At 40.5% G+C, this 260,685-nt stretch overlaps 1 protein-coding gene across 3 annotated transcripts; it reads left to right on the top strand.

Annotated features, from left to right (window-relative positions):
- Positions 1-45,674: 45,674 nt before the first annotated feature.
- MICU1 (mitochondrial calcium uptake 1) lies at positions 45,675-228,192 on the top strand. Of its 3 annotated transcripts, XR_010920665.1 has the most exons (13): positions 45,675-45,875; positions 74,460-74,621; positions 104,871-105,051; positions 110,931-111,093; positions 118,404-118,447; positions 144,865-144,979; positions 155,180-155,262; positions 164,390-164,587; positions 197,481-197,618; positions 202,567-202,675; positions 208,578-208,792; positions 219,380-219,469; positions 224,591-224,634. XR_010920665.1 is itself a non-coding variant. In XM_067552728.1 (12 exons), the coding sequence occupies exons 2-12, from the start codon at positions 74,461-74,463 to the stop codon at positions 224,749-224,751; spliced, it is 1,443 nt and encodes a 480-aa protein (XP_067408829.1). In that variant the 5' UTR covers positions 45,678-45,875; position 74,460; the 3' UTR covers positions 224,752-228,192. The 3 variants fall into 3 exon arrangements, 2 of the variants coding, with proteins under 2 accessions (XP_067408829.1, XP_067408830.1); XM_067552728.1 differs by lacking the exon at positions 208,578-208,792 and having other exon boundaries at positions 45,678-45,875; positions 224,591-228,192; XM_067552729.1 differs by lacking the exons at positions 45,675-45,875; positions 208,578-208,792 and adding an exon at positions 57,678-57,791 and having other exon boundaries at positions 224,591-228,192.
- The last annotated feature ends 32,493 nt before the right edge of the window (positions 228,193-260,685 follow it).

Below are 260,685 nucleotides of genomic sequence, written 5' to 3'. Positions count from 1 at the left end.
GTCGTCTCAATGTCTGCTTCTTCCACCCTTAACCTTTGATCTCAGTGCTGCTGCTTTCTCTATCCTCTTGCTTATTTGACAATTGTTCTTTTTTTCCAGGCAGCTTCTCTAAACAATACAATTTATTCTTTCATAGTGTGCTTCATACAAAATATCACAAACTGATTTACAGAGTGTTATGAATCTCTGTTTCTTCAGAGGTTTTCACTGAATTGTTCTGTAGAGCCCTGCTCTGTAGGAGCAATCCCTACTGCTTTTAGGGCTCCTGGACTCCATTCTCTTTCTCAGTGGGAAAGAAAGGTGGATTATCCATCATTTGATGTCTTTAAATCAAGGCTGATTGTCTTTCTAAAATATATGCTATAGCTCTAATTGAAGTTATGGGTTTGAGGCAGAAATTACAAGGGGAGGTTCTATGGTCTATGTTATGCAGGATGTCAGACTAGTCCTATTCATAATGGGCCCTTCTCACCTTAAAATCTATGAAAAGCAAGGATTTCAAATTCAGACTCTTCCTCTGGGCTCCCAGTTACAGAAGAACAGGACTTGAAAAACGTTGGTTTTGCATGGCCTCAGAACATCCACCCCAACAACAGTTGGAAACCCCACACTTAGCCTATTGATGCTCCTCAGTGCTCCTGACCCAGTCTTCATACTGGCTGGAATTACTCCTTTATGAAAAGAAAATCATGGTATCAACAGATGCCTAGAGATAAGTGATTATGCAAGGTCCAAATTTCAAATGTGTACATCCAAATAGTATGTCCATCTTCCACATTTTGATTGGTTCTTGGATATTTAAATGAATGTTTTTGCAAGTTCTGGATGAGTAAATATTGAAAAATAACCATGGAATTTACCACCATGGCTGCCTGATGCTGTAGATTAGGACACAAATAATTCACCTGCAACTTGAATGCACAACAAGCATGAGACTTTTGTTATTATTTTTATTCTAAGGAAAGATTTGATTTATAAACATCTAAGTTAGTGGTTAAAAATAATTGAATTTATCTTGCAGCATTATTTAAAGTCTCCTGCCTTTTTTCCTGCATTCAGATATACCTTGATATTGCATTCCTGGATTTATATCTGTAGCATTAGAGTGGACTGCCTTCTAGTTAGTATCAGTAAAATAGCAGCACTTACTTAGAGACTCCAATACTTAACACCATAATAACGGAAGAATTAAAGGATCACAGGTAGCTTAGTTCCAAAATATAAATCCAGTACTACCGCCTACCCTTCTCTGTTCCCTCTGGCATAAAAAGGTGCAAATTGAATCATTCTCTGAAAAGCACTTGTTCCTTGAGAAAATAAAGAAAGGTAAAAAAAATACAATAAGTAATCTTTTGAAGGGGACTTAGCTCAAAGAGAAATGCACAGAATTCAGTACAACAACAGATGGGTAAAGTCCATAAAGATTGGCAATAAAAGTATGTGATGAATCCTGAAATACCACCAGAAACAAAGAACTGGCTGCGAAAATAAGAGAAAATTCTTACCTCAGAGTTCTAGTTTTATCATACATTTCTGCACAGATTTTATCTTTGTTTGATTAATTTATTTAACATGGGCCTAAGGACACAAGGGACCACTGCATATAATAAACAGCCTTTGCAAATAAGCATTTGAACTGGTCCTTTACCAATCATGTTTTGCTCATTGTATCCTGCTTTTCTTTGAATAGAAAATTGACTGAAAGTCAGAAGGGGCTTTAAAATAATAATAATATTTGTGCTTACATAGGCCCTGGTTCTGTAGTTAATTCCATGTGAGCAGATTCTTGCACGCATGCACAGCCCTAAAGTTCCACTCACACACAGGCTGTGTGGCAGGACTGGCCTATAGTATTTTTCTTCTAGAAATCTCAGAGCACTTTAAGCCCATTCTTTAATTAATATTCACAATATCCCTGTTGTTAGGTAAAAAGTGTTAGACGAAATTGTTTTTACAGTTGTGTTAAACTGAGAGAATAGTGACATGCCCAAAGTCAAAGTGACACAGCAAATTAATGATGGAGCCAGCAGCATCCTGGTTCCAGCACATCCTACCTCATATCACCTACTGATCCCACTTATTATTAAAGAGAAACTTAAAGAGGCTTGATTCTAAGGGCATGTCTATGGTACAAAGTTAAATTGACTTAATTTAAGTCGACATTCAGCTGTTGTGGTTAACTTGATTGGGCATGTCCACACCATGCTTATTGTGTTGGTGGAATGCAGCCTCACTACTAGTACTTGCATCGATGCACAGAGCAGTGGACCATGAGTAGCTATCCCACAGTGCAACTAGCCTCAGGGGGTTTTGGGAAGAGCTTGCAAAGCCTTATGGGACCAAAACATTGTTGCAGGGGCGAATGGGAACATGGCTCCAGCCTCCCATGATGTAGTTTCTTCTCTCCGTATCCTGATATCAACGGCAAACAACTCATATTTTTTCACGCACAGGAAAACACAGGAAGCACCCACACCCCTTCACTTAACGCTGCTGGTAATAGTTGCCTAGGACTTGCAGATTCTGAGGTCAATGGTGATCCCCACCAACCAAATCACTGTCATATTAGGGAAACTGTGGTTGAGGGATCTGGGAATCACCATGGGTGGGAGATCACATCTCTATTGTTTGCGATACGAGCACTTATAATGAAAACTTCAACCGTCTCTCCTAGGTACCCTATGTGATAATAGTCTCCTGAGTAACAGGAGTAACAGAGGTGGCAAGTGAGCTGATGCTGCAAGCTGATGGGTACAGACCTGGTCCTTATGTTGCTATGCTGTGTACTGCAATGATGCCAACAGAATTAATACTAGAGTGGCATGAGAAAGTGTCCTACTGTGGTGGAAGAAATAAGGCAGTCCTCCCCAAAAACCTTCTGCAAAGGATTGCAGAGTATCCATGGAAGTTTCCTGGAGATCTCCATGCAGGATTCATGGGCCATCCCTGTGCACATAAACAGTCTTTTCCAGGGGGCACCCACTGCGTAGATGGAGTGGCCACTGGGAAGCAGATACCCCACTGCACCTCACTTTTTCTTCATATTACATATAAAATATAAGAGCATGTAACTCCTACAGTTTGATTGGAATTGCATACTCACCAGAGGTGCCTTTCCCAGCATCACACTCAGCCACCATGCTGTCCTTTGACTGGCTGGACTGCTCTAAGGTTAAAAATAGCTCCTGACTTTCAGGGAGAATGGATCCCCTGCTCTCCTGTCTCCCATTCTCCTTCTCCAGAATGTCCTCCTCATTGTTGCCCGAGGTGGCCTGGGACTTGTATTCCTGGGAGGTATCCATGCTACGTTTGGAGGTCACCACTGAGAATTGCCTGCAGCTCATTGTAGAAGTGGAATGTCTGTGATGCAGAACCAGAACGACTGTTCGCCTCCTTTGTCTTCTGGTATGTTTTCCAAAGTTCTTTGATTTTCATGTGGTACTGCTGCGTGTCCCTGGTGTAACCCTTCTCTCTCAGACCCCATGCAATCTTTTCATAGAAGTCTACATTTCTTCAGCTAGATCGGAGCTGTGCCTGCACAGACTCTTCTCCCCACAGGCTGATAAGATCCACCACCGCCAGGCTGGAGCGCATTTGGGGCACTGAGTCGCCATGATCAGCTGCACTGGCAAACTCTCCACACTGATCAAACAGGAAATGGGAATTCAAAATTCCCTGGGGGTTTAACAGGGGAGGGGCTGTTTCCTGTGTCCTGCTGCTGTGCAGTGGAGTTGAAAACAATCTCCAGGGAAGTCACAGCAGAGCATTGTGGGACATATCCTGAAGGCCAATTCAGTCGCCTCATACAACGCTGTATTTACATTGCCTCTCTGTCGACCATCAACATTGATTTAAACACTATGCCTCTCACAGAGGAGGAGTAATTAGTCAACGTTACAGGTGAGTTAGGTCAGCGGAAGGGACCTGGTAGTGTAGACACATACATTATTAGGTCAATGTAAGGTGGCTTCCATCGACCTAAGTTTGTAGTGTAGACCAGGCCCAAGTCTTTTCACTGTTCTAGAATAGTGCTGAGCAGCAGCCTGGAGTGTGACTCCAGTGTTTTGTCTACCCAGTTTAATATAAGACAGAACTATGACAATCTGATTCTATGGTGGCATCCCGATGTACCACTGGAAGGGTAATAATTAGGGATCAGAATTCAAATGACTTAGATAGTATATTTGTGTGAAGAATACATTGTTGGTGCCCCTTACTGATACTCTTTAAAGCTTTTCTCAGTAGATAAACTGTTGAATATAAACTAAAGTTTTACAGAACTCTTCATTGTTCATTTACAGAACACATTCATTCATTTGAAGAACCGTACTCCTGGAAAATATCCATTGTGGTTCAGGAGCTGTTTAGAAATCCTTCCCAGTGGCAGCTCTGTCATTATGAAATGGCAGTTTCATTAGAACTCCAGTTCAATAAAGAAGTCCCTTTTTCATTCTAGATTCCGAAAATGCCTCTTTTATCTACATCCTTGTTCAATAATTGCTTTCCCAAAGGGGGTTTCAAAAGTGCTGTCTCTCACGTTCATTAAAACCTGTCATAGTTCCCAGTTCTTGCACCTTCAAATATGTATCATACTATACATCACAAGATCATTCCTCAATAATTTAAAATTCCCACATAACTTTGTTCTCATCATCTTTATTCAGCAAAGGCTTCCTCAGATTCCTAAGTGTTCTGCAAAGCCCCATTCAGCTCTGTTTTTTATGCCTTTCTTGAGTCACCTTGAATCAGGGCCCAATTTGCCAGTTGCACACAACTGCAGTTCAGTAATGTCTTTCTGAGGTACGACCATGTCCTCAGATACCTCTCTGGAGTCCCGCAATGCCTATTCAGGCAGTCAAAAACATGGCCAATTAAAATTTTAAATGTAATGTCCTGATTTTTTTGGCATTTTGGGAAGTTGCATCTCCAACAGTCACTGATGGGAAATGCAGCTGCTTCTGGAAGGGCTCTACTGAGTGTGACAGGAATGGACTCCATATCAGAAAAGAAGTTGGAAGAAAGATAGGCAGCCTGATACCATGCAAAAGCTAAGAGACTAGGAAAAAAGCACAAGATGAAAAGGGATGGAAAGACCAATAATTAATTAACAAATATATACTGTGCTTTAGGATAGTAATTAAAGTTCATAGAAATGGAAATAAAGCTGCAAATACTGAGGTCAACAGGACATTAAGTTAAAAAAGATCTTTTCCACACTTGGCAACAAAGGGGCACAGAAAAGTTTATCAGAAGAACTGGGGGGGTGGTAACTGGGTAGGATACTGGTAATGGGATATATGACCTTTTTCCTCTAAGTGAAGTCCATCCCATTTCAGCAGTGGCCAAAAGTCATCAATAATAACTATTCAGTGGTGAATTGCGAAATGAATATGATGGCCTCACTCTAATTTGTAACAGAAAAATGTCATAAGTGAGGATGCTGTCAGCCCCTTTCCAAGGACTTTATTGCCATCTCCTTGCCAGTTTCAACCCCCAAGGTTGCATTTGCTTACCTCTGTTTTTAATGGCACACGTGCCTCCCTTAGAACTTATATTCAAATGGCATTTTTACTCTACCGTATTAGTCTTTTTCAGGAAGGACAGGTGTATTTTATGTTAGTTGGGAGGCTTCTATGGAGAGGTAGCTAAAATACTTCACAGTTTATTATTCCCTTTTAAGTTTCTCTTTTTTATTATTATGCAGGTTTGCCCTCTCAAAAATAAATAAATAAGCGACTTCACAATGAAATGATGTCCCATGTGTGCTCCAAAGGAAGGAAAGCACAAACAGTTCAGGTAGCAGACTTATTCCTGCTAAACCAGTTTCTGAAGAAACTTTAATAACTAGAAGCCTACTTCCAGAAATGAAATTTGCTCACTTCAAAAAAATTCCTGATTGAAAATTATGTAAGTTTTGCCTTTCGCATGATCTGCCAACCTCTCACCAAATTCCCTGCACTGTAGCACTATGAGCCAAATGCTTCCAATAGTCAAGACAGGAGGGGCATCTTCATCACTTTAAATATCTAAAACATGAAAAAGTTTTCAACTGCTTGGGCAAAACTAAAGAGACAGTGTACTGCAGCACATCAGGCCTGGGTACCTGGAGATCTGGGTTCCATTCCCAGCTCTGCCACAGATTTACTGTGTGACAGTGGACCAATCACTTAAACTCTGTACATCAGTTCCCCATCTATGTGAAATGCTTTGAGCCTATGGGTGGCAAGCACTGAATATAATTCAGGCCTTGGACTGTGCACAAGCATTTACCCAAAAAGCTGTGAGCTAAAAAGGAACCAGAAGGCACAGCTTATGCATATTCTCCTACAGTGTCAGTCATACAAATCTTTAGGGAAATTGAAAGCATCACCCATGTGGAGGATGCCTATTTCTTCAATTTCTTCTCCCACCAAGAAGATTCAACTTGTTATTGCCTGTTCTGGAGGCTCCCGCTGCTCTCACCTCCTCCATTTTCTTCCTGTTTATTGCCACAAAGAACTTTAGCTTTGAAGAGGGTTCCCTGGCCTGGTTTGCATGTCTTAGGACTGGTGCTGTTCTTCAAAACCCAGTGAAATTCACAAAAGCAATGTTAATAAAACTTCCCTTTTAAGTTTTAAATTTATAAGGCCAAACTGAGCACTGGTGTAAGGAATCACAACTCTTTTTGATTTCAAAGGGAATTGTACGAACTTATGCAGGGCTGATTTTGATCAACCATGTGCTGGGAACGACTCTTTTCGTTTGGCAAATGTATTGCTAAAGTTGAAGGACTAACTTTCCACATGTATCCTCTGATAAGAGGTTCTAGACATTTTCATATCCTGGGCCATATCTGAAGCGAGGTGGTCTTATGGACCATCTCTCTTCCCATTCATGATCACACAACTACCCACTTTCCATTCACGACCTCATGGCTACCTCCCTTCCCATTTATGATCCCCTTCTCCCCAGTCATGATCACATGATACCTCTGGGAATTACACAATTGCTCACATGGAAACAATAATATTAAGAAAGCATTTATGAATTTTCAGCTGCTTTTCTCATCTGGAAATCAGAGAACAGCCAGCAATATATGATGAGCCAGCCTCACACAGACCACACTTAACTGTTCCAATGTCTAGTAGTCCACAGCTCAAACTTCTGGAATCTCTGCTTGCTGGCCTGAGCCACAGAGGTGGTGGGCATTCTGGACCAAGGAGGCTGGTATGTGATTTTTACTGTGACCCCTTGCTGAACTGGATTAATATTTTTCTGGAATGAGTAATCTCTGCAGGCAGCTGTGCAACATTTCTGCAAATTCTCATGAGCCAATCAGAATGTGAACCCATAGTGACACTGCTTTATAGCATTTATGTGCTCCTATGTCCATGTGCTTAGGTATATTTGTGCCTAATATGCTGGCTGGCTTACCCACTGTGTGCATTCAGCATATATTGCTTCCTAATAGGTCTTTTCCATCTCTGTCTTCTAAGATCCTGTGATAATAAGGTGATGTGATAGAAAAGAACCTATTGTAACCTATTCATTTCCTACCCACAAGTCTGCAAATAATCATAAGATTCCTGACATAAGAACCAGATCAAGTACAAGAAACTTGAAAAAGGATTTGCAGGTCACCTCTAAGAACACCAGTAACTCATTTGTGGGCAAGTAAAAACCATTGGATTTGGTGTTATATGCCACAATTGGAGATTGAATGACTTCAATCACTCAAGAAGTTCAATTCTCACTCAGAAATGCATAGTTTGAAGTGTCAGTGTGACAGAATGTAACATAAGAATAAGAGAAATAGCTCAGTGTGTTTTCTAGTCATTACAGACATAGACGTGACGTAAATGACAGACAGTCAGAAAATTTCAATTGTGTCCAGTGTCAAAAACAATTCTAGAACTTCACATAAAGAAAGATATCAGGAAGGCTTCCATTTAATTACAACCTCTGTTTGTTTTACATCATTATTTTGCTAGTGATCTTATTTGTGCCATTTTACAGTTTCCACAGAACTCATTGCTGCAAAAATCTATCCACTACAGTGTCCTTCAGTGCTTTAATTTATCTAAAATCTTGGAATTGTATTTTTTTCCCATTTGCAAATTGGTCATCTGGCAGTTTGCACATTAAGCAGACCCTTTGAAAGGGTCACATGAAAAGTAATTAATTCTTTTTTAAAAATAGGGATTGTCCAAAAGTACTAGTAGAAGAACAGAAAACTACATAAAGATACCAGATAAAATGTAATGGACTCTTTCTCCTTTTCTCTTGTATTCTCCTAGTTCATAGATTTGCCCCAAAATAAAACCCCTCTGAAGCTATTAGAGGACATAATGGAATACTACAACAGAAAAAAAATTACAACATAATTCAGTTTAATTTGGTTCTATTTTTCTGAGCGCTCCCTTTACAAAAAAAAATTTCTGACTTTTTCCCCACATTACTTTTTTTCTGGGGTGAAAGGGGAGACAGGTTGCGTTGAGTTTAGCAGATTCTAAGAGTAGTATTGGCTCTTTCTTATGGCATAACTCAACAGACAATAATAATGCTGCTGTTTGCTTTCCATGAAAGGCTTGTTCAAAGTGTAAGCACCAACACAGCCCAACAGGAACAGATGGCATTATTGCATTCTGTATTTATGCTTTGCAACATCTTTTTAGACTCATAGACTATAAGGTCAGAAGGGACCATTACAATCATCTAGTCTGATCTCCTGCATAACGCAGGCCACAGAACTTCACCAACCCACTCCTGTAAGAGACCTCTAACCTAAGATTGAGTTATTTAAGTTCTCAAATAATTATATAAAGATACAAAGTACAGAGAATCCACCAGTAAGTGACCCGTGCCCCATGCTACAGAAGAAAGTGAAAAACCTCAGGGCCTCTGCCAATCTGCCCTGAGGGAAAATTCCTTCCCAACCCCAAATATGGCATTAAACTCTGTTTAAACCCTGAGAATGTGGGCAAGACTCACCAGCCAGACAGCCAGAAAGAATTCTCTGTAGTAACTCAGAGCCCACCTCATCTAACAGGCCATTGGGATATATGCTGCTAGTAATCTAAGATCAGTCAATTGCCAAATTAGGCTGTCCCATTGTACCATCCCTTCCTTCCATAAACTTGTCAAGCTTAGTCTTGAAGCCAGCTATGTTTTTTGCCCCCACTGCTCCCCTTGGAAGGCTGTTCCAGAACTTCACTCTCCTGATGGTTAGAAACCTTAATCTCATTTCAAGTCTAAACTTCCAGATGGCCAGTTTATATCCATCTGTTCTTGTGTCCACATTGGTGCTGAATTTAAATAACTTCTCTCCCTCCCTGGCATTTATCCTTCTGATGTATTTATAGAGAGCAATCATATCTCCCCTCAATCTTCTTTTGGTTAGGCTAAACAAGCCAACCTCTTTGAGTCTCCTCTCATAAGGCAGGTTTTCCAATCCGCAGATCATCCTAGTAGCCCTTCTCTGCACCTCTTCCAGTTTGAATTCATCTTTCTTAAACAAGGGAGACCAGAACTGCACACAGTATTCCAGAAGAGGTCTCACAAGTGCCTGGTATAACAATACTAACACCTCCCTATCTCTACTGGAAATATTTTGCCTGATGCATCCTAGGATTGCATTCGCTTTTTTCACGGCCACATCACATTGGCGGCTCATAGTTATCCTGTGATCAACCAGTACGCCCAGGTCCTTCTCTTTTTTGCCAGTTTGTAGACTTGCTTGTTAGTTGTGGCAGTGCAGTGAGATAATGATAATTAAGCATCATATGCTGTGACAAAGTGGGAATTTTCTGCAATATTTTTATTAAGTCTATGCTTGCCTCAATTTCTCTCTGTACTTTGCATTGCTACCTAGTGGGTGAAAAAGAGTTAACACTGCTCCTGGAACAGCACAGAAGACATGAGGCATGTGCCTGTCACCTAGCTGTCTGAGTGGAATGAAAGGGTTCTTAAAGAACTGAGAGAAACTGACCCATATCAACAGAGGATCCGGAAAGTCAATAAGAGCCTCCAGTGACTGAAAAATCAACACTCACCAGCAGGAAACCCTGGCAGGCAGAACATGTGAACTTAGCTGGAGAACAAAGAGGGAACTCAGGTGACTGGAATAAAGGCTGCCGTTTTGAAGGGGTCGGCAGTTCTTATCTGCGTATAAGGACAAAGGGAGGAAGACGGAGCCAGAAATGGATCCATAACAGCTTGGTTGGCTCATTGCACTGGCTTGGCCAGAATGGACTATGGCTAAACCTTTGCCTCTCTTTGCTAACCCAAGGGCTTTCGGCTTCTGTATGCCAGGTGACTAATACATCCTACTTTGTTTTGAAAAGGTTGCTTGCTATCTCTGCAAATACTCACTGAGAACATTGTGCCCTGAAGGGGCATAGTACAAACCTCCCGCAGTAGTCTGGCTCAGCTGGGTTTGCTTCAAGGAGCCATGGAGAGAGACAGGGATTGCTGGTGCCCAAAGGCCCAATCTTTGAATCATGGAGGCCATGGGCATGTCCCTGTGGAACTGTGTGAGTCCTTGGGGCCCGGCCCACTAAAGGAGTCACTTCTAGGGGACTGGTTACAGGCTGGAGTATAGGCCACACCTTGTGAATCTGCAAGAAGTGTGGTTATACCAGATACTTACATGCCTTGAGTGCATTGGGAGGCACATGGCTCAAAACCAAGCACCTTTAACCATCCAAGAGATATCAGTTATAACTGCATCTCTCAAAAGGTTGTTGATATCTGTATTAAATATTTTGATACATTTCTGTAATCATTTAGTTAATGAGTCTTAACATACATGGTTACAACTAAAGTTGGCTGAATACTGGGAAAATGTACTTGTAAATAACGATTTGAATAAAAAAGTGCCAACATTTGCAGTGAATATTATTTGCAATAAATTATTCAACCAGCTCTTCTTATAATAGATTCATGGACTGTCAGAACTTTCAGCAGTCAGATTCCATCTTTTATCATAACCTTATTACATCTAATGAGTTTTGTCACACTCTATTCCACAGCATAGCATACACAATATAAATAAGAACAAACACAGCCTGCCTGTTTATAACATGTAGAATGATTATTCTCTCTATCTTGCCTGATTGTTTATTGTAACATCCTAAAATAAAGTTATAGTCACCAAGTAGATTCATTAAAATGACACTTGAAAATGGTAGACACGTTCTAATCTATAACTATGAGCACAGAATCTTCAATAAGTGTCAGCCCTCAACCTCAATGGCATTTACGAATATATTACAATAACAGGCACTCTAGAACTACTGCATATGGAAAGATATGATTGCAGAGATTGTCAAGGAACCCAGCCATGGGGGAATGTGGCAGCTCAGCAGAGGCTAATTGCTCCCCTTGGGAGGAAGCAACAGGAGCTATAAAAAGGCAGAATAGTTGCATGTTTTACCCTATGGGTTTGGACTGAACTGAAAGGTTGACTCATGCTTGAACAAAAGAAGATTCTGGTTGAATGAAACCCTTTTGTTTATTTCAATGAGGCTTATCCACTCAGACTGCTGAGTTGTTTCTGCACCTGGCCTTAACTTACATGGCCTACAATAAATTCATCCTTGTATACTTGCCAGGAGTTACATTTTCTATGCATTGTGTAGGGATTTCATCCTGCAATGCCAATGATTATCAATAGAGGTCTAAAACCCCTTGTACAAAGTGTCTTCTGAGTCTTCATTGCTAATTAACTGCATTTCAGGATCAAATCTTTATTACTCTTCTCCCTGCAAAGCAATTTTGGTGCAAAACAGCAACATATTCTGCTCTGCTTCATATACCATAAACAAAACTGCCAACTAAGGTGTTGCCCATGAAACTGTGAGGAGCTGTGATGTACAAAGCAGAAAAGACACAGCTTGATTGTCAGGCACCAACAGATTGAGGTTTTGTTGCTGGCACTTACTAAAATAAACAAGATTTTTCTCCCCAGAGGTTTTAGTATTTCTGTTACAGTCTTTATGCTCAATATATGGGAAAGATAAAGTACATACATACATGTATGTAAGCAAAAGATAACTGATATTAACATAATAGATTGGGTGAATCTGTGTTGCTGCTATTTGGTATTCAAATAAGCACCTAAAAGTTAAGTCGAAGTTGTAGTAGGAAAAAGAGGAAAAGGGGAAGAGCAGATGAAGAGAGGGAAAGACAAAATGCCAGGAGGATTAAAAAAAAGAGGAAAGTAGAAAAATAGAGAGAGAAGTGACATAGCTATTCCTTTCCAGTGGCAAGGGGGGTTCATAATCTTATTTTAACCTGTGAAGTGATCTGGAAGTATCTGAAGGGTACCAAGATCAAGTTTTTATAGAATCTCCTTTGATTTCTAACTCCTTCAGAATCAATGAAGTCATCACAGTGAAGAGAATAGAAAAGGAAAAGAACTGGATTCATGAGGTTTGATCATTAGCTGTGCTAGAGCTCTGTTCTTTGCAGCTGACGAGAGGGGGAAGCAGAGGTGACTTTGTGTCATCTTTGCATTCTTCCAATCCTCAGGGCTGTCGCTGTCTGATTTGGACTCCAACATAATTTAGATTACTATTAGTGCTGCTGTAAATTACACCCAGCTACAACAGTCCCCAAGGGAGTATTCAAGAACCAGGGCTTGCTTTGGTGCCACAGTGCTCCACATATTTTCCATTCCCCCTTGAGATAGTCCTATGCCAAGGATAAGAAGCAGGGGGATTTCCCCTCACTGGCAGAAACCCCAGCTGGCTAGATTAGCTAGCTGCTGAGCCATGTAGGGCAGCCACAGATCCAGCTGATGATCTGACTCAAAAGTTTCCAGATAAAGGACATCTCTGTAGCTGACACTATGTGCAAAGGAACAGGTGATATTTATACTGTTAAAAAGGAAAGCCTAGATAGAAAAATAACAATTGACTGACTAACCATAGAAAAATAAATCAATACATAAATTACATGTTTATGCCTCTAAAGATTTAAATCACCTGGGGTCAGACTTTAGTAATCCACATCTTGTGTCACAACATACTTTTCTCACATATTACTGAAACTCAAAATTCAGCTTTTCAGTGTTATTTAGTTATAGATAAAAATCACAAGTGTTATCAAAGAAAGTAGTTTTTAAGAATTCAATTGGTTTACAGAAAGCAGACTGCTCCCTCTCAATTTTTGATTAGCATTAAACAGATCTCTGTTTATTTTATGAGCAACATCAATTGTCTTCTCAGTGAAGACCACTTATTAATACAGATCCATTGCCACAAGTGATGGTAATTTGGAAAACACAAACCAACAAAAAAAGACAATGCTCACGTTTGAAGCTGACATTTCTCATTTTGTCTTTAATGTGCGCAGATATTTGCCATACATCTGCTAAAGGTCTGTCCCGTGCTTTAAAAATCCTGCAACACCTAGAAGTTACCAGTTGTCAGATTTACAGAAGTAAGAGAAGGAAAAAAATTGAACAGATCAGATATCTTTTTCCCTGCCACAAGTGCAGGTTCTAACCCCCACGTAGAGGACCTATCAGACATCAAGCTGATACTACACTGGGTTTTGTATGCTTAAATCACAGTCTTAATATGATTAAACCATGATAGGACTTTTTGGAAGTTATTAAAATGGGCCCATTTAACAATCTCTATATCTTTTTGTTTTTTTCATGTTTCAGTAAAACAGATAATCTGTGATTATAAGAGTAAAGCAGCAGCAAGCTTAAATATGAACATCTATGATAGCACTGTAGATAATGAAGGAAAGAAGCCTCTTTCACTTCTTCATTAGCTCACAAACATACAATGTCCTGTTATGCTTCTTAATTTCTCCACATCAGCCTTACGGCTGAATAATTTTCTTTGTGCATATACATGTGTGTTTAGGGGTTGTGAAAGGCACAACACTGACAACTCTGGAGAATATTTATTTCTTCATGTATTTATTTTCATTATTCAGATATAGACTCATAGACTCTAAGGTCAGAAGGGACCAATATGATCATGTAGTCTGACCTCTTGCACAATGCAGGCCACAGAATTGCACCTATCCACACCTGTAATAGACCCCTGACCTATAACTGAGTTATTAAAGTCCTCAAATCATGGTTTAAAGACTTTAAGGTACAGAGAATCCACCAGCAAGTGAACTGTGCTACAGAGGAAGGCAAAAAAAAAACCCAGAACCTTTGCCAATCTGCCCTGGGGGAAAATTCCTTCCTGACCCCAAATGTGGTAATCAGTAAACTCTGAGCATGTGGGCAAGACTCACCAGCCAGACACCCAAGAAAGAATTCTCTGTAATAGCTCAGAACCCACCATATCAAACATCCCTTCACAGGCCATTGGCATATCTACCACCAGTAGTCAAAGATCAGTGAATTGCCAAACTAGGCTGTCCTATTATAGTATCCCCTCCATAAATTTATCAAGCTCAGTTTTGAAGCCAGCGAGGTTTTTTGCCCCCACTGCTCCCCTTGGAAGGCTATTCTAGAACTTCACTCCTCTGATAGTTAGAAATCTTCATCTAATTTCAAGTCTAAACTTCCGGATGGCCAGTTTATATCCATTAGTTGTTGTGTCCACATTAGCGCTGAACTTAAATAATTCCTCTCCCTCCCTGGTATTTATTCCTCTGATGTATTTATAGAGAGCAATCATATCTCCCCTCAACCTTCTTTTGGTTAGGCTAAACAAGCCAACCTCTTTAAGTCTCCTCTCATAAGGCAGGTTTTCCATTCCGCAGATCATCCTAGTAGCCCTTCTTGGCACTTCTTCCAGTTTGAATTCATTTTTCTTAAACATGGGGGACCAGAACTGCACACACTATTCCAGATGAAGTCTCACCAGCACCTTGTATAATGGTACTAACACCTCCCTACCTCTACTGGAAATACTTCGACTGATGCATCCAAGGACCACATTAGCTTTTTTCACGGCCACATCACATTGGCGGCTCATAGTCATCCTGTGATCAACCAATACGCCCAGGTCCTTCTCTTACTCTGTCACTTCCAACTGATGCATCCCCAGCTTATAGCAAAAGTTCTTGTTATTAGTCCCTAAGTGCATGACCTTGCACTTTCCAGTATTAAATTTCATCCTATTTCTATTACTCCAGTTTACAAGGTCATCCAGATCTTCCTGTATGATATCCTGGTCCTTCTCTGTATTGGCAATACCTCCCAACTTTGTGTCATCTGCAAACTTTATTAGCACACTCCCACTTTTGGGGCTAAAGTCAGTAATGAAAAGGTTAAATAAGATTGGTCCCAAGACCAATCCTTGAGGAAATCCACTAGTAACCTCTCTCCAACCTGACAGTTCACCTTTCAGTATGACCCGTTATAGTCTCCCCTTTAACCAGTTCTTTATCCACCTTTCAATTTTCATATCAATCCCTATCTTTTCCAATTTAACTAATAATTCCCCATGTTGAACTGTATCAAATGCCTTACTGAAATCCAGGTAAATTAGATCCACTGCATTCCCTTTGTCTAAAAAATCTGTTATGTCAAAAAAGGAGATCACGTTGGTCTGGCACAATCTACCTTTTGTAAAGTCATGTTGTATTTTATCCCAATTGCTGTTAACCCCGATGTTCTTAATTACTTTCTCTTTCAAATTTTTTTCCAAGATCTTGCATACTACTGAGGTCAAACTAACAGGCCTGTAGTTACTTGGATCACTTTTTTTCCACTTTCTTAAAAATAGGAATTATGTTAGCAATTCTCCAATCATACGGTACAGCCCGAGTTTACAGATTCATTAAAAATCTTTGCTAACGGGCTTGTAATTTCATGTGCCAGTTCCTTTAATATCCTTGAATGGAGATTATCCGGCCCCTCCGATTTAGTCCCATTAAGCTGTTCAAGTTTGGCTTCAACCTCGGATGTGGTAATTTCTACCTCCATATCCTCATTCCCATTAGCCACCCTATCACTGTCTCCAAACTCACCATGAGCCTCATTAAAAACAGAGGCAACATATTTGTTTAGTTATTTGGCCATGCCTAGATTATCCTTAACCTTCACCCCATCTTCAGTGCTTAGTGGTCCTACTTCTTCTTTCTTTGTTTTCTTCCTATTTATATTGCTATAGGATCTTTTACTATTGGTTTTAATTCCCTTTGTAAGGTCCAACTCTACTTGGCTTTTGGCTTTTCTCACTTTATCTCTACATGTTCTGACCTCCAAGAGGTAGCTTTCCTTGCTGATCCCTCCCATCTTCCACTCCTTGTAGGCTTTCTGCTTTCTCTTAATCACCTGTCTGAGATGCTTACTCATCCAGCTTGGTCTACAATTCTTGCCTATGAATTTTTCCCCTTCCTTGGGATGCAGGCTTCAGATAGTTCCTGCAACTTTGACTTGAAGTAATTCCAAGCCTCCTCCACCTTTAGATCCATGAGTTCTTCAGTCCACTCCACTTCCCCAACTAATTCCCTTAATTTTTTTAAAGTTAGCTCTTTTGAAGACAAAGACCCTAGTTACAGATCTATTTTTGTTTATCCTTCCATTTGGTTTGAACTGAATTAGTTCATGTTCTCTTGAACCAAGGTTGTCCTCTACAACCAGTTCTTCTATGAGATCCTCACTACTGACCAATACGAAATCTAAAATGGCATCCCCTCTTGTTGGTTCAGTAACTATTTGATGATAAAAGCATGCCTACACATATATCTAATGCACTCTTGACAATATTTAAATTAACAATTATTGATCCACAGAAGAGGCAAAATATGGATAGCAACTGCAATCTTGCCCATATTCCTTTGTGAAGGTGTCTGGAGGGACCACCTCTAGGGCTGAGAAGATATTTCAGTCTAAATCTATTCAGTCTTTGGCCCCTTCTTGAAGGCTACCAACATACTGTGTAGCATTTGAGGATATAATTGATAGGAAAGAAGCTATGTAAAATAAAGCTAGGGTGTACTGGTGCTCTTAAATTATCCATTACAGGTGCCAGCTGATCCAAAAATGTTGTCAGAGAGTTTGTCATAAGTTTGTCCACTCACTTCAAGACTGGAAAATCTGTCACCAGGTCAGTCCAGATATTTCTTTGTGGTGCATTAAGAGCCTGATTCAAGTGCTATTGAACTCAATAAGAATCTTTCCTTTGACCTCTACGGGAATTGATTCGGGCCATTATAGCTGATGCCATGTATTTAAAATACTTCTTTTTTTAGGACAAAAGTAAGTAGTAAATTTTTATATGTACTGTGACGGTTCTCGGGGTACTCCCTGGTTCCAGCATGAGGGAGTCTTGCTTGTCATAACTGGGTGTCATTTGCCAGTTCATTTGCCACTCAAGTAATCTCCTCTGGGCTGTCAGGGCTGACTTTGCCTTACAGGTTAACAACATGTGCACCCCAGTACTTGAGTCCTTTGAAGTGTTCCCCTGTGTTACCCAGCCCCAACACTGGCTACTCACAGAAATCCCAGATCCTCTGCCCCCAAAGGTGCAGTATACACTAGTTTATTAGTTTTACCTTAAATTATTGCTCCTGTAAAATCACACAGCCCTGGTACCAAAAAAAAAAAAAAAAAAGTAGGTTTATTTAAAAAAGAATGGAGAGTTAACTAGATACAAGAGAGAGTGCTGGAAATGAATGGTTACAATACAAAACAAAATAATAAAATGACACTTGGGTCTGCACTTATTAATAGTTACCTTTCCTAGCTAATAAAGTAGGTTCCAGCCGCCCATCCTCAAAGTTCAGTCTGTTGCAGAATTGACTGGCTTCACAGGAACCAAGATCCAATTTTTCATGAAAACATATACACTCTCCAACTTGTCTCCTGGGTTAAAGGAAACAGTGTATCTTTCCCCCTCCTCTGTTATACTGAAACAGTCTTTTGTCTGTAGTCATAGGCAGGGTGTTTGTCTGTTTTAATATTCCCTTTTTTACCTCCAAGTGGTTTCAATTGTTTGCAATTGTCTCTCATAGCTTTCCATTGATAGTCTTGGGATGGAGCAAGGCTAGGCAATTTAGCCTTTCATTATATCACTGGTTAACCAGAGCCTGGTGAAACTCCACTTACCTGAATGGCCCATCACTGAAATGTATTATCTCCTGGTGACTAACTTTTACTCCAAGTCCATAAAGTGTACTTTCAATAAAAATACATTGTTCCTTAAATATTAGCCATATATTAATCTCACAATGATTATGAATCTTGACAAGTTCCAGGTTTTCTGTCAATACCTTATATGTTACTCTTTATGGATAAATATCATGCAAAACATGTGTGGTGTCATGAGCTTGTCAGGTCAGAGGTGAGAGTTGTTTGCAAAAGAACAGGAAACCCTTTAGCAAGGAGCCTCTATCACATGTATTTTCCCAAACGTTACTGTACCAGTTCTTCACAATAAGCACAGTTCAATTTTACTAGGAAGAGGGAAGCTCTCTACTTTCTCCTAGGTTCTGTAGCGGTTTCTCTCCAAAGTCTCATACAGCGGAGCATGTTTGCATACTATGATGAAATTAAGCTGCTTCTGCTATGTATTAGATATATTTGGAGTCCAATTTTGTAAAATACTATATTGCTTCAGAGAAATAAATCTTCCCACTAAAATAAAGAACTGTACCTGGCTTTAATTAGTATGGAGTGAAAATTTAGGCTTTGTAGGCCTATTCCTTCTCCCCCTCAGACAACCTTTCCCCCACACTCCTCTACCATTGAAATATGAGCTTGAGGATTCTGAGTATTTTGCAAAGCTTGGCAGCATTCACATACAAACCTCCTGAAGGAAGATTTCTTACCCAGAGGAGGGGATTGTCTCTCCTGCTGAAAACCCAAGGAAAAGGGAATTTATGGAGGGTCCCTGGGTGATGTGGTTTGTCCCCTCTTCCACCTGAAGAATGAACAGTTGTTCAGAAGCCCCAAATATGCTGGAGATGCCCTGAAATCCACATGGATATTAGGGGATCCACAAACAGCACACTTCCAATTACATGGAAACCCTCTGGCTCTACACCAATTCCAGGGCTCCCGGCATTCTCTTTGGCTCCCTGGCAATATGACTCCATTGACAGGATGCAATTTTCCCTGGTGACAGATGTTCCTGGAATTCTCTTTCCAGGGTCACTTCACCAGGGTGAAGGGTGCACCACACAAAAGTTAACACAGCCTCAATCTGCAGTAACTTTAGAGTGAATTTAGTGCTGGTTGCTGGGAAAGAAGGTCACGCTTGGGCCATGCTTTCATTTACACTTGGTACACTGACTCCCCATGTTGGAGGTCCTAGACAACTTTTTGCAGGCTCCACTGTCTGGAGGGGTGGTGCCACAGAGATAACTTACCATCCACTCTCTGCCTCTGGATCCCAAAGGAACAATCCCCCTATGATTATAGTTTCACTGGATGCATTGCAATAAAATACCCATTTGAGAACAAGGATATCCTGGTAAGAAAACATTGGCTTGTAGGTAATGGAAAGTCAGTTCTTAGAAATTCTTCTCTCCTAGGTTAATACTGGACTTAGAGAGTAATACTTTTGTTGTCAAATCAAGTCTCAACAATACTTCTCTCCCTTCCCACTTCCAACTCACATACCCAAGAGGAAGTGTGGACTGCCTACAGATATAGATAACCAGAAGGGCCCAATCCTTAGCTAGTGTGAAACTGATGTAGCATCATTGAATTAAATGGAGCTACATCATTTTACATCAGTTTTAGATTTGGATCTTGATTTTTTACTACCTCCTTGCTTATATCCAGTTGTTGGGACAGCCTCCCAATAGTGGGTTGGTCACGGCCCCAGTGAGTGTTACTACCGTTGGATAACACAACAAATTTCTCAGGGAAACTGGTTTGAAACACTATTGCTCTGTTTGGATTCAAAAGTTACCATGAAAATCAATCATCCAGCTGGTTTTGTTTCATTTGATATACCCAGAAAAACATCTGGAAAATGAGTCCCCCGAGCCCTTACTCCTCGCTTATACTCCTTTTTTAACAGTAACTTTTTCAGCTTTCTAAATTAACCTTAACATCAGTTTATTAATTTTGCTGAAAAGCATGCCTTTCAAGTGGATTTTTAATACATTTGCATCCCAATTATCTGAATAGTTTGAGCAACATCAAATTAATTTGGATAACTTGGGAATTCCTACAATTGGGGTCAATCTACTAGAAGAACCATGGGAGTTGGTTGGTTAAAGAAGTTTTATGCTGAGGTGTGCATATCAGTGTTCAAGTAATTGAGATCCCACTATAACTTAATTTGCTTTATTTAAAATAAGTGAATGCTATGCCTATTTTGGAACTTTTTAAATAATGCAGATTATTCATTGAATTACACGATTAAGAGATGGCAGACCAATTAACACCAGCTGAGGACCAGACCAAGCATCTTTATGGAGTATTATGCAATGATCAAACATGATAGATAACAGATAAGTATGACTAGTCGATGAGGGCCCTGAACTGTGCTGTTATCAACTATAACCAGGCAGTGCTGACCTTGCTGACCACTTGATATCCCCATTTGATTCAAAATAGAATGATCTTAAAGCAGTAACAAATGTCACAAGTGCAGCTGTTCAGGAATCCCTCCACTTCTAAACTGGTTAACCATGGTATGAGGCTGATTGCAACAGGGGCATGTGAGTATCCTGGCCCATGTTTTCTCACTTACACTGACTGTATATTTAGGGAGGATTTTTAAACACATGTTATCAACACAGTTGGCAGCAATTACTCCTTTCAGAGAAGTTCTGGCCTATTGTGCTATAATACAATGGTTTATTACTCAAAAGATTGCTTTATTTTTCTACAGGAATATGCATCTTGTATCTTGAATCTGCACATGATCCTTCTACTGCTTGCATTTCTTTTCAGGATCCAGCACCATCATTAGTGTAGATGGTCAGCTACATACCCCATTATACCCCTTTACTCCAAAACCCTGGCACAATTCGTAGGCATATTCCCAGAGCCCTATAATCTATTAACTTTGATCTCTGTTGAAAATTGACTTTATACATGTCTGCATGACACAAGAACTGTATCAAATCTACTTTGTTATTTATGTCCTGCCATTGCATAAACATTCTCTTACACCTTTTCTAAAGAGTGCAGCATATCTTGTCATACACAGCCCTACCGAAAGTTTTACCAAACACAGCTGCTTTTCAAAGTTAATAATCTTATCCATTTTTGTTTGCTTTAAATTGATTAAATAATATTTATGCCCTTACCAAGTACATTATTAAATTGAAATGATTTCAAAGTTGAAAAGTACAAATATAAACAAATTTGAAAGCAAGGCTGGTATGGCTAAAATTAGCCCTCCCAAATAAAGAATTATTTGTTTGGATCACAGATGCAAATTTGCACATGATTCAGCATGCATGTCATATTTTCCCTCCACTGTGTCATACCATTCCTCTGACCATGCAAGTCACTGAAGGCTCAATCCTCAGCAGCATCTAATAAGCACTGGGTGCGGCAGAGGGAAAAGCCTATAAAGGAGCCTTTTGCTGCTCCCCTAGCCTGGGGCTGGTTCTGTACTGCCCTTGTCCCCAGTGTTGGCATAGTTTAGACTCAGAGCACGTGCACTGCTTTAACCTGTGGCAGGTAGCTTTGGCCCATAAAAGCTGGAGTGCTCTTTGTTATCAGTGCACAGCAGACTCTGGCTTTGCCCCATTCTTCCTGGCTTCCTACATTATGGGCTGGAATGGGGTTGGAGTAAGAACTCACTGTACAAGCTCTAGACAACCCAGAGATTTCCTTTAACTGGGGGAACCCCACAAGTGGCTGATCATGTCAACTTTCTGGCCTCTTTGTGCTGCCAGACTGGTGTAAAGACGCCAGAGCTTGGACAAGGATGTGGCTATCAAAGTGCAAGATAGTTGTAAATGTTACTATCTTTGTTTCTCGGTTCTAACCATTCTATAACATCTACCAGGGAAAGTATTTCTCCCCTCTCTGTTTTCTTTGCAGTTTGCATAATAATTTGCTATAACGAATATGCAACATGCTATTTACATTAATCGGGAATTTCAAGATCTATGTATAGCTTCCCACTTCTACCTAGGACTTTCACAAATAAATAACTCTTCCCAATAAGATAATTTTCATTTTTCTAGAAGATACTCCAAGTCCCTCTTAGAATCTAAGGAATTCTCCCACTTCCACTTTTACCCACTTTAATCCTTCTTCCTCAATGCATCATGTTGTGGTGACCATCCTTTCGGCAGAGAATTGGATGCAACTCCAACCACAGCCCATTAATATGGCTAATGAATCAGCGAGACAGCTAGCTGCATACTGATGGGTTCTGCCCACAAAGGGCTAACTAGTGGTGTAAAGGACCAATCTGAGTCTCAATTTCTGATCCCCTACCCAGTAGTGAACGATATTATTCTCAGGTCTCAGTAAATTTAATCTGAAGAAGATTGCATCCTTCCTTTTGAGAGTGTAGAAAGGATGTTCAGGGACCAAGGAAGATAGTCAGAATTTGTCATTTTTAAGTAGGAAAAGTCGTGGACCCATCAGGACTGACAGTGACCTTATCCTTTGTGTGGAATCATGAAAACAAGTATATTTAAGTGGGGTTTGTAAACTGGTGAGAAATATGTACAATATTTACTTCAGAACTGAGAGTCACATTTCTGACCTGTGTAATTACTGTTCAGCTATAATCCCCTGAAAAGGACCCCTCCAGGTGTTAAATGGAGAAGTGCTCACATCTTTGAATGTGCTTTCATGTTGTGAAAGTATGAGGAAGTGTTACCTAGTGGTTAGAGCAGGGGACTATGCTGTATTCCTGGATCTGCCTCCAACTTGATATATTTTTAATACAACATTAGTGCCTAGAGACCCCAGTTGGAGACCAGGGCCTCCTTATGCTAAATGCTGTATACTCTAATAAAAAGACAACCTGTGTCCCAAAAGCTTAGTTTTAGCATCTGATGAGAGAAAACAGAGGGCAAGAACAGACAGACAGAGGGAGTTGGGGAGGATGAGGTAACAGAAATTATCATGTTTGATAGCCACAATCTAGGCACACCAGCTCCTAACCGTTGACTTGAATTGGAGTTGTGGGTGCCAAGCATTTCTTAAGTTTCAGACCCAAGCTACTTCAAGTTAGGCACCCCAAATCAGTGGCCACTTTTGAAAATGTCAGCCTTTGTGTCTCTCTACTTCACTTTTTTTCTCTGTAAAATGACGTTACAATACTAAATCTGTGCTACTTCACAAGGGTGTAGTGAAGCTTAATTAGTGTAATGCTGGGAAAGAGAGGTCAAGGTCCTCAGATAAAAGCTGCTACTTAAGTGCAAATATCCTTGTTACTGCAGCTCTGGCAGGTGGTATGGTGATAATACAATTCTCCCATGGAGAGGTAAATAAAACAATTCAAGCAATTCCTTTGCTAAAAGAGAAGTCATATTTCAGTATGCCTCTATTTCACTGAAGAATGCATTAAAAATGGCTTTCGCTTACTTTATATTGTCATTATTTTTCATTTGGTTCCCATTTTGGTGTGAAACAATTAGTGCTATGTCATAACAGAATATTCTGTATATAGATGCTCTGTATAATATACGTTACTGTTTGTAATTAGAAAACCTCTACAGAGACAGATTTCCTGTTGGCCACATTATTTTGTTCAGACCAATAAACGGTGGTACAAATATAGCCGTCTCTCCTACATTGCAAACAGAGAACTTCCTACTTCTGTTTGTCACTGTTTCTTTAAGACATTTATTAACCGTGTGGAAAGGTATAGCTACCTGATGAACAAGACCTTGCATTCCTGTTTCTATGTTACCTTTGTTACCTTGTCTCGTCACTTGTCCAGAGACTATGGAGGTGGGTGTGTTCATACACAAATAAGCCACACCCTTCTGTGCTGTAGCACAGTGTTACTAAGGAAAACATTATTATGTACATTAAAACATTTATCAAGAGGCAGTTAAGAAATGAACTCTTGGAGTCAAGCCCAAAGCCACATAGAGATTCTGCACTGAGTGAAACTCTGCTTTTATTGCCGCCATTAATACCACCAAATGAACATACCTGGCAGTTATTTATCAGGAAAGTGACCATGAAAATAATTGATGTTGGTGCCCCATTTTTTTAATCTGTATCAAGTCTGCTTAGTTTAAAAGTCAAACAAGATTCTTCTCACTGTCAGCACCAGGAAGCTTCACCTAGTAGCTGAAATGCAGGATTTTTTTCAGTTCCATACATCACCAACAATAAAATTTCTTGTAGAAACATAGTAGTATACTGTAGTATAATCATGTTAGTTTTTTTAATAGCAGCTCTCCCTGTTGCTAGCCCAAAACTACCAAGACAGCAGCAGGGCTGGCTGTAGGTTGGTGGATTAGCAGCAACATTATGGTGCTGGAGTACGATGCTCTACATTATGTATTCATTTTTTTCCTCTGGGCAATTAAAAAAAATGTATCTTTTGCAGGTGAAAGTTGGATGACCCTGTGCCAAGTGGAGTTGCTAGGGAGGCCACAAGAGGGTCTCATTGCATACCGATGAGTTTTTAAGGATAGTGAGAGAGGGCTGTTTTACTCAATACCACTTGGAGTCGGGCAGGAGGTTGAGACGGTCTCCCAACCTACACGAGTGGAGATCAGGGATAACTGCTAGTGGAGAGGTGGAACCAGAGGGGGCATCTTTCGCTCTGGACTTATAAACTGGATGAGTTGAGGGATATCTATTAGTAAGTAGAGGAAGTCAAGGGGCTTCCCTCTCCACTGATGTACTAGAAGGGGTAGGAGTCAATAGAGGTTTTAGCAGCAGGGGATGAGTGCAGCAGTTGGCCTTAATAGCAAGTGCTGAGCTGTTACTATGGTAGTTCCATGCTAGCAGCAGAGGAGCTACTGGCATAGAAGTATCATGTCTGTAGCTCTAGCCTCTCTTGCATAAGAACTGAGCTGGAGAGTCTGATGATGCATGAGGAATAATACAATGCTGCATTGCTCTCCTTCAACAGTATTGGTTCTTTTAGATGACTGTAATAAAAACTTGTGTTGATTTGAAATTAAACAAACAGAACTCAGGAGACCAAGGCTGCAGATAGGAGCAGCAACAAGGTACAGTCTCAGCAGTTACTTTTGGAACCACCTTTAAGAATTTTATTAATCTCTGAACTTCAAAATTTTCTCTGTTGTCACCTGTCACCCTAAATTACAAAGAAAACAGATCCTGGCCTTGTTAATCAATACTAAAAAATTCAGCTCGCCCATATTAATTAGTACACATCCTTCTCAGACTAGAAGGTAAATTTTCAGCAAGAGAACAAGATGTTAATTATTTGTCTTGTTATTGCCTGGCACCCGTATAATGAACAAAAACAAATTAAAAAGTAATGCTACAGTAAGAGTGACAGGGCTGGTAGGCATCAAAATGAACCTAACTTCCTGTGTGTCTTGTTCTTACCTTAAGGAATCTAGGAATCTCTACATTTTTTCCTTTATACTGATCCTTGAGAAAATGGGGACAAAGTAAATAAACACCTTTCTACCTAATTTATTCAGCTGCCGACAGCTGACCAGAGCATGTGGCTAGGTCAGGAGATTGTATGTATGCTCTGGTTTATTTGCCGTGAGCTCTACAGTAAGTCAGGTATAGGTTTAGCTGTTTCTTGTCAATGTAGGATTTGGTTGCTATATCTCCTGGGAATTTTTAACGTAAGAAGAATAGTAATGGATACCTGTCAAGGTCTGATAAGTAAACAGGAGGGCTTTTTGAGCACTTTACGCATCATTGGCTTTATATGAATAATACAACTAATCCTGATAGAGTCTGCAGGAAGTCCATGTTAAAACCCATGACACTTCTCCACTCACACCATTCAATGTGCCTTGATATTGCCATACAAATGGTACACAAAAGTGTATAGAGGGGACTCCATATAAATCAGATACAGATAGTGTAAGCAATAGGACAAAATACTGTTCCCATATCCAAATAAAATTTCTGAATGGATAAACAAAATCTATTTTAGCAGAAAAGATGGGTCCTTCTTTCACTCTAATGAGGCTGTCTTTCATGGACAGTCTCTTCCATGATCCTTCTTAAAGCTCCCTATTCATTCACAATCCACCTTGAAATCTGACTCCCCCTTCTTTCTCCACTATCCTCCCTAAAAGAATATGAAATCCAGAAACTGTGACTCCAGGCACAAGAAGAAATACAGCCCCACCTGCTAAGTTGCCCCAAATAGAATCTTTAAAAGGTAGGGAGATTTTAGTTGCAGTAATGGGGTTGTAAAGGGATATTGAAATGCTGAAATGTCCAGTGAAGTCACAGGGAGAGAAAGGAGACCTAGGAGCTTTAAAGGGAACATTATCTACTTAAATCTGATTGAAGGCATGATTGACACATTGTGTCAAATCCAAGTGCATTAGTCAATGAAATGACATTGGGGATGGATTTGGCCCTGTGGATTTTGATTTTTAATTTGTTACTTAAGTTACTTGCACTATATTGTTTTGAGATTCCTGCAGCATACCTTATTCCCAGGAGAACTGCCTCGCTTTTGAAAGTGAAGTTTAGAAAAGAGAAAGGCAGGAAACCCAGACAAGGGCAAATCGGTTGCTTTCATTTCCTTCCAGGTTTTACTGCTTTTTGTTTTTTCAGGTTTTAAAAGGAAGGTACATATTAGGTCCATCTCTTCCTATCTGTGATCAGCTGTAGATAAAAACTATGGAGAGTGGTTATTCTGTGCTCCCTTGGGACTGTATTTAAATTTCATGTTCCAGATATGTATAAAAGAACATAGGTAGGTGAAAAGTGAAAATTCAGGAATGCACCCGAGGTGAAAAATGAAATGGCTGCTTTTCTACAAAATTACCATTTTGAATTGTGTGTCAAGATGGACCTGATGCTCAATGGAGTGAACTAAAGACTGGTAAAAAGATTTAGTCTCTTAAAGTGAAAGCTGTCATATCTTAATTTCTTGTCTTTTATGGTTTTCAGTCAGATTTATTTTAAATATGTTTGATTTCCTTTTTTAATATGCAATCAAAATTATCCTAGAGACTATGTATGAAGTAAGGTTCTTCATCAGTTCATCGAAGTATTAGCAGCAATTTTGTGTTTTCTTGAATTTCTGTAGTGAGTCAATGATTACTATTAGTATTCCATTGAATGCTATTTTATCATATGGCATGGCACTTTTAATGGTCTAGTCTGTCAATGTACAGAGATTTGAATGTGAAAATCTCATCATTTTGAAAAGGATCCATGTAGCCAAGAGTTCCCCCCATCTGCCTCGCCCATGGAGGTGAGGCTGGATTCCTCTGCTCTCTACTGCACCCTGCAAAAATACTTCCCCTAGATGCAGTCTCTAAGAAGTGCCATTCACTTTAATGACTCACATTGCTGTAGGGGCTGTCACTGAAATCAGATGGGCATTTGGGCTTATAACAGGTTGTCATGGACTTTTGATGACTCACCCTATTAGTAGGTGTTGAAACTGTGAAGGGAGATGCTGTTTGATTCCTGCTGATGCACTGTGGCAGGTGTGGCTTATTAATACCATCCTGGATAGAAGTGAGGAGAGTGGCTCTTTGGTGAAAGAATACTGGTATGTAGAACAGGCAGGTCTCTGCAGAGAAATTTAGCCGAAGCTAAGTGTACCTATTGTGTGTACTGGGATGGAAAGGCCCACCCCTTCAACCAAGGGGGAGGAACCACTGTTCCCAGTTCAAACAATTATGGGGAACAACACCTGAAAAAAAAAAAAAAAAGGCCAGGACTGCAGGTCATAGGGCCAAAACAAGGGATCTAGAGGGGGTCACTGAACAGAGAACCCCAGACAGAACCCACTGCTCCACAAAGGAGTCCATGGATGGCCTTCTTGGCCAATGCCATGAGGATGTTGACAAAGAGGTCTTGTGATTTTAAGGGTCTCTGGATAGGGTATGCAAATATAAGGACATGTAAGGAAAAGTGCAGCCAGAACCTCAGCCAGCTGTTTGGGAGGAGCCAGAAGAGGGGCTGCAGCGTGACACACTCTACATAGGTACGCACCAGGGTCTCCCTCTCACTGCAAAAGGGTCGCACGTCAGGGGACTCTGTAAACCACACACCACCAACCACATGCGTGTGCTCACTGCTTCATGGAGAAGTCACACCCTAATATCCCCAGCAGGCCCTGAGACCACACTAGAGTACAGGCTGGCCCTTCCTTGGTTCCTGCTCTACTCAGAAGGCAACATCTCCCACCACTTGGTGTCTCAGTGGGACATGAGGGCGAGGGAAGCAGATGGTATGGAGCATGAGCCTGTACAGATGTTCTCTGGGCCTGGTTCAGAGATGGACTGGACGGATGACATTCAGCCTGCTCTGTATACTGAGAGGGCTGGGGAGGCTTGTGGAGTAGGGGCCCACTGATGAGCTCTGGAGGGCCAGAGGAGAGGGGGCAGCATCCTCCTGCAGGACCGGCGCGAGAGAGGCAGGGCCAAGACTGCCATTAGCTCCTGGAGCACACAATGGGGAACGTGCAGGGTGGGCATCCCATGCACTGGCCAAGCATCACGGGATTCACCCAGTCTCTCCAATTGTAGTACAGATTTCCAGTTCTGGAGACACCAACGAGAACCATCCTCTGGCACACCAACGGGGACTCCATCACCTGCACAAGAAGGTGTCAGTTTGCATGGCAGAAATTCTGTAAGGAGGTCTTTCCCTTCAGTGGCCAATATTGACTTGGTCACTAAAAGTAGCCTCCAGGTCCTGGTAAAAGATTGGTGCCTTGGACACGTCTTGGAGGGACCCCCCACCATGGAGATAAAAGAGCTGCCGGCCATATCAGACCCCATGGAAGCAGTGGAGAAAGGTGTGCGACAGCACACTCCATGCCAGACTATGAGTAACATAAAGGGGTTTTTCAGAGCCTGAAGGCAGAATGGCTGGACTTGGCTGTAGAGGCAGACCAGGCTCTGCCTGCCTTCTCCCAGAGGGAGGCTCAGGACAGCCACAGAGACCCAGTGCTTCTGTGGCCAAAAGAATTCTTTGTTTGAAAACTGGCCAGCATTCCCAGGGATGGGCTCATGGTGTTGAACTGGTGCCAGAGCATGACCAGGACCAGGTGGTTGATGACCAAAGCCCTCCTGTGGAGTTAAGTATGGGGAGGGGGGGAACTTAGATTGAGGTTTACCTTTTTCTTGCAATTTTAATTACTAACAAAGCAAATCCCCAAAAAGGAGGTAGGCTTAGATTAAATGCAATGTGTGAGATTTTGTTCAGAGGAAGGTGGGAACCCCAGTTGCTTTCAGGATCATTATCTTGTTATTAAAAGTCTGTGTAAAAAAATAAAGACTACATACAAAAACAACCAGTGCAGGGGTCAGTCTTGAATTGGAAGACAAGACATAGCTCATTGCTCTGGTACAAGATTACTTCCTAAACAAAGAGACAGACAGTAAAAACACAACGCAATAGCAGAAATTTCAATCTGAGAAATAAACGGAAACAACATACGGAGGAAAACAGCAGGAGAAAACAAAGCTCTAAGGCAACCACCTCCCTGTGGTGAGATAGATCTGAAGTGTAGGGGGAACAGCTCTACCATCCCACTTCATGGATTTGAACAGCCAGAATTAGTCACAGATAGGGTCAAGCTTTCTCCTTTAAAATTCCATGGCAGGACTCCAACTGCCCTCTCTGGGAGTTGGATAAGCCCTTTAATAAAATTGTGTTTTTGTGTAGGAGGTGTTTGAAATGATATATTATATGTCACACTGCATTTATATAGTGCTTGCATGTGGGCCAATTGCGAACGATGGCCCCAATTTTGGCAGATCACACCCAAGCCCAACAGAAGGACCATGTGACAGAAGCTCAGGGATCCAGTGTTGATATCCCTCACAACCAGACCAGCAGAGATGTGTTGCAGAGGGTGGCCCAGTAGTTGATACGTGGTTTATATCTATATGCACTCTGGTCTACAGAGGGTGTACAGAGAAACACGCGTACACTTTAGCTCGGACAGTCTGTGGGGGCAGAAGAAGTTATGTGTGACTGTTGTGAGCCTGTAACACGGGGGTCTTTAGCTGCTATCATCCCCTTGCAGCAGCACAAACCTAGCTCTGTCCTCCACTATGCTGTCACATCTGACTGAATTTATCAAGTGCTTGTCAAGGACCGACTCCCCCGGCCAGGTCCTTAGTGGTGTCTGTGGTATCCCTTTAGGATAATGGGGAAGCGGCAGTTCCAGGGTTTCAGTAGGGGCTAATCCCCTGGGTTTCAGAGATTCTTCTCTAAGAGTCCCTGACTGGTGTAGCTAGGAGAACCCAGGCCCACTCACTCCACTGTGTTCTAGCTCAGGGCCCTTGTTTGGAACAGCCAGAATCAATCCTTTGCGGTTCCCTGAGCTACTTCCTACCTCTATCATCATCCCCAGACTCTTGCCCTGCTTCTCCCTCTTTGGTGGGTTGGTTTATCTGTCAGCTTCTCACTAGTCTGGTGGAGGGATCCTCTCTCTACAATCTCTCTGGCAGCCCTTTTATCCGCACAGCTGCTGTGTGGCTGTCATTCAGCTCTGGCTGAGCAGGCAGGCAGTTGCTCTGTTAATCGTTTGGCTGCTGAACCATCCTGGGGTATATAGATCCCATGACACGGCCATAATACAGAAGCATAATATTGCGGCTCTCATTGAACCTTGGCTCTGATTCTCAGCTGAGATGCAGCCACTTTGCACTCCCCTGCCCATTCAAAGAAGATGCACACATGGTATATCTGGCCAGTGGAGGATTTCCCTTGAGCAAGAGAATCCTCCAATGGCATCAGGTGACCCCTTCTTCTGGGCCCCTGCTGTAGAAATCAGAATGAAGAGATAAGGCTGGGATGTCCTTGCACCCCAACACTTTCCAGTTGCTGGAACAGCCCTTGGGGGTCAGTGGAAACTGGCATAAAGTAGAACTGTCCTGAGGCTGCTCAACTTTGAGAATTCCCTCATGGTTGGCTAGATCCAGGATTTTGGATTGTGGACAGCCATAGCAACATTTAAAACAAATTTATTAAAGTTCTTTCACTGAAATAAAAATGATGAATTTACAAAAGGCAAAAAGCCTGTATGTTATTACAGTATTTTGCACCAGACCTCAGTTGCATCTTGCTGGACCTCTGCTACACCACAGCACAGGCCTGGTCTACACTGGCGACCACCTCTGCAAGTGGCGTAGTGCCTAATTCAAATTCATTGTCTAATTCAAATTTATTGGTTCGATTAAGTGCCAGTGTAGACACAACTTCACTTAAATTGACTTTACTGGCCTCCGGGAGGTATCCAAAATGCCCCGTTGTGACCACTCTGGACTTTCGCGCTGTGCTGCTCTGTGGTCACGCTACGCAGAAATGTCCCCTCCCTTCAAGCCCTGGGAAAATTTGAATTTTCATTTCCTGTGCTGCCAGTGTGGAGAGAACTTTGTCACTATACTCCTTATGGCTACTGCAAAGCCCAAACACGCTCCAGCATGGAGTCAACCAGAGGTCTTAGATCTCATCGGTCTGTGGGGCGAGGAGTCCGTTCTGGCTCAGCTCAGAGCCAGCAAAAGGAATTTGGACATTTATGGGAAGATATCCCAGGGCATGCTGGAGAAGGGACACAAGAGGGACGCACAGCAGTGCCACGTGAAGATCAAGGAGCTGCGTCAGTCATATCAAAAAGCCAGGGAAGCTAACAGCCGTTCTGGCTCCTCGCCCAAAACATGCTGCTTCTACAATGAGGTGCATCAATACCTCCGCTAGGTCACAGTCCATGGACAATAATGAGGAATCCATGGACGAGGAGGAGGAGGTTGAGGAGAGCAGGGTGCATGAGAGCAGGGTGTCCATTCTCTCTGAAAGTCAGGACCTATTCCTGACCCCAGAGCAGTCCAGCAGCACACAGGACAGCAATAATGATCCCGGGGAAGGCACATCTAGTGAGTTCTTTTGCTTCTTAGCAGTTCTGTCCTTTAACATTGGGAGGAATGGGGGGTGCAGGAAGGGGATTTCAGTCGTTTATTGGACTTTACTGGGGAATTACCCACAGAACAGATTATTTATGTGATAAAATATGCTCTGATAATCATCAGTTGATATCTCATGGAAACTTTCATGTAGGTAATCCATTATCCTTTGCAAAAGGTTTCTGGGGAGGGCTGCCTTGTTCCTCCCTCTATGGCTAGATACTTTGCTGCACCACGCTGCAATCAAGAGAGCAGGCATCACGGCGGAACACAGCATAGCGTCATAAGGGCCAGGCTGGTACCCCGCTGCGTGCAGCAAATCTTCCTTTTCCTCGTGCATTACACTCAGGAGACTGATATCGCTCATGGTCATCTAAGGAAGACGGTACATGCTTACAATACCCGAGCTATACAGCAGATGCCCTGTACCTTTGTATTCCCCATTGCAGTGTCCTACCAAAAAACTTTGATTACTTTTATTTGGTTTAAGCAGAGACTATATTCCTTCCCCGCCACCCTTCATCCCTCGTACTGTCCGCAGATCCCCTTGCTTCCCATCTCTGTAAGGGCACAGCGAGCCGACCCTTCTGCGATGTTAGGAATGGAATGAGGGTCTGTGTTTGCCCTGTGCACTGCATGGGGAGTGTTGTCTACATTGTTGCAGTTGTATCATATTCTTCATTCTGCTAACAATGGCTACATTGTTACTTTCTTTTCATTCTGTAGACATTTGGGCCTTGGCCCCACCTTCAAGAAATGCTGTGGAAAGACTATTGCAGATTAGAAAAAGGAAAGAAAAAACCAGAGATGACATGTTTGGTGAGCTCATGAACGCCTCAGCAGCCGCAGAGACCGAGCTCAGAGAGTGGCGGCTCACCTTGTCCCAGAATATGGACATGGACAGGAGAGTCGCAGAGAAATGCAGGAGCATGCTCGCAGTACCACACAGGAGATGCTGTGAATCATGCAGGACCATGCTCCGGCGACTTGTGGAGCTTCAGGAGGAGCGGAGGAAGGACAGAGTCCCGCTGCAGCCCTTCCATAATGCTCCTCAACCGAGGGTTTTGCTGCCATACCCCTCCCCCGCCCCCAAGTGGCCTTGGAGGAGATTGGCCAGGCTGCAGTATGTGCTCGCCTCTACCCCAGCAAGCTACCACCCTACCCCTTGAGACAGTGAATGAACACTCCCCCTTTTCCCCCATGACTTGAATGTTCATAAATAAAAGTTGGCATCATTTCAGCATGTTTCTTTATTAAATCATATCTTGTTCTAGAGGGATTTGGAGGGTACAGATATCGATTTGGGGGGGAGGGGAGGGATGTTTAGCAAAGGCAAACAACATTCAGGAACAGAAATCAGTCCTGCATATCATTGCAGAACCTGGTTTTCAAAGCTTCCCTAATGCAAAGCACTCCGCGGTTAGCTCTCAGCGTACTGCTGGCATCTGGCTGCTCATAATTGGCAGCCAGTCTTTCTGCCTCCACAACCCAACCCTGGGGGAACCTCTTACCCTTCGCTTCATACACATTATGAAGAACACAGCACGCAGATATCACCAAAGGGAGGTTCATTTCACTCATGTCCAGCCTAGTGAGGAGACTCCTCCATCTGCCCTTTAAACCCTCAAAGGCACATTCTACAACCATTCTGCAAGTGCTTAACCTGTTATTAAAACACTCCTTGTCACTGTCAAGGTGCCCAGTGTACGGTGTCATTAGCCAAGGAAGCAAGGGGTAAGCAGGATCCCCCAGGATCACTATGGGCATTTCCACACACCCGATGTGAATTTTTTGGTCAGGGAAAAAAGTGCCCACCTGTATATTAAATAACAACCCTGAAATACACGCACGCGTCATGCACTTTCCCAGATCACCTCATACAGATGTCAGTGAAACAACCCCAGTGATCCACAAGGCCCTGCAAGACCATGGAAAAGTACCCCTTGCGGTTTATGTACTCGGTTGTTAGGTGGGCAGGCACTAAGATAGGAAAGTGCGTCCCATCAAATGGCCTCCCCGCAGTTTGGAAACCCCATCGCAGCAAACCCGTCCACTATGTCCTGCACATTTCCCAAAGCCACTATCCTTCGTAGCAGAAGTCTATTGATGGCCCTGCATACTTGAATCACGGCGCTGCCCACTGTAGATTTACTGACTCTGAACTGATTCCCAACCAAGCGGTAACAGTCGGGGGTTGCCAGCTTCCCCAGAGCGATGGCGACTCTCTTCTTCACCATCAGAGCTTGTCTCAAATGAGTGTTCACACGCTTCAGGGATGGGGCCAGCTCCAAGCACAGTTCGAGGAAAGTTGCCTTTCACATATGAAAGTTTTGCAGCCACTGATCATCATCCCACAGCTGCATAACGATGCGATACCAGTCTGTGCTTGTTTCCTGGGACCAGAACCGGTGTTCCACGGACTGCAGATGAAACGTTGCAGCCTGCAGCAATCGGGAATTGTTCTGCTCGATGGCTTGTAGCAGGGCAGCCTCGGTGGCATCACTGTTGTCTGTGCCTCGGCTTCTTGCTCTACTTCAAAAATACTCGATGATAAGCCGCGATGTATTTGTAACACTCACAATAATAGTGCAGAGTTGAGCTAGTTCCATGTCTCCGCAGCAATGGCAAGTGCGCAGAGTAAAAAAACGGTGCAAAAACAGTTTTCCTGTTTGTTTGGGGGAAGAAGAGAGGGTGGAGCAGCGTTGCATCATGGGACGATGACACTCGTCCCAACAGCCACCACGGCTAGTTGCACTGTGGGATAGCAACCCACAGTGCACTGCTTTGAAAGTCTAAGTAAGCGTGGTGAGTGTGGATGCATGAGACCTGCGCAAACAGCGTAGGGTGTACACGCTGCTGTGACTTTTAAAAATCGACGGGTGAAAGTCGACTTTCAGTAAGTCGACTTCACTCGGCAGTGTAGACATACCCACATTCTCAAATCCCTGGAGAATAGACTGAAGAGGATTCCTGGCATGACATTATCTGCAGATCATTCACATGAAATGTTATCCTGGATCCTCTGGAGTAGTAGATCAGAACGTTCTTAGAGTCGCTAAACTCTGGATCACGCTGATTAGTATAAAGCCATTATCTTAAAACCTTTAATTCACAGTTTGTTGACACAGTATAACATCCACTGTGTAAACTGTGCACAATACTTATACAAAAAAATTCTATAGGAAAAATCTATTTACATGCATGCTTAATGTTTGCCGGGTTTTTTTATGTTAAGTTTTTCAGTAGTTGAAACACATATAAAGATTTAAGCAGTTTCTAGAAATATATACCAATTGACATAAAATCACCTACAATTTCCAACATAATGAGAACCACAAGCATGCAAATCTTCCTCACACAGGGATAATCAAAAAACATATAAAACAGAAGCACTAGAGATATATCCAGCATACTGCTAATGCTCATAAACAAACCTCCTATGGTAACAAAAAGCTTGTTTTATGGGCAAAGATTGAAAAGAATAATAGAGAACATCAGTAAAGTTACATGTGGTGATAATTAAAGAAAACTGAAAAGCAAATAAATACTCCAAAAAAGTAAGTTCCAACAAAGAGTAAGAGACAACCAGAAATAACACCAGTTGTTATAAGACACTTTCAGAAGTTTATTGGATACATCAGAAGGGACTTTTCATGGCATACTCGGTTCACCAAGGAAAACACATGCATGGGATATTCACTCCCATATTATAGTTTAGTCTTATTACCAAGGAAATGAATTAAGACAACAGAAACCAGTCCAAGCTTTCTCCCCAAGAGTGGTTGCTTCACACAGCCCCACCCCCCAGGCCTAACACAGACCTTTGACAGACCTAAAAAAACTCATTCAATGCAGATGCATTGTGAAGCCTGCTTCCTCTGTTTTCATTCTCCCCAGGTTCAGCCCCTTTTTCCAGGACAGATTATAAACTGCTTCCTGCTTTGTTCATGTGGGGTTTATCAATCCCATCACAGAGTGGTTTTAGAGTCAACATCCATATTGCATTTCATGAGTATCGCAGGGCTGTAATGCCTCACAGGGTGGATTACAGAATTAGTTAGAGTCCCACCCACACAACATATTTATAACTTTGCAGCAGCATATTGTAATACAAGTATGGCATCATTTTACACAGCACATGTGCTGTGTAACCAGAGATGACTATAACTGTATGAAGGATACCAGGAGCTAAACAATGATCATTATAATAAATAATGACTTAATGTGGTATTGCTAAGTAGTACATGAGTCAGCTAGCTATAGAATCTTTCTCCAAGTTCTGTGAGTCCACCTGAAGGCTAGTTTAGTAAATTCAGTTTATTTTTCTTATTCCCCCCCAGTGAATGTACCAGCTCCTTCAAAACCAAAAGTGACCTCCATGACACTGATTTAGCAGAATATAACCTAGGTAAACTAAATTAGGTCCCATGTCATGTTCTTAGTTCTTTAATAAATAAGAATCACTGCCAGCAATTCAAAGTAGAAGTCAGGATGCAGGGCCAAATCCTAGTGCTCTTGAAAGTGTATCAGAGCTTTGTCATGGACTTCAGGGAGACCAGAATTTAATCAATAGTCTTGTTTTATGGACTGAAACAGCAGATTAACACTTCTATAAGTTTCAAAATAAGGATATTGGTGCACAAGGATTCACAAACTATTGAAATTATTTCCAGAACAGCAACTGTACAGGATGTTTACCTCCAGGGTTTTCATACCAGAGGTTAGTACAATGAACTCCAATCTTCCTCTCTGGCAGAATATCCTTTCCCATCAACCCACCCACCAAAAAAGTTTCCAAGTTTCTTGATTCAGCTTTTTTCTGGTGATAGTACAATGCTTTTGCAAGAAGTCTCATCTAGTTGCTATGTTCAGCCACTTTATTTTGCAGGAATTTGTTATCCTTTTAAAAGGCAGAGTCCATTACGGGAGATCTCAAGGACAGATATAGTCATAGACTTTAAGGTCAGAAGGGACCATCAGATCATCTAGCCTGAGCTCCTGTCTATCACAGGCTATTAAATGCTACCTTTTCACCCCCACACCAAGCCCAAAATTAGACCAGAATACCAAGAAGCTAAGTGATTGTGTACCACAGACAGAAAACAGGAGGGACTGATGAGCACCAGTGCCAAATATTTTCTTCTCCATATTGTGCAGCCTTGCGGAGAAGGACTTCATTATTTAGTCTATAGCCTTAAGAGACTTCTGAAGATTTTCATGTATGTTATGGATAAGATCTATGCCTTGGTTGTAGGCCTGCTTAACATCTAGGATCCTGGCATCCCAAAATAAGGGGTTCACTTTTAAGGAAGGAACTCTAGTGAAATTTCCCATGTTAGGCTGCAATCTTTTAGAGTTGAATAAAAAAAAGGAATCATTAAAAATGAGGCAGCTTTCCAATAGTCTCGGATGCCCAGAAAGGGACAGAAAGGTCATTCAGATTAACTCTCTTTTCCCTCCACTAGGACTTCATTGCTTTTGCCTTCTCTTCCGTTTGCTGGGATTGCAGAAGCTACTTCTGCCTAGTGGCAGCAATAGAGAACATGGCGCAACCTGAAGCGGTATTTACTCAGAGATCCTCAAAAATCAGTTATTTTGGTGGGAGTGGTTGAGGGGGTTGCAGGAAGCTCTGCTGTCCCCTATTTTTGACTGGCAGGTGGGATTTTGAGCCAATGGGCCCTGTCCCTGACTGACAGCTCAATTTCTGAGCTGTTATTTGGCTTTGATGCTGGGAAAGGGGTGTTGCAACCCCATGAGCACAAAGGTGAATTGATCTTTGCAATGAGTTCTATTTTGCCCTCAAATACATGAATGCAGCTATCGCTGATGTCAATGAGAGTTGCCTCTCCCTGTTTATCTGTGGGCAGAATTGAGCCCAAAGTATTTTGCCTGAGGAGTGATAACAAGAAGATGATTGTGTAATAGAATGTCAGAATCCAGGAAGCTGCAAAGATATTTATATGTATATTCACCTTGGTGTCTGGTGTTGGAATCCTACAAAAAGACATATAGCTGATTTACTGACCTGTGGGGGCAATCAGAGTGGGTTAGTCTCCAACCCAGAATATAAAAGGGATTGGGGCACTGTCTGAGGTAGGTTGAATTAGGGTTAAAGGCAGAAAAGGCCTGCTGGAAAAAACCTTAGTTATAGCCAAGCTCTGGAAAAAGCTTAAGGTGAGGTTTATATTTCGTTGTTGCTAATAACAAAGAGAAGCTCTGTAAAGAGGGTAAGTTTAGATCAGATACACTGTGGGTGTTAGGAGCAGGATGGGAATGCCACCTGCTTGCACAGTGTCATGTGCAAATAATAGACTTTAAACACTTTGCATGCTTAAAAGAAAAAGTAATTGATCTCATTATGGTTCAGCTGGAAGCCAATAACAATTGAATTGATTTCAGTCAAGGGTGCCTGAAGGGGTAATTTGTCTGGATGTTATTATATAGGGTTCTTCCCTTTCTGTATGTCCCCTATTTGAAAACCCTATATGAGAAAAAATAAATGTTCTTGATATAAAAGCTGAAATATGTTATCCTTTTTTAGAAAACAACTCAATATTGTTAATTTTTAAGTTAATTAAATGCAATGAACAGACAGACATAGCCATCAATTAGCTTATAGTACATGAATGTATGTACATGTATAAAAACCTGAAATAAAATCCATGTTAATTAAATATTTATACTGAGAAGCAAATAAGAAGCAAAATTAAATATAAATTGTCATAGGAGATTTTAAAAATATTTACAGATTTGGATATTTGCTTTGATTTATCCTATTAAAATAATTTCCCTAAAGGATTATTTCCTACAACAGCATTCCTAATGTTGTCTCATTTTATCGACTTTAAAATTGCCTGCCCGTTCCTCACATGCAAGCCACACCTATGCAATCCACACAAAACTGGAATGAAACTGAGGAAACACAAATAGTGTCAACATTGATACAGGTACTGGAACATTTTTAATGTGCTGATAGAAAGCTGAGATTATGTTCAGTTTTCTTACTGGTTTGTTACCATTGTCATCCTATCCTGAATCAAAAGCAAGTTAAACAAACCATGAATCATAGTAATTTGGTCTTCTCGTTTTACAAACTTGAATAAATGTGATGATTCTTATGATAATTTTTTGTCAGTAAAGTAGCAAGAGAACTTTACCCACTAAACAAAGAGGAATTTCGGCCCCATTCTGTCTCTTCTTTCCTCTTCCTCTTGTAATAAAAGTGAATCTGTGCAGTGGTATAATGATAGCTTAGGCAAACAGATATATTTCACTGCTCATTTTCATATAAATGAGATCTCAAATTTCATGGTAAGCAATCTGGCAAGGCCTACATCTGAAACACTACAAATTCAAGCCTTTTCAAATAAACAGCAAAACAATGACAATAATTTTCCAATTCAATAACAGATGTCAGATTCATCAAGGTTCAAAAATGGTATTTTTCCTCACACAATTTGCACATGTATGTCTTTAAAAATTATTAGAAAATGTATGGATTATGATTTTAGAGTTTGGGGGATATACTTATAATTAGAAAAATTATAGCTAGCTAGCTAACTAGAAATACTGTGTGGGGATGACAAGTGTGGAGAATGAGAGACAAAGAGAGGGAGATACACACACATTCCATTGTGGCTAGTCTTGAATTCCCTAAACTCTCAATCCCTCTACTGAAGGCAATGGGAATTTTGACGCTGACGTCAATGAGGGCAGAATTGAGCCCAGCGTGCAGGATTGAGGTTTATATATATTATTTTACTGTGAGATAAAACACGTCTGTTGAGAGGTCTGCAAGTGCACTTGAAATCAACTAGTTTTTCAGTTTTCATTCTATGCTATATTTTAGACAGAGATTTTTTATTTTTGTGCATTTTTAAGAGGAAGAAAACAAATTACATTAGGGAGTTGCAGTGAAATAAATATAGCGAGCGATGGGCTGGCATAGTAGCATTGGAGCATAAAATGTGTATTCTAGTTGGTTAAGAAGAGGTCTTCCTATTAAGGTTCTAGCTTCTATTTACATTCTGTTTCTAAGCATTGATAGTGATTAGGGCAGGTGGCTATCGACTAGGTCTCCTAGATTCTAATCAGTTTTGCCACAGACTTTCTGCTTGACCTTGTGCAATGGAGTATAGTTGTCACCGTCTCTCTCACCAACAGAAGTTGATTCAATAAAAGACATTATCTCAGTCACTTTCATCTTGTGCAAAATATTTATGGTTAGATCCACAAAGGTACTTAGGTGCCTAACTGCCACTTTAGGTGCTTAAATCCAACATTTAGACAGTCAAAAGCCTTGCTCAGATGCTGCCTAACCTGTAGGCACCTAAATTCCCTAGCCTACGTGTTTGCCAATAAATTCCCCAAGGTGCCTACATTTCTGCAGTGTGCATGCACAAAGCTGCTATAGGAAGGTGCAGTGGCTTTCCTCCCAGCCGGGGCCTGAAGAAGGGCCACAACCCCGGGGTCGGACAGTAAAAGGGCCGGCAGCCCAGTCTGCCCGGCAACCAGGAGGCCGGCTAATGATAGATCCTGCCAGCCAACCAATCCGGCAACAGCGGGGCGGAGTCTCAGCCAGGGCTAAGAGTATAAAGAGCAGGCCCCAATGCTCAGAAGGAGACAAGCTGCTGCTAGAGGCAGATGTGCTATCTTGCTGGCTGCAGCAAAGACCTAAACTGGGCCGAGCCGCTGCCCCAAGCGAGCGCCCCACGGAGTGGCCCAAGTGACCCACCCCTAAGGGTTGGAGAGGGCCCCCGGACCTTCTAGATTGGCCTAGGCCTACCTGGCCCCAGAAATGGAGTGAGTCCCCCTTGAGGCCGGACCCGACCTGGAAGAGCTGCCTGACGCCAAGCCCCTGGGCGATAGACTGCTTGCTCGCCCGCCCTGCCTCAGGGCCTGGGCGATAGACCCCCTTGAAGCCGGGGCCTGAAGAAGGACCACAACTGCGGGGTCAGACCAGACCCCGTGTTACACCGCCTAACTCCTGATGCTGCTGAGCAGCTCAGTGCCCCTAGTGTACACCTACGCCCCAGGGGGATTCTCAAATTAGGCATTCCCCCGTGGGCCTGATCCAACAGGTGTTCTTAGATCATGCTAAAAATAGAAGTAAGGGAAGGTGCCCCACCCAAGAGCCCAGTGATTAGTGCACTTAGTCAGGATGTGGGATACATTCAAATCTTCACTCTTCCTGACATGGAGTTAGAAATTGAACCCAAGTCTATTAACTCACAGGTAAGTGCCCTAACCACTGGATTATAGGGTATTCTGATATGGTGGGTTTCTGTCTTATTGAAGCTGTTCCACTTTGTATAAACTATTTAATTATTTATTGGAGCAGGGACTGGAAGCTGGGTCTCCCATGTGAGTGCCACAGACACTAAATTATAGTACTTCATTCTCTCTCTCTCTCTCTCACTCTGGCCCAATGACTACTTAAGTAGTCCATATAAAGTGGAATAACTTCAATAGGAGAGACTGAGAGTACACCACTTTAAAATACACAATAGCTTAGTGGTTTGGACACTTACCTGGAAGAAGTGGGTTCAAGACCTTGCTCCCACCTAGGAAGAGTGGGGATTTGAACCTGCCTCTACTATATCCTGAGTGCTCTGGCTATTGTGCATAAGGCAGTGGTGACATTGCCTCAGTGAGGAAGGGCTGACCTGGCTTAAATACTAATTCCAGAAGGTGGTTCATAGCTGTGCATTCCAAGTAGACGGAGGTGCCTAACTCCTTGAGGAGGGGAAGGGCATAGGCCACAGCCACCTTTTTGGCATTTCCTCTGGGCTAACTTAGGCGGCTCCCTACTCATCTTTCTGTGAATCCTGTTAGGAAGCTAAGTCTTCCCATGTATTGTATAGGGAATTTGAATGCCTAACTTGGGGCTCTGAATTCCACTGGGCGGCAGGATATCTAAACAGTAGACACTGCAACACTGTCACATATAGAGTTGATACATGTCTGGATTTTCAGAAGTTTATTCTGTGTTTTGTCCATAAATCATTGAGTCATAATTTCATTTGGAGGCATTTTGTAGCTGTTTGTGTATTAATTTAAAAATTGTAATGTAATCCCAATTTTTGCATATATTGTGACAGGGCCAGACTTGAGGGCTATAGGAGAGTAGTGGAGGGGATCTATATTAGCCCTAGGATTAACAAATCCCTGTTCCCTGGGTGATCCAGCTGGGCCTACTCAAGGGCAATTAGGCCAGTTGAGGCCAATCAAGGAGCTTGCCCCAGCAGTTAAAAGCCTCCCTGTCAGGTAGACAGGGGCAGCTGGAAGGGAGTTGGGAGGAGCTGTGCTGTGACAGGACTTAAAGCAACCACTATCACAATCCCAAAAGGTACAAGAGACAAAAGGGGGTACCTGTCTGGCCATGGCCAGGGATCCAAGGCACAGGCCTGAGGGAGAACCCCTCCCCACCCAGTTCCAGGAAGTGGACTGTGAGCAGTAGGGCCAAGGACAGGTGACCCAGGGAAGGGAGTAAGTCACAGACTGGGCAGTTTGGAGACTACTCCACACAGGGTCAGGGCCTGGGGCAGAGGGCAGGACCAGGCCCCCCACCCAGGTGTATCATAGTCCTAGCTGAAGAGGGTGCAGTACCCACGAAAGGGGTGAACAAGCTGCCCTTGCCACAATATGTTCAAGTGGTTATGAAAGGCTGAATTACCTTAAGGCAGTATTTTCAAATCTATTGTCAAGGAAACTTGAACATGCCCAAGACATGTTGCTCCAATTATTTTCAGGTCAGAAATATAAGTATTGTAACATTTTGTAAGTTCTCAACATTCTGCTACAGAAGAGAGAATTAGACTTGCTGAATTAATTAAAAAAACAAAACAACACCTCCGTTTTTATCTTTAATTCTCTTGGAGATTTAACTACTATTCCAGGATCGATGGTGTAAAGAATGTTGAGTATAGGAAAGTGTAGAGTAAGGGGCCTTAGGCAAATGGCTAGGAAAAATCTTTCGTTGGCACTGATCCATTGCATTTTTCTTCTGAATTGTGGTTTTTACAATTTGTATATATTTAGAGAATTGTGATCAGTGCATTTTAGAAATATGAATAAATACCTAAAATCAGTGGGAACAAGATCCTAGGGCTTATAGTGAGAAGGAGCCTTGTCATGGCTTCTGACATTATGAGAATCCACCTAAGTTTTGACATTTTTATCAGGAACATGTAAGAAGAAATCAGTGTGCAACAAAAACAGGTCATAACCCTATAATCTCCTTAAACACGGAACCATAGCTGTATTCGTGACTCCTTCAGGAGTTTTGCCAAGTTTATTAGTCTCAGCAGATCCAGAGTCCAAAGCATGGAAACACAGGTACCAAAAACCCATCCAGATTTGACTGATACAGGGAAATTCTTCAGCAAACTTGAAGACAATGTATTTGCTGCAGGAAAATTGAGTACTTGTGAGCCAAAGAAAACAGAAAAAGGGTATTGTGTGCAACATGCATATAACAGAGCATAAACAGTATAACGTATAAAGTTATGAGCAAATAAGTGTGTGTGTGTATGTGTGTGTGTGTGTGTGTATAGGAAAATAAATTATATAATACAGTGGGTTGGACAGATGCTTTCTAGTATATAGAATAAGGCTGGGGAAAATGTGTCATAAGTCTGCTTCCTGACAGCTATGTCAACCTCAATATGGAGAATAAATTAAATGAATGAACAAAGATACAGGTCAATGGATTTGAAGGTTATCCAGCCATTTGTATGTAGCATATCCCAAGTGAAGAAACTAAAATTTTATACACTGAATGATATGCCTTTACCTGATAATATATGAAGAGATTTGGGCTTGTTCTCTAGATCCTTGGTTATATTTCTTTGGCTATCACTCTTAAGCACCATTACAATTGGTATAAAAATGTTTTCACTGTGGCTATAATTATGGCTCAAAAGGCTTGAGGGCTGCTTTTATGTAATAACTGTACTGGGTGGTGTCTATACTGAAACTGTATAAAAATATACCCTAAGATATTAAATCTATTACAGCAATGAAATAGGAGAGATTTAATAAACTATTGTGCAATTTTTAAAAATGAAGAATCTGTATTTCAAGAACTCTAAAACCATTCACAACCAAATGTTGGTTGTAAAAGTATTTTCTTTCCTTAAAACTATACCAGTGATATACTGGCAATTGTTGCTGGTACACTTTACAATAATTGCTCTTTTCAAAGGCAAAGGGAAGATATGTAAGTCCCAAGAAGATAAAGGAATCATTGTACTTTGTGGAAAAAAATGTGAAAAATGTTTTTATATATATATAAAAACTGGTGATAGTGCTGTGCTCCTTGATGTCACTGGCAAACCTCCCAGTGGCTGTGGACTTGAAATACAAGAAAAAGCATGGGAGAGAAGAAGGAATGCAGACGACTGAGGAGCTAGAAATCAGACCAAGGCAAGTTTTTCCCCTTAAAACTCTAAAGGACCACAGATATGTGAATGATACCTTATGGTCAATAGTACCAAAAGCTGGTGACCGAGCTAAAATATGCATGAACTCAAGATCTTCATCCATTATAAGAGGGAGATGGTTAACTAATTAAACTAGTCTGTGATGTCTGTATCTTTTCCAGACCTGAAACCACAATGACTGAGGTCAAGGAAATCAAAAGATTCCATATTTTGCTAGCATTGCCTTGCTTTACCCTTCTTAACAATGCTTTGCATAAGGAGGTGCTCAGATACTATGTGTAGTGAGAGGGGCTAGTACAAAACTCTGCACTAGACAGAGACAAAGAGTTTTGAAACAAGGTAGTCCTTGTCAAATTATTTCTCAAGAAGAAGCCTTATACCTGCAACTTTAAGGGCAGTTGACATCCTACCCTCCTATTTGTTCCATTGTTCACATTGTACATTTTGAAAGCACTTTGTGCATAGTCATTTTCAGTGTTGGTAACTGATTCATACTAACCTGAACTACTTGTGAACTAAAGCAGCCTGGCATGGCTCTTTAAAGAAATCCTTTACTTGCAAAATGGGAAGAAGAAACAGTTCTTCTTAGAAATTGAAATCTTGCAAAGCTCTGACACACTTTGTGTATAGGCAGGTAGAGCCTGGTCTTGCCGTGAGCTCTGGGTGGACTCAGCTATTGACACATGCAGAGATAGTGCAGAACTGGGGCCTTAGTTTCTCTAGGTCCAGTTGTGGGTCTCTCACATAATAACACAGGAGAGATTTAACACCCCCCTCCCCCCCCAAACAAAAAACAAACAAACAGGAAAATGTGATTGCAAAGGCACAGAGGCTGGCAGGGAGACTTATGTAGTATCTGGAAACTTTTTTTTTTTTTTGGGAAACTGAGTAGAGTTCAAGGTGCCCGTGTTTTAAGTTAAGCAATGTCTTTACAGAGCTTGGCGATCAGCTCTAGAACTGCAAGGTGCTAACATCACTGCATCCAGCCCAAGTCAAACGCATCCATCTCCCGGTGCAGAGAGCCAGACAGGCAGCCGGCAGCAGGGTAGCAAAAGGAAAAAAAACGTCCCGGGAACTCACCAGGCCCGCTCCCTCCTGTATAATACACGTTGCTATGGCTGGTCACTGCTCCGCCCCGCCCCGCCCCCACCCCAGCACCGAGCCTAGTGTAGGCGGGGTGCCCCAGAAGACACGCGCTATTACATCACACGTCTATGTCATGTATACGTCACCACACAAGTGCTCGCTGGCAATACCATCACGGATTAGGCGTGAGGGAGCGGTCCAGGGCGGGCAGCGGCAGAGCTCTACGTCACAGCGAGGAGCCGCCTCTTCCAGTTCTGGTCCGCCACCATCCCGGCATGCCTCTGCCTACGGAAGAGCGGTGCAGTGGGGGCGGGGCCTTTCTGTACGCTAGCGCTGCTCCACTCCAGCGGGGATTGAGACCTGAGGGCGGACGGCGCTGGTTGCTGGGGCAGGGGATGGTGCTGTCGGCGCTGAGGGGCCCCTGAGAGCAGTAGCCCGGCGTAGGAGGTGAGAACGAGCTGGCTGCCGCACCCAGTACGCCCCGCAGCCTCCTTAGGCAGGGCAAGGGCCGTATTGACAGAGCCAAAGGCGCCGCGGTCGGCGCGAGTGCGCGGGGCGCTACGCGTTCGGCGTAAGGGAGAGGGCACGGGGTCTCTGCGGGGATGGGCCGGGCCGGGGGGTTCGGTACCCTTCGCTGCTCCATCTCCCGGCCTGCGAGGCAGGGCTGCCGCAGCGTCTGCCGGTGAAGCTCGGTGGTGTGTCAGCAACGGGGGTCGGCGCGGCGGGAGCGGCTGTGTCCCCGCCACAGTCTGGGGTCAGCGGCTGAGGGCCGCCCTCCGAGGAGCGCCGGGGGCTCCTGACTTGTCAGAGGCTGGCCACGTCCTTACCCTACACGTGAATGACAGAGGGCTGAATGTGGGGCGCGGGGAGGGCTGACCCTGTGACCACCGCTCACAGACCGGTGCCAGAGGCTGGGTGCAGTCGCTGGAGCAGGGGACAACAGCCCCGCCCAGCCCGGTTCCGTCCCAGCCCAGCTGCTGAGAAGTGGGAAGATGGGGGGTTCCTTGTAGTTGTTGGCTCAACTTGGCCATGCTCCCTTCTCCCCACATCCCATCAGGGGGTTGGAGGAGAAAGGAGCTTTTGCCTACCTCAGGGTTGGGAGTTGGGGGCCTGTTCCTTAGCTTCAGTGCCTGTCTCTGCTGCTTGGCCCTCCCAAGAAGCAAAAGTAACCACTTGACTGGTGAGTTTCACTGCTGCCCTTAGAGACCCCTGTGAGCAGCAGTGAAACTACCAAGACTTAGGTCAACTTCACTCTGCTGCTTGGGAAACCTCTGACCTCATTGAGCTGTCTAAGACATCCCTGCATAGATTACCTTCAGAAGGGGATAAGGACCATATAGGTACTGACATGGAACTATAAGTTCTAGAGTTTTTTTAAAAAACTGAAGGCTTAAATTTTATGGAAATTCATGATTCCCTTACTTGACAGACTTTACTTCCCACTTGCAAGGGGTAAGTAGGTGAGTAGATTTTCCAAGCACTGATTAATTAAATTGCATAATTTTGAGTTCTTTATTGTATAATATCCCCTAAATTGTTATAATATTTTAAAATCTGATGTTTTGATTTTTCAGAGGATATATATCTTTAAATATCTCATAAGCAATGTTTTCCTCATGCTGTGCCTCTTGAATAAGTAACTCAACAGATTTGAGAAAAGTGACTCATGTTGCAGACCTAATATGTGTGAGGTGCAAGATTAATCCATTCAGGCAATCTTAAAAATCAAGTCCCTTGTTCTAAAATAAACATCCCTTTAGGCTCTGTGTAGTGTTCGGTATTTCTTATCTCGGTGGTGGGATGGAGCAAACGGACAAAATGATGTCAAAAGTGCTTTTTTTTATTACATGAGATAGCATAAGAAAGACAGGAGTGGAAGTCCTTTACCATACAGGAACAGAAACTCCAGCACGAGTCTTAAGGTAAAAAGTGTAATGAAGATACAATCAATCACAAGGATATAAAGTAGCAACTTGCAGGTATGCATGGACATATTACACTAGAGGGGAGTGCCCATGCTTATGCATTGTTATTGTTGTCATGAGCTGAGCAACAGCAGCAATTAGTGAACAAAAAGGTGAACCATATAAGCAAGGAAGAGACCCATACTTCGTTCTGATAAGCGGGTGGCGATCGGGAAACCGTCCTGCCGAGGCATCCGCTAGTGCTTCCACGGATCCACGGAGAGTCTCAGCTTGGGGAGGCTCCCGGGGGTCTAATATACCCTTTTTCCCTCCTCACCTTGCAGTAAGCCTTACCCAGTAATACATGACTTATATCTCAATCCCAGTAGGGATTGGGCCTTAACATTTAGTTGCTATTAGTTTATTGGTAGTTAGCTAGGGACTTTCTGGAATAAAGTGACGTTAGTTGTTTACATTAAAGGGGAACTTATCCATAGCCATACTTCTACTTTATTATTACCAAAATAGGAACCATTTAGCTTATCAAGCATTAACAAGTGTATGTGGTCGTCTCAGGACGTTCCAGACCTCAAGGCACTTCCTCCCTTGGCCTAAGGTCGGGCAGAGGGCAGCGTCTGGGTTCTGCTCCTGAGAGGCCTAACTCTTGCTTTTCTTGCTGCAGAAGCTTAGCATTGCTTTTAGGGCCTTGCTCTTGTCATACTATACTGATTTCGCATCACAAAGTCTTGCGCGCCCTAACACTCTGTCTTCAAATATATTATATGGAGCTTACAAACAAGATTGCCTATAGAATAACACTCCTGTTTGGCCCAGGAGGCCCCTAATTTTGCAGTTTTAAATCATGAGTATATTTTGTTTGTCTTCTGGGGAGAGTATTTCAGTGGGCTTCAGTGTTAACGTTCGTTACAACTCCATATCAACTTTATACTGTGACTAGATCAGTGGCCTTATCCAGTTTAATAAGATGGGTTTCCAAGCAGCAGAGAAGTAGCTATTGGTGAAGAGACAAAAAGGTCTGTGCAAAAGGATGCTGATGCTGAAGTTTTGGAGACTTTGGTGGATTTCAGGGATGGTTCATGCACATCTCTAGAGTAGAAGAAATAAACAACAACCCTACTTCTAAAACGTCTTCACCATTGCACTATGACTGATGGCTAGCTAAACCTGGCATTACAATAGGCATATCATCAGCAAAAATTAATCTGTAAGAGAAGCAGGTGTATCACTTCTTATCATGTCAAGATTGTAAGTGATCAGAAGTTACTGTCATCTGATTACTCAGTCATCTATGTAAAATGAGCTGGTGAGGGAAATTCATCATAACTGATATTGTTTATCAGAAAGGATACGTGACAAAAGCTGGAGACGGTCCTTCTGTAACAAGGGCACATAGGCTGGAAAAAGAAATTAGCTTGTCTTTGTCCATGCAGTACTCATTTTAGTGGATAGGACTTCAGTCTCTAATACTGCCAAAGTAGTAGTGATTCCCTTTTAAGAAAGTTGGCTAAACCTTGTATTCAGTAACTTTTTTATTTCATTCTTTTTCCCCTGGAGTTAGTGATATGTACATTTTGCCTTTTATATTGGGGTATCTTGTCAACGTTATTGTAATGAGATCCTCTGGGCACTATTTTAATCATAATTGGATTGGATTGTTCCAGGTGCTGTATACACATAGGCATATACAGTCCTGTTCCAAAGAAATTACAACCCTCAGTGCCACCATTAAATACAGCTGGATTACATACACATTTGGGGGTGTCCCTCAGGACAAAATGGGACCTTCTATAACACTTCTGTCCTATCTTAATCTAGGAATAGGATCTCATAAATGAGATGATACTGTGCTGGCTTCATTTTGTGTACTTTGAGCTTTACCTAGGAATAAAACTAGGTACCTACTTTCTTGCTGCTTGGAAATTCAGCTTATTAAACTGCATAATGCCATTGATCTATTTGCAGTATAAAGTTGATATGGAGTGAACATTAAGACTGAAGACCACTGAAATGCTCTCCCCAGAATACAAACTAAATATACACATTTAAAACTAAAAAGTGACTTTGTAAAAATGACGTGGGTTTCCAATTCTGTTATGTCTCAGTCAGGGTGAAGTGCTTTAAATCAGTGATTAAATCACGATTTAAATATCTTGATTTAAAAAAAAAATGTTAAAAACTAAGTTGTATTTTTTGAAATTGCAACTTTAGTTTAAAATGTATAATGTTTCTCATTTTTATGAAAGGCCGTTACTAGTAGGGTAACTTTGAATTTTACAAAATGGCTGTAGGTGAAAAACAAAATATTGAAAATTAAGTTCCTGATTCTGCAAACACGCACGTATGTATCTAGACTTGTTGACTTCAGTGGGACTACTCATGCTTAAAGTTAAGCATGTGAATAAGTGTTTGCAGCAACAGGAAGGAGCTATAATTGTATTTTTTATTTAAGCCATGTATTTAAAATCTTTTACTTCAAAACAAAATTACCTTAGTGACGAGTTAGACTTGCAACAGAATTTTTAAAACTTTTTTGTACACACAAGCCAAAATCTTCAAAAACAGGAGCCTAAAGTTAAACTCCTAAGAGTGGGACTTTCTCAGCACTACAGTGTCCTAAGAGCAGAAGTCCCATTGATATCAAACTGCAAACCCTAATAGGTTATAGCCCAGTTGGAGTCTGAGCTTTCTTGACGTGTGGAAGTTCAATATATTGTAAGGCAGAGTTGGTTGCAAGATGATGAGGCTATTTACTCATCAATTTTGTGTTTCGGTTTGTATCCTCTTAGTAAGGATGCTAATGAGACTCTGGATGTGCCATTTTTAACGAGAGGGGCATTTTAAATGTGACATGTCATAGAAAAGAATCTATATAAAATTTGAAGTTCTATTAACAACTAGGAAACTCAAGAAACAAGCAAAATTATCCACTTTGACAACTTAAAGAACTATTTAAAATATTATATTACATTTAAAGATCATTTAAATATTTTAAGCATGATTTTTATCTATCCTCAGTAATTTCCAGTTTAGGTGTGCTCAGTGTACAAGTAAAAAGGCTTTGACAAACTGCCAATCCTACAAACTCAGATTAAGATCTTAAAGCAGAGAGTCACTATCCTTGGGAATATTTTCCCCTTGCTTGGGATGCAGGCTTAAGATAGTTTCTGCAACTTTGACTTAAAGTAATTCCAAGCCTCCTCCACATTCAGATCCTTGAGTTTTTCAGTCCAGTCCACTTCCCTAACTAATTCCCTTAATTTTTTTAAAGTTGCAGACCTATTTTTGTTTATCCTTCCATTTAGTTTAAATTGAGTTAACTCATGATCACTCGAACCAAGCTGTCCTCTGCAACCAGTTCTATGATGTCCTCACTGCTTACTGATACTAAATCTAAAATGTCATCACCTCTTGTTGGTTTGGTGATTATTTGGTGAAGAAATCTGTCAGCTCTCACATCCAGGAATATCTGGGTCCTACCTTTATTAGTAGCACTTGTCCTTTGGTATATCTGGGAGACTAAAGTCTCCCCAGAATAAAATCTCCCATAATCACAAAATTCCCAGTAGTATTTATTTCATTAAAAAATATAGGTGGTCTCTGTCCATATCCAAATTGGATCCTGGGGTCAGTAGGAGATTCCAAGCACTATCCTAGTGGAGTCTCTCTTAGTTTTCTTCCCCCAAATGATTTTGACCCAAACAGATTTTATCCGTTCCATCACTTCCAGTTTCTTGACAGTCTGCATCATCGTTTATATACAATGCTACTCCATCACCTTTACCTTTTATTTCTCTAACCTGAACAGCATTTAACTTTCAATGCCTGTATTCTAGTCAAGACTACTATTCCACTGTTTCTGTTATCCCTAAAATATTATCTGGTTTTCTTCCTTTTTTCTTTATCCAGGCTTCTTGCATTGGTGTACAGACATCTTAGTTCTTTCTGTTTGGTCTCAGCCAGATTCCTTGCCCAATTAAGTGCAGTCATTTTATAGTTAGTATTGCCTACCTGACTGTTACTGTCAGTGACACTGGCACTATTGTTCCTCTTAACATTCTCCTACCCTTTGTTGTTCCTTTCTCCACTGCTGTATCCTCTGTTTCCTCCCACTCAATATTAGAATCAGGTGTGATGATTATATGAGCATCTCTCAACTCTCCCCCAAATTCCTAGTTTAAAGAGTTTAATTAGTTGTGCCAACCTCCATCTCAGAAGACTTTCCCTCTCTACTCAGGTGGCATCCATCACATGAGAACAGCCCTCTGTCCGTGAATGCCTGCCAGTGATTGAACACTGCAAACTGTTCCTTATTAGCACCATTTCCTGAGCCATCTGTTGATAAGCATAATCTTGTCTTGCTTTTGATCTTCTCCTCAGGAACAGGTAGAATCACCAGTGAAGCTCACTTGAGCATCCATTTCTTTAAGCGTCTTCCTCAGCCTGTCATAATCTTCCTTGATACATCCCAGCAAGAATTTAGCAATCATTGTCCTTCAAGTGAGAAGCAATCTGTAGATTCTTTCCAGCTCCCATTTGGATCCTCTTTAGCTTTAGGGCTGCATCGTGTATCTTAGCTTCCAGCAGAAAGCACATCCTTCTGTTCTCCAGATCAGCTCTGGTGACAGGCCTGCCTGCCCTTTCAGTAGGGTGGCCCCAGTCATGTAGACCTACTTCTTCTAGTGTTGGTGCCCTTCTCCAGCCTTCCCCGTTGTGTTCTTTCTGGATGCAAGTCATCTTGACTTCTGTTCTCACTTGCAATCTTCTGTGAGTCATCTTCTATCCTACATGGGCTCCAAACTCTGCCCATCTCCATTGTGTCTTCCCCTCTTCTTGTAGGACTAACCACTCTCCCTTCTTTCTTGCTCTCCCATCTTCTGTTACTTCCTGCCTCTCCCTTTGATTTTCCAACTTAGCAAACCTGTTCCTCAGCTCTTTCTTCTTCACTAGTTGGTTATTTCCTCTGCCTTGTACTCCTAGTACACGCTTCCATTGTCCACTTTCTTAATCCAGCTGTCTACCCTCACAGTTCTGTGGTCCAGCATGCATCTGCAAGTCTTGAGGCTTTCCTTCAGCCTGCTTCTCTCTTTCCTTCCATCCTCTCAAATCTTCAAAACTCAATCATAGTTCTAACTGCATTTCCAAACCTCAAATCTTCTCTTCAATCAGATCTGTCAGGCGCATTTCATACAAATGAAGCACCTTTCAGGTACCCTGTCCAGGTACGTGCCATAGCTTCTACATCCAGTCATCTTCATTGTCTTTTCCATCCCTCTGGACTCAATCATTGCTACCTCTGTGTAACTATCATAGTCTTCCCTCCTAAGCTCCTGTCAAGAAGGAAACTCTCCCTCCTCTCCTCTCCCTCCCCCTTCTCAGCTCTGTTGGCTAGTTTCTGTGCCCCTGCATATATTGTGGAATTCTTCATTCCCCTGCCCCCCACTGCAATAAGTTGCCCCTCCCTCTGCTACTCAAACAAACCACAGCACATGTAAACACACTTAACTTTTGCACATTCTCTTTTGTGGTATGAAGTGGAATTGCCATAATGGGGCTGCTGAGGATTCCCCTACAGTTGGAAGAGCATGTGTTCTGTAGGCCACTTGTTACTGCTTCTCTTCAGCTCATTGTGTAATGAGTGTGTTGGGGTTGTTGCTGGTGCATATTTCTTTTTCTGGTCGTCTGGGGTTGGTGGAATGTCCCAGGGTTCTTCTAACTTGTGCAGAGGAGGAAACAAACTAGGTGCTAGATTCCTCAGGATGAAGGTGGTGGTCTAGAGATTGGAAAATCAGTTATACTTCCCCCTTCTCAGATGTACCGAGCATAGCTTGGGCACATCTGAGGAAGTGGACTTTTATCTTGATTCTGTTTAATAAGCAGTGATAAGAAATAGGTACTTATTTTTTAAATGAAAGTTTCAATTCTTGAGTCATACAATGGAACAATTAAAAAATTATGCACCAAGGCACTTGGCTGCACAACCATATTATGACTGACAATATGCGTGTGCTTAGGTTAACCTATCTTTTGCACTTATATTGCCCTCACCACCATAGTATCTGAGCACCTCGCAATCTTTAGTCTGCATCTTCACAACTTCCTGGTGAGTTAGGGAGCTGATGTGTAGAGCAACAAACTACTTGCTCAAGGTCACACACGGGCGTCTGGTAGAGCAGGTAATCAAACCCACATCTCCTGAGTCCCATGCTAGTGCCAATGGACCATCTTTCTTTAAAATAGTACTGCCTAAAAAGGCAGTACAATGAAACCTTAGGTTAAAAGTGTGATGCTGTACCAACTGAGCTATTTGGACTTATAACCAAGACTGGTAAAACCTAACCAAGGAAAGGTTCTTTTCTTCAGTCATCACATATGCCCCAATCCTAATTCAACAGGATTTAACAGGCAGATCACTGTGGCAATGGATCTTGATCAGTATTGCAAAGCCTACAATATGCTGTATGTGAGACACCAGCACCAAAGAATATCTTATATTGCAAATATGGGGTCAGGCACATATTTACCAGGTATTTCAAACCATAACACTATTTCTGTGTGCAAGACCCTGTTGATTGCTTCTCCTTCTCCTTTTATCTTAGGCCTGGTCTACACTTACCGTGAAATTCAGTAGCAGTCGAAGCTATGTAGAGTAGCTTGTGTATCTCCCTTCAACTTCCTAAATTCTAAATAGTGTGGCATCCCCACTATGCTGCGCCGATGGGAAATGCCTTCCCATCGATGCAGCGTTACTTTTTTTTCCGGGGGTGGATTTATTCAGTCGACTTCCAGGTTGATTGATTGAGCAGGTTTCCACTGCCGCTCAATTGATCCCAGATAATTGATCCGGCGGCACCAATTTTCTGCCGTCAGTATAGACATAGCCTTAGTTTTCCAATTTTATACTTATGGATTTGTCAAGTTTCTTTCTATCCAAATATCTTTGCTATATTTTCATATCAATTTTAGATTAGTCTTATGATTCATAACATCCACTTAAACTGTAGAGTAGTCTGGTGTGATATGTTAAATACTTTAATTAAAAAAAAAAGTATTTTGCAGCATCCTGTGTGCTGATGTGTCCTCCTTTACACCCTTCCCTCCCACCCCCTTCGTGTATGGCTTGAAACAGCTTGCTTTCTTAAGTGATCTGTTTGGCTGGAAAAGTCTGTGCGCTATTCATTACTCTCTCCTGCCCCCACCCCCACCAGGAAATTTTAATTTCATGCTCTGGAGGAAAATGAATGATGTGTTTCATTTACCTCATTAATCATTTCTTTCCTGACTGTCTGGGTCCCTGGAGTTCCCTATACATCATATTAAACTCTTAGTAGAAATTCTCCCTGGAGGTTCCCATTTTGCCTCTTTGATATATCCAGGTTCATAGAATCTGCTGGTTTAGAAAGATGTGTCAGCAAACTTTTTCACGGTAGGGAACCTAATGACTATTTCTCATATTATAGTAGTTTAAAGAGACAATGTCTGGTTTACAAATAAGTTTTAAAGACTAATTTTCTTTACCTATTATAACAAGTATCCCAGAAGATTAGGAAATTGGAAACATCAAAGAAAAAATCTGGCTTGTTGTACATCATTAATGCTGATTTGTTCCCTCTGAATTTCACTTAGCTTGAATAGTGAGCTTGTAGTGGATTAGTGAGTTTCACTTCCTTGCCATCAGGCACTAGCTTCTTTAAATCCAACAAGATATTTTTTAATTGGATAGAAAACAATGGAAATATTTCAGTTAATCTTAGATTTTGAAAATAAACCCCCTAGACCTTAAATTTAGGTCTGTATCTGATTGGCAATGTGTCATTAATATTAACTTTGTTTTATAACTTTTTCTTTTATGTTGGATTGGGACAAAGTATGGTTACGTTTGAGATTTATCAATAGGGCTTGTTTCAACTGACTTTGTTGAAAGGAATGAGAATAAGACCTACTTTCAGAGAAAATTTAAGGATTTTCATGTTTCAGACAATATGAGATAGCTATTGTTCATATCTTGGTCTATATTTCTTTAACTGGGAGAGACACCATTATTTCTGGCTTAAGAATTTAATCTTCTCTTTATATGTAGAAGTTGCATTAAATGTATTTGGGTAAATTTGCTGAGACATACTGTTGCATTCATTGCAATGTAATTGTAGTAATGTCAAATGTTTCTCCCAGTGGAGTGGGCTCACGTATCAGAATGTAGATTTCTTTTTCTTAACATTTTCTGTCTTTGCTACAACCGGTGCTGCTGGTGGTAATACTAGAAGTGTGAGTATGAACTATCATCAGTGTTTTAACATAGCTACCCAGAAGAAGTATAATTGCAATGGTGCACAAGTGTTCTGTGTTCATGGATAGATGATGTTACAAGTAGCATGCTAAGAGGTGACAGTGGTGTGCTGGTAATGGTAAAATACTTTAGTGTAGCAAGATTTCATATAATAGGCTTGTTTAGTCTGCAGAAGAGAAGAATGAGGGGGAATTTGATAGCAGCCTTTAACTACCTGAAAGGAGGATGGAATTAGGTTGTTCTCAGTGATAGTAGATGACAGAACTAGGAGCAATGGTCTCAAGTTTTAGTGGAGGAGGTTTAGGTTCGATATTAGGAGCGTGTTGAAGCACTGGAATGGGTTACCTAGGGAGGTGATAGAATCTCCATCCATAGAGGTTTTTAAGGTATGGCTTGACAAAGCCCTGTCTGGGATGGTTTAGTTGTGGTTGGTCCTGCTTTGAGCAAGGGGGTTGGACTAGATGATTTCCTGAGGTCCCTTCCTCCCCTAATCTTCTAGGTTACTGTTGTGTTCAGCATCACTCGTTTGGAAACTGATACAGGGTCTGTCTCATATGTTCCTTTAACTCACTTCTTGTGCTTAGATGTAAAGTATTTTCTATGCATCATTAGTACTTTGGCTTTTACAGTGACATGCTTCATGAAGGAGAACACCTTAGTTTGTCCCTTTTAGCCAGAGAAACTTAGCAAGGCAGTTTTCAGATGTCTTCACTCACTATCTTTTCTTAGATGCTGAAGACTCTTCAACCTCTTTGGGATTGTCTGCTTGAAATTCTCATCTGAAAACCTATGGGGTTTTAGCAAAACAAGATCTACTAAAAATATGTAGAGAAAATTGGATTAAACCCAACTGTAGACATAATATATATCTAGTCATACACTGCAGAAAATCATCTAGCTAGCTGCACCTTTGTTTATATTAAAAAAAAAAAAAAAAAAAAAAAAAAGTAAGCAAATCTTATTTCTAAAATATGTATTTCTTTATGTCCATTTTGGCAAGCAACAAGTCAGACATCTTTCAGATGTCTTATGTCAATTTCTGTAAGCAGAGGCTGCTCCAGACAATCTGCCACCCTAGGCAAAACTGGTGTCCCCCCTCCTACCCTCTTAGAAGTTCACAGAAGACTCCCAGCACTTCCCATTGTTGCCACCACATCCCTGAACTTGGTGCAGCCTGGTCGGAGGCTGATGAGGCAGACCTCAGCTTGGGGTTGCAGAGGTTGCTGGGCCCTGGTGACAGGCCCCATAGGATGGGAGCAGTCTAGGCAGGCTCAGCCAGGCCAGAATGAAAGTCCTTGCCCAGCCCTACCCAAGACCTGCTCCCTGGGCAGGCGATTTCCCCCAGCTGGGGCTGTGCTTCCCAATGATGCTTTCTAGGGAGGTTGGCACCAGCTGTCCAGGGCTCAAGATAGACAGGCCCTGGCTCAGCACACCTGGACAACGCAGTGGCTCCTTCCCCGGAGTTACACAGTTTAACTACAGTGGAACCTGGGTACTGGCAGGGGGCAGCTCCCAGCCCATATGGCCTCTGTTAACAGCATAGACCTCCCACCCTGCACAAACTCAGCTGGGCTGGGGGTGCTGATCCCCTTTGCACAGGGGCAGCAGGCTCTTTCCCACTTGCCAGAGTGGGAATCTCCATATCTCAGCCCCTGCATTCCCAGCCCCCAGGAACTCCCACACTCTGAACCCCCTACCTGCCCCTCTGCACCCCAGCCTGCCTCCCCCGACAACTGCTGTCCTGCACCATTTCAGATGAGCTCCTTGCTGTCTGTCTTAGCCCCCGCAGTGGCAGTGCATCCAGAGCCCAGACCGGGTGGAGTTGAAGTGGTGGCTTCAGTGCAAGTCCAGCATGGTGGTAGCAGTCAGGACAGGGACTAGCTGAGGGCTGCAGAGGCTGGGCACAGAACAGTAGCTGCAGGCTGGGTGCTGACATGGAGCTGGGCGGGTTGCTGCACTTGTGGCTGAAGTCCCAGCAGTGCTTGTGGTGCCATCAGGAGGATTACTGAGCCCTGGCTGTGATCTTACTGGTGTTGGAGAGGGGGCAGGAGCACTGCTTCTCAGAGCCCAAGCTGGCGTTCAACCCCCACTCACCTGCCAACCGGCCACACTGTCAGCCCTCATCTTCTGCTGCTGTGCATGGAGGAAACCAGGGTGAGTCTACAGAAATCTGTGTCCCTAGACAGCTGCTTAGTCTGCATATAGAGCCGCTTCTCTTTGTAAAGTCCTGCAGTTGTAACTTGCCTTTGATCTTCCTGCACATGACCTCATCTGTACTTGTATTACCCAAATGTACCCTCTAAGGAGGATGAGTCTATGAAATGGCCATTGTACATGTCCCAGATCCATTCAGGATTGTCTTAATTACCTTACATACAAAGCCATGGCTCCTATTTGTCTTATAACATTTTAACACTGTATGCACACAATACTTTTCTTAAAATGACCAAAAAAAACTAAACAAAAAACATATCTACATTGGGGATTTCAGCCATCAGTGGCTGGCCGCCAGTGCTAATCTGTATCGAGTGGCCAATATCAAAAGTTGAAAATTTGCATATCACCTCCTTCCCCATAAGAATGTATTTAAACTGAGATTTTAAAAAAATATGGGGATTTATTTTATTTCCCGTCTGGTTTTGGAGCCTTCTGGGGACACTCAAATCAGGCATACAATCGCACATTGAAATTATTTGAACATCTGTCTGTGTGCTATCAGGCTTTAGCGTTAACAGGCTATTATGATGAATGGAAGCATTTCATACCTCAGTAGTTTCCTGTTTTAGATAGTCACTCTTGTATCTTTTTAAGGTTACTGTTGCAATCATAATATATAGGAACTACTTTTTTTGAAAATGAAGGTTTTCATGCTACAAAATCTGAATCTTTCATTGGACGCAGGCATGATCTTTGACTGATCCAGTTTAGAGAGCACTAAACATGATAAGTATATTCTGCTATTTGCAAAAGCTAAAGCTCTTGATGGTGGCTTCAGAATACTTATAGTCAAAATAAGCTCTTCAGCCAACATCTCTCATGTTATGGTGCAAAACACAGTGCACTAAGCAATTAGGCCTCTCAGTTTTCTTGATTCTATAGGGAGCTTTTTGTTAATATTTAGTACAGCTCTTGTCTAAAAAAGTTTGATTACTCAAATAATTTGTAGCTGTAATATCAAAATACTGAGAGTTCAGAGTTTACTTTTAATTTTGTAAGGGACTTGTTTTCTTCCTTTGAATACACAGCTTATCATTGGCTTATAAAACAGAAGACACTGCAGATTTTACAAATTTAACTTTTGTTTTCAGGTTTTGATGACTTTCTGTAATGCAGAAAATATATACATACACTGCTTCAAAGCATAGGTTATGTGTATCTCAACCTGGGAGTTGTGATAATGATTCCTGTGATATGCTTCCCATATTGCTAAAAGGGAAAAAGGTCTTGGCTTGATCAGAGGATTCCTGTGACCCAGGAATCACTTGATGCCAGCTAGCAGAGAACACACATAGCGTGCATAGGGTTTTACAGGGATCCCCTGCTTCAGATATCTGCAAAAAGATCACCAAAGAGTGGCAGATGATGTCTCTACTGAAAGCCAATAGCCTACAGGTTGTCTTAATCATTATGAAATGAATGTACAGCTAATATTTAAGGAGCTCTGTATCTATAATAAACGTGTTCTTAAGGTCTTGGAGTTAAGGCACGTCACTAGGAGATGACGTACTTAAGAAATGTTCCTTTCAGGCAGGAGGTAAGTGGGGACTTGTGTATTGTTTGTTGTATGCCGAACGGGAAGGGGGTATCCTGTTTTTTAATAAAGACAAAGGATGGATCCTTCACTGAGAAAACAAACTGACAGTGTGTTTGTCTCATGAAAAGAGGGTTACGGTCAGCCTGACTGTAAAGCACTACAAGTATTTTGGATGAGCAATACTCTACAAGACATGAGTACCTTGTTAACGAAGTCTAGGCTCTAGAATGTGTGTTATGATTTGATTTTATATGTAACCATTTATTTCCAATACTTCTACTTGCTACTACTTGAATCTCTGTGCTTTGTTAAATAAACTATAAATCTAGCTAAGTGCTGTGTATGAAGCTAAACTATGATCTGAGTTGGGGTCTACTGTTTGGAAGTTTGTGAGTATTGCGAGCATCTAGTGGACCCAGGGGCTGAACACTCCAATGAGATGCTCAGAGTGCTTGAGAATTAGAATATGCTAGTTGCTAACCTGTAAAGTGACAGTGGGGCCTGTGAGATCAGAGGGAGGTTCTTGTGTTGCCTGTGACCAGTTGAGCTGGGGAGCTGAACCACAACAGACACAGGGAAGGCTTCCTCATTCTATGAACAAGTTACAGTAGCAAGGTGCTCCATAGCCCTGGGCACCCTCTCCTTCCCCCCATGAAGCCTCTCAATTCTTTTTATAGAAAATGGAGTCACAGTATGGAAAAGGTTGAGAAAACTGCTCTAAGGAGTAACATCAATATTTTTGTACACAAACTGACGTGGCAAATATGGTAACAAAACAAATGTTTGTCCATTTAGCGAGGGAAAAGAGCTACAGTTTATACTAATGGTTTCCAACCTGTGGCCTGGGGGCCAAAAGTGGCCCGCGGGGTCTTTCAAAGTGGCCTGCCGCACTCCTGCTGCTGGCTGCAGAAGGGAGCTGCTGCCTAATGGATTCAGATGGAGCGTGTTGAGGTGGGACTAAAAGACCTGTGCAGGCTTCTTGCTATAGCCCAGAAGATGGGAGATCTGCGCTCCTCTCTCCCGGCTGTTGCAGGGGACATGGCAAAGTGCTCCTCCTGGGCCCATAGGTGATGGGGTCCTTGCTGGAGTCAGAGGGAGGGGAGCACTGATTTCCCATTCCCCTGGCTGCAGAAGGGAGTCACTACCTAGGGACCCAGTTGAAGCGCACAGGGCTACAGGATGCGTACAGTTTCCCTGCTGCAGCCAGGGGGATGGGAAATCAGCTAGGATTCCTTCTGTCTGGCTGCAGTGGGGAGAAGAGGGTGCTGTTGGTGGAGCAGCCAGGACTTACCATGCTTGAGGAGGGCCAGGACTCTAAAAAATCAGTGCCTTACGGTTTGGCCTTCACTTAGCAGGCCACCCACTGTGACTTAGCTGCCTGGACATGTGCTTCAGTGTGTAATGACAGTCACTCTCATCTACACTAGTGCTTTGTCTGTGAGTGTGTGACATACTGTGGGTAATTTGTAGGTGTAAAAAAGTGAATGTAAAAATGAGCATATTAGCAGCAAAATATTTACTTTAAATATGTAGTGATTTGTAGTCCTTAATGGTGTATACATCAATACATTTTTAATGAGTTGATAGATTGGTGGCCCTTCAGAATTGTAAAAATATTTGTGGCCCTCGACCCAAAAAGGTTGGGAACTACTAATTTATACCATATCTAGCTTGAGATTCTTCACCATGTCCACTTCTTCTAAACAGAAACTGTATGTGCATAATAATGTGCTTCTTTTAAGAGAGAATGTATCTGAATAATAGCATCAGTCTGCTGAATCTTCAGTTTCTCAGTCTGCTAGAAGCTTTTCTCAGATTTCTTGCATCAGCTTATTCAAAACCATCTTGTTCAAGAAAATGTTTGGTCACTAAGAATTACCCTCAGGTATTTTTTTTGAAATGACAAGCCATTCTCTTTGGTTCTCTTTCAATAAATCCTTTTAACTTCGTTTAGTTTTTTCTTGTACTGTGCGTGTAATGGGTTATTAGTTTGGGGACAGCCATTGAAGCTTCTAGGTGGACCTTTCCTTTTGTTATAAATATTATTCTTTTTTCTGTCTGAAACAATTTCAATTCTAGTTTCTCTTACTACTTATTAATGGCCTCTTTAAAGATCCAGTGTAGTATTTTCATGATTTCTGTGAAGTCCAGTGGCAATAATGTCATCAAGGAGCTATTTGTAAGCGAAACATTGTGTAAGCTTGCCCTTCCTACCAAGATGTCCAAGATCACTGTTGCTGTTCTGTTGATTCTCCAAAAATTCAAATGGTGTACGTTCTCCCCAAAACCTTTTATGATTGAGTTAAAATTGCTAGATCACACATTCCACCGATGCAAACCATGAAAAGCAAGATGTAACCAGTTAAGTCATTCAGTACCTCATTAGTTGCCAGTCATAATTTTCCTAGAGAACCAAAGCAGCAGTGCTAGATTAATCCTTCGAATGTCAATGCCTCAGCACAGGGTCACTGGGCAACCCACCCTATTCCAGTATATCTGAACAAGTTGCTCGCCCCACAACCTTCTTTTCCTTCCTTGCCCCCTTAAAATCTCTGTTTAAACCTCTCGTCTCTAGCCAGACTGTGCCCTATGCTGCCCAGCCTGCTTCTATAGCTCACCAGGGGTATTTGCAGTTTGTATGATGAATTAGGGATAGAGCTCACTGAAAAATTTTAGATGAAAATTTGGCAAAAATAGGTGTTCCTTTTTTCATCAAAAGTAGAAGCAGCTTATGGAACCAAGTAGTTCCATTGGATAACCTGGGCATATCTCAGAACAGTTACTTTTAACAAGAAGAATAACTGTCTTAACACCATATGTTCAAAACTGTCCTATATCTGAAATAATCAAAATGTCTCAGAAATTTGACTGGTGGAGACCCTCAGCCTACCTTAGTTAGAGGAACCCAAGGAAATGTAAGGGAAAACAACCAAAGTTCAAAAAGGGAGCATTTAAAAATGTTTCTTCTGCAAAAATTAGTCCATATTTGATTACATGAAAAATACAGTTGTTCCTTGAGCCAGTATGCTGTATTGGAGATTAAACCATTGAAGTGTGAAGTGGAAGGATTTTAGCTTTGCTTTTAGTGCAATGAGACTGTAACTTCATAGTTAGTTGATTTGTACTTTAATGTCTCAAATTTGTTCATGCTTCTGTATTCCTTTTCATTTGGGTTCTCAAAAGTTGCAGTTCTCAGGATTGACATCTGACAGCATTTACAAGTCCATCTAGCAACTGAGCTATCTGTCTTTAAATAATTTTTATTTGATTTCTTTTGTTGCTTGGCTTTGCATATCATGCTTTTCCCACCACTCTAACTAGCGCACAAGTTTTTTTCTTTAGCCTAAATAGAAGCCAGGAAATAGGAAAACCCTATATAAATTAACTCAGGAGGTAATAGGTAAGGGAGGGGAGGGTTCATAGTCATTAAACGTCTTCCCTCCCCTTCCCCCCCCCCCATAGAGAGAACATTTCACTTCTATTTCATTTTGTAACTGTTCAGTTTTGAATAATATTCACATTTAAATGCTAATCTGACATTGCTAAAAAGCAATTTTATTTTTAGAACTTCATTTCATTGTGTTGCATTTTTCTGAGGCAAAAATAACAAGTAATTTGTTTTTTGTAATTAGGCATAAGTATCTATCTAAAGCAAAAGCTAAGCCTATTGGAGACCATGAATCTTTTATTCTTTTTTGTTGTTACTGTTCATCTAAATTAGTGCCTTAAAATATTTGAGCATTTTTATATTGACAAATATTTGATCAGAGTTTGACTAGTCCGTTGACCAGTTATATTTGGACTGGTAAAATGCCCAGCCCTACTTTGTGTGAATCTGGAACAACATTGGGACTCTGACAGTATGGTCATCAAAAGCTTAGCAGTACTGTGGAGGTGATGCTGTAAATCTTTCAAAGGTTGGGGGCTTAAACTGTGCAATCTTTCACACATACTTAGTAAATCATGGAGGAAAAAGCATTGAAAACAAGATTTTGTTTTCTAAGCTATTGTGTGAACATAACCTTTTAACTGTTAAAGGGCAGAAATAAGTTTGAGTGAGGGGAAGAAAGTGTAGAGGGTAAAATATTTTTGGTGAAGGCATATGTGAAATCCTTTAAGCTTCCATTCAAATCACTTGATATCCTTATTGATTCTTATGTCTGGTGCTGAGGTTGGTAATGAAAGGCAAATCCACACTTCAGTAATGGTTAAAAATAACTTGCCAGCCTGTGGCTTGGGTTTCTGATACAATCAGGTAGTATACGCTGTGGATTGATGGATTGTAGACTGTCAGTCAATTTGAATTTTGCTCTCAAAGAAAAAGAATTCCTCTCTCTGAATTGAATACGATGAAATAATAAACCAAACTCTCATCACAAAATAAATTACTTCTGTTACAAAATTTCATCTTAATTCTGAAACTTAATTCAAGTGTCTCTGTAAATTAATAAAAGGATTACCTACATTACTTCTTCTGAAAGTATGGCAGCACCAGCCATGCTGAAATCCTGACTTGTGGGAAAGTGTAGCTATACTTACTGAGTCAGTCTAGGAAAATACAGATCTATACATTTTAAAAGCTAGAATTCATTTCTGGAGCAAAGTATATTATATTGGTACCTTGACATAACCACTGTCAGTGAAAGAGAGATTAGTAAATGAAAAGTATTAAGAGAAGGACAAGTGATTTTGTTTAAAATGTACAAACCATGTACACCTAATGAAAGCGATCAAGGTTATTGTTAAAGAAAACTCTCCATAGACCCTTCAGCTGAAACCATGAAAAGTATTATTTTTCAGCAAAGGTCAATAAAAATCTGGATAGAGAACTTAAAGAAAAATGTAGACCTAAATGAAGAAAGTGTTCCTGTAAATGTATAATTTAGCTATTTAAATAGAAAATGGCATTTATTTTGAAAATCACGTCTGGTATGTTTTGGTGGGGACAAGATTTAAATCTACAATAAATGCATCAGCACTCATGGGGGGGGAAAGTAACTTGCATCTCCGTATTTTAAGGCTGCCTTCCCTGAAAACTACTAAACACAGCAATCATAGTAATGTGTGCTTTTCAAGGGTCAGAAGTAAAGCTCTTTGGGCAGGGACTGTCTGTTCCATGTTTGTACAGTACCTAGCACAATGGGGTCCTAGTCCATGGCTAGGGCTCATAGGCACTACAATAATAAAATAACAACATAAAGATAGACACAGCTGTGCAAGACCCACCCATCTTGCTCCCAGGATATGTGGTTGGGTTGAATCATCTGCCTTGTTTCATTTAACAAACTTTAAATTGTCTATTTTTTTTTTTTAAACATTTTTTGTTGGTGCACTTTTCAATACAATTGAAAGAATGACTTTCACTTAAGCTGCGTAAAATTCATTTAATTGTTCAAAGAGGTGCTAACAAATCCAATGGTAATTCAGCCAAACGTATTTTTCTTAAAATCTTTGTATTTCAACCCTCACAGTAAATAATTATTTAATGGGAAAGATTTCAATGTCCTCCTCCTTTGGTAGCTGAATCTTAAGGCACTTTCCTCAATCAATTGCCTGGCAGCTTGTCGCCTTTGTTCTAGAGCAACATCTCATGTCCAAATCTGTTTAGCACTTCTTTTTTCTGGTTTGTTTGTTCTGTTTGAAAATTCAGGCTAGTAACTGAGCAATAGCTTTTTCCAGTTTTAGCTGTGTTTGCAGGTCTCTAACATTAATGAGATTGTAAAATCTTTGGGGCAGGGATCATCCCTTTCCATATATTTATACAGCATTTGGGACCATAGGGCCTTATTCCTGGTTGTCACCTTTGGATGCTACCATACTACAGATCGTGGTAATCATTATGAATCTGGGTTTAGTAGCAAGTCTGTAAAAGAAGAAACCATCTTAAGCAGTTAAAGCCACATAAAATTTCTTATGCATGGGTGTCTGATTGTGAAATAACTGTAGCATGGATGACATGTATATGCTCTATATAAAAACCTGGAAATGTTTAAGATTCTTATGTGGGGTCTGCCAGGTTAGCTATGAATTCCTTTATGGGGTTTTAGTGCTCATTCATATTTATTTGTGGGGTAAGGTGTTACACAACTGTCACTATTGTATCGCTATATTGTTTGTTAAGATGGTTACATACTTTCTAATATATGCCTTAGTGCAGGGGGCTGGTTGTCTTAAGACCTCATCATAACTATTTTTTTCAAGCATTTTCTATAGCTCCTTCTTAAATGCTTTGCATTGCAGTTACTTCCCCTCTCCAGAGATGAGGAAGAATTAATGCTCTCCATAAGTTAACTATAGAACCTCATTCAACATTTTAAAGTGCTCCTCACAGTTCTCTAACTTCTGGCCCAAAGAATAAGGACCCAATCCAGCAAAACTTTAAGTACATGAATAGTCCTTTGAAATTATACATGTTCTAGTGTTTTGGGGGATCGTGGCTTGAGAGACCAAAATTGGTTATGCATTGATGTGTTGTCATACTTTAGACCACGAGTGGAACTCTTCCTCCAACTGAGTTTGTCCTTTCCTCTCTATCTTGACTCCCTTGGGTTTGTTTCTTGTATTTTCCCTTGTTTCACTTTCCTGTTTCTCCTTCCCATTGAATTTGTGTATTATATCTATAATACTGGGGCACCTGGCAAGAATCAGCAGAAGCCCAGAATAGAATTGGTGAGATACTGTGATGTTAGTCGGTGTCCCTTTGCTGCTGAGCAAGTGATGCATGCAGGTGCACAGTTGTGATCCTCAGCTATTGCTGACCCATTCCAGGGCTGTGTGTGTGTGGAGGATGGGGAGAGGATGGGACAGGGAGGGATGATGTTGCCAACTTTTGCAAACTTATTGTGAGTAATGTGATTTTTTTGGTCGTTGCTGCAGGCACTCACACAATGATGCAAAAAGCCTTCACATGATTTTTGGAAAGCAAGTAAGAGACTGACTTGTGCTATGGGCTATATCCTAATGGGAAGTGCATTAAACTGCAAGTCCAGAAACCTTAAGTTATCGTCCTAGCTCTTTCAGTGATGATGGCTGTTAATATTTTTTTGTGAACTTCCCAGTGCTTATGAGTCCAGGTTTCCAGCCTTATTGATTGTGTGTAAATGTTCATCAGTTTTACTGAGAACTTGCTTGAGGTCACTTCAAACAGAGCTTGGAACTATCCACCAGGAACTACCAGGTCTCATATAGCAGAGCCAAGCCTCTTCCAGTTTGCACAGCCTTGCAGAAGGAACATGTCAAATTAGGTGCATGTATAATCCACGCTAACCTGGTATGGCTCTGTTCCACCCAGCTAGACTACATATGTTCATGGCTCTTTGCTACTGTTTCCGTCCTAAGATCTGGTTTTTTAGTGGTAGAAATTCATGCTTTTATATCCAGAGGTCCTACGTTCAGTCCCTGTAGATGACCCAAATGGAGAGTAGTTCTGTTAGGCTATCCTGTCTGCAATTGATAGTCTAGAGATCAGCTACCTTTTGAAAGGGGGGTGCCAACTCTCCCCTCCCCACCCTCCTGCTATGGGCCCAGCACCCCAGCCAGGGTGTTAGGTGGCAGGGGGGCTGCGGGCCAGTTTCCTGCTTCCTGCCCTGCTGCGATAGTGGTGTACCTGGGAGGCAGTCGGGCCCCGGCCAGGCCCTCCTCTGAGGAGCTGGACCCTGCTGACATCCCTGGCAGCTGCCCCTCTCTCATGTGGGCCCAGCAGTGCCCTGGTCCGCAGTGGGGAAGAGTGGTTACCACACGGCTCCTGGCCAGGGCCAGTGGTGCACTGACCGGCTCCTCAGCCTCCTGTCCTCCCAGTCCCCACCCGCCATGTGGGAGAGGGGTGGGTTTGGAAGGGAGGAGCGGCCGCGGTGCAGCCCTGCTTTGGGGCCAGGCACAGTGTGCTGCTCAAAATGGTCATGCGTGCCATAGGTTGCCGACACCTTGGATAGTCCATAATCTGCTTTTAGAACCAAGAAGAGAAATGACGGATCTTGATACTCAATTTTCCACTGTTGTCTCAGAAATAATGGTGTAACCTATGGGCAATGTGTATTGTGGCTCATTGTATGGGCTGGTCCATATAGCAGGAGTTCTCAAACTTGCAGCGGGTCACAAGGTTGTTACGGGAGGGTCATGAGCTGTCAGCACCTGTGCATGCTGGTAGGGTAGCATGGCATGGGCGGGGGGGGGGGTCATCGTCACAGCCTGAAATATTTTCAGAGGGGATCCCAGCAAAAAAAGTTTGAGAACTCCTGACATAGAGGATAACATCATGCTTCCCCCCGCATCAGTTACTCAGAGAGAAAGTAAAAAGGTGTGTGCCGTGGATCTGAATGTTTTGGGTTCAGACACTGCTGGTGACACATGGGGGTGAAAAGAAAGTATACAAGTGCAGTAAAACGTATTTAGAAGTGAATTTGGATGTGCTAATATTTGTTTTACTGTTTCACTTTTATAATTTGTATTGCTTCATGGGAACTGTCACTTTATGAACAAAGTGCAGCTGATTGAGTGTGTGAAATTGAGAGCAATATGTGGGAGAATTTTGCTGTGGAAGACTCTCTGCATGCTCTAAAAATGTCAAAACTCACTCAAATAAATCTTTCCAGAAAGTAAACCTCATTCTTGAAGGTGTAATGTTAGCTTTGTTGGGGGACTGGATGCCTCTGGGTATTGCTGATGAGCTACAGTGCCTTTCACCTGTAAATCACCAGCTTGAATCTTGCCCAATTTTAACAGGGACTAAAAAGTGTTCCCAACTAATGGATGAGTGGTAGCCCTGAGATGAGATGAATTGGTAGAATCTCAGTTTGAGCTCCCATGTCATAAATTCACCACCACACTCTGCACTAAATTGGGAACTTTGAATGGTGGGGACTTCCTCTGTGTTTGTACAGTGCTGAGCAGACTGGATTTTTTTGGGTCCTCTAGTGAGAGGTCCTTCATCAGGGGCCAAAATCAACACTTGCAAATTTGTAGTGAATAAAGAGAGCACTGTAATGGTCCCAGTTTGACAGCAAACCATTGATAACTACTCTCTGAGTATGGTCTTTCAACCAGTTGTGCACCCACCTTTTAGTAAATTCATCTAGACCACATTTCCTAGTTTGCTTATGAGAATGTCATGAGGAACTGTGACAAAAACGTTAATAAAATCAAGGTATATCACATCCACTAGGTCAGAAATCCTATCAAAGAAGGAAATTAAGTTGGTGTGGCATGATATGTTCTTGACAGATCCATGCTGACTATTCCTTATAATCCTGTTATCCTCCAGGTACTTGCAAATTGATTGATAATTTGCTCCAGTATCTTTCCAAGTATTGAAGTTAGGCTGACCGGTCTACAATTCCCCAAGTCCTCCTTGTTTCCCTTTTTGAAGATAAGTACTATGCTTGCCCTTCTCTGCTCTCCCATCCTCAGGAGCTTTCAAAGATAATTGCTAAATTTTCCGAGATTGCTTCAGCTAGTTCCTTAAGTACCCTAGGATTGGGGAGTGCTGACTTGAATACAGTTCAGATGTGGTTCACTGTGGTCCAAAGTCTGCATGGCAGGTTGAAACTCGGAGGGTGGCTTGTTGGGTCAGTAATAATGTGCTTGTTTGGAATGGTAGATAAGGTCCAGACACTTTTGCCATTCCCAGGCCAGATTCATACACCTGAGGTGGTCATGTGTAGTCCATAGTAGTTTTGGCAATTTCAGGAATTGTTGGGGTATGTTGTCTAATCTGTTGGATAGGAAGTTCTGGGTAGTCTTTGGCATGTTTTAATTCTCATACTGTGGCTATGTCTTGATGGATAGATGGAAGTTTGATGTTTGCTAATACAGAAAGCACAGTAGAGGTGTTGATTTTAAAGTTCCCCTGATTTTCGTTGTCTAATTCGGCTGCATATCCACATTGGGTCTGGAAGTTTCTTGTCCTCACCGGTGCACAGTACTCTGCAACTGAGTACATCAGGGCCAGTGCCAATGTTCATAGCACTGGGGCAGTTGATCCCAAGTTTGTTCCCATTAACTTTTGAATAATGTTTGGGAGTCTTTGTTTTAGAGGCTACTTTCCTGAGGCCAGTGTGCGGTCAAGAATGACACTGAGGTATGTTAGCATAATGCAGAGTTTCACCACAAAACTTGACAGAATATTTTGTGCAATTCTGTTGTCAAGGTAGAAAGCAGAATATCGATTTGTCTGGATTTGGTCACAGCTGCCACTTTTGGAAGTACTCCTCCGTCATCTTAAGGTTTGATGTAAGGGACGCTTCAAGTTCTTTAAAGCTATGGGCTTGTGTTGTGAGTGCCAAATAGTCAGCGTACACAAACTTCTACACCATTGTTTCAGGCATATTGCTCATATATAGAAGAGTGTTGGAGCAAGTACAGAGCCTTGTGGTAGACCATTATTCAAAGCGTGCAGGTTGCTAGTTTGGTGTCTGAGGTATACACACATTCTTCAGCTGCTAAGCATGGTATTCAGCAACTTGAGAATCTGCACATGGGATCACTTTGGCCAGTTTCAGTAGTAGTCCCTTCTTCCGTACTGTGTCATAGGCCTCTGAGGAATAGATGAAAGCAGTACTGGTCAAATCCGGCCTTGATGTTTGTGGTGAGGGCCAGGACCTGGTTGTAGAAACTTGTGTGGTCAAAAATAAGCTTGCTCCTTGAGTAGGCTGGCATCCGTAGTGGGCATGATTTGGTTCAGAATCATGTTTATCACCTTGTTTGGTGCTCAAGAGGGAGATTGCGTGTAGTTGGGTATTTGAAGGTGAAGGACAAGGAAGGATTCTTGTGGTTCTGTACTAACTTCAACCAGTGAGTAACTAACTAGGTAAACATGTTTCCAGAGTTGTGAAGGTCAGTTTTTTGTCTAAAAGATACGTTTTTGTTTATCTGTTGTGAGAAACATTGTTAGTGGTAAATATAAGATTTCTGAGGAATGAGTTTTGTTCATACAGCTGACATCTAATGACAGAGAATATGACAAAGCTCTCTGTTAAGCATCTGGTAAGCCAGTGGGTTTTTCTGCTAGTGAGAGAATGTTTTTTCCTAGGGCAGTGTAAGTAGCTGTAGTTTCCCTTATCTACCAGAGATGTATCTTTGACCTAGGAAAAACTTTTAATTAAACATGCTCTGCAGTTGTAATTGTAGGGCTCTCCTGAGCAGAGGTTTAGAGTAAACTTTTTTGATTTATCTCATTTAAATGCTAATAATGTGTTTTTTTTTTTTTTTTTTTTTTTTTTTTTTGTTCATTCAGCGTAGTAGTAGTCTCTGAAGATTTGTCTTATAAAATGACAGAAACAGTAGTTATGGCTGAAGGTCCTTATGTCCAGGGACTTAGATGTTTAAGAATTGCTTAAACTGCCCTTTCCTCACCACCTCTATGCCACAAAGAAATTAGTATTGGCAGATGCAATATTTGCCAGTTCTTCGAGTGCTTGCTCATGTCCATTCCATGTTAGATGTGCGTGTGCCACGTGCATCAGTGCCAGAGATCTTTTTCCCCTCAGTGGTATCCATAGGGCCAGCTCAAGCACTTGTATGCACCAGTATAAGGGGCGCCACCGGTCCCTCCTCTCAGTTCCTTCTTACCGCCCATGATGGTGCTGGAACGTCCCTTGCCTCAGCAAGCATTACTACCAGTGGTTTCCCTTTTAGCATTAGCGTATATAGTTTTTGTTAAATAACTTAGAGTTTGTAGTTGTAGTTTTAGTCCTCCAGGGGACATAGCCCAAGGGAAGGGGCATGTCTCGGTCATTAGGCGTCAAACTGTGTTTCGTATAAGAAGCTCATGCCCTTGAACAATCCTCACTAGAGCAGCCTAAGGGGCCTCCGTGAGACCCCGTCTGGGATAAGTGCAAGATCTGCAGAAACTTCAGACCGCGTGCTAAGAGAGACTCTGGTATTAGACTAAGAGTGCTTCTGATGGAGTCAGCTCTCAGACTGGCCTCCAAGCCAGGCCATTTGGACTCAGGACCCAGCACGTCAGCATTGACTCAAAGCGCTTCTCCAGCACTAAGTTCGCCCCAGCACCAGTCACCATCCCCCAGTACTGAAGAAAAGGCATTATAAGTTGCACACTGGAAGAGGGCACTCCCCAGCCCCAAAGAAGGACATGCGCAATGGCCTGGACCATGGCAGTTGTGCACCCTGTGGAGGTTCCCACCCGCTCCAGGGTCACAGGTGCAACAATCACTCTTTGCAGCATCTAACAGATGGTCAGTGACAGTATCGCATCCGCCTCCAGACCTGGACGAGGACCCAGACCAAACTGTGGAGGCAACAGTGGTAGTCCCATAAGAGACTACTCCTGCTGGGGAGGAAGAGTCATTTACTTCACCCTTACCTGTATCATCATCATTCTCACCTGATGATACAGTAGTGGAACCCTCCACTATGATGCCACAAGTCCGTTTCAGAGCGCATCAAGAGCTGCTCAAGAGAGTAGCTGCAAATTTAGGCTTGGAAGTGGAAGAGCTGAAGGGGCCTGCTAATATGCTCTTTGATATCTTGGCGCCAGCAGCTCTGTCTGGGGTGGCCTTTTCAGTCCATAAGGGTTTGTGGAGGTTGTCGAGGCCTTATGGCAAACACTTTCCTTTCTGCCCCCTACAATCAAGCCGACAGGAAAAGAAAATTATTAAGTTGCCTTCAAATCTGATGTGGTTTGATGTCAACACATTGAAAACCTTTGTCTGCACTTCTCCCTGGTGTTTGGTATTCCAGATATCTTTTAAGCTGTTTCATAAATTACTTCTAAAGATTTCTAGTTTTGTTCAATTACTGAAATATTGTAATCTTATAATATGGGATGTCCCGCCAAGAGGGCAGTGACTTCAGATATGTTGTCCATAGACCGCTGATAAAGAATGAACAGATGGTTCTCTTTGGGGTTCTGTCTTTACCCAAATACTGCATGTGAACAAGTGTCCCTAGCTAAATGTTACTTTAAATAGTGTGCTATTGGTTGAGCTTGAAAGAGCTGTTTCAAGGTATTTACAGAAGTGGTAATCTGACTGAAGGATAAGACCATTGTCTTGCATGTCAGTCTGCTAAGAATCCATTGATCTGAAGCTGCATGTTACCACAGATCTGTTGAAGGCTGACTCTTTCCATATAAAGTTGAAACCCCTCATCTCTCTCCCAAAGGTCTGGGCAGCCTTGCACTGTGACTACATTCATATCTCCTTTCCTAGTGCTCTGCCCTCCCTTCTTATTTCCTATGCTTCTGCCTCTACTCTAACCTTCATAGATCTCTTTTCACACTACTCCACAGGGCTAGAATGACGTTCTTTATCCTGTGCTGCTCCCTCAGATCCTTCTTTCTTAAAAACCCTGTTTCCCTAGTATCCATTCCAGTGCTGCCTACTCCTCCTCTCTTGCCTTACTTTAGTCTGTTTAAAAGAATCAGAAGTGACATGATTTGTTCATTATTTGTATTAACCCTCCTCTCTCCTTGTCGTTTCTTGTTCCGCATTTATCTAACTTCAGACTAAACTCAGGCAGGAATTATACCTTTTTGCTCTGAGAAGTATCATGCAGAGTTATGGTGTTATGAATGTTTAACAATGATCTGTTGCTTTCTCTGCTAAATTCACACCAACAGTTGACATCTCAATATCCAGAACTAGATACTACTGTAAGTTGAGGAAAAAATAAATACATTTAAATTAACTTTGGCTTTTAGGGCGGGGGTGTGTGTTTTCTCTAGCATAAAGATTTGTTTGCAAATTAGTCTGAACGTTATTACTAGAAGCTCACTGTTTAGTAAAGCTGCAGTGCAGGTCTAATAGGACTGTATTGCTGCTTGCACTGTAAAACGCTAATTGGATCTGTAGGCACTACTTTGTATTGACTGTTGTTGGTTCGCCTCACTTTGTCTTGGTCTTGAGCAGGTGAGTAAATGTTTGTGAAAGGTGATAATAAGAGTATGTTTAAAAACTAAGTAGAGAGAATGAAGTTGAAGAGGTTCTTAATTTCTTAAAGCAACTAGAGCAGTGGTTCTTAACCTTTCCAAACTACTGTACCCCTGAAGCCTGAGTGCCACCCCCACGGGGCTGAGGCATGTAACTTGGTTTCATGGCGCCCCTGTGGCTCCAGGCAATTGCCTTTCTTGCCACCCCCAATACCAGCTCTGCACTTGCGACCCCTCTAAAACCCCAGGTTAAGAAACACTGAACTAGAGGTTTTATCCCTGAAAATACTGTAAAGGCCTTTTTGTATTAAGGGTATTGTAATGCATTAACCCATTTGGAGAGATTTGATAGGCATGTTAATTAGTTCAGTAAGGATTTTTCTTCACTAAAAGATGCAACACTTTTTTCCTGAGTGTTGTTTCTTTGAAATTCAGAGTTGCATTTTGTGAGCTTGCACAGTGCAGAAGTCATTTTTATTTTAAATATTTCTCTTTTTGTGATTCCTACAGGTGTCTCCTGTAGAGGGTGTCTTGTTGTCAGATGCAGTCTTTGTCATTTATTGATTTTACTATTTTAATAACAGTTAGATCAGGAGCTCAGTTCTTCTTTTTTTCTGAAAAACTCTCTCTCTGCAGGGCAGTGAAGCACATATTGTATTTTAAAAGACAAACTTCGTATTTATAACATTTAGTCAAAGCAGAGTCTGATTGTCGAGCTCGAGGCTAGATAACCCCCTACTCCCCTGTCATTTAAATAAATATAATGAAGAGCCTTCTGGCTTTTTCAATTAAGTAAAATTTGTTAATTTTTAGCTTGCCTTCTAAGTTTGTGTTTTAGGCAGAATGGATTGTATTAATTTGCAGTGCTTATCTCTATGGCCCATTTTTCCATTTATAACACTGATACTTGAAGAAAAATAAACAAATATTTTCTCTTAATATATTAAACGTTTTGGAGAATTTGGAGTAAAAACTGCTGTAAGTAGAACTGAATATACAGCTGAGTCATGATATCAAGGAGCATCTGCTGGGCTTGTGCAAATTAATAACGTCTGCAATTTCACATCTTAGTCTTGGAGGATACCTAGTTGGAAGGAGGAGGAAAGTAATGAAAAATTGAATTGCTTTTGTACTGCAGCACTCACACTATTTGCAATAGTAATTTGTTTCCCTTACTTGATAGGATGTTTCGCCTTCGAGTTCTTGCTGCTGTGGCAGGACGAGAGGTTGTTTCCCGATGCTACCATGGAATGGCACATCCCACCAGAAGCAGGCGAAGACTTATGATGGCAGCTTTCATAGGAACAGCTGCAGTAACAGCAAGTGCTGGACTACTATGGAAGAGGTAAGTGCTGTCAAGAGTCATCCTTGAACAGAACTTCAACCTTCTGCTGCTTTGGTCCTGAGACTGACAGCCCCAAATAAATTAATTTGGAGTGAATTTCACCTTGATCATAAGAGCAACAGAAGACTATGCAAGGCAGCATTACTGCCATAGGTCCCATTGTGTTGAGGGGAGCAGCTGTTGAGTGGACATGCATCTAGACTCCGTATCCTATATGCAACAGAGTTAGGCTCCAAGGGTGTTTGGGAGAGGGGCAGGAGCATGACTAGAGTCTATGATTACATGGATCAACTGGACACAACCTCTTCGGGGTTTCCAGGAGTTCCCAGTGCTTTCACTTTTAACTCACAGGTGAATCACTGTTACCACTATATGCTCAGGCTCACTACAGTGCAAATACCATGAGTTGAAAGAGCATATTTTATTTTCATTTCTAATACTTTGGTATTTTATGATGTACTTTTTTTCAGCACAGTAGATGCACTTGCCTTCTATTTGGAATTATGGCAGGCTGTTAGAAGCAGTGATGTAATGTTTCATAGTCGCTGTATACTATTTTCTGCTCTGGCCAAAGGAGCCTACTTAACATAAATGGAAAAAGTTGTTCATTTTTGCCATTGCTATAATTAGCAAGATTTAGGCTCCTTGTTAAAAGCTGTCAAGAACCAGGGAAAGCACCATGATCCAGCACAGTCTCTTCTGATGTTACCTGTTAGAATTAATCTGCCTTTATATAATGCCTTTCAACTTGAAGGACCCCAGAACAATTTACAGAGTATATACAACTATACAGCCAGCATTGAGGTAAAATGCTGCAGCCATTCTGTGCCAATAACAAAGACGACTGTAATGTTACAGTTCTTTTTAGGTGGGTAAGTGAACAATCTCTCCATTTAGAACTATGGTGAGAATATTTTTGGTAGGCAGAACATAATTACCTAAATTAGATTTTGTACAGGACACTTGGGTTCATATCTTTACTCTTGTGGAAAATGCCATAAAAATAACCAAACTGTCAAGTATTAAATTTTATCTCTTATCTGAAAAATGACACTTCCAGTGGCAAACAGAGGCTGACAAAATCACAGACATAAGTGGTATGGCAGTATATGGGCAGCAGTGTAGTCTGGGGCTCAGGATCACCTGTGTTCTAATAATCTCAGATATGCTGCTAATTTGATTTGATTTTTTTGTCCTTTGTCTATTTCTTAACTACCACAGATCAGGTTAAAGTTTATAAAGTCTCTTAACTGTAAAGTGTTATGTAAGAGTCAAATATTCTGTACAGATGGTTAGTGAAGTACAGTATAAGTAGATATGTGCTTATGGCATTCATGTAATTATTTATTTACTTGGCTGGTTAACCCAAGAAGTCATATTACCGTTAGTGACAAGTTGTATTGGTGTAGAAAATAGTTTATGCTGATTCCACAAAATATTAAATAGACTGTTTCCAATAGAAACATTTTAACCTTGTGTTTAAAAATAAATAAATGAAACAAAAGAAATGAAACCTTGCAGTGTAGTAAACAGGATGTTTTTTTCCCCAGTTCTTGTTGACAAATCCTTACAGTACTAATCTTATTGGTCATTTTCACTTGATCCACTTCAGTTAAGTTTCTTGCTGACGGCTTGGCAAGTTGAATATATTTGCACACAAACAGATGTGATGACACTTGTCTTGTGCATACCATTTTATGATATGCAGTGATGTGCACAAAAGTATAATTGAGCTACTTATAATGGAGTCTCCCGTTGATGACGACAAATGAGTTATATCAACAGCTCTTTGTGACTAAGTTTATTTGTGTGTACGGTTGTGCGAAATAAGGCCAATCCTTGATCTGCAGATGTGACCACAGGAATCACTGGGATTGCCTTTCTCTCTTTTCCTCCCTTATGTTCGCATGTTTGATTTTGAAGTTTTTGATGGCTAAGTGACAATGCTGTATCCAACTGACTCTATCGAGGGCCACATCTTTCCACCTGTTGGTATCAATGTTGCAGGACTTAAGGTTTTGTTTAAGGGTGTCCTTAAATCTCAGATGTGGCCTTCCTTGTGATCTTTGTCTGTTTTTCTATTGGCTGTAAAACACAGCTTTAGGAATTCTGATGTTCTCCATCCTCCTGACATGTCCGGCCCACTAAAACTGGGCTCCATGCCTTCCATGCTTGAGATTTGGTATCTTTCAAGGACCACTACGTTGGGGATTCTTACATGCTATTGAATGTTACAGAAGGATCTCAGGAAGCACTGGTGGAACTGCTCATCTACTTATAAATCGTTATGCAAAGAAATGTTTAGCTGAGAACCAACAAGATCACGTACAGAGGTGGTGTAGCAGCAGTGGGACACATGACAGATGTGGACACACAGAGCGTCCAGAGAACAACACAAAGGATAAAAGGTTTAGATAGTATGATTTATGAGAACCACTTCAAAAAAACTAGGCATGTATAATCTTGAGAAAAGAAGGCAGGGAGAGGAATCTGATAGTTCTTCAGATGTGTTAAGGGCCTTTGAAGAGAATGGCGATTAAACTGTGTCTATTAAGGGTAGGACAAGAAGTAATTGGCTTAATTTGCAGCAAAGGAGATTTAGATTAGTCATTAATAGGGTTGTCAAGCAATTTAAAAAAATCATGATTAATTGTGCAATTGAAAAAATGATAGAATACAATTTATTTAAATATTTTTGTTTTCTACATTTTCAAAAATTCAATTACAACATAATACAAAGTGTACAGTGCTTAATTTATATTTTTATTACAAATATTTGCACTGTAAAAAAAACAAGAAATAGTATTTTAATTCACCTCATACAAGTACTGTAGTGCAATATCATCATGAAAGTTGAATTTAGAAATGCAGAATTATGTAAAAAAATATTGGCACTCAGAAACAAAACAGTATAAAACCTGAGAGCCTACGAGTCCACTCAGTCCTACTTCTTGTTCAGTCAATCGCTAAGACTAACAAGTTTGTTTACATTATTGGGAGATAAGGCTTCACACTTCTTGTTTAAATGCCACCTGAAAGTGAGAACAGGAATTTGCATGGCACTGTTGTAGGTGGTGTTGCAAGATATATATGCTAAATGCGCTAAACAGTCATATGTTTCTTCATGCTTCGACCACATTCCAGAGGATATGCGTCCATGCTGATGATGGGTTCTGCTCGATAATGATCCATAGAGTGCGGACCAACACGTTCATTTTCAGCATCTGACTCAGATGCCACCAGCAGAAGGTTGATTTTTTATTTTTTTGGTGGTTTGGGTTCTGCATCAGGTTCTTTAGTTTCCACATCTGAGTTTTGCTCTTTTAAGACTTCTGACAGCATGTTCCACACCTTGTCCCTCTCAGATTTTGGAAGATTCTTAAACCTTTGGGTTGAGTGCTATAACTATCTTTAGAGATCTCAAATTGGTGGTACATTCTTTGCAAGGTTTGTCAGATCTGTAGTGAAAGTGTTCTTAAATCAAGCAACATATACTGGGTCATCATCTAAGACTGACATAATATGGAATATATGGCAGAATGCGGGTAAAACCAAAGAACAGGAGATATATAATTCTCCCTCAAGGAGTACAGTTACAAGTAGTGTTTCTAGCCTCTGTAGTTTTTCAAAATCCTTATCTCTCAGCACTGATGGATGGTGCTTTTGAAGAGCTAGTGTGACTGTGATAGTGGCTTTATTGCAAAGCAGGCTGAATCATAGCCAATGTGGAGTTCCATCTGGTTGAAATATCTTGTACAAGAGGTTCTTGTTTCTGTCCATTACAGCTTCTTGTATTCCTAGCTCTGTACTGTTAGCTGGACTGAGTTTGAAGTGGCCCACAAATTTTCTACATTTTGCCAGCGCGTTTTCAAAACCACCATCACTGAGCGCTACTGTAATGGATTTTGCTGCAGACTGTGAACGGTTAATGTCGTGTTCGAAAGGCAGGCTGCTACCATGTTACATGCAGTCAGTAATAATTGTTGCTACTTTTTCTTGAATATTCCCTTCTTTTGCAACATCCAAGAAATGCTCTGCACATGCTTCAGTATAATGTCTCTCTTCAGTATGCGTTACTGTTATAGCAAACAACTGCAGTGTCCATGCAGCATCAATCAAATGTGCTGTAACTCCAGGATAACTGTGATTGCTCAAGGATATCCAGTGATCACGAGTCAAAGCAACAGCTCGTGTATTTTTCAGAAGTTCCAACTTTGTAGTTTTCTTGTTGTCATATATGTCATGTATTCGTGATGCAATGGTTCCTCAGGAGGCAATGTATATGACTGATTGGAAGATGCAATTTGATTAACATCTCTTAGCCCCCTGTCATTTACAATGCTGAGTGGTCTGCAGTCCATAGCTATCCACTTTGCAATAGCATTGGTTAAGCTGTTGTACTTTCTTTGATCCATGGGTTTGTAGCGATCCTGAAACTCTGTAATCGTACTCTGTCATAGTTGGCTGGATTCATTTGCTGGCGGTGGGTTATCTGTAGCACAAGATCTGTGGGCAAAAGCATGCTTAGCACATAGGTGGTACTGCAGAATTGAAGTACTTCGTTGGCATTGGAACTCGGCCTTGCACTTGTACTGGGAATTGTCTTTTTAGCCAGAGAACCATCTGGAAGTATTTTAAAAATAAACTTCCCATTCAAAAGACCTGAACTGTTGCTGCTTTGCTCCATTAACTTTTTCTGATATTTTAATCACTCCAGATCATGAAAACACAGTAGAACTGTGCCAATGTTTGGAATAATTCAGTACATTCTTCCAAATAATCAATACATTTGTGCTCTGTTCAAAAGAGTCCTTGCTGTGGATATGGAAAGATTTTACCTCAGGATTTTAATTTTCAATAGGGGAGTGAATTGTTCAGGAGGCTTTTTTTTCCTGCTGCTGTTAGGTTAGCCTTATATATACTATTTTGTACATCAATTTTAGAGAAGTCTTGGCTTATTGAAGGGTAAGATTTTTATTATCTCAGAAAGTCAGTATTACGGAGATGGGAGGGGATGTGAGTTGTGTAGGAAAAGGGTGAATTCTTGATGCCGCTCCTGTTGGGTTGGGTTTCTGAGCTCACCACGCTCGTCTCCTGTCTGAAGAGAGTTTCATCTTAGAAATCTTCATTCCGTGTGTGTGCGGGGGGAAGCAAGCAATGACTTGTGCAGGAGGAGCGTGAGGGAGGTATCTTGCTGCTGCTTCTGGTACTGGGTTCATCAGGCTCACCTACTTTTACTGACCTTGGGTGGGCTCCCGTCAGCTGAGCGAGCTCTTGGTTGCAAGGGAGGGTGCATTTTACCTCAGAGACTCAGCATACTGCAGGGGCGGAGAGGCTGGTGCAGGGAGGCAGAGTTCTCCAGGCCCCTGTTCTCTAGGGGATACTCCCAAAGCACGTGGTGGGCCAGGGGCAATGGCACACAATGCAGGGGATAGTCCCGGAAGCAAGTGATTGACCACGGACAAAGGGTCATGGCGTGGTGGGTGGTGGTCTAGGGACCAACTGGCCAGTTTGGAACAATGGGGCATGGTGCGGGGGTAGGGTGTTGGTCTCAGGAGCAAATGGGTGGCTGGGTACAATGGGGCACAGCACAGACGGCAGTCCCAGTAGCGAGTGGCCGGCCGGGGGCAATGAGGCATGGCGCTGAGGCGGGGGTCAATCCCAGGAGCAAGCAGCCAGCCGGGAATAATGGGGCATGGCATGGGGGAGGGGTTGGTCTCAGAAGTGAATGGGTGGCTGGAAATAATGGAGCAGGGCATGGTGGGGGGCCGGTTATGGGATCGAGTGGCTGGCTGAGATCAATGGGGCATGGCATGGGAGCGAGTGGGTGGTTCAGAACAATGGCGCATGGTGCGGGGGAAAGGGCGGTGGTCGTGGTTGCGAGTGGCCAGCTGGGAACAATGGGGTCTGGCTGTTTTTGGGGGAAAGGGGGGCAAGGGGTGATGGCGGGAGTAAGTGGCCAGCTAGGAACAATGGGGCACAGTGCGGGAGTGTTTGGGTGACTGGGAAAAATGGGGCATGGCACAGCGTGATGAGGGGCAGTCGCAGGAGCGAGTGGCTGGCTTGGAATAATGGGGTGGGGCACGGCAGGGGCAGTCGCAGGAGCGAGTGGCCGCACGAGAACAATGGAGCACGCACAGGAAGTCGGGGGGGTCGGTCATGTCAGCGAGTGGCCGGCTGGGAACAGTAGAGAGTGCGGGGAATGGGGACCGTCCAAGGAGCGAGTGGCTGGTCAGGAACAAGGAGGTACAGCACAGGCAGGGAGGCAGGCGCCAGAGTGAGTGGCTGGCCAGGGACGATGGGACCTGGTGCATGAGGGTCAGAATCCCTACCTCTCCACTAGAGCCTGGATGAGTCACTTCCTCTGTCCTCTTTTCTTCATGTCCTCCAATGGCGGCTTGGGTTACTGTGTCTGACCGGACACAGTCAGGTCTCTCCACAGCTCAATGACTCCCTCCCCGCCCAGAGGTCTGCAATTAACTCATTAAAAAAATTAACACATTAACTTTTTCAGTGCCTGCGATTAATTGACAGCCCTAGTTATTAGGAAAAGCTTTCTAACTATATGGATAGTTAAGTACTGGAATAGGTTATCAAGGGAGTTGTGGAATCCCCTTCGTTGGAGGCTTTTAAGAGCAGGTTAGAGAAACATCTGTCGGGGATGGTGTAGGTATACTTGGTCCTCAGCACAAGGGGATCGGCTAGATAAACTTTTGAGGGCTCTTCCAGCCTTTAATTTCTATGATTATATATATATATATATATATATATATATATATATATATATATATATATATAATAAAATGCATGCAGTGGGACTATTTTACATTGAAATTTTTTTTCCATAGAATAATTTCACTCTAAGCAAAGTTTCATGGTAACAATTGCAGTTTGCACACTACAGTGCATTGAAACAGTTTAGGGTTTGCATTCTGTTTCAGTATATCCAAATTTACTTTTTCAGAAACAGTATACATATAACTGCATAAGTAATTATGAAACAAATTAGATTATGTAAGATTTAAGGGAACACCCTCCTACCTCGCTGGGAACAGTAGTTGTTTTTAAAGTGGTTCTTTGCATGAACTGTTCTACTAGGGCAGTTAGCCTTCTACAGAGATGATCTATACAATACTTGTTTTTCTTCGGTTAGTTAAACAAACATACTTTAATTGTTATCTGAAACCTTGCTGTGCTGCAAAGCTGAAGACTCCTCGGGAGGTCTAGATCTCTTTTCAGTGGGTCTTTTATCATCGCAAAGAAGCATGCTGCCTTTGTTGGTATGTGACACTAATAAAGAGTGTGGTTTCTAGTATTCTGATTAATCTTGAATGATCTATTCTCGAAGCCATGGCATTTCATTGTAAGCTAAATGAGATGCCCCATTGTGATCCTTGTCAGCAAAATGTCAGCAGTAGAGCCTTTTTTAAAAATATATTTTTTTTAAATTATGGCGCACACGCTATAGGACATTAGGTTTATAGAGCTCAGTCTGCTTCCTCCATAATCATAAAGATGTATTTAGTATCCTAGAAAAATGAAAAGCAATTTAAAGATGTCAGTGTCTTGGTGCTACTACCATATAGGAGAATTCAGATCTGATAGTGACTTACGCTTCTCGGCCCACTGGAGAGCTGGGGACATTTCAATTATTGTGGGAGGCCAACAGTGGAGAAAAGGAGGGTAACTAACCTGCAGCGTTGCCTAGAATCTGACATAGTATCTTTGGAGATAGCCTTTGCTGGCTATGGGAATTATTCCAAATTTACATGAGGCATGTGTTGTATAGGAAATAGGGTTATGATATAATTGGGATAAAATAAATGAAATAATTTCAGGACTTCCTCCCCTCACCCAACTGACTTCCTATGTTGAATTACTGCATATCTAGGTAGTGCAAGTAAATCTTTATGGCATGTGTTTTGCTCAATAGGGTAAGGGATTGCTCATACTTAGGTGCCTGGACACCTCCCTGCATCAAAAATATAAAGGACAGGATGAAAGCTATGCAAAGAGATAATTAGAGATCAGGTATTGTAATGCATTGCTAAGTGTGCCAACAGTCAGTTATTTTTGAGGAACTGAGGAAAAATTAACCCAGACCCACTAGATAGAGGTAGCCAAGAGAAATGGCTGTTTGACTGTATCTCTGACTCCTGTGTGTTTTTTTTTTCCTACAGTAATCCTATTGGCTCTTCAGGAAAACATAGTTCTTAAATATATCATAAGACAGAGCAGCCTCACATTTGTTAAAAAATAATTGCCTTAAACTACTAATTATTAATCAATGTGTTCATCTCTGTATCTAAGCTATAGCCACAGTATCTTTTAAATAGCCAATTGTCTAGAAAAGTGCTAACTTGTCAGATGAATCACAGATGGCAATAGAGAGAAATACTTAAAGGCCACATCATAAAAACAGAATGAGAGAGATGTCAAAGCTGGGCTAGTATCTGTGCTGCCTACTAACTTCCACAGTGAAGGTTTGACAGATACTGTATTTTTCTGTATATGGCATAAAGTGGTGATTATTGCTTCATTAATATTGAATTTTCATTGGAAATCTTTATACAGAGGAAGTGCTGGAATTCAGGGCTTGAAAAATTCAATCACTCTACTGGGGTTCTACTATCTTTTTTTCAGAATTTAAACTTGCCATTAAAAACAAGAATTTCTAGTCCTTATGATTGTAGACAACTCTGTTGTAGGCTGCTGGCTGTCTCCTCCAGCCCAAGAAGAACTAGTGCCTTGCCCAAAATCTGTGTAGGCCCTTCCTTCAGGGCACAGTTTGAAGAATAAAAATAAGATTCCTAAGGAAGGCCAAAACAAAGCTATTCCCCTGACCAAAGCAGACTGAAGGGCCCTAGAGGTCTTTCCCCTTGCCTTGCTCCTCCTTGCTCCAGGGCCAGGCAATCCCTGCCTTCCTGCAATTTTCCTTTTCAACTGAGCCCTTTCAGCCTGTTGCACTATCTAGAGTGGCACACAACCATGAATGTCAACCTCAGGGCAGACTGTCAAGAAGCAGGGCAGAGACCCCAAACTGATTGTATGTTCAATAATTAGCTTTCACCAAACCAGTAACAAGTGTGAACTCCTAAAGCACTATACCAGTTTTACCATGGAGTCACAGACAGTACCCTTGGGCATTCCATCTTGTCACTCAGGCAAGCTGGACTTAGTGGTAAATGGTCACTGTACACCAAAAATCACAATAATATTCAGTCCCAAAGGACCAGTCACTTACCCCAGGTCAATATGTACCTTACATCTCACACCAAAGACAATACTTGTAGCCAATCCTATAGTAAACTGTCTAAGGATTTATTAACTAAAAAATGAAACCAGAGCGTTTATTTACAGGTTAAAGCAGGGCAAGCATATATACACAAATGAGTTAGTCTGTGGCTGCAAAAGGTGACAGAGTTGAAATAATCTGTCAGTTCTGAATGTCTTTTAGGTCTTACCTAGGTTGACCCTGGTGATCTATGCTTCTGTTTTTGTAGCTCTGGCTCTGAGAGTCCAAACAGCAAAAGAGATGCAAAATTTTCTTGTCAGCTATTTTTATTTCCTTCCAGAATTCAAACTGATGAGATTAGCCCTTTTGCACTTAACCTTGTCATGAGTGTAAGGGTCAATTAACAAAGCCTTTGTATTGTGATGTCCCACAATGGCCCATTTCGTTTTGATAGGCCTTCATGAAGGGCAGGAGATGGTACCACCTGACTGGGTTCACAGTTGTGTTGGTTTTTTTTTTTTTAAACTAAGCAAAAACTTAAATTTATAGCATGTGATAAAGAAATTATAAGTGAGGTTAATGCATAGAGCAACTTAGAAGCATTTCATAAAGTCTCAACACTAACAACGTTGTTACAAGTCTAATACCCATCTTAATCATACTGACGCGTAGGTGAAATAGACTGATTTCCAGCAATGAATTTCTGTGCTTGGCTGAGGCCTAAAGTCTTAGCAAAAGCCGGCATCTGGTCTGTCAGCTTCACATAGCACTTACAGCAATCACCTGATCCCTTTCCAGCTGGCCCTGATAATGGAACAGAACCCCACTGGCTCTTAAAGGAGCAGACCATCCTGCTACAGTTAAAGTTAATGGATGCAGCAGTTCTTCCTGGGTCTGTCTACCTGGGTCAGAACCATTGCTGCTGTAGTAAGAAGTGAGAGCTTAAGGCCTGTAAAACAGGCTAAGGCCTAAATGGAAAAAGCCAAGTGAACAGAAGTATAAGGGGTCCCCCTCAAGTTAACTGAAACTGGTATAGGAAAGTGCTGATTCTGCAAGATTGTAAGACTGCCAAAATATTACTAAAATATGTAGTAGGTATAAGAGGTACCAAGATACTAACTCTCTGAAATGACACTTTTATGGGTAGAAATGATACCTGGAGTGGCGGTGCCCAAATAAGCCAATCAACGGAAAAAGGTGGTATTAGACTACGTCAGGAGGGTGGCAACTACCTACATGAAAGGGGGCAGAACGAAAGTGTATGTAACAGTGTATAAAAGAGGGTGTCAGAGGGAATACCGGCGTCCGGTCTAGGGGATAATGGAAAGTCCCGCCGTTGGGCTGAGACCATTGTAATGCCACCTATGCGAAACTGACCCAGAGATACTCTGTAAGTCATTTCTCATTGTGCCGCACGCAATAAACCTGGGCTGGGCGCCTTCGTTGCTTAGCTAATTTGTGGTCGTGTTGACTCATTCGATCGTGAGAGCCGTCTCAGTTTCCTGGCCAGAGTTGGGACAGCATCTACACAGGGACACATGCATGCAGCCTACACTGATAAACATCGGTGACCAACATGCCGATTACCACAGCTGCTTAGCAGCATAAAGAAACTGGCAAGATCTAAAAGTTTCATGTTGCTATACTGAACCTTGTGTGTGGCAATGAAATTTACAACAATTGGTGTTTCACTCTGGTGTTGCCTGAGGGTATATGCTATGATCAGCACCAGGGACAAGTGCTGTGGGAAGAGGACCCAGAATGGGGAGGCTGGGGAGGGGTAAAAGACTGGAAGCAAAACAAAAACACTAGTCAGTAGTGGTAGATGGGAGAGAGCTTTCTAAAAGCCAGAGGTGTGATGGTAGGGTCATTAGATTGTCAGATCTTGACGAGCAAGTTTCTTGATCTAAAAGAAGAATCTCCTGAACAGTGTCCAGAGACTGTCATTTATTAATAACCCTACTACCTCTTTCCCTTTTCCAGTAGCTTGATGTGACTGCTGTGCTTCTCACCTCCAGAGATACAGTATGCTCTGGAGAAATTTTTTGTTACCTCTGTTGTAACTAAATATCAGCTAATTGTGCTAATATTGCTCCACTTGGGTGTGATGAGATGCATAATGGATCAATGCAAAGCAGAGAAGACGTGAAGTTCACCCCCTTTTAAAAAATATGTAATTTTTTTCACCAGGATCTCAAACTGGAAACAAAAGCAATCAAATATCTATGCATTGAAACAGTAACCTAAACAAATGAATTGAAATATATCTTAATCCACTGGCTCAATTAAATGAGACATGGATAGATGGGAACTATTGAACCTTAACATTTGAGGCAAGGTTAATAATATTATAAAAAATTAATCTACCACCAAGATTCAAATATATCTTTAATTTTCTATCTGTTTATAGACCTAAGTAATATTTCTCAAATATTACTTCATTGTAAAAAGACTATATAGACGTGATGAATTGGGGCTATATCTGTACTATTTATGAATGCTGATTTGATATTGTGAAGTTGCATTATGAAAAATTGTTTTCATCAGTGCCTATACCTATGATCCACCATTGCTGACAGGGCCTGTAGTAGATACAAACCAGACAGATACAATGAGTGGTGCTTAGGACTCAATAAGCCTCTTTAGGTGAAAACCTCTGGGATAATGGGTGAACTGCATCCATAGAAAACCAGTTTAATCTTAACTCCTCTGAAGGGAGGGAGGAAGGGAGGAGCAGTGGAAACTTACCAGGAGCAAAACAAAGGCAGCCAGGTGACCAGGAAGGGTTTAAATAATTAAACCCACAGGAACACAGTTGGGAGAGGGAGAGGAAGAGGAAGCAATGGACAGGGGAACAGAAGGTCACAAAATCTGGGTAAGGGATGAAGAGCAGAGACCAATCAGCATGCAACATCCTGCATGGGGAGGGATATCCTGCCTCCTCCCTTCCTGGGCCAATATGGTTCCCCAAGGACTCACAAAGGAAGTGTGAGCTAGAAAGTGAGACATTGTGGTTTCAGATGTTTGTTGTGTATAATCTTTACTCTTTGTACTTCATATGATTAAGTATTAGAGAGCATAAAGGTGTTACTCAGTGTGCAAAGTGTGTGTGTTAACTGCTTCACAACTACTCTGTGTGTCCTTGAGAGAGTTAAACTGTCACCAGGGGCTTAGCAGCTCCACACCTGTAGGGTGGAGATCTTGGAGACAGCATGATTAAGAACTGGGGAGTCTGAAGGGTCAGTGATGTGCACAAAGGGGCAATGTGACTGGACAGCAGATTCCAACTCTCAGAAACATGGTTTCAGGAAGAAGGTCTGTGCTGTGGGAGTGTGCCTAGCAACCCTGGGATTTGGACAATGGCTGAGCTGTGGTCAGGCTCCTGGGACTTGAAACACCAGGGATCCAGAGCAGCACAGGCTTGGATTCTGCTCAAAGCGGTCTTAGTTAGTGGCCAGGAGGGAGTGCTCACTAGGATCTCTGACAATAGGTTTCTTAAACTTGCCCCAGATAGTCTCCATTGTTAATTTTTCTCCTAAAGACAATGGAGAATTGAAGTGCCTTAATTTGGATTTTTTTCATGACTTTTTTATGTAACTAAATAGACCTGATATTGAATGAAATATAAATGTCTGCTTGGTTTTGGATGCTTCTGTGGTCCTTTCCTGCTGTACTAAGCAGCCAGTGTTACAATAGGAAATACCCCCATAGTCCTGAACACAAAGCTTGCCAGGAACATATGGCTATCGCTTTTTGACTACCTTTCCGTCTAATTTTTCATGTTACATGGTTATTTTGGGATAATATAGCTCTCAAAATAGAAATTAGAAATGTGTGTGTGGTACATAGATACGAGGCTTTACATTAAATTTGGTATATAGTTTACTTCTGGTGGCTTAGAAAGTACATCCATACTGATGATAAAGGATTACACAAGCGATGTTGTACTATTAAATCTGCATACACTTTTAGGGTAAAACTTGCTCAACAGGTAATATTTTTTTAGGATTTACTAGGTGGATTTACAGAACAGAAAAAAGTGGTATTTATTGAAGCTGAGAAGGGAAGAATAGTAATTGTTACATATGGTTCAGCTATGCACCTAGGTAAATCAGTTCTGGAATAAAGTAATGTTTATATACAGTTTTAGGGTGTGACATGCCCAGAGAAATCTGTTTCCCGCCCAATCTAATAATTTTTAGAAGTCTTGAAAATCTGATTTGGATCATAAATTCCTTTTGTGGCAATTGTTGTACTTAAAGGATACTGCAGAATTGCAAGCCCACAAGAAGGAGGGAGCTGTAGACTGGTACTCTGGATTAGATGGATTGGTGAACTGGGGCGAAAATTGTCTCTTTTCAGAAATAAACTTAGACGGCTTTGAGGAGCGTTGGTGACAATTTTTTTATAAGCAATGTATATGATATACCTGAAGTATTTAGTTATATTTTAATCTCATATTTGCCACAATGACAGCAATAATAACAAATATCTCCTTAAAGGTGCAGATTTTTTTTCGAGCAGATCCTTTGCAGTCTGTTTGCTGCTGCTTATGACCCAGTCACTCCATCTTGTTCTCACTTTCCATCCTGGCATTATTCTGTGCAGTCATGGTTCTTGTGTCTCTGTGTGTATAGGGTGTCTCAGTTTAATTGTTTGTCCCCTTTTCCTCTGTTTTGGTATCTTTTATGATTTTTGTTTGCTCCACTCCTCTTTTCCACCTATACTTTCTCTGTGCTCTCCTTAGGTAAGCTTATCTGTTCTCATAGCTTCAGCTATCATCTCTGTTCAGATGACTTGCAAATCTACTTCTTCCTTCCTGCCTTTCCAACCTCCTCTTTCTTTGGGCAATCTCACATTGCCTTCCTGATATTTTCCTGAAGGATTTTCCACTGAAGAACATTCTGTCCTCACAAACCTTTTTTTTCCCTCTCACTGCTTTTCAATGGCTTCACCATCTTCCTAATCATATGGATTCAAAATCTCAGGCCTTGTCTATGCTAAAAAAGTTTTGCTGGCATGGCTGTACTCGTATAGCAATCCTGGCAAACCCTCCTAGTGTAGAGGTATTACTGTGACTGTGCTGAGCACTAGAATTATATTGTGTGTGCATGCATGAACACGATCTGCTCACTCTAATGTTTTTGCATGAAAAAAATCATAATGAATGGCGTTCTATTATTAGATGTGTAATTACATTTAGGAAATTATGGTTTGCTGATCTTTTCTGTAGAAGAAGCAAAGCACAGTAAATCAAGTAATTTGAATAAAACTTTGCATGCACATATTTTGGTATGAGCTAGGTAATTCACTGTTTGAACTTTAGCTCTTAAATGTCACTTTAAATTTTACTTTTGGCTATGTTTTTGAAACAATATGGGTGCCCTCTGGTGGCTAAACTAACACCTGTAGCTTCTTCTGATGTTACCTAGTGTATAGGCTAGTCAATGATTAGATTTTTCTGATATTTATGTGGTATTGAGCTGAAATACAGCTGGAATATTTTAATTCTACCCCCCTCCTCATTGAAAAACATTTTCAACCTTTAATTTGAAACTGTATCATCCCAAAATACTTTGCATTTCGCAATAATTTTTAAATCTCTCTTCTGGAAGCAAAAAGGGACTATGTTTTATGCATAGTGGGCATTGGGTAACTTTTCTCTTAATTTCCTGGTATAATAGTCAAGAAATAGCCTGAACTGTGCTAATTTTAAATTATTTTCCCTTTTTTTTTTTTTTTTTTTTTTTTTTTTAAACACGGGTATCACAACTTTGTATGACTTAACTGGATTTGGTGGGGTTTTTTATGTGATTTGATACAATTTCCGCTAGGTTGGGTTCTACTTAAGATGTCCATGGTCGTCTGGGTTCTTCGAACGATTCATAGGTCTCATCTGTTCCCACCTTGCTCACCCATTCTAACCCCTTTCCTTTTTCTGGCTATAGGCCTAATGTGGGAGAGGCCTAATTTAAGAGCCCTGCCAGATATGTGAATAGTCCTGTTGATTTCTTGCTACACTGTAAAATTGAGTCCATAGTCTGCACAATAACAAGCAGTAGACGCTACAGTGACTTTAAGTAATATTATAGTTATGCAACTTATCTATTTCTTTACATCGTGAGGTTAGTGTTGTCATTGTTGAGTAATCCAGGAAAGATCTACAATATATGATGAATAGCTGTTCAGAGTTAATGTCCCTCTTCTGACAGATACTTGAAGTCTGTCTTTTTTTAAAATAAAAGTTAATGGTTGTGTAGCTTGTCAAGACAATAAAAATCTCAGGCTACACTACAAACTTTTGCTGGGATGGCTCTGTCAGTCAAGGATGTGAAAGTTCCCGTGTGTAGGCACAGTTATACTGGCAATAGCTTTTTTTTTTTTTTTTTTTTTTCCATATGAGAGCCTGGAATAAGCAATATCAGCAAATCACAGTTCTGCAAGTACAAGCTGTATCGACACCATGAATAATTTGCCGATATAGTACACTAGTGTAGCTATACTGGTAAAGCCTTCCAACTATAGACCTGGCCTTAGTGAAAAGTATCACTTTCAATTGAGTAACTTGCATGCACAATCTTATATTGTTTATTTGCATCGTGGTAAATGCTCACACTTAACTTGTTGACCACCTGTGGAGAAAGGCAAAATAATTTCATTTAGGAGCTTATGATAGAAGATGAGCAAAAGATGAAAGGGTGGGGAGAAGACAAAATATAATCAACCTCTTTTTGTTTTTGTGCATATCAACTATCTACAGCTTGCCTAGTAGCTAGATATTGGTTGGATAACTGTTTGCTGGTGTCATGGTAGAAATGGATTTGAGCAGAGAGTAGTGGCTTGATAGTACTTGAGTCCAATTTTATAGCATCTGAAATCTCAGGTGGTGATCAGTAACTTAACATCTAACAGCTTTGGGTTTACTGTTAACTGAGTAGGCTATCATGCTTTAGACTGCATGGACTGTCAAGATATTGATTTAGAGAAACAAGATGGGTGCGATGATGATTTTTTATTGAACCAACTTCTGTTGGTGAGAGACAAGCTTTCGAAGCTTGTCTCTCTTATCAACAGAAGTTGACACAATAAAAGATATTACCTCATCAACCATGTCTCTCTAATATCCTGGGACCAACAGTATTGCATACAGGATATTGATTTATTATTTTGGATGAGCAAGTGCAGCTGAGTAGCCTGAAGCTAAACAACTTGAGTAAAATGAAAATATAGGAAGTCTAAACTTTAAAATGTACATTTTGAAACACAGGAGAGTAGGAAAACAATGGATGAAATACTGAGTGAGGAAAAAACAATTGGGTATTTCAAGGAATTTTATTTTCTCCTTATTCCTTTCTCCACAAAATCTATTAAACACATTCAAGAACTTTATTTTGCTTATTGATTTGAAGTTGTGCATATTATCATACAGAGCTTAATGGCTGCATACTGATCTTCAGTTGGTTCTGTGCAAGGATCATCTATCTGACTTACATAGTGCTTATGGCTACAGATTTATTTATTCAGCAAGAAAAATTGGCACATTATATAGTTTAATAACAGTAATCTTCCTGTGGTGGTTTTGATATGGTCATTTATTTTTGTTGACACAAAATGAAAATCAGTCTTTTTGTTTGTGTATGTAAGTATTTTGTGTATAGTATTATAATTAAATACTTGTAATATGGTAGTGCCCAAAGACCCCAATCTAGATTGGGGCTCCATGGTGCTGGATAAACTTTGGAAAACAATTCCTGCCCTGAATTGTCAAAAGATGCAAACCAATGAAGAGTAGTGGCTGGGGATACAATATGATGGGTTTAACTTCAGAGGTAGGGAATGCGAATGAATCTAATGAAGAATTGGCGCAACTTCATTAGATATTGTCCCAGATCCTAGTGAGTGCTCCCTGCTGGCTAACCACTAGGACTACTGTGAGGGGAATCCATGCCTCTTTGCTTTGGATTCTCTGGGGTGTGTTTTAAGCTTCTGTAAGCTCAGCAGACTGCAGCATTGGTTCCTCTGCTGACCTCTCTGGCACATTTACTTAGCACTTTTACTTAATCTGTTACCAGTTCTTAGAAATGAAGTTGGTCAGCACACCTCCCTAAGTCTCCAGGTCCGTGACTAGTGCTGACCCCTGAGATACCCCAGTTATTTAAACATACCTTTCCCAGAACATCTAGTTCAGCGGTTCCCAACTTTTTTGAGTGTGGGAACCCACTTTTCAACCTCCAAACGTTTTGCAGACCACCACATGCTACTGGTGGTTGTTTTTTTAACACTAACTTAATCTAACTTAATAACAAAAAAATAATATGCACTCAGTAGTAATTTTGTTGATGAGGATGTTATTTTTCTCTTCCGCGGACCTCCTGTAGTAGCCTTGCAGACCACAGGTTGAGAACTAGTTTCTCTCAGATGCTTGCAGTAGTTATGAAGCATTGAATGCACACACTCATATTTTGCATAGGGTCTAACACCTTTGTGCACTTTTATGATGAATCAGGTAAAGCATAGAAGAGTACAGATCACACAAAACAAACAAATGCTAAACTTATATCCCTCATTTTCTAGCTCATCTTTCTCTTTTGAGTCCTTGGGGAACCATCTGGGTCCAGGAAAGCAGGGTGTCCTCTGCTTCAACATGCTGTGTTTCTTTATCTTGAGAAAAAAAATCTGCTGCGCAGACTAGCTTCTACCCTTTTAAAACCTCCAGCCCCCTGTGTCAGGGGACACCTTGCCAACTTCCCCAAATGAGGACAGACACCTGTTAGTTGACTTTGTTATCAGTGTGACCTCTACGTGCTAAACCAGTTCTTCTGTGCAGAGCCGAGTCCTTTGTCTAGAGTGAGTAGATTTTCAGTGGTTGGGTACTTGAGTCACCTACCCTCTACTGTTATTCCTTTGCCACCAGCCTTTGGAATCTCAACCCACCATAAAGGTAAACCGACTATTAAAAAGGCAAAAGGCTGCACATTCAACATGGAATTTGCAACTTGACACAGACACATAGGGTTCATAATCTCACACAGTTCATAAACTGTACAGTGAGGATAAGAGGCAGGGAGGAAAGGCATAGGAAAAGGAAAGCAGGGGGAAGAGTTAGTGAGCTGGTATGTTTTCAGTGGTGTCCCACAGGGATCAGGTCTTGACGCTATATTGTTTTACACTTTTATCAATGACCTGGAAGAAAACATAAAATCATCATTGATAAAGTTTGAGGATGACACAAATTGGGGGAATGGTAAATAATGAAGAGGACAGATCACTGATTTAGAGCTTTCTGAATCACTTGATAAACTGGGTGCAAACAATGAGTTTTTATGTAAATGTATACAGCTAGGAGCAAAGAATGTAGGCCATGCTTGCAGGATGGGGTGTGACCCAATATGCCTATGGTAGCCCACACTGAAAATACCAACGTCAGGGCAGGCTTCAAAAAGGAGAGCAGATTCTCCCAAAACTGTTGGCTAACATGGTAGTTAGATTCATCAACCAGTCACAAACTGTGTTTCTGATTCCCCAACACTGGTTATCAAGAAGCCAAACCAAAGAAATCACACAGCCCCCTTTATTGCATTTCGGTCTCTGGCTCCCAATCAGCAAATAGGCCCAGTAAAGTGATGTTATTTAAATCTCTGTTCGCTATACAAAATGTTCTTGGCTGATCCACGAAGGGCCAGCCGCATTACCAGATCAATACTAGTTTGGATCTTACCCAAATTCCACACAGTCAATCCTTTAGTATCTAAAACTAAAGGTTTACTACAAAAGAAAAGAACGAGAAGAGAGTTGTTGAATGATCAAAGCAATCTGATACATACAGGTGACATCAAAATCCATATATCAGGGTCTTAGCAGCATTGGTGAGTTTGCTGGCTTGGATGTGCTCCAGAGGAACTTTACAATACCTGTATGGGTCTGTCAGTTCTTTGTTCTAAGCTTCAATTTGTAGAGTAATTATTCCAGAGGTGAGAAGCAGGATTGAAGACAAAATGGAGATTTGCAGCTGCCTTTTTATCCTTTGCCATGTGGCTTGTCTCAAACACAAGCTCTCAGCACATGGGCATGGAAAAGCTCTTGGAGTCCACTATTCACAAGCGTGACTCTATATGTGATGCTGACTCATAGGCGTAGCTCCCATCTTCTCTCACTGGTGCATTGTAGAGTTGATTGCCCTTGATGGACCATCAAGCAGGCTGGATAGCGCTGATGTTAATCCCTTCACATCAAACTCTTTGAGCTAAGAGTGGTCAGGAACGTCTGCACCCACTTCCTCCCATTGATCAAAAGTTCACACTCAAGAACCCTAACAGACAATATAGCCCACATGTACTAACTACATCCATCAACAGGGGGGTGCCAGGTCATCCTCCCTATGCCATAGGCGATGAGGCTATGGAACTGGTATGTTTCCCATAGCATCCTACTGTCCATGGCTTACCTCCTGGGTGCACAAAACTCAATAGTGAACAGTCCTAGTTGCAAATTCCCATATGACCATGAGTGGGAGATAGACCCAACAGTACTTCACAATCTATTCACACAATAGGGGACACTGTCCGCAGATCCATTCGCCCCTCATCTGAACAGGAAATGTCCATGCTATTGTGCCAGAGCAGAGATGGGACAATACTTCCTGGGTGATGCTTTCCCCCTCCCTTGGGACAGGGACCTTCTATACATTTTTTTTTCCCTTTTCCTCTACTGTCAAAAGTCCTGCTGAAAATTTTAAAGAGCGACAGAGTGCACGTCATTCTGATTGTTCCTACTTGGCTGAGACAGACCTGATACCCTTATCTATCACACCAACGACGTGCCCACTAATCCCTCCCCAACTGCTTCGCACCTCCTCTTTCAGAACAGAGGACATACCATGCATCCCAACTTGGGGATTCTCCGGCTCAAGGCATGGCTCCTGCTTGGTTCCAACACCTAGAATGCTCCTGTTCCAAGAATGTACAAGAGGTACTTTTACACAGTAGAAAGTCCTCAACACGACGTACTTACCTGCAAAAATGGTCCAAGTTTCAGAGTTGGTGTACGTCCCAACAAATCTCCCTGACACCTGATATTCTTTTGGGACAAGATTACATTCAGGCCACATCCAAAATTCATTCCTAAGGTAACCTCGCCATTTCATATGAATCAATTGATTCACCATCCAGCCTTCTACCCCAAGTCTCACCGAGACAACAGGGAGGCTATCTTACATACCCTAGATGTCAGGAGATCCCTGGCTTCTACCTGGACAGGACAAAGGCTTTCAAGAAGTCCTCTGGACTTTTCTTCTCCATTGTGGAAAGATCCTTGGACTCAGCCATATCAGCCCAAGACCCAGTTGGAGAGTCTTTTAAGTGTATTAGACAACGTTACCAAGTTTGCAACATGACTCCTCCAGATACTGTTCATACACACTCTACAAGGTTGATCTTTTAATCTGTCGCCTTCTTCAAGAATGTCCTTACTTCTGAGATCTGGAGAGCGGTGACATGGGCATCAATCCAGACCTTTACAGAATATTATGTGAGCACTGGGACTCTGCCTCTGATTCCATCTTCAGTTCCATGGTGCTGTCATCTGTAAATGACCCAACTCCCATCCCCAACCTTCCAGAAGGGGTACTGCTCAGGAGTCAACTACAGTGGAGGACCCATAGGGACACTACTCAAAGAAGAAGTTACTCACCTTGTGCAATAATAATAGTTCTTCGAGATGTGTGTCCGTATGGGTGCTCCACACCCCTCTCTTCTCCCCTTTACTTCAGAGTTCTTGTCAATGACTCTACAGTAGAGAAGGAACTGGGGGGGAGATTGCCCGCCCGCACGCACTGACTAGCCTCGTGATGCAGCACGCGAAGAGATGGCATGAGCGCGCCTAACGAACATTGCTACTGAGGTTCTCTGATCAGCAATGGAAGGGTGCAAGTGCACCTACAGTGGAGCACCCATAGGAACACGCATCTCGATCCATTATTACTGCACAAGGTAACTGCTTTTTTTAAATATAACTTGGAGTGCCTAAAAGGCATCAGATATGCTCAAAATCTCAACCTTTCTGTCTTGGGTCATTCAGCTTGCTGAAGGTCTGATCTCATTTTGCCTCCAAATGGCACAGGTAAGGAATGCATCTCGTGAATTGTGAAACTCAAACACTAAAGTTGACAGTATTGATTAAAGTATGGATCAGAAATTTGGAATCCATGTCTTGATTTCAAAATTTAACTACATATTTTATTCTGCTCTTTTAAATGTGGTTGTTTCTTGGCCTTGTGTAGCAAACTGGGGAATATCTATTTTTTAATGAATAGGGGGGGGGAGGGGGCGGGGGTGTTAGTTGGTATGGAGTTAAATCAAAAGGGTTTTTTTATGGAACCAAGCTGGAAGGTAAAACAATGGTGTTGAGAAGGAGCATTTCTGCAAACACTCAAACACAATAGCTAGGCTTATAGCTGTGAAGACGTGACTCCTTGGACTTAACCTTAGTGACATAGTTGTTTTGCCAAGGCTGAGAAGAGAGATCAAAAGGAATGCTAAAACGTTAGTAGACCTTGGAGGCCTAGAATTCTAAGGATGAAGTCAGAGAGAGGGCCTAGAGACTGCCCTGGAAGTGTCAATGAGAGCTGATACGCTGGCTGGGAAATGCACACAACATGTTGCAAGCAGGACAATCTGCATCTCCCAGCCAGAGAGCAGGGTTGGGTGGACTGAGGGGAACTTACAAAAGCTGGCCAGGAAAGATTAATATGTAAGACTTATGTGTTTAAGCCTCTTATTGTTTTTATCATTGCCTATACCGGCCTTGTAACTTTAGTTGAATGAATAAACTATACTTTGTTTTGAAGATACTGTTTTTGAGTCACTTGAATTAATTTGCTGGTCTCAGGTTCCTGGAGTGAAAGGGCTTAGAGGTACCACATGTAGTTTGGCCTGTCACATTAACACTGTGGAGAAATGGGGACTAATGCCTAGAGACCCAGTCCCAGCGTGGTTGGACCATGTGGTTCCACACTGAGTGAGATGCAGGAAGCTAGACCTGTCATGTAAGGAGTGCACTCAAGAGGGTCTAAAGGAGACCAAAGAGAGTTCACCCTGTAACTATAACACCATGTTGTATTGAATATGTACTGCACTCGGGGATAGTCACATGAAGAGCCACTTCAGAAATGTAAATGTATTTCATTAACTAAGATAGAATAGCAGCCCTTTATTCAGAAGAGTTGGTAGTAATCCTGCAAATAGCATTTGTCTCCCTCCTCCTATTGCGAGTGCATGAAATTTGTCAGCACAGCAACAAGTTTTGTTTGGATTTAGCAGCCCTCACGTCAGTCTTCAAAAGCAGCAAGTCAAGCACCAGTGATTCCATATGCATTGACTAAATTCCATATTTCAGAATATAGGCATTAAAATTGAAAGGAGTCGGATTAACAGGACACTAGATAATGGATTTACCACTTTAACATCTTCAGATATTTCACAGTAGGTAAAACTTGTAAAATAAAACACAAATGCTTTTATAAGTTGGCCAATAACTTTTCTACATCTCATGACTATTTTAAAGATACTACTTAGATTCAGAGTTCTCTTTCTTTAACCTTGGTTGTTATTCATTATGCAATGGTCTGAATTCTGTATTCATGATATCCTTGTTGCCACAAATTCAGCACTTTTACTGTCAAGGAAATGGTATTTTTTCAACACACGAATCTTCAAAAAAGAAAGTGTGCAAGTGCTCTCAAAAGCTGATTTGTGAATTATGATCCACTTTATCAGCACACTGGTAAATAATTCACCTAATTAAGTGAGTTACTGAACCCACTGGAAAAAAAAATACCTTAATTAAAGGTACTTCCCATTCTTGGAGGATATCCTGCCTGTATTTGTGTATAATATGTATTATATAAAACCAATGTTTTTTTATTTTTAAATAATCTTGAGTTTGTGAAATGTAAAGTAACTCTTAAATGCATAAAGGGTGAATTCTGACGATGCTACATGAGATTTGCCTATAAGAATTAAATTTTAGTCATCCAACCCAGCATACATATAATATTGCGTCCCTTCTATATTGTGGTCCTTATTGATATACAAACATTCTTCCTGTGATGCCTATTTAGTGAGACAGTTGGATCCCTCATGCTTCCCTTGAGACCCAATTAGCACTGTGATGGCAAAGTTCAGCTCTGTTGACTTTAGGACTAGAGAAAGTGAGCACTACTATCTTGCATTTAAAGCTTTTACGTTAATTTAATGTGGTCAGATTTTCTCTTGAAGCCAAAACACTTTTTGAAAAGTGAATTTAATTCCTCTAATTGAAAAACTCCAGCTGCATAGCACTCCTGTTAACCCCTGATATCAGTCTCGTGGCTCCCCGTTGTCTCCCCACACCCCTTATAAAAAGCTGCTTTGAGCATGAATATTCTTGCCTCACCCACATAGTCTGAAGTGTGTCCTAAGATGTCTTAAGAAAATAGTCCTAGGTTATGAAATGGTATTTTAAGAGAAATCTAGAGAGATGATTTAGAATGATGTCTAGGTCCTGGCTAATAGCTAGTTTCAGTTGATGGCTTTATGAAGTGGGAACTCTGAAACGTTGCCCTCTAGGAAAAGAGGGCTTGTAGGCAAGTGGCAGAAACCACCTATTTGGTCAACTTGTCATACCCTCTCTACACACTCGATAGTCATACATCATTTGAAAGCTTATGATGTTTAATTTAAGATGAGGTATGAAGTGGAGCTGCCACCTGGTGCCTTTACCATAGAAACAGGGATAAACAGTGACATCAATGCATAAAAATGACCACTTTGAAATATTTGCATTCATTTCTGTTTTAATGACTCCATAAAATTGGATTGCTTTGTGACCTTGAAGCATCCCAACAGCATTCTATAGGGTAAAATGAAATCTAATATTAAATTTTGTACAGGTATCACTGAAATGTAATAGCACTGATGTCATTTCTAGTCAACATCATCTTCATTTTGTTAATCATTCAGTGAGTCAGTTCTAGATGTGTTCTACGTATTTTTTTTTTTTGTTTTTTTTCCTCAAATGCAGCACACTGCATAAGAGACTCTTATTCTCGGGGAGAGTAATTGACTTTTCTTCCCCATGCTTCAGTGATATTTCTTGTGATACTGGACTGTCTGCAGGCTGGTCTTGAAATACCACTTTAGCCATTGAGTGGAAGACATTCTTACCATCGATGTTCTCTTTGTTGATGTCTATATTATCATCTCCTTCATGGATCAGATTTCCACCAGCATGAAGTGGTACAATTCCATTTGGAATGCAACACGTTACCTTAGAGTCTTTCTACTTTAGTTTTTGCAGCACTATTGATGAACTGCCTCAGCTCATAATGAATTAATGCAGAATAAATGAAGGTGTAGAAGGTCAATTAAACCGTGAGACCCAGAATCCTGGTGTAGCTGTGCAACAAGACTTGTGCAGTGGTGTGACAATTTTGTAACTGTTAAATACTATGCACTCCTCAATTGAGAGGCACCTTCTTTGAATGTCTTCTGAAGATGTTACTAATTGCTGTCTGAATTATATGCTGCTTTATCAACCAAAGGACAAACTCCTGCACCAGTTGCAGCTGACCTCTGTAAACTACAATCATCTGGCTTTGAATAATATTCGGAGACTTTTAATTTTGGCTATTTCAGACTAAAGGATTGAAATGACATCATACAAAACCCCTTGTCCATTTGAAAGCTGTTCATCAGGCTTATTTGTCTGAAGCACTCCTACAAAACGTTTAGATGATTTAAGCTCCTGCTTCAGATTACTAGCAGCTCAGTTAGCATCAGCTAATGAAATTCTGCTGCATAAAACAATTGTAGGCTTGCCTTGTCCATGATGTGCATGGAATGAAATTGCAGAACCCTATTGTGTTTTTCTAATTTTGCTTGTAATTTGCTACTGGAATTTTTTCAGTTTTTACATCTGATGGAAATAGAGCTTTATATCTTTGTAGCAGCTTGGTCATGAGAAAAGCCTTGTACGTAAGATCATTATTTCTCTTCTATCAGCTGATAAAATGCAACGTCAAAGGTGATTTGTTGCAGTGTAACTAGATGGTTTTGCTTTAAGATTCGTTTTACTCAAGTAGGAAGAAAGACATATTGAGTGATAAATTGCATCCTTGGCAATTGGGTCTTCCACAGATATTCTGTGCAATATGTCATCAACTCCTTTTTAAATTGGCGCCTTCCTTAGGTTGATTGCGCACTCAAATTGTTTCTATTGTATGAAGTTCCTTGTCTTTTTGCATTTTTTTTTCTCAAGCAAAGAATGCAACAGGACCAAAAGCTAGAGGACATGCTTGCTCTGGTGTCTCTAGAGGCAATAGAATATGATGTTCTCTGATCAAATTCAGAGTTTGTTGTCTTTTCTGGGTTCTATGCAACTCTCACATATGTCACATTGGATTTGCTTGTGTGTTCCTGAAAGCAACCCCTGGGATACAGTATTGGTAGCACATCATCTAAACTAGAAAGTTCATCAGTAGCTTCCAGTACAATTAATCTTTCCTAGCTTCTGCTGCCATCATCACAGAATTCTGTCCAGCACTGGTAGCTTTCGATAGTTTTGTTTTCTTTTGATTTTTCTTGACAAATAACACATTTTTCAAAGTTTGTGGAGTCTTTTTCTCTTTGATGTAAGCTTTAAGGCTCTAGCATCCTCCGTGTCTTCATATACTGCGGCTTCCCTCAGAAGTAAAATTCCCAAAGCATGTTGTAAGCCTTACCACCAGCACTACCATCATTTTTCATTTTGTACAAGTATACAAACCTTGTGCTAAATTAGACCTATATGTCACTGTCAAAGTTGCCATTTTTGTTTAATGAGCATTTTGATTGAAGCCTAGTATGAAGTTGTGTATTGTGATCTCTAACACTAATACTGACCTTTGCATAGGTGTTACTGATTTAAAAAGCTAGCTTCTAGAATATTTCAAAGGCTAGTACAGCATGCTTAGGCAATTAAAAATTAAAACAGTGGTCCCCAAACTTTTTATGCCGCATCTCCCTTACACCAGTCTGTGCCACACACCCACTCCGCCCCAGGAAATGTGGCTGGGGCTGGAGCTATGGCTGGGCCGGGAGCCAAGGGCTGAGACTGTGGGTTTGGAATGAGAACCACTTTGTTTAGATTGGGGAGCAGAAGCCTCGGGCTCATACTTCTCTGCTACTGGTAGCCATGATGGACCATGTAGTATAGACAGGATTTGGTTAGACAACATGGTGGTAAAAGCAACCAAGATGACATGGTAAAAAAAAAAAAAAGTGATTTCTGTCTATATCTTCTGATGTTGCCACCAATAAAGAATTACACATCTCAGTTTTGCCAGTATAGACACAGACTAGTAAATTCTGTACAGAAGAGGCTGTGCTGTAGTCAACTATGGGTTTAAGTGCTACTGCCATCAGTTATTGGATGTAAAGATGACCAGCTTAGAGCAGGTCATCTTGAAACAACTTGGAAAATGGTTTAGTCCTTCCTACGTAAGTACTTAAACCATTGCCAGCACCAGCTCAGCTGCACCTCTAGCTGACAGTGGGTATGGAATATGCAAGTGCAGAACACTAGCCTTGTGCCAACCACTCCAACTTTTAAAATCAGTTTTAGAAACTTTTTTTCATTTTATTGCTGCAGCATCACAACCTGAACAAAAGTTAACTTGCGTTCATAAGGATAGTTCTATTCTCAAGGTCACTCTGGAAATCTTTCTGTAGAATTAGTACTTTCTTTCCTTACGTATTGTGAAATGACTTACTACTTCCAAATCTATCACATGTAATAGCTGTCAGTGACTTATCGGGAGTCAGCAAGAACAGAACTGTACTTTTTGTGGTGTTTAATTTTGAAGTAATCTGTTTATTTTTTCTGTGTGTAATGCACGGAAACCATCCACAAAACTGGCTGTTTTTACCAGTGGGAAATAACAGTAAAACTAGCTTTTTTTTATTTTTAAAACATAAGGAACTTTTGATATACTGCTTCTACATTATGCTGGTAAAAATGAGGACCGAATATGTTGTTGCTTGAAGTTTGAGACACACAGATCCTGTATTTTTAGGGTAGTCTTTGTATATGAGATGTTATTTCATTTGTGGCACTTTGGATTAAGCTTTTATATGATCTTAAATTGGATTATGAGTGCAGTGTATTAAAGCTCTGTTATTACATTCAGTTGTGTCATTTGAGTTGCTCTATATACAAACAGTAGACTGCAACTTTTATGCCTCAAATAGAATTAGTTGCTCGTTGTTCACAGTGGTTTGGCAGTAAGACTGCCTGCGCAGGTAGGCTGAATTTTCATCTGTAGAGAAGGTTACTGGGAGGACCTTTGCACAGCAGGAAAAGAGCCCCAGTGCTCTGCTGGTGTGTGGTGCTAACTTATGGATAAACAACTTCAGTCTTCATTGTCATTACTCCTTCACCTTCATAGACTCATAGACTTTAAGGTCAGAAGGGACCTTTAGGATCATCTAATCTGACCTCCTGCACGACGCAGGCCAGAGAACCTCACCCACCCATTCCTGTAATAGACCCTTAACCTATGACTGAGTTACTGAAGTCCTCAAATAATGGTTTAAAGACTTCAAGGTATAGAGAATCCACCAGAGGTTCCACCAGCAAGTGACCCATGCCCCATGCTGCGGAGGAAGGTGAAAAACCCCCAGGGTCTCTGCCAGTCTGCCCTGCAGGATAATTCTTTCCCAACCCCAAATATGGCAATCAGCTAAACCCTGAGCAGTTAGGCAAGACTCACCAGCCAAACACCCGAAAATAATTCTCTGTAGTAACTCAGAACCCACCCCATTGCAGTCCATTGGGCATCTTTACCGCTAGTAGTCCAATATCACTTAATTGCCAAATTTGGCTGTCCCATCATACCATCCCTTTCATAAACTTATCAAGCTGTCTTGAAGCCAGCTAGGTTTCTTGCCCCAACTACTCCCCTTGGAAGTCTGTTCCAGAACTTCACTCCTCTGATGGTTAGAGACCTACGGCTAATTTCAAGTCTAAACTTCTTGAAGGCCAGTTTATATCCATTAGTTCTTGTGTCCACACTGGTGCTGAATTTAAATAGTTCCTCTCCCTCCCTGGTATTTATCCCACAGATGTATTTATAGAGAACAATCATATCTCCCCTCAGCCTTCTTTTGGTTAGGCTAAGCAAGCCAAGCTCTGAGTCTTCTCTCATAAAACAGGTTTTCCATTCCTCAGATCCTCCTAATAGCTCTTTTCTGAACCTCTTCCAGTTTGAATTTATCTTTCTTAAACATGAGAGATCAGAACTGCACACAGTATTCCAGATGAGGTCTCACCAGCGCCTTGTATAATGGTAATAACATCTCCCTTTCTCTACTGGAAATACCTCGCCTGATGCATCCTATGACCACATTAGCTTTTTTCATGGCCACATCACATTGGCGGCTCATAGTTATCCTGTGATCAACCAATACTCCCAGGTCCCTCCTTCTCTGTCACTTCCAACTGATGCATCCCCAGTTTATAGCAAAACTTTTTGTTATTAGTCCCTAAATGCATGACCTTGCACTTTCCACTATTAAATTTCATCCTATTTCTGAATGACCTTGTAAATTGGAGTAATAGGTTGTCTTGTATGATATTCTGGTCCTTCTCTGTATAGCAATACTTCCCAAATTTGTGTCATCTGCAAACTTTAGTAACACACTCCTGCTTTTTGTGCCAAGGTCAGTAGTAAAAAAGTTAAATAAGATTGGTCCCAAGACTGATTTCTAAGGAACTCCACGAGTAGCCTCCCTCCAGCCTGACAGTTCACCTTTCAGTATGACCCATTGTAGTCCCCTTTAACCAGTTCCTTATTCATCTTTCAATTTTCATATTAATCTCCATCTTTTCCAATTTAATTATTCCCCATGTGGAACTGTATCAAATTCCTTACTGAAATCTAGATAAATTAGATCCACTGCATTCCCCTTGTCTAAGAAATCTGTTATCTTCTCAAAAAAATTCACTAGATTAATCCATGAAGGAAATATGGTAGTCTGTCATCTGTTTGAAATAAAAAAAAAAAAAATCAACTGTGCTGAGGACAAAAGGCTGCTTATTCTGAGCACTGCAGTAACAAAGATACAACAGGTTTGCGGCTTCCTTAATCACTTTTTCTTTTATTTTTGGTGGAGGGTTTAAAGGCATTATGAGAGAGAAACTTTTAAAGTCAGAATATTTTCTGTCTAATTTTCTGGAAAATAGCACTTGCTGCATCTCAGTGGGGGCTTTTTGTTTGTTGACTAGAAGATGAGCAGATTTGTGAACTTGCATAATTCAGTCTGTGATTCATATATTTAACTGGGCCCTTGGGAACAAAAGAAATGAATAATTAATATTAGTCTATTTTTCAAGGGTGGGTGAATTCCACAATAGGTGTGGGAAAAATATCAATACAGCATTTCTTGCAGATTCTTTAATATCCTAACTTTCATTTGCTTTTTGCTCTACAATCCTCAGGGCTATGAATTGCAGCCAGTGTTCCAGTCAAGTAAGTCTGTACAGGACTTCCTTTTAGAGCTCAATTATGCCACTCTTTAACTGTCAGTGTTAAATCACTTGAGGTGCTTTCTCCTCCCAAGTGCCACATACAGGGTGCTAACTGTGTCTGGAGATCAAGAAGCAGAAATTTATCATGGCAGGTGGTACCATTGGACTGTTGGACCATACTAATGCATTAACTGAAGTTATTTCTCTGTTGTTGTTATTTTATTTAATACTTAACAGTAGTACCCACAGACTCCAGTCAGGATCAGGGCCCCATTGTACTTACTGTTGTACCACAAACATAGTCAGAGACAGTCTCTGCGTTAAGGATTTAACAACCTCAGGTGTTTACAAATCTGCTGTTTTTCCAGTCTGCTTGTGTGGTTGAATACAATGTTAAAATTTTTTATAACTAGTTACTTATGGACCCAGTTAGGTTCTTGAATTGATCATTGTTTTCTTCTTGCCTATCACAGGGCTCATGCAGAAGCACCATCATCCGTAAAACACAATGCAAGGACAGAAACTAATCAAAAAGTGAAGGACCAAGAAGAGGAGAATGGTGATGACGATAGAAAGACTATCGAGTCAAGTGATGGAGAGGCTCAGCCAGAAGAGAAGAAGAAGAAGCAACGTTCTGGATTTAGGGATCGTAAGGTACAAAAGCTTGTCACACAGAATGTTCTTTTATACTGCTGCAGTTTTACAAAAATGAAACTAGGAGACAAAATTCAGGACACAGAATTAAAACTTTAAATATTGTGCATACTCATGGGTTGACTTTTGATATTTACTGTTACTGACCTTCATTTTCAAAGGGGACTAGTGACTTTGAGTCTCTCATTTCTTGGATGCTCAACTTGAGGTACCTTAAGGGGGCTTGATTTTTTTGGGGAAGTGTGGACTTTTTGAGGTGTCTCAAGTTGGGTACTCAAAAAGTGAGCTACTCAGAATCACTAGTTCCTTTTGAAAATTTAGGCTAATAGTCTTCCACTTTGCTCTATGTTAAAAAGCAGTGATTAAAATCAGAGAGGAATGACAAAATTAAAAATTTAATTTTAAGAGCATTGCAGTTGTGGAGGTTTCAGTAAGAAGGGGCAGCTTCTTTTTGTTCCATTTGGTCACCCTCTCACTGTGGCCACTGAAACACAACATTCTTTTGCATTTATTTAGGCCATGTTGATCATAAAAAGTGAGTGCACATGTTTGTTTTCTGTTTGATTTTTCAATCGCCTATTTTTAAATAGGAAAAAAGCAGTGAAGTGGTATTTTTATCCTGCCTTCTTTACTGGGTAGTTTTGAGTGCTTTGGACTCCTTAGAATCATCTGCAACATTAGTTGATCACTAGCTGCTATTATCAATATCATGAGATCATCTGATGAAAGGTCCCATAATCCAGTCTTGGCAGATGGCTGTATTTTTTTTATCTCTTTGGATGCTTGTTTTATTGGGCTATGTTTTATTTAGTGTCTATACAGTACAAACAGAACAAAAAAATTTATTTTCTTCACATTTCCTTTTCTATAATTTGCTTCTGATAATTTTTAAGTCCATATGCTGGAGGCCGCATCTTATTAGTTGCTAAATTGTAAGTGGTCAGTATATAGTGGCTTAATAGCTTTTTAGTTTTTATATATTGTAAAAGTTTTGTTTAGAGATGCTGAATTATTTTCTGGTCTCAGTGGTTAGGCTAGATAACTCAGTTAAATTCTATATATCTGAGGTCCAGGGTGGATAGATTTAAATCTAGGTGATTTAAATCATGATTTAAATCACCAAGAGAAAATCATTGATTTAAATTAAGTTTCCACTGATACTACTTCATATATTTTTTTAAACAATGGTGCACATCTGATCACTAAAACATGTTAATTTACAACTCAGTACAGCGTTTTACATCATCTAGGAGGGTATACTTTGTGTAATTTGTTAGATAACTTGATTTTTATTAATTCAGGAAATAGTACATAATGTTCATTATCTTTGTCATTATGTAGCTTGTACCTGTGTACATTATGTAGCTTGCGTATCTCCTGTCAATGTATTTACATTTATGTAGTGCAGCATCTTCATGGCACTGCATCGATGGGAGATGCCTTTCCGTCGATGCAGCCTTACTCCTTTTGGGGAGGTGGATTAATTCAGTCGACCGGAGAGCACTCTCCAATCGACTGAGCGAGTCTACACAGAGCCGCTCAATTGATGCAGCTGCATCGATGCCTGCCACTGCAGCAATAAAGACACCCATAGTCTAGATGAATGGATTTATTTTTTCACTACTAGCAAGAAGCAAAGTTGTGATAGGTCTGGGGAGGTGTGTGTGGGGGGAGTGCTTGCTGGCTCCCTCGGCTGTTTGCTTCCAGTTGCTGAAGACAGGAAACATTTGTTGGCTAGTATGGCTATTTATTTTAAGCAAATGGCAGCCTCACTGAAATTTACCAACCTCTCTCCTTTCTGGATTAGGAAGGGTGTCTGTGGTCAAGTTTCACAAGTAAGATGTAAATCAGCAGTGAGACTCATAGCGTAAATTAGATTATAAGGAATCCTAGTTGCAAATCATCAGGTTCACACTCAAACTGGATTTCTCCTCTGATTAATCAAATTCGTAGTTTGTCAGCCTCTTGACTCTATCAACACCTTGTGAGCAACAATCAGTAGATGACTTCAGAATGGTTCGTTGCCTGACTCAGTTATTTCTCATGTAGAATCAGTGTTAACAGTTCATTCTGATGAAAGTGTGATACTGGCAGACCCGGGTGCCAACTCATGCCAAAGTCCCCATGTCTCCACTGAAACTGACAAACATACAACTGGATTCTGGGTCATCTGTGTGTTAGTATTGTTAAAATAGGTATTACTATTGTAAGAATGTGTTCAGTGTTTAGACTTTCTGGAATGCTTATAAATTTCTGCATGCTTTAATCTCAGTTTTAACATCTGTATCCCACATTATAAGGTAATATTAGAGTGTTTGCTTTGTAAACCTTTGTAACTATGTAAATCACCAGACAGGAGAGAGACATTAACTAGTGTGAAATGCAGGTTTCCAACAGAACGTGATATGTCCTGGCTATCACGTAAGGCCCATCACCACCAGACAGACAGGTATGGAACATTCAAAAGGACAAAAGTCTTTGTTGCTTATTCTCCTCCCAGTGAGGATGAGTCATGCAGTTCAGAGCAGAAGGCGGGATGGGAACTACTAACAAGAAGGAACTGTTTCTTTATGCTATTTGGAATCTGGGGTGGGAAGGATTACTAAGCATAAACAAAAGATCCTAGTGTTTAGCGTGGATTAGCGCTAAAAGACACACAGAGCTTGTTTATTATAGAAGTTTCTATTACTTTTGGGAACTTAAGATGGGAATTTAAGATTGGAACTCATTTGTGTGTAAATACCTTTAGCTGCTTTAACCTTGTAAATAACTCTCTTGTTTCCTTTCCCTATATAATAAATCTTAGCTAGTTTACTATGGGATTGTCTACAAACATTGTCTTTGGGGTAAGATCTAAGCATCATTCCTGGACAGTGGAGCTCGGGTTTCGGCTTCAGCCCCGGGTCCCAGCAAGTCTAACACCTGCCCTAACAACCCCATTAAAATGGGGTCCCAACCCACAGTTTGAGATCTGCTGTAAAAGATATTCTTTTCCTTCAACCTGTTGCACAGATAGGCATTAAGCTTCCAGAACAATGATTTTGTCTTGCTGAGCAAGAGAAATTCCTTATTGCTGTTTTTTCAAACCTGTCTCCCTAGCCTGTGAATAATTGTATCAATTGGCAGAATTCGGCCTCTCCCCTTTGATCCAGTTGATACTGCTTTGATGGGTCTAGGTTTTGGCTAGAGTTTAACTTTTTATGTCTGGATTGACATATTTGAAAGGAATCTGATTGCACAATATCTTTTGACTAGCCTGCATTATACAGATTATTGAAAACCTTTCAGAAATAGGAAGAAGCTGTTGTGAGAAGGATACCACCTCAGAAAATGTGAAAATCTTCCAATCTGCTGTATTCCAAAAGCAAACAAAAATGTTTTTAATCAGAAATAGCTCTACTAGGATTGACTTTATTCTTGGGTCTTAAGGATACTTCTGAATAGATACTAATGGTTTTTCCTGTTAAAACAACTGAGAAAAACCCACACACATGCAACGTGTGTAAAATATAATAACTAATATTTGTGTATTCTATTGTCTTAGTCCTATTCATCCTCTGTCAGGTCATGAAATAACTTCAGCCGAACTGAGGCAATTGTGAACAGGAGTGTGTATAGCAGAGAAAAATATTATCAATCTTGCTTGTTGCTGTATTAGAAAGTTTTAATACTCAATGTGTTTTTACAAAAAATTGGATCTGAGAACAGCCTACTAGATATTGAACTAGTTGGATTTTTAAAAATTTCACATTTGGTTTGAATTCCAAGTTTTGTTAAAATATATCAGCTGCAATTTTCAGATGTCTATTTCTCCCTTGGTGTTTATTACTGCTAATAATTAGAATTTAAAAGAAAGTTTGTACTTCACCAGTTTGTATCAATATCTAACATTATCCTTCACTAAATACTTTAATATCACAATTACTAAATTCACTGAGGCACACTTCCCTTTGCTTTTAATATTGTTGTCATTTTCTTGTTTGTCCTATGTATATTACTACTTAATCCCCATGTAAATCACAAAAATAAAACAAGTATCTACCTTACAGCAGTATTTTGAATTCCATTATTGCATGGATCCATTATTGCATGGATTAATAATGATCCATTATTCCATGCATTATATCTGTATAGAATATAAATATATAATCCGGATAATCAGATATTGAATTCATTGGACTCTATCCGCTGCTAGAATCTGTACACAGGATATAGATGGATTCAAAGGTGCTTCTTGACCTAGCAGTTTCATGAAAATCACCTTTTGCTTTATTTTGCAAAATATTGCCAACCTTGGGTCTAATTAAAATGATACACTGAAATACTCAACACTTTCCATTTTCCTCTTCTTTTTTGTTTTGTTTTGTTAATATCTAATCTTAAACTGCAATTTAATAATGCAGCAGTCAGGAAACTGACATAGGCTGAACTTTCAAATCCACTTACTCTGGAATTGTGTTCTCAACTGAGTTCCTGTGAAATCTAGTATTGATCTAAGGAAGCTTTCTGGTGATCTGTTACGTTTTTACAGAGTGCTTGGACACGAGACCCTGTCTTCTCTGTGTATTTCAGGTCATACTTTGAGATCAGTGGTTACCGTTTATTCCAAGATGGAAATAGTAGTTTGCATAAGCACACAAACATTTGACTGGTAATAATATAGAAATAAAAGCTACTGTGCTTGCTGCTCTTAGACATACTGGAATACAAATCTATATTTTTGAATATTATTACCATTTACCTTATTAAGATTGTCATCATTTAGGTTTTCCGCTGACTTTAATCAACTCTGACGGCATGCTTGAGAAAAACCTGTGTGTCTAGAATAACAGCTGCTTGCAAACTTCTCAAATGGTAAACTGACTCTAGGAAGAGATTTGAGAATAGGGCCCCTGCAGAGTCGTATAAAAATGTAGTGCAAAAGGATTCGAGGGAGAAGCGAGGCAAAATTATGCTTTTGTGAATGAGGGTTGGACAGTAGCTAACAGTAATCTTGCCCAACTCCAATTCAAAAGTGAAGCGTTACTCTTTTTTCATGTCTCCTTCTCTCTCTCCACATATCCTTCCCTCTCCTCCACCAAAACTAAAACAGGAGTTAAACTGAGTTTTTACTCAGTATTGCCTAGATGTCAGGGACCAGGGGTCTTGAATCCCGGTCCTCAAGGCTCTTTAGCACTAGGTGGTTTCAACCTGCTACACAAGGACCTGCTAACTACTGTTAGAATAGGAGTTGAACTCAGAGAGAGGGCCCCAGTCTTGGGAGCTGATTGGTCCACAGCCCCTAAGTAATGCTGCGCAGGAACAGGAAGTTGTCCATGCAACTGGGATTTTGTGCTCTTTATTTACATTCTGTTTTTTGAAAGTTTAGGGTTCATGTTCTTAAGTTTTTCTCCACCACCATGAGGGCTACAAACTTTGTTTAAATCTGAGATTTTTCAAGTGATCACATCTGTCCAGGGTGTGGGGTTTTAGGAAAACACGATATTTGTGATAAAATTCTGAGAGCTGGCAACACTAAGGCCTGGTCTATATTTAAAATTTAGATCGACCTAGCTATGTCGCTCAGGGGTGTGCAACATAGTTAAGCTGACCTAACTCTTGGTGTAGATGTGTCTAGGTTGATGAAAGAATTATTCTGTCATCATAGCTACTGCCTCTCCTTGAGATGGATTAACTACAGTGATTGGAAACCCCATATCATTGCTGTAGGAAGCAGCTACAGCACTGTTATAATGTAGACATAGCCCAACTCCTGTTGGAATTGTGTAGCCATAACAGTTAAAACCTGTTGTAATGTGGCAAAGTTTCACCAGGACTAATATGGAGTGAGAGTTGAATAACTCTTGTATGTAGTGATAAGTGTTTAACTTAATTTCTAGGTGATGGAGTACGAGAACAGGATCCGCGCCTACTCCACTCCAGACAAAATCTTCAGATACTTTGCCACCTTGAAAGTAATAAATGAGCATGGAGAATCAGAGGTGTTTATGACACCACAAGATTTTGTGAGGTCCATTACTCCTAATGAAAAACAACCAGAAAGTAAGTGATATATACAGTAATTACGGTTAGAGGTCATGTATGTAATGAAGAGTTCAGAATAAACTGTCTGTAGTGAACTTTTATGCCTCATTGTACGAATAGGGGACAACTTGTATTTGTATATGTTTACAGTGCCTAGCACAATGAGCCCTGTAGATGCTGCTGCAATACAAATAAATATTTTGCTCTAAATGTATGTACTTGTGGATGCATAATAATACAGAAAGTAGTAATAGAGTAAGAAAATAATAGTTTAGTGCAACAAGTAACATGTTCAGCTTTTTAACAGAAGACTGCAAAGTTTCAGTTCCATACCAGACCTTGGGTTCATATCCATTACTCTCACTGCAGTGCAGTACTGAAGGACACGTAGGTATGGCAGAATTTAATTTTTATTTTTGTAGAATTTCATATCAATGCATGTTTTTAAGCATTTTTCTGTTTTTAGTTGTTTAAATTTTCACAGTTGCAGGAAATTATTGGTGGTTATGTCAGATAATAATTTAATGACAGTAGACTTTGAGATTCAAAAAGTTAAAGCTTCATAACTGTTAAAGTACAAATTATCAACCTCTCATTTCAGAATATACAAAGGAAATATCCTTAAACCAGCCCTAGTGCTCCAGCAACATTTTTCTTTCTTTGCCTCTTTATAAATTTTGATTACCGATGAAAATATTTTTCAGCAATTTGTGTGTGCTGTGAAATTGATGTTTGCTGACATTTACTGATAACATTTTAATCATTTTAAGCCTAAAGATAATGGTGTTACATTATAAGAAATGACAGCTTTCACAAGAACCAGTATTTGGATTGTCCGTCTATTTTCCTTCTGCTGATTTCTTGTGGCTGTCCAGTTAAAAATATAGTATCACTCCTCAGATAGGTTAAGGGGAATCTTCTGGTTTTCTGGTCAACATTTCTTTTTTCAAAACAAATCCTAATAATTTTAGGCTGTGTAAACTCTTGAAGTCTCAATCTGTTTACATTACAAAATACTAGTTAAATGCTGTACACAGAGTGACTGCGTAAACCTTTTGACATACCTTAAAGCTAAAGAAGTACTGTATCAAATGGATTTCTATTTTATTCTATCTAAGGGAATATCAGTGTCACATTAGTACATGCCCTTGTCACACACGAGACTATTTTTGTGCATTTAATAGTGAAAGACTATTTTAAATTAACATTTAAGATCTGTCCTAAACATATAAAAACTGAAAACGTTGGAAGTGGCAGCAATTTGAAGTAAAGCTGAAATACAATAGCAGCCCCGTAGTATGTTGTTTTGTGATTTGCAAGAAGGCAGGACTTCGTTCCATTGCTAACTGAAAAAAGTGTTGACAGATGCCTGTTGAACATGCTCAGAATTTATTTCTCCATCCCAAAATCGCTAACTTCATTGTCCAAACCACTTTTTTTCCAATAGTCATTGTGGATGTGCATCCCATTAAGCAATGTTTACATGCTGAATTTCAAAGCTCAGTTTTTTAATTATATATGTAGAAAAAAGTACTCTCCCTTCCCCCCCCCATTAGTCTCTTATATGTAACTTAATGAAACAAATAGATTTTTCTCAAAATTTTTAAATAAAGAATATCTATTCAGCTGAGGCTGCATGCACATGGAAAACTTTAGCTTTAAATGTCAATGGGGTTATAATTGAAACTGTTTTGACATTTTAAATAAAGGGAATACTACTAATTAATTGTGTATATTTGAATTTGTATAGTGGTGATAAACTATATGCATGAGGTAAGAAAGATATGAATATTGTCCTAAGTATTACGATATGATCAGAGAACTTAATATTAACTCCTTATTTAAAATGTCATGAATTTGGTTATGGATTTTCAAATGCAAGTACGTGAATTCATCTTTTTTTGGTATATAGTTTAAAAAAAAAAAAAAGAATAGGATGCATTACTGGCAATAGTTTGAATGTTATTAACATGATTTTAATTCCAAGGTCTTAGGGTATTTTTTTTTTTTTTGTCATCAGTCCCTTTAAAAATGGAAATGTTGTAAGGCGTATAACTTTAATAATGCTAGCAATCTCTAGTGTATTCTGTGTGATATAGTCATATGGTATGATTGAAGTGTATGTATACTTCTTTGAATGATGTCCTTGTGGGTGCTCCACTTGAGATGTTGTCGCGTCCCGCATCCTTGATCAGAGATCTTTACAGCAGTACTTGTCTGGATCATACTCATACTCTTTGTTTTTCTCTTAATGAAGAGAAGCCTTCAGTTTCCAGTGCTGTGTGTACTACGTATTTTGTGGTCAATATAGACATGTCTTTGGAAATGTAGGCTATTATAGAGAACCCCAGAGATGCAAGTTTTTATTAATCTATATAATTTGTATTAAATATTTGTTCAGAATCCAGACAATGTGTATAATATGCTGCTTTCAGGCTTTAATTGTTGTATGGGGAATGATTACTTATGTTCTAATCATTTGAATAAGCATCCAAGCCATATAATCTTAGAATCTTGTGCAAGCAACATATAAATTTTTGTTTCACAGTCTGAAATTTTTATGCATGTTACTGACCATACCATTGTATCACTGGAAAGTTTAATGAGGCAGTGTAGAAGGATATGTATCTTTTTTTACACAGTATCTATTGTTCACCATGCTACCCCTTAGAGAAGATCCTTACAATTATTTGTGGAAACATGGCACTTCAGCTGTACTACTTTGTCGTGAAAGATGAAACAGTTCCACTACTGTTAAACATGCCTATTAATTTCCATACTTGTAGCTATTCAGAGACTGCCCAACTGTCAGGTACTTGTTTTGTGGGCAGACCAGCATATGGTTTACAGATATTCCTGTGGTTGCCTTAAATTTAGCTTCCTCCTGTCTTCATAAATCATCTTCTGAGTAACAAAAAGATGGGAGACAAAAGGAAATTTTAAATTTTATTTTTATTTACTTGTGAAATAGAATATGGTTGGTTATGCTGAAGAAAGTAAAACTATACAGTCAAACACTGATGTGGGAATTACCGAGAATGAGTTACTTTTGATAAAAATGAAAGGAACAATTATTATTTCCACTTCATGTCAGTCTTGCTGCTGAAGGATCTTGGTAATGTTACAGTTTTGTTTGTTTTTTAAGAACTTATTAACTCATAGGAATATTTAAAGGTGACCTGCAAATGAGTTTTGGAAACTTGTGCTCATATCCTTCTTTGCTGCTTGGAAGGAAACCCTGAAAGTTTTGTTATAAAGTTATCTTCTCTATTTTTTACCTTTTAAAAAATATCAGGATTGTCAAAATCGGTCTTCCTTGGTTTTGGTGAGCAGACTTGTGGGAGGTCTCAAAAAGGCTTATTGTGAAAAAAGGTGGATGAATAATTTTAACAAGGTTTCCTGTATCCAAAATGTTACATAACAATTGAAGCTGAATATTTTGTCAGTGGAGAGAAAAAAAACCAGAGCATTCTTCTAAACATCCCTTCTTCCTCTAACTTGTCCAGCTTTCTCTTTTGATTCCTGTGACGTTACCATTTTACTAGGGCTCAAGTTAACCTTCCAGCCTAAACAAATCCTGAATTTCTGTTGTAAAAATTGTAATTGAAAAAAGCCTTTCTGACCTTCATCATACAAAAGCAAAACCAAACAAAAGTACCAGGTGTTGGTCCATATTTCTTTTCTCTGCAGTCACCTTTAAGATAAAAGGCTTATGAAAAAATCTGTCACTTAAACATATAACAGTTAAACAGAACCATAAAAAAAGAATAAACTAAAAACCAAGTTTCACTGGAGAAAACAAATGTATGAAATCAAGTTCTGTGTAATTACAATTGTAAAAGTTGTTGGTCAAATGGTGTTTTTAATTTCTTGGATTATTTTTCTGTTAGGAACCATAAAAGGGAAATATTTCTAATAGATTTTAAATAGGCTTAAAGTAGGCTCAGTGTTATGCTATTTGTAGCCTGTCCAGCACAGCTCTTAAGTGGCCTTGTTGTTTAGCAATATTTCTTGAAAATACTAAAATATCATATAGCGAGAACTCCTATGTAATCCAGGCAATCTATTACAATGTTGATGATTTTTCACAGTCTGTCCCAAAAAGCGGTCTGTAGTACACTACAATCTTAAACGAAATTCCAGGAAAAAGATGTTTGACAGAAGTTCTGAACTTCATCTGTAAGTGGAAAGGGATAAGTGTCTCTGACAAATTGTTTAAGCTCCATATAATCAGTATGTATTTTAGCTTTCTTTTTCCCATTATAAAGAGCCAAGCATAAGACAGAAACTGCAATTCAATGTCTAGGTATAATGCATCTTGAATTAGCTTAATTTTCTCCCACCGAAGATGCCCTGGCTTGCTCCCGTGGATAGTATTACTGAGGAATTGTTGCAAGTAGGAATCAATTGGGAAGCAGTGGCATAGTTTGGTTTAGTTGATCAAAAGTTCTACTATTTGCTATACACATTTAATACGTGGGCTAGTGCCTATGGCATCTTCCCTAAAGTGGGTTTGCGTTTTAGACAATGGCATTCTCCTTTGTCTCATCCATCCCTGAAGGTATGGTGTGGGCAACATTCAGATAAGTAAAATTATTTCCATGTTTCTTACCATTTACATGGCAATAACTATTAGTTTGGAATATGTTTGTTTGCTCTGACATACCCAAAGATATGGACATTACTTGACTAAAAGCAAAACCCAGTCCATCTGAAGTGCACACTGTATAGAAGAATCTATACTGACTGTGACTGATTGGTGAAACTAATCTGCCTGCCACCAAGATTCATCTTCAGTAGAAAATTGTTCAGATATCAGCTGTTAGCTGTAAATTGTACTGTATTTAGTGAGAATGGGTGGGTTGGGAGCAGAGGGGGTGAGTGGTTCAGATATTACCAGCCCCAGGGGCACTTGGTTAGCTTGCTATGGCCAATGGGTCTGGGCTACATTATCAGCCATTGAGACAGGAGACCCTTTTTCAAAAAAAAGAGTGTAAGTTTGTTCTATCTTTGTAATGGCCTATGTGGTGCTCTCTCCAATTTGAATCACCTCTTTGGCTAATTCCTTCCCTGTGAGTTTATCTTTTCTTCCCCCACTGTAATACTGGTTTTGAGAGTACCAGAGTTGGTTAGCCATAACCTTAACATTTTTTCGGCACTTTAAAGGCTAACCAATTTAATTTCAGCAGGCATAAGCTTTTGTGATCCTGTGTTTCTTATTTCTACCTCTGTATCTGACAAAGTGAGCTGAGCCTCATGAAAGCTTATGCCTACTAAAATTAAATTGGTTAGTCTTTAAAGTGCCACAGAACTCTCGTTGTTTTTGCTGCATACAGACTAACACGGCTACTCCTCTGGAACCCTTAATATTTTTGGCACTGGAGTTTCTCTGACCTCCTGGTCAATAGATGGGTTCTGTTTGCTGCACCACATGTTCAACTTGATCTGTGTGGTGTACTGTAGCAGTAGCAGTGGCATAAGAAATATCAATGTTACCGTAGCATGTGCATATCCAGCTTGTCTACATTGGAAAATGACTTTTTAGCTAATGTGTTATATAACAATGTGATTTAGCACTCGTGTGCCTGGATTGTCATGGGTTGGCTACATGATGATGATGATGATATGACATGATTTTGGCAAAATAATAAAGTGGAGCTAGTGATCAACTTCTGCTACCATTGTAGCAACTTCCAGAATGCAGTTAATTCCTTTAGTTGTTTTAGTCACTAGTTTCTGAATAGGTGTCCAACGCAGAACTCAGCTGGCTCAGCTCTGAGCTTGGCAGCAGGCAAAAGAGCAATGGCAGCCTAATATTATTATTATCCAGCTAAGTAAAACTATTACTGAAAGAAGGACTTGTATAAATGCAGTAGCATTAATCATACTGTGTGTATTCCTCTAATTTTGAGTATAAGCAATATTCTTTAAGGAAGTATAATTTCTGAAAGTGCGTATCGGCATATAAATGTTACATTTGTTTTTCTTGAAGTGCGCACTAAAATTAAGAGGGTAATTCCTCAGTTTAATAACCAGAAATCCAGCAAGCCATCTGACAATTCTCTCATTTTTCACACAGTCTGTAGAATAAATGACAGGAAGTTTTACTGCATTTTCTCAGAAAGGTGGAAGAGATAATCATGAAGTGATGAATAACTCCGTTTTCTGCTGTGACCGTTAAGAACCTTTGAGTAGATGGGAAACATTTTATCACTTCCACTCATAAACAAGTGACAGTAATCTACTTTCTACCTTCCTGGACAAGTTTTTTTCTTTCTCCCCACTCCCCAAATCCCTCCCTTCTCCCAGTCTGGTTAACAGAAAGATCTGATCATTATTATAAATACTCAAAAATGTGTGGTTTTTAGTAAATGGTTCTCAAAGCAAGAGTTGAAAATCAGTCTCTGCACTCTTGTGGGAATTACTGGAAATTCTCAATAACCCAATCATTCAAGAGTTCCACTTACTATATTTCTTTACAGAATGTGTTCTGTTTTTTATTGTTGTACAAATCATTTGCAAGTCTTTCTATGTTGACTATTTAGTTGTCATTGGTATGCATAGATTTGGTTATGCTGTAGAAGTAGACTGAAAGATGCCTTCTTCCTCAGCATTGTAAATACCATTTTCCTTCTAAGAATAAGATCCTTCTATTTTGTAGTAATATGATGTGAGGAAATCTTTTATATAAAAACCTTCTAGTTAATGCACTTGCTTACTCCTCAGTGTAGCCACTATGTTTTTTTCCTTTTTATATCCAAGACCATTCATATGTCACTTTACCCCACAAGAGCTGGCAAAATTGAATTTTAGTTGAGGTCTATCTTAGTTAATTCTTGGAAGAATACTTCTGATTTTAGTTCAATAGCCACCCTTTTTAATCTGTTCAAAAAGAAGGATTACTTAGTCTGAATAAATTTTTTTGAATTATACTCCAAGTGATATCAACTTGTTTACATGTGACTATCTGGGTTAGGACTGGTAATGAGGTAGAAATCCTTTTATTCCAGGTCAGTAATACAAAAGCTCTAGTGGAGCATAGTGGTGGATGTGTGCTGTCACTATCCCTTTTGTATGTTTTCTGTGGCTAACGAGGTTTCCTTTGTCAATGCTGTGAATCAGACGTCTTTCATGAGCCCTAATACAATTATGAAAGAAAATGTAGATAGCAGTTGATTTCCTTCCCTCTCCCTGTGCTTTGTAGACATGTTACCCTTCAAATAATATAATTTTTAAAAAACGTGTTATAAAAAAAGAAGCATGAAACTGATTTCATAGTCAAGCATTGCTCTAAAAACAATTTTTTTTAAATCTTTTTCCTCATTTAGACCTGGGTCTGGATCAGTTTGTAGTGAAGCGGTATGATGGAAAGGTGAGTAGACTTGAAATCTATAGTGTCTTTTTACCTATAATCTCTGAGTTTCTCATTAAAGCTATGTGTAGATACAAGTGAAATAAAACATTGTCTTTTGTTTGAGCTAGAATATACCAGTATTTTTTATCATATGGCTGAATAGGAAGAAATGACCAAACACTTGTTTTAACACTTAAAGAACCAAAATAACTCCTCCCTGCTGATGGGAGAGAGAATTGTAATGTGCAAAAATCAAACTTATAAAGCCATATCGATATGGCTGTATAAGATCCTACATATGAGGGAGTACCATATTTCAGGGGGAAACCTGCTGTATGCTGAACATATTATAACATATTTTGGTCTGTCTCTATAGTTAGAACCACAGCATAACCTGACCATTTTACAATTCTGAACCTAAATTCTTCCCTGCTGTAAATCCCCCTGAAATCAATAAAATTATAGCAGGGAGGAATTTGGCCCAGAGCCGTAACACACGTAGGTAACACAGTTAAAAGACTGCTTGAACCTTTAGCACAGACAGGGCCATGCTATGTTTTCTAAGACAAACACCTAACATAGATTTGCTGATGTGGATAGTTGTTAATTTAAAGTAATTTGGTTTAATATTCCTTTATACCATCTTGAGCACTCTACACTACTTTAGTTGGTGATTGCATAAAAATGGAACAGTACTCAAGCGTCCTATTACCTCAACTTACTCTACGACAATCACTAATTTAGCAAAATTGTCATTTTATCTGCAACAGAATTCCTTGAAAATCTAAGTTTTTTTGTCTCAGAGGGTAACTTTTGATCCTTTACATGCCAGGTACATCATTCAGCAATGAAAGTTTAAATGTGGCCAAACATATCTAGACAGTCCTGCATTTGAACCTATAATTAAACAAAACAAACAAAACCTACACAATTTGAGATTGAATGAATCTAAGTAACTTTCATGTTTTGCATCAATTGAACTCATTTTTGTTACTTTTCATGAGAAGGTAGATGGACAAAAAGCAAAGCAAGTAATCAAATACAGTCTGTCACTTATTGCATACATGTGTTTCTGTTTACCCAAGCAGCAGAGCGTTATTCTACTTTAAAATAGACAATAAGTAGTTTGCTTTTCAGTCTTTGTTTTTGATGAATCTCAGAACTGTGAAATATGGTAAGCATTTGTCTTTCCCATTGTTAGTCTTTTCATGATTAAAAAACCAAAAGTGGAATATCTGTTCTGTACCACATTTCAACTGTTCCTCATTTTGTTTACTGACAATCTACTTCACAACAATCCACTCCCATGGCTGTATTTTGTCAAACTATCAAATAGAACTTCACCCCTCAGAATTTATATAAACCAAAATTTCTTAGAAAGAAATGCTGAGTGCGCACAATGTTGGCTAATAGTTCCTCTGTTCTTGAGTACTGTACATTCTATTCCCATCACATAGGTAAAAGTCTCAAAGCAGAAGCAGTTTGTTTGCTGAACTCAGCTTTTTGTTCAGCTGAGCTTCCTCATTGGGTAGAATTGCAGTGCACTGTAATCTTACTTACATACTTTTAGCAGCAGTAGTTGAGACTAGAGCTCACTGAAATGCGGGATTTCCAGTTTGCGGGAAATGTGATTTTTGTCATTTGGATTTGTTCTGAACTTGAACAAATCCAAACTATTCAAAATTTTCCATGAACCAGAAATTCTGAAAAAAAGTTCATTTTGAAAATACCGACCCATGGTATTTCTAAAACAAATCTGCTTCCTGGTACCCTACAGCAGCTGAGTGACATTGACATTATTAGCAGTGCTAGTAGGGGTGGGTGAAACTGAGAAGAATGTCAGTTTCACTCAGCAGGTGCCAGGGCTCCCAGGTTAATGGTGCCAGTGCAACGCCTCTCTGCAAATGATCAGAGAACACCAGACCATCCAGACTTCTGGGCCAGCTTGTCCCAGGACTTCAGTCTCCCTGCTCCATAGGAGGAAGCTTGGAAGCTCTGGCATGGCACAGCTGCCTTGGAGCTGCAGACCCCCTGAAGACCAGGTTCCTAAGTCTTAAGGCAGTATGCATGGTGGGGTTGCCCTGGAACCATGGACCTGAAAGCCAGGGCTCCCCAGCTGCCCAGAAGAGTGCCTAGGGGATGGGAACACCAGAGTTTCCAGACATTGATTTGCCAAAAGTTTGTTGTACCAGAGATGTTTCACAGAAATCACAATTTTCCAACAAGAGTTATGTCAGAAAATTACGTATCTTTATTTGAGATGTGGCTTCTACTCTTGCACAATGTATACACCCAATCTTTCCATCCAACATGGTGTATGTATGACAACTGGTAGTCTTAGTGCAGGCTGAAATGTTCTAAGTTATGATGGCCTTTAGCATCTGTTTCCTGCACTCACCATCCTCCATTCTGATTGCTTGTTGCAGACTGAAATTGTTCATATAAACACACTGTATTACCTTTTGTATAGATGCTATACCTAGATATATATGTGAAACATACTGGATGGTAGAATAAGTCTTAACATGAATCAGAGTTTTAAAGTGGAAAGTGTAGTGGAGTGCTATTAGTAGTAGCACTATGTAGAACACCAGACCATGTTAATTTTATGGTATTCTGTTGCAGGGGCTGATATAGCATGCTGCCTCGGATCATTATTTTAAAGGAGGAAATAATGGCTAATGTTTCAGAGTTCTCTAAGGAACACTAGTAACTAACTTTGGTTATGAAATAGTGATGTTGGCAGGGATTCAAATTTGGGATGAGGTTAAAGCAAGGAGATCTTGGAGGTCCCTCAGTCATGCAGCAGAGTCTGGATTCTTGTTTTCTAGGAGCAGTTTCTCTCATATTATAATCTTGATCTAGTTTCAGTTGAGAGCACTTTTGCCTCAAACTCATTCAATTGTCAATTCAGGCACCATAAAATGAACTCCGGTCATTCACATTTTAGTTATATCGGCATTAGTTATGGAATAAAATTAGTTGTTACATCTTTTCTTTCTTGTCTGTTGTTTCTAGTCACTTATTTCTCTTATTCTTCCTCTTGGTTTCCCAAAAAATATCAAAGCACTTTATAACTATAGGCAAATTTCTCCTTAGATGCAGTTCTAACTTTCTGAAGCCATGACTGTGTATGCTGGTATTATTTTGTTCATTGGCGGAGATAGGCCATTTGAGTAGAAGGCTGAGAGGTCTTTTGTCCCCTTGAGCATTTTGCATGATGTCCATTACTGTTAATGAGAATTACAATATACACACATTAAGGGGAGAACAGACTTTTTTCATCTGAAATGTATTCTTTCCTTTATGAGAAGCAGGAGAAACTGAACAGTCGGTGGAAGTCAGCAGTGTTACCAAAAAGTACTAATAATCTGTAAACTAGAGGTTGGCTAAACAAAGTAGAAAATAGAACTATTGTTAGTTATAAACCAAGATTTATGCCTGTGCTATGTAAATACTAATTTAGAGCAAACTCCAGTAAAAAGAATAGACCCAGCTGTGTTGTCAGATGCATTTTAATTACATGCTGTAGAATAAAGGTTAAGGATTCAGTGTGAATTTTGTGCATATATGTTCAAGATAAAATGTCACTGTACTGGGAAATAATCTATATGAACAGTTTTTCACCAATATTCTTGTAAAATTAGAAGTCAACCCTGTAAGACTTGTCTACACTGCAGCTGGGAGGTGTGATTCTCAGTGCAGATAGACTCCGTGCTAGAACAGCTTGAGATAGCATGCTAAAAATAGCAGTGGGGACACTGCGACATGGATGGTGGCTAGGGATAGCCACCGAAGTTCAGACCCTGATGATCAGCCAGATTTGGACTCGGGTGGCTAGCCTGAATATTTGCCAATGTCACAATGTCCACACTGATATTTTTAGCACGCTAGCTTGAGCTGAGCTAGCATGAGTCCGTCTACTTGTGCTGGGAATCACACCTGCCAGCTTTAGTATAGACATAACTTACTTTAATAGGCCACTTGGGAATGACTGGGACTGATGAAGCCCAAAAGTCTTTGGGAGTGACCATGTATTTTATTGCAGTTCTGTGTGGTTTGTGTCTTGCTGTGCATTGGGCTGAATGTTATAGTGAGTGCAGTACACTTCTACCCAACTAGGGATAATTTTTCAGAGAGTTGAAGGGGAGAGAGACCAGCACAACTCCTCATGAAAGGGAGCAAAATGCATTTAATTTGAACCTACGTATTACTTGCTAGAGCCGCCTGGAGACCAGCAATCTTAGAAGAATTCATCTTGGGGAAAAAGGCAATTTAGTCATCTTTCTCTCAGTGGAGAGATTACCTTAGTCAGTCAGTAAACCCTGAACATACTGAGATGAGTGCATTTTGGGTGGGCTGTCACCAGCACATGTGCCTTGTCAACAGCAGGATGATCCCATGTGTGGTGAAAAGGCTGGCAGAGGAGTCTTAGTGTACAGACAAATTTTGAGGACCTGCTACTCCTTGACTTTTAACAGGCACCAGAACATCAAGTAAGCTGTTTGTTGGCAGCTTTCTTTCTCATGGTAAAACACAAATGTTTAGTGGGTTCCAAGAGATCCTCTACAGAGTGTACAGGGAGGGGAGAAGATGGCTTGGTGACGTGTATGTTCCCCCTTTCCCTACCCCCCAACTTTTTCTTTTGGCTAGCCTTCTGCTGCTAACTATTCACTCTTGCTATCAGGCATCATCTCATAATTAGGGTCCTACCAAATTCACAGCCATAAACGTGTTACGGACAGTGAAATCAGACCTCCCCCGTGAAATCTAGCTATTGAAGGGGAGTGGACGGGCTGGTCTGGGGGTGCACCAGCCAGGGGATCTTACCGTGCTCCCAGCTCCTACTGCTAGTCCCCTCTGGGCTACGGAGGGTTGGGACTTAGTCTTCCGCTGCACAGCTGTTCTCTGGGGGGGATATCAGACCCACTCCCGGGTACCTACCCCACCTAAAGGAAGCTATCTTCCCCAGAGCTTCCTGCAGCCGCAGGAGGTTGTCAGAGGTGAAGGTGGGTCTGATCTCCCTTCCATGCTGCTGGGAGCACCTTGCAGCTGGACCAGGTACTCAGAGGTGGGTTTGATCTCCCCATGAGAGTGGCCATGCAGGGGAAGAGCAAGTTCTGTCCCTCCCCAGCCTGGCCACAGGGTGCTCCCAGCAGCACAGGGGAGATCAGACTCCCCTCCACCTCTGACAAGCTCCTGCAGCTGTATTCAGCCAAGCTCTGAAGGCAGCACAGAAGTCAGGGTGGCAATTCTGCAACCCCTACCCCACTCCCATGACCCCTTTTTTGGGGGGCCAGGACCCTCCTGGTTACAACACCCTGAAATTTCAGATGTAAACATCTGAAAACATGAAATTTACTAATTTTCAAATCCTATGGCCATGAAATTGACCAGAATGGACTGTGAATTTGGTAGGTAATGTAGCTCAAACTACAATGTGAACATAACCTAATCTGCAATTTTAAAAACACTCAGAATTGATATATCTTAACCATAACTGCTCAGTCACCTTGCTTTTTATATTGCATCTCTTTTCCCTCTCTTGTATTCTGTCTGTCTAAAGCAAATGTTTGTTGGGGCAGAAAATTTTTCCTGCCTGTAAAAAAAAAAAAAAAAAAACCAAACAAACAAACAGAAACCCATGCACTACCTATGATGCAATGTACATACCTTATATTCTCTTCTCTCCACTACTCTGATGAAAATATGCCTCTGAGTGTTAGCAAAAGTCAAGTTCTATTGTATTATGCCTGTTGCTTGCATTCCTATTGAAGCCTTATTGAGGAGTTTATCATGAGTGATGCAAAGTCTTCCTTTCCCAATGACTGTGTGTGCTGCCTCCATAGAATTCTCTGCCCAGGGAACATCAGATCTACCCTGAGAATTGAGTTCCAATACCTTACATCAGTGTTTGATAGTCTTTAAAGAATGATTGACTAGAACTAGATCGAGCTACTTCAACTTGGCCCCAGACCCAACTTTCAAACTGATACAGTATTGATGTTGATTTCAATTAATACTATGCTATAAAGGCTTGTGCCTTGTTTAGTCATGGAGCAGAGAGATGAAAACAGAGAATCTAAGCTATCAAAGTCCCAATCAGAGGTTGCATCTTGTTGCATTAATAACGAATTATTAATATAAGGGAATGTGTAATAAGATATCTCTGTCTTGCACTTTCATTCAAATTCAGCTTTTACAAGTTTCTTTTATTTGCTTGTTTTACTTGTTTACATTTATTTGTAGCTTCAGTATAGCATTCCAGCCCTATCGCTTCTCCCATCCCCTCTCTTAACACGATTCATTATCCTCTGCTGAAACAATTTTTCAAGAGAGTGTCAGACTGTGGTTCTGTGGAGCAGGGACCTGAAAGGCACCAAGACATGCACTTTATTAGCCTAGCATTTATAGGAACATGATAGTTCTTTGGAAAACAGTTTCCATTTTTTCTAAATATGTTCTGTTTGAGAGGGTTTTTTCAGGTTAAGCTGAAACCAAATTAGCATCTCTCAAAGTGAAAAGTATGATACTATTTAACTCTAGGATAGCTTGCCTATAGGGTAGAAGATGTCTGTCTACCCTGCGAAAGGGGCAAATCATGCCCTGCCATCTGTGGGGAGGGAGGACCATCAACACAGTGGGATCAGTGGAATCCCATTGTGATGGGACAGATCTGAGGAGTCAGCACAAGATCTGAATTACCGATGTACAGTGGAGCACAGCTTTAGAGCCCTGTTAGAGGCAAGGAAGGGCAGTGTCAGTGGACATTCTTCCAGAAATGTAGGGATTGTTGTATTTCAGATTAATTGTTTTTATCTTAAATCATTTATGAATTCTTTGAAGAAGCATTTCAATTTCAATTCCTGTAGATTTTATGCTGCAATCAAGTGTTTTCATTTCTGAGAAACCTTTAGTCTTTTTAGGAGAGAAAATTAAACAGAATATTGCTTTAATATGGAATATTCTTGAATAGCTTTTTCTACCTCCTGTAGGGAAAATTACTCTGTGTAGTTGAATACAAACAAAAGCTTGCAATCTGTCACAGATAGTATACCCTTAAATTACCATTGACCCAAGCAGGCAATAAGTAATTACAAAGGTTTTTACAGACTCTAATTTTTCTTTGGAATTAAATAACTGCTATCTGGATTCATATTTCCATGTTCTCCATTCTCCAGATATAGTTCTATGTTGATTAGTACCATAGAAGTAAGACACCCTCAAATTAGTTACTCTCATGTGATAGGAAAGTTGCTTTTGATATTATACATTATAATTAATTGCAGTTATTATAAGCACCCTTTTCAAGTACTGTATTGGGGTGCTTTGCAGGGAAATAATAAAATTAAATTGGATGGTGAAATACCTGAATTCTAACTTCAACTTTAGAAAAATTGAACAAACCATTTGACCAAATCTTGAAGCAATAGCACTTACTATTATGTAGGAGAATGTTCAACCTCCTAAGCACGCTGCATCCAGTTATATTTGATACCCCCAGCCTCACATGGAGAGCTCTGTGTGTCCTCTCATCTTAAATTGACAAGCAGTCATACCTTTGTGGGAGGTGAATCAGTCTTAGATAATCTCACCACTTTATTTTAAATCAAACTTTATTTTGAAAAGGGTTTTAGGGTATGAGTGCTATTGACCACATATTTCCCTTCCTACTCCATATTTTGCCCTTCTCATTTCTGTCCTATCTTTGCAATATAATCGTTTGAATTTTTTGAAGCATTTTTATTTTTGTATTGGATTTTATAATATTGCTCAGTGCCCTATTGCTTGAAGGGGAGCTTTGTGGGGTGAGAAGTGGGGGAATATAATAAGGAATTGCACAGCACCTAAAAGACACCATCTAAAAGATGCACACACAAAAAAGTCTCTTTAAGAGCACATATCCCAGGACTCAGATTAAATAGGACTAATATGAATCAGTAGAATGAATAATTTTAAATACAACAAATATTTTCAGAAGCCCCTAAATGACTTAAGAATCTAAGTCCCATTTTCAAGGGTGACTTAAGCACTTGGGAGCCTCATTTAAAGTCACTTTTCAAAATGAGATTCTGAAGTCATAAGTACTTTTGATTAGAGTGATTATATGAATGAATTAGTAGGGAGGCAGCTTTGTGTAGTGAGTAGACCACTGGTCTGGGGAATCAGGAGAGACCCAAGCTCTATTCCTGGCTCTGCCATTGGTCTTCTCGGTGACCTTGGGCTAGTCTCTTCCATTCTCTGAACTTCAGTCATCTCATCTGTAAAAAGGGGACCATGATACTTACCTTCCTATGCAAAGTTCTGTGAGATCTGGTGATGCTAATATGAGGTAAGCGGTATTATTATTATAAGAGACTGAGAAAATTCCATATTGCATTTTATAATCCACATGTTAATGCAAAAGAGACTTTAGAAAATGAGTACTTTTTTTGTTGGCCTTGATAATTGTTGTTGTATCATGTTCGGGAGTTTTGTAAATTTTAGATGTAGGAAGCCCCACTTATTTCAGTTATCTGACAAGGTTTTGGAATAAATTCTTGCTCTGTAGTCTAATCAGTTTTAGCTTTGGACTAGGTTTATTGGTTGTTCAAAGTGTTTGTAGTAGGATTCATAAATCCTGTTCTATAATATGTAAAAAGTCACTCTCTAATTTCAGACTTCTCCATTAGCCTGTGATCTTATTTACTACATGATAGTTAGTACCTAGTAATCAGGAAGCATCTTCTCTTTGTATAGTTAAATAACATGTATTAAAAAGTTATTTCCAGTACATTTTATCTTTTATTAAGAGGATTTTTTTTCACTTAGAGAACAAATTTGAGTGAGAATTCTTGCATTTGAGTCTGTGAAAGCAGGCAGAAATATAGTTTAAAAAAGATAATTTCAAAGCTTTTACTCTGATACGGTTAGAAAATTGACTTAAAGCATCAGAAAGTCTCTAATAGTGGCACTGGCAGATATTTCTGTTCTGTACTACGTTTTTTATCCTTGCTATAATTAACATTACACTGCAGTATGATCACAAGGTTTCTTCACTTGCCCCCTTACTTCCTTTTTCTCTCCCTCCATCCTCCAAAACCAAACCAAACCCATAAACCCTTTTATTCTGCAATTAAGATTACTCTTATGTTTGGTGTTCATATTGCATATAGATGTGTAAGAAGACAAGACCCTTCTCCTGAGATGCTTATGGACTAAGTATCAAAGAACTATACTTTTATACACACAAATGACCACGATGTACTTTTAGCTAAGGGAGCTGATGATTATGTTTTGTTCAGTAATCTTAGTGATCATTATCAATAACTAGAGACCTTCTCAAATAAGCCCAACTTTGATATCCTCTGAGCTGAATCAGTGAATCATGTAGTTATTATAAGGTCTCCAGTTGATGTGGCCTTTGTGTATCTTGACATGTGAATTCTCATTCTTGTACAATGTACTTGGAAGATGTATCCTTTCATTGAAATAGTATGAGTTTCAGGTTTCAGTTTATTTTTGTTTTTAAAAAAACCTTTTAAGGCTCAGAAAATGCTTGGTTGCATATATTAAATTGTATGTGCATGGCACACAAAAAAACCCTGTGGAAACCCTTATTATGAAGATTACTTTGCATACATGTACAGGTCAAGTGTGTGGCTCCTCTTTCCTCCCCCATCCCATTCACTAAAAGTCTGTGGCATATTTTCTTTCTGCCAGAACTAGAAATATTTGCTGTTACTTTTTTGTATTACTAACTTTGTTACTCATTTTCACTGAGTTTGTTTGACAGATATTCCTTAATGTTACTGATTGCTATATGTGCTTCTTATTTCCTGTTCCTAGGTGTTCAGCGATTATTTGTTCCTGATGTCATTAATTGGTTTTGCTCTGTGTTGCAATGTTGCATAATATGTAATTTTTGTGGGTTTTTTAATTTTAGTTTTGGTTTTGGTTTTTAGTGTAATTGAACCTTCCCTCATTTTTTCCCCCTCTTTCTAACCCTCTCCCCTCTCATCAGGATTTCTGGCAGGTACTGACTTGTCAGCATGTGCTTTAAACAGTTTGTGCTTCAAAACCCATAATATGCACCTTTTTTGTAAAAGGGACAGTGTATACTTTCGCCTCCCGCTGCTTCGCTTCACTTAAACAATATTTTTTAGCTTGTCTCCTTTTTACTTAGCACATAAATAATAGAAATTTTATCTCAAAATATTAAACTTAAAATCAAGTATCAATGAGAATACAGTCCCTACGGTAACGTTTTAATAAGTGTTTTTATTCATGGAAAGCAATCTCTTGGAACAGCCAGAAGATGTTGGTGCCTGTCATCTTACTCTTGCAGGCTAGAACTTACTTTGATTGCTCATTAGAATTCAATGGGATAGTTCCTCAATGGAAAATTAAATTTCCTTTCCAAGACCATTTCCATTCTGTGATAATGGACAGGCATTTATCAGGCCAAAAGTAAACTGCAAAATGTTTATAAGGGAAACTGCAGGCATCTGAATGTGCATGGATCTTGGGAAGACTGTTCTATACACGTCCCTGAATTTTTAACCTTGTGTAGCTACAACATTAGCTAGTAATAACTCACTCATAAATAAGGCCACACTTCATAAAATTACTTATGGGGAAAGGAAATGACAGACAACAGAGAGCTGTTCTACTTAGCATGAATGAAGAGAGAAACGTACCCATAGAATAGAAATGAATAGAAATGAGCAGATGGAAATAAATATGAACAAGAGAGTAGTGCCATGCTTGGTATTCAGGTGCCAGCCAGCTACAGATTTCAAGGAGAGCCCTCCTGAGGTGAATTGGGAAGAACACTCCATTGAAGTGTTCTGTTGCTGAGTTACTATTTGTGCCTTATTAAAATGCTTTCCGATGATCTGTATTTAAGTTCTAACACTTGAGTTTCCTAATGTTTGAATGTAGTGTTTTTCATCATAGGGTCCTCAGAAGACAACGTAGTCTCACAATACCTTAGCTCACACTAGTCTGAAAGTGGGCTATATAAATTGCAGAATGTAGGGACAATGTGGTGACTTACTTGAATAATTAAAATTATGCTTTATGGAATAGACACAACTGATATATACACACACATATATATGATTACTTATCAGAAGGAAGAGAGTATAGGCAACTTTAATTGTTATATTTAATTTATTTTGTTCCGTTACTCATGCCATATCATCTAAAACAGCTGAGTTATCAGGCCCCAGAATCAGGTGATGAGGGAAACTGTCAACCCCTTAACAATGCTATTGAGCTTTGAACTGGTATAACTTGTATTTCAGTTATAACTTATGGAAGCTGGAGACTTTTTACCCTAAAATGAGTTTAGCTTTTCGTGTATAAATGGAGCTGATAGTGCCCCCCTGTAGTTAAGGTTGCTTGACATTTTCCATTCTAAAACCTTATTTTCAGGAGCTTATAACTTTGCCAAGCTAGCCATTCTGGCAGAAACTTTTCATTCTGCCAAGTTGCCTCAGGCTTGCTTTTTTGTTTTTGTTTCAACTAAACCATTGAGTTGTTTCTGAGAACAAGATTAGGGGAAATATGGTGTTTAACTAATATTAAAATAATTTCTTCCAGCTGTTTCATTAACAAGCTCTAGCACCTCCAGGGATAGTGGCAGGGGGCTAATGGGAATGATGATATGGAGGTAGAAATTATCACATCAGAGGTAGAAGCCAAACTTTAACTGCTTAATATCCTTGAATGGAGATTATACGGACCCCCCATTTAGTCCCATTAAAGGAACTGGCACGTGAAATTACGAGCCCAATAGCAAGGATTTTTAATGAAGCTGTAAACTCAGGGGTTATACCGTATAACTGGAGAACTGCTAACGTAGTTCCTATTTTTAAGAAAGGGGAAAAAAGTGATCCGGGTAATTACAGGCCTGTTAGTTTGACCCTCAATAGCATGCAAGGTGTTGGAAAAAATTTTGAAAGAGAAAGTATTTAAGGACATTGAGGTTAACGGTAATTGGAACAAAATACAACATGGCTTTACAAACGGTAGATCGTGCGAGACTACCTTGATCTCCTTTTTTGAGAATATGATAGATTTTATTTTTTTAATTTTTTTTTTAATTTTATTTTTTTTTAGACAAAGGGAATGCAGTGGGATCTAATTTACCTAGATTTCAGTAAGGCATTTGATACGGTTCCACATGGGGAATTATTAGTTAAATTGGAAAAGATTGGGGTTAATATGAAAACTGGAAGGTGGGTAAGGAACTGGTTAAAGGGGAGACTACAATGAGTCATACTGAAAGGGAGGTTACTAGTGGAGTTCCTCAGGGATCAGTTTTGGGACCAATCTTATTTAACCTTTTTATTACTGATCTTGGCACAAAAAGTGGGAGTGCACTAATAAAGTTTGCGGATGATACAAAGTTTGGAGGTATTGCTAATATAGAGAAAGACTAGGATATCATACAACAAGATCTGGATGACCTTGTAAACAGGAGTAATAGAAACAGGATGAAATTTAATAGTGGAAAGTGCATGGTCATACACTTAGGAACTAATAATGAGAACTTTTTCTATAAGCTGGGGATGCGTCATTTGGAAGTGACAGAGGAAGAGAAGGACCTGAGTGTATTGGCTGATCATAGGATGACTGAGCCGCCAATGTGATGTGGCAGTGAAAAAAGCTAATGTGGTCCTTGGATGTATCAGACGAGGTTTTTCCAGTAGAGATAGGGAGGTGTTAGTACCATTATACAAGGCGCTGGTGAGATCTCATCTGGAATACTGTGTGCAGTTCTGATCTCTCATGTTTAAGAAAGATTAATTCAAGCTGGAACAGGTTCAGAGAAGGGCTACTAGGATGATCTGTGGAATGGAAAACCTGCTTTATGAGAGGAGACTCAGAGTTTGGTTTGTTTAGCCTAACCAAAAGAAGGCTGAGGGGAGTTATGATTGCTCTCTATAAATACATCAGAGGGATAAATACCAGGAAGGGAGAGGAATTATTTAAGTTCAGCACCAATGTGGACACAAGAACAAATGGATAAACTGGCCATCAGGAAGTTTAGACTTGAAATTAGACAAATGTTTCTAACCATCAGGGGAGTGAAGTTCTGGAACAGCCTTCCAAGGGGAGCAGTAGGGGCAAGAAACCTAGCTGGCTTCAAGACTGAGCTTGATAAGTTGATGGAAGGGACGGATAATGGGACAGCCTAATATTGCAATTGACTGATCTTAGATTACTAGCAGTAAATATGCCCAATGGCCGTGAAGGAATGTTAGATGGGGTGGGTTCTGAGTTATTACAGAGAATTATTTCTGGCTGTCTGGCGGATGAGTCTTGCCCACATGCTCAGGGTTTAAGTGATTCCCATATTTGGGATCGGGATGGAATTTTCCCCCAGGGCAGATTGGCAGAGGCCCTGGGGGTTTTTTCATCTTCCTCTGTAGCGTGGGGCCTGGGTCACTTATTGGTGGATTCTCTGTATCTTGAAGTCCTTAAATCATTATTTGAGGACTTCAGTAATTCCGTCTTAGGTGAGGGGTCTATTAGAGGAGTGGGTGGGGGAATTTCTGCAGCCTGCGTTGTGCAGGAGGTCAGACTAGATGATCATAATGGTCCCTTCTGACCTTATAGTTTGAGTCTATGGAACAGGATGTCAGAGTGGGCTACAGGAGCCAGAGGAGAGAGGACTGAGTAGGGCAGGAGCCAGTGTGTGTGTGGAGATGTGTGCAGATGTTTGGTTTCATTAAGTGCAGAAGGAAAGTGATCTGAAGTGTGTGTGTAAGGGTGGGTGGGCGCTTTTGACAGGAAGCGGGGAGGAGAGTTGCATGCTGGGACCCAGGTGGTGATTTTGGGTTTGGATAGAAGCAGAGAGGGATGGTAGGGGTGTAATCAAAGGAGGGGCACAGGGCACCTTGTGGACATAAACACTACTACAAATTCATGCTCCTGGTCTCAGGTAGAAAGGGAAGGGGACAGAGTTCTGAACATGTAATAATACGCACATCAGGTCCAGGTTGCCTGCTCCCCAAGACCAAATTGGCCACTGGGAAATCAGTGGGGTGGCCCTGCTCACCAACCAGGTTTGGGGGCAGAGGCTGCAACGTTTCTGCCTAGCACTGCCCATGGCTGTCTTGAGGCTTAAGCCCCCCCAGAGTCCTATCCTGCAGAGAACTGCATATGCACATCTCAGCCCCTCCCACATATGGGCAGCTCCAGGGGCAAGCATTGGACGCATTGTTTGCTCTAGTCCCCACTCATGGCTGCCCTGGCTCAGCTGGAGCTACTGAGCGCGGGCATTCTGCTGAGCTTCCTCTGCGGTTGTGAGAGTGGCGGAGTCTACAGTATGAAGTTGCTGGAGCAATACAGTTCTCTCATGTAGTGCAGGAACCTCTGGCTCTGAAGTGGGGACTTTGAGTTGGGATAAGTGAGGTGAGCCCAGGACTCACGAAAGCTTGAGGAGATGATGGTTCCTAAAAAGTGAAGCTCTTGTACCACTGTGAAATGTGTGGAACTTCACCTGTGCTCCTGGAGATGGGGGTGCCCCCTGTGTGCCATTGAGCCCCCTGTTCCAGGCACAGAAGGGTCCTGGCCACTGCCCTGGAAATGCTGGCCACAAAATCTATCTCTGAATGAGAATTTCAGGCAGATCTGACAATCCCAGGGAGACTCTCTCATGCCCTGCCTCCAATCACGTGTTTAGCCCCAGGGAGACCTCCCTCTCAAATTAGCACCCCCTGCGCTGCCTCCTTAGGAAAATTCTGGTTGAGCCCCTGGGGGATGGGTATGAGAACCAGAGGTAGGGCAGGGGTTGGATAAGAAGAGAGGGGAACAGAGACAGGCTTGGGGGCAAAGGGGCAGAAGGTTTTAGAGAGCACACACTCCTCTGGAGAACTGTGATTGAATAGAGGAATCCTGGATCTCTATGTTCCTCTGCTGCCAGCAAACAGTTGTGACATCCACTGGTAAAGTGTGTCTCATCCCTCATCTAGTGACTTATCAACATAGAGGGTAGTAACGTTTGACTATCAATTACACCATTAGCTCAAGAGGTAGAGGTTTGCACTGTGGAACTAAAGGACCAAATCTGTTGATCCCTAAATTGGGGTCAGTTATGGAGCCACGTGGTAGAACTTAAGTTGGTGCTTTTTAAAAAAAGGAAATTACATAAAACAAAAACTGTTGAAAGAATGTTAAGATGGCAAACTGAAGCATGCAAAATCTAGCAAATGTCAGAATTAAGACCCCTTTCATTCAACTTTAATTCAGCTCCCTTGTGTGTTTGCATTGTGGTAGTCTTTAATTACATGTTCACATACTATTTTTTCTCTGGGACACCTGTCACATTCTGTGAATTGGTAGTTGTGACCCGTCCGTGCCTAGGGCAGCCACCTGAAAATGCCAAGGTCAGGGCAGACTGTAAAAGGAGAGCAGATTCTCCCAGCGCTGGTGGGTGACACTGAAGTCAGGCTTCCAAAACAACCACAAACAGTGCTTCTGATTTCCCACACTGGTTATCGAGAAGCCCAGAATACAAATACACACAGCCCCCTTTACTGCATTTCAGTCTCCGGCTCCCAATCAGCCACGAGGTCCAGTAAAGAGACCAGGTATTTAAACTCTATGCTCTTTACTAAAAAGGTTCCCCCTGACCTCAAAGGGTCAGCCACAGTACCAGATCAATATAAGTTTGGATCTTAGCCAAAATACCATGCTGCCAGCCAATCCTTTAGTAGCTAAAACTAAAGGTTTATTATAAAAAGAAAGGAACAAACAATAAGAGAAATGTTAAAGGATTAAAGTAATTAGATACATACAAATGATTTGAAAGTCCATATACATCAGGTTTCCAGAAGCATTATGGAGTTTGCAGGCTTGTATAGTCCCTCTGGTATGCATCCAATACCTGGATGGGTCTTAGTCCTTTGTTGCACAGCTTCAGTTGCCGATGACTTGATCCAGAGGTAGATAGGTAGCTGAAGCTGAACAGGATTGAAGACAAAATGGATTCCAAGGCTTCTGCCTTATATATCCTCTGGCCCTTGCCATGCTGCTTGTGGAATTTCACAGGAACCAAAATGGAGTCCAGAGTCACATGGGCAAGACCTGGTGACTCATCAGGTATATTCCTGGCTTCTTCCTGGGGCCCCTTGCACCTGGGAATGTCTTAATGGGCCATTAAGCAGGCTATTGTTTTGCAGCCATCCTGTCTGGGGTGTGTCCTGGACAGCACAATTTGAAATACAAATATCTCAAACATATCCATAACTTCCATTACACACACAACACAGGAACATAAACATTATCATCTTACTTAGCACATTATAGCCTTTCTAACAGTACCTGACATGGCATGTCTTACATTAATTATTATGATTTTGACATACTGATGTCAAACAATATCATCCCCCACCCCCACCCCCCTACAATCCAGCCAGTGTGACACCCTCAATGCGAGACTGGTGTAGAAGGGAGTAATCAGAGCTCCCGAATACACCTTAAGGGCTCCCCTGATCCAGCCAGTGTGACAGTAGTTACTCAATATTTCTTCATTGCGTGGCTCCGGGCCTTATTTACTGTTCACTCCTTGCTCTCAGTACAGAATTATTAATTTCCTCTTGGGCTTTCCTTAGTGGTCATTGCTGTAGCAAGTACATGCATCACTACTCATAGCGTTGCAAACATTAATGAATTTATTTTCACAAAACCTCTGAGATAAAGTAGTGGTATTATCATCCCCATTTTACAGCTGGGGAATCTAAGGCACAGAGACGTTAAGGTTAAAATTGTCAAATGTGTCAATATTAGGTGCCAACTTGAAAAACCAGAGTGTAGATGTCTCAGAGTACTTTGTGTTTTATAGCATGTATATATTCAGAGCATAGCTCCATTCAGTGTCACTTGCAGCTCTGAATGCTCAGCATGTCTGCAGGTGTGGCCTTGGGTGTCTCACACTGGGAATCCAGAATATAAGGAACATGCAGTTAGTGACCACCTCTGAAAAGTACGTTTTAAGTGACTTGTCCAGCACCACAAAAGAAATCTGTGGTAAAGGAGGGAATAGAATCCAATTCTCCAGGGTGGCATTGAACTTCCTTAAACATAAAACTATTCTTTCTCTTCCTGCAGTTGTCTTATTCATACTCACCTCCGAACTAAAAATAAAGCAGGGGTCGTAAAGACAACACCTTCAGTCACTACATAACTCTGATTCATTCCCTGAGCAGTGCCCGTTCCTGTGCATTGAATGAGGCAGGAAAAAATAGTATGTGATCTCGTAATTAAAGACCTCATAAAATGCAAATGCACACAAGATGGGTGAGATCTTTTGTTGGACCAACTTCTTTCACCAACAAAAGTTGGTCCAATAAAAGATACTACCTCACCCACCTTGTCTCTCTAATATCCTGGGACTGACTTGGCTACAACTACACTGCAATGCACAAGGGGATCAAACTAAGGTTGCATAGTCAACCTTAATACTATCATTTCCTAATTTTTGAGTGTTTGACTTAGTTAAGGTTGCAATCGATAGGACAGTTCTGAGATACAACTTAGCACAATTTACATGAGGTGTCAGAGACACTGTTTACACCCTTCTTTACACCTTTCAAAATTAGCATGGGGAGGAGTCCAGAAAAGCCAGTAGGTCTATTCTCTTTAATGCAGCAAGCAGGGAGTAGGGGAATTGGAACTCTTGTTCTTGTCAGTAGAAAAGCTCTTCACCTCAGAGTTCTAGGCACACATTCTGGTATATACTGTATCATTTTTATAATTAAATAATTTCATGTGACCTCTTTATACTATTCTTGATAAACTAGAATCTCTCACCACTGATCAATGCTTTTTTGATCATTCCTGAGAGATTTTGAAAGCCCAATTGCATCTTCAGCATCGGTCCTTCTAGATGGGTGAAAAGTAGTTACCCTTCACAGATGAAAGATCAAATTTGTTATGTTCTTTACATTTGATGTGTTTGCAGTACCCTGTGTTGCACTGAAAATATTGGCACTTACAATCTAAGAAATAGTTTAATGGTGAAGATTAAATTAAACAGAATCATAGAGTTGGAAGGGACCTCAGGAGGTCATCTAGTCCAACCCCCTGCTCAGAGCAGGACTAACCTCAGCTAAATAATCCCAGTGAGGGTTTTGTCAAGCCGCAGCCTAAAAACCTCTAAAGATGGAGATTCCACCACGTCCCAGGTAACCCATTCCAGTGCTTCACCACTCTCCTAGTGAAAAACATTTTCCTAATGTCCAACCTAGAACCCCCCCCCCTCCCCCTTTACAACTTGAGACCGTTGCTCCTTGTTCTGTCATCTGCCACCACCGAGAACAGCCTAGCTCCATCCTCCCTGGAACCCCCTTTCAGGTAGTTAAAGGCTGCTATCAAATCCCCCCTCATTCTTCTCTTCTGCAGACTGAACAAGCCTAGTTCCTTCAGCCTCTCCTCATAAGTCTTGTGCTCCAGCCCCCTAATCATTTTTGTTGCCCTCCGCTGGACTCTCTCTAACTTCTCCACATCCTTGTTGTGGTGGGGGCCCAAAACTGGACACAATACTCCAAATGCAGCCTCACCAATGCCAAATAGAGGGGAATGATCACTTCCCGTGATCTGCTGGCAATGCTCCTACTAATGCAGCCCAATATGCTATTAGCCTTCTTGGCAACCAGGGCACACTGCTGACTCATATCCAGTTTCTTATCCACTGTTACCCCCCAGGTCCTTTTCTGCAGAATTTATTTGGTCATAAGCTTTTGTGGGCAGAAACCCCAACCCACGGAGGTTTCTGCCCACGAAAGCTTACGCCCAAAAATTTTTTTAGTCTTTAAGGGTGCCACAGGACTCTCGCTGTTTTACTAAAAACAGACTAACATGACTACCCCTCTGGAACTCATTAAATTAAACTTTATTTTTAAGGGACTATTGCTAAACTGTTATGATAGCATAAAGTAGCTCTAAACCAAAGATAAATTACTTTGTTTGAAAAGGAAGTGTGTATTTGGTATATTAATGCAAGCCTTGTTAAAATGGCACAAGTTTGTATCAATTTTGAATCCTGGAGAACTCCACCAGTGGGGAATCGAAATATAGACAGTCCCTTTTCAGACGCTTTTCCTTCTTGCTTTTCTAGCAGGGATTTCTCCCTTGCATGTCCAGTTCCTGCTGCCTGCGAACGTCTTGGAAAGTTTGTTTTTTTTCTCTTGAGTGTATAGAATGCTGGCCTTGCATTTCAGGTGCAGTTTGTTTAACAGTGATGGATATTTACTGTGTTGCTGAGAGAAGTATTTCTTTCCAATAGTATGTGCTACTCAAAGATAAGCCAAAGTGCTTTCCCGAATAAAATGAACAAGCAAGTGGGTATTTTCCTAACTTTGCTAAGCTATTTTTTAATATTCTGATACCTCTCAATTTGATATTCAGAACCTGTTTTTGCTTATATGTAGACACAATATGAGTGTTCCAGAACCTCCAGATAGTGCTACTATAATAAACTTTCCCATTGTAAACAGTCTTAAAATCAACTGCAAAATTGATTATGCAATAATGTTTCATAAGACTTAAATTCCAGAGCAACTTTTTTCTTATTTTCAGACTTTAAAAAATCTAGAACATCCTTATGTAACATGGATTGTGAAATACATTGCTTTTTAAAAAGTCAATAAAAAGGAAAAAAACAATTACTGGGATTTTTTTGGTCTGTCCTTGCTTCAGTTTTGCCTCTTGACTGATCAAGGCTTTGCTCTGGCCTCTTCAATCTGAAGGACTTCTCTTTTTTTTAATATGGCTTTTTAACTGGATAGTCAGGTGCCAAAGCGATAGGTGCCACTTATAAATCTCTAGATGACTTTGATTCTTTAAAATTTGACTAGCATTTTGTCTGATGTAGACTCAGTGCTTTTGGTATTTAGAAAACAGAAATAAAAATGTCTTTGGTATTAATGTTGGAAAACATAGTTACTGGGTGTATCACCCATAACTTTCACAGGAATTTCATAACTATTTTTCTTTATGTACATGTACAGCTTTGTACATGCCCCAAGAGAGGCACTGTTAAAGAATATCTGCTCAAATTCACTTTTAAAAGAACTGCCTTTTTAGTATAAATTTACACACGTCTTGGGCTGCACTGGCTGTGAAGGAGTTTTACTAGTTTTAGTAAGCAATGTGCATTTACCCAGGCTCTGTCTAGACTAGGAGAATAGGTGACATATTAGCACGTTCTAAATACTGCTGAACACTATGGGGTTGACCCGGACCAGCTAATGTTTTTTAAAGGAATCCATCCTTGTCTAAGCTAGATGCTATGTGGAAATAAAAAATGTGTTGTGTTGACTAACATGATTTTAAAACACTGCCTATTTTCCTGGTCTAGATGTTCTCATAGTAGGATCTCTATCTGTTTGTTTTATTTAAATGGACGATGCCAGTCTGTAGAGACCTAGGAAGGTAAAATATCATGCAGCATCCCAGGAGAACTAATTGTGTGGCGTATGCAGGTATATTGCCATGTAACTTTGTGCATGTATGAACATGACTTCTCAATTTAAAAAAAAATTGCTGAGGTCCTTGGTACTGATTAGACGTGATTTCAGAGACTCTTTGACAATGACTTTAAAAACCAAACGATTTGTCTAAAAAGGAAATGAAAGAGAAAATCACCCTCATGGGATTTCTGCAAGGGATTTTGCTTTCCATTAGAAAGAGAAGTTTGTTTGACAAATGTTCTTTTCTCCTGTAAATATCTGTGAAAGATTGTTTTTTGTTGGTTTGTTTTTGTAGTACTAGTTTAAAACTAAAACATAGAAAATCATAAATGGAAATGCAAGAATCTTGAAGGCCTGATTTTAAACCTTCAAAATCCAGGAAATTCAGAGCAAAGACTTAGGTGCTATAACTTATCCTGTTGGACATTAAAAATTGATACAGATTTAGATATCTCTAGGAACTCTGAGGCAGATCAGAGATATTGTTTCAGTCTTAATCCTGAATACCCTGATAGTTGTAAAGCTTCAAACCAAAACATTTCTAAGTCATTCTTTTGTCTGTGTGACTATTCATAGCTGTCTCTGAAAAAAAAAGTATGTAACGTGTGTGTGTGTGTGTGTGTGTGTGTGTGTGTGTGTGTGTGTGTGTGTGGGGATTGAAATGGAATTTGCTTTACATCAAGATGAAATTTACAGTATCTTAAGCATTCATTTCACATATATAGTTACACAATTTCTGTAACCTTAAAGTATTAAAAAGGGAACAAAAATTTAGAATCTCAACAGCTATTGTACATAAAAAATGGTTAAGTTTGAACTATAGTCTCATTAATTTATAAACAAAAAAAAATCTCATTTCTCTGTGAAATTATCAGTTTCATTACATGCACTATACTTTGGTTTGAAAGGAGGGAACTGTGAAGTGATTGCTTAAGATGTACAACTTTTTGATGCATATGGGCCCAAAGTGGGAATTGAAACATAAGCATTAATTGCATGGATAAATTTGGTGAATGTATGTCTCCATCCCCCAGGATGAAATACAAACTGTCATTTTAAATGATTTGCCAAATTACTTTCTTCCCAAAGCAGCATATTAAATGCTTTTCATTAAGAAATGTTTTAAGTGCAAAATGAAATGGTGCTACAAGGGTTTATTTAGATATCCTTTGTTGCATTTAAAAAGCTTAACATTGAAATTCACTTTTTGACTTTGTGGAGAAGACATAAACAAACCTGGCAAAGGATATAGCTTTATAAATTAAGTACCTAAATATTTGATGACATGTATGCTTTGATCTTTTAACTATAAATTATACCCAGCAACAGCCAGAGCACAATGTTCTCTTATTGCCCCTCCACTGGCATTGTAACAAGATGGCAGTGCAGATGCCTACACTGGGCAGTCTGCTGGAAGGTTCCAAGTACTGTGTCTTCCCCACCGAGTCCCTTCTTTGTAACACTCTGGACTTCTCTCCTCAATGAGCCCTGAAGGAGATGGTTTTGCTCCTAACTTAAAAAAAAATAAATAAAAAACCTCCAGAAGTTATAGAAAATGAGGTGGGGGAAAGGTACAAAGTCTAGGTTCAGATTTGGTTTAGCTGACATAAATTTTTCTGCTGTTGAAAGCTGTCTCATTATTTGGCAGTCTTTGCTCAAGAGAGGACCAGACAACTCCAGGGCCAAGCTGTGTTGCAAGTCAACATCAAGATGCACCGGCAGAATATGAGAGAGAACTTGCATAATAAGTCTAAGTGCTTTGCTTGGCTCCAACCTCTAGAAGTGTGTGACTTGAGAACTAAAAGTCAAAAATTCCTCTAAGAAAAAAAGTAAAATGCCAACATTCCTGCCCACCTCCACTTGTGTTAGCTCAAGGTAGCTGAGATCAGAGCAAGAAATATCAAACATTTTTCTTGACCTTATATTTGTCAGGTTTTTGACAGCGTTTATAAAGGTGTGGAAACAATGTCTGTATTTTTCCTGTGTTTTCCTTCAGGGAAAAGACTACCAAAATGACTGCTCTAAACTCCTGGGTAAATGATGGAATTGCTTTTCTGGTGTTTATTGCAACACACGCAAAACCCTGGAAAGCAAGAACATGCATCATTGTTAATAGTTGCCTTAAGTTAATGATGTTTTTTCTTCCATTATATTAAATTGTCATTCCTGGATCTGCTGCTTGTTAGAAAGCCTAAATTTTATGGGATAGAGTGAGCTGTCTTTTTTAAATGTAGATAAACCTTTCAGCTGCATGATCAATATTTAGCAAAGTTTGTAAGATCAACTGACAGTAGAATTTATTTGATAGAAATTACCAAGTTTGACATATTTTCACTGAATATACACAGACTTGCTAATAATGAAAAATTATGTATTTAATTTTTACGTGTGTATGTGAATGTATGCTGCTTTGTGTGCTTGTGTGATATAATTCATTGCTTGATAAAAACTACATTTTTTTTACAGTGCATTGCTTACTTGTGACGGCTCAACTGTGAATGTTCTTTAGGCAATGCTATATGATCTTAGTTGATTGCTCAGTTTTTTTAATGGATTTTACATAGTGTTGACATTTTTCTTAATTTGTTTGAAAAGTCTTGGTTAATCATTTTAACTCAAGCACATCACTGAAAATTAGCTTGAATTCAAATACTAAAGGACATGAAATGTGAAGGTTGTATTGAAATTGTACAGATAACTAATCATGCCAGTTGTAAAGATGACTCACTGCCTAAAGAGTTTAAATCTAATGCTTAATTTTGCTTTTCTTTGTAACATTTTTCTTTGTTTTAATTCCTTATGTTAACCTTTCAGCTATAATATAACTCATGCTATGTTGAGATAAAACAGCAAAAAAATAGACTGCAGAAAAGGTGTTCATGGTATTGCGTAGAAGTCAAAACTTTATAGACAAGAGGAAATATATTTAATAAAGAGAATTGGATATTGATGTTGTGCTTTAACATCATGGGCTTTATAGCATTTCAGAAAGAGTTTTAAACAATCCATGCGAGGCATTTTCATAGCTTGTGGTGTTCAGAATCCACAAGACAAATTTGACTCTTGTATTGTCATTAGTTTTAGATAGATACTGATATGTTTTCCTTTTCAAATGGGTGAGCAAACAAATGCAAAGAAGGCCCAATAAATCCTCTGTTCGGTCAAACTATAAAATATATAGAATATAGCTCCATTTATTTGTCTCTTACACCTTCCTGTATTAGTTTAACTGAGAATTACCTGTGAAGCTTTCATCCTTTTATCTTAGAATTTAGCCAAGTACTCAAATTGGACAGTACAAGAAAGACAGGCCTTGGAGATTTGTTTCATTTTTGGCACATCTGCTAGGCTGTATCTTGTTTCGCAGCAGATAGTCAATGCAGTTCTCCTTCTACCCTCAGATAGGGTGACCAGATAGCATGTGTGAAAAATAGGGATGGGGTGGGGTAATAGGCACCTGTATAAGTAAAAGCTAAGAATATTGGGACTGTCTGTATAAAATTGGAGACATCTGGTCACCCTATTCTCAGATGGTGTTAAAGTCTGTCCTGCTGGTTTGGTTGGAATCGCCATTTTAAAATCCAGTTTAATTAAGTGTGGTCTACCCTTCATTCTAACACTAATTGACTACGTTTCATTAAAATAGGTATTGAAATCTATGCCTGCAGAATAAGAGAGCTCATCCATAGTTGAGGAGCTATGTTTGGCATTAGTCACTTGAAAAATCCACTTGCCCAAGGCAAGAAGGAAGTTTTCCCTAGGCACGTGTAAGCAACTTCTGCAGGTTATAAGCTTTCATTTAAAATAACTTGAAACTTTCAGCACCTCTGAGAATATCTTCCAAAGGTTTTGTGGAAGAAACCAAAATATACCATTTTTGCATAATGAACAAAAATATGAATTAGAAATGCCAGCAGCTTTTTTAAATATGCACACTCCTTCCCAAAAACCAGCAATAATGGAACAGTCTGAACATCCCATTATACAAAATTACATCTTTTGGCAAATCGACTTTGCTCTTGCGTCTACTGAAACTGGTGTTAAAGCTCCCATTAACTTGAATGGGATCAGGATTAGGCCTCATGATGGTAGCATGCGATAGTTTCCCATGTTTTTGCCTGACCTCTGACTAATAATAATAGATTAAGTAGGTTCTTTAAGATAAAATTACATTCTTTACTCAAAGCAGAAAGCAAGAAAAGATTTGTTAAAACTATATTTTGCAGTGCTTTTAGCCCATTTACATACCTTGAAATTTATAAGGATCTTTTCCAGCCTTTAATATTAAATGAAGGCCAATTTTAAATGCATAAACTCATAGATTTTAATTTTTGAGTTTTATCTCCAAATATACCCCATACAGTATATAATGTTTGTTAAATGTGGAGTATTTACAGAAAAGGTTTATCTGGGTGTCAGTAGTTGTTTTATTGTGAACTCTGCTAAAGATAAAGGCAAAGGCAAAGCCAATAAATAACACAAGTGGGATATTCCACTGTGGGATTCAGCAATCATGAAAATAATCCAAGAAAATGGTTGCAAAAAACTCACTAGCTCTTAACTCAAATTCTTAACACCTCCAAGTTTCCAAAATAAAAGCTACTGTTACATGTTATATTTGATCAATAGAGCTGAATTTAATTGGAAATTGTATATTTGCTGATCAATAAGATTTTTTTTTCTCTTGTGGTTTTCAAGCCAGATATTTGTCAAATTTTCATCTAAATTGTTAGATGAACTAATCTGTCATCAAGTAGATTAGTGATTTCTCTAAAATATAACTGAACGAGAGACAGGTGTAGCTGGTGGGTCTGAAACTTACACTAATGTCAACTCTTGCTGGAATTTATAGGTAGGCTTCTTAGCAGCAGACAGTTGCAGCAAATAGCTATTTGCTGCAAATCTTTCTTGATTTTGCAAGTCTAACAGATCAATTAGTTATGATGTCTTGTGAACTTATCTTGTTGGTTAACCAATTTTCTTTCCTTTATCTTGTATATGATGGGATCTTCGCTAGACAGAGGTAACAGATGGGGGCAGTGGTGTAGCTGGACCTTCATGTGGTGGTGTTTTTGTTTCATAATATTCTTAAATTAAGCTTGCATTGTTTCTGCTTCTGTGCTTGCATGATCAGATATGGATTAACCTCAACTGCACTTAATGCTTTTATATTAATTGTCTTTCCCTCTATGTGTGTGTGCGTGCGTGCATATTTTCTAAATGGTTTTCTGCTATGAAATTCAATATCCAGTCTCTAACATAGTTCTATGGATCCTTTTCAGTCTTTAAAACTTCAGTGCATCAGTCACCAAATGGCTTTCAGTTTAGCAGAGAGGTTGGTGATAAAATACATGTAGGGTGCTTTTCTAACCAAAAAGTTTCCAGTCACCTTAAAAGTTGTGTTCATGCAGGAATTTTGACTCTACTAGTTGTCTTTACCAAACAAATGCTTGCTTCCAATAAAAAGTTATCAGGTAACTAAGTTTTTTGGAAAACCTTCAGATATTAAAATCAAACTGCTCCATCTAAGCTATTGTTAAACTAGACAATAATAAAAGAGAGAAAATACTTTGGGATAAAACTCATTTAGGGCTGCCATTTTTAATTCTGCTGTAAAGAGCCTAGATTACATAGCACCATTATTCTCTAGAGAATTTAGACAACACTAAACAAAAAGCATATCATACGTTGTTTATCTCTCTCTACTGAAGATGCCTAAATTTATTGTCCAATTCCGTTTTGTGCTTCATTTAAAAAAAAAAAAATGACACCTTGGTCTTACAAACACTATTTCTGATAGGTTTGAAGCCTGGAAAAGATCCATTAAATTTGAATGGTAATAGGAGGGATATGTTCTTAAAAAAGCTTGTTGTTGGTGACAGTGATATAAATGATACAGAGCCTCATTCTATTAAGTGTTTAATTGGTTTTTATTTTCTTTGCGGTGTGCGGGTTGGATCTGTAAAACAGAAGTTATCCCAGGAACGAGAGAAGTTTGCTGATGAAGACAGTATATTTTATACACTTGGAGAATGCGGACTCATCTCTTTTTCTGACTACATCTTCCTCACTACAGTTCTTTCCAGTAAGTATAATCTGTTATCACTTAATTCCTTTTTTATTTTTAAATGCTTACCAGTGATGCAATTTTTCTATTATGGTATGTACATTGGTTAGTTTTCCCTAAAACGGGTTCTGTTGATTACTTATTCAACTTTTTCAAAGTTAGCCCAAGATTTTTCAAGAATGTCCACTAGCTGATTGTGGTTTCTTCATATTTCTTCATTATTTTAAATTATTGGGCATAACTTTTGGCTTGCTGTTCAAAATGAAAAATTGTAGCAGAGTCCCTTATTTGTGATTGATCATATTCGTCTAGATAAACATAGCTCTTGTATTTTCAGGCTTATGTGCACATGGCTGCACAACGTGACTTTGCAATTCATTTTTTGTAAGTATTAGAATGTACAAGCTTAAAATTCACTTTCCAGGTGTATTCTAGTAAACTCAATCATGTGGATGCTAGTGGACAGGGAGCCCAGAAGGAATATAAACACAGCTGAAATGAATTGTCCAAAGATTTAAACAAATAATTGCAGTTATCTTTTTTATATTATTCACCCTGCTCTAAACTCAGTATATGACGTCTTGCAATCTGCTCAAAGAATGTCCTCTGGGTTCTAAATAACAAGGGCTTTTAAAAAAAAAAAAAAAAAAAGCCTTTCTATTATGTCCATTGACAAGACATAAACAAACAATAGCCTGTTAATACAGGATAATATTTCTGTACTCTTATAGCTGTGGAACAAAAATTCATAGACCTTGTTCTCAGAGCTGTATTGATCTCTTTGAAAATGTTGGTTCATAAAAGGGGGAAGTAAAAAGAAATTCTATGTTAATTTTCAGTTCCGTTTGAGAAACAAGGAAGAAATTATTTGCCCAATGAAATGAGACCATTTATTTTCAGACTTCCAAGAGAGAATTATAAACATTACAAAATAAAACTCTGCTTCTTTAATCCTTATTTGCCTAATATGTGATGAGCTGAGAAGAAAAAATAGTTGTTTAGTTCAGGCTTTATTGTAAACACACTTTTAAAAATTGTTTTGTGCCATTCAGTCAATGAATATTGTCATCAGGGGAAAAAGGAGACCACACAAATGTGTGTAATATATAGAGCCTTTGGAACAGTAGAGCATAATTATTTCATGTTATATTTTGAAACATTGCTCTTACCAAGTGAAAATGATGGCTATTAAATTAGTAAAATATCTTTCCAGAGTATAAGTTACACAGGAGATTCAAGATCTGTTTTGTTGCCAAACTGACTTAAGGAACTGTGACCTTAATGCCCATAAAGATTATCAGTAAATAACATTAGCTTCAACCAAGGACTGTTGTGTGCAGTTTTCATCTACTTGACTTTAACTGAAGTTCAGCCCTAATTTTAAGATTCTTGCCATTCCTGTCTTGGGTCTTGGATGAATAGATGACTAGAATGAGATCACCAAAATTATGTTCTCTTCATACCTCAGCAAAGATTTTAACTTTGGTCTTTACAGATGAAAAGCTGATACAACTAGCATATTACATCTCAGAATACAGTCTGATGTCCTTGGAAAAAAATCCTGGGAGGGGCAAATTTGTGTCCAGTATATAGAATATTATGTGATTATATTGTAGCCTGCTAAATCTGGGGGAGCAAAAAGTGGAAGACATAGGCCTGGTTTACACTGCCAGCAGCAGTCAATGGGAGATACGCCAGCTTTCCTATGTAGCTTGTGTATCTTTTATCAACTTACTATCTTTGACTTACCATGGTGTCTCCACTGTGCTGCGCCGACAGGAGACACCATCCAGTTGACACAGCCTTGCACTTTTTATGGGGGTGGATTTATGGCTTCGACTGGAGAGCACTTCTGGGATCGATTGACCGGAGGGGCCAACCAAGGTTTGGGGCAGAGGGCAGCTGCCCCCCTTGTTACATAGTACATGATGCTCCTGAATACAATACTTACAAATAGGTCAAGTTCCTTGAACCATGTCTGCTCTATACAGCCTATGATCAAACGTTTGTAAGGTCACAAGGGAGTTCCCTGTGACTGCTTCTATGAAAGTAGCTTAGGAAAACATCAGTGTCATAGCAAACTCTTCTAGTTTTAGGTTCCTTTCCATTTTTGGTGATAAATCCCACAAGTGAATATGCCCACTAACACGAAGAAGAATCTTTGGGATGTCACCCTTACTTTTGGTCTTTTAGGTATATTCATGAGTGGTTTGACGAGTCACTTTGTAACAGGCCACTGACTTGGTAGTTTGTGCTCTCTGAGGAAAACGGAAACTTTGCAAAAATGTATTTAGGGAGGCTTATGGTGACACAGGGTATGTTTTTTGCCATATTGGCCTACACTGAATTCAGCTAAAAAAAATTAAATTAAATTAAAAAGTATCCCAAGGAACCACCTCAAACCCCCAAGATTTTAGCACTTGGTTTCTTTGAAAGATTTCTTTTTTTTTTTTTTTTTTAAATAAATCAGGTACCCTATGGCAAGTTAGAAAACTCATTTATGTCGCTTTCTTTATCCTTTGTCTCTTGGTAATTTGCATTGTACCTCAGTATCCTAAATAGTTCTTGACATGCTCTCTAATCAAGCAAACAAAATAGAACAAAATATTGTTTTTTTATCTTAAATTTTAATACGTATAGCCTAATGAAAATCTAATTTACAGTAAGTCACAACATCATTTAGAGTTGAAAAAATTCCCAACATAAGACAAATTGAAGTTACAATTAAGTAAGGTAAAAAGACTACTAAATACTAAAAACTCACCATTGCTGCTTTCTGCAATGGATTTTTACTAATATAACCAGCAGAGTAAAACCATGAAATCTAGTCTGCATGGGACAGGGGAACATGACTGCTACACTTAAAACTGTTGTTGGGGTTAGATCAGCCAGGCTCTGATCACTGCTCAATTGAACTCTAACCATTAATGAGAATCTTCAAAAACTCATTGAAACGGAAGAAAATTAAGGTACGTCATGCTATTAGCTGCCTTTTCAGCGTGGCAATTTGACCCCTTTGGCTTCCAAACATCACCCTGTCTCCATCCTGACCACTCAAGCCCTAATGGCTATGATTTTTTTTATTTTGACCTTCGTTTCTTTCCTAATGGGTATCATTCACAGTCCCTGAATTCTAGTTATGAGGTGTTTTGACTAATAAACCACAGTAAATGGATTCAAGTGTTCTTTCTGTATCGCTACAGTGAACGTCATTTGACTTTGGTTGAAGTGCAATTCATTTGCATGTTACCGGCAGAGAGAGCTGTTTGCATACTGCATAGAAGATTAAATGTATCACCGTATTTTATTTACAAGTAATTTCTTGCTCTAGCACTGTCTTTTCTTATAGTTTTGCTCCGTGCTTCTGTGAAAATATATTTTAAAAGGTAATGAAATAACATTTTAAATGCATCAGAAATTCAGTCTCATATTCAAAGGCAATTACAGCAAAATGGCTTTGAGGACACTGCACCATTTTTGTTGCTTCAGCTGCTCCCCAAAAGAGAGGAAATTGAATCTTATCAGCAAAACTTGAATTTCAGTGCAGAGGTATGAAGACAAGCAGAATTAAATGTGTTTTAACTTCACTTCTTTAAAATGTCAGGTAAAAGTCATGGGGAAGCTGAAAGTTGACTTCCACAGCTGAGACATTTGTTTTTGGACATATGGGGCCATGGGGCTAGATGCAGTGCATTTGAGGGTGCTGAGAGAGTTGGCTGATGTGATTGCAGAGCCGTTGGCCATTATCTTTGAAAACTTGTGGCGATTGGGGTAGGTACTGGATAATTGAAAAAGGCAAATATAGTGCCCATCTTCAAAAAAGGAAGGAGGAGGAACTGGGGAATTACAGACCGGTCAGCCTCACCTCAGTCCCTAAAAAAATCATGGAGCAGGTCCTCAAAGAATCTGTTTTGAGGCACTCGGAGGGAAGGAAGGTAATCAGGAACAGTCAGCATGGATGCACCAAGGGCAAGTCAGCCTAACCAATCTGATTGCCTTCTGTGATGAGACGATTGGCTCTGTGGATGTGGGGAAAGCGGTGGACGTGATATACCTTGACCTTTAGCAAAGCTTTTGGTATGGTCTCTCACAATATTCTTATCAGCAAGTTAAAGAACTGTGGGTTGAATGAATGGACTATAAGATGGATAGAAAACTGGTTAGATCATCGGGCTCAATGTAGTGATCAACGACTCGATGTCTAGTTGGCAGCCGGTAACAAGTAGAGTGACCCAGGGGTTGGTGCTGGAGCTGGTTTTGTTCAACATCTTCATTAATGATTTGGAGGATGGAGTGGATTGCACCCTCAGCAAGTTTTCAGATGACATTAAGCTGCAGGGGAGTGGTAGGATACAGAGTGACCTAGACAAATTGGAGGATTGGGCCAAAAAAATTCTGAGATTCAAAAAGGACAAGTGCAGAGTCCTGCACTTAGGACAGAAGAATCCCATGCACACCTACAGGCTTGGGACCGACTGGCTAGGCAGCAGTTCTGCAGAAAAGGACCTGGGGATTACAGTGGACAAGAAGCTGGATATGAGTCAACAGTGTGCCTTTATTGCCAAGAAGGCTAATGGCATATTGGACTGTATTAGGAGCATTGCCAGCAGATTGAGGGAAGTGATTATTCCCCTCTATTCGGCACTGGTGAGGCCGCGTCTGGAGTACTGTGTCCAGTTTTGGGCCTCCCACTACAAAAAGGATGTGGACAAATTGGAGAGTCTCCAATGGAGGGCAACAAAAATTATTAGGGGGCTGGAGCACAAGACTTATGAGGAGAGGCTGAAGGAACTAGGCTTGTAGCCTAGGCTGGTAGCCAATCCTATAGTCAACTAACTAAGGGTTTATTAACTATGAAAAAAGAATGAGTTATTTACAGGTTAAAGCAGGCAACGTGTATGCACAAATGATTTAGTCTTTTGTTCTAAAAGGTGACGGAGATGTAATAATCAGTTCACTTAATATCTTCTAGGGCTAACCCAGGTTGGCCCTGGGGATTTCTGCTTTTGTTTCTTAGCTCAAGCCTTTGTGAGAGTCCAAACAGCAAAGAGAACCATTTCTTCTTGTGAGCATCTTTATTTGCCCTTCCCCCAGAGTTCAAATCGATGGGACAAGGGCTCCTGCATGTAACTTCTTCAGAGATGGATGGGGCAATCAACAAAGATTTTATACTACAATGGCCTGTTTAGTTTTGATAGTCCTTCTTGATGGGCAAGGGAACCACTCTTCCTGCCTAGTTCACAAGTTCAGATTAGGCATTTTTACAGTTATAAAGTAAAACTTGTATTACCTTTTAGCATGGGATACAGACAAGTCAGATTGCATGCATGCACCAGCTTACAAACATTTTATACAGTCTAAACTAAGCTTTACAAGGCTAACACCTATCTTGAATAATATTAACATACAGGTGAGTTGGTCTGGTTTCCAGCTATGAATTTGTCAGTGCTTAGCCTGATGCCTACAGCCTTGGCAAGAGTTGGCACCTGGTTTACCAGCGTCACACCTCACTGTCATATTTATTTTCAATGAACATTTCTATTTTTGTTCAGAGTTAACTCAACTCTATCTTGAACATATGCAATTAATCCTATTCAAACATGCAACTCTCCTAACTTTGAGCTGAAAAATCCTGCTATTAAGGCCTGTCCCATATTTTTATACATAAAGAAGAATCTTAACTGTTCTGTGCTTCTCTTCTTGAGCTAATCCTTCCTGAAGGTAACTTTCTACATTAGTGTTGTGATCAGAGTTTAGCTTTGCAGTCATTTGTTTGTGATTTCTTATTAAATTACATTCTTCACTCCAATACTATATGGCATGTATTTGCCTTGTTTTTTTCCCCAGACAGTAAATGCATCAAGAATATGCATATGCTTGGCAGAATTTGATTTTTATTTTGTTATAATTTTGATAGATAATACTGATGTTTATTTTTAAGCTTTTTTCTATTTTCATTTAAATTTTCAAAGTTGCAGGAAAAGGTTGGAGGGGCAGACAATAATTTAATGACAATTGACCTTAAGATTCAAAAAATTAAAGCTTTATAAACATGAAAACACTTAATTGTCAACCCCACATGTCAAAATATATGAAGTACATGCCCTTAAATCAAACTCTAATCAGTTCTCCAGCAGCATTTTTCTTACTTTGCCTATTTGTAAATGTTGATTATTGTTGATGAAAATATTTTTCATTAGTTTGTGTGAACAGTGAAATAAAAATCTAATCCTTTCAAGCTTAATTGTAAGGTTTTTTGTTACTCCATTTTCAGACATTATCTGCTGTCCCTCTGCTTCCAATTATGTAAAGTGCTATAATCTGTTTCTTCCCTGTTATCACTGAAACTGTTTAACCATCTAGATGCCATTGCTCAGCCTCCAAAGGCAGTCTTAAGAGGGTGAACTTTTAGGTGGTCCTGATTTGTTCCTGGAGATAATATTCTTGTTCAAACACTCTCTCTCAAAAAAGACTGGAAGTTTGGCCAAGAATCCAGCATGCTGAGTCATAAGGAATAGTCAGTATGCTGATTCACAGGCTTTTTACTTATATTAAAATGTGGAATCTCAGTCATTGGAGATTTTTCAGAGCAGATTAGACCGACACCTGTCAGAGATGGTCTAGATAATGCTTGGTCCTGCCTTGAGAGAAGAGGATTGGACTAGAAGACCTCTCAAGATCCCTACCAGTCCTATGATTCTGTGTAGACAGCAATCCTGCACTAAAATGGGTATAAGCTAGAAGACCCACTAGGTCTTTCCTATCTTCTAGTTTATCTGATTCTGATTTCCATTTGTTATATGCATCTAATGCTCCATGAAAATTATGGCAGTTAGGCATACATGTTAAAGGAGGAAATAAGTTGCTTAGATTATTAAAAAATTAAATATAATAATTATTGGGTTAGTTAATTTAAATGTACAATTTTTCCCCTTAGAAAACTACCTGATCCTACAGACTTTCCCAAGACATAACTGCCATTTTAATTTTGCAAGTGGTATTTTGGCTTTATAAACTGTTTTCTTAAAATATATATATTATATATATATTTATGGAAGGGGAGAAAAAGCTATTATAAAAGATAAAATTGAGTTCTTTGTTCACCGTGTGTGAGTGAGTGTGAGTGAGAAAATATGGTAATGTATTTTATTTATGAAAACAGTCCTGGAATTTTAACAAAGGGGGGGAAACAAATTCTCTTAACTAAAAATAATCCTGCTCTATCCTAGCAGTGAGGCTGAGGGAAAAACTGATCTGTGTAATTACTTTTGTTATCACTCTCTCCAATTGGGTTTCAGTTCTCCATATCCCCTTGTTTTACCACCAGTGAAATTAGTCTGTTCAGCACAGGACTAGATCTATGGACTGAAAAAGATAGAAAAATTGCTCAGAGGATTTCACACAATACTCACTATGTAAGAGAATAAAATTGAATGCAATACTTAAATTTGGCAAAGTGGCTGGAATGGTAGTTAATATTGGTGTTCTTCAAGAGAGAATTGGAGGGATGCAAGGAGAGAATTTTTAAAATCAGAATCCTGTTGTTGCAGAGGTTGTGAAATAGCTTATTCCCTGAATCATAAATTCACTCCAGAAAAGTCAAGGTTTATGTGAAGTATGGAGGATAGACTGGGTAATATCCACCCCATAGCTCAGGGCTTGAGACTGCAGTGCAGCCCAGCTTGTGGAGCCATTCACTGCAGAAACCAGGGTCTTTTGATCCAGTCATTGTTATGGGGCACCCTTCTTAAGTCACTGGAAGTATTATCCACCTGGTGTTTTGACACGTCTAATTCAGAGCAAAAATAAATGTCACATTTAATAGAGTAATTGGAATACAGAAACGTAAAACTGCAGAATTATATATGCTATGTACATCAAATGGTCCAATGGCAGGGTATCCTTGAAGTCAAGTTTAATGGTGGTGTACATCTGCTTAATACACACAATATTTAAAAAGCTATCTTATTAACACATTCTCTAAATTTGTCCTACTGAATCTATCAGCAGTAAAGCACAGAGCCTTTTATTATATTAGGGGGAAAAGACATTGTGAAAATCTTCTGGCCTTGAATTCAGACTGTAGTACAATTACGTAATGTACACAATCCATTGATGATAAAGTAAGCATTAACTTTTTTGCTTGGGTGATGTCCTCCATGCCCTATGAAGATTCTCAGTGTTTTTTTCACCTCCCAGTCAGAACGTTGTATTACAGCAGGGTTCAGTTGCATTTCCATTGTGTTTAACGTCACATGCACATAGAAATTGGACCAAAGGGATTGCTGTACAACACTGAGCATTGTACTTTGAGAGCATTGCACTCTCTCTTTAGGCTGAGTACAACAAATCCAGCCCCTGCCAAACAAGTAAAATTGTGTCTGGAGTTATTTTTGAATGGCAGCTCAGTGTTGTTGCTGAGTGAATGGGTGTGTCTGACATATGTTTACTTTCCCTTTTTCTTTTGATTGAAATGAATATATTAGCAAACATTTCAGTCATATTTGCTTAAGGAACACTTACTATAAAGAAAATAGTGTAATCCAAGTAAGTACAAAAATTGCACCACGTCTCAGCAAGGGATTTAACTGGGTCTGAAAACGGAAGTATCCACATTGTTGGGTGGTCTGCCCACATTAGGGTTGAGGCTCATCAGTGGGATTGTGAGAGGTAGTTTGCACTAAGGCTGACGTTGCTATATTTGACATTTGAAGATCTCTACCTCTAGGGCTGTCAGTGCATTATACTTTTACAAATACTAATTTTCGTAGTTGTAGAGCCATTGAAGATACCTTGCATTCTGTAGGATCATATATTCTTTGGAGTAAGAACAGTGTCTCCACACATGCTTGGAAAGTGCCTAACGCAGGGTGGGGGGGCGGTGCTACAGTAATTCTACCAATAATTTTTAGTAAATTTTACCTATACGAAATATAAGGTCAAGTTGACTGCGGCTGATGAAAATATAAGGGGAAGTAATTAATCAGGCAACGTGTGGTGCAGTCAGATTGGAACTACAACAGGAAAGTGAGTTGCCTTAAAAATAAATTTGAAAAAAACAAATTCTGCTTTAATAGACCCTTTGAGGTGGTCTCTTAAATGCTAGTTACTCCACTGGGGTTTGCTTGGTACTCCATACAGACAAAAATTACATATTGGGGTTGTATACTTGACACTAGCAAGTCAAGACACTCACTGGGGATTTGAGTGCACCTGAATTCCAAGAATCGTGTCACTATTCCAGTTTAAAGTGCTAGATTATTGATTCCAAATTACAGAAAGGAAAACATAAATTTATGTAATATTTTTCTCAGAAAATATTAAGAGTGGGTTAACTTAATTGTGCTGTGGTTTGTCTCTTGCATCTCATTAGAAATCATAGATGGAAGGTTGTGAATACACTCTGGCATTTGAGATGATTGCACAATTCACAATGACCAGTACATAATGAATGGAAGTGAAAATAATAATTTACACTATGTAATATCTTTTCCAAAGATCTCAAATATAGTAGTATTTCCATTTTACAGATGGGCTAACTGAGGCAGAGATGGTTATGTGACTTGCTTAAAGTCACAGTGAGCCAAAAGCAGAGTCTGTAATAGAACTCAGCTTGCCAGACTTCTAGTTCCATATCCACTAGACAATTTGCTCCTCCACAGAGTGTTAAAGGTGATCTGCAAAGACAAAAATAATTGCACCTTTGTTTGCTTCTCTATGATGTATAGAGAACATCTACTCCAAAGTTACTTTCTACTGGTTTTTATGTATTAGAAATATAAGATGTTGACATCTTTGTTGTTGCTGGAGTACTGTTTAGAAAACTGGAATGAGCTTTCTCAACTCTTTTGAAACAAAAAGGGTTTAGTTAACTCAAATTTTAAAAAACATCTTTTTCCGTAGTGTAGATATATCTATAGATAGTCCTACCAAGTTCTCAGCAAGAGAGATGGAGGCTGAGATTAGGGGTCTTTTAAGGATAGGGAAAACATTGAATGAATGAAATACAAAGATTTTCCTGAAATGAAGTAGAAAATTAACTACCTTTCTCATGTATCTTTCAAGAATTAAACAAAGCTGCTTTTGGATACAATAATACACTTTTGTTCAGCTAACAGCAAATTTTCCTTTCTAACCTAATTTCTGCTGCTTTCTTAATTCAAGTGAATGTAGTTTGCTGGTCAATATTTTTCATTTTATTTGTTTCTTCCTATGTAGCTCCCCAGAGGAATTTTGAAATTGCTTTCAAGATGTTTGATTTGAATGGTGATGGTGAAGTGGACATGGAGGAGTTTGAACAGGTAAATTTCCTGGGAGGTTGACTTCTTAAAGATATACAACCTTAGACTTGATTGTAATGCTTGCTATACAACATCATCATTATGGTTTGCTAATAGCAAGTATTGGCACAGAGCACATATGAACGATCACATTTCTATGCTGCAGCTTGTGCCACAACACACCTTTTTCACTCCAGCTTCCAGTAGGGAATGGTTAATTAAACCAGGAGAATTACGTGCATAATAATCTGCAAAGCCATCATCATTGTTCTATGAGTTGTTTTGAGAATGTATTATGGGCAAACCTAGCTCCAAAAGCAGAAGAAATGAATTGCCAGGCTAGTGTAACTGGTGTTAGGGATTCAGACCCTGGTTGCTGCTACAACTGGCCCTACTCATATATTTATTACCGTACCATTGTTTTGTCATACTAGATTAAGCATGGCTATTCACTATCTGAAACCTAAGACTTTATCCAGTTGCTTAAAGCTATTTTGGAATCTTTGCTTGACTGCTTTGAATTTACTTTCCTACATTAATTTTCCCCAACCACACTAACATCCTATCCCCAATCATATTTAACTTACACAGGTTGACTTTTCAGGTGATGAACCTGAGCCCAGTGTCGTACTAATAAGTACCCCCTGAAGGATAAGGTTCATTACCATCTTCCAGTGGAGGCAGAGTGAGGTAAACAAATCTGAATTTGGCTATGTGTATGTACACGCCTTCACTCTCTTTCAGATTAGGGATGTGTTGGGTTTTTTTGGACCACAATTTATGTGGAAAACAAGCTTTAAAAGCTCTGAAAGTCATAAAACATCCTTAATTGCCAAATGATAGAAAACTTTCAGAGTTGAAATACTGATGAAAGGAAAGATGAATGCATTCACTAAGAGAAGAAGGTAATTAGCTAGCTGAATGATGAGGCACAGTACAGTACAAAACAAGGGAATAGATTAAGAGGAGAAAGAAGGAAAAAATGTTCTTCTCCTTTTGTCTCCATTATCATTAATCTGTACAACATGAAACATCCGTTTATTTATTTATTAAAATGTATTCAAATGTTTCATCTTTCTCCAGAAGAACATGATAAAAGCATAATTAGATTCACACAATGCAAACTGATGTGGCCCGTTATTCTAAACATTGCCTCCCTTAAACAAATATCAATTATATTCTATTAAAGAACTTGTTGTACTAAACATAAACAGTCTGTTTAGGTTCTCATATGGCCACTATCACCACAGCATCTCAGTGCTGCCCTGCATCTCTTCTGGAAAACTAAGCTAAGGTCTAATGTTCAGCCAAGTCCTCTCCCCTCCAAACTTCACACGTTTTAAATGCACAGGCAGAACATTTTAAGTTGTTACGGATCTTTTGATATTTTCTGCTGAATTCCTGGATGAGTAATATATCTTCTCCATTGATGTACAGTTCCTTTGATCCTTTTTCTGCCTAGGCATATTAAGAAAAACAAACAAAATCAGTACGAGTAATATCTTACACTTACTAATATTTAACTTCCAAAACTGTGTTATGTAAAGCAAAGTAACAGTTGATGGTGAACTTTCAGTTTCACTTTCTAAGATTACCTTGCTTTTTCTCGGTATTTGGTTCCAAAGCACATTAATCTATGGTGGTATAAGATATTGCATACAATAAATAGTCCTTCATTGTGACAATTGGGAGTTGTGTAACTTTTTCTATACAATATTACAATATTTTAAGCCAAACCTGAAATGGAGGGGCACAATAAAAATTAGTTTAGCAAGCAACTCTAAAGGAGATACACAAGCATTGTATGAGCAAGCTGTAATTTACCATACTTTTACAACTCTGCACATTATAGGTCTGCACATCACAGGTCAAAATTTTATAATAAAAAGTAGAAACTACCACTTGTGTGGGGAAACAGGATTTGGTGTCAGACTAAGTGACCCTACCATTGTCTTTTTAATGGAGAGCAATTGGAAAGTATGTGTGTTTTTGAAATGGTAATGAAATATAAAGTGAAAAGCCCAACTGAGAATGTCCATGGATATCTGAGAAAAATGAGGCATCTCTGAATAATCTAGTTACAAATTCTTACCATATATTGATTAATTTTAGAAGAACTGTTGCAAAGATATGACGATGGTATGTATTATTAATTGAAAACTAGTGCCAGAACAAGTGAGATTTTGTTTTAATTTTACTTTTTTCAAAAAAGGAAATCTTTGGGATCCATTCTACCCCATATCACTTATGGGTATAGTATAACTACTATTTGCTTACTTCAAAGAGAGAGCTGTGTAATATGCTATACTTCTACCATACATTTCTCTGTCTAGTTCATTTGTTACACACACACCGTCCTGTGTGTGTAATTCTCAAATGGTGTGGATTGGGGTAATTGCTTGTAAAATGAAACTATAAGACTATTGCATCAATCCATCTTTTCCAGAGTGGAAATCTGAATTCAGAATTATTACTCAAGTTATGGCCCCATTCACAACTTGTGGTGGGGCTTAACCCCTATCACCTATAAAGGCAAGGGAAAGAATCCCAAATAGTCATACTCTGTACCTGAGGGATGATTAACTAATTACCTCCTGGCCAAAGAAGTGGAGCTAGTCCTTATAAGTAGACTCAGGGAACTCAATTGGGGAGACTGCAGAGGAGACAGGTGTCTCTAGTGTAGAGAATCCCGGGATAGGGTTTAACAAACAGGAAATACAGGAGAAGGAAACTACAGGAATTGATTAGGTTCCTGAGGGGGAAATCCTGAGGTAGGGCCAACAAGAGAACTACAGTGGTGCCTGAGAGGTCAGAAGAGGGAATAATTTAATGATTTATTTGGACTTTCATTTGGACTTGTTTGTGTTGCCCTGGAAGGGGTTTAGACTTTCATGTAACTTGGCTGGAGAGAGCCATGCCACAGATCACCCAGAAGGTGAGCTGGGAGAAAGTGAAATGAAAGCTGGGAAAGTTCATTGCAGGGCAGGGGGAGCAGTAGTGGGTGCCAGAGACTAGGATCCCATGAAATGCTGTGACCAGAGACAAGGGAGCCACCCACATGGTGAGAACATGCTATTACACTACTGTGTACCTAAATACTACAGGCACGGTTTTCAAAAGTGCTGAGCTCCCTCATCTTCCATCAGGCCGTACACATCAGAAACATTACGTTTCCTACCGTTCATATAGTTCCTGAGTGTACCACTGCATAGTCATTTGACCATATTGAACCATTCCAAAAAGCTGCTTACAGTACATTTACTAGTCAAAGTAAGTTTTAAAATATTTTTTACATCCAGCTAAAATCAATCATTGTTGAATATTGATAAATGAATTTACAGTACTTTAAGAAAAAGAAAATAGATAATTGCCCCCCCCCCCCCAAAAAAAAAAAAAAAAAAAAAAAAAAGCTGAAGCTAAGATGATATTTAACAGACATCAAGACTCCTTTTTTTTTTTCTTTTGGGTTTTTATATAAAATAAGTGTTTTGAAGATTAATATTTATAAAGCACTTTGAAGACGAAAGTGCTAAATTCTACTAAGTGATTCCAGTTCACATAATATGCAGAGGAAAGTTTCAGGTGCATTAAGAGGGCATATACAAGTCCTTAAGGCTATGAATATCTATTGGTGTTAAACTTGTTACATGAGTATATAAAGGAATAAAAGTATTGTACATCGCCAGTAGATTTTGGTGAAGACTATAATCTCCCCAAAATTTAAAACCCCAGCATTCAAGCCTGCAGTTAAAAGGAGCTATTTATGGAAAGTGGGAAGAGGCCAAGAATATCTAAATGGGGGCAGCTATTTAACAAGAACATTGACTCTAGTGAAAATCAAAAGCATATTCCTAGATTCAGCTCTTTGCAGATATCAATATAAATTATTTGATATAATTTGCACACTAAAAAAAAAAAAAAAAAAACCCAAAAAACAAAACAAATAAACTCCTCCCAACTCTGCTTCCTTTAGTAGGAATATGTATATTTTTAAAGAATTTATGCAAATTACCCATAAGGGCATATGACATTACAGTGTGCAGTCCAGATTAGTGAGGCGTTGTCACCCTTGCTCGCAACTTTGGGGTTGTCACAGTGCTTTGCTGTTGTAGCTCCCATCTGGGCTGCTCACAAACAGCCTGCTAGCATGCAAATCACGCCCCAAATGTCTGTGCATAGCCACAGCCCTGGTCCAAAAACTCTGACTCCAGCAATCTGTCAGCATACACCAGCCACACTCTGGTTTATGGCAGCTTTGGTTACCACTTGCAGGGCGACCCCAACACACTCCCAATTCTGGATTTCCCCCCAAAATATGTTCTGCACTTCCCAGCCCTTTCCTGGCCAGTCCATTGCCTCTCTGAGGATCAGTATACAACTGTTTGCCACCCTAAATGGAGTTATCCACACAGTTCACAAGAGTGGATTAGTTTTGATTAAAAAATAAAACCAGTGTATTTAACTACAAGGAGATAGGGTTTTAAGTGAGTACAAATATAAGGCATTAAGGTCAGAAATCAAGATAACACTTCCTAGTACTAAAACTTAACAAACTAGACTTGGTTCAATATGAAGTCTCTTACCACATGTTCCCAGTATCATTCCTGACCAAATTCTGAGGCCGGGATCTGTTCCCAAAGTCCGAAGGCTGTTTCTTTTGTTGCCTTAGGTGAAGGGAGAGCGAGATGGATAGGGAGAGAGAACTTGGTTGTTTTTGCCCCTCACTTTTATAGTTTAGTCACCCTTTGAAATGCATTTTCTTGAGGATTACCCCTAGATAAAGTTCCATCCCATTGTGAGGATGGAGACAGTGGGTCTGGTGGTGAAAACAGGTTTCATGCTGCTGTTTGCTAAGATGCAGAGCTGTTTGTTCCTACCCCCCTTTCTTGCCAAGGAATGCCACTTGATTGCTGATTGCCCATCAGCTTTGATGACAACTGAACGCATCAGTGTGTCCTTTGTCTTTGAAAAACAGGTTATCTCCCTCACCAGACTTGTCTGGTAAACATATTTCAGTCATGATTTCAGCTTATGTTACTAACTTTACATAAAATGTTGCTACATACATCTCACCATCATATTATTGATCCCCAAATTACTAGTTTTTAAATGATACCTTACAAGGCATACTGTGTACAAACATTATGACAATGGTGTGTGGGTGTGAAGATGGGTGCATTTGGTCATAGGGCACTTAACCCATGATCTCACAGATTTATTTGCACTCTTACAGAGAATACCAAACCTTGATGAATTCTCAGGACAAACTACTAAAGATATTTTAAACAGATGAATGTTTGTTTTTCTTTTTTGTTTTGCTTTTTAAAGAGCTAACTTCTCAGTTTGCTTCTGAATTCAAGAAAGTTATAAAATGTGTCATTGGTACCTAACACCAGTGAAATTATGCAGTCTTGGGTACTATAAATGTTGGTGTAAGGAAAGGAGGGAGGTTCCATACTCCACATTCTCTGACCCTGAGTAACTTTTTTGTGCTTTCTTGAAGTTCCCTCCCAAGCCCTGACCCCACCCCCTTCATGTCTTTCATCTTTAGAATGGTTGGTAAATTGATTTCCCAACTGCTGATGGGCTGCACTTTGTCACAGCTGCTTACTGGAAGAAGACCGACAATCAGGTCTTTCCTATGGCCTCACTAAAGTTTGGGGAACCAACATAACAAAAAAAGAAATTGACATTAAATGTCATCAGGACAGGGGGTTACTTTGACTGACTCTTATTCCCCTAATATGCAGATGAGTCAAATAACTACCTGCATAAAATGAAAATATTTAACATTTTTTTTCTTCTTATGGCCCATTGAAGTCCTTTGGATTTATTTTAGTTTTTCCTGTACACACATACACTTGGCATGTGGCTTTAAATAGTTTGGAGCCTTCACCGATATTCATAACTTCAGTTCTTTTGTTTCCTATAAATCATTATTTTAATGTTCTCTTTTAATAAAATGGAGCAGGAAAAAACTAAATTTTACAGGCAGCTTTACTTGCACCTTTTTACTCTTTACACATACTTTAATTATTTTTATTAATTTTTTTTTGTATAGCACATAAGATTAAACAAACCATAACTCTCTAATTTGGAATATATGTCAGTGATTCAGACAGGGAAGCATATCTGCACATTATTATTATAAAAGCAATGGGGGGGAGAGGAGAGAAAAACAAACTGGTTAGGTTTGAAAAAACATACTCTACTAGTGTATAGCTTGCATTGTCTAAAGTAGAAGAAGACTCATGACCAGAATGGGGTCATTGGAAATTTTTATATCTTCATACACACAAACCATGCATATATTTTCAGACTGAATGATGTCTAAAGATTGGGACAAACGAAAGGGCCATGACCCTGATTAGGGCCTGCAAGCACTGCTATCATATAGTCTCCATGAACACATTATTTCCTGTGTAACAGTCTGCCATCAGTGAAACACTAGCCTTTGCAGGAAAAAGTCCTTAGAGATTCAGAGGCAGTGTTCCAAACCAGTCATAAATTACCTAGCTTCATACATAATCACTTGCAGACAGTCCCCTAAATCTGTATGCAAAAGACATATTAATGTTGGCAGTTTTGACAAATGCAAAATCAGAGGTGACTGTGTTCAATGATATATGGTAAAATGCTTCCATTTATACTTTAGTGTTTTAAAGATGTGAATCCTCATTCTGATTTCATTCTCTTTTGTTCTATATTTTTCTTTCCCAATTGTTTTAAATGATTTTTCTTGTATTGTAAGCACATCAAAATGTCTGTAATTTGGAGGAAGCATTTAAGCTGTGGGGAGCACAGCAAATCATTTCAGGGTAATTGGAGTTTTAAAAAAGAGAAACCTGTCAGTTTTTCATTTTTAGGATGCAGCTAAGCCTGTACTTTTTTCTGAGTTGGTCCTCACAAGATTTTGTGATACTATCCTTTAAAATATTCCCTACTGGGCGGTACTAGCTCACACTAGCCTAGGAAAAATACTAGCATGCCACGTCCACTTATAACAAGGATCCTACGTGCTTTTGATATTTAAAACCTTTTGCAGCTGCTGCACTGCTTTTCTCCTCCTTGCCAGCATGAGGAGGCGGGAGAGGGGATTGCTAGCAGTGCAGCCATTGTTTAACCTCCAGAAGTCTTCCAAGGAGATAAAGGCAAACACCCCTTTTCACTTACTCCTTTCAAAATATCCCTTTCCTGTGGAGACTGTTTGCTCCACTAGAATCACTTGGCTTGGGCTGACAGAGGATGCAATCATACCCTGAATACAGTGCTTAATTTGTGCCAGGGCTGAGCCACGGCACCTCTAGGCTTGGCAGTTCATAGTTCCGGCACTTCTTGGCTTGCCGCATTAGTTATGAAAGTAAAAAAAAAATTGCTGGAGCTCTGGCACCACTTTCATTACAAATTAAGCACTGCCTGAATATCATAGCAGCTGCACTGCTTGGACATTGCTTTCTATCAAGGGAGTTTCAGAGGCAATATATGGTCTTACCTGGTAAATTGTTTTAATTTGAGAATGGATGGGGTCTCTCACTCATCTTTTCCCTTTCTCTTCTTGGCAACACAAAGAAGCCTTGTACCCTTTTCCAACTGAGGTTATTCCCTGACTCAGAGGATGGGGCCTGCAGCAGAAGGTTATCATAGGGCAGGCTGGAAAAAGGGTCAGGAAGTATCAGATATGTCAGGGGTTATACATCTTATATAACACATGCATTTGGCAACCCGATCTCCAGTAAAGTGTCCTGCATTTCACAGAGATCGAGACTCCAGCACCAAACAGCTTTTGCCAAGGCGAGGAAGGAGATTTGGGTTGGGAGCTAGGAGAACCTGGGTTTCTTGGTGTCCTTTTCTGTAGAGTGCTGTTAACATTTTCTGTACAGTTCACAACTCTTAGTACTCATCAAAGCCTCAGATTCCTATTCCAGGGGTCAGCAACAATCATCCCCCCTTCCCATTTTACAAATAACAAGGTCACTGCAGGCAGGCCAGGTAATAGAATCCATGTCTGTAATATAATAGAACCTAGTCTCACCACTGAGACACCCAGCCTTTTGGGCTGAACATGCTAAATCTGTGGATGTGGCTGACCTGTCTGTATCCGCTGCTCTAACCATTAGATGGCACACTCCTTCAAAAACCGGGATCAGAATTTAGGAATCCTTATCTCCAACTTCCCTCTGCTAACTCCGAAACAGTTGTTTAATCCACTGACAGAGTGTGTTGTTTACTTCTAGGACCTATTCCACACAGAGAATAACAGCCTACTTCTGATACTAGTTGCTTGTTTAGTTCAAGAGCAGGAGGTCTGTGTTGTGTATTTGAAGTTCCTGAGTTCAAACCCTGCTGTCTATCCATGTGGCGAAAAATAACATATGATCATGTAATTAAAGATTGTCTCAATGCTTCTGCACAACGGGGCAGGCAGAATGAAACTAACATCCTTTGTAAAGCGCTTTGAGGTCTGTGGATGAAAAGAGTTATGTAGGAGCTGGGACCAGATACCCTAGCAATCCAGATCGCTCTGTATGACTGCCCTGTTCTCATTATTTGCTGCTCTGCCAGTCTTTGAACACACCACTCAATTGGCTTCATTGTAACCAGTTTATGGAGTTTCTCAGGAATGTTTCTTCTAGTAATCTCTGTTGATGGTTGGGATGTACTTCTCCTAGCCAAGCAATCAAGTTATTTGGTGTGTTTAGGCAAGGTCCCAATTATTCCTTCCCCTCATCCCATGCAATATGTTTTGGGCTCTTGCCTGCTGCTTTTGAAAATATAAGCTCCCTATTGTGTGACTCTGCTTTCCTAGTGCTTTTGTAGGTAGCACTATTCCCGGGGGGACAAGATCAGCTAGGGCGCCAAACTGGTTAAAATATGAAGGTAACAACCAAGTTTAATGTACTTAACAGAACTTTTTTTTTTAAACTGAGGATTGGAAAACATTTAGATCCAGCCACCCTATGCACTGGAGTAACAAAGTAACTCCTTTTTGTTCAGCTAAACATTGTACAGACTTAAAACAGCCAAAGAATGGTCAAGGGTAAAACTTCAGCCAGTTGGTTCAGATAATAGCGGTACACTGGCCGATACAAGTATTTCTTTGATGCTATTTTATTTACTAGCTACTTTTTTTGTTTTTTTCCTGTTTTAGGTCCAGAGCATTATTCGCTCCCAAACGAGCATGGGCATGCGTCACAGAGACCGTTCTACTACAGGAAATACTCTGAAAACGGGCTTCAGCTCTGCCTTGACAACATACTTTTTTGGATGTGATCTGAAAGGAAAGCTGACAATCTCAAACTTCTTAGAGTTCCAGCGCAAACTTCAGCATGATGTTCTGAAGCTTGAGGTGATAATTTGTTGATTTCTGGGGCCAATTGAAGTCAGTCATGTGGTGCACTACTGTGGTGCACTAAGATCACCTGAGGGCTGTCTTCATGAGGGTGAGCATGAGTGTGGGTAAGGAGGGAGAGCTGGTGCTAGAAATGTATTATAGCAGCTGCTGAGTCATAGGAATTATCATACTGGATCAAATCAGTGGTTCAATCTCTTGTTGACAATACCAGATACTTCAGAAGAAGGTACAAGTGGTTTTTATCGGATAACCTGCCCCCAAAGAGTTTGTCTAACCACCAGTATTTAGAGGGTGTTTTGTGCCCTGAAGCATGAAGGCTCATATCTGTTCCAGAATTCTTGGATTTTTAAACATTTGATGAAATAACTCTGGATAGTCTTGTTTTATGTAAGAGTTAATCCTTTCCTGAATCCTGCTAAATTCTTGGCCTCAGTGATATATTGTGCCAATAACCTTCTCAGGGTCACTTGCATTGTGTGAAAAGGTATCTTTGCATTAATTTTGAATTTTCCACTGCTTAATTTAATTGAAAATCATCTTGTTCTTGAATTATGAGAGGGTGTTAAGATGCTCCCAGTCTACACACACTCATTCATATATATGAATTTATTGATTTTAAAATGTAGCTGTACTCAGAAAAGCAAATATAAAAATAGCATTATGGGATTCTATGTTCATTTTCTCTCAATTTCCAAATAAAATATACTCACTTTAAAGACAAAACCTTTATTTTTCTGACTAGCAGTCCTGCAAACTCAACCTGAGCTCTGAATGACAAAGTAGTGTCTTTCATTTCAGCCAGGAATAACAATTTTGCAGGCTTAATAATCCCCTCATTAAACCTGTGCTGCTCAGTTACAGTTCAGTAAGGTGGCACAGCTGTAACCAGCTAAGCCAGTCATGAACTCTGAAACAATTCTGTCTGATATACAAGGAACAAAATCCAAGTTGCTCTTTGCTGCTAACTCCAGGCTAACTGGAGTTAAATTTTTCATTAAATTAATCATTATGAATAATCACTGCCTTGATCAATCAAGTAATTTTTGAACCTCTTCTTCCTGCTTTGGGTTTTTGTCTTTAGGTAGTAAGCTCCTTTGGGCAGAGAATGTTCCTTCTTTTTCTGTTTAGAAAGTATCTAGCATATTATGGGCATTTTCAGAAGCCAGTCCCTTATGGGTCACTCTTATATGGTGCCTAATTATCCATGGCTGCTGCCTGCTTTAAAAAGAGAGGGGGAGAGGAGGAGAAATCAAGCAATTCTGAGGAACTTTTCCATATATGATCAACTGGTGACTTTTATTAAGTGAATTTAAAAAAAAAAATCAATAAATACTCAAGGTTTTGAGTCCTATAACTCCAGAACTGAGTTTGAAGAAAACTGTTTACTTCTCTGAAGGGGTAGATTTATGTATGTTTCAACTACTGATTTGAAACTCCATAAAGCAGCTGTTCTCACAGTGGGAAGCTCAGATTTTTTTTCCCCAGGAAAATGCAAAAAGGGACATTATCTTACTTGAGGCTCAGCCAAGAGAGAACAGTCTATTGTATTTAACATGGTCTGTGGTTGGTTTCTTTTTCTGACTGCTAAGCTGAAAAAACTTTCTGACTGGGTTAACAATCTTCCTTGTTGAGTGGTTTTTTTGTTTTTTGTTTTTTTGTTTGTTTGTTTTTTTTAAATTATCAAAATGTTCACACACGTTTCTGGGTAAGTTTTACTCACTTATCCCCTTTTAGGATTTGGCTTTGTTCTTGTTAATGGAGTTATCAATAAACTTCAACCTCAGACTTCTCCACAAGTTCAACTATTCTTGGGGCTCTCCTGCAGGATCTCCTCCCTCTCCGCCCTTTCTTCCTTTTATCCCGGAAAGATGCTCCAAACCTTATATCATGGCTGGAGCTAACAGGAAGGCAGCTTGAGTCAGCAGTAAATATTTTACATCTTTATGCAAGGTTCCAATTCCTGAAGTTAAGGTGACTCAGATGAATTTGTCATTCTTTTGCCAGGTCTTACAAATGACCACCCTGTTACATCCTGTAAAACTTCATGTGGAATATTGTGTAAAATTCTGGTCACCCACGTTCAAGAAAGGTGAATTCAAACTGAAACAGGTGCAGAAAAGAGCTACTAGGGGATGACCAGGGGAAGAGAGGGCCTAACTTATGAAAAGAAGCTGGAAGAGCTTGCCTTGTTTAGTCTCACCAAAAGAAGACAGAAGGGATGTGGTTACTCTGTATAAATACATCAGGAGAGTAAATACCATGGAAGGTGAATGGCTATTTAAGCAAAATGACAACATTGGCTCAAAAATAAATGGGAATAAACTGGCCAGGAACAAATTCAGGCTGGAAACTAAAAAGCTTTCTAATCATCAGAGTAGTGTGGTTCTGGAGTGAAGTTCCAATAAGAGTTGTGGGGGCAAACTGCTTAATTAATTTTGAGAAAAAGATGGATAAATTTATTAGAAGGATTGTGTGATAGAGTTGCTTGTAATGGTAGGGGTCAGGGCTTGGGAGTCCCTTCTGGTTTATGTCTTATGTTTCTCAAGTTCATGCTTCAGATCAGGAGAAGGGATCAGAAGGAATGTCTCTCCTCTCCGCCCCCTTCCTCCCCCAATCCAATATCCTGGGTTTTTTGTCTCTTTCCTCAGAAGTATTAGAGATGGCCATGGCTGGACATGGGACATCAGATGGGGAAGGCCAGTGTTCTGAGGTCATTGAGCATTCTGTCATATGCTTAGATGACTGGTTCTTGCTCACATATTCAGGGTCTAATTAATCCATATGGCAGGGGTGGCCAAACCATGGCTCGTGAGCTGCATGCAGCTCTTTTACAGTTAAAGTGTGGTTCACGGAGCCCCAGATGTCCCTCCTTCATTCTCTGCCTACCAGACTCATGTGGGGAGCTCGGAGCTTCTGCCCTGCTGCAGTGGCATGGGGCTAGAGAATTCTGGCCAGTGGGAGGGTGGTCTCAGGGGGTCAGTAAATTTGGCCACCCTTGATATGAGGTCAGGAAGGAATTTTTCCCCAGGTCAGATTGGCAGTGACCTTGGGGTTGATTTGCCTGCCTTTGCAGCATGGATTGAAGGTCACTTTGCTGGGATTTCTTGTATGCAGATCACATCAATAGCATATTGACGAGCAAGAGCACTGATTGTCATTTGGCTGTTGATGAATCCTCAGTGTTGAGTTGCAAGACTTTGTGTGCGGGCCCAATAGTATGGAAGCCACGGGATTGCACATTCTTAGGGTTACCGGAAGTGGCAATACCAGGATTCTTCAAATATGAATTTACAGAATTCTGTTTGCTAGGAGGGTCATTAGTTTCCCCAGACTGTGCTGGGTACTCTTAGCTGATGTGACAAGACCGCTGATCCATTGCCATCCTTGCTGGGATTTTCTGGATATATCTCACTTTAAGAATTCCTACCACTGCAAAGGCCTCAGACATTGGTGCGCCTTTGTCTCTTCTCTGTGGCACATAATTTAGTTTCCTGTGGGCTGTACTATTTTGATCTAATTTTGCATCTTGGATTTACTTTGTGGGTGCTGGGTGGTATTGGTGGCCTGTGATATACATGAGGTCAAACTGGATGATCTGGTGGTCCCTACTGGCCTTAAATTCTGCAACTCTGACATTATTTGGTCCTGATTTTTTAAAACCCTGCAGACTACTAAAAATCTTCAGTCATGGCTACCATAGCGAAATAAGATCGTTACACAATTAGTTATTATATGTCATCTTGCTCTTTCTATTGCCGTAATTTACGTGGATGAAAAGATGATTGATCTAAATTAGATTCTTAACTGTTGACCAGCAGTGGTGGAAATAAGAGTGTAGCAATGTCAAGTTGGTTAAGCTTCGTAAGCTATTAAATATTGCAAGAATCTATCAAACCAAACAGTTAAAGAAAAGGTTTTTTGAAGGCCAGTTGTAACTTTTCAAATTAAATTTACCAGACTGACACAGCATGCACTCAGCACTAGCGGTGTTCCTCCTCCTGGCCATCCTGGGGATTATCTCCATCCTCTACTTCGGGTTCCAGCTCAGGGACTCTCTAATCAGCAGCCAAGGTCTGCATTTTTATTCCTGGCTGTATTCCATGGAGTCTTCTCCTACCTTCCTGGCTTCCCCGTTCTCTGGGTTCACCACCTCTCAACTCCTTCCTCTCATAGAGTGACTGCAGCCTACCTTCCTGCAGCCCCCTTCTGCTCTCAGCTCCTGAGCTTTATACAGGCCCCTCTTGTTCCTGCCCAGCTGAGCCTCATTCACTCAACTCCTGCTCCCTGGCTACTCCTTCAGGTGCAGTCCGGGAGTTAATTGACCTACCTAGTCACCTTAACCCTTTGAAGTCTTGTGTTGGGTGGACACCCCATCACACAGACAGAGTTTTGCAGTGTAACTTAGTACTACAATAGTTTTGTATCTCAGGCTGTAGCTTCAAAGAAATTGTGTAAATACAAATAAATAAAGAAGTTGTATAAACTGTTTTTGTAAATTTAGTTGTGGTTTACTTTAAAAAAGATAGCCGAGGAAGTATAAGGTAGGGCACAGGGTTGACATCCATATCTGTAAGTCTGTTTATCTTTGTAATTTACACCATGTGTAGTGGTAGTGACCACTCTCCCATATTGCCTCAGTCTTGATCTAGAGGGACCAGTTGAGGGTGAGGGTAGAAGCCTACTCATTAATTCCCTTCATTCCTTGGTGCTGTGCTTCTGTTGACAAAAGTTTTAGCTGTGATATGGTGATCTTCAGACTAGGAATTGAATGGAGCCTACCTCATATACCTGGAGTGAGTCATTGAACTGTCCAGTGGTAACAACCATTGGTCATTACTAACCTGGACAGTATCTGAACCAGTGCTCAAGAGGAAAAAGATTTCTTTATCCTATCAAAAGTTTCATGAGCCACCCAGTCCTTCTGTACGTATACCACCCTCTCCTGCTGCTTGGTTTTCTGTCCATATACTTATGTAGCTTTATCCCCCCTTGACCTACAATCTAATCTGCTGCCTTTTTCACTTCCCTCCCTTGTTCTTGCCCATCTCTTCTCTCTCTGCCAGATTCATTCCCTCTTATTTATAAACACTCACTCTGGCATACATTCACCCATTTTTACCCATTCCTTCCTTCGTCTCCCCTTCCCTTCTTGAAGTTATCAGGTGCTCACTTGTGACTGGCAAATGGATGGAGATTCGTGTATGCTGGCTTAGGTTACAGCAGTAGCTGCCTGCATTTGGTGATGGCAATGTGCATAAACTGCCTGTCCTTTCCAGCCTATCCTAATTAGAGCCCTGCAAATCTGTGGATATCCATGGACCATGTTTCCGGATCATGGATCGGATGCAGATACAAATTTTGTATCTGCACAGGGCTCTACTGATGATCATTACTACAGACTTCTAAGCAAGTGGTTGGGTTACTTTCAGACACCTTAAAGTGAAACCTTATCATTCAAGGTTCAGGGGCAGAAAATGTGTAGATCTCTTTTTTTTAAAAAATCCACTTAATTTCTACATTTTAATTGTTTTCTTCTCCATGTGTTGATTAATTCTTGTATCTAATTATTTAATAATCTCACAGCACATCTGCTGTTCGTGTTCCTATGTTCAAGTCAGATCACTGGTTTGTACAGTACCAGCACAATGAGGTCTTGGTCCATGAGTAAGGCTCCTAGGCACTACAATAATGCAAATAATAAGAATGCTAATTCTGGTGCACAGATGGTGGTTATGTGGAAATGAAGTCATTAACATAGAAGAATTAAATCTTCGAGTGCTTGTTCATGTCCATTCCACTATAGGTTTGCACGCCTCCATGCATGGTTACCCGAAACTTTTTTCCCCTTAGCAGATCCCATAGGGCTGGCTCAGGCGCCCCCTGGAACCCCTGGTGCTGCCGGCCCTATGTCCTCTCAGTTCCTTCTTTCCACCCGTGATAGTTGCTGGAAGTAGCCTTGCTCTCAGCACGTACTATTCCCCTTGTTTGGACTTTCTGATATTCTAAGTTAGTTTTAGTTGTTAAGAGTAGTTAGAGATAAGGCAAGTCCCTGTGGGGACTTTAAGCAGCTGGGCCATGCCCCGGTCGCTGGGATTCAAGTCGTGTGCCTCCTGTGGGAAGGCCTTCCCACTCAGCGACACACACACCTTCCTCCTCCTCTTCCCCCCCCCCCCCCCCGCCCCCACGACTGCTGCCTTAAGTGCTTCGGGGGAAGCCCACAGGAAAGAGAAGTGTAAGATCTGCAGGGCTTTCAAACCGAGGACTCAGAAGGACTGAGAAATCCGGTTGAAAGCCCTGCTGATGGAGGCAGTGCTCCATCCTGCGTCCAAGCCAACCCGCTCTGCCTCGGTACTGAGCGTGGCCTCGGTACAGAGCACACGGTTGGCACTGTCCTCGACTCGGCACCGCGCAACATCGCCGGCACCGAAGAGGAAGAAGCGGAGCGCGAACACTCCCCTGCGCTGACAGTATGGGCAGGGTCAATTATGAAGATGCACTGGACCCGGCCCATCGAGTCTTCTCCATTGCCTGCATCTCCTGTCAGGGAGCCTCCCCCAACTCCTGGGAGTGGGAGAGTGCCTCTGCTGATGCTGTCGACACCGGAGGCTTTTCAGGCAGCGAGAGCCTTGTTGGCTTTGCCTACACCACCTTCCCCCCCACTCCCCCGAGAGAGAAGGGGCCGGTGTCACGGGGAAACCCGCGTTGTGTCCCCATGAATGGCAGTGGAGATTCCCGTTATGGGAAGGAAGATCTTCTGCCGGACAGTCTCCAAGGTCTCCGGTACCTCTACCTCTTCGAAGCGCACCCCTGCTCGTCAGCACCGCTCGCAGCGACAGAGACAGTCCTCGTGGTCCTCTAGGTCGGAGGTGCCGAGGGGGCAGTCCCAGGCACGGAAGGGTGCCCGGGACTGAGGACGAACACGGCACCACTGGTCCAAGGCCTCTGACTATGATGATGGCTCGGGGTCTCCTTGGGGGGACAGTCGTCGGGTGAGCCAACACCCCCACAAAGCACCACTGCCTGTGGTGCAGTCAGCCCTGGGCTGGCCCCAGGGACATTGGCCGCAACAATGGCTTTATTGGGGCCCATGGGATATCCAGGTGGGGCTGGAGCCCCAATCCATTTTGTCGTCGGGGCTGCAGTCTGTGCCTCTGGCACAGGAGAAGGCCCATTGGCACCACTCTTCAGATGAGTAGTCGGACCCCCTGGAGGGAACCTCAGCGGGTACAACCCTTCGCCAGGAGGGGGTGCACCCACAGGCTGCACCTTCGCGGTTCTCTTCCTCCTCACCTGATGAGGCAGTCTCCCAAGACCACTCAGCACCACTGGAGAATTTCAGGGCGCACCAGGAGCTGCTCAAGAGGGTGGCCTCCAACTTGGGGCTGGAGGTGAAGGAGTTAGAGAAGGCCGAAGATAGCCTCTTTAACGTGATGGCGGCAGCTGTCCCAGCACGAGTGGCCCTCCCAGACCACGAAAGGGTCCTTAAGATTATAAAAGTCCTGTGGCAAATCCCTTCCTCGATCGCCCCTACATCAAAGGTGGCTGAGAAGAAATACTATGTCTTGGCTGAGGGGTTTGAGTATCTGTTCAGACACCCCACCCCAGCAACCCTGGTAGTAGATGCAGCTAACCAGCGGGACAGGCAAGGTCAGCCAGGGTCCACTCCCAAGAACAAGGACAATAAGAAGCTGGACTTGTTTGGGAGGAAAAATTTATTCCACGGCAAGCCTGCAGTTCAGGATTGCCAACCATCAGGCCCGCCTGGGCCGATATAATTTCAGTCCGTGGGACTCCCTCAGGCGGTTCGCTGAGGCCCTGCCCCAGGACCAGGCTGCAGATTTTAGCACTATCGTGGAGGTAGGAACCACGGTAGCTAAGGCAGCGCTCCAGGCTGTTGACTCAGTGGTCAGGGCCATAGCCTCCGCTATCTGTATGAGAAGGTGCTTGTGGCTGCAATCCTCGGGCCTGTCCCAGGAGGTGGAGCAGTCTATTCAGGATCTCCCTTTTGATGGGTCGGCGCTATTCTCCGACCAGACTGATGTGAAGTGGCACGGTCTGAAGGACTTCAGGGCCATGCTTTGTTCCCTGGGCCTTTACACACCCCAGTTTTCCAGGCGTCAGGCACGGCCTCCGTCCAGGCCTTCTCAACCCTATAGGAATAGGGGCTTTAGAAAAAGAAATCAGCCCCCTAGCTCGTCCTCAGATCCCTAGCCAGGGGCCCCCCAAGAGGTTGGGCAACCAAAGGAGATAATTTTGATGGTGCACCCGAGGGTGGCGCTCTGACTGCTCTCCTGGATCTACCCCGCCCCTTCCTAAACAGGTTAAGGCCCTTCTGTCCCGAATGTGCAAAAATCACTTCGGACCGGGGTCCTTGGGATAGTCTCGGGGGGGCTATGCCCTACAGTTTACATCTACCCCCCAACAACCTTTCCCCTACGTCCCTCTTCAGGGACCCCTCTCATGAGCAACTCCTCTTGCAGGAGGTGGACAACCTCCTCAACATAGGAGCGGTGGAAATGGTCCCTCAAGGCAGAAAGGGGAAGGGATTCTGTTCGAGGTACGTCCTCATCCCCAAGGCAAAGGGTGGGTCTAAGACCCATATTAGACCTGCGTCGTCTAAACAAATATGTCAAACGACTCAGATTCTGCATGGTCTCCCTAGCCTCCATAATCCCTTCTCTGGATCCAGGAGACTGGTATGCCGCCCTAAATCTCAAGGACTCATACTTTCATGTGTCTGTCCTCCCCAGCCACAGGCGTTTTCTCCGTTTCATGGTGGCTGGCTTCCATTACCAGTTTACAGCCCTGTCCTTTGGCCTGTCTTCGGCTCCAAAGGTGTTTACCAAGTGCATGGTGGTAGTGGCTGCCCACCTGAGACAAAAGGGTGTGCAAATTTTTTCCTTACCTAAATGATTGGCTGATCAGGGGTAGGTCCAGGTCCCAAGTGCAGGAGAGCGTGAACCTCACTTGCTTCACGTGCAGCAGGCTGGGACTGCTCATAAACGAGCAGAAGTCCCCACTAACCCCAGTGCAATGCATAGAATTCATTGGGGCCACCCTGGATACTTCCCAGGCTAGAGCCTTCCTGCCTCAGCCACGTTTCGAGGCGATGATCTCTATCATCTCCCAGCTGCACCAAAGACTACAACAACGGCCAGGCACTGCCTATAGCTGTTAGGCCACATGGTGGCCTGCATGTACGTAGTGAGACTAGCTCACCTGAGGCTCAGACCGCTTCAGGCATGGTTGGCCTTGGTTATATGTTCCGAGCAGACACCTATTGGACTGGGTGGTCACAGTTCCCCCGCCCGTCTTAGCCTCCCTAAACTGGTGGCGGACTCCCAGGGCAGTGATGAAGGGCGTTTTGTTCAGGGAACTGGTCCCGACAGTCTCCAGAATTTCCGATGCCTCGGACGTAGGATGGGGAGCCCACATCAGCGCCAGCTAAGCACTCGGGCTCTGGTCGGGGGAGGAGAGGCTCCTGCACATCACCGTGAAGGAGCTGAGGGCCATTCGCCTAGCATGCAAGGTGTTCCTCTGATTCCTGACAGGCAGAGTGGTGCAGGTGCTGACGGACAACACCACAGCCATGTTTTACATAAACAGGCAGGGGAGAGCGCACTCCTCAGCCCTCCGTGAGGAAGCTATCCATCTGTGGGACATTGCTGTAAGGCACGATTTCCACTTGACTGCCTCTCACCTCCCGGGAGCGAGGAACGACGAGACGGATCGCCTCAGCAGGTCATTTCTACCCCGCCACAACTGATAGCTGAGGTGGTCTCTGGGTGCAACGATCATCTTCCAGAAGTGGGGCGTTCCCCAACTGGACCTATTCACATCAGCCTGGAACATGAAGCGTCCGAGGTTCTGCTCGCTCCGGGGTCGCAAGACTGGGTTGATCTCCGACACATTTCTCATGGATTGGATGGGGACCCTCATGTATGCGTTTCCACTCATTCTGCTCCTACCCAAGGTCCTGCTGAAAATAGAGAGACAGGGCAAACGTTATACTCATCGCTCCGGCCTGGCCGAGACAGCACTGGTTCAGCATGCTCCTGGACTTTTCGATCTCTCTCTCTCTCACACTCACACTCACACACAGAGCTCCCGAGGTGGTACGACCTTCTATCCCAGGACCACGGTTGCCTGTTGCACCCGGACCTGGACTCCCTTCACCTCACAGCCTGGAGGCTCTGTGGCTAATGGAGGGAGAGAGAGCCTACTCGGTGCAGGTCTAGCAGGTCCTACTTGGCATCAGGAAACCATCTACACAGGTCGTGTATCGGGCTAAGTGGAGGCGGTTTACCTGCTGGGCGGAGTCCCGGGGTATTCCACCCAGCCTCTCACCTATACAGGCGATCCTGGAGTACCTGCTCCAGCTAAAGCTCCAGGATCTGGAGCTGGCCTCATTGAAGGTTCACCTGGCGGCCATTTCGGCCTTCCATCAGCCACTAGAGGGGAGATCTCAGTTCTCCCATCCCATGTCAGTCAGGTTCCTCAAGGGGGTGGAGAGGCTTTATCCGCAGGTCCGTGACCCAGTGCCTCCCTGGGATCTCAACTTGCTCCTCTCAAGATTCATGGGGCCCCTCTTTGAACCCATGGCTTCTTGCCCTCTGTTCATCCTTTTGTGGAAAAGTAGCCTTCCTGGTGGCCATAACCTCAGCTAGGAGGGTCTCTGAGATTAGGGCCTTGACCTCAGAGCCCCCTTATATAGTATTCTATAAGGACAAGGTCCAGCTAGGTTGCATCCGGCTTTCCTACCCAAGGTGGTTTCCCAATTTCATTGTAATCAAGACATTTTTCTCCCTGTGTTTTTTTTTTCCCCAAACCTCACGGTTTGGAGGAGGAGAGGAGATAGCATTTGCTGGATGAGAGACGAGCCCTGGCCTTCTACATAAAGTGTACAAAGCCGTTCCGGAAATCGACGCAGCTCTTCGTCGCAGTGGCTGACCGGATGAAAGGCTCACCTGTCTCCACCCAGCGCATCTTCTCGTGGATTACATCATGCATCAAGTTCTGCTACGAGCAGGCGAGGGTGCCACTTCCGGGAACCATCACAGTGCAGTCAACCAGAGCTCAAGCCTCGTCTACAGCTTTCCTGGGGAGAGTGCCCCTGCAGGACATCTGCAAAGCCGCCACCTGGTCATTGGTGCATACCTTCATATCCCACTATGCCATCGTCCAGCATGTGAAAAAGGACGCGGGATTCGGCAGAGCGGTGCTGAGGGCAGCTCACCAGTAACTCTGACCCACCTCCAGAGGTATTAGTTGTTAGTTACCTGTAGTGTAATGGACATGAACAAGCACTCGAAGAAGAAAAGAAGGTTACTTACCAGTAACTGATGTTCTTTGAGATGTGTTGCTCATGTCCATTCCACAACCCACCCCCCGTCCTCACTGCCAGAGTTGGCAGAAAGAAGGGACTGAGGGGGCATAGGGCCGGCAGCACCTCATATACTGTGGCATGTGCGCGAGGCTCCAGGGGTGCCAGAGCTGGCCTATGGGATCTGCTAAGAGGAAAAAAAGTTCCGGGTAACCATGCACAGAGGCGTGCACACCTGTAGTGGAATGGACATGAGCAAGCACATCTCGAAGAACATCAGTTACTGATAAGTAACCTTGTTTTTCACCTCCTGATGAAGTGAAACATAAAAAAAAAAAAAAAAAAAAAAAGGGGAGGGAGATAGGAGAACACAGTCAAAAGGAAAAAAAAAAAGTACTATCAAAGAATGTGGATGAGCAAGAAAGTGTGTTTAGTAATGAATGGTGATCTGCCATAACAACCTTCATGGCCTTGAGCAAGTAACATAAACTGCCTCAATTTCCCTATTTATAACATGGATATAATACCTAATTCACCAGAGTGTTTTAAGGATAAATTCAATCTTGATAAAATGCTTTGAACATAAAGATGCTATATAAGTGCTAATTATTGTTTGGAACTACTTTATAACAAACATAGTTAGGTTGGGTAGAGATTTTCATACAGAGGTTAAGCCTTTATGTTATATCAGATTAATACAGTGTATTCTTCACCAATTGATGACACTTACTGTTTGAGTATAAAACAAATTTTCAGAGAATCTTAAAGTTCATCTCTTAGCTGGATTTATAAGCAGTTTAAAATGGCCACCTAAGAAAATAGTATAGTGCTTCTAGCTTTTAGATTCCTTCAGAAAACAAATTCTTGCAGTTCTTTTGTTTTTGGACTGAAAAACTCCCTTATTACTAGATTGTAGCCAATTCAGATACTTTTAAAGTTTATATATGTTGATTTTTTTCATGTTGTCCACATAATGAATAACTGTTTCTATCTCTTTTGCAATGATTGTCTTCAATATTTTTATAGTGTCATATATTTGTTAAATGCTCCAGAACTTAAGCTTTCATTTTTTAAAAATTACTTCCAACCCTAATGGTTGTTAGTATTCTTTATATCACTGATGTGGTGGTAGCTATGAATAAAACTGTGGGAAAAGTTAACATTGTTGTCATCTTGAATCTGCAGGTGACCTGAAAAAGTGATTCTGAGATTTATGAACTGCCTCATCTGTCTACAGTGTTTAAAACTCAGAAAGCTAATGCCTAATGATTTAAGTTTCAACATTATTTCACCACTGTTCCTTTCATAGAAACATCAGCTGTGTCAACTAGTTTTGATAAATTAATTTGATGGGCTCTTTGTTATCAAATCTATTTGACATATGCACTTGATGACCTACCAACTGAGTGATTAAACCATCTGTCACCTCAAGTTTTGATGACTGAAACTTCAAATGATGAAAGTGTTGGTAAATTATTCAAAATCTAAAACACGGGTTATATTTTAAATTTACTAGTGTGCAGATTTTGGATTTATGAACACTACTAGTCTAAACAGTATATATTTAAATTATGATGTTTTCCCTGCAGTATTTTAAGTCACATTAATTTATCAAAATATTTATTTTATGATGAATATCCTGTGTATAAATGATTTTCTATAAATTTCAGTGGAGAATGGGTCAAACAGATTTTTTTCAGGATTAATTACCAGAGAATACCTTACAGCTCAGCCAGTTAAGACATTCATCGCTGTAGTGAGTGAGCTATAAGCAAAGACTCCTTTCTAGAGCTTGCTTAAATGTGCAGGAGGAAAATGGCTCTTCTGCAGATTATCTGAAATTTTAGATTGCCTCTATTAAGAAGAAAGAAAAGTAAAGCTAGTGTAGATCTGCTCTTCAAGTGTGTAGTGCAAAAAGAGCTATAATGTGTTTGTCTTTACTGTACCTTCTAGTGAAGTTGAACTGGATACTTAATAAGGAAATGAGTGAGGGCCACCTGTGCTATGAGTAAATTAGCAAAGTGCTCAGTGGTAATAGTTATCCACGAACCTGGTTACAGAGCTTTCCTTTGCTGGTGAAGACCGGATCCGAAACATGCTAAATCATTGTTTGGTGATGTCAGATGCTGGTATCTGTGATCATACAGAAAAATATTCTGATATATTTTCAGTCAATTGAGATATACCAATGGATTACATAGGGGAGGGAAAAATAAATATTAAAAATGTAGTTTTACAGTGCACAGCATACCAACCTGGCTTGCTTAGTGGGAGGGATATTAAGCATACAAATCTTGAAATTACATTTTTAACAAGGAGGAGATGAAATGCACCAGGAGATTAAGATGTGGAATGGGTGAGATTCTGACAAAGAATCAGGAAGAAATAGACTAAATTATGTGTAGCTTTTTTAATGTATTCCAGTCTGCTGGATTTTTATTTATTCTACTCTGGAGTGCTAAAGAAACATGCAGGGCTAGTGCTTGGGCTGATGATTATTGCTAAGAAGACAGGAAAGATCCCAAGGGATGGAAAAGGACAAACAGTACCTATATCTAAGGAGGGAGACTTGGGGAATTAAAGCAGTAAACTTAACTTTAATTCAATATTTGGTCTATTGATAGGACAATTAATAAAGCAGTTGATTTTTAAGCACCTAAGGGAAGATATATGACAGTTTGTTATGGCTGTTTTTTTAAACTAATATATTGCCTATGAGCTTTTTCTCTTAGCTTGGATAACAAATCTAGTGTGCAATTGTGAATTAGCTGAAGCTACAACATGGATGACACAATACTGAAGAAAACTGAATATATGCTTATGGGGGAGACATGTCTGTGCATGGAAGGGTCTGTTCATGCGGATTGTCCTCCTGCCAGGTGAAATGTGGAAGTCCTCTGTCCCTATCATGGTTTGTCCAGTCCAACGGTGGATCTCCTGACAGCACTCCCCGTTTTCAGGGTCTATGCTGGAGGAGGCTGAGATTGGGCAAGCTGTGGGTAAACTGATGGTAGCTCTTGGAGAATACTCCTCTTCTGATCTCAGGGATTCCCAGTAGAAGGTTGATATATCTCTTCTATAGAGCCCACTGACCTTGTGTTCCAGGGACATCCACTGCCAGTGTCTGTTTATTCCACAAGGATCCGAAGGAACAACTGAGAAGGGAGAGGAGTCTGAGATTTCCTTCCCCAGAACCAATTCCTGCAGGTGCGGATGGCTTAGGCCATAAATTACTAATGACTCCATGTCACGCTGAGAGGAGTTGCTAAGTGAGATCCCACAGAGGTATATAGTAGTTTCAAAGCTGTTTCAGCACATTATGGTCTTGGAGGACTGAATGGAGCGTGTGCTAATCAGATTTGGGGCTGATAACCTGGGAGATGTCATAAAAGAGCTAGAATTTAGTACAATCTCTACCAGTTAAAAATGAGCGGTACACAACTAGATTTATTTCAGATAACTATAAAATGCTTCTTGTAAGGAGTTGCAACCAAACCTACAAATATGGAAATTGGGGAATGCTAGCCAAGCAATAGTTTTACAAAGAAGGGTCTGGTCTAGGCATTATAATTGCATGAACCGTATGAAATATGAAGCTGTTGTCAGGAAAGGCAACTGCTGTATTTGGTTGTATTAATGAATAGGATCATGTGAAACAATCAAATAATTCTTTTTCGAGTGCTTGCTCATGTCGATTCCAAGGAAGTAAGTGTGTGTGTGGGGGGGGGGGGGGGGCATGTTTAGTTCCCTGGTTGTCCCCTATTCCCATAGGGTCGGCTCTAGTGCCTGGAGTCACACCCTCATGACACTGCATAAAGGGCCCTGCCAACCCTCTGCCTCTTCAGTTCCTTCCCACCGCCCATGACAGTCACTGGAACTTTGCTTCTCTTGCTTTGCAAGCTCTTCCCAGTGACATTTCTCTAAGTACCTGTAAATAGTTAATGTTAGTTGTGTTAGTTCTTAGTATAAGCATAGTTAGCATCCCACTTATCGGAGTCTCTTTTTCCCCACCCCTTCCCAGGGGCCAGGTCATGCCTGGCTTCAAGTCTTGCAGGGCCTCTAAGAAACCTATGCCCAGAGACGATCCACACTCAGCCTGCCTCAGGTGCTTGGGAGAGATGCATCAGTGGGATCACTGCAAGAACTGCAGAGGTTTCTGTCCCAGGACACAAAAGGAAAGAAGCTGGAAACTTAAGTTTTTGCTTATGGAGTCAGCTGTCTGACGCATGGAGCAAAGTCCAACAGAGCTGAGACCGAGCACTTTGGCGTCAGTGCGGAGCACGCTGGCATCAGTAAGGGATATGGCCCAAGAAAGGACTTTACGCCAAGAGACTCTTGGCACTGATATGCTTCCCTAGCGTCAAGGGACTCGGCATGTAGCGAAGTGCAGAACCACTCCCAATTCCCAGTAACATGTAAAAAATAAAAGAAGATGGACAGGGGATGCTTGCAGACATCAGTCATCCGAGCATAAAGGCTCAAGCAGAGTGTGACCCGCATTGGACCACTCCAGTCCCAAACCCTCAGGCGTAGCGCCATTGACTCTGGCCCTGCAGAGGGGCCTGTCAAGTTTGAGGCCCTTGGACTCCCCCACCCAGGGAGAGACATGAGGAGGATTTGCAGCTCCCCTCTATGCCGGAGACCTCCAAGGTGGCAAGGAAGCTCATCAAAGGCATGGCACCACCACCTCCTCCCAGGCAGGACTGGGAACAGGACCCAAACCACCAGCTCTGAGAAGAGCCACAGTGCCATCTAAGGGCAAACGTGCCATGATGGGAAGGTTGCCTTCCCCATGACTCTGGCACCATTCCGCACTGCATCCCCGTGGTCCCCCAGGAGCGAGCGGTTCTCCTCCAACCCCAAGGCAGTCATAAACCTCAAGGAGGAGCCAACACCACTCAAGCAGACACCAGAGGGTCGAGGCGGACACCCTCTTTTGGTGCCATGGCCTCCCCAATTGCAGATGCCACAAATCTGCCACAGTAATTTCAGTAATTGCTGAAAACCCATGAGCAAATACTGAACAAAATGACTTAATTCCTTTTTTTAAACCTAGAGTATGTCATCTCTTTAAATAAAACCATGAGTGAATTCCACCTGGTAGCTTTATGACCAGCAGTTTCGGTCTGCAAAGTTTGAAGCATCCAGCTTTGAAAAGGAACAAACTTGCATGTATGAAATTTCTTTGACGTCCATGGTCATCCTTATTTTAACTATTTAAACAAAATATTTCAGTCTCTTCCATCTTAGATTCACTTTAAATTCTGAGAGCTTCTTGGGTCTGCTCCATACATCTTCACTAAAAGTCACTGTTTTAGCTATTGATTTTGATATTGCTGCAGTAATAATGTAAAAAGCGTAATTAAATCAGCTTGATTCTCATCGTTAGATTGAACTTGGAAGTACTGAAAATAGTTTAAAAAGCAAACTTAGTTTGCTTGGTAAATTGAGCAACAAAGTCAAATGGAGACTAAACATAAATAAAGTAACAGGCATTACAAGTTCTGTATATTTATACAATGATTTTATGTATCAGTTGCATGGAGAATATTATTTGTGCTTCCAGACTGAAAGTTTGTAGAATGGAGAGTTCAAAATGGCCATTCCATTCTAAGAACTGAATGTGACTGCAGAGTCTGAATTATTTCACTGTAATATTTTAGAAACTAATAGAATAGTTATGCGCGGTGCCTTCCTCCTGCCCAGAAATTACACAATGTTCAACTTGTTATGGTCTGCAAGTTCCAAATAAGTAAATGAAGATAGACGGGAAGAGAGTTGTAAGTAGGAGCGTGAGTTTCTTTATACTGAGTGCCATATGATGCACATTCAGCTTCTCACTGTAAGATGACTTTTACTTACCATAGCTGTACGAGTTGTGTTTCCTTTCAGGGTAGGAGAGAGAGCTTTCTTTTCTTTATTCCCCCTCCCCCTTTCTCCTTTTCTTCATGCCTTATTGTGATAGAAGAGAATTAAGGTAAAGCCCTGCATCTTTTCCCTCAACAAAGCAGTGGAGACAGTTGCAAACAGGATCTAGTCCATGTTTAGCATATGCTACAGTTGGGGTTCGTTTGGTCTCTAATGGTACAGTGGGTTTCCATGTTGTGTTGCAAATGAATTCTGGGACATGCAGTTTGTCTGAACCACTTAAATAAACTTTGGAATAAATTTTTGTCTTAAGTTAACCAAACATGCCATGGGGAAGATTGCAAATAACAGCTAAGCACCCCACTCCCACTGAATGTCAACCTAACTGCCATTGGAAAATTGTTCTCACCTTCCCCTCATCCCAGCCAGTCCATTTAAAAATACTCTATTTGAAGTATTAAAGTGTTGGTACTAATTTCTCTTCTTTCCTCTCCCCTGCCTTATGAAGTCCCAAAATTCTGGAGATGTATGAGAAAAGGCTTGCCAGGGATCATTTCTTGCCAACAAAGTTAGTTTTAATGCATGAATTAAAAACTAAAAGTATAGCACTTCTTTACATAACCTTTTTAATTGCACATCAAAGTGTGTCAAATGTCTAGCGGCTGGGATTAATTTTTTTTTCCCAGACTGCAATGCAATGCCAAGGTCAGTAATATGGCAGAAACATCTCTCAAACACCTGGCATCCAGTAGGATTTCACTTGCATTGATGAATTTTAAATTTTAACCCTGTTACTACAGGTTTACTTAAACTTGTCCCGGAAAGTAAAAGGAGAATGAAAGTGAAGGCTTTCAAAGTATTCCTAGTTTTTTCTTCCCTAGAAATAGATCCCTTTTCTTGCATAGAACAAGACAAAGCAAAAAACAAAACAAAAAAAGAGAACCAAGTTGTTTTAAAGACTGACATGTTCAGCCACTGATAGTGAAATTGGGAGGGTATTTTCATCCTAGTATTTCTCTTCAGTGTTCATCCTAGAGTTAGGTGCTGGAGTTTTCAGTTTCCAGGGAGGTTAAATTGTTTGCATGCTATTGATGCGCAATAGGTAATAAAAATTAATTATTTGGGTTTCTGTTTCTGAACTTGAGTTCAGGATATGTGGGCTCCATTGTGCTTTCTGCCATATGGACATGCACCATCATAAATTTACTGAAATCAGTAAATAGGCTTTGTGCACAAATTAATGATAGTCTGTTTAGCAAAGAGATGAAAGGGCACAACACCAAACAGCAAGAGCAAGACTATGGCTCTAAAGTGGAAGTCTCAAGCACTTCCTGATAAGCTGACACAACAGTCATTTGCTCCAGCCCTGTCTCACTAAGTGTTCAAGATATTCCATATTTTGTCTGCTTAGATGTTGCAGTTGTCTATTCTCCCAACCTTTTCTGACCATCCCAGGCTTCTGTTCTACTTATCACACAACTGTTCAGAGCCTTTTTACTCCTTCCTCATCCCAACACTTCTACCCATTATGGACTTCCTTATTGCTTCCCCTGCCTCCTCCACTGCAATCTAGGTTTCTGTCCTTCCCCTTCCCTTAATGTCTGCCCTCTTCTCTGCTATTCAAGGCTTCTGTTACCTTCCTTTAGCATTCCAGCAGCTCCCCCAACTAATTTTTACCAAGGCTATCAAGCCATTTGGTAAATAACCCAAAGGCTTCCTTAATACTATTGAGCAATTCATCATGGATTTCAGTACAGTAAATCCAACTGACTAAATCTAAAATACTCTGGGACTTTTCTTGATAAATCAAATGCTTTGTACTCATGCGCACTCAAACTTTTCTGTATATACAGCTACAAAGAAAACTTGGTCAGTACATACATTTATCTGAGAGAGAGGGACTTATATTCCTGAAAGATGAAATAGCCTTTAGAAGCTCCTGTTTCTTACCATAGATATTTGCTGCTAATTTGGTACCCTTATAAATGTTAAAACCTATTATTGTACATTTAAAAACCTTTTTTGGTGGAGATGGGGGGAAAGGATGATAGGGAAAGGCTTTCCATCTCTTTCATGCATAGCTAACTATGCACCTTCACAAAAGCCTAGATGGATTGCTTCTCCAGAACTGTAAATAGAGCCAGTTCTGCCGCAGTTTGCACATGAATTATGTATAACAACCTGTCAAATAAGGCTTTGAGTAAACGCTTCTTTAAAGAGTCATGTTGCAAGTCAGACTATTACTCTGCAAATTCAGGTAACACAAAAATTATTTTGTAGCTTTTTTCCCCCCACACACCCCAAAAATTTCACAGCATTAGTAATTTTGCTTTATGATTAGCAGAGATCAGAGTTGAGAGACGATTCTCTGAGTTTTTCTCTGCAAAATAAAAGGTCAAATGTGGCTTCATTTTTCTTTTTTGTCTGCAAATAAAGAAGTCTGCATAAATCTTTAGATCCATAGTTTGCTTGTGATGTCAGGGAAAATCTTCCTAGAAAACCAAAAGCCCTTTTGAAACACAAGTTGAAATGTTCATATATAGAATTAATACACTATGAAGAGGATGCCAGTTAAAAAACAAAGGTGTGTGTTAGGCATTACTTTCAACGTTCAAAAGTAAAGGACTACATTAAATTTGTAGATAATTAAAACAGGGTTTGGTAAAGGATCTGGAGTTTAAAGAACAAGCAAATGCAAATCTGGATATATGTGAGCACTAGGTTTCATGATATTTTTATCTAACATTCTCTAAAATTGACTGAGCATAAACATGCGTTTTCTTGCTTTTATAAAATATTCTGGTTCAATAGCTTTCACATTACAGCAGCATTTACATATCAGAAATGACACAGTAGTAAGTATGGATGTAACTGTATGGAGTGAATGCCCTGACTTCAGTGGGAGTCGAGAGAGTTCAGCAGCTTGCAGAATTAGGCCCTATAATATAGTTCATGGTTTCGTGACTCCATGACTTTGTCAGTATGGCTTAGTTTGTTGTACTCTTCCCCCTGGCTAAGACAGTCACATATTTGAGTCCAGCACCAGAAACTGAGCTGATGACTTCTGCTTGTAGCCTCTGGGCTGCTAGAGGGCCAGCATCTGGAAGTGAGATTGAACAGAGGTATCTTCTGCCAACCTGTTATGAATGCACCGGGAAGTTAAAAGCCCTGTGACATAAATAAGCAGTAACATGCTGCCCTGACCATCAAACTCCCTTTCAGTAAAACTAGTTCTAATTTTCAAGAACGTAAATTATGGCTTATGACTTACAAACTTTTATGTTTTCCTAGGAATCGCTCTAACTTGTTTTGTAAAGTGTCTGAATACCTTCAATGTGAAAGTCACAATATGAAACAAAATTATTTTATTGACTTCTCAGACCATAGCATTGATGTTCTAAAAGACTATATGAAGTGCATAAAACTAGCACGTTTCAGAGAATGAGCAGTTTTTTGTATTCTCTGCATTTTTTTTTTTTTTTTTTTTTTTTTAAACAAATACGGCACAGAAGCTTTTTATTGTGTCAGTCACGTGTGTATCTTGATGGTGATAAGAAATCAAGAGAGCAGCTGATTGGCAGGCCTTCCATGACCCACACCACATTAATTGTCTCCTACTTTGAGTTGAGTAGCAGAACAGTTTGTTTAAAATTTTCCATGGGAATTACCATACTGGATCAAACCAATGATCCATGTGGTCCAATATCCTGTCCCTAACAGTAGCCAGTAACAGATGCTTCAGAAGTTATAAGAAATCCTATAGGGGAAAGCTATGGCATAATCTGCCCAGAGAGGAAATTTCTTCATAACCCTATAGATTAAATTTTGGTTTATGTCCTGAAGTATGAGGATTTAGAGCTCTAATGTAAATGTGGAGTTCTCTTTTTCTGTATGAACATTTAAAAAGGCATACTGTGCCATTGCTCCCTCGTGGCAATGGGCTCCGCAGTTGTGTTGCAAAAGTGTTTCCTTTTCTTTGTTTTAAATTTGTTGCCTTTCAGTTTAATTGAATGTGATCCCTTGTTCTTGATTTCATGGCATTGTTTAGATTGTATATTTTTGTTAGCAGCTCAGCACTTCGTTCTTAAATTCCTTCAGAACTCTTGGATATAGCCCTCTGATCATGGTGTTGTGTTGCTCTTTAAAGTATCATTTTGTTCCAGCACCCTCTTTTTGGGACATCTCCGTCTCTGACAGTGCTTCATCTTTATCAGCTGAAAAGAGTAGGAGCAAAATATTACCCTCACCCCATTTAAATTAATGGTAAAACTCACTGACTTCAGTGGGGTCACAGTTTCACCGTAGGTCTGGGGTATGTATCTCCCTAGCATTTTTTGTAATGAAGGCAGTGCAAAGAAAGTATTCAGTTTCCCTTATCCTCATTAATTGCTCTCTGGTTGTCCAATGGGCATCAGTTCTCTGGCAAGCTTACTGTTTCCAATATACTTAAATAATTTATCCATTAATTTTCACTGCCATAACTGCTGATGAAATTATTACAGAGGAGTCTCTTGTGCTCACAGTAGCTATATTTGTTTGGAGAACAGAAATTATTTTGAATGACCTTGCTGAGGGGAGGTCAGTCAGGAACTCAGCAAATAACTCAGAAGTTCTTAGAGATATTGGAGTTCTGAGCAGAACCAATTCTTAGTTCCATTAGCAGCATCCTCTAACCAGCGCTGCATTGTTGCTATTGTGATGTTTTATTGAATAACTTCAAGTTATATTGTTCAGTATAATTTGTGTGGATGTTTATGTAACAGCTTTAAACTGAATTCCCCACCCTTGAATGACTGTGTGGTCTAACAACCAGTTTAGATTCAAACTTGGCCTTGAGACTTCCATGAGTGTAGAGAGCACTGACTCCTCAACTGTATATGGTAACTTTGTTCACAGCATTTGCATTCCTGAGACAGGATCTGATTGGGACTCCCTGTTCCAGATGTAGTTATAGTTAGTTAAGCCATCTTCATGGAAGTGATGTCCAGAAGAACCTCTGTTGTTTGACAGAAGTCTATTTTTAACTAAACGTCAAAGAAATTGCTTGTTCTCAGCATTATGATAATATATGTGAGAATGTTCCTTACATAAAAAATATACTGTCCTAACAAATATGGGATAAAGAAACTTTCACTTGTGGAATAATAATAACATATTTCCTCTACTTTTGTTACACAAATTAGACTCCTCAGTCACCAAAGTACCCATATAAAATAAAACCTGTGAAAGGGATCTTCCTCGATTTTCAAGAGATTGCCGACAACTTTTGTTACTACTACTGATATTGGAAGAATGCCCTGTGTTAAGGATGTCCTCTTACACACAAGACATTTGCCTTTCTGACATACCTAGGAAAACATGGGTTTAGACTGGGGATTCTAGGAAGGCCTGTTTCTCACACTGTTGTCCATTTTCTAAACCAACAAACACAGAGCCTGTTGTAACAGGTGCACAAACATATTTTATATATAATTCAAAATTAAGCACGTAATGGCCTGAGCAAACTGGAGAGTCTGGTGGTTGTCTTTACATTTTGTTTAAAGAGCACTCAGATGCCTCCTAAATTTTTCATAAAAAATTATTTTTATATCTACATTCAGATTTTTAATGATCTGTAATGTCCTCTTGTGACATCATTGTCATTGGAAAACACTGAAAAGTACTTTATTTATGCACTCACATGCAGTATGAAAAGGGACAGCTTGGGAAGACCATTGTCTAGTGACAATCCCATGGGTGTCTTAAGGAATTTTTGTTTTCTTAGCTGCTGTTGATCAGTGAAGCACTGAAGTCAAATGCCATCTTGATAGCCCTCCAAGTCTCTCATAGTAGCATTGCTTGTGTTCTTTCTTTTCTCCTCCCTTTTGTATTGACAGCAATGAAGATAAACTAAATCAGCTGTCTGTCAAACCCACCCTGCTGTGTTGAGTTTAGGACCTTTGGGAAGTTCCCTCTATTTCTCTCTTTAAACAGAGCAATCTCAAGCTCTGATTGGACAAACTGCTTTTTTGCTGTCCAGTTTTGATATGAGTTGGGGAAGTGTTTCTTCAAATCCGATTCTAATCCTTTTATTGTATATCAGTAGGAGGTGGGAAATTATTCATGCTTCTGGATAGAAACCATCAATTTAAATAATACTTCCAGTAAGATACGTTTGTTGTGCTTTCTACTGAAAGATCTCAAAGTGCTTTATTTAAAAAGAGGGGGAAAGTATGTTGGCAGGATAGAGCCATTCTGAACCTAAGAGTAATTAAGCATTTTTTTTAATTGGGACAGCTGAAAATAATATGATTTGCCTCTTGTGGGAGAAAATTGGTGTTTAAATCTTGTAGGTGGTGGTCTGTAATCAGAATGCAGCAATTGATTGTGGATAGAGGAATCTGGTAGTGTTAACTCAGAATAAAGGGGTGCATGTAAATCTGACTTCTAGGCATATGTATTATCCTGAGTCACTGCTTCAAACAAGAAGGGATTCTTGGAACATGCTCACTGAAGGCAATAGCTGGGGACTGAGGTAACTGGGGCTAGAGGAAGGGCTGGGACTGTAAGCTGGAGTGGGAGAAATCAGGAATAACTAAGGATGAGGATGAAGTAGGAGCTGAAGCTTATCCTTGAAAAGTCAGGTCAGCTCTGCCCTTGGTGATTCACGCTCTGCTCTCCACTCTGCCTATAGCATATGTAGAATAGATCATATGATAGGCCCATTGGTGTGACAGGTGCTGCTCCCACCACCTGAGCTTGTCTCAGGGAAAGAAGGAGAGGTGGCTGAAATGAAAAACCTTCCCTTGAGGAATTTAGGATTTGAGCCTTCCTGAAGGAGGACTATCCTAAGCGGAAAAATAGATAACTAGCCAATTTTAATAAAGATTAATATGCCTTTATGCAGCACTTGTGTATATCACAATCAAAGCAACATATTCTGCCCCCATTAACTTTGAGTTTTAAATAGCAGCTGTGAGGTTCCCCTCTGCAATCTGGACTGGTAAATTGCTGTGTTACCCTAATCCCTCACTCTTGGAGCCCGTCTTACCCTGCTTTTCTGTGAGAACCCCCACTCCTGGGCAGCTCACGCACAACCTATAGCCATCCACTCACGGGATTATGCAATGGTATCACCCCAACTAATATCCCCAGGCCCAGATGCAACCCTAGGAACTGCCGTCTTACAGTGTTCAGTGTTGCTCACTTAAACTGACGAATATATGAGCTTGCAGTGTTATCAAAGAAATTGGTATGCACCAACCTTGTCACTTCAGATGGAGTCTCTAGTACACCTTAAATCTAATGCACTGCTTTACATAAAACAAACAAACACATTTAATTAAGTACAGAAAGATTTTAAGAGATTATAAATCAGAGGAAAGCAGGTCAGATTTGATCAAGAGAAAATAAAAGGCAAATCGCATTCTAAACTAAGCTTAACACTTTCAGCAACCTTACAAGTCAGATGATTTTCACTACAGGCTGGCTGGTCTGGTCTGGTCCTCCAGCCAGGCCTTCCCCCTGTGATCAGCACTTCAGTTGCTTGATGGCGTTTGTAAATGGAGTTGGAAGAGAGAGAAATCAGCAAAATATCTCTTTTTAAAATGTCCTTCAGGGTCAAGTGACACAGTGCCCCGTGTATGGTTCCCTCCATGCCCTGAGTTACTGTGGACCTTTGTGGATTTGTTATTGGACGTCTGGGCCAGTCCTTTGTTCCTAATGAGGTGTGAATTGCTCCTCAGCTCTGTAGAGTTTTGCCTAGATCTGTCTCAAGCCATGAGACACACGTTAGGGAATATTACATAGCAAAGTCTCATAACTATACACATGACATTGCAACAAACATATTACTATAACAATAATGTTCAGTATGTCATTCCATAAACACCTTACATGACATATTTACATTAAACAATACACAATTACACTATAAGGGTTAACATGAATGATACACAATTACACCATAAGGGTGTACATGGGGGTTCAGTGTGTCGGAGCAGCTAATTTTCTTTATTAAAAATGCAAGTCCATATTACTTAGATATAAATGTAGAGAAACACAATCCCACCCACACCTCTTGGTTATATATGAATTAAAGGATTGTTCCTTATTTCCCCATGTTTTCTAATGCCTGAATACAGTAGTCTGGATCCATGTTTTTAGTATATAAAAAAATCTAGAAGGCTTAAATTGAAGATGTAATTTGTAGTCTTCACCTCCCCCACTATTTAACAGTGAGTAAGATCCTAAAGGAACGTACCCTGCTGTCTGTGGCAGATGGTTGTGTAGCCATGAGAGCTTTTTAATTTCCTGGCAAGAGGAAGTGTTACAACTGGTGGCATCAGAAGAGAAGAAGAAACAGTATTCATTTCTTGGTTCCATATTTAAGGAGCTCCAGTGATCTGAAAGTGATTCTCATTTTGTTGGTTTTTTACTTGATATAGTCTGTATAATATCAAAAGGTGGTGTTTGATTTTTCACACACAAACTGGGGCAAGCCAAAAACAATCCTGGAAGTGGAGAGAAGGGTCCAAAGTTCTCTGGTTGATTCATCCAATTGTCTTGCTACAAGAGTTTATTCAGTTGAGGGAAGGTATGTAGGAAAATAGAACATTTCCAGCTGCCCGCTGGTTTCCTTCACCCTATAATGCCTTGTTCTGCATACAATAGTTGACTTTAAAATTGAAATAAACTTAATGTTTTCTTCTCAGGCTCCCTAATTTATTAGCAAATAGCTGACAGTTTTACATACCAACCAGATTTGTGGGAGGAACTATGCTTTTTAATTTGCAGACAGGAAATTAGATCAGATTTTGAAGATAAATCTACATTTCATATCATACTTCATAAACACATGTAGACAAAGAGGGCAAGAGACCGGTATGCTTTCATTGGGGAGGGGGCTGTCCTGGTTTAAATGCAGGACCAGCCAAGGTCAGAGAATGCAAGCTGAGCTGGAGAGGTTCCATGACTCTGAGGAGAAGTTACGAGCTGCAGGGGAAGGATCGTGGACACCCCAGAGGGCTCTGCCCAAGCCCAAAAGACTCTCCAGAGTGGTGAGGGCTTTGACACAGGGAAATGCATATGTGTCTTTATTATTTTGTATAGATCAGTGCGTGTTTCTTGCTACTAAGTAAAGAGTAATGGTATCTTAGAATCTTATGCAAAGGCTGGCTGGCTTTCACTGTCATGTACCCTGAAGTGGTAAATTGTAAACCAGAAGACTCGCACCTTGCATTCAAGAGCTGCTGGGGAGGCTTGTAGAAGACAACACTAATTTCAGGGCCTAGGCAATTGAGGCCATAAGAGCCCCACTGCCAAGAGCAGTGTCAGACAGAAGATCTGCATCTGGAGTGTGTTCTGGCATTTGGGCCTCAACTCTGCCCAGCCCCAACAAGTTAAGGACACATAGGACTGCACATTTTAATCCCTTCACAGCGATTTGTTGAGTGACCAGCAGGAGGAGCTAGACCAGATCTGTGATACAGGGCCAGGCTCAAATGCCCTCATTCATGTTGAGGAGTACCTTATTCTTCTAGGTAGCTACTCCTGTGTGTCAGAATCTGGCCCAAAATGCAGAGGTACAGTCTGCTTCTGAGATGGAGGGAATGGAGTAGAATTCCCCTTCCCACATTTTTGGATCTATGGGTCCTTTCCCTTCCAGTACAACTGCTGAAAATCTAGATCTCCATTAACTCTACTCTCTCTCCTATTTTGTGGTATTTAAGAAAACAAATCACCTTGTGGAGTCTGCATTAATATAGTGGAAGATCTTCATCAAATACTGAAACATTAAATTCTTAATAACAGCCTGGGCCTTGTTAATCAATATTGGTGTTTGAACAATGAAGTGATGCTGCGCAGAGTTAAAAAATGTGACACTTTGCCTGGCTTTGCTTAACCTTTTGGCCAGGAAGTTTGAATTTCCTGTCACACAACACATTGATGTTTACTAATTGTCATAATGATATGTCTGTCATATTTTAAGTTATTTATATTTATTTTTACAGTGCCCCGAACATCTTGGTTTGGGGAGAGGCTCTTAAAACATTATGTACTATTTTTGTAGTCTTATTAATGGATGTGTACACCAGCCACTGCTTTCAGTAACTGGTTAATACTGGAAACCGTTCTGGAGGTAATGACTAGTATGGCATTTCTCTGTGTTTCATGCTATGCATTGCAGCTTGCATTATAAAATGTTGTGTATGCCAGAACAAATAAATGAGTCCTAAGCTTTGATTTATAACCTAAACTATGATGTTAGACATGAAATATGTTGTCAAAAGGAGGTGATTTCAGAACAAAGACACACTGCATCTAAATGTTTGACATTTATCAAAAGATGGAAAACAACTATCCAACATGGCTATCCAGGATAGCGGGCCATCAGTTATGTGTTTTAGCTCCTTTGGCAGCATCTTTCTAAAGACTGAGCCCTGGTCTACGCTTACCTGGAAATGCGGCGGCAGTCGACGGGAGTTACACAAGCTACACAGAGTAGCTTGTGTAAGTCCCGTCGATTCCTGTGCTTCCCTTCTGCCTGCCGTCTTCACTGCACTGCGCTGAAGGGAACCGCATTCCCGTCAACGCAGCGCTATGCCACTCGGGGTGGATTTACTGCGTCGACTTCCTGATCGATTGAGCAGGTCTACACTAACCGCTTAGTTGATCCAGAAAGATTGATCTGATGGCGGCGACTTTGCTGCCATCAGTGTAAACATACCCTGAGAGTTTTTAAGGCTAGTTCTTTTGAGCTCATGGTGGATCAGATGCATTTTTGTCCTTTTGAGTTAAAGGGAATGGGATTTGTAGTTTAGAGCCCTAAGCAACCATCCTGGTGCACAGAGCTCTCCCTCCTCAGTTTCTTCATGCCCATGTCAATTCTTACTTGCTAGAGAAACTAACTACAACTGCACTTTCCCAGAACTAACCAGATGCTATTCCCCCTTCTTACACTACCTGCTGCATGACACTGTAGGTCTTAAAGACTGGATTCTGATAGGGGCAAAAACATTACACTTGCATTTTCTTCTTCTTTATAATGTATTAAAAAGTTCTTTAATGAAAACTTTTGGGTTGTATTATAATTTTTGGTGTTCTCTATGCTGTTTTTCCTGGAAGACTTTGTTAATGAGTGGAGAACTAGCATGATTTATAACATCACAGATATGAAGGAAGAGAAACCTGATTGAGAAGGGGAAGTGATTTTTATTCAGAATGTTTAAAACTCTCTAAGCTTTTAAATATCTATTTACCTCAAAAAAACAAAAGAATAATGGAAGAAAATCTATAATAGACTTAGCACTTTCCTTCAGTTAAGGTTGAGAGATCTCCCAATCAATCCTCTTTCCTGTGATCCTGAGATGTCAAGCAAATGCGGGGACAACAAGACTTGACAACCAACTCATTCTGAGGATGGAGGGAAGATTTAACAGACAATCCACCCTTACTCACTAAAGCACAGGAGGCACAAACCCAATAACTTTTCCTTTGCAGTTCACTTTTAAGCCTTGAGTCTGTATGATAAAGCATCAGTACTAGCTAATCACGGGAATCAGAAGGGTTTACGTATATGGTGAAGATCTTTCCCGTTATACAGACCACTAGTATTCTGACATATTCTGTGTAATCTAGGCTTTTTTATTACCCTATGTCAATTATGAAGTACAAATTTCAAACATAAGTGCACAATGCATGCATCTTACCCGTTATGAGGGTAAAAAACCAGCACTTTTCTATTTTGATGAACACAGCAAGCAATTGTTCTGGGATTTTTCATACTAGTATTGACATATTTTGAATCACTAATGTTAATTTTTAACAAATCTTGGAAGACTGGATAAATTCCAAAGGAATGGGGAGGACTGCTAATGTCATATCAACGTTTAAAAAGGGTAAAAGGGATGATCCAGGGAACTGTAGACTGGTTGGCCTGATGTGTACCTTAAGCAAAATAATGGAGCAGTTAATTGAGGACTCTTATCAACAAAGAATTAGAAACTAAAAACATCAGTGGTTTCATATAATATAGGTCTTATCAAGCAAACCTGTTTTCTTTTCCTGATAATATTATTGATCTAGTTGATAAAGGCAACCGTGTTGATATAATATAGCTAAAATTTTTCCAAGGCATTTAACTAAGATGATACTTTGATTAAAAAACTTGCATTATATGTAACTAACAGGGCACACATGAGATCAATTAAAAACAGGCACACTGACAGATCTCAAAATGTGGTTAAGGGGGGAAGCATCAATGATCAGGGCTGTCTCCAGGGACTGGTTCTTGGTCCAGTGCTATTTAATATTTTTATCAGCAATCTAGATGGTAATATAAAATCTTTGCTTGTAAAGTTTGCAGATGATACAAAGACTGGTGGGATAGTAAATTATGAGGAGGACAGGTTAACAATCTGAATTGTCTGGTTAAATGGTCACAATCCAGCCAGTTGTATATTACTACAGCCAGATACAAGGTAATGCACCTAGGAACCAAGAACACAAACCATACCAATAGGATGGGAGCACTGTCTTAGAAAAGCATTGACGTAGAGAAGGACTTGAGGTTATTGGTAAATCGCCTTGCATTTTCTCAGTTCTCAGTGCAATGCTATAGCAAAAAGGGCTAATGCAATCCTTGTATTAAAGGATGTATAGAAAGAGGAATGTCATATAGAAGTAGGAAAGCAATCTTGCCTCTGTACGCAACATTGGGAAGACTGCTAGAAGAATACAAGAGGAGCACTGATCTCCTATCCCTTGGCTGCAGCAAGGAGCCTGCACTGGTCTTTTTGCCCCACGGAAATGCACTTCACTTGGATCCTTAGGCAGCGACTCCCTTCTGCAGCCAGCAGGAGTGGAGCCGTGGGCCACTTTGAAAGCCCCCCTGGGCCACAGGTTGGGAACCACTGGTCTAGGTATACTTTGTCCTGCCACAATGCACGAGGCTGGACTTGATGGCTTCTCAAGGTCCCTTCCATCCCTATATTTGTATGATTCTATATGCTTTAATCCAGCTTCTGGGACAAATTCTACGGCCTTGTGTATGTGAGGGGTCAGGTTGGTTGGTTGTGGTGGTCCCTTTTGGCTTTGGAATCTGAATCAGTGACTACCTCTCTTTGTTCCCTTCTTTCACGAGCCATGGAAAAAAGAGGTAGCTCTGCATTGCCCCTGACCTGCTCGTAACAGTTGCAGTTCTGCATTAAGATAATGACTACAATCAAAATTTCATGCTTCATGGCATTCATTGGTCACCTGTAGTGGTCAGGAAGGATTTTTTTCCCCAATGCACAGTTGGCCAGTTGTATTTTCTGGTTTGTTTGGATTTTTTGCCTTCCTCTGAAGCATAAAGGACAATGGAGAACATTTTGATCTTCTGTTAAGTTTTGTCTGAATCATGTTGTGGTACTACCTGCAGCAACTCCACTTTCTTTGAAGTCCTATGTATGATCTGTTGTGATTAGCAACAGGTCTCAGGCATTTGTAAATACTTGTTTCCTTTTTTCCTCCTTACTCTGTGTCTGAGTTTTCTCACTCTACATCTTTTTAGATATTGTATACTGCACTTCCCTTTCATAAGTAATTCAAATATAACTTACACCAGATGAGTGAGAATCTGGAAAAATACTTGCTCTACTTTCTTGATATCACTTCATTGTTGCTTGGATTAAAACTAAAAGATAGCTTACCTTTCTCATCCCAAGTTTTACATTAGTTTTGGAAACTCATAGTTGGTCAGTATTTAAAAGCAGCTTGAAGGTGTATTGGTGGATATTTCTGTTAACTTAAGCAGTAGGAGTTGCTGCATGTACACTACAGTAATTGATTAGTGGGTGTGGGGGTACAAAATCAATTTGTCAAGAATAGGTAAAGGACATTAATTTTAAAAGTACAATATGGAAGAAAAACAAAAATAAAGAACAGAAGAGAATAAAGAATAATTTACTCCGCTCTTTTCATTACAATGCAAATTGTAATAGCTGCTTATGTGTTAGGTAGCTTAACTAAAGAACGCTCATACCCATAGGGTGACCAGGTGTCCCGATATTCAGGGCTTTGTCTTATAAAGGCACCTATTACCCTCCCCACCCCGGTCCCAATTTTTCACATCTGCTGTCTGGTCACCCTACATACACATACCTTGGTCCAAAATAGTTTGAGCTTGTTGACTTTCAGGCCAGGTTGTGAGGCCATCTATTTATGCTGGCTTGTGGAAAGACAAGAGCTTGATGAGGATGGTTGTTTATGGAGCTACGTAGTTAAGGGATAGATGCTGTCTTTATTTTGCTTTAGTGTATTTTTTATTTGTGTCAAAAGCACCAAGAGGATTAAATAGGTGCCATATTTATATATGTATTATTATAGGTCAAAATAAAGGCAAACTGCCAAAGTTATTAGCATTTTCTTAATGTTGTTAGGGAATGCCAGCTGTGGCAACCCCGATATAAGATGTTAAAGGGTTGATAGTGAGCTTTCACTTACTTTTTTTGGTTATTTTCTGTTTATTATGGTAGTGCCTAGGGAGCAAGGAAGATCAGGGCCCCCTTGTGTTAGGCACTGTATGCACATAGAGTAATAGTCCCTGTCCAAAGAGCATTGACTCTAAATGAACAACTCCAATAATGGGTGAGGGTGAAAAGGTACAACCTGTAAGCAGAGTAAATAGACTGATGATTTGCAAATGTCATATTAATCCTTGACTATTTGTGATTTGTTTTTGTATTTATTTATTTTTCTTGTAGTAAGTTTCTAGCTGTTTTACTAGCAGAGATTGATTTTAGCATCTCATCTGATCACTAGGGAGGCTAGTCAATGGAAAAGCACCTTCCCTTCCCCCATCCCCTCCGCCCAGGAAAGACTTGTGAAGGGCGGATGGGGTGGAGATGTTTCCCAACAATCTTTGTAAGTCTCTCAGAGGCTAGCGATTGAAGGTTGTCAAATGATGGAAGAGCCTATCAAAGCTTCCCAATGGTCAGGTGGGAATCAAGAGAACAAGGGGAAGAATTTTCTCTCCCTGGGAATTCCTACATAGAGCTTGGGGAGCAATAAAGGACTTAATTCCTTCCAAAGAGGATTTTCCCTGCCTGATTTACTGACCACAAAGCCTCCCCACTGTAGAGGCTTTTTTGCGGATTTTTTTAAGTCATGCGTAGTGCTTTTTATTCAAGGATGTGTGCAGGACTGAGCCATGAAAAGGGGTTACTGACAGCAGCTTGTTCTCTGCATGTCAATGAGTCACACTTCTCTGTCCTGGAGTATGTGGCATGTAGTTTCTAGTACTGGCAAACTGTCTTCTGACACTGCCCCCTTAGAAATTTGCGATTGCAAGTTTTATACCATGTCTGAACTGCCTTTGAGTGGAAAATCTAGCTTACTTTCATTTAGAAATGTCCATGAGGTTGTAATCAATGCTTGTTTAAAACCAACCCTGCAAATCTTGTCCCCCTGTATAATGGAATAAGTTGATCATGATAAAGAAAATTCCTAAATGATTGTCCAAGTACTGGGATGTTTAAAAAAAAAAAAAAAAATGCTGACATTGGTGATGGGGGAGTGTTGAGCACAAACAGCGATGCTTCTAGAAATACTGTCAACCACAGTTACCTCAGCATTACAGTAAATGTTGTGCACATTCTGAAAATATCAGTTTTCTATTAAAGCAGAATTTTGCATTAATATCCGTGTTTTGTTTTAATCTTCTTTCTCTTCCAGTTTGAACGGCATGATCCTGTGAATGGGCGGATCACTGAGCGTCAGTTTGGTGGCATGCTGCTGGCCTATAGTGGAGTGCAGTCAAAGAAGCTTACTCTCATGCTGAAGCAACTCAGGAAACATTTTCAGGATGGAGAGGTTAGTGGCTTTTGGGCAGAGAAAAGAGAAATGTTAAGACTTTCTGATGGGTGCATCGATAGTGCTTTACACTGTAAAATGAGGTCTAAAATGTGAACAAACCTGTAGAATGAATCATTTCAGTGCTGATAGTTATTTCCATTGACTTTTACTTGTCCAAAATATATCAGAGTAGTTACTTAACACTTGATAGGTGAATACATCACGGGCTGGAGTCAAACAAAAAAACCAACCATTTCATACTTTGCTGTGAAATTATAGATCTAAGCTGTGGTCTGGCAGACTGGGCTTACCATAAAATGAATGTGCTCAGACTCCTGGAGAAAAACACCTGACTCTCTCAAACTTGTTCACGCTCCAGGAGCTACATTGACTTCAGATCAACAAAGCATCAGTGGTCAGGAGTCAAAATATGCGTAAGTCTAGAGATCAACATCTGGTTGTGTGTATAATGACAGACTGCTTACACATTTTAAAATGAATGCATTGTAAATGTGGGTGTAGAAACACTTAATATTAATTTTAAAAACCTCATGTTCTGGAGAAAGTTTCCAGGTCTTTAGCGTGAACAAACCCTGAAGACTTGTATCCAGCAGTTGACTTGACCTTGGATTAATTATGCAGTATGATTGAGTAGTTTATCATTTTATTATGAACTTATGAGAAAAATATATTATGGTAAATAGACTTGTAATTTTGAGGGGGAAAGGTTGCAGCCCCTGCAGTAGTTAATTCAGGGAAGGAGACCTTGGAATAAAACACTTAAACTGAAAGGACATCTTTTATCTGGTAATGAAAATATGGGGTGTTTACTGTAGTGTTAAAATTTCATCATCTGTTTCTATGGAGATTGATAGCTCTCCTTTTTTTATTAATTAGTTTGTGAACACAGCAATTAACCAAAATGAGAACTAATGAAAGACCTTTGCTTCTGTGGTTAGAAGGCTGACTGTGGTAGAACCACTTCCTCTTAGCAGCAGAACTGTCATCTATTTCTTAATTGTGTTAATCCATTTTGTGATGCAAATGGACCAAATTGTGACCAACCTTAAGGTCCCTTTACACTGCTCTTTAAAGCTGCCCTAAATGGATTCCACTGGTATGCCGATATCCTCTGTTGGCATAAATCCAGCATGGCCAGCTCTACTTTAGTTTCTCCAGCCTCCCACACCCAGCATAGGGGATGTGTTGGAAGAACTAGGGCATTTTGAGGAGCCAGAGCAGTTTATTCCAGCAATTTTTTCTGGTGTGATGGCCCATTAAGTGGCATTAATTAAAGCAGCCATTAGGTTGCTCTAACTTGCTTCATGGGCCAGTTTGACCCCTGTTCTGGTGCAGCTGACAACTTACATTATTACATTTTATGTTGTTAGTGCTAACTTCTACGTCTGTCATGTTTTGGGTATTAGGAAAGAAGCAATCTGATTATTACCATATACACACATGTATATAATATCAAATGTGCCAGTTTATTCTCCTTGAAACTGTACATTAATCACAGGTTAAAAAATACACATGGAAATCCTCTTAATGAGTCAATAAATGAAAATTCAAACACTTTAGAACTGTGCTGGTAGAGGCCAGCAAGGCCTGAATTGTGTTCATGGAAGTCTCATACTCCAGTTATTTTGCAAAGCTCATACTTCTCTGAGATCCCAAATGGGGTCCTACTCATGCCTGGTACAAACTTCCTATGAGACTTCACGCTTTCTCCAAGGACTGGTTTTTGAGGCTTCACAGAAGTTGAATTCCATGAGCGTAATGTGCAAAGCTTGGCATATTCAAGCACCATTGATGAAATGCAAGCTTCAGTAAAGGTACAAGCTAAATCCTGGCACTGGTTTTAGAATTGTATAACCACCCAACCTCCCCTTCCCCATTAATGAAAATTAAGAAAATTCTCAGGCACGCAAGCATAAATAGAATGTATAGTTAAAAGTAAACACTAGAAACTTGAGAAATTATCCATGTAGAATTGGGTGGCACACTGAGCCCTGTCTACCTTAGTAGTGGCAGAGCTACACTGGCGGTAGTGCAGTGGGGGAAGACTTCCCAAAATGTGCTAGTGTAGATGTAGCCTTAAAGAGTAGATTATTGGCATTCACTTAAGAAAGCTTAAGTTGTGTCTGAAGATCTCTAGCCTGGAGATAGAAGGTGAGTAGGGATATGAGGAGAGACTCCCATTTGGAGTTAGATGTTCTAGTAACATTGTTTTTAAATGAACGGGAGGGACCTGAATTTTTTTGTCAGCATCTGATTGTCTCTTCATTGGATAAAGAAAAAAACTCTGAACCTGATAGAAAGGGACATGTTTATGTCCAGATTCCAGGTGTAACACTCCTGCCAGGCTGTTCTATGGTTATGTCTGTTAACGAGATTCATAACCACCATTTTTTATCTCCAACAAGTTTGGGGGTAGAGGTGGAGAAGAGGAGGAGCCATTCAGAATTTTACACTTGCAAGAACAAAAGTGATAGAAACTGCATGATTTCCAAGTCTGGAGAATGATGAAAGCCCAAGATTTTGAATTACAACCGTAGCAAATAAAGTCAAATAATAAAAAAGGGTTTTTGCGGGGGGAGAGGTAAAGGATATGGGGGTGCCAGTTTCTCTTTACCCTCAGACACAGATGAAACTCCTGGCAGCTTTGTTGACTGTTTTTAATAAAGCCAGGTGGATGGCTATACCATGGCTAATTAAGTTAGATAGAAGGATCTTCTATTGCAGGCAGTTGTAGCTCATGTACATTTTTTGTCAATCCAATCCAATACCTTACTACAGAATATCCTCATGCAAGACTGGTTGCTTTTATTAATCTTCTCTCTGTCCCAAATGGGAAGAGGTTTTGGAACACAGTGCCCTTCACTGATTTGTATGCAATACCTTCAGTACCCAAAGAACTTATCTGTTTTTATTAGATTACTCTATTGCAGCTGAGCTGACATTATGGTTTAAATCCGTACACTTTTTAATGAAGTGTGATGGCGAAAATCACTTACCTTCCTCCTGAGCTTGCTAGCTAAGTTATACTGGAATGCACCTGCAACATTCTCTTTTGTAAATGAATTCAGTGGTTACCCAAAAGTTTTCTTTTACTTGGGATTCCTTAAGCTTGACACTAGTGTTGTTTCAGACTCTTCATTTGTAATTTACAACCTCTGCAAAAGAAGCAGCTAGTTCCCAGTTCTTTTATATTTGAATCACAAACTACCAGTCATGCTGAAAAGGTAGTGCCTTTATGGTAATTACTGTTGTGCTCTTGGGTGCCAGACCTTAAAAAGCAGCTATCTTCTTTGCAGTAATTTTTTTGTCACAAAACTCCCTTTCAGTCAAAGCAGCTTACAAAGAGGACACATTGTAGAAAGAGAATTTTTGGTCAAATCTTTATATCACATTTTATTAAACTACTTTCACAGTAGTACTGTATCTTCATCCTGACAGACATTAACTTACTCTGACTCAGCTATATTTCTTAAAACAGCAGATATTTTATGATTTGCTGCTGCTTTAAATAAGTAGAATGAAATTGTTTCAATTTTGTGCTGTCAGGATGGTGTGAGGGTGTGAAATTTTGCCCACCTTGACCTGTTAGGTCTTCTGCTGCAACATTGCATTTGAGATGCTAATTTACGTGATTTTTTTATGATGAAATAATCAGATGAACAGCATCTTAAGTGTTCATATTATTTACCTTATAATTATCCTATTTAGACTAGGCAACCTGACAGCCTCCAGACAATGAAGCATGTGGTCCTAATCTGAAGCATTATCTATTTTTCAAATTCATTGGTAAAAGCCAGGCTGTGAATGTTCTGTTCTTGAGACTGGCGAGCATGTCCATATATGTTTGGCATCTGCTTTCAATTTCTGTAGGAAAACAGTCCCTCCGTCCTGATGTCCTGTGCCCTTGAGGTCTTCCGCGCCCTCATTGGAGCCTCCACAGTCCCCTTAAAAAATGCTTTACAGTCTCCACCCTCAAGTGCCATGTTGCTGAGGCTCTTCTGGTCAAGGAGAACTACATGAGGCTACAAGCATGTACTTCCACTAACCACTAGACACCAGACTCTTCCTCTTCACCAGGGTTCAGAGCCCAGGCTGCAGCCCAAGCCTGAATGTCTGCACAGCTATTTTTAGCCCTGCAGCCCGAGTCCTGTGAGCCCAAGCCAATTGACCTGAGCTCTAAGACTTGGCACCCTGGGTTTTTCTTTGCAATACAGACATACCCTAAGTAAAGTGTTAGGTGAGTTTTTTACTTACACCACTGAGACGTCTGAATTTGTCTTTAAGGCTCTATTTTTTGAGTGACAATAATCTGATCTCCTTGCTGCAAGTTTGAAGGCCCATTAGGGATATTAGTTGATATGCTTGCAGCAAGTTCCTGGATCTTAATTGTGCACTGCCTATGTGATGACATTCTTGGACACATGATTGACAGCAGGGAGAATGGTGTTTGTTTTTGTTTCAACTTATCTGTCACACTAACCCTTCCACACACCAGGCCTGATTCTGATGTACACTAAGGCCCTTTTACTCTGAGTGGTGTATATGAGAATCAGGCCCATAATGCTGATTAGGAACGGATATTGGCTAGCCACAGGGAGACCTACAATAGCTGTATTAAGCCTATCCCCCTCAGCTGGTATCAACTTCATGGTAAGGAGACAAAGGGACTGTGATGGGGATTACTGCAGAAGAAGGCATTTCCATTAAGGAGGGGGAAAAGAATGTAGGTAGCTAGTTGACTTTTCAGTTACGGCAAGTATAGATTTTAAGTTATATATAACTCCAAATAATGATTTAATATAATAGACCATGTAGAGTCATACATGAATTCCCATTTGGACATGCCTACCATCTTTGTACTCATTGGGGCTTTCTCCTATCAAAATTATTTCAATATTTATCTCCTTACTTTAACCATTTAAAAAATGTATTCTTTCTGTTGCAGGGGCTGACATTTGAGGAGGTGGAAAGTTTTTTTACTTTTCTGAAGAATATAAATGACGTGGACACAGCTTTGAGCTTTTACCACATGGCTGGAGCGTCTCTTGACAAAGGTATAACACTTGTGAGCTTGCTGGATTTTATTTTTTTTTCCCTGTGGTGGAATACCATTACAATAGGATGGTCACACTTAAAACTGTTCAGAGGCTCTTCTGACAGATAAAAAAGGCACTAAATTCATGTTTCCTTGTTGTGAGAAGGTTTTAACGTGCAATTGTTTGTAGAAAGAGAGGGATTTGGGATTTTGTACTTGCCCTCTGTTAGGTGTAAGGAAAAATATGCTGAAATTTACTTCCTCTTTGCAATTTTCAGGCTGTTTTAACAGATCCACAGGCTCTGAGCATCACTAGTTGACTAAGATAATATTCAGATCTAATGTGTGTGCCCTTCTACTTTACTTATTTCCTATATGATATTCTACATAATCAATGTTGTGATTCAGTGGATTTAGCAAATGATTGCTTTCAACTTTTTAGGGTTTGTTATAAAAATCTTATCAATTTGCTAAATTCTACCTTTAGTGATCCGAAATCAAAGTTTGGAGTGAGTATTTTTTTATCCTGCAGACTTGCAACAGGTACATTTGATGGGTCATTTTTATAGGACTTTTAGCCAGAATGTTGTATGTTTTTGTATATTTTACAGCGCACATAAAAATTGCTGCTGAAAGTAGGGATGGGCAGACAGTGCTTTTGTTCCCATTGGAATTAGACTAAGATCACTATAATATCAGTGATTCTCAACCTTTTGGCATTAGTCATTTGCTGCTCTTGTGGAGTCCTCAGTACAGATTTAGTCAGATCTTCTTGCCCTTATTGGTCTGGGGCTTGGAGAAGCATGAGAAGCCAGCCCCCGCTTAGCAGCCATAAGTGGAGAAAGGAAAAGAAGAAATTACTCTACCCTGGCAATTTTTGGAAACCCTAATATCTAAATCACAAGATCTTAAGCTCTGCTGGGCAAGGACTCTGTCTGCATTTGGCTGTGAAGTGCCATGCACTCTTACAGAACTTCTAATTTCTTCTCCAATGTCCAAGATAAGGATGGAGCTATTGGTGAGCGTTAGAAAGGGGGCCTGTAGAGGTCATCATACTGAAGGAAAGAAATTGACAGTTCAGTTTCAGTTTGGAATATATCTTTGGATTTTCATAAATTTATGTAAAAATCTAGTTTCTTGTCCCTTTCTTTCCCCAAACACTGACTTTTACCTTCTACTTCTGAATCCCTTAAAGTTCCTCGAGTTTAAGTATTAAAATAACTTCAGTGCAAATTCTCTTCAAATGCTTTTTTAAAGTCTTTTTTTAAAAATAGACCATACTTGTGACCAAGAATAGGGCCTAATCCTTGTGTAAACGATCTATAAGAGAGGGCACACAGTGTTATATTTCCTATATCAAATAATGGCTACTTTATATCCCACCTATACCACACGGAAAAGCCCTTCCAGAAGGAACCAGCTATAGTAGATGAATAATACAGTACTTAACTGAGAACCATTATAACAATGTAATCTATTAAACATACAAAACCATTCCCTTCTTTCTTTCACCTTCCTCCAATGCTTAACTAATCTACCAAATGATCTGAAAATTTGCACTATAAAACTGAAGTTCATTGTTTCTATATTGCACATAAAAAAGATGAGTTTTTAATCTCCTCACAGTTACATACTTGTTTTGAATCTGAATATTTTTCAAATTAGTAATTTTTGTAAAACTCAATAACACTGAGAATATAACACATCACAAATTAATTTAAAGTTTTCAAATCCTAACTTGAAGTCCCATTCTGTGTATAAAAGCTATAGATTATTTAACCAGGTAAAAGGTGAAACTTTTTACCAGTAAATTTTAACTGTGAGACATTACTACTCTGGGAGCATTACATTGTGAATGGGGGCTTATACAGGAAGATTTTAAAAGACTATTACATACTCTAATTCAACCTGCATAGGTCCACTCCTGTCTTGGCTCTTGTTAGCTGAGATCAGCCTTAGTTTATAGTTGAGATCATGTATTTTAGGACCTTAAGTCAAATGGGACCCCTCAGATGAAAACATCTTCTTGGAATTAAAAAATAAGTAAAAAGAATGGGCATAGTGAAAGTTCTGTTAACTGGAACATTGTGTGTAAAATAGGGGTGAGCAGCTACTGAAACACAGACTAACTTCAAGTCAAACTTTTACTTACCCACTAAGATCTTATAATGGTCCAGAGAAGTTCTACATTTTGATAGTGGCACATCTAGGACTTTGCTTAGGGTAAGCCATAAACATTTGTGGAGTGTCTAGATTAGCTCAAACGTTAGCCAACTCAAGTTAACTGACAATTAACATGACTTATAATGGGGTCACAAACTGTAGTATAGGTATCGCTTGATACGGGTTAGAAACCATTTAGAAAGTTGATGCTGCAACATTCCTCCTGGAAATCCACGGGTTGGAAGGTAGCATGCCACATACTGGCCTGGTATACACGTAAAAGTTTTGCTGGCATGGCTATGTTGGTTAGGGGTATAATTCTTTCACACTCCTAACCAACAGGCATGGCTACGCTGGCAAAAGCTATATGGACAGTTTTTTGCCAATATGGCTAATTTTGTTCTGAGAACTGGTATAAGCTATATAGGCAAAGAACTCTGGTTCTGCTGCATGGTGATACAGCAAACTGGAAATTCTGCCACAGGTTCAGGTAGTTTAAAATCTGGAGGATAGTGGTAGATTAAATATGAATATGAATAAAGCAATCATTGCAATGTTGTTTATGTTGGTATTAACCTAAAAATGCTTATGCTGCCCCAAATATTTAGAGTAGCAGCGGTTTTTATATTAACAGTTAATGTAGTTTTTTGGGGGAAAGCTGGACGTTTTGGCAGCTGGATAAAGTATTGTTGAATTTTAACCCAGAGGTTGAGAAGAGGGAAGGGAGTTGGCATTCAGAAGTTGGATGAGGCTTTGGCAATGGAGAGGGGATTCATCTTTCCTCTTTCTTTGCACCCAGGATTGCAGGTGGCTTGAGTTTTGAGAGGTTTCGGTGAAGTTGCTTAGTAGTAGATAGTGTATTAATGAGATGTTTATGCTCAAATGATCTGCACATTACATGGTTCCTAGCATATACATGTGTTCTCATAGCCAGAGCATCAAGTCACACAGAATAAACTATACATTTGTTCTATCTTTTCTAGTAGCTGAATTCTCGAAGTTGCTTATACCTCTAGTAATATACCACATAAAAATCACTCACCTGACTGCTAAAAGAATGGATTATTTTGAATAGTAAAATTAAAATGTTAAAAGTAACCACAACCCTTATATGCTAAATAAATTGTTCCTACTCTAATGCAGCAGACTGGCCCATTTTTATGATTTTAGAAGTCTTAAAAATTGAAAGGGGGAAAAAATTAAGAGCACAAAATAGACACAGTGGCTGCCTGCTTCACTGACTATTTTTGCCCCTAATTTAAACTAGACCCTTGTTTTAAAAAGAATGGTAGGGTATGTATTTTAATGAACATGGAATAATGCATGAATTTATTCATTCAAGCTTATATTTTCTAGAAATAACTGTTATGATGCCAGAAATTCAATGGCAACAAATTCTTAAATCACAAAGAAAGAAAGATCATGCACAGAAATTGTATCTAGCAAATGGGCTCAAGAGTAGAGCAGGGTCTCAGTTAGACGCCTCACAGGTTGGGCTTACACCACGGCACTAAAAACAGCAGTATAAACCTTGTGGCTCAGGCTCTGAGGCCCGCTGTCCTTTCCAGTGACAGTTCAAGTCCTGCCTTGAGCAGAAATCTGGAAAAGGCTGAAATGCATATTGCTAAAATCTGCCTCTGGTGAGGAAGGGCAGTATTTTTGTTTTGTTTTGTGTTTTAAAGAGGGACATGTGATTGCTCGCTGGTAGGGAGGGCCATTTAAGGGGGAGAGGAATGGAGGTTAATAGAGGTAAGGGACTTGGGATTGCATCAAGGTGAGGGGTAATTATGGAGAGAGGGAGATAAATGGGGATGGATTGTCAGGGCAGTGAGAGGGGGAGCGACACTGGGAAGTGGCCATGCAGGTAAGTGGCAGGGGGGCTGGGGAAGAATGGGGGCAGGGGGTTGCCTGTCAATCCCACATTCTCCCCTTCTGTGTGTGTACCAGGATCTGAGGGGGCAGAGCCCTATTGTGACAATTGGTTTATAACTTTTGCTTGTTTAAGAATTTACCATGGAAAGTAGGTCAGGTTATTTTCAATAAATAATGTTACAAACAGGTGCAAGAGAACCAGACAGAGAGACTAAATTAGTCTAAACATAACAGGCCACAGTTGATATAATTCAAGGACTATGATAAAATAGTGCTTGGTAAAAACAGAACATGTGAACTGGAAATTAATTAACCAGAATTGGTTTGTGTGTCAGATATTAGGCCCAATTAATGGATCAAATAACAAGGGGATGAGCTATTGCACCCGTCATTCCCTTTTTGGGTCCTTAAAATAAAACAAAAACAAACAGATGGAGAAAAAGAAGAACAGAGAGAAGAACAGACAGAGGCTACTGAAGCAAAATTCACCATTGTGGTTGCCACCTCCTCCACTGTCTTCTAGGACTCCAGACCTCCTTCGTTCTAATCCTAAAAGATGCCTAACCCAATTGAGCCAGAGGGATGGACCCTGATAACAAGGCCACCTCTACTGGCTCCATCTGAATCCCAAACAGCACCTGGCATGAAATGGGATTAGATTTTAGCAGCAGCAACTACTCAAGCTCATCTCAACTTCTTTTCTTTTCCTTAAAAGGACAGTTCAGAAATGGTATATTTGGGAAAGTTAAATCAAAAGTTATTTTCTTGAAGCACCAGCAACAAACATGATGCTGATGCTAAGTGAACGTTCTTGAGGGGTGTGAACATTAAGATCTTAAATATTTGCCTAATGAATTGAAAAGGCACTTTAGCTTCCTCTCAGATGTGTGGCAGAACATCTTATAGGTGGAGAAGCCATTTCTGTATGATGTTGTCAAGTGCTGGCTGTGTGTGTATTCTCCCAGTGCGTATACTGTCCCAGCTTTGTACAGATAGCCAATGCAGCAAACCATTATTGGATTACCCAATAAGACCAGAGATTCGTTTCAGTAATGAAGGCGCCAGGCCAGGTTTATTGCCAACAAGGCACAGTAAAAAGCGCCCTATATGTACTACAAGTATACTTAATACATGTATGCCCAGGACAATGGACTGGCTCAGTAAACGACGGGGCTTTCCATTCCTCACTTGGCTAAACAAAAAGACATTCCCTTTGAGACCCTCTTTTATACATTGATACAAACAAGTTTCATGTTGTCTCTCTGACGTATGTAGTTGTCACCTTCTGACGCAGCAAGATACCACCCATTACTTTGTACACAATAGTTTGATTAAAACATCTCTATCATATTGTTATTTTGACCTTAGAGTGGGCAGTATATCCTTGTTGTCTTTGAGGAACGAGCTTGTACCATTCCTGGTATCAGGATGTTTTGGAAAGTGCTTCCGTGTTCTGTGCCTAGCATTTCTTTAGGAATGTGTATTTCTTTAAACCAGCTCTGTTCTTGCCAGTTTCTCTGATTTCTGCTAACTTTCCTTCATACTAATAGGGCTTAACTGCTACCTTAGCTCAGGCCTCAGGCCCTGGCCAATTATACTAGGCCTTGTGTCTTAGGTTCTCATTTTCTACTACACATAATACTGATGGAACAGGCAGCTCTTAGTAGGAGGATTGCAGTTCTAAAGCTGGCCTGTAAGTGCAACTGCTTTTCAAAGGTTAATAATATAACGGCATCAGGGCTACAGCCCTGCCTAATTTCAGCCTTGAAAGGCATTAATCACCACTAAAGCAAATCTATGGTTGATAGCCCTGAGTTTTGCAATGCAGTATCCTGGTATAGAGAGGTGCACTGTGGAGCCCATATGTATGTTTTCCTTTCCCCCAGATGCTATGGACAAAACGTTAGACTGGCAGTTGCCAGAACTGAAAGAAATGGCCTCAGTTCGTTCTTATACTTAGAAGACCTCCTCCTCCTCCTCACTGTTGAAAAGAAGGAAATGTTTCCATGAAGGATTTGTTCAGTGCTATTTTGAATATCTGTTTCTGAGGACCATATTGCTTTTTAACATTGATGGAAAATATCATCATTCTTGACCAGAGGTATATAAAGCAGTTTTGGAGAGTTTTTATACTTTTAACTAGCTTCCATTAAAAACTGTGTATTGTTTGTTTAGGTAAGGATCTTGAACAGTTAGTATGTGACAAACTGATGAGCTGCTTTGTGTATTAATGAAGCATCTCCTTTTGTTGTTATGGTTAAGAGAAATTGAGCTGCAGTACTGAAAGTAGCTTTTTATAAATCATAATTTTAAAAAATGTAATAACTTGGATTCAGTTCAGAGTCTTTTGTCTCACCCTCACTAGGCCAATGGAGGTGAGTAATGCTGCCAGGGCATCATTCCAGTGCTCCTTTAGATGGGAAGGTGTGCCTTGAGGTGATTTGAAGTGACATGGCAAATGAATGTGAGACACTGGTTGACTTCAGAAGGGAGAACTCTTGCAGCCCTTCTCAAAATGAAAGCTGCCATGGTATGGAGCTTTAGCGGGGAAGGTCAGTTGGTGTGTGGAGAAGGGTGAGAGAGAGCGAGAGAAAAATCTGTTTAAATAACTTCCCAGGATAAAATGTTCTATTGTGATGATATGCTTAATTAAAGTCCAGAGAGGAAAGAAACTGCTATATTAGCAGTTGTAGTTTCTTCTTAAAAAGCTTAGTATCTGATAAGAATCCAGCAAGCTTCCATGGCTTGTGAAGAGATCCATTTGTATGCACTCAAATTCTCAGACTTACTTAATGATTAATATCAAGTAGGTTTGGGAATTTGAGTGAAAACCTCAGCACTTGTGCCACATGCTATTTTATTTCATTATTCCTTGTGAATATCTTAAATAAGTTAGTATCATTATGAGAAGAAAAAACAGTTTTTAGCAAGTGCTAGAACTAGATTCCAAAATATAAATTTAAAACAAATTTGAAATGGTTTAAGACTAGCTGAATTTTTGTATGGAAAGACTGATGCAGAAATTTGGAAATGTTTGTTTGGTGAGGAAGCTTCCTCCAGAAAGAACCTGCTTTCGTTTCTTACAGTTTAAAGTCTAAGTCTCAAAGGTTGATTTCAACTTTATTCACAAACCATCAAGAATATGTGGTGATTTACAGTGTGTGCACCAAAAGGGAAAGTAAAACTGCTCTGGGATTCATTATTGCCAGTCAGAAAAGTAAAATTGCCAAAACTCATAAATAGAGGATTGGGAAAGAAAATAGGCATAAAAAAACAAAACAAAAAAATCTTGTCATCGAGGAAAGCCTGAGAAGAACACACACGTCTCTTGCTGACTAGAGATAAAAACATTTGCACAAAAATGTATCAGTCAATACTTGGAGCAAATTGAGATAATACTTGTGCAATTGGATTAATACAATAGGATGCAATAAGACTATGGTAAGGGCAAATTAACGCTATAAAAATCATGACCATGAAAATCAAATAAGCCCATGTAGAGTAAAAATTAAAGTAAGGCTATGGCTACACTGACGGCGGCAAAGTCGCCGCTGTCAGATCAACTTCTCTGGATCGACTGAGCGGTCAGTAAAGACCTGCTCAGTCGATCCAGAAATCGACTTAAGACCACCTTCTCAAGTGGCGTAGCGCTGCATCGATGGGAACGCGGATCCTGTTGGCGCAGTGCAGTGAAGACAGCGCGCAGAAGAGAAACAGAGAAGTTGACGAGAGTTACGCAAGCTTTTTGCGTAGCTTGCGTAACTCAAGTCGACTGCCGCCAAATCTCGGAGGTGAGTGTAGACAAGCCCTAAGTCAAGTAACATACAGTAATATTTAAGGAGAGAGAATGAAAACTCTTCAGAACAAGTCTGACTAATAATTACAGAAATTGTATTCTGATAACTTTTTTATGCTGTACCAAATAATTTTTTCAGTAAGATATTAATTTGAGAAAAATGTGATGTAGTAATGGCTACAGGGAGCTTCGTAACAATTTATTGAATTCCCTTCTAAAATAGGAGGTGAAATCAGATGAGGATAATGCTCCTGGTCTTTCTGCCTGGGTTTAATTTGGATCAATTCTTTTCTTCTTAAACATTATTTCAGTGGAACTTAGTGGGAGCTGGTGAGTGCTGCACACTTATGAAAACCAGACTGCTTATTTAGATGCTTGACTATATAGATTTAGGAACCCAACTTTAGGCACCCTTTTCAAAATGTTTTCCTCATATTTTATGCAACAGTGTTACTTTACTGTTCCATCATTTTGCCACTGCTACATGTAAAACGTCATTATCCTGAAGTATGACTAAGTTTGGGACTTGTGGTTAACTATGTGACATTCCATAGTGTCTATAAATGTTTTTTAAAATAATAATGTAGGGGCCCATTAAGTGGCCAGGAAAAATCTTGTCCTTAAAAACTGGGCTAGCAGGGATGTAAAGTTTTTTTTTTTTGCAAAAGCAAAAATATTTCACTTCTCAGTACCATATTGTACAGTAAATTAACAAAAAGCCCCACAGGGCATGTTACATACATGTCCCATGGTTACTCTGTGGTCCTCTTAGAAATTTGGAATGCTTACAGAGTAGTTACATGACTTTGTACTACACTATTGTTCAAAATAAGCTGTTTATTGTCCTCAATAAACTGTTTAGAATACTATAATTGATACAACAAAAAAACAAAAACCATTCTGTATGCACTACCTCTTCAGTGTTGTCATATTCTGAAGGGTCTGGCTATCATTGAGTAAGTAATCAATTGACATTGTTAGCCAAGCCGTCTTGTCTCAGTTTAATTTACCCTGATGGCAATGCTCTCTGGGTCTGTCAAGATTATTGCCATTGGCTGGCTGGTTTACAGAGTAATGCCTGTATTAATGGATCATAGCTAATTTGTATGGCTTGAATATTTATTCAAAACATGAAATAATCAGAAGGATAGACTTCTGGTGGTCACAGAACTACTGATATCTAAAGCGTACCTCACTAGTGTATTCACTGCTGAACACCATTGGCCATCTCAAAGTAATGCAGTACTGTTGACATTTAAGTTACTGTCCAGGAAGCTTCAGAGATAACACACTGTTGAGAAGAATGAGCTAGTTCATCTCTTCTTGGATTTATTGATTTTGCTGTCTGCAGAGACTGCACTGCATTCTGTCAAATTCAGAAGGTTTTCTTTATAACCAAAAGGGACAGGAACTTAAATTTAAAAGTAGTTAAATTAGGCAAAAACTGATGGCGCCATCATAATGTTGAAAAATGCAAAATTAAAAGACCAAAATGATCCTCACTCCTTAAACATGCTGACCCCACAATCACTCAGTGCGGGCAAGAAGACGGAGAAGAGGCAGACCTTCCTTACCTGCTCTGAAGGCCAACAAACTCAGGCTTGTATAGTATCCAAATTTTGCATATTGGCCCCTCTCAAACTTGCCTTAGAGTCAAACTGTGACTATAGAAGGAACAGATGTTACACAGCAGGTAGCCCTCTATTAGTGAAACCCTTATATCCTGACTAGCCAAGCCTCTTTTGGCTGTACCTGAAAGCTCTTATACCTACTTCATCCAGTCCACATGTGCAACCTATTATTAGCACTGACTTTTACCAAGCAGTATCTGGGTCAGGCACACTGGCCTGATAAAACTGTGGACCCTAAATATAAGAATATCTGAATTCCCTCTGCATGAGTGTGCAAAAAGAGTATGAAAAACTATTGCAACATATCAGAAACATTGCTAATAGGAATTGCTAACTCTGGTCAGGCATCTTCGGAGAACGCTACATTTCAAAGGCCTAGACAGAGTTTAAATACTTGGAAATACATATTCCTGAAGAACTTGACTTAAATTATATACTGCTATTAAATCAAATGTAGATCTCATTTGATCTCAGAAATTAAAGATCTTGCTCAAAGGTTAAATTATAGCAATTAAAATATATATCCTTCCCAAAGTAACTTTTTAAAATGTGTGCAGTGACAGTTTCATAGAAGACTTGCATAAAACTGAAATGCAAATTATCTGGGAAATAAATTTACCCCAACTATTTTTAAAAAGCTTTCCATACATTAATGAACTATAACTTACAACAACTTTGTATCAGGTAAGTATTGCAGATGGCTAAAGTCTGAGATACAAGGTAAGTGACTAGTCCAAGGTCACATCATTCAGAGATAGAGCCAGGCATAGAACTCGTATCTCCCGACTCCCTGTATTGTGCTTTAATCACTAGAGAACAATGCTGTTGTTAAAAGTTTTTTTTAATCAGAATTGGGATTCAAAGCCACATACTTGTTCATTGGATATGAATTCCCATATGATACTTGTTCATTGGATATGAATTCCCATACCTTAACCACTTGATTTTTCTGAATATTATATACTTAGGGAACAGTCATTGCATAGAGGCATAGACAAATTATTGCAAAAATATAATCCATATATTGGCATTTGTAGTTGCTGCTATTTCCACTTTAGTTGCATAAGACTTTAGGACAGCTCAACCGAAGTAATTATTATCGTGAAGTCCAAGTTGTGTTCTGAATGGTTACAAGGTAGTCTCATTGGTTTACAAGAATACATGATTTCCCTGTCTGCTGATCTAAGGAGGTTTTGCTGTAGTCACCCTGTTGGCTGTAGAACTGCTCAATACAATCATTCCAAATTACTCTCACCCAGAGACTGCAGGCAGGATCGGAGCCCTACTGTATCTTGGCACCATACAAACATATGAAGATACAGTCCATGGTCTGAAAAGCTTACAGATGCTTCTGGTTCTTGTGTGTGTGTGTGTGTGTGTGTGTGTGTGTACACACCCACGCATACATACACACTATATTTATAATTTCTCACAGTACATTATCGTGTGTGTGTGTGTGTGTGTTAGTGTTATTTTAAAAGCAACAACGTTTTGGGAGAAGAGTGCCATCAAATTGAGAGGAAAAATCTGTAATTGTCATTTTGTATTTATGCAAGTACATTGTATATATGTACTTACAACCAAATAAAAACAGCAATAGAATTTAGCTAAGTATTGCCTTCCTCAAAATTTCCCCTTTGACCTTGAGGAATGTTTGGCAGATTAAAAATGATACATTTTATCTCTCTTCACAGCAGTCCACAATCATAATACTCAATAGCTACCCCTGTACTATGACCACAATTTTTCAGCTTCTTGATCACTTCTCCAGCAGTAAGATAGGTGATACAAATCTCTGTCACCACTGGCATAGCTGCCTGGAAAAAGATTTTGCATAAAAAGCAATTACGTAGAAATACTCCAGGGGCCACTTCCTCTCATCTTCACTTGAAAATTTCATTCTGTTGCTGCTTTTTTTTCCTTTTCTAAATAGCCAGTGCAGAACAGTGCCTGAAATTGTCCTTGTCTTTATAAGGTAACTGGGTCTATTAAGAGGCACCTCAAAATAAAGAGCAAGCCTATGCAGAACTTACCATCTTTGAATGGTGTTGCTTGTAATTTTTTGCACCATTTGCAAACTCCATTTGCCGTAATTAAGCATTCCTAAAGTACAGTTCCAGCCTTTCCATTACCTGCTGACCTGGCTGATGTAAGCATATATGTAAGAAAGTGTATGGCAAGATGATTCAAGGGATTTAAATTTAAATATTTTCTCTGGAGGTTAATTTATCTGTCCTCGTATATCCAGCACCTTTGATGGACTGCACAGAACTTTAGTGCTAGACTACACTATGTCACAGTGAGGATTATAAGGGTGCGCTCAGCAATGTACTCCCTTGTAGTCCACGCTGCAGCGTGGTAGGTAGAGGTGTTCTGCACACAGCAAATAAGTAGCATCCTTGAGGCACAGCCTATATGGGCTGTAGTTGCTTGGTCCAGGATTAATTAAGCAGCTTGCCAATGACCTGAATCACTTTTCCCAGACTCTGCAGAAGTCGTTCAGAGAGGAAGGGAGCAAGTGTGTTCCAGATTATTAACTATGAATAGAGGATCATCAACAACATTATACAGGGGCATGCCCGGACATCTGTTTTGTGTCATTTTGGCCCAGGATTCATTAGGCTGAAGAAACATAATCGACAAAGTTATTTCAGACTCTGCAGAGGCATTGTGAAGGACTATCAGGATATATGAGATATTCAGATCTTATCTTGCCCTGTTCACTTGTAATATTTGGAAGAACCTTGGAATTAATTGTCAGTGATTATCCCTCAAAGTGCAGGGGGGGAGGGATGGAAACAAACTCAGCTGCTGTAATTTGATTATGATTCATGGATGTTAGATGCAAATAGATTAAATCATAAAGACTGTTATAAAGCACTTCTTGTAGTACTAAAGACTGCCTTCATCAGATGCACCCGTTAGCTTGAACTGCAGTTGATTATCAATGTGAATGCCTTGTATCTTCCAAAATAATTTATACCAAAGGGGCTATTTTGACAAATGTTTGAGGGTTCAGAATCAAGGGCGTGTGTGTTATTTTAATAGCTTAAAACATCAGACTATTCTAAATGGACGTGACTGTTTCTCTCACTGCATTCATTGTGAGATGCAGTACAATTCATAATGACCAGATGTGGGTGTAGGTTACATATAATGAAGTTCCTCTGCAGTTCAGTTGGCAAGGGAAAGGTGTTTAGCGCAATCAATCCAGGTTCTCTACAAAATCTGTTTAGAAATGATTCCTCATTTTTTCCTAAGTAAATTCTGACCCTCGAAATTAAAGAGCACTTATGAAGGCAGCCACATCACATGGCATGCAGGTTACTGCTGAAATACAAAGCACATTCAGAGAAGAGAATTAGTGCTAAGATATAAGGGGGATTTGGTGGGCTTGAAAGGTATAATTATAGTTTTAAAAAAAAAGTGACTGTCTCTAGAATGTTCATGCACATTATTTAATTTCTTAGTTTTCTCCTAAAATATAACAAACATGGGGAATACTTGCTTTGGGAGATAGGCAAGGTGGTTGCAAGTCACAAATTGTGGATGCTCCACAAACAGGAGGATGCCTGCTGTGCCTTTTTTTCATCACCATTGAAATAAAATGTTCTGAAAGTTTCAATTTACCCAGAAACCGAGAATGTTATAAAGATGTGCACTGTGATGGGCCTGTGGGCAGCATCCTTGTTTTTAGGAGCTGCTTTTTTATCTTTAGCCCCTGGGGTCAGATCAGGAGCTTCCATCACGTTAAATGACAGGTTGGCTGTTCTCAGTGCCAAGGAAAAGAGCTATTCTCCATATCAGTAATCCCAGAGAAGACATGAGTCAACTTTGCATCACTGAACTAGAATCAAAGACAACAGCTAACGGCTTGCAGTGCAGGGCTTTCACTGTGGTGAAACCTGCAGAGATGCAGTATTTCTGCCTGCCTGGCATAATAGGTGTCTTGTCTTAGCACAGGTCTAAGTGCAACTTAATGAGCGATAAAGACACTGAAACAGAGAGAAGGGAATTTGGGAATAAAAGAAAACCTGGATAAAAAGGATCTAGCAGGCATTCTAGAGTCATCTCTTTTTAGTTATATCATAACACTCATTTAAAAAACAAACAAACTATGCTTTTACTAGAAACTGCTTTTATAATTGAGTATTTAAGGGGTGTCTAATTACACTTTTTTCTTTTTCCTTTCTATAATTAGTATTTCTGATATTTGTATTTGTTAGTTATGAAAGACACCTAATTATATGGAAATAAATAACAGGAAATTAGGCATAGGATGGAAGACTTAGACATTCATTTGTGTTTGAAATTTGGTTTTGTCTTTCTACCATTTTGCTTTTCTCTCAGGTGGGGTCTACAGGATTCTCAGTCGGAATAATCTCTTTAGAATTACACATTCTCACTGTTTGCCCTTAAATTATCTGGGTTCTTTTTTAAAAATTAGCCCTTTGGAAACTCTTGACTTATAGCTAACAAACAGCTTTACAAACAGCTAACAAGCCATGGAACTGCAAATGTGTATAGTTTTTCATTGAGTATTGCTACATTAAAAAGGCATTTAAAAATCATTTTGCTAGCATCTTCCCTCTTCTCCTCCTCCTGGCCCTCCATACACATTCCGTGCCATGCAATTTAATATTAAGTTTCTTGGCTCCATTGAAGAAAGCTGTATAGAGGAATTCCATGCACTGTGGGAGGCATACTAATAAATTGACTGTCATTATTGTAAATGCAGTTTGCTGCTCTCATGTACTCTTCAGGGATAGCTTCTGTTTCTGTGTGATTTCATGGTGGTTGTCAGTGAATTACAACAAAATGGAAGAGCTCATTGACTGTTTACTATTTTCCTAATAGCTCATATGCTATTCAGTACTCAGTAGGTGCCACATGTTAGAATTCTATGTCAATGTAAAAAAAGAAACCAATTGCCTTTGACTGAGTGTCTTGGAAAAATGAATGGATTAGTTTTAATGGTAGCTGCTTTGTATCAATCATTGGTAATGCCTCATGCTGAGGAATTGAATTTGTGATTTCTCTTCCCTTTCTCAACGTCCAGGAGATATGTCTGCACCTTGCCCATTTACAGAATTATAGGGACAGATGCATATGTGCCAAGATAAGTTTAGAAATAGCCAGCTGCACAGATCCATGTGCGCCCAAGTTGGGGTGTTTGCACATCAGGGTTGAGCACTAAGGGTGCTTGCACATTTTTGCATGTGCTCATCTGAAAACATAGCCCATGACTGATACTCTCCTAAAGCTTGTATTTTGTTATTTCACCAATAGCCTAGCCACACTCATCCGCTCTCAGGTTCCTCTACTACTATATCAAATTAATTGTAGTGGAATGTCAGGCTGTATCTGATGCAATTGGCATCGATGAAGCACTTAAACTAGAAATTACTTGCTGATTTCACTACTTCTACCCTCCACCAAATGCACAAGTATTATGCATTATGTATATGATGCAGATGAATAATATTAACACTTAGATCTTATATACCTGTTTGTGGATCTCAAAGCACTTTGTAAGCTGATTTCTTTGTACTTGCAATTAGGAACATTTTCTTATCTTTTTTGGTAGTAACAAGTAGACATCCAGATTGGAAATCCTAAACAATGACTTTTGGTACATTTGGGGTGAGGTGGGGTGGGAGGATGAAGTTTTTTTTTGTTCTGTATTTTGAAGGGGGATAGAATAACGTTTATTGAAGGGAAATGTTACTGTTTGCAATGTGTAGTAGTGGTTCCCCTTCTAGTGCAAAGCCTTCCATGGTCTCAATTCTATTGAAGATTACAAAATCCCACAGTGTAGGGTCATAAATTCTTCCAGATGACAACAGCTTTAACAGCACAGCTGTTGAATTATTGGAATGTGTAGGGTTGCAAGTGCTCTGTTTATTGCAAAGAGGTGTTAATTTTTTTATTTAATTGATATGAAAATGAGACTCGTAGCCTTGATAAAGGTACTGTCTGAATACAAATATTAAGAATAAATTGTGGCATCATGTTTGCAGCAACTCAACTTCCCTATAGCTTTTTAACAATAATAAATCAATATATAAAGCACCCTTTTGCCACAGATACGTGAGATTCTGTACAACATAATAAGGACAAATTAAAATACACTAATTATAATGAAACCCATCCTTTTAAAATACACAGACAGGAAAACCATATTAATGCTCATCACTCCTAACCCACTTCTGCACTTCTTTTGTATCATTACTTTTTAAAATAAAATTGGAAAACAAATCATCATAAATATCAGCACATGCCAGTACAAATAACCCCCACTTAACCCTCCCCACTTTGCCCTCTATAATCCCATTATCAATTCCAAAAGAGAGCCTAGAGGGTGATAGCTAAATGCTACCAATGTGAATGTCTAATGGTTATATGTTATTCTAAGCCATTGATTTTTACACAGCAGGAAGTACTGTAGCACCCATGCTTAATTGTGCATGAGTGTTGTGACATGGGCCATTGGCCACTAGAGACTCTGATGAAGCTATCAGATGCCTTTCACTTGTGGCCTAAACTCACTCTTTAGACTGAGATGCCACTAGCCTTGCCATGATCTCTCATTACTGTGTGTTGCAAGTTTAATAGCACAAACCTCTACAAACCTGGTCAGTGATGATGCAAGCTGCATTATTTTCACAGATGCTGGAACTAGCTTTTTTGCATTTGTATTGGCCTTAGACTGCTTAACAGAAAAATGATACTCAGCCTGTAGGAACCCAGTGTTGCAAAGACAACAATAAGTTTTTTCAAGATAGGTTAAAAAAAAAAATAGCCTTCTTACTGACAATGCAAGGAATAGAGAGTCTGTGCACAGGATAGGTGGGAAATTATATATAGAGTGTTCGCTCTCATTCTGATGCTTTCATCTGATTTCAAGGACAAAAAGTGAAAAGGTCCACAGTTCAACTTAGACTTTTGCAAAGAAAGAAGAAACAGTAATTTTGGCTGATGGGTGGTTTTCTTTTCAAAATCAGTGCTTAATGCTTTCACTTCAATAAAAATTACAGCAACATTTCAAGATTCATCAGCATCCCTACAAGAGAAAAGCACTGGGCTGTATTGTGTAGGAAAACAGGTCTTTGAGGAGATTGATTTCAAGGAGAGAGTTGAATGGAGTGGGGAAGAAATTTAATTTAAAACTTCCTGAAAATTGCATTTCATCTGGAAGATGAAAGATAACACTGATTGAAGATTACTGCATTCTATTAATAATGTGTCCTTTTTATTTCAGTTACCATGCAGCAGGTAGCCAGGACAGTGGCAAAAGTGGAGCTCTCAAACCATGTGTGTGATGTGGTGTTTGCTCTTTTTGATTGTGATGGTGAGTGGTTTTAATTTACTGTAATCAGTTGGACATTTTCATATTCCCAGCACGTGCTCCGATAATTTATCTGTGTTTCATAAATAAATAAAACTCAAAGAAACAAGCTGTAAAAGCTAAATGTTACATTTGTGCATTTCAGTAATTTTTTTTCCCCAAGGGACGAGTTGAGTTGTATCTGACAAACCTTTTTCAGCACCAGAGCACTCTCATATTGTTTCCCATTTTGCAATCTATAATGTAGAGAAATACTAAAAGTAAGATCAATAACCAGAGGCAGTCAGTGAATGAGATTTGGCAACTTTTTTTCCACAGCCTAACTGGCTTTTATCTGTTGTTTTCATTTCTGCTGTCCATTGTGGCAGACAGCTGGCTTCACCCTAGTGGGTCTCAAGTTTCTGCCTCCTGTAATGGGCCATGGTGTCACCAGTTACCCTGTCTTCCCAGGGAGCGGGGTAGGGACCCGGGCCCGCCTGCTCCTCCAGGTCCCAGACTAGGGGCCCTATGAGTAGCAGCTATGTGCTGTTGGCACCGTACTCGCAGCTGCAGTCTTTTCCCCTGGGCTAATTTCTCCCCTTGGTCCTTCTGGCCTCTCAGGCCCTGCTTCCTTGCTACCTGGACTGGGCTTCCTTAACCAGGCCCCTGTGCCTGGGGGAGTATCTCAGTCCTGCCAGGGGCAGGTTTCCCCCTCCTGGGCCCAGTACCTCTCTCAGGACTCCTCTGTTTTTCCACACAACACTGTACTCCTTTCTGCTCCACAGCACACCTACTCCTCCAGCTCCTGCACTGTCTCTCTGGAGCAAAAGGTTTTTATCAGGCACCTGGCTGGGCCTTAACTGGCCTCAGCTGCTCCTAATTGCCCTCTAATGACTCTGGCTAGTCTACAGGGAATAAAGCCTGGATCATTTTGGGGCTTATATACCTCCTTACTATCACTCGCCTATTGCCCTCTACCCTTGCTATATCATACCATCTTATCAATAGCATGAAAGTACTGCTAGACTTTGGCCTTCCATGGCATTATCATTTCATGGTGGTATTCACTCTTTCCTTCACATTATATTATAGTTTGCTGTTTGCGTTATGGTCTGTGTTAAAAGCTTATACCTTTCCAGATAGTTTCGTTAATGACATTTAGTTCTCTCTGAAAGTTTTCATACATCTAACATAGCAGAGTTTGAGCATTTTGTAGGTCAGATTTCTGACTGAATAGCTTACTGCAGTCTATCTTCTGCACCTAGAAACACTATGTGTTTAACAAAATTAGCAGTTATGACCTATTGTTAGTGCTAAATATTCTTATTACCAACACAGTCCTTTACATTTACAGTTCTGTACAAACACTAGCTAATTAATGGTAGCAATTTGCATCGCCAAGCAAGAAGCCTGGAATTTATTCCCAGTAGTTTGCTTTTTCTGGCCTGCCATTGTCACTCAAAAGCAATCTCAAGTTGATTAATGAAGAAAATTACTGGGAGTCTCCAGCTACATAGATGATGACTGCAATGCAGGTCTCAAGAGTGGGAGTTGAAAAATGGTAGTGGAAGAAATCCTAACTCCTCCAGCAGGGATGCTGAATTAACAATTAATAGTTAACGCAATGGCCAGCTAAACTAGTGGATGCACTGGGCCCCTATGCAGCAGACCCAAAGTTCAGTTAAAGAAACTAATTAAGAACCATACTCTCTAATAGCAAACTAGGTTTTCCAGATCACACATATAAGGATTTTATTCCTGCTGTGGTGATTTTCAATAGCCCACTAACTAGTTTAATTTTTCCCTTGTGGACAGAAACTCAGGGCTGGATATTGTCTCTGTGAACAGTAGCGGAAACATTCAGAATTGCATATGTGCCATGTCTTCAGACATTCAAGTAAAACATTACACTCTGGTAATAAGTGGACCATGCAAACCACAGAGGATCCTCTCTGCAATGGCATTCTGTGGAGTAAGCAATGAGTGTTAGTCACACTTGTGTTGTAAAAATGAATGTACTTAACTACAGAGTCACAGTGATCATGTCTGCATAATAATGGTGTGGCAAGCCAAAACTTAATGTGGTTTGTAATGAGACTAGTGAGACGGTCTACTTCAAGTGCTGAAACTCTGAATATGGAGATGCAGTAGCAGCCCTTCAGTGAGTAAGTCAGGTACTTTGTTTACCCAGCCTAGCCTCCTGTGACGTCCTCCTTTCTATGACATCATTGCTGGCAATTGCACTGCTCAGCTGAACAAGCTGATTAGCCAACTCATAACATCACTCCAGCTTCCTGATGGAGCACTGCCACCAAACATATTTTCCTCATGTCATTAGCACTTCAATGAGCATTTTACATCTTCAGAGTACTGTGTAAAACACCCATTGTCATAGTATTTCTGTAAGGTATGTAATAGTAAATAAGAGTTGTTGTTCTTATTTTACATCTGGGGAAATTGAGTTAAGTATCTAACTAAAACCACAGGGCAAATCATTGGCCATGCCAAGAACATAACCCAGGAGATCTTACTGTCTCTCTTACCGTATCCAGTGTATTTAACAGTAAATCAGGTGCTTTTGTTTTAACTGTTGGCTCATCATTTTTTGCTTATGTTTTCTATTAATATCCAGTAGTTCCATTGTGTCCTCAAAGGGGTAAATGTACCGACTATCTGAAAATTGTTAGCAAGGCTGTCAACTAACCCACTTTGATATGATGTCTATCCCCTGATACTGTGCGTGCAAATAGATAGTTTTGTGTTCATGTTGATTACATGATAAATACACAAAGTATGCATCTTTGAAATTGTCCATTTATATCCTTTCTTGCTTCCAGCTTCACATTATTCCTTGTACCTTTGGTAAAAGAAGGTTGAATTACATTTTTCCTAAGTAGTTCAATAGCAATTCCTGATTGGATCTGCAAGCCAGATGTTTTGATCTGTAATTACAGTGAATTGAAGTGTATCCAAATAGTCTCAATTTGCATAGTCTCAGAGGAGATTCTGTTGAATGGTTTGATACCAAACTTTTAGAAAACTATTGCTGTTCGAGAAACCTCTTCAACGATAGTAACATAGCATAAAAGCAGATGCAGAATTCTTTAGTTTGATTTAGCCCATGTACACAGACTTTTCTAAATATGCAGAATCATAGGGAATTTCACTCACCTCTTGATACTTTGGAATTTCATCACCCTCATTTGCATTTGGGAGCAAACAAAATGAAAAAAACCCACCCGAATTAAAAATTATTAATTCAATAAACATATAAATAATACAGTTCCTAGTGTCTGCCAGGGAGATATGTTTTGTTCTAGAAAATATTGGAGAATTGACCTTAAGAAATGAAACTGCTGACATTTTTTTAACAGGGTAGCAAGTCCTGATTGTGAGTTAGTGATCTTGGTGAGGGGGGAGTGCTGAAAGAAAGGGACTTTTGTGATCTTAAATGAGACTACACAGTTTCATCCCATTGGAAGAAGTTAGGCGGTTTCTTTTCTATCAGGTAACATAGAAGCTAAAGGTGGTAAAACTGGATTAAGATGTGGACTGTTAAGACAAAAGGATTGTTTTAAATCAACACAAACAGCAGAAAATATAGTAAGCAATGAGACCCTGTTTTTAGGAATAATTATGGGGTTTTCTTGTTCCTTGCATGAGTAGTACACAAGGTGCAAAAAGTACATGGGAGGGCTTTGTTCAGAGAGTTATATTTCCAAACAGCATTCAGTTTTAAAGCCTCTTAAAACCAGTCTGAATGAATAATATTCTGCACAGTGGATTTTATTGGACTCCTCTGCCCAGTGCACCAATAAGACCATAGGAAATTGGTTGAAATATCTGTAGCCAGATTATTTAAAACAAAAACAATGTTTGTTAGAGCTTTTTAAACCAGGATGGTCTCAAAACTTTGCTTCCTTAGAGTATTTCTTGATTTATGAACAGAGTGGGCACAGGACAGATTCTGCAGCAAAGATACAATTAAAAAGAGACAGGTTATCTCTTACGCAAGAGTCTAAATGACAGGCACAAAGAGGGAAGAAGCACGGGGTGTAGAATTGTCAGGAATCCTTTCTTCTTTCCTTGTCAAGTGGTCTTGAGGAAACAAACATGCCTACAAAATTGATAGTAAACTAGACAGGGATTTTAGACACCTGGATACATACCTGGATACATACCAATTCATTGGAAGACAAAAGGATGGTAAATTTAATTACATCCTGGTTGCTATTACTGAATGGTTCAGCTATATTCATCTCTTGGACCAGATCCTGTGCGCCATTTAGGCCTAAATCAAGAATTACCTCTCTCCTTGTGGGTTCCAGGACTAGCTGCTCCAAGAAGCAGTCAGATATTGTCATGTGCTGCTTGACATAGATGTAAGAAAAATCTGCCAAATTGTAAATGATCACAGATGTGGCTGCACTGCAGTGTGAAAGGTTTTGCCACCTCTTAGTCTCACCAATGCCAACATTAAATATTTGACCAAAATATGAAATGTTCCTTATTGCTGTGAAAACTCTTGGGTCTTTGGAAAATGTCGTTGAACCTGTCATAGACTGAAAGTATGACAGCTCCCTCTGTCATGCATTCTGATTAAAGAACATTGTGTCACAGAGCTCCTGATTGCAATGAACCACAGAGTAAACATTTGGATAAAAGCAGTCATTGTTTCAATTAGTAACTGGGCCTTGCCTGGAAAGGATGCGGAATTGTAACTGGTGATATAATACTGTTAATATTAAATCTGCAAACATTTTGCTCAACTGATTTTCCTGAATTGATCCCATAAGGAGAAGCATTTTTCACATTTTATAAAATGTGAATTGCATGTGAAATTGAAATTCCTTTAAAATTTGCTATTTCTAAACTTCCTGCTGGAAGAGGCCATCATGCCAAAAAGCAGCGCTGTTGTGACACCAGTCATGCAGTGTCTATCAGCAGGAAACTCTGTTAAAGTTTGTACTTTGCTACCAGCACTTTTCACGGTCTGACCTTTCAGGAGTCTAAAGCAAAACATTGAACTACTCTCTTTTTCTACTCTGAAGGAAAGCAAACTTTTAGTACTGCTCTCCAAAGATTTTTGGGCCTTTTATTTTTGTACTTTCAAACTAATGAACATTTTTCTTCCTTTTCCCTTAGGGAATGGAGAGTTGAGTAACAAGGAGTTTGTTGCTATTATGAAGCAGCGACTTATGAGAGGTTTGGAGAAGCCCAAAGACATGGGATTTACACGACTCATGAGGGCAATGTGGAAATGCGCTCAGGAGACAGCTTGGGACTTTGCCATGCCCAAACAATAACTGCAGCAAATGGAAGAACCTGGCTTACAATATGCTAATCTACCTGTACTGCTCCTGCAGAACGTGCCATTGTCAAATGCTCTGCAGATGAACAGTCTTAATGCAGAACTCTGCTGAAGGACGACAGACCCACTGCTGCATTGAACTAGGAAAAAAAACATCCAGAAGACAGACTGTTAATAACCGGACTTTTTCCAAACACCATAACAGAAATTGGAGCCTACTGTATCTTCTGCTTTTATTTTTCTACAGCTGTTGCCTCTTTAATATTAGTCTCTCAGGAAAATCACAAGAATAATTAGTTCTGTATATTGCAGCCACTTGCTTCACATGGCATGCTTCTGTATCCAACAAAACCAGGATTTTATGTAGAATTGAATATTGAAAGCTCAATATTGGTCAGAACAGCCCCCTATGAGTCAAAGCATTAAGCAGTGGAACAGAAATGCCTAGCAGGTCTACTAATAGCAAATCCTAGTCTTCTCCTCCTGAAATATTTTTAGTTTAAATTTTAAGCATTTTTTACAAAAAATGTGTTTTAGAATGCACTTTAGAAAGAGAGCTGGGGTTTATGGAAAACAATATTACTGAAGCTGTCCATCAGATTAAGGGCAGAGGGATCCAGCAAGGGTGAGAGGAGTTCCATAGAACCTGTTTCTACAGGACTGTTTGTTTTCCCCTTTGGATTTCTTATTTTCTCTTGCAGGCTTGGAGTGAAATAGGCATGTGTATGGTCAAGCAGGAGGCTGCGTAGTTACTGCCTTGGATATGAGTTTAAAATGGCTTAATCTTTTTCCCGTCTTTCTCCTTCCTCAGAAGAGCCCTGCCTTGTATAAGCAACCTAACATATAAGCTCTTTATAGTTCTCTTTTTAATAGGAGGCTCCTCCCCCTGTGAGATTGTCCTTCTGCATGGGGTCCTGGTTTAAAAGCTGCTAGTTACTGAATGCTTCAATATTGTAAAATATTACTTTAATTATATTGGCTCACAACAAAAGCAAATGCTCATCTTTCATCTGTGTTTATGGGAAGCCTTGTGACATTTGACTTTGTTGGCAGCAAGTCAATAAAAATCAATCTCTCTCTGCTGAAAATGATCTCCTACTAAATGTGCAAGGAGAAAACACAAAGCATCAGTTTTAGAGAAGGCTGGAATTTGGAATTTTGTGTATTGTCAGTTCTCACTCACTGGTAAATGTTTGTTGTTTTGAAAGGATCTGTTAACTGAGTTTTTATGTGGCCAGTGTTTGACAAAAAAATCCAATAACACAGTGTACCCTAAAGTACACTGATTAGAAAGCTACCTTCCCCCCTTTCACCTCCACACTTCACCCAATCCCAAGTAATAAATAATAATAATAAACAACTGAGCCAGCCCATGTGTACATGCTGGCTTTGCAGTGGAATGGCTTCAGGCATCCGGATGTGGGTTCCACCACATCTCATTGACCCCTGCCTAGGATTTGTGCTCCCCAAAGCAGAGGTCTGTCCTGTTAAAGAAATGTTGAGTGCAGGTCCTCCTAAGAATTTCACCTGTCCCATCACTCTGAATCCTCCTCTCCACTGTAATCTCATATCCTACCATTGTTATATTTGTGTAGCGGTCCAGAGGGCAGATGGACTCCCGACTTTACCATGATTAACAGCTAGGAGGTGAGGAAGCACAATGCAGTAAGATTCCCTAGCTTCTCCACTCAAAGATCTTAGCCCGAGAGATGTATTTGAATGCAATTTTTAAAATTGGGCTTGCCATTATATACCTCAATCAGCTGGACATCAAGCTCTGCTGGTCTAAACCACACCTAGTGCAATAACTCTTAGGCCTTGTCTACACTAGAAAGGGTAGTGGTAATACAGCTTAAACCAGCAAGAGTTCTTTTGCCAATATAGCTTATACCACTTTCCCAAGCAACATAAGCTATACTTATAAAAGGACTTTTATGCCAGTAAGACTGAGTCTACACTAGGACTTTTTCTGGTATAAAAATGTTGTAAAGAATCACACCCCTAATTGACAGTATTATACTGACAAAAGTTTCTCGTGTAGACATGGCCTTTGTATATGACTGACTGTGCTGTAATTGACTGTTCAAACCCTCTGTTTAGACTCCAGCCTTTGCAAAATGACTGTATGCAGCCTATCCCCCTTATTACAGGCATAGCCTTCCCTCTAGGCTCTGGAAATTGGAAATGGAATAACATCCCCGTGGTTATCGTGGTAGATTCTCCCGTCACTGGAAACGTTTAAATCAAGATTGGAAGTTTTTCTAAAAGATGCTCTAGCTCAAACAGGAATTAATTCAGGGAAGTTTTGTGACCTGTGTTGTGCCAGAGATCAGACTAGACGATCATAATAGTTCCTTTGGCCTGTATAATTTATGAAAAACAATTAACCTTGAAATGCTTTGTCACTTCCAAATGGCTGGCCACTGGAACTGAGCACTCTGAAGGCTGGCAGCAGGTCAGTGGGGCAAAGGCTTGAGATTTGCTGCAGGATTTCTGACAGCTAGAAGGGCTTCAGGTCAAAGGTCTGGAATCTGAGACATCAGTTTTGTTAGTGAGGATGAAGATTGGGACATATGGAAGAGGGAAATAGCCCATTAGAGTCCACATCCTGGTAGAGGATGAGAAGTATCAGCAACTGGGAGGCAGAAGGGGAATTTAACCCTCCCACAAACTCTGGATAGGTAGATGAGGCAAGTCAGATTCTTCCTTGGGGTGCTAGGGGAAGACTCCAGCAACTGGAGGAAAACTTGTCAGGCAGTTATGGGGAAATTAGGCTTCTGAGAGAGCCAAGTTACTTGTACTTAGATTTGGCAGCTGGGAAGAGGTGTGAGGCATTGGGACAGTGAGTGGGATATGCATCTGCAGCTGTATACTGTGCCACGTGTCTTAGAGCAATTTACTGAGGCCTCACAGGCTTCTGTCAGATACCAGAATGCAGGGAGATCTGTGGTATAAAATCCTAGACTGATTACATGGCTTAACTGCCTAAATCAACTGCTATTGGCATGGGGATTACCGGTGTAAAGTCAGCCCATGCATTTCAATAGGGCATTAGATACTCCCCACGCGCACACTTCGATCCCATGAGAGGCTCCCTGTCAGTATGCATTAGCAATGTCGTGTTCTGGTGTATTAACTTTGATGGACTATAAGTGCCCAAAGAGCTACAGGTATTAGTATGACTCTGTCATTGTCCAGCATTAAACAATCTTAAATAAGGTTCAGGGTTTGGTATTGTAACAGAGCTGCCACTTACTGAGCACCCCCTCATGGCCAGAAGTCCTCCTGCAGTGTTCTCCCTAGAGCTCCTTATTGCTCTACACAGCCTTTCTTTTATAAGCAGTACCAACCTCCACTTGGAGCTGGTTTAATGACTGCAAACAATTCCACGTAGTCCTTAGTGTCTCAAAAAATAAAGTTCTGCATTGAAACCCAAGAGTTCATACTTATCTCTGGCTCTTTTGCTACCCACACACAGCTGTTCTCCTACCAACATCTATTCTTCACACGGTCACCACTCCTAGCCATTTCTCTCTTGACCTCAGCCTTCCAGCTCTATCTTACTTCTACTACCAGCATTTCTCCTGTTCTGAGGGAGAAGACTGTCTATAAACTGCCCTCCTCTAGAGAGCGCCTCTTAACTGGCCAGAAGAGAAGGGAGCCCTGCTCCACCCAACACTACATGGCTCTTGGTCACAGACTGTAAAGGAACAGTGTCCTGTTTTTGTTTTCTTTTCCCCCATCCAACTACTATTTCCCTGGGACTGCTTTCTCTCTTCCACTTCCTGGGCCTTTATTCATTGCAGCTTCCTGGAACAGGGTCTTCTGGCCCCTCTGTTCTTACAGGATCAGTACAGCCGGTTACGTACCACCCCCCTCAGAGCAGACCCATGGTCCTGCTCTCTATGCTCTGCAAATGCAAGCCCATCCCGGGTGGAAAAAATCTACATTATTTTGTTTCCCTGGCCTATGTTGCACCTTAAAGGTGAAGGGTTGTAGACCCCGGTATCACCTGATGAATTGGAGGTTTGTGTGTTTCATGGCTTCAAGCCACTTCAGTGGATCATGATCAAAGATAAGCATAAAAGGGTTTCCTGTAAGGTAATACTGCAAGGCCACCACTGCCCATTGGGCCACCAGGCATTCCTTTTCAATTATGAAGTAACCTGTTTTTCTGGGCAAAAGTTTGCAACTTAAAAACACAACTGAGTGTTCTTCTGCATCAAATTCTTGCAACAGAACTGCTCCTAGGCCCAGCTCCGATGCATCTGTTTGCATTATAAATGGTCATTCAAAATCAGGACTCCATAGCACCAGTTGAGAGCACAAATCTTTCATCATTTTGAAAGCTTTTCTCCCTGATGAGTCCACTGTACTTGATTTGGCACTGATTGCTTTATTAGATTCATGAGTGGAGCAGCTATCATGAATTGGGGCATGAATCACCAACAATACCCAGCTAAACCCAAAAGGCCCTGTACCTGTTTCTTTATAGTAGGTACTGATCTCTTCCTTAGGGTGTCAACTTTGTCTATCAGAGGCAGAATACATCCATTCCCTAACAAGTATCCCAAGTATTTTGTCTTCTGTTCCTAAATTTACGTTTTTCTGGGTTGGCTGTAAAACTAACTTTTCTTAATGATTGGAAAACTGCCCTAATGTGGTCTAGATGAGTTTTCCACTTGGTGCTGGAAAAATTACTTTACACATGTAAGTATGCAGATGAATAATTTTTGTGCTGTCACTATATATAATCCATAAGTCTCTGGAAAATGCCTAAGGCTCCATAAAGTCCAAAAGGCAACATAATGAAATGAAACAGGCCCAGGGGAATGACAACAGCAGTCTTCTCATGACATTGTGATGTCAGTGGAATTTGCCAATAATCTTTTAAGTCTAACATGGTTAAATATTTAGTCTTCCCCAGCTAATCTAATCACTCATCTATGCAGGGCATGGAGTATGCATCAGGAAATGGCATTAACCCCATAGAAATCAAGACAGAAATGGATTGCCCCGCCTTGTTTAGGCACCAATACAACAGGGCTCTACTCATCACTTTGAGATTCCATGGTGACACCTAATTTGAGCATCTCTGACTTCCCATGCAATCAGTTCTTGCATTTTTTTCTGGTACCCAATAAGTCTTCCTTGCTGGCCTTACCTCTGGGTTGGTATGACTATTATGGGAAATAATTAGTTTTTCCTGGGGCTGATGAAAACACATCATGAAAACTTATTAGTTCTTGTTCTGTTAAGTTCTCAGAGGAAAATATTTCATCCCATCCCCAGGGCCCTAGAACCTCAGAACCTAGACTTAGCGGCTTCTTGCCTGGATTGACCAGGAAACTTTCCCACTCCCACCAGGGTTTCAACCCGTTCACGTGAAAGATGCTTTGTCCTTTCCTTTTGTTGAATGAGTCTTGGGTGCAAATAATTTAGCAATTTAGCATGTTGCCAAACTTAGCAGTGTTGTCAAATAAAAAGCTATAGCTCCTCTCTACATTCACATCAAGTATATGAAACAATAGACTGTCTGTAAACCATCAAACCCCAAGCACATTGCATGACTGAGCATTAGTGCTCCTATTTCACTTAACGAATCCTAATTCTACAGCATTCATGTAATCTATTTAATGAGAGAGCCCAGGTGATCTGAAGAAGAGCTTGAAAGCTTGTCTCTTTCACCAACAGAAGTTGGGCCAATAAAAGATTTTACCTTACCCATCTTGTGTCTCTCATATCCTGGGACCAACTGGACTACAACAACACTGCAAACATATATTTTTGTGTCCATAGGCTCAGCCCTGCACTGTCTTCCAGTGTGAAAATGGTGGTAATCTTTAAATTCTTTTAAATCTGTTTTTACTAATTTTGTTTTGCAGTTATTGAAAGTCACTGCCTACTCATGGGTATGCATTTATCCTTGTGAAAGGTGGAGGTGGTGTCAAAAGGAATCCACATCATAACTGGCTTCGTAGTTGCTAGTTTCCATCAAAAAACAAAGAATTGAATGGGCATGAAGACTCCCACTTGCTTCTTCCTGGTCTTTCCAGCAAAAAGATGAGGGAAGCTTACACTGCTGCTGCTGCCTCTGATCTACTTGCTCTGTGGATAAACTTCTCAAACAGCGGTCTTTGACAGCTGTGGAATCTAATCTGAGAACTACCCCACTGTTAGACTCTCCCTCAATTTTGTTTAAAAAGAAGAAAGTAAAGTGCATGTTAAAGACCACTACAGGATTGAATCCACCAAAAAGCCTCTGCTGTAAATATGAAAAATAATGCATGGCAAGTATGAATTGCAAAGCTCCAATTCTGCTGAGAGCTAGCCGAACCTAATCAGCTGCACTAGCTATAATGTCCTCTCTTTGGGATTTTATACTCCAACAAACACATTCCTGGGTGTGTAGAGCAACCAGAAGCAGGTAGATGTTAAGCAAAAGAAAGAACCACAGGCAAGATCCTTCAGGACAGCCAAGCAATCATCCTCTTGGAGCCAAAAGAGCAGAGCCATCTGCAGCTGTGCAAACTGCACAGTGGTATCAAAGACTGCTGAAAGATCTAAACACAAGTAGGAGCACTCCATTTTTATTCATTGTCGGAAGGTCATTGACTGAGACCAGTGCAGTCTCTGCCATACCCAGCTCCAAAGCTGGATTGAAGTTGAGAAAACCTGAGGATTCCAGGTCCGGAGTTGCTTTGATGCTAACTTCTCTATAATCTTCTTAAAAGGGACACTGGTGATTGAATGATAGTAAGTAGGAGTCCCAGCGTCAAGATAGACGCTGATCAAGAAACAATTGCTTGTTTAAGAGATGCTGTGACCCAGCCTCCTGAAGAGAGAAAGTGAATGATACTTTCTGCTAATACTAGGTCCTGTGTGAGACGAGATAATAGAAAGGTGGCCCAGATTTGGGGCCCTGTACTTTGTTTCCAGTCTCAGTAAGGTCTGTTCTATGTCCTACCATGCTCTTGTCTGTTCTTCAGCACTCCGGGACTAGTTTCTGTAGAATAGGATCCTCTGCAGAAAAGGATATAGTGAGACAGCTAGGGTAAGGAGGCGAGAACTAAAATCCACAGGGGATGGGTATCATTCTCTCAAAATTGCAGCAACATCTCCAGTTACGCTTTCTACTCAAAGCGAGCATGGGGATGGGAAGAGAGAATGTGCTGACACTAGCCACTGCTGCTCACTCATGGTGCAACAGTTCCTGTTTCTCCTCCAAATGGCTAACATGTATGAGATCCACTCATTCCTAATGGCCAGAGCACAAATATTTCCTCTAGAATTCCATACAGCAGTTTGCTTCATATGTGCCTCATTTGCACTGACTTGGAGGTAAACCCACTAGATGAGTGACACACGGAGAAGGAGAGACTTCTAGGACTTCTTTTATTTGGTTGATGTATTCTTTGCAATCCCTGCCTGGATGAAGAAAGCAGGCTGGATATCGGAAAGAAGCAATGATACGCTAGAGCAGTGAAGAATAACTGGCCGAAGTTCTGGAGCTCAGCTGCCTCTAAGCTTTGATTTATGTGCTCCCGATTAAATGGTTAAAATAAGGAATAAAATCAAACTGAGCTCTTTAAAGTTCGAGCCTCCAGGGCAGCAACAGATAATTTAATTTAATGGAGGACTGTGAGTAACACGAGTGATAAAACTGAAGACTTTATTCAATAGAAAACAATTAAGCAAAGGCATTACAATATAACCATACAGCACGATAGTCACATTCTAAGATGAAATGTGGCAGAAAGATGGAGTAATAAGAAAGATAGGGATCAGTGCCAACCCCAGGGTGAAGAATTGGGTGAAAACTCATTTGCCTTGGCTGTTTGGTGTTGACCCAGAAAGGAGAACTGGCGATTTCTGTGCTTGAGATATCACTAGCAAATGGCTTTAAAAAAGCCATTGCCACAACTGCCATCCACAGATCCAGGTGCAGATTACATAAGATGGAAGTGTAAAAATAAAACAAATCTCCAGGTCAGAACTGCATGTAATGCAGCTAAAGACTTTCTTCAGGCAGGATGTTTAAAAGTAAAACTAGCCCTATAGCTAAAAGAACAATTCTGCCATCTGCTGTGCAGATTGAGTTAAAGCAGCCCAAATTGATTTAAAACTCAGAGGTAGAGTAAGGGCATGTCTACACTACAAACTTAAGTCAATGTCTGTTAGGTTGATTTACAGCCTCCGCGGTAATTACTGCGCAGGTTTGTGTCCACCCTGCCCTCCTTCTGGCACTGGTGTGTGTCCTCAGCAGGAGCTCTTCCACCAACCTAAGGGGGTTAGATCTCCAGCAGGGAGCCAGGAGCTTCAATGCAGCCTTACGTTGACCTAACTCTGGCGTGTAAACCAAGCCCGAATCGGGGGGAATTTGTCTTAGTCCTTGCAGTTCAACTTTCCTTTGAATGTGAGTCATGGAGCCTTTGCCTTTTGCCCCATATTACCTTGTCTACATGTCATAAATTAGTGCCTTCATGCCACTGAAGTAGAGTTGCAGATAAAAAGGGTGAAAAGTTGTAAATGATTTAATATCTCTCGGCCAAAACCTTTGTGTGCCCAAAACAGTTATACATTTAAAATGTGTCCGAGAACTTAGAAAATGGGGTTTCGGTCACTTGGAAAGGCTGAATTCTGTAACCCTATGGCCAAGAGATATCCGTCCAGAGGCAAATATAAAACCAGCAGAGGGCAAGCAGTCCTCACTGTAGGCCCTAAGCAAAAACATTTTGAGCTCCCCCATCCCTCACCCACCTCCTAAAACCACTAACTGCATTATTTTCACAACCCAAAAAACTTCCCAACACTTCACCTACTAATACACTTATTCAAATGGTCATGTTAAATAAGACGAATGGTATTTGGGGGTAATATTAAATCAGGGCCTCCTGGAGCTGCTTAGGGCCCTAAAGAGCTGCTTAGTCTACTTACGGCTAGTGCCAGCGCCTGTTCAAGTTCCAAGCTTGTAACCAGGAATTCTGAACAACCTGCACGGAAGTTATTTTACTGACAAAACTTATGGGAATTACATGGAGAAAAAAGTTTTCTCCTATGAGTATAGGCATTGTAGTGACTACATACACACAAAAAATTCCAAAACGTAAGTAAATCTTGGATGTAACCATTCAAATACTATATAAATCATAGTGAGCAGTGGGATAGAGAGCATTTTCTACTCTGCAAAACATCACTGTAAAAGAAGAGGAAAGCTTTGTTATATTACAAACAAGTTAAATGAAACAAATGCAATCAGTTTGCTTACTTCCAAAAATATATATTCAGAAACATAAGTAATAGTAAATGTTTTTTATATTGTGCATTCAAAACAAAATTGTCTCATAGAGCATTTACGTAACAGCAATGTAAATGTGTGCTGATTAATGCTTGTTACTATAATTCAGCCTGAAAGAGCTTGTTCTTTTAACAAAAGCTAACTAGCCATGGAGTTGGGGGGGAATAAAATTCTCAATAAAATTGCATCCCCATGCTAACTCCTGGATGTGGCTTATTGTTCGATGCTTTGTATAATAGTGTGGTGCTATATACATTATATAAGCAAGAAAGGGTAAGGAGATGAAGATTTCAAAGTAACACAAGAAAAGACAGTTCTTTCAAATATGCTTATAGTTGCCATTGAAACTGCATGCAACCAATAAATATAGATAGCCCTAATTAAACCACTTTAATTATTCACTTGATCAAATCAGGGCCCAAAGCATAATTTTTTTCAGGCCCAGTACAAACCTGTAACATGGGCCCCCCTTCCACACACATAATGGGGGTTGCAGCCTGGGCTGGGCCAGGCCCCCCAGAGCCTCCAGGCCCCGGTAAAGTGTACCCTTTTTTCTCCTCCATGTGGGGACCCTCGATCAAATATAACATGACTGAACAAAAGAAACATTTACAGTTCTGTATTGCATTGAGTGATCGTGTACACATGCTGACAATATATTTTTGGTAATATTAATGAAATACATGGCCAGTGCTGATTAGCCTTTGTGCCCAATCATTTCCACAAGGAAAGTAATCTACCAATTAGTACAAAGGAGTGATTATGGCAGATACTTAGGAAAAGATTCATGCTCTTTAGTTTAAACACAGTGAATAAAATAAGACAAGTTGTCTAGTGACAAAATGCTTTTACTATTTTCTTCATGAGAGAAGGGCAATGACCTGCTTAAGCGCTCTTTAAAGGTCTCGCTAACAGGCAAAATTGACTGTCCTCACTCCCACACTGCAGCCAAAATGGCTAATGCAACCCTTATATATGTAAACAGAGTATATATGTAAACAGAGTGAGCAGGAAGTGGATTTCATCTCTGTGTGTGGCATTGGCAAGACCAATGCTGGACTACTACGTACAGTTTTAATGGCTGCATTTTTAAAATGTTGAAGAATTAGAGAGGATGTAGAAAAGAGCCATAGAAATTATTCAAGTTTTTGGAGAAAATGCCTTGCAAGTAGAGACTTAGAGCTAAATCTGTCTAGCCTATCAAAGAGATGACAGAGAGGTGACTAATGGCTGGGAGTTAAATTCCAATTAGAAATAAAGCATACATTCTTAACAGGGAGAGTGATTAATCATTGGAACAAACTACCAGACCAGATGCCTTTCTAGAAGATATTTAGTCAAACATATGTTATTGAGCTTAATACGGAGGTAATGGTGAAATTTCATCATAAATCTGTTCCGTCCTTATGTGCCAACGCCTGATAATATCTAAACTAACAGTGCCAAGCCCTAGACAATATGTCAAATGTGGTAAGGTTCTGGGATATAATCCACCAAGGGCTTTAAAAATTAAATCAATAGCTTTAAACTCTACCTGCCAAACACCAACAAAACAGCATGTAGATGGAATCTTCTCTGTCTACACCTGTCAATAATCCTGCTGCTGCTGCATTCTTCACTTGCTTGGAGAAACAGATCTGCTGCTTCAAGTAGGCTCTGTTTAGTGCATTGCAGTAATCCAAAACTGCACCAATTGTGGCACCAATGTTCCACGACCACAAGGCTGCAGTCTGTTAATATAAGATGTATTTTTAATAAGCTGTCTTGACAATGGCTAAGTCATTTCCTGGTCAAAGATCATACTGAAGTTTAGTCCTAGACCAGCCCTGTGAGGCAAGTTCTTGTCAAACACTAGGAAGCCTAGGATGATGTTCTCCTGCCCGAAACAACACACATCATGTCAGTTCTGCTAGGACTTGCTCTGCTAGTTGCTAATCATCTGATCCCAGGTTACAGTACAGGTTACAGTTCTTTGGGCATGACAGAAAGTTCTTGCAGGCCAGATAAGGAATACTGGGTAGTGCCTATATCACAATTATAGCTTGGATGGTGCTATTAAAAAAAAAAATAGTAACATCCAAATACTGAAGAGCATTTGAAACAGTTCACGCTACAACCCTTGGAGCACATCACATGTAATCTCAACCCAGGGCCGAAAGAGCTATCCCAACATTCTCACCTCAAGGACTCCCTATGACCAGGATTTCCATGACCACTACATAACACTCCTCTAAAACAATGGAAGTGCCCACAGCAAGAGCAAGGCTTATGATAGAAGAAGACAGAGGTTTCTTGGCAGCTGGCCCATGGCTTCCACAAGGTGAGATGGACACGGATTTAGCACCTTCAGGATGAAATACAGGCTGTATCTATTTCTCCAGCTCGGCTTTGCCACAACACATTTAATTTTCAAATACAATTATGAAACTTCTGTTTGACACACCTGCTCCCAGCCTTCCTCATCCCTCTCTTCCAGCTTGCTTCATCCCTTTTCCCAGCAGGATGCTAGCACAGCCAACAACTTGCCTCTTGTCTGGAGGTGTGGAGGGTTGGTGGATGAGGTAGTACATGGTTAAAACAATGAGTTTTCAGCCATGCGGAGAGCACATAGGACAGCATTTTAAGGGACTGGAAACCTGTTGTTAATTCATGCACCTATGTCTTCTGGGCCTGAGCCAAAGCTCACTGAGGTAAACTGGAATCTTTCCATTGATTGCCATGGGGTTTGGCTCAGGCCCCAGATTAGCAGGGACTATGAAATACTATGGCACCACTCTGAGCTCCGGAAAGGGAGAGAATGACTCTTCAGGGGAATAAACTATATTGATATTGAATGCTCTGAGGTCTGGAAAACTTGTATTTTTATGGTGAGAGACTTAAGAAGCTCAATCTCTTTAGTTGGTATGAGAGAAGGTTAAGAGGTGACTTGATCACAGGGTTGACGTACTGACGTGGAGAAGATATTTCTGATAGTAGCCAGCTCTTTAATTTAGCATAATAAAGCATAGCAAAATCCAGTGGTTGAAAATGAAAACTAGACAGATTCAGGCTAGAAATAAGGTGACAGTGAGGGTAATTAACCACTGGAGCAATTTATCTATGAACATAGTCAATTCCCCAACTTGAAGTCTTTTAAATCAAGACTGGATGTTTTTCTACGAGATACACAGTAGTTCAAATGGAAGTTTTGCGCTTAATGCAAAAGTTACTGGGTGAGCTACTATGGCCTATGTTATGCAGGAGTTCAGACTGGATGAGCCTAATGGGCTCACCAGGCCTTAAGCACCTTTATATCACTATAACTGTGTCCACAATAAGAGGTTATACCACTTGAATTATATCTGTTTCTGTATCAATATAATTAAATTAGTCACAACAGTGTAGAGAAGCCTTCATTCACTCAGCAGAACCAGAAGAGGAAATAATATTAGTCCAGAAATTTGCTAATCACTCTTTAGGTGTCAGAAGTACCTTGTTCTGTATTGCCCAACATACAAGGGTGAGACAAAGGCCTAAAGAAAACAATGGCAACTTGAAATTCTGAAGGTCACCTTTTTTAGCATAAATAATATTTTCTGAATCTACATTTAACCTTCATTATTTCTACCATTTAGAACAATTTCAGGGAGACTTGTGCTGAAGCTATTGTAATTATTCTTATTCTTATTGGTATTACTGCGGTGCCTAGGAGCCCTAACCTTGAACCAGGACCCTACTATTCTAGGCACTGTACAAAGAGAGTCTCTGACTCACAGAACTTACAGTCTAAGTATAAGATGAGACAACAGATGGATACAGACAGATGAGGGGGAACAAGTAAACTGAGACAATATTGGTCAGTACAATAGGCAGTGGTCTCTCCACATTAGCAGCCAAACAGTTGTCAAGGTTTATGTAGCCATCATGGCAAAGGGAAGTTTTTAGGTCAGATTTGAAGGTGGGTGAGAGCTTTGTGGATATTTATGTGTGGGGTAGCAAGGGAGAGAGCAGGAAAGTGTTTGTTCTTTTTCTACTTAGCACTCTTTGGCTCTTGATCTCAAGACATTGTACAAAGGTAAGCACTATTATCCCTATTTTATATACAGGGAGACTGAGGCACAGATGGCAAACTGACTTGCCACAGGTCAGACATCAAGTTAGTGACAGATCTGTGAACAGAACCCATGTTTACTTATTTCCAGTCAAGTGTTTACTCATTGGACCATGCTCTTTCTTCCCCCACCCACCTCAAATAACATTTTCATGTTAATTTGAGAAAGTCCAAAACTAAAGCATCTTTTCTTTAAGTTTAATAGATCTCCCTTTAAGTGGTCTTTATTTGTAAATGTGGTGCATGGGCTAATGCAGTTGTATTGTCACATGCCTCCAGGTCATTCTTTAGTCAGGTATAAACCTGTTTGATACCATCAATATCACTTTAAATCGGAGTTTGAACTAACAGTTTAGAAACACTGTAAGGGCCTTTGAACAGTTTAAGCACGTTGGTTAGTTCACCCTTAAAACAATGCAGGCATCTTACCACAGAGCCTGAGTTTTCATCTGTACAGCTGTTCACCATGTATAATAAGGGGCAGTTGACCTGCGAGTAAATAACCTCAACACTGAACCACAGAAATTAGCAATGGGAAAGACTTTTAGATTACATAGTCCATCCTCCTGCATGTCCAGGATTGTTCCCTACTTTGTCCAGTGTACTGTAGTGTTCCAAACAACAGGAAGTCCATCACTTCACTACACTCATGATGGAATAATTAGCTAGAGCTAAGTCAGGAACAACTTCTTATGCAGCCCAAATTTTCTGAAGCTCATTTTCATTCTATTATTCTTAGGTATCCTGTTACACACATTGAGCAATGTCTCAGAAGGAGCCAGTACTCAGTTTGCCTTGTACATGTGTTGAAAGGGTTATTTTGAAGTGATCAAACAGTAGCAAATCTGTATTAATGATAGAGTTTTCACACAAGATTTTGAGAGACAAAGCAGACTGCTCAAAAGACCAACTCGGATTCTTTCCTATCCAACTGCCCTTTAGGCTAAGGGAAGTGCACTGAGCTGGGAGTCACGAGAGAATGAGTTCTGGTCTCCTACACACTGATGGTTTTTTTGTCCACACCTTAGTGAGCAAGGCCACATCCCATATTCTGGAAGGCAATTAAGTATCATTCCCCCATTTTACAAATAAACTAAGAAGCAGTCCAAGCTCACTTTAAAGAGAGCTGGGAATAAAAACCACATCTTTCATATGACAGACCAAATCTTATCCTTTTAGCTGCACTGCGTTTCAGAATGAACATGCCAAACCTATGGGCTCAAGTGTCCTATCAGGTACCACTGTTGTAACCACCTGATAACCCTCCCCCTGAGCCTGCAGCAGACCCTAGGAATTATGATCTCCAATAGTTTATTGGTGCTGAGCAAATGGTTGTCTAACCCACTGACAAAGAATGTGGCAAGTCTCCCTCCGGTGGCTTGTCCACCAAGAACTGTCAATCATAGCTGGGGTGACCAGATAGCAAGTGTGAAAAGCTGGGACAGGAGGTAGGGAGTAATAAGCACCTATATAAGACAAAGCCCCAAGTATCAGGGCTGTCCCTATACAATTTGGACATCCGGTCACCCTCGTTATAGCATGACGTGCAACAAAACACAGGTGTTCTGCATTTTGGTCATTTGTCATACAGTTCAATTGCATGTGTCCAACATTGGCAGGCTTGAGAGGAATACTGAGTGATGCTGGTTTAGGTCAGGGACTTTACTTGTCTCCCATCCCTACACTCCAATAAAGCTCAGTCCATACACATATACTTTCTTGTGAGCTATCCCAGGGAAGGGTCAGAAATAACCGTCATTTATACTGCTGTGTATGAAGCATAGCGATAGGAATATACTTGAGTAATGCACCTTTCATTCCTTTATTTTTCTTTTAGAAGCAAGAAAGTGTATGACAGCCAAGACAGTTATAAAAATAGAGACTGAGTGCGTTTATCTTGTCGGGCTGTGCTTTTTATGCTGTCTTTGATCATAGTATGTCTCTGCAGCTGCTGTATTCCTTCATTGTATGTTCTCTGTTGCAAAGTTAAGGTCACTGGTTCAACCTCTTTAGTATAAAATGCTGAAGACAGCCCTTTCCCGTATTAATAGTAAAATTCAATCTCCATTTTTAAATCTTAAAATGTCTCAGTTGTTCATTAAGAGGATAATCAGTGCCAGCGATGTCTCTGTGCCATGTATCCCCAATCTGAGCCATGTCCCACTATTCTTATTCTCTGTTCTCCTCTTAATCTCTGTAGGTTTTGGTGAGTTATAGTTAAAATGTAAATTATAACCTTGTTCTGATTTTCTTAAATTATAGCTTCGCTTCTCTATTTCCTCTTCCCAAACTGTCTTTCTAAAGCATTTCTTTCCAGGCCTAATCTGAATGCTTTAAAGTTTAAACAACTCTCTCGTCAGCCCCATTCTCACACTCCATTGTCTTGTTCCAGAGAGGTAACATTCCTGCTGGTAACAAATGTGCATCATGATTCCAGAATTCTATTCCCCTACTCAGCCATTCACTCTACAGCCTTAAGCAAATCACTTCACCTCTTTCTTCCCCTTCTGTAAACTGGGGATTCTTCTTCGAGTGCTTGTTCATGTCCATTCCACTATAGGTGTGTGCACGCCTCCGTGCACGGTTACCCGGAACTTTTTTCCCCTTAGCAGATCCCGTAGGGCCAGCTCTAGTGCCTTCTGGAGCCCCACACACTTGCCGCGGTATATAGGGCGCTGCTGGCCCTACGCCCCCTCAGTCCCTTCATTCCGCCCGTGACAATTGCTGGAACTAGCCTTGCTCGCAGCAAGTACTATTCCCCTTGTTTGGACTTGTTTGATATTCTAAGTTAGTTTTAGTTAGTTAAGTAGTTGTTAAGTGTTGTTAAGAACAGTTAGAGACAAGGCCCGGTCGCCGGGATTCAAGCCGTGTGCCTCCTGCGGGAAGACCTTCCTGCTCAGCAACCCCACGACCGCTGCCTTAAGTGCTTGAGGGAAGTCCACAGGAAAGAGAAGTGTAAGATCTGCAGGGCTTTTAAACCGAGGACTCAAAAGGACCGAGAGATCCAGTTGAAAGCCCTGTTGATGGAGGCAGCGCTCCGCTCGGCGTCTGAGCCGACCAGCTCCACCTCGGCACAGAGCGTGACATCTGTGCAGAGCGCACCGCCGGCACCAGGCTCAACTTGGCACCGCGCAAAATCGGCGGCACCGAAGAGGAAGAAGCAGCATGCGGAGTGCAGACACTCTCCTGTGCCGTCGGTATGGACAGGGTCGAGGTGGAGATGCACCGGACCCGGCCCGTTGAGCCTTCTCCAGTGCCTGCATCTCTGATCAGGGAGACTCCCCAGACTCCTAGGAGTGGGAGAGTGCCCCTGCCAATGCCATTGACACCAGAGGCTTTTCAGGCGGCAAGAGCCTTGTTGGTCTTGCCCACGCCACCTCCGCCCTCCCCTCTGCCGAGAGAGAAGGGGCCGGTATCACGGGGGAAACCCGCATTGGGTCCCCTTCATATGGCGGTGGAGTTCCTCAGAAGGTCGTTCCTACCCCGCCACGACTGGTCGTTGCATCCAGAGGTGGTGGCTATGATCTTCCAGAAGTGGGGCGTTCCCCAACTGGACCTATTCATGTTGGCCTGGAACACGAAGTATCTGAGGTTCTGCTCGCTCCGGGGTTGCGAGACTAAGTTGATCTCCGACACATTCCTCATGGACTGGACGGGGACCCTCATGTATGCATTCCCGCCCATTCTGCTCCTACCCAAGGTCCTGCTGAAAATAAAGAGGGACAGGGCAACTGTTATAATCATCACTCTGGCCTGGCCGAGACAGCACTGGTTCAGCATGCTGCTGGACCTTTCGATTGCCCCACCCCTGGAGCTCCCAAGGCAACACGACCTTGTATCCCAGGACCACAGTCACCTGTTGCACCCGGACCTGGATTCCCTGCACGTCATGGCCTGGAGGCTCTGTGGCTGACGGAGGGAAAGAGAGCTTGCTCGATGCAGATCCAGCAAGTCCTGCTTGGCAGCAGGAAACCTTCCACACAGGTCGTGTATTGGGCTAAGTGGAGGCGGTTTACCTGTTGGGCAGAGTCCCGGGGTATTCCACCCAGTCTCTCACCTATACAGGCAATCCTGGAGTACCTTCTTCAGCTAAAGCTCCAGGGTCTGGCGCTGGCCTCGCTGAAGGTTCACCTGGCAGCCATTTCGGCCTTCCATCAGCCGCTACAGGGGAGATCGCAGTTCTCCCATCCCATGTCGGTCAGGTTCCTCAAGGGGGTAGAAAGGTTTTATCTGCAGGTCTATGACCCAGTGCCTCCCTGGGATCTCAACATGGTCCTCTCGAGACTCACGGGGCCCTCCTTCCAACCCATGGCTTCATGCCCTCTGCTCATGCTTTCATGGAAAGTAGCCTTCCTGGTGGCCATTAACTCAGCCAGGAGAGGCTCCAAGATTAAGGCCTTGACCTCGGAGCCCCCTTATACAGTATTCTATAAGGACAAGGTCCAGCTGAGGCCACATCCAGCCTTCCTACCTAAGGTGGTTTCCCAATTTCATTGCAACCAAGATATTTTTCTCCCATGTTTTTTCCCAAACCTCACGGTTCGGAGGAGAAGAGGAGATGGCATTCGCTGGATGTGAGACGAGCCCTGGCCTTCTACATCGAGCGTACAAAGCCGTTCCGGAAATCAACGCAGCTCTTCGTCGCAGTGGCCGACCGGATGAAAGGCTCACCTGTCTCCACCCAGCGCATCTCCTCGTGGATTACATCATGCATCAAGTTCTGCTACGAGCAGGCGAGGGTGCCGCTTCCGGGAACCATCACAGCGCACTCAACCAGAGCTCAAGCCTCATCTACGGCCTTCCTAGAGAGAGTGCCCCTGCAGGACATCTGCAAAGTCACCACCTGGTCGTCGATGCATACCTTCATGTCCCACTATGCCATCGTCCAGCAGGTGAGAGAGAACGTGGGCTTCGGCAGAATGGTGCTGAGGGCAGCTCACCGATAACTCCTACCCACCTCCAAGGTACTGCTTGTTAGTCACCTATAGTGGAATGAACATGAGCAAGCACTTGAAGACGAAAACAAGGTTACTTACCAGTAACTGATCTTCTTCGAGATGTGTTGCTCATGTCCATTCCACAACCCACCCCCTGTCCCTGCTGCCGGAGTTGGCAGAAAGAAGGGACTGAGGGGGCGTAGGGCCAGCAGCGCCTCATATATTGCGGCATGGGCACGGCGTTCAAAGGGGCGCCAGAGTCGGCCCTACGGGATCTGCTAAGGGGAAAAAAGTTCTGGGTAACCGTGCATGGAGGCATGCACACACCTATAGTGGAATGGACATGAGCCACACATCTCGAAGAACATCAGTTACAGGAAAGTAACCTTGTTTCATACCTGCCTCTTACAGCCATTATGAGATTCAATTAACTGTTTATGCAGCACTTTGAGATCCTCAAAAGGACTAGACAAGTGCAAGATTTGATTAATATTATCACTTTAAAAGTCCCACGAACACTACAAATAATAATAAATGGAACTAAAACTGAAAATGACCCCCTCAGACCTAACAATGGGACACCCATTTTGGAAGCTGCCCCTTAGCCAGTTGCTATTGAAATATGGATGACAGTTTTAACAAAAGGTACAAATAGGGTGCTGTGATATTCCTGGATTTTTCAGAAGCAATGTCTTTGTTGTGTTCTTATCAGATGCTTATTATAAGTAGTTAAACTAGCAGACGGTATTTCCTGATATGGAAAGAGAAAGCAATTTACTACCTATAATATCAGCAGTTACAGTCAATAGCATGATGATGGGTGCTTTAGATAGATAATATATGGCAATGCATGCATCATTCCAACTGACAGGGACTGTTTTATCTATACAGAATATAAATAAGGAGCCCTTGACAATGAGAATGATGCATGGGTGTTCGTGAGGTTGATACAGATTTAATTGTAAAAAAAATGGCAGAGTCATTTGAATGTAGGTTGGCTCTCCTCTAACATGGCTTGTCTCGCTTTCTCTGTGCCCATTCACCCTCAAATAGCATTATCGTAGCTAGAAGAAAAATGTCCAGCACACTTGGACACATTTTTTTCTGCAATGCAGAACATTTGTTTACTACATGCCTTGTTGTGTATTGTTTGAAAGTTTGCTTAATTAGAGCACATTTATTTTATTGTGGCCATCATATCATCTGTGTATACTACATAAATTAAAATAAGATGCTGCCAACAGCTGACACAAATCAACTTCCCCTCAGTCTCTTCCAGTTCCACCCACAGATCAGATCAATATTCTATTACAGGCTCCATTTACAAAAAACTAGAGTAAATAAAAATCTTACCCTTTGTCCTACAAATTGCCAAATGCTGGCTTTGGCAGATTGAGAGGATGTGAATTCCAGAGCCAAGGACTGGGGACAGACTGCAAGAGTGTTCTAGCAGAATGCACCTGTGGAGATGAACCACAGAGAAAGAGGTGGTCTCTGCACAAGCTTGGTTCCAGGTTATCCAGGGCTCTATCAATGAGAATAAACACTTTGAAGTGCACGTGAAAGAGGACTGCAGCCCAGGACAGAAGGTCTGGAATACATGACTTGGTACTGCATGACATTTTGATTAAAAAACTAGAATGATATAAAATTAACATGGCACACACTAACTGAATTAAAAACTGGCTAACTGATAGGTCTCAAACTGTAACTGTAAACTGGGAATAGTCATCCAGCAGGTGTGTTTCTAGAGGGGTGCTGCAGGCATCAGATCTTGGTCCTATGCTATTTAACATTTTTATCTGATGACTTGGAAGAAAACAAAAAATCATTGCTAATGCTTACAGATGACAAATTTGGGGAGTGTTATTTAACAGAGGACAGGTCACTGATACTGAGTGATTTGGATCAGTTGGTAAACTGGGTGCAAGCAAATGTAAATGTATTCAACTAGGAACAAAGAACATAGGCCATACTTACAGGATGGGGGGCGCTATCCTGAGAAGCAGTGACTCTGAAAAAGATTTGGGGGTCATGGTGGATAATCAGCTCAACATAAGCTCCCACTGTGATCCTATGGCCAAAGGTACTAATGCAATCCTTGGATGCAAAAACGGGAATATTGAGTAGGGGCAGAGAGGTTATATTACCTCTATATTTAGCAATGGTGACACTGCTGTGGAATTATATGTCCACTTCTGGTGCCCACAATTCAGGAAGGATGTTGATAAATTGGAGGGGTTTGAGGAGCAACAAGAATGTTTAAAGTATTAGAAAACATGCCTTATAGTGAAAGACTCAGAGCTCAATTTATTATCTTAAAGAGAAGGTTAAGGGGTGGAATGATTAGTCTGTAAGTACCTACATGGGGAACAAATATTTAATATCAGCTCTTCAATCTAGCAGAGAAAGGTGAAATATGATCCAATGGCTGTAAATTGAAGCTAGACAAATTCAGACTGGAATTGTGTGAGGGTAAATTAACCCCTGGAACAATTTTTTAAGGGTCATGGTGGATTCTCCATCATAGACAATTTTTAAATCAAGAATCAATGTTTTTCTGGAAGATATGCTCAAGGATTTTTTTGGGGGGAAGCTCTATGGCCCTTGTTATACAGAAGGCAGACTAGATGAACACAATGATCCCTTCTGGCCTTGGAATCTATGAATTTAAACACTGCTCCACTGGCCAGCACAGCAAATTGAACAGCCGCATTCTGCACTACCTGAAGTCTGAGTGAGCCCAAGCACAGCAAATTACAGGAATCCAGAATGGATAGTGCAAAGGTATGGATAATCAGGGTGAGTTTGGCATAACAAAAAAAAGAGCACAGTATCTGGGCCAGCTGAATGGGGTAAAAGGTATTCCAGGCTACTGCTGCTTTCTGGGAATCCAGGAGCAGGATGGATCCAATAAGACTCAAACAATATGAATCACTGAAACAAAGAGATGGAGTCTTTGGTCTGCTAAGCAATGAAATGTGGCCTTAAAACAGCTGGAGATGGCCAGTGGAGAATTCACTCCATTGTAAAGGGGGACCCTCTACCAGAGGGTATCTGCTCTGCTGCCTCTTGTCCCAGCTGCCTCCACCCTTGGCATAAGGAGAAGGAGGGAGCATATCAAGGGCATTCTGGGAGCAGGGCATGAGTGGAATAGAGGGGGCATGGCAGAGTGCAGGTCCCTAGCTTGAGCTAAAGTTGAGAGACTCTGAATCAGGGAGTTCTACCCTTTCGCAGTTGTCTGAGCGCTGCTGAGCTGGAGTGGAGAATCAAGCCCATAGTTTCAGTTCACAGAAGTTTCTGCTTCAATGCAGGATTTATTTGTCTATGGAGGAGCTTTGTGGGAAGGAAGAAGGCTTGAGTTTTCTTTTCGAAGCAAAGATTGAGCTCCATGTAGTTGGAGAGACTTTTTTGTTTCCTGGCATTAGTGCAGATTTGTACACGGTGTAACTCCACGGACCATACAGGATTTACTCCAGAACTAATTGAGTGTGTCAATTCATTTAATTTAAGTGACATATATGCACCTACAAATCCCCTTTGCAAATTTAAATCAAGGGTGAGATTATCCCCCTTCCAGAGAGGGAGCAATCATCCACCTCAGGAGTTCCTCAAGATCCTCCTCTATACTGAGGAGCATCTCTCTCTCTTATTTGAACTGAAACTAACCAGATCATTTAATTGAGGTTTGCAACTCATCCAGCAACTGGGAAAAGCAAAGCAATCATACAGAATCCAGGCCTCAGTGATAAAGTAATGTAGAACAAAGTTCCATTAACCTCCTTCAATCCATCATTTGCCGTTCAGAACAGCCTACAATCTTTCCTTATGATTGTATATATATCTGCACACACTGAACAGGATGGAACTGTGCAGGAAACTGTGTGTGAAGGGAGGATAAGTAATTACCCATTCCAGCTCTCTGGGTCGATATGAACAGCATAATGGTCAAGCAATTCCTTCCATTCCTGACAGCTCCTGCAGAAAGGATTTCACTGAGTTTAATTGTGTGTGAATATATGTATTACACAGAAAATACTACATTAAAAGAACATCATTAACATTGCAAAGTCAAGCACACAAAAGTCGGGAAATGCCAGAATTAAGCCTGCTTGTGCAACCTTAATTTTGGCCCCTTGTGCTTATACATTATGATATTGTCTTCAATTACTTGATCACATACTATTTTTCCATAGGACGTCTGCCTCATTCAATGCACAGGATGGACGGACAGTGCTCAGTTAATGAAAAGCTACTCAATATTTTCTTATACCTTCATTGTTCAATGTGTAGCTCTTGGCCTAATTTATTGCCTACTATTCAAAACCTACTCTGAATACAGAATTATTAATTTCCTCCAGTGATTTTCTATCACACTCATCAGTATAATCTCAGTGCTTCACAAACATTAATTATCTTCACAACATCCTTATGAGGAGAGGGGGTGGCATTATCCCCATTTCACTGATAGGGAACTTGAAGCACAGACAGATTAAAATAAAAGTTTCCACTGATTTGGGGAACTCAAATTGAAATACATGGGTTTGGATTTTTCAGCAGATTTAGCATTAAATAGCACTTTATATAGTCAAGTACAGCTGCCATTGATTTCAGTTGCAGCTGGGAGTGCTCAGCAATTCTACAAATCAGACCCCAGGGTCTTAAGTCAGACAACCAAAAAATGAGGAAAACACTATTAGCAACCACTTGTAAAAATATGGTTTAAGTGACTTGACTTGTATCTCACAGGAACTCTGTAACAGAGGCAGGGTTAGAATAAAATTCTTCAGGGCAGCATTCAACTGCCTTTTCCATGAGATCATCCATTCTCTTTCTGCAGCTCCCCTGGCTCATTCACCATCCACCTTCCAATTCCTGCAACAAATGAAGCAGGGGGTCTGTTGTGACAGTTGGGCCTACAAAGTGTATCCCCTATTGTGAGCTCTGATGTGCATGTTCATAAGATGTTACAATAATTAAAGATAGGTCAAGTTGTTTACGGTGCTGAATTTTGGAACAAATGCAAAAGAACTAGACAAAAGCTGGATCAGTCTAAATCAAAAAAGGCCACGTTGATATAATCCACAGACAGTTAAAATAATGCTTGGTAAAAACAGAAGATGTGGAAACAGAAATTAATAAACCAAAATTGGTGTGATAACTATTAGGCCTAATTGATGGACAAAATAATGCAGGACATAAACTATGACACCCACTTTTTCCCTTTTTGGATTTTTTAAACAGAGACTTTGGAAAAAGACATGTTTAGATAGTTCGGCTCTTCCCGTCATCTCCTGTCTTACCTTTTATCCCAGCTCATCCCCTGGAGTGCCAGCACTACAACTCATCTTAAGGACTTTCTTCTTGAGAGGAAGGTCAGCTGACCATAGCCTTATTCAAAGAACTTTGTTTTCACCTGAGTGCTGAAAGTTATCAAATTATCAGAACATCCAACCCTCAGCCGATCAAACTGGGGATATCTAATTGCCAGCACTGCACAGGCACATAATATCCTGTATCATTCTCCCTTCCCTTGTGTTATTTTCTGCCCACTCCCTTTTCTTTCCTTCTGTCCGCTCACTCCCCCTAATCCCCAGAGGACCAGCAGGAGGAGCCAGTCCAGCGGTGAGTAGAGCGCCCCATTACACACAGTAAAAGGATTTATAAACACCTTTAGCTCTTTAGGCCTTTGAGCTCAAGTCTTACAACAGATTCCAGCCTTCTTCAGCACACAACCCTGATTCATCAACAGAACAGGACAAGCCTGTGCACTGAAGGAGGCAGGTGTCCTCTGGAAATAATAATATGATCATGTAATTGAAGACACTAGCATAATGCATATTCACAAGGGGGCTGAATTCAGGTTGCACAAGCAACCTTAATTCTGACATTTCCTAAATTTTGAGCATTTTACTTTGCAGCTTTTAATAGTGTTCCTTTAATGTAGATTTTCTGTATAATTTTGTATGTTTTTAAAAAAGCAAACTGAAAGACCAAATTCCATCATGAGGCATCATATTGACACTCATTCCTAGACAACATTCCAGTTCCTGAGATTTCTGAATGGATCAAAACTTACACTCAAGTAAACATTGAGATGTTGACTACTGAGAAGTGATCCAGTGATAAGATGAGTTCTGGGAGGTGATGAGGACCTGAATCTTCTCACTTATACCAAAGAAAAATCAGGAATAACACCTGTGCAGAAACCTGTATCTTGAGGATTTTAGATTTGCTAAATTTTATGGAGCCTTGCTGAACTGAAGTGGCTAAAAGGCAGCAGAGGGCCTGCTCAGCCTGTAAACATATCATGTAAAATTGCTGCCAAAAACAAGCACAAAATGGATTCAAAGGAAATGACTGAACTTCTGTTTAGCCTGACAGTGAAATGACCTCCAGGGATTCTTATCGGGTCACAAGTTGCCACAGAGACAGGCCAGAAATTCCAGGAAAGGGAACTGTTGAAAAGCATTAGAAGTGGTCTTGATTGCATATGTTGATGAGACAGTGAAGGATGACTGATCATGTTGGATATTTTTATGAGAGAAGTATGTAGGCACAGGGGAGGGGCCCTCAAAATCCTCAGATTCAGGATTTCATAGAATAGACCACACCTTTTGCCTATGGGACAATTCTGGGGGAAATTTTCCTGATATGTCCAGGCCACAAACCAACCAGCATGTCAGGTTATCGCCATCAGATTTGTTGGATCCTAAGCAACTTCTAGGACAAAACAATTTAAGATTCCTGCTACATCCTCTTCCTGGTTTGTCACTTCAACATACCATATGTTTTTTGGTTCCTTTTGTCTAATACATTCCAAGCTTGATCAGCTTTGAAATTAATTTAATTCTATGATATAATTACCAGAACCAGCATGATAGGCTGACAGCCTAAGCAGCCTTTACCATGAGTCAAAGAAAATTGATGGGAGGGAATCAGAGCATGCCAGCCAGATGTTATCCCACTCCAGAGACGCAAGCTGGAATCCAGAGTCTAAAGTGCAGCTGTTCATGACTGACCTGCCTGTGCAGTTCAATATCCTGTCTGCAGCATGGGAACGAAGCAAGTATCTAGTGACAGAAGTTTCTCTTTCTGTTCTATCTTCTCATCCCCTTCTGTCTGAGGAGCAGCGATACAGTAACAATAACGGCTGAACCAAAATCCAACAGTGGATAAGGTCCAATACAGTGAGCTCTCACTTCCCTCCCTCCGCCCTCCCCCTAAGAGAGACTTTCAGTACCTGCAAGGGACTTTTAAAACAGTTGATTCCCTTTGAAGGACTTCACTGAATGTAGAAGAGAAAAAAAGAGGAATTTTTTCAAGATGAATAATCACTTAACTTCTGAATTACAAGTACCCATGTGCTATAATTACCTGTTTCATACTCTAACAATATAAAGAGAGGTCTAGAAACTCTTTTGAGCCAGTTACCCACCATCCAAACAACTCAACTGAAATTAGTGGAGTTACATTAGCCTGACAACTGGAAATGAGAGGAGATCGGTGTGGCCAGGATGGAGGCACTCCTTTGAGGCCTTTCTGGGCACAACTCATCCAGCTGCAGGTCTCCACTGGTATGTCTCTGTCCCTAAGATGGCTGGTGCAGTGATGGTTTGGCCCTCCAGCCAAAGCACCATTCAGTGCTACCCCTTTTGGGGCAGTAAGGTTCAAAGGTAATCAGGAACAAAACAAATAACTCAAAAACAGGTTTGTCCCCTAAACCTTCAGTTGGGCCCTGCCCTTCTATTCAGGGCTGGTCTCCCAAATAGTTTGGGCTTCTGCCAATTCTCTTCTTGAGGTCTGGTCATCCCTCCCAGGAGGGCTGATCCAGCTGGGAAGCAAGCTCCATCTCAGAGCTGCAGCCAGGTTTCTCCCCCACCAAGAGAATCAGAGCTTTGTCCTCCTTCCTGGTCAGCCCAGGACTAGGCTAGGCCTTTTTTTTATCTCCCTGTCTCCATATCTGACACTGGCTGCAGGTGTAGCAGGCCAGGATCAATTGGGATCACAGGATCTGTTGTGACAATTGGTCTATAATTTTTTCTGGTTTAGGAATTTACCATGGAAAATAGGTCAAGTTAATTTCAATAAAGGACGTTCTCAATGGGTGCAAGAGAACCAGACAGAGAGACTAAACTGGTTCAAACAAAAAAAATGTTGATATAATTCAAGGGCTATGTTGAAATGATTCTTGGTAAAAACAGAAGATGTGGAACCAGAAATTGACCCACCATTGGTGTGTCAGATATTAGGCCTAACTGGTGGGCAAAATAATGAGGCGATTGGCTATTCCACCCACCATTCCCTTCCATAGGTCCTTAAAGAATGAGATGGAGAAGAACAACAGACAGAGGCTACTGAAGCAAGCTTCAATATCATAGCTGCCACTCCCACCAATTCCTGGGATCCTGGGCCTTCAGCATCTTGATCCTGAATGTCCTGACCAAACTGGGCCAGAGCAAAGGATCCAAATGACATTGCCACCAATACTGGCTCCAGCTAAATCCCAAATACCACCTGGAATGAAAAGGGATTAGCCTTTAGCAGAAGCAACAGTTTCAGCTTATACCAACTAACTTCTTCTCTTTTACAGAAAAGGACGGTTATTACCTTCTAAGAGACTGTCAAACAAGGGTTTTTTTCCTTCTAAAACTCTCTCCAGCTAAAGGGAAAGAAACATGCAATGTTGTTAAAATAAAAGCCTTACTTAATATTTTAGGTTTCAAATGCTTTAACTGTTTTTCGCCTTTCCTGTATCTTTGTCATAAAGGTTAAAGGAATTTTTTTATGGTGTGTTTGCGATGGTGCTAAACAGCCTAAGGTCTCTGTATGCAAAACCTTGTTTAACACTGGTCAATGTTGAACTGTAACTGGATTATGTTAGCACCCTGAGCCTATATAGTCTATCTAAATTAATACAACTGATCTCCTTAAGCCTCTTGTCAGCAGCGTGGAGCCTGACTGCATCATCAACCCCACTGCTGCCAGCTTGGGGCCTATAGATTCCATCCCAAACCTCCTACTCTGTTTTTCCCATAGAAATAACCAGCCTGGGATTAGTTGAGACTGCAAAGTGCACCTGTTAAAAATAACAGGTTCTTTATTTAGGCAGCATCTCAGAGTTAATTAAGAAGATGAGATTGGTGAAACACACAGAAACTTGAGCATTAGTTAATACAGACCAATAACATTGAAGTAATAGAAAAAATAATATACTAAGAATAAGGTAAGTACAGTAAAGGGGTTTCCTGCATTGTTCATACTTAAAATCTTACATTGTGCATACTTACAACCTTATGGAGACCATTATATGCAAACAGGGGAAAACAGTCAATAGAACAAGCCACAAAAGGAAGGTGCTGGACCAGTTGCCCCAGGTCATCATCCTAATGTCCCAACTAGGGATGGGTTTGACAACCTTTTATACACTTTTTTCCATTCCACCCACATTACATCTAGGACCATATCTGATTAAGTCTCAGCTCTGTTCATATTCATTATTCCAGAAGACCAATTTTAGGGTTCCAGTTCTCCATACATGGTATTCCAGTTGACCATAATTACATCTCCGACAGTTAACCCAATCATTTGTGTCAGTCCCTTTCCCAATAGTTCTGATATATCAATGTAGTTAGTTCTTATTGCAAAAAGCCCGTAATATACCACCATATGTTCGTTTGTGGTTTACTTATTTATCACAAGATGCATTACCAAACTATTCCAACGTAAGTATTGCAAAATTATATAACCTTAAATCAAACACATACCATTTCATAGCCTTCAGCTGAGCACATCATACTCATGCTAATTTATACCAGCTGCCAACTTCTATTTGGCCTCACTCTAAGTCCTTAACACTTAATGCTTAAACCCTATAACCGAGCCTCTTTTTAATACATATATTTTGGTTGCTGTTACAGCTTCAATAACTTCCATTATCATTTGTATAAGTGTGCTTAGCAGATAAATTCTATTTTAGTCAAAAGCATAGACCCTCCAAGATCAGGTCAAGGGTCAAAGATGAGTAGCTAACAGACGTAATATACTGCAAAAAGGAATCAACAAATCTGACTTTTTAAAAAAAAAAGTAAAGCACCAATGGGTAAGCAAAGTCCTCTAAGAGGGAATACATCAGTAGAGACAGTGACCGCCAAAAGCTGCATTCTGATTGAACGTTTGGGCCTCCTGAATGTTGTCACAGCTTTGTATCATCTCCCAACAGTTCACAGTTGGGACCCCATGATTTAAATACACACACAAAATTACTATCTCCACTATGTGAAAGGGACAAGTTATTAGCAAAGCAACAGGTTATTAGGGAAGAAACAAAGATTTGTAGATTTTTAAGGCCAAAAGCAACCATTATGTTCATCCAACCTGAGTTTAGGCCTCAGAATTTCACCAAGCAATTCCTGAATGGTGCCTAAACAACTGTGGCTGAACTACAGCATATTTTATAGAAAATTCTTGATTGTAAGACTCTGAGTGCTGGAAAGTTCATATCCCTTGGTAAACTGTACCAATGGCTAGTTAACTTCAGTGTTAAAAAGCTGTACCTTACTGAACTGATCTGACTACAGCTTCTAGCCAGTGGATCTTGTTGTGCCTTTATTTGCTGGATTAAAGAGCCCTGTAATGTCAGGTATCTTCCCTCTGTGTAGGTAAATATTTATAGATCCACTAGGGCTAGGCAGTGAAGACAGGCAGTTGTGTGGGGTGGAAGTGAACGGCTGAAGGAAAGAAATGGACAATTTAAACTTCCCTCTCCCATGAAATGCCAGGCTGCTATTTCAACAGCAGTTTGTGGTCTGTGCAGCCCATTTTCTAGTGTAAAAATGGAAGCAGGAGGCGTTTAATAGTCCACAGACTGTTAATTCATAACCTGCTACTGAAAGGATAGGTGAGAGTCTGGGTGACAGGAAAGAGGAGATGAAGTGCAGGAACCCCTTGGCACAGAAAGGAGTTCACTGATAGGAATCATTTTCTCTTACCAGGAGAATAAAACACTGCACTAGCTGTGTGAATATGGACAAGCCCATCACAAAAACTGTGCCTCTTTATAACAGGACGGCTTGTGATTTATAACATTTTGCAGAGCTGTTTTCAGTGTAGGATCAATAGGACTCTAATGTGCTATTAGCAGGTTAATGTGAATATAAGGTTGGGTGTTGATACAGATACTGTCACTTCTGAAAAAATATACAAGAAAAATTTCCTAGTATTAAATGAAGAAAAACTGATGTAGTATTGAAAAACTATAGTCAAGTCAAAACAAAGATTTTAGGATGCCTTCGGGTCACTATAAAATACAGTTGCATTATTTGTCACAGAAACAAATAGTCCTTCCTGAAGTGGCAGAACTGAGTTAACAAAATGAATCCTGAGCCCCATATACTACGTAATAACTCTGGGGATGTTATTTTTTTTAAAAATCTGTTTTTGATACAGACATTGGTTTATTAGTAAAAGGCATTACAGCAACATTACAAGTAGTTAAAATTCAATTCTAAAATTTCTTTATGCTTTCAATTATATTTAACTCAAAAGTATTAGACCTTCAAGATCAGGTCATAGGTCAACGGTCAACAGCTAAGTACCTACAGGAGACAAGTATAATGTATGGAGCTTTAAGAGAAGTGGTGACTTTGTATGGTTCCTACTGGAGTTCAAAGGACTTGGCAGTTGGCTGTCATTTTCATTTGGAGACTGAACCCAAGAATGAAATGAGTCGGATGTATTTTGTAAATAAGTACCCATGCTCTGTGTGAGCGCAATCTTTGTTATTTTGTTTTCTTCTTGTCATTTTTCCTAATCTAATTAAAGTCTTTGCGCTAATTAAAAAAGCACAATTGGCTTATCGAGGTCTGGAAACAGCACGTTTCATGTTCCCTTCTGTTTACTATGCCAGGAAATTTAAACTGACATATTAGATGTGAAACCACTTCCATGTGGAATAATCAGCTGGGTGCCTTCGAAAGACTGAACCTGGAATTCTGACCTTAGAGGAGGCGGAATCACACATGTTAAGGTTCTGAGCATATGGCAAAGGGCAAGGGTGTTGCAATTTCCCACCATGCTATATAATCAGCAACATCACAATGGGCACAACTTGGCTCTTTTGTTGGTGGTCTCAGAAAAAAAAACAAAAAAACAGTGGTTAAATGATCCCAGAGATAGACGTTAGCATATACCTTATGGTGGCCTCCTCCAGAACACTATTAAGGCATGTTGGTGGGGCAGCCTTAGGAAGCATGCATTCAGATAAAGCAATGAATTGGTTTAAAACAGCATTTACGACTGTTGCTTACATTGTATATGTTCGAGAGGAAGGGAGAAAGCAAGAGTGAGTAAACACACATAGTATGGACCAGCAGAGAGCTCCTTAACCTAAGAAGTAGGTTTTCAAAGGTATTCAGGTACCTAGTGGAACTGTCAAAAGCACCTAACTTAAACTGCTTAACATTTTGAGACCTTTAAGAGAAGAAGCAAGGAACTGACGCTAACATTGGAGCTCTTGACCCTGGACTCCATCCTTATGTTCTATAAGCAAACCCCTCTTGCCAACAAGCAAAGGGATCATTACAACTCCATACACACTATGCCCGACTGCATGACAGAAAATGGAATTATTAATCAAGTTTTCTAGAGAGTGGAAACAATGGAATGAGAGTAAAATTTGAGTCTCCCTTTTCCAAGGTGCTGAGCATCTACTGCTCCAATTGAAGTCAACAGGAGCAGCATATTTCCAGCACTTCTGAAAATTAGACCCTAAAGCAACAAGAGAAAAATCAGCCGGATACTGTATATGTTTTTTATGTTGCTTGTGTACTAAAAACTACATTTAACTTACATTGTAAAATATATGCTCAGCCATTTGTATAATTCATTGCTTGTATAAGTGTCTGTTTGTTTTTCTACAGTGTTCTTTGTTCTTCTGATTAAATACTAAGAGCCTGATTTTTAAAAGCATTTTAGCCTGGCCTCCAATTAGGCAGGCACAATTTTGCACCTATAAGTAATGCAGACACAGATGCAGTCATTTACACATCTAACTTCATTCACAAGCACAGTCCAGCAGACAGAGACTGGAAATGTTATCCCATGCATCCACAAAATTCAAGTGCTTTTTCTGAAAAATCAGATATTTCTGGGAACTTGTGACACTGGGGTAACATTCTTTTTTAATCATTAGAATTCTAAATATTACAAGTTTCTACAACTATCATATTGCTACAATCTATGCCATCACATTGGCCTATGCAAAGTTGAAGTTTAAGAGACCACATCTGTGGACTGGGTACAGATTAAGTAACAGGCAACTGTGAATTACTGAGTTCTAATTCTATCTGGTGGGCCTAGTGATAACATAAAGCACAAGCACAAAGATTGAGTTACCTGAATATCCAGAAGGAACTGTAGACCCATACATATTTTATATAATACATGACTCCTGACAGCTGGAAAAAGAAAAATTCCAGGATTTAGAAAGACTCAGCAGATAATCTGTTTCCTAATACAAAACTGTTAAGTGAAAGGTGTGATTGCCACCAGGAGCCATTGAGCTACTGCTGCTGCCCTATCCCTACCATCGGTTTCTTCTATGCTCCACCTAACTTGAATGGATGCAGGAAACCTACAACACCTTCTTCCTGTTGTTTTATTGCTAGCCCCCTTGTCAATAGCAAGATAGTCCTCTGACTCCACAGAGAAACTGGGGGATGGATTGTACTACTGTGTATCTGTCAGCTATGGGAGAAGCAGCCATCATCAGAGTCTTACAGGTATGTGTTACTTGCTATTCTGGGTAAACCTTTATAACTGTCAAACTCTTCAATTGCAAGAGATAGGTGTTCTCAGCCCCATACATTATAAGGTGTTTTGGTTCAGGATACCAATGTATTTATCATTGCCACCCATGTACTGTCCACCTGTTATAGCTGCACAGTATAACTGATAATGAGATATGAGTGTGCAACTAATGGTGTGTTATTGTAATGCCCATGCCTTTTGCACTCATTCATTTTATAGAATTTATATCCCTCTTCTGATACATAGAATTAAAATCTGCATCAAGGAGTAAGGATTTAATAAAAATACTATTCTTTTCAAAATGAGAAAACACTTCTGTCTGCTATTGGTTTAATATTTTAAGTTAAACACCTACTTTCAAAATTCAAAATATGGGACCAAAAAAGGAAGCAGGAGAGGAAAGAACTGAAAAAGATGTGGGATTAAATTCTTCTTCTTTCTTGCTACTTCTTGAGTCAACGACTTTTATAGCCTTCCTCCCAAACTCATGATTGTATATCAGGCTGCCATGCAGACTGGTCTCTCTGAAGTCTGCTGATATCCAGTCCATCGTGTCTTCAATCTCCTTGGTCATTTTCCATATACAATCCTTGCAAGAGCCATCTTATTGATACAGCTCTCTAGGCTCCACTAGAGATGCCCATTCCCATATATCCTAGCCTCCCTGAACTCCCTTCAATTGCAGCAACCACATAAAAGGTGCCTTAAATCTCATTTTATTTCCTACCATGGGGTATCCAACCATTTCAACATCTTCATTTCGGAGATAGAGAGCATACTGAGTTCCATTTTTGTGACTGGCCAAGTCTCTATACGGTACAGTAAGATGGCTCAAATTACAGTTTTATACACTCTACCTTTTAACTTTATTGGGCTCTTTTTGTCGCAAAGAACTGGGGTAAGCTCCTGCCATTTGCACCACACAGCTTTAGTATGATGCTGGGCATTACTCAGCGGGGCACCATTGTCATCAACCATTAATCATAGGTATTTAAATTCTTCCACTTTTCTAAGCTCTCTGGCTGTGATAGCCTTCATGGTGAATCCTCTTCCCTCAGTAATCACAGCTTCAGTCTTACTAAGGTTCACTCTAATCCAGCCCACTCAAAACTATTTTGTCACTGTTCAAAGCTGGCTTGCAAGGTCTCACAATCTTCTGCACATAGCACTGTCATTAGCAAGCAGCATGTTCCAAGGAAGTTCCCTTTGTATATTATCACTTATCACAGCCATGACAACTACAGACTAAAAGGGGCTCAACGCCAATGCCGATGCAGGCCAATATTTATGGGAAATTCTCTATTGTAACCACACTTAATTTTTACGACCGTAGTCGCTCCATCATACATGTCCTGGATAAGTCAGACATAGCCTTCTGCCACACCTCTCCATCACAAACTCCACCAAACTAGTTCTCTTGTTACACAATCATATGCCTTCTCCAGGTCCACAAAGACCACACCCAGTTGCTATCTCTTTTCTCTGAACTCCTCCATGAGGATTTGTAGTGTAAATATGGCATCAATTGTGTTCTTTCCTGGCATGAATCCATACTGACCCTTCCAAATTCCAACCATTCCACACAGATGTTTTTCCCATACTTTCATAGCATGTGATGTCATCTGAATTGGGCAATTAGCATACAGTGTAATAGCTTCTTTATGTTAAAAATAGGCACCACAAAGCTTACACCTTTCAGCCCACATTTTCCCTTTCTTAAGAACGCATCCACTGGCCCAGGTACTGTCGTCTTCATTTTCCTAAGTACATCTGCAACTTCTTCCTCCTGTATATAATCTATCACACCCCCAATTTGGCATACATGTTCTTAATTCCTCCATTGGGTTCTACTCATCATCACTCTTTCAAAATAATCACTCTAAACTTTGTTGATTGATTCACAATTTGTTTGAAATAGACCATATTCATTTCTAATGTAAGCAAACTCATTCACATTCCTCAGAATTTTTTCTCTTGTCTTGGTGAAGCTATAGATGGTCTTATCTCCCTCATATCCTCCTAGTCAGTTTTACAGCCTGACGTAGGCCATACTTTTAGCTGTCACACTTCTTTTGGATGCTTTTTTTACCTCCATGTCACCATCTTATCACTGCTGAAGGCATTTGCCTGTCTTTTTTATTTTTGAAGGTTCCTTTTTTCCTCAACAAATTCTTTAACCTAAGGATTCCTGCACCAAGCCTCCCTTTCTACTCTTTTCAACAATGGTTTAATCATTTCTAAGATTTCATGTACTGTTTCCAACAGAGTGTACTTTAGTTTGAACTAGCCATTTTCTACACATCCCTGTGTAGTCAGAAAGTCTGTGCATTACTCCTTGATTAAAAGTCTTCCACCACTTAGGCCTCTCCAGTGTCTAAGGGTTCTGAGGTCTCTGCATTCTGAAATCCATAAGGAGAAGTTTGTGCTGTCTTACAATGCACTTGCTGGGTATTACCTTACAACTGATTATTCATGATCTCTCATCCTCTTCTTAAAAATAAACCAATTTGGGACTTGTCTTCCACTGCATAAGTCATGAGAAGGCTTCTCCTCTTCTGAAAGTGTGTGTTTGCAATCAGAAAGTCCAGTGCCTTACAAATTTGTAGGCCCATTTCCCCCTTGGAGTTTCTAGTTCAGATCCCATTTTCACAGTTAACCATGTGCATTTAAATCAGTTCTGATAATTATCTTCTCAATGGATGGTATGTCTCCAGTAAAGCATAACAATTAATCAAAAAACTCCTCTTTTACTTTTTGATCTTCTCCTAACTGTAGTGTATAACTATTTACTATGTAGATAGTTCTCTCTTGCCAACGCAATTTAACTTCATCAGTTTGTCTGACCTTCTGGTAACCTCTGCCACATGCCTCTGCATGGTTTCATCCAGAACAAATCCAACACCATTTTGGGAGGTTGAATGCCCTAAGTAGTAGATTTTGTAACCCTCCACTAGCATTGTGGCTTTGCAGCCTTTCCATTTGGTCTCTTGTTCCCATGCCACATTTACTCTTCTCCTCTTTAAGTCCTCATCTAGCTTCAACCTTCTTCCATTTAGCATTCTTACATTCCAATGTGCACATCTCATCTTACTCGCTTCTTTAATTTTAGCAGCCCTTGCCCAGTTACAACAGTCAGGCAAGGCTGTTATACATCACTTGAAGAGAATCCCCTGTGGGATACACTTGACATGGCCACCAGTTCACATGAACATAGCTGGCACCTTTGGTTTGAAAACAGGATTTTCTTTCTCCTAGGTGACCTGTCTGCCAATGCTGATGTGTCTCACCTGCAGCTGGGATTAAATTCTGCAGCTGTAATAAATATTTTCTCATCTTCATACCTTTTCAGTATACTTCACTAGGAATAATATGATGCCAAATGTTAGCTTAACTTGAGTTCTAGATTTTTAGGATGTAGAGTGATGGCATACAGCAAAACAAAAAGAGATCCTGATCCTGCAAGTCTTAATGCACTTGCTTAACTTTATGCATGTGAATAGTCCTATTGATTTAAATTAAGCATGTGTTTGAGGGACTTAAATTTCAAATACAGTGGAAGGATCTGACCTCAATGACCCACAAGACAGTCTTAGTAAACTAGTGACTTGGTAATTAATAACTTAGTTAACTCATTATTAGAATAGGAAACTTCATTCATGCTAGATAATAACAGTAGGTCAGTAAATCTGGGTGTATGTAAAAGAATGGGCAGTTGCGAGGCAAGCCAGGAGGACTATGGGTGGAGATTAGCTAGACTGTTTACAACCTGCTACACAGCAACATTTTAGGAACAGC

This window comes from Emydura macquarii, unplaced genomic scaffold (genome assembly GCF_026122565.2).
Source record: "Emydura macquarii macquarii isolate MOO-44397 ecotype Brisbane River unplaced genomic scaffold, CSIRO-AGI_Emac_v2 contig_1390, whole genome shotgun sequence".
Classification (NCBI taxonomy): Eukaryota; Metazoa; Chordata; order Testudines; family Chelidae; genus Emydura; species Emydura macquarii.
The sequence above is the reverse complement of the archived record's forward strand: the minus strand, read 5'-3'. Positions and strand labels throughout refer to the sequence as shown.

Bases quoted from the DNA above. Each gene is read 5' to 3' on its own strand.
- MICU1 (XM_067552728.1), top strand. From the start codon at position 74,461: ATGTTTCGCCTTCGAGTTCTTGCTGCTGTGGCAGGACGAGAGGTTGTT. The intron at 144,980-155,179 runs GTAAGTATAATC...CTTCCTATGTAG, and splicing joins CCTCACTACAGTTCTTTCCA to CTCCCCAGAGGAATTTTGAA. The intron at 164,588-197,480 runs GTGATAATTTGT...TTTCTCTTCCAG, and splicing joins ATGATGTTCTGAAGCTTGAG to TTTGAACGGCATGATCCTGT.